General features: G+C 43.9%; 2 protein-coding genes, 4 non-coding genes and 1 pseudogene across 23 annotated transcripts; 6 read left to right on the top strand and 1 right to left on the bottom strand.

Moving 5' to 3' along the window:
• Positions 1-64,812: 64,812 nt before the first annotated feature.
• LOC137210217 (large ribosomal subunit protein uL30 pseudogene) lies at positions 64,813-65,533 on the bottom strand (annotated as a pseudogene).
• A 9,758-nt stretch (positions 65,534-75,291) lies between these two features.
• PUM1 (pumilio RNA binding family member 1) lies at positions 75,292-203,124 on the top strand. 18 transcript variants are annotated; one of them, XM_067725183.1, is made up of 22 exons: positions 75,292-75,429; positions 80,224-80,597; positions 111,477-111,545; positions 129,752-129,860; positions 130,827-131,005; positions 140,448-140,614; positions 142,610-142,880; positions 153,538-153,631; positions 155,001-155,117; positions 162,362-162,513; positions 167,922-168,060; positions 169,337-169,480; positions 170,309-170,605; positions 171,680-171,916; positions 182,058-182,325; positions 183,672-183,801; positions 185,632-185,766; positions 189,633-189,770; positions 192,019-192,144; positions 193,334-193,455; positions 197,975-198,167; positions 201,264-203,124. In XM_067725183.1, exons 2-22 carry the CDS (start codon positions 80,235-80,237, stop codon positions 201,393-201,395), a joined length of 3,582 nt encoding a protein of 1,193 aa, XP_067581284.1. In that variant the 5' UTR covers positions 75,292-75,429; positions 80,224-80,234; the 3' UTR covers positions 201,396-203,124. The 18 variants fall into 18 exon arrangements, with proteins under 18 accessions (XP_067581284.1, XP_067581285.1, XP_067581290.1 ...); XM_067725184.1 differs by having other exon boundaries at positions 75,352-75,502; positions 129,755-129,860; XM_067725189.1 differs by having other exon boundaries at positions 75,352-75,502; positions 155,016-155,117; positions 185,632-185,760.
• On the top strand, positions 160,001-160,083 carry LOC137220329 (small nucleolar RNA SNORD103/SNORD85). The gene has a single exon (XR_010941631.1). It is a non-coding gene; the product is annotated as a small nucleolar RNA SNORD103/SNORD85 (small nucleolar RNA).
• LOC137220328 (small nucleolar RNA SNORD103/SNORD85) lies at positions 168,176-168,252 on the top strand. Its single transcript, XR_010941630.1, has one exon. It is a non-coding gene; the product is annotated as a small nucleolar RNA SNORD103/SNORD85 (small nucleolar RNA).
• Positions 186,664-186,748, top strand: LOC137220327 (small nucleolar RNA SNORD103/SNORD85). The gene has a single exon (XR_010941629.1). It is a non-coding gene; the product is annotated as a small nucleolar RNA SNORD103/SNORD85 (small nucleolar RNA).
• On the top strand, positions 199,029-199,113 carry LOC137220326 (small nucleolar RNA SNORD103/SNORD85). The gene has a single exon (XR_010941628.1). It is a non-coding gene; the product is annotated as a small nucleolar RNA SNORD103/SNORD85 (small nucleolar RNA).
• Positions 203,125-215,172: 12,048 nt separating the features above from the next.
• On the top strand, positions 215,173-253,185 carry SDC3 (syndecan 3). Its single transcript, XM_067725181.1, has 5 exons — positions 215,173-215,325; positions 243,530-243,647; positions 245,246-245,859; positions 247,890-248,181; positions 249,145-253,185. The coding sequence occupies exons 1-5, from the start codon at positions 215,188-215,190 to the stop codon at positions 249,309-249,311; spliced, it is 1,329 nt and encodes a 442-aa protein (XP_067581282.1). The 5' UTR covers positions 215,173-215,187; the 3' UTR covers positions 249,312-253,185.
• Positions 253,186-256,164: the final 2,979 nt, after the last annotated feature.

The following is a 256,164-nucleotide window of genomic DNA, read 5'->3' as shown; positions in this document are numbered from 1 at the left end:
CTACCCAAAGCAATCTACAGATTCAATGCAATCCCTATCAAACTACCACTGGCATTTTTCACAGAACTAGAACAAAAAACTTCACAATTTGTATGGAGGCACAAAAGACCCCGAATAGCCAAAGCAATCTTGAGAAAGAAAAATGAAGCTGGAGGGATCAGGCTCCCTGACTTCAGACTATACTACAAATCTACAGTCATCAACACGGTATGGTACTGGCACAAAAACAGAAATATAGATCAATGGAACAGGATAGAAAGCCCAGAGATAAACCCACGCACATATGGTCACCTTATCTTTGATAAATGAGGCAAGAATATACACTGGAGAAAAGACAGCCTCTTCAAAAAGTGGTGCTGGGAAAACTGGACAGCTGCATGTAAAAGAATGAAATTAGAACACTCCCTAACACCATACACAAAAATAAACTCAAAATGGATGAAAGTCCTAAAGGTAAGGGCAGACACTATCAAACTCTTAGAGGAAAACATAGGCAGAACACTCTATGACATAAATCACAGCAAGATCCTTTTTGACCCACCTCCTAGAGAAATGGAAATAAAAACAAAAATAAACAAATGGGACAATGAAACTTAACAGCTTTTGCACAGCAAAGGAAACCCTAAACAAGATGAAAAGACAACCCTCAGAATGGGAGAAAATATTTGCAAATGAAGCAACTGACAAAGGATTAATCTCAAAATTTACAAGCAGCTCATGCAGCTCAATATCAAAAAAACAAACAACCCAATCCAAAAATGGGCAGAAGACCTAAATAGACATTTCTCCAAAGAAGATATACAGATTGCCAACAAACACATGAAAGGATGCTCAACATCATTAATCGTTAGAGAAATGCAAATCAAAACTACAATGAGATATCATCTCATACCAATCGGAACGGCCATCATCAAAAAATCTACAAACAGTAAATGCTGGAGAGGGTGTGGAGAAAAGGGAACCCTCTTGCACTGTTGGTGGGAATGAAAACTGATATAGCCACTGTGGAGAACAGTATGGAGGTTCCTTAAAAAACTACAAATAGAACTACCATACGACCCAGCAATCTCACTACTGGGCATATACCCTGAGAAAACCATAACTCAAAAAGAGTCATGTACCAAATGTTCATTGCAGCTCTATTTACAATAGCTAGGACATGGAAGCAACCTAAGTGTCCATGAACAGATGAATGGATAAAGAAGATGTGGCACATATATACAATGGAATATTACTCAACCATAAAAAGAAACGAAATTGAGTTATTTGTAGCAAGGTGGATGGACCTAGAGACTGTCATACAGAGTGAAGTAAGTCAGAAAGAGAAAAACAAATACTGTATGCTAACACATATATATGGAATCTAAAAAAAAAAAAAAGTCATGAAGAACCTAGGGGCAAGAGGGGAATAAAGACACAGACCTACTAGAGAATGGACTTGAGGATATGGGGAGGGGGAAGGGTAAGCTGGGACGAAGTGAGAGAGTGGCATGGATATATATACACTACTAAATATAAAATAGATAGCTAGTGGGAAGCAGCCGCAAAGCACAGGGAGATCAGCTGGGTGCTCTGTGACCACCTAGAGGGGTGGGATAGGGAGGGTGGGAGGGTGGGAGGGAGATGCAAGAGGGAAGAGATATGGGGACATATGTATATGTATAACTGATTCACTTTGTTATACAGTAGAAACTAACACAACATTGTAAAGCAACTATAATAAAGATGTTAAAAGGGACTTCCCTGGTTGCGCAGTGGTTAAGAATCCGCCTGCTAATGCAGGGGACACGGGTTTGATCCCTGGTCCGGGAAAATCCCACATGCCGCGAAGGAACTAAGCCCGTGCGCCACAACTACTGAGCCTGCACTATAGGACCCGCAAGCCACAACTACTGAGCCCACGTGCCACAATTACTGAAGCCTGCGTGCCTAGAGCCCGTGCTCCACAACAAGAGAAGCCACCACAATGAGAAGCCCACACACTGCAACGAAGAGTAGCCCCCACTCGCTGCAAATAGAGAAAGCCTGCACGCAGCAACTAACAACCAACGCAGCCAAAAATAAATAAATAAATAAATTTATTTTTTAAAAAAAGATGTAAAAAAAAAGTCTACATCTACAAATCTGACTTACAGATCTAACATGTACATAAAGACATATACAAGGAAGATTCATTGCAGTTTTTTTGTTATAGTAAAGGCCAGGTATAATCCAAATGTTAAGCCCTCAAATACTTAAAGTCTGCTCATATAATATAATACTATGTCACTGAAGTGGATGAGATGTATTTAAATGTACTGCCATGTGCCATCTCCAGGATGTGAAATAAGGAAAGAAAGAAACAATATGCAGTGTATGCTACTATTTGTTTTCTTTTCTTTTTTAAAGAGGGTAGGAAATATATACATACAAGCTTGTACATGTACAGAATAGCTCTGGGAACATACCGTGTATACATATTACCTTTTTTAAAAAAAAAATAAATTTATTTATTTATCTTTGGCTGCATTGGGTCTTCGTTGCTGCACACGGGCTTTCTCTAGTTGCGGCGAGTGGGGGCTACTTTTCGTTGTGGTGCGCGGGCTTCTCAGTGCGGTGGCTTCTCTTGTTGCAGAGCATGGATTCTAGGCATGCGGGCTTCCGTAGCTATGGCACGTGGGCTCAGTAGTTGTGGCTCGTGGGCTCTAGAGCGCAGGGTCAGGAGTTGTGGAGCATGGGCTTAGTTACTCTGCGCTGTACATATTACCTATTAAAAAAATTTTTTTAACGTTGTAGTGGACACTGTTGATGTTAAATCTAGATTCCCATTTATCCTTTTCTGTGTGCATCTCCCCTGGTTTGGGTGCTGGTGATATAGTTTCCAATGGCCCATCTCTGAGAGCCTGCTCTGGAAGATTGGACGCAGCTGCTGGGGCTGCTTTGCCTTCCAGAGAGCTGAAGTACCTGGAAGCTTAAGTTCCAGCCCTGGCTTCATACCCCACACCCCTACCCTATGTGGGCAGGACTGATCAGAACGGAAATGGCAGCCCAGCTCCCTCGCCTCCGGCCCAGACAACTTAGAGGCTGTACTTCCACTCCAGAATTCCCTCAAGGGTCAAGCAGATGCTACAGCCACCTCAGGATTTTGTCTGAAATCACATCCTTGTTTGCCCTCTTCCCCTTCCTTGACCTGCTTCCCATGCTCCCTTAACCAGTTTCTCCTGGTAGTAAATCACTTGTAGAAGAATCTTTATCTTGGGATCTGCTTCTGGAAAAACCCACCTATTTGTTTCTTTGCTTTTATTAAAACAGAATTCATTTATTTATTTATTGAATTAAACAAGTAATAGACATTTACTCTTTTTTTTTTTTTTTGCGGTACGCGGGCCTCTCACCGCTGCGGCCTCTCCCGTCGCGGAGCACAGGCTCCGGACGCGCAGGCTCAGCGGCCATGGCTAACGGGCCCAGCCGCCCCGCGGCACGCGGGATCCTCCCGGACCGGGGCACGAACCCGCATCTCCCGCATCGGCAGGCGGACCCCCAACCACTGCGCCACCAGGGAAGCCCCAGACATTTACTTTAGTATCCCTGTAAAATTCAAACAAACTGGGCACAGAGCAATGATTAATTTCCTAAGTCCCAAGTCCCCTGCTCCCTGAGAGGGCAAACGGTGCTGTTGATCATATGTGTCCTTTCAGACCTTCGACTATGTGTTTTCCCTCAGACTTGTATTTTGTCTGCTTGTTTTTCATAACTGGGATCACTCTGTGTGTTGCGTTTGGCAACCTGCCTTTTTTCTTTAAAGATCTGTCTTGAAGGTCCACGTCAGCCCTTCTGTCTTGTTCACTCGCATCCCTAGTGACTAGCGCAGCCCAGGGCAAGGAAGAGATGCTCAACAACTGGCTGCCGAGTGATGGTGAGGAGGAGCTGGACGTCAGCAGGCAGCGTGTCTCCGTCTCCCTCTCTCTGAGGCAAGGCTGTCTCTTGTCTCTGCTTTGCTCTTGGGCCTCCCCTCCACCCCGGGCCACTCCTCTCTACACATCAATGACAACCACTCACAGCTAGTTGCTGCCCTCCCATCACTTTGCCCCCTCACCCCCACCCCAGTTCAGGTGCCCCTGGACCCATCAAGGTCTTGCCTCCACATCAGGACCTTTCCTGGAGCCCAGCACCTACTGACCGTTGTTTGTGGGTCTCTTTGCTCAAGTTCCTGGGAAAGAGTCTCCTTTGTTTCAACCCAACAAAAGGATTGGTTTCCCTGGGGCCAGGGAACCATCCCTGCCATTCCTCTCTGGCCAGGACAGCCTCAGAAGGACTGTGGGAACCAGGGCAGCTTAAGTCAGTGGGGAAGTTGAATGTGGCAGGAGACTTGACTTGCATTTTCGCCACAAATGTAAAAGGAACCAAAAACACAAAGTTGGTGTTTTGGGGGGGTTTTAATTTTTTTTTTTTTTTTTCTGCTTTAAGAAAATGGATATAGCAGCTTCTGTTTTCTAGATAAATTTTCTGTTGCTTCTTCCCATTCATAGAGACATTTGGGGCCATGTGTCCAGCCTGGATTCTCTGAGAACTGACCCCCACCACAGAGCAGGGTGTGTATATGATCCCACCCCAGTGACCATAGCTGATTGGTCCAGGGCACAACAGCTGACTCAAACTGGGTCAGGCAGAGTCCTTGAGCTGAGAAGCTGGAATTTATCATAGAGCTCCAGAACTGACCCAGCAGTTTACCTCCAGAAGCGAGAAGGCAGAAGAGGAGGAGGAAAGGAAGAGAAGCAGGAGGAAGAAGAGGAAGGGACAGGGGAGAAGAGAAGCTACTGAGAGTAAAGAGGGACCAGACTTCCTTTGATCTGATAAATATTTATTGAGCAGCAACAGTGTGTCAGGCATGATTCCCTGTGCTGGAGATACATAAGTGAAGCATGAAATCAAAAATCCGTGCTCTCTTGGTTAGTGGGGGAGAGACAGTAAGCAAGATGAATAAGAAAAATAAAAGTTAGATGATGTTCAGAGCTAAGAAGAAAAAATAATAAAGCTGGGAAGTGGGGTAGAAAGAAGTATTGGGGCAAGAACTGAAATGTTGGTTAAGGCGTCCAGGAAAGTCTTCAGCAAGAAGGTGATGTTTGACTAGAGCTCTGAAAGAAGATAGGCAGCCAGCCCAGTGGTCCTTGGGAGAAGAACAGTCCAGGCAGAGGCCCGGGGTGGGAGTGAGCTGGATAAGCCATCGGGGCTGCATCTGTAGGGCCTTATGAATGAGAAATGCCACTGGGAAGTTTGGAACAGAGGAGTGACATGTTCAGATTTACGCTTTCACTGTGAGGTCCCAGGTTCAATTCCTGGTCAGGTAACTAAGATCCTGCAAGCCTTGCAGTGCGTCCAAAAAAAGGAAAAAAAAGGATGACTCCAAGGATGACTAGCAGAGAAAGAGAAACCAGAAACCAGAAAGCCCACATGACTGCCAGAGACAGCTTTGCCGGTTTCTGGGTCCAGGGCCTCCAGCCCCACGTCTTGCCCTGGGAAACCATCACATGCACTTGTGTCATTCCGATGAACACCAGTTCAGGTTCACCCACTCCCACCCTTTCTGCTTAAGCTAGTTTGATTGGGTTTCCATTAGGAAAAAAATGAATGCCCACTCCACATCTCATTTCAGGAAGCTGCAACCTCGTCATTCTTTATTATCCATCTGTCTCTGCCACTGGACCATAAGCTCCCTGAGGCAAGGACTTTGTTGTCCACATCTGTATCCTCAGGAATTAGCACAAGACCTGGCTCATAAAAATCACATTATTGCTGCCAATTAATTGAGTCAAACTGAGTCAAATGAATCCTTGGTCAGGGATTAAGGGGCTCAGAAATAGAAAATATCCCATGTGGAAACAGCCTCATTCCTACCCCAACCAAAGCAACTCCACTTTTTCTCTTTCATAAATTGGACTTTGAAGTGACTTCCCTCTGAAAAAAAAAAAAAAAGGGTTTGAAAAATCACTATTTCTAGTTAAATATGGCAGAATGTACACACACTTCAATATGTGTTTCTTCTAACTAAAATGAGAAGAAAGGTGATTGAGCTGAATCTAAACCAGCCAGGGCACAGCTGAGAAGCCACCTAATTTCACTGCAGCATACCCCCAAAGCTCAGGAAACGGTAGAACCAGGTGGTCTGGCTTAGGAGCGAGGGTGGGGCTAGGAACTGGAGACTTGGTGAAATGCTCTTTGAGAAGCGTAAGACCCTCAGACTCTTCTCCTATTTCACATACCACCAACGTATCATTTTCAATCTGTTTCCCAAAGTTCAATTTTGCCTTAACTTTATGAACATTTTTGTCAATACTCGTTAACTAGTTTCATGCCATCTTTGCAATTTTTAATTAAGATCAACCAGGTTTTCAAAAAAAAAAAGTCAAATGAATAAAACCTTCTCAAAGATAATAATAACCTTTGGCAAATCTGAAAAGTAAGAATTATTCACAAAAAAAAGTCTTTCTTTGAGGGGCTTCCCTGGTGGCGCAATGGTTGAGAGTCCGCCTGCCGATGCAGGGGACACAGGTTCGTGCCCCAGTCCAGGAGGATCCCACATGCCGCAGAGCGGCTAGGCCCGTGAGCCATGGCCGCTGAGCTTGCGCGTCCAGAGCCTGTGCTCCGCAATGGGAGAGGCCACAATAGTGAGAGGCCCGCGTACCGCAAAAAAAAAAAAAAAAAAAAAAAAGTCTTTCTTTGAGCTATAAACTTGTCCCTGGAAGCCGTGTACTCTGATATGAAATCTCAGAGGTGGTATCCCGATCCTAAGCAGAAGAGATTGCAGCAGTTTGTATTCCTTAGATTCATCATTTCTGCTAACCTCATTTCATGTGGGATTCAGATCTATAGGCAAACTTCTGCAAGCTCGTACAGAAAAGCTTCCTTACAAATAAGACAAGCATTACCTGACTTGCAGGTTTCCCAGAAGGAATTCCTGATGTAAAGCTGCCTGCTTCCTGCCTGGCCATCAGTACCCAGACTCACCCAGTGTTTCCAAATAGCTCATGAGTTTCAAAGTCTTTATTACCGTTTTGAATATTTCATCTCCAGCAGATTGTCTTGGAACTTCAGAAGTTCTTCCAGACTTTACTCTTTTGGGATTCTAACTGGTACCACATAAATACAACAATTACTACAGTCTGTAGGATCATCAATCTACAGTGAAAACTTTATTGTATTTAACATTTTTCTGGACTAATGCTAAATCGTCTGACATGTTGTCAATGTCCAGCTAATGGCACAGTATTAGTCTAAAGTGACACCTTTCCCGTTTCCTTTTTCTTCTAAACATGGTGTTTCAGGGTTTCCCTGGTGGCACAGTGGTTAGGAATCCGCCTGTCAATGCAGGGGACACGGGTTCGAACCCTGGCCTTGGAAGATCCCACATGCCGCAGAGCGACTACCCCGTGCGCCATAACTGCCGAGCCTGCGCTCTAGAGCCCGCGAGCCACAACTACTGAGCCCATGTGCCACATCTACTGAGGCCCGTGCGCCTAGAGCCCCTGCTCTGCAACAATAGAAGCCACCACAATGGGAAGCCCTCGCACTGCAACGAGGAGCAGCCCCTGCTCGCCGCAACTGGAGAAAGCCGCGTGCAGCAACGAAGAACCAAAGTAGCCAAAAATAAATAAATAAATTTATAAAAAATAAACAAACAAACAAAAAAAACATGGTGTTTCTCTTGGTCCAAAATGCAATTTTCACTCATTCCATGCAAGCCAGTAAAATCAGCACTTGGGCCATTGCACAAAGGCATCTTGCTTTCAGCCATTAATTGTGTGAAGTTGAAACTACCTTCATGAGCTGGACCCGATACTCTGAAAACCAGTCTCATAAAAAGAACTTTGTTCTTTATTTTGCATGTGGAGATGCTTTTAAAAATTCAAACCTTTTTGGGAATTCCCTTGCAGTCCAGTGGTTAGGACTCAGAATTCTCACTTCAGGGGCCCAGGTTTTATCCCTGGTCAGGGAACCTTAGTTCCTGCAAGCTGTGCGACATGGCCAAAAAAAAAAATTCAAACCTTTCTTTCCCCTGTGTCAAATGATGTTGTACACACATGTAAAACAGCTTTTGGAATGAAAATGATGATAATAGCAATGAAAATGAGAACAGAAGAGTTGGAAAGAACATTGTTATGGGAATGTCACAGAAAGTAGAGCTAAACATCAAAGAGATGGAAAATAAGAGAGGAATTATCAGAAAATTAGAGGGCCACCCTAGAAGGTCTGAGTTTCAGGAGTTCCGGAAAGAAGAGAGGAAATCAGAGCAGAGGAAATCCTCAAAGAAACAATTCAGGAACTCTGAAGAACACTAGTTACCATAGTGAGGTCCACTGAGTTCCCAGAAAATTAGATGAAAATCACTCCATGCCACGTTACATCGGCAGGAAATTTCAGAACAATAGGAAAAAAAAGATGTTACAAGATTCCAGAGAGAAAAACAAGTTTTCCACAGGCATGCACACACAGAGTCTGGTTGTGATGTTAAATCTTGGTAAGCAAAGGACATTGACTTTGTTACTACGCAAAAAGCATGATGTACAAGTGAAACTGTACAACTCATATCGGGGCTTGAACCCACGGGCCAGGACTCAAGCCCAGCCAGAACCCAGAATGGGACTTGAACCCACTTTCCTTTTTTTTTTTTTTTTTTTAATATTTATTTGGCCGCGCCAGGACCTAGTTGCGACACATGGGATCTTCGCTGTGGCATTCGGGATCTTTACTTGCAGCATGCGGGATCTAGTTCCCTGACCAGGGATTGAATCTGGGCCCCCTGCTTTGGGAGCATGGAGTCTTAACCACTGGACCACCAGGGAAGTCCCCTGAACCCACTGTCTTCATTGAGATCACACACCTGGTCTCAGGACTTAATGAAATTCAGGCTCTTTATGTCTTGTTGCAGAAAGAATTTAGTGAGAGACAACGTGATAGGTAAGAAGTGGATTAATTTATAGAGATGTACATTCCATAGATGGAATAAAGTCTGTCTCAAAAGGCAACAGCAGCCCCAGGGCATGGGGACGTCTCGGAAAGTGAGAGGGGCCATGGGAGAAACACACTCCACAGACAAGTGTGGGCCATCTCAGAAGGCAAGAGACCCTGAAATATGTGGTTAGTTTTTACGGGCTGGGTAATTTATCAGGCTAATGAGTGGGAGGATTATTCCAACTATTTAGGGGAAGGGCTGGGGATTTCCAGGAATTGGGCCACAACCCACTTTTTGCTCTTTGATGGTCAGCCTCTGAACTGTCATGGCGCTGGCGGGTATGTCACTTAGCTTATGCTAATGTATAACAATGAGTGTATAATGAGGGTCAAGGTCCACTGGAAGTCAAATCTTCCACTGTCTTGGACCTAGTTGGTTCTGACCAGTTTTTGTCACGTTCTATGGCTATGTCATTCTTTTAAGTGTTGTGCCCTGCCCCCCTTCCCTCCTGTTTCAGAACTACATCTCACTCTTCTGGGAAATGGTCCTATCTCTGTCCCCCACATAAACCATGTGTTTCAAATGGGGGCTCCCTAGTCTTACAGGCCCCCAACTCCCTGGCCATGTTATATCAGAGCCTCCGCAAGACTGTTTAGATGCAGAGCTAGAAAGAACAACTCTAACTTTCTCCTGGGTGGTAAAGATGGGAGATTCTATAGCTGCTGGCCACCGTGATCCCAACATATGTTTGAAACAGTAGCGTTCAGGCAAAGAGAGACAGAGATGAGAGACTTGGCAGTGTCTGAGCCCTGTGAGTCGGCTGTCCCTGAATCCAGTGCAAGCTGGACCCCTGTACTTTCTTTTTTCATCTTTTGGCTGCACTGTGCAGCATGTAGGATCTTATTCCCTGACCAGGGATCAAACCCACTCCCCCCTGCATTGGAATCGCGGAGTCTGTTTCTTTTTTGTTTTAATTTACTTTTGGCTGTGTTGGGTCTTCTTTGCTACGCATGGGCTTTCTCTAGCTGTGGAAAGCGGGGGCTACTCTTTGTTGCGGTGCGTGGGGCTTCTCATTGCGGTGGCTTCTCCTGTTGCGGAGCACGGGTTCTAGGCGCGCAGGCTTCAGTAGTTGCAGCATGAGGGCTTGGTAGCTGTGGCACGCGGGCTTAGTTGCTCCACGGCATGTGGGATCTTCCTGGACCAGGGATCGAACACGTGTCCCTTGTATTGGCAGGCGGATTCTTAACCCCTGTGCCACCAGGGAAGTCCCTGGACCGCTCTACTTTCCATGGCCAAGTGAGTCTTCCAAAACAAAACCAAAAACATTTGTCTGATCTGGGTTTCCATCATTTGAAATAGAGATCTGTGCCTAATATAGAAATGTGTGAGGGCAACTACACTTACTTATGTAATAATTAATAATTATAACTGATGTGTGTTGAGATTTATGATGTACCAGGCACTGTGAAAATGTTTTCAGTGTATAATCTCATTTAATCTTCCCGATAGACCCTTAAGGTGGGTCCCTTTATCTTCTCCATAAAACAGATAAAGAAACAGGTGGGTTTCTTTTTCCTTGCTGTCTGAGACTAAAACTCAACTACAATACATCAGAGGCCCTCCCCTCAATGGGACACTCCCTTCCTGCCCACACTCCCCCCACCACCACCACCCCTGGCCACCCTGTTCAGGCTTTATCTCCTCCTCAGTTCTCCCTGGCAAAATCCTATTCACCCTTTAATACCCACTCACAAGTGTCCTGCCTTGCTCCAACCTGAACCCCTCATCCTCAAGTGCAGATTATCTCCTAGCCTATTCTGTGTCCTCAGCACATATACAAAATATTACGAAATTAAGGGCATAGGCTCTGTTCAGCTGAAGTTCAAATCCTAGCTCTACCACCTACTTGCTTCGGTAAGGGTCTTAACACATCTGGGCTTCAGTTTTTTCATCTGTAAAATGGGATAACCTAGTGCTGTCTTACAGGGTTGTTGTGAGGATTAAATGAGTTAATACATGCATATAACAAGTTCTCAGTGCCTGCTTTGTAGTGAGCATTCAGTTCAGTGTTGGCTATGGTGACTGCTAATGTATAACTTTATCCTCGAGCAAGTACCTTAATCTTTCTAAGCCTTAGATTCCTTATCTCTAACATGAAAATCACGAGAGCCCGGCCTTGCTGGAGTGTAGTGAGATTCGTATCAGCTACTGCTTGTTCACCACCTGGCATTATCATCCGCATGATGATGAACAGGAGCTGCTGCTGCCAGCACTTGATGTCTCCATCTATTTTGAGAGTTTCCACAGTGTACTTTTCCATGGCTCTGTCTCCCCGTAGGCATCGGCATCTCCAGGGCAGACACCCCAGGTGGTCATCCAAGTGGCTGCTCACTCAAGACTCCTCTCCCCGGCTTCCAACTGATTGGTATCCCAGTAAGAAACTCAACATTTCAGTCTGGTTAGGTTCTTTTAAAAAGAGCTCCCCCCCCCCAAAAGAAAAGAGCTCCCGGTTTCATATGAAATACACAGATGCAGTCTCCTTATAAAAAATGCATGCATTACAGCTAAGGCTAAAATCTGCTTTGAGCATCGTGCCAATCCCAACCCTTTCAGAGGTAACCACTGCTATCAGTTGGCTGACTTATTTTTATTGAAGCTGCTCAGTACTTGGGCACTTCCAATCTGAAGACTTATGTCTTTCTTCTATTCTGGAAAAATCTTCAGCCCTTATTTCTTCCAGTATTGCCTCTTTGCCAACCGCCCCATTCTCAACTCCTGGATTGCCTGTTAGATGCTCTCAATCTGGCCTCCACGTCTCTTAATTTCTCTCTCTTTTCCTTCATCTCTTTTTTTTCTGGGTCAAGTTCTTAGTATTATCTTTAATTTTTTTTCCTGAACTTTGATTGCGTTATAATAGATCAATAAAGAATGCTTTAGAATGTAGTGATGGTTCAAACAGTCTACAACAATTTTGGAAAGCACGTGATATTAATATTAAAATGTGGCAATATAGAAAGTTTCATAAAGAAATGAATGTTAAAAGAAAAATGTAGTTGCAATCCTTGTAAAAGTCTTGTCCATTTTGAGAGATTGACAGTGAATTAAAATTTTTAAAGTATAGGAAAAATGTTTTTCACCAAAAAATTACAAAAATCACTTGCTAGCATTTGTATTTTTTTTTTTTAATTTAATTTTTGGCTATGTTGGGTCTTCTTTGCTGTGTGCAGGCTTTCTCTAGTGGTGGTGAGCTGGGGTTACTCTTCGTTGTGGTGTGCGGGTTTCTCATTGCGGTGGTTTCTCTTGTTGCAGAGCATGGGCTCTAGGCGCGCGGGCTTCAGTAGTTGTGGCACGTGGGCTCAGTAGTTGTGGCTAGCAGGCTCTAGAGCGTAGGCTCAGTAGTTGTGGCACGTGAGCTTCGTTGCTCCGCAGCATGTGGGATCTTCCCGGAACAGGTATCGAACCAGTGTCCCCTGCATCGGCAGGAGGATTCTTAACCACTGTGCCACCAGGGAAGCACTAGCATTCGTATTTTAACCATTGCTAGCATTTGTAAAATATTAGGAAGGGGAACAATTATTCAAAGGCAGGGACTAACATTCAGCTTGTGAATGTTAATTTGATTTAGCCCAAGTGAAGTAAGGGTGAAATGGGACATTTTGTATCAATACGTAAGGAAGTAACCACTCTGTCTCTGGTATGCTGCTCCACATTCTGCCCCACCGCATGCCTGGCCACCGTGCCTAAGCATGCAACCCCTCTGCCTCACTTAGAAATCTAGTACCATAATGATGACAAAATGGCCACTCAGATTATACTCAACATCCCTAAGGTCAGATGGCCCCGAAAGCTAGCCAGTACCAACTGCTTTCACCAGAGACAAAGATCCTTCTGCAGCAAAGTAAATTACTTTCCAAGATGCCCTTAACCTGTAACCCTAACCCTGTAAAGTCTTTTTATTGCTATTCCTGTTTACTAATTATGACTGCCATTTGTGTCCAGGGATTTTTTTTTCAGATACGCTTGTTATATTTCTATTCCCTAGTGACAGAGAATGCTTGCTGTACACAGTGCCACGGGTTATCTTTTGTTCCTTTTGTTGTACTTTGGTTTATTACTCATCAAGGCATATTTGGACAGAAAGAAAAACTGGGAAGTGGATTGCAACACACACATTTCTTTAGCTGAGTAACCTCTGATAACACAAGATTTAATTTAGCTTGCCCCTGGAGAAAATTCAAGCAACTTTGGTGTTTATTCAAGCGTTCATATCATGGTGTCAATTTCTAGCATAAATCATAACTCTCAACACGCATGTTCTTTCAAAAGAAAAATAAAAGTAAGTTATTTACAAATATTGTCCTCAGTGTCACTTGACGGATTTTTCTATAGCAGATTGACTATTGACTATTCTACCTGGGTTATTTTGAAATAGATAAACTGAAATATATTCACCAACAAAATAAATTCAGTATATGTAGACAACTTGTTTACAAGTGTCTTATTTTAAAGGCAGTAGTGAATTTATACTCTGAAATTCCTAATTTGTAAGACACATTGTTTTTATTCAGAATTCCATTTTATAGCTATAGAGCATCACAAGCTGTGTCCTAGAGTAAAAATTGTGGGAGGTTTTTTTGGCATCAGTGCGTACAAAAACCCCTGTTGAGATACTTTCCCCCAAATCAGTATTATGTAATTTAAAAAATTATTTTCCCAGAAAAATAGGGAAACACTATAAATACATTACTCTTATGGATAAAAAGAGATAACAACCGAGTGCTCCTTTATTCTTTATTGTAAAAAAAATTTTACGTTCAGTATAACTAGATGTTCAAAGTTGTTTTTTTTTTGATGTGAACCATTTTTAACCATTTTTTCTTTATGTGAACATTTTTTTTTTTTTTTTTTTTTGCGGTACGCGGGCCTCTCATTGTTGTGGCCTCTCCCGTTGCGGAGCACAGACTCCAGACGCGCAGGCTCAGCGGCCATGGCTCACGGGCCCAGCCGCTCCGCGGCATGTGGGATCTTCCCGGACCGGGGCACGAACCAGTGTCCCCTACATCGGCAGGCGAACTCTCAACCACTGTGCCACCAGGGAAGCCCGATGCGAACCCTTTTTAAAGTCTTTACCGAATTTGTTACAATGTTGCTTCTGCTTTATGTTTTGGTTTTTTGTCCACAAGGCATGTGGGATCTTAGCTCCACCACCAGGGATCGAACCCACACCCCCTGCGTCGGAGGGCAAAGTCTTAACCACCAGGGAAGTCCCTAATTAGATGTTTAGATGTTTCTGTATTTATTGGCCACCCAGAGGATAAAACTAAGTAAACCACATTAGACTCTTTTTTTTAAAAAAATAATAAATTTATTTATTTATTTATTTTTGGCTGCGTTAGTCTTCGTTGCTGCGTGCCGGCTCTGTCTAGTTGCAGTGAGCGGGGGCTACTCTTCATTGCGGTGCTCAGGCTTCTCTTTGCGGTGGCTTCTCTTGTTGCAGAGCATGGGCTCGAGGCACATGGGCTTCAGTAGTTGTGGCTTGCGGGCTCTAGAGCGCAGGCTCAGTAGTTGTGGCACACGTGCTTAGTTGCTCCGTGGCATGTGGGATCTTCCCAGACCGGGGCTTGAACCCGTGCCCCCTTCATTAGCAGGTGGATTCTTAACCACTGGGCCATCAGGGAAGTCCTAGACTCTTTTAAAAGCTGAATCTATTTTTTTTAAATTGAAATATAGTTGATGTACAATATTATATAAGTTACAGGTGTACAATATAGTGATTCACAATTTTTAAATGTTGTACTCCATTTATAGTTATTACAAAATATTGGGTATATACCCTGTGTTGTACAATATATCCTTGTAGCTTATTTTATACATAATAGTTTGTACTTTTTAATCCCCTACCCCTGATTTTGCCCCTCCCACTTCCCTCTTCCCACTGGTAACCACTAGTTTGTTCTCTGTCTGTGAGCCTGCTTCTTTTTTGTTATATTCACTAGTTTGTTGTATTTTTTAAGTTCCACATATAAGTGATATCATGCAGTATTTGTCTTTCTCTAACTTATTTCACTTAGCATAATGCCCTCCAAGTCCATTTATGTTGCTGCAAATGGCAAAAGTTTCATTCTTTTTATGGTTGAATAGTATTCCATTGTATATATATACCACATCTTCTTATCCATTCATCTGTTGATGGACATTTAAGTTGTGAAAGCTGAATCTTTTTTTTTTTTAACTTTAAGTATAGTTGATTTACAATGTTAGTTTCTGGTGTACAGCAAAGTAATTCAGTTTTATATATATATATATTTTTTCAGATTCTTTCCTATTATAGCCTATAACAAGATATTGAATATAGTTCCCTATGCTGTACAGTAGGTCCTTGTTATTTATCTATTTTATATATAGTAATTCCAAGCTACTAATTTACCCTCCCTCCTCCTTTTCCCTTTGGTAACCATAAATTCGTTTTCTGTGTCTGTCAGTCTGTTTTGTAAATAAGTTTATTTGTATCATTTTTTTAGAGTCCACATATAAGTGATATCATTTGATATTTGTTTTTCTCTGATTTACTTCACTTAGTATGATAATCTCTAGGTCCATCCATGTTGCTGCAAAGGGCAATATTTCATTCTTTTTTATGGCTGAGTAATATTCTATTGTATATATACCACATCTTCTTCATCTGTTTGTCTGTTGATGAACACTTAGGTTGCTTCCATGCCTTGGCTATTGTAAATAGTGCTGTAAAAGCTGAATGTTAATATTGAATTCTTTTGCAGTCTTTTGGTAGCCAGATTACAATCAGTGGAAACGAAATGGGAACACACCATGAAAAAATGTATATCTGCTAGCGTCTCAGGCCAAGTATCTATCTTCTGAATGATAGAAAAGGGAAGTTCTGTTCTTCTTACTAATTACTCAGTTTTCATTTTGAAGTAATTGCTGTTTCCTGGCTTATTTGTGGCACTTTTTCTTTTTCCTCTTCTCTCTTCTCTTTTCTTCTTTTCTCTTCTTTTCTTTTTTTCGGAAAGAGTACAAATAGACAAGCTCTTATTGATTTCTCTTCGGGAGAATGTTTCTGACAACTTTTTCTTTTTTTTTTTTGTAAATGTTGCAGGACAGGTTTCCTTTGGGCTTCCTAAGCCTTTTCTTTCTTGGCAATAGTCTCCGGTCAGATCACAGATGCCAGCAGGTTCGAGAGGGTTGAATTCAGTACAGTACAAGAGGCACTGGCTGTAGGAATCTAGGAAGCAGGAAGGTGTTGCTCAACAGTCTTCAAAGGTATGCTGGGGTCAATGACTGTGTCTGTCCAATAAACTTGGTCCAACAGCCAACTCTGGCTGGGTGAGACTTTTCAGCTGAGTCCTGTTGCCTGGGTTGAGCATCCCTCGCCCAGGCAAAGTCTTAACTAACTTCTTAACTTCTGCTTCCCTTAGCACTTGGTCTTAGAGCAGTGGCTTGCTGGAGAGATGTTAGCTGGTGTGTGATGATGCCTGACACACGGTGCCCTTGTCTAACTCCAGAACCCCCAGAGCTGTGATTAGCAGCTGTCTCCACGCTGCTGAGAGAGTTTGGGCCGGGCCATCCTCGGCAAAGCCAGGTGGAGGGTTTTGGCCTTTCCTGATGATAAGCCTGCCCACCCCGCTCTTTCTCATCCATTTGCTAATTTGTATGCTTTCAAAAGTCACTTGGAATCTATAATCATGTCCCCTTACCCACTTTTTTTCATTCTTTAATAGAGGTATAATTTCCATAGAATGATATCCTCAGATTGTAAGTGTACCGTTAGATGAGGTTTGACAAAGGCATACACTCCTGTAGCCCACAGGCTTCTCAAGATAAAGAATATTTTCACCACCTAAAAAGGTTCTTCATGCCCTTCTCTGTTAGTCTCTTCACCCTCATCCCAGGCAACCAGTGCATCCCTGATAATAAAACTTAGGAGGAATTTGGTGTTCTGATTTCTGCATGTAGTGTCATGTCATAAGCAGTTGTTCATGGTAATGTATAGAAGGAAGTCATATTGACTGTCAAGTACTTCATGACTATTATCTCATTCATTTTTCACAACAAATTTGTCAAGAATCATTATCCTGATTTTACAGGTGAGGCAACTCAAGTCCAGTGAGGTGAGGCTGCTTAATGGGTAGGAAATTAAGGTTACTGGACTCCCAAGCTTCTGTCCCATTCTGCTCACGTTGCCTCAGCGTAAATCCTTATAAATGACTTTTTTTTTTAAATAACAGGGCCCTGCTGAGGTGGGACGAGGGCAAGACTTGACCTAGAAGGTGTCAGAACCCTGGGTCTGTATGTCCCCTGCGAAGGGCCCTGAGTTTACCATGGCGTGCTAGAGTCCAAGAGCAGACTGTTCAATTTTCAGGTGGACGTCAAGTTGGAAATCAGCTTGCAATCAGCCATAGTGAGAGGATTTACACCAAGGAAATTGGCAAATGCCGCAAACCAGAGCTGTCTTTTCTCCCCAGAGAGCCCATCGTTGGGCACTGACCAGCACACCACAGGTAGCCTCCAACACGCTGGTCACCCTTTTCTGCGCAGAATCACCTGTGGTCATATAAGCCTTTTATTTTATTTTATTTTTATTTTTGGCCGTACCACACGGCTTGCAGGATCTTAGTTCCCCATTAGAGATCGAAACCTGGGCCCCCTGCAGTGGAAGCGCGGAGTCCTAACCACTGGACCGCCCGGGAATTCCCACATAAGTCTTTCTAAATAGTGGAGTGGAAAAGGCACAGGAGACCAGGTCTGATCTGAGTTTGGTAGCCCCTGAGATGAGCCACCTTGAACTTGCTGCCCAGACTGGAAATTTAGGTTGATCCTCTGTAAATAACAGGAGGGACAAGCCCAGGCATATGAAATTAGGGTCCTGCTAGCACATCTAGCTCGGGCTTTCTGATTCTTCTAGGCCTGGGGTGGGGTCAGGGGAGGACATGATAGGGCAGGTTTTAATGGTCTGTTAGCTGTTAATAATGTAGAAGCCTGCCTGGTGAGATAGATGTTCAGTTTTGGTTTAGCAAGAGAAGCTGCTGTTTTAAAGTTGTTGCTTGCTTCTCAGCCTGGAAGCACAGTTACCTAGGGGCTGAACTGTCCAGAAAAGGATTCCTGGAGTGATCCTTATTAGTTATGTATTTGTGTGTGTGTGTGTGCGTGTGTGTGTGCGAAGGTGCCCTTTGTGGCCTAACAAGGGCTGCCTCTCCAGTTTGGTATCTGGATGGAAACAGGAGGAGGGAAGGAAATTTGCAATCTGGGAATGATCAGATTGAAACACCGACCCTTCTCTTCAAGGGTCAGTGTTATTAGACCATGTCTGAAGGACTAACATGTCTTCTCTCTTCTCTTTCTGTAATTCCTAGTAGTCAGATATTCTTCTTCCTTCTGAATTCACCTTCCTGTCTTTTTTCTTTTAGATTTGAAGTTAATTTAGAAAAAATAGAAAATACAGGTAAACGAAATTAAGGCAGGTATGGGGAGGCGGGATGATAACCCTGAATTCCAAAGCACAGGTACTACCATGAACTTTCTTGCTCTTATCCATTCAGGCTAGCTTTCATTCACATACACATACATAAATAGAAGAGATCTTAACGTGTGTGTGCTCTGTGTAGCCTGTTATTTTCACTTGACACATTCAGCATGGAAATATACATGTATAGCACTATTTCCTAATAGCTATCCTTTATTTTTCTGGAGGAATTTCCATTCCATTATTAATTTAACCAAACCCCTGAAGCAAACAATTAGATTGTTCCCTCATTTTTGTTATGAATGTATTTCTCATACTTGTTTAAAAACAATTATATTATTGTCCTTGTTTGAACAATTAAAAACTTTTCTTGCCTCTTCTTTCCCCCTCTCTTTTCAAAGGTAATCAATTACAACATTCTGAACGTTATAATGTATATCCTTCCATGTCTTTCTTCATGCTCACACAATTATTTTATATATATATAGTATATATACCCTTTTTTGTCATTTTTTTTTAATCAACAGTAGGATCATATTATGTACATTTCCATTTAATTTCTTTCTTTCTTTTTTTTTTTTTTTTTTTTACGACATGTGGGCCTCTCACTGTTGTGGCCTCTCCCATTGCGGAGCACAGGCTCCGGACACACAGGCTCAGCGGCCATGGCCCACGGGCCCAGCGGCTCCGCGGCATGTGGGATCTTCCCGGACCAGGGCACGAACCCGCGTCCCCTGCATCAGCAGGCCGACTCTCAACCACTGCGCCACCAGGGAAACCCGATTAACTCATTTTTTTCTTTTAGGTGCAAAATATTCCATGCTGGTGATGTGCCACAGCTTATTCAAGCATACTCCTACCAGTGGGATGCAGGTTGTTTTCAGGTTTTGTTGTGTTTGTTTTGGTTTTGACTTTACAAACAATATTTTAATTAACATTCTTTTGTATCTGTCCTTTAATTGTGACTGTATTTCTGTTGGATGCATTGCCAGGTGGACAAAAGGGTTTCTGTATTTTACATTGCAAATTTAAATTTAAAATTCATTCTCATAGCCTTGCTAAGAACCAAGGTTATCATTCTTCTTATTGTTATTTAAATGTTCATATGTTTGATTAGTAAGAAGGATGAACATTTTTTATAGGCTTATTGGCCATTTGGAGTTCCTCTTTTGTAAACTGTTCACATTCTCTGCCTTTTTCTTTAAAAAGGATATGCCTTTTTCTTATCAGTTTATAAGAACTCTTTTTTTTCTTATCACTTTCATTTACTTGCTTCTTTTTTATTGAAGTATAGTTGATTTACGTTTTGTTAATTTCTGCTGTACAACAAAGTGATTCAGCTATACATATATATATCTATTTTTTTTTTTGGCCATGCCACACAACCTGTGGGATCTTAATTCCCCAACCAGGGATCGAAACCGTGCCCCTGCATTGGAAGCACAAAGTCTTAACCACTAGACCGCCAGGGAAGCCCTATATATCCTTTTTAAAATTCTTTTCCATTATGGTTTATCACAAGAACTCTTTATGTAATCAACTTATAGGAACACTTGTATCTGCCATCTGTGTTAAAGGTAGTTTATTGATCAAACATTTGTCCTCTGACTTTGTTTTTGCTTTCTTTTAAAATGTTTATGGGATAAATAGATCTTACCTTTTATTTAAAGCTTCTTTATTTCCTATTTTGTGTAAAAGAATCACCCTGCACTCTAGAATCTAGGTTATATACGTACCCTTCTATTTTTTCTGTTAAATTTTTGTGTTTTACTTTCATATTTAAATCTTCAGTCCAACTGGAATTAACTTTTGATATAATGAGAGGGGGAAAACCCAGCTTTGTTATCTGCTAGAACAGGCTAATACCACTTGTGCTAGCATCATTTCATAACTGACCATATTTTTTTGTTTTTTTGTGTTTTTTTGCGGTACGCGGGCCTCTCACTGTTGTGGCCTCTCCCGTTGCGGAGCACAGGCTCCGGATGCGCAGACTCAGCGGCCATGGCTCACGGGCCCAGCCGCTCCGTGGCATGTGGGATCTTCCCGGACCGGGGCACGAACCCGCGTCTCCTGCATCGGCAGGCGGACTCTCAACCACTGCGCCACCAGGGAAGCTGTAAATGACCATATTTTTGATCTGAAATGAAATGCTACCCTTGCCATATGTACACATACATAAATGTTTGTGTGTGTGTGTGTGTGTGTGTATACATAAATCTATTTCTGGATTCCTCTTGGTTCTTTTAATTTTATAGTATTTAATATATGTATTAAGTTATAATATTTGTCAAACTTTTTTACTGCAAGTTTTATTAGCTGGTATGGCAAGACCCCATCCTTATTCTTTTTTTTATCATTTTCTTGGCCGGTTGAAAATGTTACTCTTCTGCATGAAGTCTGAAATAATTGTATATTTTTTCCATTTATTTAGGTCCTATTTTATATTGTTCTACAAAATTTTATATTTTCTACAAGTAGGTGCAGTAACTTTGTGTGTGTGTGTGTGTGTGGCTCTCCTAATTTTTTCTGATTGCTTGATGAGAATACAAAGAAAAACTATTGATTTTGTCATCCGTTGTCATTATCTTGCAGTCATCCTTCTTGCCAAATTCCATTAATAGTCTGGTAGTGTATTTGTCTCCTAGGGCTGCCATAACAAATTATGACACACTTGGCGGCTTAAAACAACAGAAGTTGTTCTCTCTCACAGCTCTGGGGGCTGGAAGTCCAAAATCAAGGTGGCAGGGGCATGCTGTTTGAGGAAGGACCCTTCCTTGCCTCTTCCAGCTCCTGGTGGCTCCAGGTGTTCCTTGGCTTGTGGCTGAATAACTAATCTCTGTCTCTGTCTCACATGGTCTCTTTTCTACTCTGTCCATCTCTGCTCTGTGTGTTCTCTTATAAGGACACTTGTCATTGGATTCAGGGCCCACCCAGATAATTCAGGATTGTCTCAACATCCTTAGCTTAATTACATCTGCAGACTCTTTCCCCAAATAAGGTCACATTCACAGGACCCAGGAGGTAAACATATCTTTTGGGAGGAGCCACCATTCAACCTACCACAGCTAATTTGGTGTTTTTTGTTATTTGTTTTTCTAACTAGAGTTTACTGGGTTTTCCTAAGTAAATAAAAATATCATTCAGCATTCATTAACTCAGCAGGTATTTACTGAACACCAACTATCAGGCAAGGACTACTATGGGCCAAAGGTTCTAGGTGTTGGGATACCATTAATATGTGAAACATAGGAAACTCCTTGTCCTTACAGAGCTTACAATCTAGTGGGGAGAGATAGATAATCAAGCATAAATAATCTATCAGGGGATGATATCTATCAGGGGACGATAAACTGCCATAAGAAATATAAAGCAGGCTTAGAGGTAGGGAGTGACCAGCAGGGCTATTTTAGATACAATGATCACGGAGGACCACTGTGATCAGGTGACATTTTAGCAGTGACTCGAATCATGTAAATTACTGGAAGAATATTCTTGGCAGAGGTAAAGGTCTTAGGTGAGCATGTGCTTGATGTGTTTGGGGGATAAAGGGTTAAGTAGAGAAGTGACCAGTTTTAAAAGTATCACTCTGGCTGCTGAATATAGACTATGGGGGCAAAAGTGGAAGCAATTAGGAGTCAAATTAAATAATTCAGTAGAGAGATGATGGCAGCTCTCCCAGTGATTGTACGGGTGTAAGATGTGTCCCAGTTAGGGGTATATTTTGAAGACAGAGCTGACAGCGTTGCTGATGGATTGGAAAGGGGAGACATAAGAGAAGGAGAAGAATCAAGAAGGTCACTATATTTTTGGCCTGAACAACTCGGTGAATGGAGCTGTCACTAATGAGATTGGGAAGATTGGGAGAGGACCCGGCTTTGCAGGGAAAATCAAGATTCCTTTTTTTTTTTTGGACACACAGGGAGGTTTGCGGTATCTTAGTTCCCTGACCAGGGATCGAACCCGGGCCACCACAGTGAAAGCATCGAGTCCTAACCGCTGGACAGTCAGGGAAGTCCCTCAAGATTCCATTTTGATTAGGTTAAGTTTGAAGTGCCTATTTGGACTGCGGAGTGGAAAAGTTTAGGTGGCAGTGGAATTCCTTGTCTGGAGGTCAAGGGGAAAAGTCAGAGCTGGTGATACAAATCTGGGGTTGTCAAAATAGAAACAGAATTTGAAGCCATGGAATTGGATGAAATAACCCAGGAAGAGAATGTAGATAAGAAGGGATCCAAGGACTGTGTCTTGGGGAATTTTAACACTTAGAGGTTGGAAAAGTGAGGAAGATCTGGCAAAGAATACAGAGGAAGAGAAGGCAAAGAGGTAGGAGGACCAGGAGTGTGGTGCCCCACCTGCCAAGTGAAAAAAAGGGTTTCTGGGAGAAGGAAGTCATCAACTGGGTCAGAAATGGCTCATCTGGCAGGTAAAGGGGGCTGAAATTTGACTATTCGATTTGGCAACATGAAGGTCATCAGTGACCTTGTTTCAGTGGAGGAATGGGGACAAAAGCCTGATTAGAGTACATTTAAGAGAAAATGGGAGAAAAAGTGTAGGCAATAAGACTAGATTATTATTTTGAGATATTTTGCAGTAAGGGAACCAAAGAAGTGGGGTGGAGGCTTCAAGGAATCTGGAAATAACAATTTTATCCTTTGTTTTCCAATATTTATGTTACTTCATTTTCTTGTCTAATTTGATAAAACCTCTGAAAACAATGTTGAGTAATAACATTTAAGTAGATATCCCAATCTTTTGCCAATTTTGATGAAAATGGTTTTAGGGTTCAAACTTTTTTTTTTTTTGGTGGTACGCGGGCCTCTCACTGTTGTGGCCTCTCCCGCTGCGGAGCACAGGCTCCGGATGCGCAGGCTCAGCGGCCATGGCTCACGGGTCCAGCCGCTCCGCGGCATGTGGGATCTTCCCGGACCGGGGCACGAACCCGCATCCCCTGCACCGGCAGGCGGACTCTCAACCACTGCGCCACCAGGGAAGCCCTTTTTTTTTTTTAACATTTATTTATTTGGCTGTACCAGGTCTTAGTTGCAGCATGCAGGATCTTTAGTTGCAGCATGCGAACTCTTAGTTGCAGCATGTGGGATCTAGTTCCCTGACCAGGAATCGAACCCGGGCCCCCTGCATTGGGAGCACGGAGTCTTAGCCACCAGACCACCAGGGAAGTCCCAGGGTTCAACCATTTAAAATGATGCTTGCTGTTAATGTTTTATTAATAAGTTGTTGGGCTTTAAAAAAAATCATATTTAAGTAGTTTTAATTTATCCATATTTAAAGGAATTAATGAGGTATAACATAGATACAATACAGTGCACAAACTTAAATGTATATCTCCTTAAATTTTAGAAATGAACATACCCATGGAACTGACTCTTAGATCAAAATAGAGAACATTTCCAGCACCCCAGAAGCTTCTCTCTTGCCCCTCCCAGCAATACCCCTCAACTTTCTATTATGATAGAGCAATCATGCCTATTTTTAAATTTCATATAAATGTAACCATATGACATGTACTCTTTGACATCTGGCTTCTTTCACTCAATATTGTGTCCATGAAATTCACCTATGTTATTGTGTAGAGTGAGAGCTGATTCTTTTTCATTGCTCTATGATATTCCACTATTTAAATATAAGATATTCATTTTTCACATCTCCTGTTGATGAATATTTGGCCATTATTAGTACAACTGCTACTGTCTTCATTTATTTGTACTTTACTTAAGAGTTTTTATTAGGAACAATTGCTAATGCCTTTTCAGCCTCAATTCATACAATCTTATGGGTTTTCTTTAAGTTATGTCAATATAGTTTCTCATAGTTAATGCATTCATATACCTAGGATTAAGTCTATTTGGACATAGTGTGTTATTTTCTTAATATGTTGCTGAATTTGAATTGCCAAAGTTTTATTGAGAACTTTTACATCTACATAATGTGATTTGGTATGTAGTTTTGTATGTTTCTTTATCAAGTCTACATAGTAAGGTTATTCTAGTTTCATATAAATAAATTGTGAGGCTTTCAATTTTATGATCTAAAATAATCTTAGATATACTTGATTTTTAATGAGTAGAGAGAATTCAGCTGTGAAATAATCTGGCATCTTTCAAAATGATTTTTTATTTATTTTGATATAATCTTATACTTAGAGAAGAGTCATAAGAACAAGGAATTTCAGGACTTCCCCGGTGGTGCAGTGGTTAAGAATCCGCCTGCCAATGCAGGGGACATGGGTTCGAGCCCTGGTCTGGGAAGATCCCACATGCTGTGGAGCAACTAAGCCCTTGCGCCACAACTACTGAGCCTGCACTCTAGAGCTTGCGAGCCACAACTACTGAGCCCACATGCCACAACTACTGAAGCCTGTGCACCTAGAGTCCATGCTCCGCAACAAGAGAAGCCACTGCAGTGAGAAGCCTGCGCACCACAACTAGAGAAAGCCTGCGTGCAGCAACGAAGACCCAACGCCCCCCAAAATAAATATGTAAATAAATCAATTTTATAAAAAAAAGAACAAGGAATTTCAGATTCAATAATTGTTTACATTTTGCCCTACATAATTCTCTCATCCTTTCTCTCTCTCTTTCCCACATTCCCACATGTAAAAAAGGACATTCTCTTATATAACCACAGTACAATTGTAAAAATCAGGAAATTTAATATTAGTGCATGACTACTACCTAATATATAACCCATATTCAAATTTCATAAATTATTGCAATAATGCCCTAGGAGCTATTTTTCCTCAGGTGCAAGATCTAATCCAAGAGCATGAGTTGCATTTAATTGTCCTGTCTTTAATCTCTTTTCATCTGAAATAGTTCCTCAGCCTTTATTTGTTTTTTTTGACCTTGGTATTTTGGAAGAGTCCAGGTCAGTTATCTTGTAGAATATCCTGCAGATGGTTTTGTCTAATGTTTCCTCATGATTGGATTCAGGTTATGCCTTTTCAGCAGGAATATCACAGAAATGAGCTGTGTCCTTTTCAATGCATAGTACCCTGATAAAATCAGCTTGTCCCAATCATGGTGATGTTAACTTTGACCATTTGATTAAGTTGGTGTCCTCCAAGTTTCTTCACTGCAAAGTTACAATTTTTTCTCTTTGAAATTAATAAATATTTATGGGGCATTACTTTGAGATCACTTAAGTAACCTGTTCCTCATTGAACATCTGACTTCATACCTTTTTAAAAAAGTAATAGAGCTTTAGTCACTTTCCGATGTCTTCTTGATGATCCGTGATTCAAGCTTTCTATTCATTCTTGGGTCAACTCTCAAATGTTCTGCCTGTCTTCTCAGTTCTACATTCTGAGAACTTTTATTTAAAATTCTTCAACTGCACTGTGTTTTGAAAGCCAAGCATATTATTAATTCCAAGAAGTCTTATTCAGTTCATTTTAAAAAAACATGCTGTTGCTGTTTCATGGCTTACAATAACTTCGAATTTTTCCAAGGATACTAACTAGGGTGGCTAAATTATCTTTGCTACCTCTGTGATCTTTTTTTCTACCTGTTTATCTTGGCCTTCCTCTTTCACGCTTGCACGCAGCAGGCTTTCATCAAATGAAAGAGAGTAGCCTTGGGAAGCCTTGTGTGGTGTACAGTTCTAAGAAAGAGGCAATGGAGGGACTTCCCTGGTGGCGCAGTGGTTAACAATCCGCCTGACAATGCAGGGGACACGGGTTCAATCCCTGGTCTAGGAAGATTCCCACATGCCGCGGAGCAACTAAGCCCGTGCGCCACAACTACTGAAACCCTGTGAGCCTAGAGCCCGTGCTCCGCAACAAGAAAAGCCACCGCGAAGAGAAGCCTGTGCACCTCAACGAAGAGTAGCCCCCACTCTCCGCAACTAGAGAAAGCCTGCACGCAGCAACGAAGACTCAACGCAGCCAAAAAAAAGAAAGAAAGAGGCAATGGAAAGGCAAGGACTTGCCGGAGGATTTCTGACTGAAGACCTCCTTTCTGGAGGAGTGGGAGGGGCCGTCGTGGTGCCGGAGGGCCTCTAAAGGAAAGATTTACTGGAGCAGTAGCTCCCACTCCAGCTGTCTTCATAGTCTGCAGAGACTGTTCAATTGCTTTAGAGAGGAGCCTTCCATTATAGCCTTCCGTTCTAGGGGGTGGGAGAGCCTTTGGGTGGGACATTCAATTAGTACCTACATTTACAGCCCATTTCCGATGCCAACCCTTTATCCCAATTCTCATTTCCCAGTCAGGAACCTTTCTAGAATTCTGCCAGGATTATAGATTCTCTCTTCCTACAGTCCTCTGTCCACATCTTCTGATTTGCTGCTTTCTGGCTTATGCTTCCTCAGTCAACTCTTTGCCATCCATTTGCCATCATCCTGAAATTTGTTGAAACTTCCAGTACACTATTGAATGAATCTCCTTTTTTCTTAAGGTGCAGATACATAACTTCCAAATATTTTTCTATTTTATTTTATTTATCTATTTTTATAAATTTATTTATTTTATTTATTTATTTTTGGCTGCAGCGGGTCTTCATTGCTGTGCGCGGGCTTCCTCTAGTTGCGGTGGGCGGGGGCTACTCTTCGTTGCGGTGTGCGGGGCTTCTCATTGCGGTGGCTTCTCTTGTTGCGGAGCGTGGGCTCTAGGCACACAGGCACAAGGGCTCAGTAGTTGTGGCTCACGGGCTTGGTTGCTCTGCGGCATGTGGGATCTTCCCGGACCAGGGCTTGAACCGTTTCCCCTGCATTGGCAGGCGGACTCTTAACCAGTGCGCCACCAGGGAAGTCATTTTCTATCATTTTACTTGGGTTTCCAGACAGAATGTAATTCAAGGGTCGGGTTGCCATCTTGAACCACAGCCTCTCTGGTCACCTTTTCATAGAATTCCCTTTTCTGCTTAAGCTAGCTGAAACTTGCCTGTGCTACCAGTAACCAAAACATTTCTAAGATAGAGGGACATCGTCAATTTCTCTCTCTCTGCTCTCGGCTTAGGCCCCCCACCATTCCCTCAGCCTTTTTGCAAAGACACTGCAGTGCAACTGATCAGGGTCCTGGCTTGTTGCTTGAGATCACTCCCAGGTACCCAGCATCAGATATTAGTGCATGCTTCCTAAATCCTCGGTCACACAGTTAATTTCCTCCCTGATTCTCAAATTCAAATGCCTGGAGGATTTAGGCAGATATCATCAATGAATGAATTGGACCAGGTGGGGACTGGGGAGAATTGAGAGTTTGTGCCTCTTAGTGGGAGAGCTGCCACCAGACAACTCTTCACATCTCTGCCGTCTGGTTATGTGACCAAAGTTGCCAGGTCTTCTGATTTTAAGAGAAACTGGGAATCTAAAATGTATGTAAAAATTCCAGATTTTTAAATGTTAGCAACTAAATTTTAAACTTGTAAAATACAGTTCTGCCAAAAGAAAACATGCTATAAGGCCACATCTGTTACTTCTGATTTACTCCCTTAGGTATCTAATCACATATGATTTATGGGGCACTTTTATTACTTCTGCTACTGATGACAGTTTTGCTGTGCATTTCCTATTAGGCATTGTGCTAAGTAGTTTATGAACATAATTGTATTTCATTGCCACAGCAACACTAGGAAGTAGATATTAACTTGTCCATTTTATAGTGAAGGTGTCTGTGCAGCAAGACTTTTTGAAACACAGCTCCTAAATCTTAAATCTTTTCACAGCTTCCTGTTACACTCAGACTCAAGTTTCCTTATCTTGGTTTATAAGGGACTTTAGGACTTCCCTGGTGGCACAGTGGTTAAGAATCCGCCTGCCAATGCAGGGGACATGGGTTCGAGCCCTGGTCTGGGAAAATCCCGCTTGCTGTGGAGCAACTAAGCCCGTGCGCCACAACTACTGAGGCTGCACTCTAGAGCCCACGAGCCACAGCTACTGAGCCCGCGTTCCACAACTACTGAAGCCCGCGCGCCTAGAGCCCGTGCTCTGCAACAATGAGAAGCCCGCACACTGCAACGAAGAGTAGCCCCTGCGCAGTGCAACTAGAGAAAGCCCCCATGCAGTAACGAAGACCCAACACAGCCAAAAATAAAAACAAATAAATTTATTAAAAAATAATAATAATAAGGGACTTTAACACCCAGCCCCCTACACTGCTCTCACCTTGCCTTGCATACTGGGTTCCAGCAACTTTGAACTTTTCTCTTTTCCTTCAAACATAGTAATCTTGTTCTTGCTACTGGGTTTTCTCCACCTGGACACTCTTCTACTTCTCTTCCTGCAACCACATGCTGTTCACTCTTCAGGCTTCAGCCTCCAGATCGCTTCCCCCTGCCCCCATATTTTCATCCTCATCTTGAATTAGGTTAGACACTCATACAACGAGTTTCCATAGCAGTTATACCATTTCATTGTTATTGCTGGTGTGACAAACATGATAGTTCCTTATTTCTTCCATCTTTACCCTCAGCCGAGTAATAAAACCCTTAATGATATGACTTCTAGGTCAGAGTCCACAAATCCTCAGTCACTTTCAGATATTAAATATGTGCTGGATTTCACACATTACAATGATCTACAACAGGGATCAGCAAACTATGGCCTCTGGGCCAAATTTCCCAGCCCCGTTTTTGTAAATAAAGTTTTTTTTGGAAACAGTCACACTCATTCATTCTGTATTGTCTATGGCTGCTTGTACACTACGTCATCATATGTGAGTAACTGCCTGCCCTCTACAGAAACAATTAGCTAATCCCACTAGGATGGCGATAATCACAAGGGTAAATAATAAGTGTTGGCTAGGATGTTGAGAAATTAGAACTCTCATACACTGCTAGTGGGAATGTGAAATGGTACAGCTGCTTTGGAAAAGAGTTCGGCAGTTACTCAAAATGTTAAAGTTACCATATGACCCAGCAATTCCACTCCTAGGTATATACACAAAAGAAATGAAAACATTATATCCACACAAAAAGTTGTACACAAATGTTTATAAATGAAGCATCACTCATAACATCCAAAAAGGGCAAACAACCCAAATCTCCATCAACTGATAAATGGATAAATAAAATGTATATTCACACGATGGAATTTTATTCTGCAATGAAAAGGAATGAAGTACTGATACAGGCTACAGCTTAAATGAACCTTGAAAACATAATGCTAATAATGTGTGGTCTTGCGCTTGACTTGTCATGGTGTTTTTCGTTTGCTTTTTAATGTCATTTAAGTAAAAAAATTAAAATGATAAATTGTTAAATTAAATTTGCCATTCTTTATATTTTATATATTTATGTACTTAAAAAAAATAAACAGCTCTTTTTTTTTTTTTTAATTTATTTTGACTGCGCTGGGTCTTAGTTGTGGCATGCAGCCTTCTTAGTTGCGACATGCATACGGGATCTAGTTCCCCGATCAGTGATGGAACCCAGGCCCCCTGCAGTGGGAACGCGGAGTCTTACCCACTGGACCACCAGGAAGTCCCTATGTTTATGTACTTTTATACGTTATATTTTTACATTTTATGTAAAATTCTGCTCTTATATATTTTTAAATTTATTTTGTGGCCGTGCCACACAGCTTGAAGGATCTTAGTTCCCCAACCAGGGATCAAATCTGTTCCCCCTGCAGTGGAAGTGAGGAGTTCTAACCACTGGACCGTCAGGGAATTCCCTAAAATTCTGCTTTTAAATGCAGATACAAGAGCATTTAACTCACCAAACTTACACAATTTGTATTTCATAATTGTACATGCATATGTATTTTGATTTTACCAGAATAATGGAAACACTGTATTGAACTAACTCAGCTGCTTTTATTTCACTTCTGGATGTGCACAGATTCTATCAACACCGTCTACCTTTGACTTACTGATGAATAAGGAAAGAAATGAAATATAATAATAATACATATTATATATAATAATAATGTTAATCTAAATAATAAGCACTACTACTAATAGTTAATCATATGAAATACTGATAAATAAGGAATGAAATGACCTATGAGTTGCCTATCTTTCCCTTTCCTTCTTGTTGTCCTTCTCAGGGTGATTGGCTAATACAGGGAAGTAACATGGATAAGAAAGGATATGGAAGGTTGCCCTGGTCATTTGTGTTTCTTAGAATGCCATCACCTTCTTTCTTCATTCCAATCAAGTTCTGGTTTGAACAGGAACCATGACCTGTTGGGACTATCAAAGTTCCTGCTTACTCAACCATTAGATGTAACCCCCTTACTTTGCACTTACTGAATCCTGCTGAATTCCCGCACATCACGGGTCTATTGGACACCTGTGAACACTCTCTGCAAATGGAGGCGGCGAGGAATGGCAGACACATATCGTGCTTATCTATTCTGCTCTTGAGCATGCTTCATCATTCCCTCAGATTTCTCATACAAAACACAAGTTCAAAGACAGAATGATTAAGAATGTCAGGATGGCGACAGCTGAGCATTAACCAAGCCTGAGGCCCTGGGGAGGATGGGGCCCCTTGAGATTGCAGAGTTCACATGCCTGAAGTCAGTGCTATCTGGAGGTTCCCCAGTTATTGTGGTTCTTTTCAGAATTTGAGGCACTTATCACCTTTGTCCCCCTTTGGGGCCAAATCCCCAAATCTGGTCAACAAAAAAATTTCAACACTATTTCCTGTTATGTTTGCATGGCAGAGCCTGTTAGTTTTCTCCTCTTCTTCTCTGATAATAGAATTCCCAGTATTCAACGGGCACAACGCCACCTAGAATAAAGACTGCATTTCCCAGACTTCCTTGCGTCTATCTAGTGTGGCCATATGACAGTGCTCTGGCCAATGGGATGGAGATGGAAGTACTCTATTCTTAAGAGACTCTTCTTAAGAGTCCTAAGCATAAACTCTTATTAAGGAACTTTGTGTGATGGCTCATGCCTCTTTCACTTCTTTTTAATTCCTTCCTGGAGTGTAGATCTGGCTTCTTGCACCGTGAAGTTATAGACCAAGTATGGTGGAGCCACAAAAATAGAGGAAACATATCTTGGCAATAGAACGACATACAAATCCTGAACCACCACCCAGACACAGTTAGTTTGGGCTTAATTGCATTTGCAGCTAAACCTAACCCTAATAAACATTATTTGTTTTTAGATAACCAACAAGGTACTGTATAGCACAGGGAACTATATTCAGTATATTGTAATAACCTATAAGGGAAAAGAATATATATACCCGAATCACTGTGCTGTACACCTGTGACTAACACGACATTGTAAATAAACTATACATCAGTTAAAAAAAAAAAAGTTTAACCTCAAAGGAAAAAAAAAACACACTATTTTTTTATAGTCTCTTTCCCAATAGACTTGAAGCTCCGTGATCGCAAGGACCCATCAGCCCTGACTACCCTGTTTGCCATTGTATTATGAACATCCAACACAGTGTCCAGCACAGAGTAGATGTTTAATAGTCAGATGAATGAATAAATGAGGAAACTGAGGTCCAGAGCAGTCGATTAACCTGCCCATGTTCACACTGGATGCCTGATAGGAGGCGATGTGTGACTCCAGGCCTACTCCTCTGACCAGGCTAACACTCAGGGGCAGCCTTACTTCCCATCTGTCTACTTTGCTGGAGGACTGACACTACTGAATGACTTGCAATTTCCCAAACCCATCTTGCTGTTTCATGCCTTTGGATTTTTGCCCAAGCTGCTCCTGCCTAGAATGCCTCACCTACCCCTCCTGCCTTGCCTTGCCAGGCTGGTGAACACCAACACATTTTTCAATACCCAGCACACATGTCATCTAGTACCTCCCAGGGAGGATCAACCTTTCCTTCCTCCCTGCTCCCACTGTACTCTATACTGATTTCTATCAACCTGCTGATAATCTTTTACTGCATTATAAATTGCAACAAATTTGCAGAGTTGTGCCCCCATTGTGCTTTCTCCAGGGGCAGGAACAGGGTTTTATTTACTTCTGAGTTCCCAGAACCTGGAACACAAGAGGAGACCGAAATATTTTTTGAATTGGTAGGATCCTGATCTCAATTTACAAATGAGGAAATTGAGCTTAAGACAGGATTCAATGTTGTTACACAGCTAATTCTACAGGTCTACAGAACACAGGTCACCTGGCTTCAGTTTGTGTAGCAGTTTACTAGGGCTGCCATAACAAAGTACCACAGACCGGTTGGTTTATTTTTTTAAATTTATTTATTATTTTATTTTTTTTTGGCCGCACTGCACAGCATGTGGGATCTTAGTTCCCCAGCCAGGGATTGAACCTGCACCCCCTGCATTGGAAATGCAGAGTCTTAACCACTGGACTGCTAGGGGAGTCCCAGACAGGTTGGTTTAAAGAACAGAAATTTATTTTCTTACAGTTTTGGAGGCCAGAAGTCTGAGATCAAAGTGTCGACAGGGTTGGTTCCTTCTTAGGACTGTGAGGAAAAATCCGTTCCATGCCTCTCACCCCAGCTTCTGGTGGTTTGCAGGCAATCTTGGGGGTACTTGGCATATAGAATCATCATCCAATTTCTTCATTCATCTTCAATTGGTGTTCTCTCTGTGTGCATGTCTGTCTCCAAATTTCTTCCTCTCGTCATATTGGATTGGGGCCCACACTAATGACCTCATTTTATCTTGATTACCTCTGTAAGGCTCTATGTCCAAATGAGGCCACATTTTGAGGTATTGGGGGTTAGGACTTCAACATGTGAATTTTAGGGGGACATAGTTTCATAACAGTTTCTCAACTGCAAATGAAGGCTTCAGCCTGGATGGTTGTTAAGGTCACTTTTGCTTCCATGCCCGGGGGAGGAAGCAGTTGGCCCAAGGCCACATATAGAGCAGCTAGAGCTGGGATTCAAATCCAGGTCGCCTGACTCCAAACCCTGAACTTTTAAACCAGTACAGATTTACGATGCCCAGTTCACAGGGAAACAACCTTCAACTTCATGGGCACACAAACCTCTGTTCGGGGGTCAGCATGTGGCCAGGTCTCTTGTCTCTCCAGCTGTTCTCAGCATCCACCATCCATCATCTTCCCACAGAGCTTTCTGTCCCATTCTGAGCTGCAGCAGTGAGGCCGTGGGCAGGAGCCCACCAGCTGCCTAGCTGTTCCACCCGCAGCCCCAGAAGGGTCACAGTGAAGTCCCGAGTTTCTCCATAAATATTATTTTATGAATGTGTGATGGGTGGATGATGCAGGGCTGCTAGAATCCCCAGACAGTTTGAGGGGAGATCTACAAGTGAAGGGAATTTGTACCTCACCTCTTGTGCTGAGGCCAGGAAGTCTCTAAGTCTTTTCCAACATGACTCCCAATGACTAAGTGATGATTAAAGAGGCATCTGTATGGGTGGTCCCGAGGGCACTCTCACAGCATCTCAAACATCCCAGAGCAATACTGCAAGAATCATAGCCGTGGCCAGGGTCACTTCCATCTCTAAACTTCAATTTCACCATCTGTAAAAACAGAAAAAAAATACTTATCTCTTCCCATTTAATAAATACTTAACATTCACTGAGCTCTTGCTAGGGGTCAGGGATCAGACTGAACCAGGGGTTGGCAAACTTTTTCTGTAAAAAGCCAGACAGTAAATGCTTTAAGATTTGCAGGTCAAGAGCCAAAATTGACACTATCAAATAGGGATGTATATAACAGGACAGAAAACAAGTTTCCACTAATTTTTTATAAAATTATAAATGTAAAAACCTCTATAATGACCTATATAGGAAAAGAATCTAAAAAAAGAGTGGGTATATGTATATGTATGATTCACTTTGCTGTTCAGCAGAAACTAACACAGCATTGTAGATCAACTATACTCCAATAAAAATTTTTTTAAAAACGTAAAAACCACTTTCAGCTAGTGAGTTCTGTTTTTTTATTTTTGTTTTTAAAGTTATTTAATTTATTTATTTTTGGCTGCGTTAGGTCTTCGTTGCTGCGCACTGGCTTTCTCTAGTTGGGGTGAGCGGGGGCTACTCTTCGTTGTGGTGCGTGGGCTTCTCGTTGCTGTGGCTTCTCTTGTTGCGGAGCATGGGTTCTAGGCACGTGGGCTTCAGTAGTTGCGGCATGCAGGCTCAGTAGTTGTGGCTCGCGGGCTCTAGAGCACAGGCTCAGTAGTTGTGGTGCACAGGCTTACTTGCTTTGCAGCATGTGGGATCTTCCCCGGCCAGGGCTCGAACCCACGTTCCCTGTGTTGGCAGGCGGATTCTTAACCACTGAGCCACCAGGGAAGCCCCAGATAGTGAGGTCTCTAAAAATGGGTAGCCCATGAGTTGTAGTTGGTTGACTGTTGTTCTAAACACTTCACGCGCAATGGCTCAATTAATCTTCACATCAACAGGGTGAGTTACGTGCTGTCCTCATCCTTGTTTTGCAGATGAGGGCCCCAAGAGAACCCCAGAGGGGTTAAGTAATTTGCCCCGATTCACACAATTATTAAGTAGTGGAGCTGGAATTTGAACCAAGGCAGTCCATTTTGGGAGTTTGCAGTGATTTTTTTGCAGGATTATTTGGAAAAGAGTTCTTTGTTTAAGGATGGCTTAGTATGTATCAACCTCTGTAGTAGGGAACACAGGGCCATCAGATTTAAGGACCCCCCCCCCCATGTTGCTCATGACTGAGGAGTGACAGTTCTCAGAGAGATGATGGATTCTCATCCAGATGGAGTCCAGCTCCCTTGAAGATTTAAATATTAAACCTAAAACCATTAAAACTCAGGAAAAAAAAAAAGGGTGAATAAGTTTATAATGTGGGGTTGAGGAAGGTGTTCCTAATGGACAAAAAAACAGAAGCCATGATGTAAAAAATTGATGAATTTGATGAGAAAAAAATCTAAAGTTATGCACCGCAAAAGAGTCCAAAACTAAGTTAAAAGACGAATGTTAGATTGGGAGAAAATATTTATAGCATATATAACTGATAAACATAGTGTAAGCACAGAGCACCTATAAATAAACAACTTAATAGAAAAATAAAGAATACAAATAGGCAATTCACAAAAGAAATGGCTGAGAAAGATAAAGAGAGCTTTAAAATCCCAACTATGCAAAGTTACAAAAATCCAACAAAAGAATACAATTTTCTCATCTATCAGATTGACAAAATTAAAAAAGTTTCATGATGTCCTGTGCTGGTGATGAAGTGTTTGTGTGTGTTTGTATACCCTTATATTTTACTAATGGATTTGAAATTGGGCCACCATTTTGGAGAGCAATTTGTGTGTCTTAACACTTGAATTATTTGCTTTCTCGCCTTCCCCTCCCCATCCCCAAGAATGTAACCTCTATGATGGCAAGAACCTCATCTGTCATACCCACTGTTGTGTTCTCAACACCAGTAAGAATACATAGCATTATAAGCCTTTGATAAATATTTAACTTACTAAAGAAATGCATGAATTTAACATTTATATTTCTTTAGGTGCAGAAATTCTATGCCGGGGAATCTATCATTGAAAACTACTTTCATGAGGACTTCCCTGTTGGTCCATTGGGTAAGACTCCACGCTCCCAATGCTGGGGGTCTGGGTTCGATCCCTGGTCGGGGAACTAGATCCCGTATGCATGCAGCAACTAACAGTTCGCATGCCGCAACTAAGAAGCCGGCATGCTGCAACTAAGATCCTGAGTGCCGCAACTAAGACCTGGTGCAGCCAAAATAAATAAATAATTTTTTTTTAAAAAAAGAAAGAAAAATACTTTCATAAGTAAAATAATAAATTTAAAAAAAAGAAAAATACTTTCATAAGGGGACAAAGACATTTCTATAAAAATATTTATTGAAGCATTATATGAAATAGTGAAAAGAAAATTACAAACAAAATAAATATTCCCTAATAAGGGGGATGCGTGAAAAAAATGACATTATGAAATACTATGCAGCTGGTAAAATGGATGCAGTAGAGCTGAAGGTATAGTTTGTGATTTTTTAAAAATAATTTTTGTTTATTTATTTTTGGTTGCATTGGGTCTTCATTGCTGCGCTAGGGCTTTCTCTAGTTGTGGCAAGCGGGAGCTACTCTTCATTGTGGTGTGCGGGCTTCTCATTGTAGTGGCTTCTCTTGTTGTGGAGCATGGGCTCTGGGTGCTCGGGCTCAGTAGTTGTGGTGCACGGGTTTACTTGCTCCGCATCATATAGGATCTTCCTGGCCCAGAGATTGAACCCCCACATTGGCAGGCAGATTCTTAACCACTGCACCACCACGGAAGTCCCTGTTTGTGATATTTCATTGAAGGAGAAAAATAAGTTGTACAGCAACAGATGTGGGCTGAGAGAAGACATCCATGTTTGACTTTGGGGGTTTTCTTTTAAATTTATTTATATATTTAAGAATAAAAGTTATATATATATTTAAGGCATACAATGTGATATTTGATACACATATACATAGTGAAATGATTACTACATATACATGGTCAAGCTAATTAACATATCATCTCCTCATATAGTTACCTTTTTTGTACGTGTAATGAAGGCACCTGGAACCTGCTCTCTTAGTGTATTTCCAGTGCTCAGTACAGTAGTATTAAGTGTGGTTATCCTGCCTGTACATTGCATCTCTAGATTCATTCATCCTACCTAACGCAGCTGTGTACCCTTTGACCAACATCTCCCCATTTCCCTCAGCCCTCTAGCACCTGGTAACCACTATTCTGCTTCTATGAGTTCCTTTTTTTTTTTTAAGAGTCCATATATAAGTGAGATCATATAGTATTTATCTTCCTCTGTCTGGCTTATTTCACTTAGCATAACATCCTCCAGCTTCACCCAGCTTGTAGCAAATGGCAGGATTTCCTTTATTCTCACTGCTGAATAATATTCTATTGTATATATACAGCATCTTCTTTACCCAGTCATCTGGCAACGGACACTTGGGTTGCTTCCGTATCTTGGCTGTTGTAAATAACACTGCAGTAAACATGAGAGTACGGATATCTCTTCAAGATCCTGATTTCATTTCATTTGGACATACACCCAGGAGTGGGATTGCTGGATCATATGGTAGTTCTATTTTTAATTTTTTGAGGAATCTCCATACTGTTTGCCATAATGGCTGTGACTTTTTTGGGTTATATTTGAGATGTTTATAATGAGCACATATGAGAATTATAACTTTTTAAACAATAAAGAAATTAATGAAACCTAAGTGCTCTTTTAAAGCAAAAGCACTAAAGAGAAAAATCCAGTGGTCTGCCTAAATCACCAGGGTCTGGTTTTTGGTTTTTTCCCCCTCTTCTCCCTTCTCTCCTTCTTTCCTAGTTCTTCTTCTCCACTTCTTCCTCCTCCTCCTCTTCCTTTTCCTGCTTTCTTTTTTTTTTTTTGCGGTACGCGGGCCTCTCACTGTTGCGGCCTCTCCTGTTGCGGAGCACAGGCTCCGCACGCGCAGGCTCAGCGGCCATGGCTCACGGGCCCAGCTGCTCCGTGGCCTGTGGGATCCTCCCGGACCAGGGCACGAACCCACGTCCCCTGAATTGGCAGGCGGACTCTCAACCACTGCGCCACCAGGGAAGCCCTTCCTTCTTTTAAATTCAGTGTGATTTTTTTTTTTTAAGCACCTAAGGACACTGCCACGTTTGTGCAGTCAGGGCCAAGGCTGTGGCTGCCTCCGAACAGACCGGATAAGACAATCCGTGATGATGGGCTGTTGACTGAGAGTTCACGAAGTCTCAGGGAAGCATTTTACATTCCTGTTTCCTTTAAGAGATTCTCTGAGATGAAAATGTGTTCCACAAAGGGCAGCAGTGAAGTTTAGTGATGCCAAACTGTTTGGGTTCAAATCCCAGCTATGCCATTTTCTAGCTGTGTGACCTTAGCAACTTTCTCCACTTTGGTTTTGTCCAGACAATGAAGATAATAATAATAGCACGCACCTCATAGGGCTGTGGTCAGGATGAATCGATACGGATCAAGCCTGTAGGGCAGTGCCTGGATGAAGAAACTGAGGTAGTTCAGCAGGGATTCTAGCCCACATCCAATGGCCTGGCTCTGCAGCTGAGCCTGTTGGTCCTTCCATCAGCCCTACTCATGGAGCCAAGCTTTCGCTTGGACTCTGAGGCAGAATGGGGAGGTGGAGTTGGGAGAAGTTCCTTTCTAGATCCTTCTCGTGTGTCTTCAACTGTTGAGCACAGCAGTGATTTCCTTAATTAAGCAGGAGACAGCCTCAAGAAAGCCAGAAGCAAAGCCCTTCGCACTCCAAGGTCCCCAGAAATTTTAGGCCGGTTGTAAAACGAATTTGTGCAAGTCCCTGGGAGGGTCTCCGGGGTCAGCCATCTTGTGGGGACTCATTTCCTTCTAGGCCCGAGGGAACTGCTTCCCTCTAAGATTCCAGCTGGGGGTGGTGGCGGTGGAGGCAGGCCTGGCGGGAACTTCAAGGGTCCAGCCGGACGCACCCCTCCCCCACCCCTGGGGACGCTGTAGGGACAGAGGAAGGGTGAAAGAAGAAAAAGAGAGCTCCATCCCAACAGTTGCTTTGAAAATCACATTTTAAAAATATCTTAACTGGGGCTTCCCTGGTGGCGCAGTGGTTGAGTCCGCCTGCCAATGCAGGCGACACGGGTTCGTGCCCCGGGCCGGGAAGATCCCACATGCCGCGGAGCGGCTAGGCCTGTGAGCCATGGCGGCTGGGCCTGCGCGTCTGGAGCCTGTGCTCCGCAACGGGAGAGGCCACAACAGTGAGAGGCCCGCGTACCGCAGCAAAAAAAAAAAAAAAAAAAAAAAAAGAAAAGAAAAAAATCTTAGCTGTTTGGTTTTGAAAAGTTTTAGATGTTTACAGGAAAATAGCCGATGCGAAATCATTCTTTTTTATGAAAAGACAGGTCACAGAGGGATTGTAGCAAAAATCTAAAGTTTCCTCAAGGCTGCCCGCACCTGTGCTCCCCCTCCCCCTCCCCTCCCTCCTCCCCCTCCCCTCCCCACCCCCCTCCTCCCCCGACTGAGTGTGGCCAAGCTGGGGGGTGGGTAAGGTGGCGTAGAGCCTGCAGCGGGGCCACAGTCCAGAGGGCAGCGGGTGTAAGCATCTTCTCCTGTTCGTACTCAATGCCCTTTCCACACCCGGACCTCTCCAGGGCCTGGCTCCTCTCCCAGCCCTTTCTTCCCACTTATAATTTCGTAGAGCGGCTTCATCCCTGGGGTTTGTATGTGTGCAGAGTCTGTGTGTGCCCTGGGGAGAGAAGCCTGGCTTTACACAACTGAAAATAAAGAATAGTAAACCACAAAATCAAGACACATTTACAAAAAGGCAACTTGGAAAGCAATATTTATTCTGGTTTTCCTTTCCTTTTAAAAGGTAATACATGTTCTAGACAGCACGAAATGGAAAACACAAAATGAAAACACAGCGACTCCCGGCATCAGGTACTAGCTAACCTTTCTGTTAACAGTTTGTTTCTTCTCTTTGGGTTACAGGACATCTGTGACGTTTATTCACCCGTCGGGCTGGGACAGAGACACCCCGTCCTCACCTGTTACAGCCCTCCTGGGTCCACGAAGAGTCGGGGCCCGCTCACTCCCTGCACCCCTCCCGCGCGGGGAGGGCGGAGTCAAGGGCGCAGCTCTGGGAGAGGTTTACCTGGAAGCGGGGTCTGGAGTGGAGGATTGGGCGGGGAGTGGCAACAATTTGTTCTGCTGCTGCAAGGGGGAAAGGGTTCTGTGACCAATAAGATGACCAGAGATTCCGTCTCGGCCCCTTTACTCAGCGGAAAGGGGCCCAGAGGGCAGAGGGTAAACCCCTCTCTCCTTTATCTCTCCCTTTAAAATATATCCATTCACTCTCTCATTAAACATTAACCGACCCCTTCCCTGGGCAGGCCGTGGGGCCTCCGAGGTGGGGAAGCTGAGAACCTGGCCTTCCAAGAGCTCTCAGCCTGGGGACAAGGGACAAGTAAGAGGTACTGAATGTGGGGGTCCCCAGGAAAGTAGGGGAGAGAGGTGGGAAAGGAGAGGGAAGGAAGGGCATGTAGCAGAACTCCCATTTAAAAAAGAATATTATATTAATATATTACAACAGCACTTTTATTTGGAAATGCAAAACAAAACTCTTAGCTTTTATTTCTTTATTGAAGTATAGTTGATTTACAATGTTGTGTTAGTTTCTGGTGTATAATACATATATGTGCACCCATATATACATATATATACATTCTTTTTCATATTCTTTTCCATTATGGTTTTTTACAAGATATTGAATATAGTTCCCTAAGTTCCCTATGCTGTACAATAGCACCTTGTTCTTTACTTTATATAGTGGGTTGTATCTGCTAATCACAAACTCCTAATTTATCCCTCCCCCAACCCTTGATTTTTTAAATTTTTATTTATTTATTTTTATAAATTTATTTATTTTTTATTTATTTATTTTTGGCTGCATTGGGTCTTCGTTGCTGCGTGCGGGCTTTCTATAGTTGTGGTGAGCGGGAGCTACTCTTCCTTGTGGTGCGTTGGCTTATTGTGGTGGCTTCTCTTGGTGCGGAGCGCGGGCTCTAGACATGTGGGCTTCAGTAGTTGCAGCGCACAGGCTCATTAGTTGTGGCCTACGGACTCTGGAGCTCAGGCTCAGTAGTTGTGGCGCTCGGGCTTAGTTGCTCTGCGGCATGTGGGATCTTCCTGGACCAGGGATCGAACCTATGTCCCCTACATTGGAGGCGGATTCTCAACCACTGTGCCACCAGGGAAGCCTTAATTTTTAAATTTTTTGGCCGTGCCGTGCAGCATGTGAGATCTTATCAATAGTTCCCTGACCTGGGATTGAGCCCGCGTCCCCTGCATTGGAAGCACCAAGCCCTAACCACTGGACAGCCAGGGAAGTACCCCAGATCTTTTTTTCTTAATGCAGACTATAAAAAGTAAAATGGAAGGAAATCTGGTCAAGAAATCTGGTCAAAGGGGTTGTCACAAGTCTCTTATCAGTGATCCCAAACCTGGTGGGGTGGGGCAGGGCCTTGTCCCTTTCCAGAGGCCTATCAGGAGTGGGTGGATGTGACCTGTTTTTATTTACCAGAATGGGAAGGAGTTTAAAATGTTGTTACCTGGGACTTCCCTGGTGGTGCAGTGGTTAAGAATCCGCCTGCCAATGCAGGGGACACGGCTCGAGCCCTGGTCCAGGATGATCCCACATGCCGTGGAGCAGCTCAGCCTGTGCTCCACAACTACGAGTCTGCGCTCTAGAGCCCACGCGCCACAACTACTGAAGCCCGCGCACCGAGAGCCCGTGCTCCGCAACAAGAGAAGCCACTGCAATGAGAAGCCCACGCACTGCAACAAAGACCCAATGCAGCCATAAATAAATAAATTAAAAAAACAAAAAGGTTGTTACCTGAAGCGGGGAAGGGGGTAGGTGTGTGGAAGCCAGGAGAGAGCACTTCTGCTTAGGAAGCAGAGAATCTGAAGCCTGGGTTCAAAGGGAGAGCTTGGCAAATTCAGGGACACACAAGGAGCTGGAGAGGGAGGTGGTGAAGAGAGGCAGTGGAAAGGGAGATTGACAGGGCTGGGGCACCCAGGACCTCGAGCCCTTGTGGAGGTTTCTGACCTGTGTCCCCTGGGGTGGTGAGAAACCACAGAGTGTTGGCTAGAGTTCCTTGTTTAAAATGAACAAAATTCCACTTGAACTATTTTAAGAAAGACAGGGCTTCCCTGGTGGCGCACTGGTTGAGAATCTGCCTGCTAATGCAGGGGACACGGGTTCGAGCCCTGGTCTGGGAAGATCCCACATGCCGCAGAGCAACTGGGCCCGTGAGTCACAACCGCTGAGCCTGCGCGTCTGGAGCCTGTGCTCTGCAACAAGAGAGGCCGCGGTAGTGAGAGGCCCGCGCACCGTGATGAAGAGTGGCCCCCGCTTGTCACAACTAGAGAAAGCCCTCGCACAGAAACGAAGACCCAACACAGCAAAAATAAATTAATTAATTAATAAACTCCTACCTCCAGCATCTTCTTTAAAAAAAAAAAAGAAAGAAAGACGAAGGCTTTCTTAAAGAGAGCTGAAAGAACAAACAGGCAGGCCCAGGGAAGAGGAAGCGGGGGGTCCCAGCTACAGGAACTTGTGTGCTAACTCTCTAGGTAGTAAGGAGAGCTTCCTTTGCTAGGCTCCCACCATGTGCCAGGTGTTGCTCTCAGCCCTTCCCATGCATGAGCCTAGTTAATCCTCAAGTGGCCAAGCCTCAATAAGTGTGACCAGTTGTTCTGATTCCCCACTGCATAGGTGAGGACACTGAGGCGTGGGACAGTTATGTGACTTGCTCAAAGTCATACAGTTCAGTGAATGGTGGAGCTGAAATTCAAATCTAAGCCATATGGCTCCAGAGCCCACACCCAAAACCCCACCCCATAAAGCTGCCCCTCATATCAATAGATTTAACATTTCTATGTATCTTCACTCAAGATGAAAATTCCCAGGAAAGAAGGAATTCCCTGGTGGTCCAGTGGTTAGGACTCCACGCTTCCACTGCAGGGGGCACAGGTTTAATCCCTGGTTGGTGAACTAAGATCCTGCAAGCTCCGAGGTGTGGCCAAAAAAAAAAAAAAATCCCGGGAAAGAGAGCCTGATTGGCCCAGTGTGGGACTCTTGCCCACCTGGGGTGGCCCATTGGCCGGATGCTGCGATTGTCAATCCAGCAAAGAGGCCAGAGGAAAGATGGTGCCATAACTGGAAGAGATCGTGGATAGACAAATGGTCTAGCTCTCTACCATGGAGGTGATGGAAGGAGGGAAATGATGGTCACATTTGTATTCTAGGAAGACCATTCTGGCTCCCTGGTGGAGGATGGATTAGAGGGCCCAAGAGTAGGGGCCAGGATCCCCACTGAGGACATTGGTCTAGTCATCCTGCAGGAAATGCTAATGAATTCAGCCAGGGTGGCAGGAAGTATATGGAGAAGGGTATGCGCTTGCAGGATGCAGAGGAGGTATTAATGATGGAGGAGCAGGAAGTTCAAGTGGAGAGGATTCAAGAATACCTCTAAAGCTCTGGCTTGAACCATTGTGTTGATAGAGGTGCCAGAAGAAGCAGGTGTGGGGAAGTATGGACCAGGATAAATTCAAGATGCCTGTGACCCATCAAGGTGAGATGCTCAAGGGGCAGCTAGGTGATGGGGAGATCTGTAGGGAACTTTGCTTGGATTGACGGCTCTGCAGGTCCGCACCAAGCTCATAGGGTACCTTTTAGAACATGGGTTGGCAAATTTTTTCTGTAAAGGGCCAGATAGTGCATATTTTAGGCTTTGTGGATCATATGGTTTCAGTCGAAAGTACTCAGCTCTGCTGTTGGAGCATGAAAGCAGTCACAGACAATGCTTAAACAAATGTGCACGACTGTGTTCCAACAGAACTTTATGTATGGACACTGAAATTTGAATTTCATATCATTTTTACATGTCAAGAAATAGTATTCTTCTGATTTTTTTTTCAACCATCGACAAATGTTAAAACCATTCTTAGCTTGTAGGGATTATATAAAAACAGGGAGCAGGTTGGGAATTCAACATGCAGGCTGTACTTTGCTGATCCTCTTTTTTTTTAAATTAATTAATTTTGTTTGTTTGTTTGTTTGTTTGTTGTTTTTTCTTGGTACGCGGGCCTCTCACTGTTGTGGCCTCTCCCGTTGCGGAGCCCAGGCTCCGGACGCGCAGGCTCAGCGGCCATGGCTCACGGGAGCAGCCGCTCTGCGGCATGTAGGATCTTCCCGGACCGGGGCACGAACCTGTGTCCCCTGCATCGGCAGGTGGACTCTCAACCACTGCGCCACCAGGGAAGCCTTATTTATTTATTTTTGGCTGCTTTGGGTCTTCGTTGCTGCGCACAGGCTTTCTCTAGTTGCATTGAGCAGGGGCTACTCTTGGTTGTGGTGCGTGGGCTTCTCATTGCAGTGGCTTCTCTTGCTGTGGAGCACCGGCTCTAAGCGTGCAGGCTTCAGTAGTTGTGACATGTGGGCTCAGTAGTTGTGGCGCACGGGCTTAGTTGCTCCGCGGCATGTGGGATCTTCCCGGACCAGGGCTCGAACCCGTGTCCCCTGCATTGACAGGTGGATTCTTAACCACTGCGTCACCAGGGAAGCCTGATCCTCGGGTTTTTTTGTTGTTTTCTTTTGTTGTTGTTTTCTGTCTGTTTTTTTAATGTTTGGCTGTGCCTTGCAGCTTGCGGGATCTTATTCCCTCGACCAGGCCAGGGATCGAACCCAGGCCCTTGGCAGTAAGAGCAGAGTCCCAACCACTGCCCCGCCAGGGAATTCGCTGATCCCTGTTTTAAAGAATTAGAAAAAGTCACCCTGTTCTCCAGTAAGACATTTTATAAGTTAGTTTATTATTTCTCAATATTACAATTATGACAAACATTAAGGCATTCTGTGTAAGTTACACAAATATTGAATGTAAAATAATAGAAAATTATCATTGTTGCAAATGTATTACAATTCTTCAATGGTAGTCATATTGGAGTTCAGAAAATAACAAGATGTTTGGTTCTTAATACATTAATGTCCCATCAAAATCTTCTTTTATGTATAAAGTTTATTTCAATTGTAAATTTTATACAGAGTTGCAGTAGTCTATATTTATCATATTCTTCAAGTTATATATGTTGTCTGGATTAGAACATTTTTAAAAGGTCATGATATTCTTTCAGTATCATAAGTCTTTCTTTTAAGGATGTTATTAGTGGGTTGGGTATAGCAAAATAAATTGAAATAATTTTGAAATTGAATTTTAGTTCTTGGAAATCACAATAAAATGAGTCTTCCTTTTTCTTAGCATTTTCTACATGGGAATGGCATCAATGTTGAAATTCTGTAATTTGATATCAATAACCTATTTTTCATAAATCTTGCTTCCTGTTTTAGACAGAGAACATAACGTTTTCAGTGCTTTCAAGGGCATTATGTATATTAACTTTTGGTTCCTATAAGATTTATTTAAAAGATTTTACCTAAACACCATTTCATATTAGCCCTGAGCAAATACATTTAAAAGTTGAAATTTGCTAGCATATACTTTGCATTCTAGAATCTATATCATTATTATTGATAATATAATTAACAGTTCCTAAAAAGGGCTTTGCATCCTGCCTCTTGAGTTTTTAGTGACATTATGGCATTGACTTAACTTTCTCATTGTGAATTCAACATTGGCATTCAGTGTTGGAAAATTTATGTTTGAAAATACATGTTTAAAACACTCCAGCGGTCTTCCCTGGTGGCGCAGTGGTTGAGAGTCCGCCTGCCGATGCAGGGGACACGGGTTCGTGCCCCGGTCCGGGAAGATCCCACATGCTGCGGAGCGGCTGGGCCCATGAGCCATGACCGCTGAGTCTGCGCGTCCGGAGCCTGTGCTCCGCAACGGGAGAGGCCACAACAGTGAGAGGCCCGCGTAGCCCCCCGAAAAACAAAACAAAAAAACACTCCAGCATTTCATCAAAACTGAAATTTTGCTGGATTTTTCCTGGACAATATTTAAAAATTCCGTGATGTCAAAAGAATATTTAACCACATCATTCACTATTAATTTTAAAGAATACAGAAAACAAAACAGATTTCCCAGAATTATTTTTCAAGAATCTTTTGTTACAATCTATTATGGTTTTCCATGCATTTTTGCTGCATTGTCATATTCCTGGCTTCTTGGGTTATTTTTGTCTAGATTCAGTTTTGGTAAGTGGTCTACTGAGAATGTAAAGTCCTTCTCTAGTCAATTCATCTGCTAAACAAAATTCCCCAAGATGTTCACGTATAGGTATTTTTGTAGTTTGGAAATCAACAAATCTGAAATAATTGTTATGTATTCTACATAACTTGTTCCTAGAACTGTATTTAAAATAACTGAGTAATGTCTAACATTTCTTACTTTATTCAACATGTTCTTATTCACTGCATCTATATCTACATATATTTAGTTATTTTGTTTTGTCTTTTATTCCCTAAACAATGTGTAATATTACTTTGTATCAGTGTTTATATTTTGCATAAATATTCTGACATAACTGTATCAAATTCTGCTATGATTACTGCCAAATTAAGAACATTTCCCACACTCAAACTTCTTGGATGAGCTTGGATATTCCTTCATCAAAAAGTGAATCATAAGTATCATATGTTCAAAACAGCACCCATTTTTTCTCATTTTTCACCGGATATATTTTTGGAGTCAGATTTCAATTTGGTGGGTGTGCATTTAACTTTCTTCATGTTTATTAGGAATATGCAGTAAATGCTGCCAATCTTTGCTTTCATTTTCATTCTAGTGTTGATTTGTTTTTTGTGTGTGTGTGTGTTTTTTCCCATCCCCAAAGACTTTACAATGTAGACAAAATAAAGAATCCTTTGAGGTAGAATAAAGTAACCAGGATTTAGTGATTTTTTTTTTTTTGGAAGAATTGAGAGTATTAATTTTCCAAAACTTCCTACCAATGTTGTTCTTTGGAAACTTAACATTTCTCACCTGAGATACATCATTTCAACCAGAGTTGCCTGTTTAATATGCAAAGTTCTGTGGTTCTGTGGTCAGGTACCTGACAGGCAGCAAGTACATTTGGTTTAATGGATTCTTAGTTTTTGTTTTTTTCCTCGCTTCTAGTATTTCTTGAATTCCATCAGTTATGAGAGTGTGGAAGACCAAAGTAAACTCCCATCCTGCCCCACCAGCAATGTGTTAGTGCTGTGTTTTGCTAAAACTAGTACCTCTGAACTGTTTCCCTTTCTTCTGGCAATCCATTTAATTTTTCCAGAAATCTAGTCATCTAGAGGCATTGCTAAGTATGGTTAATGGAAGCAGAATGCTGAAGACAGTGCCTAGATCATTGTAAGCAACTACATACATATTTTTTATATAAATAAAATTTATTTAACAGCTTTCTGATTTCTTTTTCTGGATCTCATGATTAATTTTTTAAGTTTATTTTTTAAATATTTGTTTGTTTATTTATTTACTTTTGGCCACACTGCCCAGTATGAGAGATCATAGTTCCCCAACCAGGTATCGAACCTGTGCCCCCTGCAGTGAAAGTGCAGAGTCTTAACCACTGGACCACCAGGGAGGTCCCTGGATCTCATGGTGCTTTTAAAAAAGAATTTTTTTTTTATCTGAGGAGAAATAATATTATAATTTAGTATTTTATCTTATTATTCATAACACTTTAAAATATTATCAGTGTTATGTACTAATAAACTTTAACAGTATATAATATTTGTAGTAATGAAATTTCTATAACAGTAAATAAACAATTGATACAATTGGCAGGTCATTATATAATAATCTTTAATTTTATCTATGTAATTCTTTGTAGATTTTTTTTTTTTCTTTTTTTGCGGTACGCGGGCCTCTCACTGTTGTGGCCCCTCCCGTTGCGGAGCACAGGCTCTGGACGCGCAGGCTCAGCGGCCACGGCTCACGGGCCCAGCCGCTCCGTGGCATGTGGGATCCTCCCGGACCGGGGCACGAACCCATGTCCCGTGCATCGGCAGGCGGACTCTCAACCACTGCGTCACCCGGGAAGCCCTGTAGATTTTTAATGGTGGATTCATGATAGTTATTACATAATAATTTGTGTCATTATGAAAGTATTAGTAAATTTAATTTACTACTAATAATAACAGTAACCTCATAGTACAGACACATAGAAGCAGATGGTGTGAACTATAAAATATAGATAAAATATATCACATTTGGCCAGGCCACAGATACCAATAGGATATTTTTCTTTTCTTTTCTTTTTTAGATGATAACTGGTCAATACTGCAGTCAAAAAAGCAGATCTTGGGCTCCCCTGGTGGCGCAGTGGTTGAGAGTCCACCTGTCGATGCAGGGGACACGGGTTCGTGTCCGGGCCCGGTAAGATCCCACATGCCGCGGAGCAGCTAGGCCCGTGAGCCATGGCCGCTGAGCCTGCGCGTCCGGAGCCTGGGCTCCGCAACGGGAGAGGCCACAACAGTGAGAGGCCCGCGTACCGCAAAAAAACAAAAACAAAAACAAAAACCTGGGACCTATGAGCAAGCTAGTCCTTACTCAGGCTCACTCTGCTTTAGCTTTCTGAAGTGTAGCACCATCTTGGTTTACCTAGTCCCTCTCAAAACTTTTTAATTGGTTCTTCCTACATTCCTCAAGTACATGATGATATATCCTTAGATTGCTTCTCTAGGCTTCTCCCTATATCATCTTGTCAATCATTCATTTCATTCATTCATTCAATAAGCATATCAGGCCCCTGCTAGACTCAGGACGTTTGAAAATGGACCAGTCACAGTCCCTGGCCTCTGGGACTAATGGAAGACAGGCAGGTAGACTTACTATGTTTCAGACCCTTTTTTTAAGAAAAAAAAAAATATATATATATATATATTTATTTATTTGGTTGCACCGGGTCTCAGTTGCGGCAGGCAGGCTTCTCAGCTGTGGCATGAGAACTCTTAGTTGTGGCATGCACTTGGGATCTAGTTCCCTGACCGGGAATCGAACCCCAGCCCCCTGCATTGGGAGCATAGAGTCTTATCCACTGTGCCACAAGGGAAGTCCCTCAGACCCTATTTTAAATAGTTTACATGGGTTATCTCATTCAGTCCTTGCCACACACTCAGTGGTGGATTGGATGAAAGAGTGTGGATAACGAAGGTGCCATGACCTGAGATTTCTGGGCTGATTGGATGAAACACAGAAAAGTCTAATATAATTTTTCTTGGCAGCTGGTGAATGGTGGTGTCACTTACAGAATTAGGAATAAACAGTAGGTTTGGGGAGGAGGAGTAAGATGATGAGTGAAGGTCTAGACAAACTGGGTTTTCAATATTTGTGGGATATCCATGTGGAAGAGTCTAATAAACAGTTGATGGCTATGAGAAAAGTCAGTACTGAACACTTAAATCTGAGCATAATTAGTATATAAATTGCAGCTGCATGAATAGAATCACCCAAGGAAAGACCAATTAAAAAAAGAGAATCCAGGATTAAAAGCATGAGAAACAGCAACATAAAATATGCAGGCTATATCTTCCAAGATTCTTCTGTTGTAAATAATAGAAACCCAAATAAAACTGACTTAAGCAAAAACAAAACAAAAAAGAGTTTCTTGACTCAGAAAAAAGAACTAGCTTTGGGGATGGCTAGATCCATGGCATTTGTCCTCTGGGTTAGCTTTCTTCTCAGGCAAGCTCTTTCTATAAAAAAGATAACAACAGGGCTTCCCTGGTGGCGCAGTGGTTGAGAGTCCGCCTGCCGATGCAGGGGACACAGGTTTGTGCCCCGGTCCGGGAAGATCCCACATGCCGTGGAGCGGCTGGGCCCGTGAGCCATGACCGCTGAGTCTGCGCGTCCAGAGCCTGTGCTCCGCAACGGGAGAGGCCACAACAGTGAGAGGCCCGCGTATCGCAAAAACAAAACCAAAAAGATAACAACTAAAGTCCATAGGAAGAACATAGTGCTTTCTTAATAGTTCTAGCAAAAGTCCTGGGAATGATTCTCAATGGTCCGTATTGAGTCATTAGACATTTCTTGAGCCATAATGAATTGGCTAGGCCTAGGTCATAAGCTTTCTCTTGTCTTGGGGGTGGGATTGGTGTCCCTTGAACCAAGATAGGTGGAAGGATGGTTCCCCACAGGAAAATGGATCTATTCTTCTCAGTCGAAGGGGAAGTGGAGCCTGTGTATGCACAAGCCACCAATGCCCATTACATAGCAAGGGATATAAACCCAGGAAGGAGGTGAAAAGTAGTGGGTCTAAGGGTAGAAGGTGCACCCCAGAAGAGGGTGGTATTACTGGAAGCAAGAAAAGAGGAAGTTTCAAGTAGGGCATAGTCATCAGGGTCAAATGAGAGATCAGGGAGAATGAGGAATGAGCCATATTTACTGGATTTAGCATCAAGAAATTTTAGTTGGAGTGGTGAGAGTGAAGCAAGATTTCGATGGTTGAAGGATGAAGGAAAGGCAAAGAAGTAGACTCTTTATGTCGACAACTGTTTCAAGTACTTTGGCTACGAAGGGGAAGAGAGAGATTGAGCTGAGCCAGTGGGGAGAGACTTGAGTCTGCTGAAAATAAAGAGCTAGGAATAATAATATTATTATATCTATCATTCCCTGAGCACTTACTAGGTGCCTGACGACATTTTTCTGTGTTTGAATATAAAATTTTGGCCCATGTGTTTTGACTTCATGGTGCAGATTTAGTTAAAGAAATGGTCTAGAAACAATGGCAATTTCAAACTCTAAACCTACATACATGCTTCCTATTAGCTACAATAGATGAACTTTCGTGTTCCTACCTAAAGCCAATCACCCGAGTCACTAGTCTTGAGGACATTGCTCCATTGATCTTCCTCTTTCTCTACATCACCCACTTCTGCTCTCTACTGGATCATTCCCATCAGTTTACAAACATTCTACTTCTACCATCTTAAAAGAGACTTCTCTTCACTCTACCTTCCTGCCAATATCCTCCAAAGAGTTATGTCTTGTCTCTTCACTACCTTTAATTCCTCTCCTCTCATTCTCTTTTAATCCTGCTCCAATCTGGTTCTGGCCCCAGGATTCCACTGAAACTGCTTGGCCAAGGTCACCAATGACCTCCATTTTGTTAAATTCCCTCCTCCTCCTCGATACGCTTATTTGTCTTGGTTTCCAGGACGCCACATCATCTACCTCCCATCTCTTCTCTGTCTCCTTGTGGATTCCTCCCCTTCTCCCAGACCTCTTAATGTAGGAGTGCTCCGCATCTCAAAATCTGATCCTATTCTCTTCTCTCCCTACTTGCACCCCCTTGCCAATCTCGTCCAGTTTCATAGTTTAAATTCCATTTGTATGCCAGCAACTTCCAAATTTATATTTCTAGCCCAGACCTCTTTCCTGAACTCCAAATTTATTCATCTGTCTAGTCACATACTGCTTGAATCTGCTGAAAGTTGAATAGATATTTCAAATTTAAAATGTTCAAAACTGGGACTTCCCTGGTGGTCCAGTAGTTAAGAATCCGCCTTCCAATGCAGAGGACGCGGGTTCCATCCTGGTCAGGGAATTAAGATCCCATATGGCAGGGTCAGCTAAGCCCAGGCGCCACAACTAGAGAGAAGCCCATGCGTTGCAACAAAGATCCTGCATGCCGCAACTAAGACCCAATGCAGCCAAATAAATAAATAAATATTTTTTGAAAATGTTCAGAACTGAACTCCTAATCTCTCCCTCTGCTCCCCCAAATTCCTCATTCCATAGCCTTCCCCCCCAAAACTGAGGGCACCTTTCCAGTACTCAGGCCTCCAAATCCTCAAGTGATCTTAGTCGTATACCAAAGGTGGGGATGGAGAGTGGGACAGACAATGCAGTGGTCTGCTGTGGTGGAGAGGGAGTATTTTATAACTTTTTCGACGTTGCTTAAAATTGCTGGTGCATGTTGATAACAAACAGCAGACCAACATCTAGCCCATTTTATTATTTTATATTCTCTACAGAAAATGCACACCTTTATTCCTTATTGCCTAAATCCAGGGAGAACCGTCTCATCACCATGACCACCCCCCTTGCTATGCTACCTTCTTTAATTCCTCTCTTTTCTTTCACCCTCCCCTGCCTCATTCCTTTATTTAGGAAATCCTATTAACTCTACCTTCAAGAAGGAGCCAGAAGCCAGCCTCTTCTTAGCACTTCCACTGATGCCACTTTTGTCTGAGCTGCCATCATCTCTTTTTTAGGTTCACTGTAAACAGCCTCCAAGTAGGTCTCTGTGCTTCTATCCTTGCCCCCGCTCAGTCTATTCCTGAGGCAACAGCCAGAGTGATCTTTTATAGAAACGTAAGTCACATCACGTGGAGGCCCTGCTCAATATCCTGCAATGGCTCCTCATCTCAGTGTTCACCATGGCCTCTTAGGCCAGACCTCCTCTCCTACTCTTTCTTCTCTATCCCTTGCTCTTTCTGTTCCTACGCCAGGGCCTTTGCGAGAGCTGGCTGTCCCCATTGCCTAGATTGCTCTTCCCTCCAGGTGTCAGCTTGGCCAACTCCCTGACTTCCCTCAAGTGTTTGTTCACATGTCACCTTCTCAATGTGGCTTATCTACCCTGAGGACCCTTTTTATTTTTTTATTTATTTATTTTTAAAGTTTATTTACTTATTTATTTTTGGCTGCATTGGGTCTTCGTTGTTGGGTCTTTGTTGCTGCACGTGGGCTTTCTCTAGTTGTGGCGAGCGGAGGCTACTTTTCGTTGTGGTGCGTGGGCTTCTCATTGCGGTGGCTTCTCTTGTTGCAGAGCTCGGGCTCTAGGGGTGCAGGCTCAGTTGTTTTGGTGCGCAGGCTTAGTTGCTCTGCGGCATGTGGGATCTTCCCGGACCAGGGCTCGAACCCATGTCCTCTGCATTGGCAGGCGGATTCTCAACCACTGCGCCGCCAGGGAAGCCCTGGGACCCATTTTAAACGCTGCAATCTGTGTGCCCTACCCCCACCCTTAGCACATTTGAGTCCTCTAAATCTTTTTTTCTCTTACCTTAATCTATGTTTTATTTTTCCTTGTCACTTTTACTCTCTAATGAAATACATAATTTACTAAGTTTATTGTTTATTGTCTTTCTCTCCAGAGTAGAGTGTAAGCTCCCTGAGGGCAAAGACATTTGTTTATTCACTGATATATCCCAAAAGTATGGTGACCATAATTTATCATCCCAACCAGGAGTGAAAGGAGGCATTATTTTCTGGGATATCTTGAGTATAAACCAAGATTTTTTGCCAGCAAACTGGCATATGATCATTCTACCCAAAGGCCCAGGGTCAAAATTTTCACTTGCCTATCTGGAAACCGTTGAAGAGATCCAAGTACAGAATTGATAGCAGAGCTTTCCCCATCACAGTTCTCACCTCGTTTACATTCCTGCCCCTTTATTATACAGTGTCCCACTGCTACCAGAATAACATCTCTCTTTCCCTCATTTCCAATCCCATTCTCCTTCCTCTCCCCTCAAGGACAATAATTTAGTTAATCCTTGGAATTATAATTATTATTATAAATTTCAATAATTTTTTTTTTTTGCGGTACGCGGGCCTCTCACTGCTGTGGCCTCTCCCGTTGCGGAGCACAGGCTCCAGACGCGCATGCTCAGCGGCCATGGCTCACGGGCCCTGCCGCTCCGTGACATGTGGGATCCTCCCAGACCGGGACACGAACCCGTGTCCCCGGCATCGGCAGGCGGACTCCCAACCACTGCGCCACGAGGGAAGCCCTCAATAACGTTTTAATAACAGTACCTTTGTGTGTTTGAGTTTAACTTATGAGAATGAGACAGTGTTTCTTTATTTTTAATTATTTTTTTTTTATTGGAGTGTAGTTGATTTACCACGTTGTGTTAGTTTCTGCTGTACAGCAAAGTGTGTCAGTTATACATATATATATATCCACTCTTTTTTAGATTTTATTCCCATATAGGTCATTACAGAGTATTGAATAGAGTTCCCTGTGCTATACAGTAGGTTCTTGTTAGTTATCTATTTTATATATAGTAGTGTGTATATGTCATTCCCAATTTCCCAATTTATCCCTCCCCTGCCCCTTTCCCCTTTGGTAACCATAAGTTTGTTTTCTGCATCTGTGACTCAATTTCTGTTCTGTAAATAAGTTCATTTGTACCATTTTTTAAGATTCCTCATTTAAGCAATATCATATGATATTTGTTTTTCTCTGACTTTCTTCACTCAGTATAACAATTTCTAAGTCCATCATGTCGCTCGCTACAAATGGCATTATTTCATTCATTTTTATGGCTAATATCTCACTGTATATATGAACCACATCTTCTTTCCTTTTCTTTTTTTTTGGCTGCGTTGGGTCTTCGTTGCTGCGCGTGGGCTTTCACTAGTTGCAGCAAGCGGGGGCTACTCTTCCTTGCGGTGCGTGGGCTTCTCATTGCGGTGTCTTCTCTTGTTGAGGATCACAGGCTCTAGGGCACACGGGCTTCAGTAGTTGTGACTCGCAGGCTCTAGAGTGCAGGCTTTAGCTGTGGCGCCTGGGCTTAGTTGCTCCGCAGCATGTGGGATCTTCCCGGGCCAGGACTCGAACCCATGTCTCCTGCATTGGCAGGCAGACTCCTAACCACTGAGCCACCAGGGAAGCCCCTGTACCACATCTTCTTTATCCATTCATCTGTCAATGGACATTTAGGTTGCTTCCATGTCCTGGTTATTGTAAATAGTGCTTCAATGAACATGGGGTGCATGTATCCTTTCCAATTATGTTTTTCTCTGGATATATGCCCAGGAGTGGAACTGCTGGGTCATATGGTAGCTCTATTTTTAGCTTTTTAAGGGAGCTCCATACTGTTCTCTATAGTGGCTGCACCAATTTACATTGCTACCAACAGTGTAGGAGGGTTCCCTTTTCTCCACACCCCCTCCAGCATTTGCTATTTATAGTTGATGATGGCCATTCTAACAGATGTGAGGTGATACCTCATAGTAGTTTTGATTTGCATTTCTCTAATATTAGTGATGTTGAGCATCTTTTCATGTGCCTCTTGTCCAGCTGTATCTCTTCTTTGGAGAAATGTCTATTTAGACCATCGGCCCATTTTTTGATTGGGTTGTTTGGGGACTGTGTTTCTTACTTAAAAAAATTTTTTTTCCATGACAGTATGCTTCAAAGATCCATTCCTAGTGCTCTGTGTACCAAAGCCTAACACTCCATTGAGTGCATCTGCCCCATTTCATCCTTCCCTTCCCCCAGTGATGGACACTTTGTGCCTCATCATCTCTGAAAACACAAGCAAGGCCGTGATGAACATTCTTGTACAAGTTCTGTTAGGACCATTGTAAACATTTCTTTGGAATATAAGATAGGAAGTGAATTGATGTATCATAGGATGTGCTTATCTTTAATCTGATCAAGTTCAGATATTTTGATCCCTAAAATGGCTGCAGACCTGAGGTCCTATATGCCTCTGTCCTTGACAACATTCAGATTATCTGCCTTTTTACTTTTTGCTACTCTAATAGTATGAAGTGGGATCTCACCATAGTTCTAATTTGCATTTTTCTGATGACTAATAAGCTTGAGCATCTCTTCATTTGCTTGTTAGCCTTTCACTTTAACTTTTCTGTAAATTGTCTGCTCATATATCCTTTGCCAATGCTAATTTGCAGGAATTCTAGTTTGTTTAGTCATTGTCAGTTTTAATTATTACAAATATCTTCTTCCACTCTGTATTCCATCTTTAAACTCTATCCATTATATCATGCTTTGAATAGAAATCCTTAATTTTAATGTGATCAAAATAGTTTGTGCTTTCGATTTAAATTTTATTTAAGGAATACTTAACGACTCCTAGGTGAAATAGATTCTCCTTTTAACTCAAGACTTTTGCCTTTCACATTCAGGTCTTTATACCATTTTGAGCCTACCTTTGTATATCACGTTTACTGTGAGTCAGTTTTCCCACCTCCACGTACAAAATAAACCACCCCTTCCACATTGATTGTGGTACCACCTTTCTTGTATACTAAGTTCTCATATCTACCTGGATTTTATTCCATTGGTCTGTTTGTTCTTGAACAAAAATGTGTTCAATATATTGTATTCCTATGGTTTTGTGGTGTATTTTAGTATCTGATAAGGTTAGTCTCCCTTCTTCACAAAGCCTTTTCAAGGTGGAACTTTACTTGTAGATCTTTAATCTAGAATTATTTTTTTGAGATTGCAATTAATTTGTAGATCATTGGGGAGAGTTGACATCTATATAATTTTGAGTTACTCCACCTAAAACATGTCTCTTCAGTCTTTTTTCTTTCCTTACAGCATTGACCAGACCTCCGGTAATATGTTAAACAATAGTGGTGATTGGGCATCCTGGTCTTGTTCCGAGTCTAAAAGCAACACACTAAGAAGCCTCAATTAAATGTAATATTGGCTGTAAATTGTTGGTATAAAATCTTTACCAAGTTGAGGTTGCTGAGTTTAAAAAGTATTGTAATAATAAGGTGAACTTTATAAAGTGCCTTTTTTCCAAATTCAATTGAAATAATCTTGTGTTTTTCATCATTTATCTATTAATATAAAATCACATCAATAGGGCTTCCCTGGTGGTGCCGTGGTTAAGAATCTGCCTGCCAATGCAGGGGACATGGGTTCGAGCCCTGGTCTGGGAAGATCCCACAGGCCGTGGAGCAACTAAGCCCATGCGCCACAACTACTGAGCCTGGGCTCTAGAGCCCTAATGCCACAGCTACTAAGCCCGCATGCCACAACTACTGAAGCCCACGTGCCTAGAGCCTGTGCTCTGCAACAAGAGAAGCCACTGCAATGAGAAACCCTCGCACCACAACGAAGAGTAGCCCCCCGCTCACCACAACTAGAGAAAAGCCCTCGCGCAGCAATGAAGACCCAATGCAGCCAAAAATAAATAAATAAATAAATAAATAATTACATCAATAGATTTAAAAAATATTGACCCATGCTTTTTTCTGTGGGGTTAATCCTACTTGATCAAGATGTTTTGTTTTATTTTTTTTGGCTGTGTTGCATGGCTTACGGGCTCTTAGTTCCCTGATCAGGGATTGAACCTGGGCCTTCGGCAGTGAAAGCACAGAGTCCTAACCACTGGACCACAAGGGAATTCCCAAGATGTATTATTATTATTATTATTATTTTTTGCGGTACGCGGGCCTCTCACTGTTGTGGCCTCTCCCGTTGTGGAGCACAGGCTCTGGACGCGCAGGCTCAGCAGCCATGGCTCACGGGCCCAGCCGCTCTGCGGCATGTGGGATCTTCCTGGACCAGGGCACGAAGCTGCGTCCCCTGCATCAGCAGGCAGACTCTCAACCACTGCGCCACCAGGGAAGCCCTAAGATGTATTATTTTTTATTATAATTATAGGCAAACTTTATGGAACACTATGTGACAAGCACAGTTCTAGCTACTTAATATTTTTTTGCATTTAATCCTCATGACAACCCTTTGAGGTAGGCATATTATAACCATTTGTCAGATGGGGAAACTGAAGCACAGGGAAGCTAAATGATTTGCTGAAGTTCACTCAGGAAGGGGTGGAACAAGGGATGTAGCAGGCAGCCTGGCTCTAGAGTCGACACTCTTAACTGCTATACTATAGTGTCTAACTTTTATTTGCTTAACTAATATTTTATTTACATATTTGTGTTTCCATTTATAAGTGAAAATAGTTTGTACTTTTGAGACATGATTCACATACCATGAAATTCACCCTTTTAAAGTATGCATTTCAGTGGGTTTTAGTAGTCACAAGGTTTTGCAACCATCACTATACTATTTAATTCCAGATTTCCATCACCCCAAAGAGAAACCTTGAACCCATGAAGAGTTACTCCCATTCTCCCTTTCTCCAGCCCCTGGCAACTACTTGTCTAGTTTCTGTTTCTATGGCTTTGCCTAGTCAATGTTTCATATAAATGGAATCATACACTATATGGCTTTCTGTGGCTTCTCTTATTTAGCATAATGTTTTCAAGGTCATCCACGTTGTATCAGAACTTCATTCATTTTTATGGTTGAATCATATCCCATTGTATGGATAAACCACATTTTGTTTATTCATTCATCCAATGAACACCTGTTACCACTATTTGGCTATTAATAGTATCGCTGTGAACATTTGAGTATGATTTTTTGTGCGAACATATGTTTTCAATTCTTTTGAGTATATACCTTGCAGTGGAATTGAAGGTCATATGGCATGCTATGTTTAATTTTGAGGAATTTACCTTAATCCAAGTTTGGAATCAAGGTTAAACATGTGCTTCTACTTCTTACTGAAATGGCAAAATGGCATGAGCTGCTGCTTCTTCCCCCAGGTCAACACCTGAAGAGACTCTAGCTGAAACAGATGTAGAAGATAAGGAACCAAGAGAAAAGGGAGAAACCCCTGGAAAGAGCTTTCTTTTCTTTTATTGAAGTATAGTTGATGTACAATATTATGTAAGTTACAGGTGTACAATATAGTGACTCACAATGTTTAAAGTTTATATTCCATTGATGGTTATTATAAAATATTGGCTATAGTACCTGTGTTGTACAATATATCCTTGTAATTTATTCATACATAATCCTTTGTACCTCTTAATCCTACCCCTATCTTTTTTTTTTTTTTTTTGCGGTACGCGGGCCTCTCACTGCTGTGGCCTCTCCTGCTGCGGAGCACAGGCTCCAGACGCGCAGGCCCAGTGGCCACGGCCCACGGGCCCAGCCGCTCCACGGCATGTGGGATCCTCCCGGACCGGGGCACGAACCCGTGTCCCCTGCATCGACAGGCGGACTCTCAACCACTGCGCCACCAGGGAAGCCCTAATCCTACCCTTATCTTGCCCTTCCCACTTCCCTCTGCCACTCGTAACCACTCGTGTGTTCTCTATATCTATGAGCATGTTTCCTTATTGTTATATACACTAGTTTGTTGTATTTTTTAGATTCCACATATAAGTGATATAATACAGTATTGGTCTTTCTCTGTCTGACTTATGTCACTTACCATAATACCGTCTAAGTCCATCCATGCTGTTGCAAATGGCAAACTTTCATTTTTTTAATGGCTGAGTAGTATTCCATTGTATATATAAACCACATCTTTTTTTAATCCATTGATCTGTTGATGGACAGTTAGGTTACTTCTATACCTTGGCAATTGTAAATAATGCTGCTACGAATATTGGGGTGCATGTATCTTTTCAAATTAGTGTTTTCGTTGTTTTCAGATATATACCCAAGAGTGGAATTGCTGGGTCATATGGTAGTTCTATTTTTAGTTCTTTGAGAAGCCTCCATACTATTCTCCACAGTGGCTGCACCAATTTACATTCTCGCCAACAGCGTAGGAGGGTTCCCTTTTCTCCACATTCTTGCCAGCATTTGGTATTTGTGCTTTTTTTGATGACATTCTAACAGGTGTGAGGTGATGTCTCATTGTGGTTTTGATTTGCATTTTTCTTTTTTTAAAAAAATATTCATTTATTTATGCCGATGATCTTAGTTGCTGCATGTGGAATCTTTAGTTGCAACATGCGGGATCTAGTTCCCTGACCAGGGATCGAATCCAGGCCCCCTGCATTGGGAGCACAGAGTCTTAGTCACTGGACCGCTAGGGAAGTCCCTGAATTTTTCTGATAATTAACGATGTTGAGCATGTTTTCACGTGGCATGTACATGTCCTCTTTGGAAGAATGTCTATTCAGGTCTTCTGCCCATTTTAAAATTGGGTTGTTTGTTTTTTTGATGCTGAGTTGTATGAGCTGTTTGTATATTTTGGATATTACCCCCTTATTGGTCATATAATTTGCATATATTTTCTCCCATTCAGTAGGTTGTGGAAATACTATTTTTAATTGGTGTGCATACATACAAGCATGTGTGTATAGCCTGAGACAGAGGGTAGCCAGTAGGGCTACGAAAGGATAAATTAGTAAAAAGCAGTTTAGGGCTTCCCTGGTGGCGCAGTGGTTGAGAGTCCGCCTGCCGATGCAGGGGACACAGCTTCGTGCTCCGGTCCAGGAAGGTCCCACATGCCACGGAGCGGGTAGGCCCGTGAGCCATGGTCGCTGAGCCTGCGCGTCCGGAGCCTGTGCTCCACAACGGGAGAGGCCACAACAGTGAGAGGTCCGCGTACCACGGAAAAAAAAAAAAAAAAAAAAAAAAAGCAGTTTAAATTCTGCTTTTGTTTCCCCTCCACCATCACTTTGGTTCAGTTTTCCCCTGGCCACTCGTTGCAGAAATCTGGGGTCATGGCCCAGACCTGTGGGGTTAGGATCACAGTGATAAAATCAAGATAGTGGGAAATAGGACGTCACTGGTGGTGCAGTGGTTAAGAATCCACCTGCCAATGCAGAGAACATGGGTTCGAGTCCTGATCTGGGAAGATCCCACATGCCGCGGAGCAACTAAGCCGGTGCGCCACAACTACTGAGCCTGCACTCTAGAGCCCATGATCCACAACTCCTGAAGCCCTTGCACCTAGAGCCTGTGCTCCGCAACAAGAGAAGCCACCAAAATGAGAAGCACGTGTACTGCAATGAAGAGTAGCCCCCGCTCACTGCAACTAGAGAAAGCTTGCACGCAGCAATGAAGACCCAACGCAGCCAAAAATAAATAAATTAATTTAAAAAAAAAAAAGAATCCGCCTGCCAATGCAGGGGACGCGGGTTTGATCCCTGGTCTGAGAACTAGATCCCATATGCTGCAACTAAGAGTTTGCATGCCACAACTAAGGAGACGGCGAGCTGCAGCTAAGGAGCCCTTACAACAAAATAAATAAATATTAAAAAAAAATGTTCTTGGAGAGAATTCGAGAAACAAATCCAGGAGATACTGTAAGAAGTAAGGTTAACCAAGGTCTATAGAAAGGTTTGCTGCAGTCTTTTTTTTTTTTTTTTTTGGCTGCGTTGGGTCTTCATTGGTGAGCGTGGGCTTTCTCCAGTTGTGGCGAGTGGGGGCTACTCTTCCTTGCGGTGTGAGGGCTTCTCATCGCGGTGGCTTTTCTCTTGCGGAGCACGGGCTGTAGGCGCATGGGCTTCAGTAGTTGCAGCACGCAGGCTCAGTAGTTGTGGCTTGCGGGCTCTAGAGCACAGGCTCAGTAGTTGTGGCACATGGACTCAGTTGCTCCACGACATGTGGAATCTTCCTGGACCAGGGATCGAACACGTGTCCCCTGCATTGGCAGGCGGATTCTTAACCACTGCGCCACCAGGGAAGTCCTTGCTGTAGTCTTTTTTTTTTTTTTTTTTTTTTTGCGGTACGCGGGCCTCTTACTGCTATGGCCTCTCCTGTTGCGGAGCACAGGGTCCGGACACGCAGGCTCAGCGGCCATGGCTCACGGCCCTAGCCGCTCTGCGGCATGTGGGATCCTCCCGGACCGGGGCACGAACCCGCGTCGCCCGCATCGGTAGGCGGACTCTCAACCACTGCGCCACCAGGGAAGCCCCTTGCTGTAGTCTTAAAACAACAAAACAAAAAGAAAAACTGAATACCTTCCTCTCCCTCAAAAAGGAAAACATATTTTATAATGGCCAACTATTAAAATTTTGGAGAATATCATCATGATGGGTGAAGAGACACAAAGGAACATGAAAGCATGCTAAAGTTCTCATGTTAGAGGAACAATATAAATATCAGGTTTAAATTCAAAGAGGTTTAATTTGGAGGTCAAATTAAATAAAAGAGAAGGTAGAAATGTCTAAATATATTAATAATTGCAATAAGCAAAAAGGGACAAAACTCACCAGGTAAAAGTCAGGGTTTGTCAGATTGGATTAAAAAAGCAAAATTCATGGGCTTCCCTGGTGCGCAGTGGTTGAGAGTCCGCCTGCCGATGCAAGGGACACGGGTTTGTGTTCCGGTCCGGGAAGATCCCACATGCCGCGGAACGGCTAGGCCCGTGAGCCATGGCTGCTGAGCCTGTGCGTCCGGAGCCTGTGCTCCGCAGCAGGAGAGGCCACAGCAGTGAGAGGCTCGCGTACCGCAAAAAAAAAAAAAAAAAAAAAGCAAAATTCATGAGGCCATGGAAGAGAAAAAAGAGACATTTCAGGTAAATTTTAACCAAAGTAATCTTGTAAAGATATATTTATGTCAGAAGAAAAATAAACTTTAAGACAAAAAGCATCATTGGGGATAAAGAGGACCACTATATAATTCAGTTCACAAATAACATATAAAAATTTTAAACATGTATGCTCCTAAGAAGATGGCATAAACATACACACAGCCAGCATTAATAGGCTATATGGAGAAATTGCTAAATTCACCATCATATGGAAGGATTTCAATACATCTTTCCCAATTAATGATAGGTCAAGAAGACAAAAATAAAAAAATCAGCAGAGTTCAAGAAGATTTGAACCATACGATTAACCACCTCTTCCTAACGGACATATGTAGAATAATGCATTCAACTATTAGAGAATTTATATATTTTTCTCAAGTTCTTTGAACTTTTACAAAAATTATGTCACAAGTGTTGGTGAGAATGTGGAGAAATATGAACTCTCAGACACTGCTGGTGGGAATGTAAAATGGTTCAGACACTTTGGAAAGCAGTCTGCCAGTTTCTCAGACAAGGAACATAAACAGAGTTCCCATGTAACGAACCAATTTCACCCCTAGGTATACACACAAGAGAAATGAAAACGTATGTCCACACAGAAACAGCCAAAAGGTGGAAACAACCCAAATACCCATTAATAGACAAATGGGTAAACAAAATATGGTATATCCATACAATGGAAGGACTTTATTTTGCCATAAAAGGAATAAAGTACTGATACATACTACATTTTGGATGAACCTTAAAAATATTTTGCTAAATGAAAGAAGCCAGTCACAAAAGACCATGTATTATATGATTCCAATCATAGAAAATTCCTGACTATGGAAATCTATAGCGAAGAAAGTAGACTAGTGGTTGCTTAGGACTGGGGATAAGGAAAATGGGGGGTCAGGAGGATGATAGCTAATGGTACAAGGTTCCTTTTGAGGTAATGAAAACGCTCTAAAATTGACTGTGATGATGATTGCAGATACCAGTGAATACACTTAAAAGCATTGAATTGTACACTTTAAATGGGTGAATTGTATGTTAGGTGAATTTTTCTTGGTAGCTACATAATATGTTATTTGATTGTTTCTAATTTTTTGCTATACAAAAAAATGCTTCAGTGAGTAACTGTACCTATACCATTTTACATATGTGCAAATATTTCTGTAGAATAAAATGTTAGATTGGAATTGCTAATTCTAAGAATATGTTATGAATCTGTTATTCTTATAGATGTTGTCCAATTATATTCCATTAGAGGTTGTGACAAGTTATAGCTCCATCAGTGGTTTATGAGAGTGCTGAATTTTTCGCAGTTTAGTCAACACAGTGTATTATCAAACTTTTGATTTTTTATTTATCTGGCAAGTATGGTATGTTAATTTTATCTCAATAGAGCTGTTAGCTAGCCATAAAGCAAGTCTCAACAGATTTAAATAGGTATCATAAAAACATGACACGGGTGTGGGTGGTGGTGATGTGATGAATTGGGAGATTGGGATTGGCATATGTACACTAATATGTATAAAATAGATAACTAAGAACCTGCTGTATAAAAAAATAAATAAAATAAAATTCAAAACAAAACAAAACAAAAAGCAGAGTTAACACAACTGGGATGTTTTATTAATATTATTTCCCCAATAAATATATTCTGTGGTCATTTATTTTAATTTACACAATATCTTAGATCCTGGATATTGGGTGGATATTAAGTATCATTTTATAAACTGTACATCTTACAGTATAAATCAGTCATAATATTTAGAACTTTAGTACATAACTTCAAAAATAAGAGAATAAACATTTCAAGAGGACACAAATTTGATGCAATGAGGTAAAAGTTATCAAGAAATAATATGCTGGGACTTTCCTTGTGGCGCAGTGGTTAAGAATCTGCCCGCCAATGCAGGGGACATGGGTTCGAGCCCTGGTCCGGGAGGATCCCACATGCCATGGAGCAACTAAGCCCGTGCACCACAACTACTGAGCCTGCGCTCTAGAGCCTGCGAGCCACAACTACTGTAGCCCGCGCACCTCGAGCCGGTGCTCCGCAACAAGAAGCCACTGCAATGAGAAGCCCGCGCACCGCAAGGAAGGGTAGCCCCCACTGGCTGCAACTAGAAAAAGTCCATGCACAGCAACAAAGACTCACCGCAGCCAAAAATAAATAAATAAATTCATTAAAAAAAAGAAAGATAATATGCTACCTGTTCTTATTAATTTGGTTTAGTTGAAACTTCTTTTTGAAAAATTACAGCAAGGGAGATACACAATTAAAAACCATTAAAAAAAAAAACACAACACTATTGTTAGAAGTTATTAGAAGATAATAAAAGTTAAATTAAAAAATTAAAGTTAAATAAAAGTTAAAACAAATATATTTAGAAATTTAAAAAGAAACAAATAAATCATGAGTCAAAGAAGAAATCAGGGCTTCCCTGGTGGCGCAGTGGTTGAGAGTCCACCTGCCGATGCAGGGGACACGGGTTCATGCCCCGGTCTGGGAAGATCCCACATGCCGCGGAGCAGCTAGGCCCGTGAGCCATGGCCGCTGAGCCTGCGCGTCCGGAGCCTGGGCTCCGCAACGGGAGAGGCCACAACAGTGAGAGGCCTGAGTACCGCAAAAAAAAAAACAGAAGAAGAAGAAGAAATCACATTGGAAATAGAAAAATACATAGAACTAAGTTATTATAAAGATATTACATTTAACATTTGTAGGATGCAGAGAAAATAGAGTCTCAAGGGAAATGTATGGCTTTAAATGTTTGTATCAGAAAATAATAAAAGATAAAATTAATGAACTAAATGTAAAAGAAAAAATTGATAAAATAAACCTAGAAACATAAGGATGTAATAACCAAAATAATTAATGGTAGAAATCAATGAAAAAGACCCAAAGTAAAAAAATTGTTTGCTTTTCAATTTGAAATCAGTCACTTTTTATTAACTGACTAGATTATAAAAATAATCATGGTAGACACCTTAGTTCATCCTTCTAATAAGCCTGTTCATCTGGTCTTCTCTGTTGCCAGCAACTCCACATTCCAAAATGGGTGGTCTTTTTCTTCATTCTGCCTGTCGGAGAAGATAATTTGAAGGGCTGGAGGAAGTTGTTTGCTTCTTTGAAGTGTTTTCTAACAGTATAAATCTCATGAATCAGATCCTCCATTCAGATGATTACAAATATACCAAGACATCAAGCAATCAATGTGTTAATATGTCAGGGCAATTCACTTCTTGCTGATTTTGCCATAACTCACATTTGTAGATCAATTCATTTACTGACTTCAAATTCTGGTACCCCCAGGCAATACATGGTTCCACAATCCTCACAGTGTTAACCTGAGCTCAAAGAAGGTGCTATTGAAGATCCGGTGAAGGCAAAGAACCTGAAATTCCTTGCGGACATTTGAGCTCATACCACTGATACTGATGACAAATGCCAATTTGGGTTTCTCAGGTAGATAGAAGTTGCCAGCTTTTCCTGTCATCCTAGCCATTCAAATCTCAGTCTGTACGTCTGCCTATATTCCTTGTGATAGTACTTAGCTTTTTTGTAAGGTAAGCTTCCTCCTTGCATTTCACAGCATTTTTGGGGCAAACTTCTTTTTTAGATGCTTGATCAGCAGCTCTGTAAAATTCCTTCACTCTTAAGGGCTTCTGACACAGCAGGAAGCTTTTTCTCCTTTTCTGCACCCTCCATGGTTCCAGATGGAAAAGAGGAAGAAAAAATGTCTTTCTTTTTAAAAAGCTAACAGAGTAAACACATCTCTTGTGAGATTTAATGAGAATAGAAAGAAAAGCACAAATAAATAATATTGTAAATAATAAAGGGGCTATAACTACAGAGAAAACTTAGATTTAAAAGATATTAAGAGGGGCTTCCCTGGTGGCACAGTGGTTGAGAGTCCGCCTGCCGATGCAGGGGACACTGGTTCGTGCCCCGGTCCGGGAGGATCCCACATGCCGCGGAGCGGCTAGGCCTGTGGGCCATGGCCGCTGGGCCTGCGCGTCTGGAGCCTGTGCTCCGCAACGGGAGAGGCCACAACAGTGAGAGGCCCGCGTACCACAAAAAAATAAAATAAAATAAAAGATATTAAGAGAAAACTGTTGTAAACTTATGCCAATAAATTTCCAAATTTATATGAAATGAACAACTTCCTGGCAAATATAACAATTAAAATTGACTCAAGAAAAACCCAAATGGCAAGTAATCTTATAATGATTAAAATTATACTCTTTGAGAATTTATCCCAGATAAATGAAAATTATGTTCACAAAACAAAACATCTGTACACAATTGTTTATAGCAGTTTTTCTTGTAATAGCCCAAAACTGGAAACAAGCAAAATGTCCTTCAATGGTTGAATTCAATGGTTCAGCAATACCACTGAATACTAGTTAATTCAGCAATGAAAAAGAACATTGATACATGCAACATGGATAGAACCGAAGGGAATTATGCTGAGTGAAAAAAGCCAACCTCGAATGGTTACATACTGTATGACTCCACTAATACAATATATATATTTTTAAAATTCTTCATTGAATCTATTTATTTATTTTTGGCTGCATGGGGTCTTAGTTGCGGCACGCAGGCTTCTCTCTAGTTCTGGCGCGTGGGTTTTCTCTTCTCTAGTTGTGGTGTGCAGGCTCCAGGGTATGTGGGCTCTGTAGTTGTGGCGTGCAGGCTCTCAAGTTGAGGTGCATGAGCTCAGTACTTGCGGTGGGTGGGCTTAGTTGCCCCGTGGTGTAGGGATCTTAGTTCCCTGACCAGGGATCAAAACTGTGTCCCCTGAATTGTAAGGAGGATTCTTTACCACTGGACCACCAGGAAAGTCCCAATATAACATTCTTGAAATAACAAAATTACAGAGGTGAAGAACAGATTAGTGGTAGCCAGCAGTTAGAAAAGGGGTGGGGGGAGGAGTGGTTACAGCTGTAAAGGGGAAGTAGGAGGATCATTGTGGTGATGAAATAGTTTTGTACCTTGATTGTGGTGGTGGTTACACCAGTCCACACATGTGATAAAATTGTATAAAAGTGTACACCCATACACCCAGAAATGAGTGCATGTAAAACTGGTGAAATATGAATAAGCCATGTGGGTTGCTCCAAGGCCAATCTTCTGGTTTTGATATTGTACTATAGTTATGCAAGATGTTACCATTAGGGAAAACTGGGTGTGAAGGGTAAAGAGGATCTTCCAGTACATTTTTTTGCAACTTCCTGTGAATCTATCATTATTTCATAATGAAAGGTTTTTAAACATTGGAGCAGTAAACAACTTCCAACAAAGAAAACACCAGGCCCTGATGGCTTTACAGGCAAATTCTGTCAACTTTCAAGCCACAGATTATTCTTATACACAGATCATCTTATACAACCTCTTCCAGAGCACAGAAAAGGAGGGAATACCCACCTCCTGCCAACTCGATGAGGCCAATATAACCTGATACCAAATTCAGATAAAGTTAAAACAGGGAAAAGTTATTACAAATACATTTTACTTGTGAATATAGGTGAAAAGATCCTAAACAAAATATTAGTGAATAATATCCGATAATGAATAAAAGAAACAAATACAATGACCAGGTTGGGGTCATCACAGGAATAATATATATACATGTTAGAGTATCTATAGATGTCATTTACTGTAATAACAGATTAAAGAGGAAAAAGAAACCCATATAAACATTTCAATAAATGCAGGAAAAGTATTTGACAAAATTGAACATAAATTAGAAATAGAATGGTAACCCGAAGAAAGCACCTATAAAAAACATACAATAAATGTCATCATAAATATGGAAGCTTTAAAAGCATTCCCTTTAAAATTATAAACCTGATACACATGCCAACTATTGCTATTTCTACTCAACAATGTGATGGATGCCCTAGCCAGTGCAATAAGAAAATAGTAAGAGGTTCGTGGCATAACTATTGTAAAGGAAGAGATAAAATTGTCATTATACTCATATGACATGATTATTTTCATTAAAAAACACAATACTCTCTAGACAATTTACTAGAGTAATAGAAGAATATTGCAAGGTAGTTGATTATAAGGTCTGTATACAAAATTGCCAATTGCTCTTCTATACACCAGTAACTTCATATGATGTAATTATAAAAAGAAAACATTAAAATAGCAACAGAACTATGACACAGGAGTAAATCTAATAGGGTATAAGATCTTTAGATACAAAATTATCTAAAAGTATAAGAAAAAGTTATAGGGACTCTCCTGTTGGCGCAGTGGTTAAGAATCAGCGTGCCAATGCAGGGGACACGGGTTCAGGCCCTGGTCCGGGAAGATCCCAAATGTTGCAGAGCAACTAGACCTGTGCGCCACAACTGCTGAGCCAGCGCTCTAGAGCCCGTGAGCCACAACTACTGAGCCCACGTGCCACAACTACTGAAGCCCGCGTGCCTAGAGCCTGTGCTCTGCAGCAGGGGAAGCCACCTCAGTGAGAAGCCCATGCACCGCAACAAAGACCCAACATAGCCAAAAATAAATAAATAAAATAAATTTTAAAAAAAGAATTAAAAAAAATGCAATACATAAAAAAAAAAGAATCAGCCTGCCAATGCAGGGGACGTGGGTTCGAGCCCTGGTTGGGGAAGATCCCACATGCCACAGAGCAACTAAGCCCGTGCGCCACAACTACTGAGCCTGCACTCTAGAACCTGTGAGCCACAACTATTGAGCCTGAGTGCCATAATTACTGAAGCCCGTGTGCCTAGAGCCCATGCTCCACAACAAGAGAACCCACTGCAATGAGAAGCTCACGCACCACAATGTAGAGTAGCCCACGCTCGCCGCAACTAGAGAAAGCCCGTGTGCAGCAACGAAGACCCAACACAGCCAAAAATAAATAAATAGAATAAATAAAATTTAAAAATAAATAAATAAAATTGTCAATATATACTTCCTTCCAATACTGTTTTTGTTCTGTCCCACAAATTTTGACACACAGTGTTTTCCTTATTATTTGTTTCTAAGTTATTTCCTTTATACTTTTTAAAAAACACAGTGGTTGCTTAAAAATGTAATCTTATAGTGTCCAACTTATAGAATTTGTAGTTTTCAACAATAAAAAGGTTTTAACTTTCACATCTTATGGTTGGAGAACATGGTCTATATGATATTGATTTTTTGGAATTTGTTGTGGCTTCCTTTATAGTATTATGCATGTTCTATTTTTAAACATTTACTATGTATGTTTAAAAAGTATGATTTTCTGTTGGTTGAGAATAGAATTCTACATATAGCCAGTAAAATGAGCTTTTTGTGTTGTTCAGATTTTTTTTAGGCCACTTGGTGCTTGGCTTGTGGGATCTTAGTTCCCCGACAAGGGATGGAAACCCAGGCCCCCTGCAATGGAAGCGCAGAGTCCTAACCTCTGGACCACCAGGGAATTCCCAAATCTTTCAATATTTATTGGAATTACTCTTAAGACTTTTTTCCTACTATGTTATTTTGTATTTCCTATTTCCTATGTAGTAAATAGGATTGCGTGTATATATATATATATATATATATATATTTGTACTTTGCATGATGAGGTTTTCTTCTGCTAGCTTGAAAGTTATAAATGCTATTTTATTTTTTGGGAATTGCCTTAACCTTAAAACTCATACTCATGTTTATTTAATTCCTATCAGTTTCTAAAATCTATCTATACTGACATCTCCTAACAAGCCAGTGCTGTTACATCTTTTTCATATGCCATCAGATTCCTCTGTGAGGTCATTTATGGACGTATTGTCTAGAACTTTAGTTCTGGGATTTTATTAATAAACTTTCTAATTCTTTTTCTTTGGTATTAGCTTTTCTTTTTCTCTCTTTCTTCCTTCCTTTCCTTTTTTTTTGGTCAAAACTATACTTTGCTTCCTCCATTTCTCGCATGTATTGAATTTGCTTCAGTTTTGTTTTCATTAAGGCTTTCCCACTTCCCTGATTTGACCCCATGTCTCTGGAGGATGGGTGAAAAGACAGTCACCATCCTCTCAACCCTCACCGACATACCAGTTTTAATTTTCCTCAGGTTTTTCTTATTTATAATTCATAGTGCTTCTTGACTCTGTGGCTTTATTTTTTTCATTAGTTTTGGTAAATTAGCCCTTTCATGTCAAGTATTTCGTCTGCCCCACTCCTTCCTTCCTGTCCTTTCAGTTTTCCAGTGCCCTGTATGTTAAACAGTCTCATTCTCTCCTCTGTAACGCTATCCTTTCTCTCTTTCCTACCGTTTTTGCCTCTTTATGTTTCATTCTGGATATTTTCTTCCCACCTCTAAATTTACTAATTCTCTCTTCAGCAGTGTTTAATCTGCTGTTAACCCCAATCCATTGGGTTGTTAATTTCTATTATATTTTTCTGTCATAGAATTGGCTTTTGTCTGTAATTTCCAGTTTTCTGTCAGAATTATCCATCTTCCATTATCTTCTTGAACAAACAAACAATTTGATGACTTCAATATGAGGTTCTTTTGCATGCTTTTCAATTGTCTTTCGTTGTTGTTATTTTTTGTTCATGTTATCTTGTCTCCTAGTATGCGTGATTATTTTTGTTTGTTCACTGAATATTATATTTGCATAAGTGTTCATAAAAATAATTTGAGGCCTAGATAACGATATCTTTAGAGGATTCACTTTGTTTCCTTTTCTTTTTTTCCTTTAAAGACTTTTTTAATGTGGACCACTTTTTTTTTTAAGTCTTTATTGAATTTGTTACAATATAGCTTCTGTTTTATATTTTGGTATTTTGGCCATGAGGCATGTGGGATCTTAACTCCCTGACCAGGGATCGAACTTGCACCCCCTGCATTGAAAGCCGAAGTCTTAACCACTGGACTGCCAGGGAAGTCCCTCACTTTGTTTTCTGCCAGGTTCTTGGGCACTGGCACTCTGGGATCACTTTAAGACAATTTCAGTGTTTGAGATGTTTTGAAGTTGAGTTTCAATCTTTGTAAGAGCTTGTCTACTCTATTCACCTTTGCTTTTAGGGTACAGTCTGTTGGGATCCCAATCCAAAGTGAGAGCTGTTTACTAGGTGCTTTCTCTCAGCAGGTTCTGGACTCCAATCTCTGTTCTGCTAAGTACCCAAGGCTGTTGTAAGCATCATTCTGTCTCTTAGCTACCTCTCAGGAAAACTACGTCTCAAGAAATGCCCCACCCGGAAAAGTAGTCCTAATTATGGGGCTTACATTCCTCAATCTCTCTCCTTTCCTAGATCCTGGCTCAGTAATTCTTCACTAACTTGTTAACTTTCCAATGATTTCAAGAAGAGATTTTCAGATTTTTCCAGTTTTCTAGTTTTCCTCAGTGGGAGAGTTGATCGGAATTACTTAGTCACCAATGTTAGAAGCCCAAACCCTCCCTCCCTCCTCTGTTCCTATGGGAAAAGCACTCTAATAACCAAGATTTGCTAAAAAACAGAATGACAATGGAAATGTTAACAGTGTAACAATTACCCAAGTACCAAAACAAAGAGTGGAAGTGCAACCCAAGGGAGAGTCTACAAATATACAAAAACACAAGTGTAACACAGTTGAAAAAGCAAAGCAAATCGACACTGATAACAAAGCATCTTTCCAGAAAATTGGGGGTGTCCCAACTTTGCTTGAGAATGCTTTATATTCAGTTTACAAATACAATATTATAGTAACATTTATCACCCAATAGCAGTTGGCTGTAAGAGAGTGAAAGTCTGTGGAATTGAACAGCATTTGTCCACTCCAGGATTTGTTCTCAGCTGTCAGCATGGCCAGTTTGCTGACTCACTGGTGAGCCTCAGACCATACGTGGAGAACCACTTCCACCCGAAGGAAGAGGTAACATTTGAAATTCTTGAACAAAGACATTCTTGAATGGCCTTCACTAAATGTTTCTGTCTGAGATCTCTCTTTGTCTGATTAGGTTACAATGGAATGGATTACTGATTAGATTAGAACACTCTTCCCAAATCCACCCTAATCCTCATCCCAGGTCAGTTTGATTAGATTCTTGGTTTTTGAAAACTCCCAAAGATTGATTACATTATCTGTTATGCATGGGTTTAATCAGTTGAATTGTGGAGATTTTCAAGATTTAGGGATGATTTCGACAGCCTCCTGAACAGACAACTCTCAGCAAATAGCCTCAGATAACACACTTGGATAAATACTAATCTGGTTCCATAACCTCCCAAGTCTCAGTTTTCTCATTTTTATTTAAAAAAAATTAATATCTATTTGTTTATTTTTATTTTGGCTGCACCGAGTCTTAGTTGTGGCATTTGGGTTCCTTCATTGTGGCATTCGGGATCATTAGCTGTGACATGCAGAATCTTTTCAGGTGGGACATGTGAACTCTTGAGTTGCGGCATGCATGTGGGATCTAGTTCCCTGACCAGGGATCGAACCCAAGCCCCCTGCATTGGGAGCGTGAAGGCTTAGCCACTGGACCACCAGGGATGTCCCAGTTTTCTCATTTTTAAATGGGAATAATAATGTTGCTCATATCATAGGTATTTGGGGTGTTTTAAATGAAATAATGTATGTAAAAGTCTTACAGTGCATGGCACACAGGTAAGCATTTGATAATAGGATGTCTCATGAGTTTGTTGCAGGTGATGTTGTGATAGAGTTATTTTGGGGGCCTGGCGGGGGCCTAAGGTTTTTTGAGAGCAGTTCCTTAAGGGAAAGCAGGGATGGCTGGTTGGTATTCTGTTGGGCTTTGGAGAGGCCTGGATGGGGTGTGGTACCACATGACTGTGGCTAAACTGATAATGGAATCTCGGACTGAGTAATGAAAGCTAAAGCTTAAAATTGAGCTAATCATGGATCTCAGAATGACATCATGGAGCACAGAGCCTGGTAAAGTTCTGGAAATTCTGTAATTTTCTCATGTCTGCTAAGTTTCCTCCTCTTATATGTTTTTCTAATATGGCTACTCAGCGCATTCCACTGTCCTGGCCCCATGGGGCTAAATGCTTTATCTGCTTTATTTCATTTACTGCTGTTATATTAACTTTATGTTCCGTGGGAGAAAACTGGAGGCTCAGAGAGGTAAGGAAGTAATTTCTGGTCTGGCTTAAGAGCTGGGATCTTTGAATACAACATATTACTTTTAGGACCATTGGATTTGAGAGTTGTCACTCTAAATGGCTGTTGAATTCATTCATTTAACAAACACTTAATAAACAATGACTCTGTGCCTTGCACTAAGCTGCTCTCTGGGGATTCAGAAAGGAATACAAGACTACAACTACAATAAAACAGCTACATTTATTGAGTGCTAATTCTCTGTCAGGCACTTTATATATGTTAGTTTATTTAACTGTTGTAACAGTCCTGTATGTACCTTATTTTGCAACTGAGGGTCCTGACACTCAGGAACTTGTCCAAGGTCACATAGCCTGGAAGTAGCAGATCTTTAACTTCCAAGTCTTATCTTCTTTTTCAGAAATAAAAATCTCACCCTTTTATCTTTTAAATAAAAAATAACATAAAACAGTAATATCTCCTCAAACAATATAAACAATGTGAGTGCTGATTTTCTCACAAAACTTGCCAAAACACGGTGTTAATGATCATTTAAATTTTTGCCAGTGTATTTAATAGATGAAAATATATTTCAAAGTTGCATTTCTTTTTATTATTCACTTTTTCTTATTTTTATAGCTTTAGTGAGATATATTTCTTTCTTAAAATATTTATTTATTTATTTTTGGCTGAGTTGGGTCTTTGTTGCTGCATGCAGGCTTTCTCTAGTTGCAGCGAGAGGGGGCTACTCTTCGTTGCGTTGCGTGGGCTTCTCATTGCAGTGCCTTCTCTTGTTGCCACGCACGGGCTCTAGGGTGTGCAGGCTTCAGTAGTTATGGTTCGTGGGCTCAGTAGTTGTGGCGCAGGGGCTTAGTTGCTCCGTGGCATGTGGGCTCTTCCGGGACCAGGGGTCGAATCTGTGTCCCCAGCATTGGCAGGTGGATTCTTAACCACCAGGAAAGTCCAGATATATTTCAAATAATATAAACTTCACCATTTAAGGTGCACACAGTTCAGTGGTTTTTAGCATGTTGTCAGAGTTGTGCAACCATCATTATAATCTAATTTTATTTGTTTATTTGGCTGCTCTGGGTCCTTGTTCCCGCGTGGGGGATTTTCAATGGGGCATGTGAACTCGTAGTTTCGGCATGTAGGATCTAGTTCCCTGACCAGAGATCGAAGCTGGGCCCCCTGCCTTGGGAGCGGGGAGTCTTAGCCACTGTGCCATCAGGGAACTCCCGGTTATCTATTTTATATACAGCAGTGTGTATGTGTTAATCCCAAACTCCTAATTTATCCCTTCCCCCCCTTCCGCTTTGGTAAACATAAGTTTGGTTTCTATGTCCGGATTGCTCTTTTTTAACTGATTAGAGAATTTCTGTATTTATCATGAAGATTAGCCATTTGTCTACCACAAGTATTACAATATTTTAAAGCTATTTTCTCGCTTATTCATTGATGGTGGCACTCTTACTATATAAATGTTTAATTTTCCTTCAATTTTTAAAGGGATGTATTGATTTTGATTCATTATAAACATTTCCCCTCTCTAATTAGAAAGCTTTCTCCCCCTATATCCTCTTGTGGTCTTTTATAGTGTTGTGGTTTGCTTATGTTTTCAATCCATCTTGGGTTTAGTTTTATATATAATAACTATATCTTATGAAATACTACTGATTTTGAAAAGTCACTTTCATCAAATGGCCATTTTCTATTTCTATTCATTTTCGGAACTGGACAGAATGACAACAGGTAACACTGAATGAGTGCTTACAAACAAGGACAGCTTTGAATCTTTGATTTGGGTTTAATGTTCTGCTATCTCCATCTTGAAATTCATTAACAATTTTGAACAAGGGGCCCTCACACTTTCATTTTGCGCTAGACCTCGCAAATTCTATAGTGGGCCTATTTACAAGTACCAGGCACTGTACTAAGCATTTCACATTATTAAATGGAATAATAAGCCATATTATCCACTTAATCCTCAGGGCAGAGTTAAGTAGCAATTCTCATTTTCCTTTTCATTTTACAAATGGGGCAATGGAAGCAGGAAGATTAAGTAAGTCCACAGAGCCAGAAAGTTGCAGCAACGGGGTTTGAACCCAGCTCCTGTCCCGCCAGAGCCTTGGAATAAGCGTCCATTAATCCTGCAGGCCGTTACAATCTGGAGGTGAAATAGGGAGGGCGCGGAGGCGGGTGGCGCCTCGGCTAAGGTCACTACCCTGACACCGCGTGCCCAGCTCCGTGCGGTGCTGGGCCGGGAACCGGTCACCGCGGGCGCTCCGGTGTGGGCCCGCGGGACTCCTCCTGCTGCCCGCGGCGGCCCGCGAGGGGACGGCGCGCGCTCCCCTCGCGGGCGGCCACTCGCGCGCGCAGCGGTAGTGTTGCCTGCGAGTTTCCCAAGTTCACACAGGCCCTGGGTTGGCATGGCAACCAGGCAACCTGTTCCACAGCCGCCTGCCTTCTCCACACATGCCGCTGCCAAAGCCAGGGCCGGGGCCCGAGGCTATCCCATGATGCACAGCGCCAGCCCAGTCCCCAGTGGGCCGCCATGTTGTCGGAGTGAAAGGTAAGGGGGAGCGAGAGCGCCGGAGAGAGAAGATCGGGGGGCTGAAATCCATCTTCATCCTACCGCTCCGCCCGTGAGTACCCGCACCCCGCCAGCCCCAAACGCTGCTCCGGACCCCCAGCGAGCAGATTATCCCTTTGTATTGGTGTTTGAGAGCGGCTGGGGGGGTGAGAAGGGCTTTGGAAAAGCCGCCGGGGCCCTGGCTGAGGCTTCTCACTCGCTGTTCCTCGTACATGTTTTGGAGTCAGCAGCAAGGCCCCTATTGTTATCAAAGGAGGGAGGGGGTGGGGAGCTGGGTCGAAGCGAGGAAAATGCCGGGGGTTTAGGCCCGGGCCCAGGGCATAGACGTGTCTCTACATTTCTGCTCGGCCCCGTTGGAGCCCCTGAAGATTGATGTTGCCATTCGGGTTGCTTTTTTGATGGGTTTGCGAAGCCCCGAGTCTTCTGTGTGGCCATGAAGTGTAATTCTGTGCCACTCAGGATTTCTTCGACTTCTTGAGCTTCCGTGGCAGCGCCGAAGCAAGAGGAACAATAAATCGCTTTAGAAGCAGCCGTGGCCCTCGTCTGCAGACGAGACCCACCACGGGGGAACTTTGCGATCCTTAAATGTGGAGAAGTAGGCGATCAGGAAGTTTCAGATCGCTTTTTAGGCTCCTGGGTACTTGTGGCCTTTTGTTTCTGTGAGAGCTTGTTTTTGGTCGGTTCTTCCTCTTTGAGCCCCCTTGTGTTGGTGCGTGTCTGTCTTAACTCTAAGAAGCGTTCATGCCTTCGTAGTAGGTAAACAGATACACAATACTAGATAGTTTTTAGTCCTCATGGACGTCCTTGGTAAACCTAGATCGTTTAATACTTGTCGGTACCACTCCCACGTCAAGTGAGGAATACACTCCCGTACCGCCCCCCCCCGCCACTATATTCCCCCCTCCCCCACATTATCAGGAAAGGTTTTATCCTCCCCGTAAGTTGAAGGGTTGTTACTCTTCATTGTCCAATTAAGAGAACACTGTTCTTAGTTACATCAATTCGTTCACTTCCTTCTCTGCCTGAGATTAAGAATGGGATTTTATGAGGCTTTTTTGGGATTCTCTTTTAAAGTCAGTTATTGCTGAAATCATAGGTTTGTGGTTTTAGCTTTTTGTTTGTTTTATGAAAAAAAATCAAAACTCACCAAGATAGACGTGGGTGGCTCCCGATGCAGTTTTAGTAAGCAAAATAAACATTTTGACCCGTTGCTAGTTTTAACTTTATAAAACACTCTTGGGTGCTGTTTATTCTTTATCTGGATTTTTGGGAAATACTGGATTCTGAACTGAGCATTTTGCCTTAGCCACAATTGGATTCATTTTGTTCAAGGCCACGGCTTTTTGAAGTTGTGGTTGAAGCTTAGTTTGGGTTTGAGATGAACTGCTTTAAAATAAATTTATGACCACAGAATTTTTTTTTTTCCAGTGTGGTAAAAATAAACACCTTTTAAACCACAAAGAATTTTAGTAAATAAAAGGTGAGCAGTGGAGATAGATTAGATCATGTTCCTTTGTTTGAAATAAAGCCTATTAGTGATATTAAAACAAAACAAAACAAAAACAACTTTGGTGTAAACAGTTTGAAAACTGTGGAAAACTAGAATCAGCACTTATTTTTAGTTGCTGAAAAACTTATTTTTATAATGTACCATTTGTAAAAAAGAAAAGTCACATTTCAGGTGCTAACACATAACTTTTTAGTGGGTTTGAGAGTTCTTTAAAAGGCATCAGCAATTTAAATGTTTTCTATTATTTAAGTGACTGATTTCTTAATTTTTATGTTGTAGTTGCCAAGATATTACAAAACTACCCAAGACACTTGTTAATTGCTTAGGTATTTGCTCACTTTCAAAATGTCCCTTCTGCCAGGTTTTCTCTTGTTTGAGAAACTGCCTTGCCTCATTAGGTAAAGCAGGAAGTCTCAGGGGATACAGATAGCTTTACAAAAGCCAATTGTTTCGTTTGAACATTTTTATAGAACCCTCCCCCCGCCTCCCCCTCTCCCCCCCATGCCTTGATAGAATGAAGTTGTGGTTGGGTGTGTTTCAGTGGTGAATACCTTTTTCATTCGGAAGTTCTTTGTTAAATAAGTATTACGGCAAATCTTTACAGCAAATCTTTTATTTCAGAAAAGGTTGCATTTGCTATTTTAGGAATCTGCTTAGGGACTGGAGCTCCATTGCTTTAACTGGTGGGAACTGAATTCCTTGGGCCTCAGCATGGTGACTTTGAATTTACCAAAAACTTTTATATCTATTATTTTGATTAAAAAAAAAACTTGTGAGTCACAGAGAAAGAATTTCTTTAATTTTCTAGATGAGGAAACAGGTTCAGGGAGGTTGTAGTTTAGTGGTAAAACTTTAGTTTTAGGATTCCTGGTTAGCTCTACAACAAAGACGGTTTGATACTCCCTTGTGGAAGAAAATGGGACTGGCTACTATTGGTAATAAGAGGGCAGTGAGTTCTTTTGAAAATCAAACAGGAAGGCATTAGGCTGGTTAGGACTTTGCTAGTACCAATGGTAAACACAGCTATGACTTTCCGGTTTTGGTATTTAAGCATGAACATGATTCTGTTCATGAAAGCAGAAACTGAAGTCCAGAAAGCTGGACTACTCCAGTATGGTTCTGATGGATTGGAATTGTTAACTGAAACTAGGCATTTCCAAATTAGGCTTTGAACAAATTACAAATCTTCTTACTCCTGTCTTCAGAACATGAATTAGTTGTGAGAAGCGAATCCTTCTTTATCAGGATGTTTGTTCTTTTTTTTTTTTAATTTTATTTATTTTTGGCTGCGTTGGGTCTTTGTTGCTGCGTATGGACTTTCTCTAGTTGCGGCGAGCGGGGGCTACTCTTTGTTGCGGTGCATGGGCTTCTCATTGCGGTGACTTCTCATTGTGGTGGCTTCTGTTGTTGTGGAGCATGGGCTCTAGGCACGTGGGCTTCAGTAGTTGTGGCACGTGGGCTCAGTAGTTGTGGCTTGCAGGCTCTAGAGTGCAGGCTCAATAGTTGTGGTGCACGGGTTTAGTTGCTCCGTGGCATGTGCAATCTCCCCAGACCAGGGCTCGAACCTGTGTCTCCTGCATTGGCAGGCGGATTCTTTTTTTTTTTTTTTTTTTTTTTTTGCGGTACGCAGGCCTCTCACTGTTGTGGCCTCTTCCGCTGTGGAGCACAGGCTCCGGACGCGCAGGCGGCCATGGCTCATGGGCCCAGCTGCTCCGCGGCATGTGGGATCTTCCCAGACACGGGGCACGAACCTGAGTCCCCTGCATCGGCAGGCGGACTCTCAACAACTGCGCCACCAGGGAAGCCCACAGGCGGATTCTTAACCACTGCGCCACAAGGGAAGTCCAGGATGTTTATTCTATACTGAGAAATAGTTTAATAGATTTCTTATAAATCTTTTGAGTCTGTTTTTGAAACATCACTGTAGGGCTAAAGAGAGATAAAGCATTTGTAGCAGTGGACTGTTAGGTTGATAGCCTTGAAATTAGACTCTAGTGGCTCTGGACAGGTATGTTCTAGTTGGTAACTGATTATTTTGAAGGATTTTTTTTTTTTTTTCTTAAGCACCCATACATAGGCTGTTCTATGTTTTCTACAAATGTAGTTTTTGATTTTAAGAAACATATTAGTAATGTTTCATAGTAACATTTTGGAGTTTCTTTGTTGATCCTTCCAGAGAAGAATAGCAGACTCAAGTGAGAGAAATAGTATCTGTTTTGGTTTACTGGGGTGTGGTAGCAAGGGGGTTGGTAGAAAGAACGAGGCTTGGGTGCATACAGATTTGGGTTTGAATCCCTCCTTCAAAAGCTCACTAGCTGAATGACCTCGGGCACATCACATAACTTTTCCTCCGTACCTTAGTGTTTTTATCTGTAAAATAGGAATGATCAGAAAAAATGTTTGCAATATATTTGCCATACAATTATTATTGTATTGAAGCATTTCTTTTTTTACAGTGATACTTTCTATATAAGGTGAGGGTTTGAATTTGGTTTGGTCTCATCTCTGACTCTGTAAGAGTCAGAGTACTAATAGAATGATGATGTGATTACAATTATAATTGTAAGTTCTTGGCAAAAATGCATGTACAGCAGCTGAGAAGAAGTTTCAGGCTAGGAACATTCTGTTGCTGTTCTTAGTCAGAGGGCCTTATTTAAGCTTTTTTTCAGAGCATCCCATGAATACATTGGACATTTTAAAGGATCCTTTCGTTTTTGACACTCTTGAGTTGTTGCTAATTATATATGGGGTTTGGTTGGTTTATGTATGTATGTATTTATTTATTTATGGCTACGTTGGGTCTTCGTTGCTGCGTGCGGGCTTTCTCTAGTTGCTGCGAGTTGGGGTACTCTTGGTTGCAGTGCGCGGGCTTCTCATTGCGGTGGCTTCTCTTCTTGCCACACACGGGCTCTAGGCGCGTGGGCTTCAGTAATTGTGGCTCTTGGGCTCTAGAGCACAGGCTCAGTAGTTGTGGCGCACAGGCTTAGTTGTTTCGTGGCATGTGGGATCTTCCTGGCCCAGGGCTTGAACCTGTGTCCCCTGCATTGGCAGGTGGATTCTTAACCACTGCGCCGCCAGGGAAGCCCGAAGTTTCAGTTTAGAAAATTATGTATGTGTTGCAAAACATTTAGCTGCTTGGTAGAAACTGGTTTTCGATGATATATTGCAAAAGCCAGGGGTCTCATGTTTTTATCTTGGTGCATATATCAAGTTATGTTTTAAAAAAGGCAAATTTTAAACATTTGTAACCTGTTTGTCCTTAGGTGTTGGTGGAATGAGCGTTGCATGTGTCTTGAAGAGAAAAGCAGTGCTTTGGCAGGACTCTTTCAGCCCCCACCTGAAACATCACCCTCAAGAACCAGCTAATCCCAACATGCCTGTTGTTTTGACATCTGGAACAGGGTCGCAAGCGCAGCCACAACCAGCTGCAAATCAGGCTCTTGCAGCTGGGACACACTCCAGCCCTGTCCCAGGATCCATAGGAGTTGCAGGCCGTTCCCAGGACGACGCTATGGTGGACTACTTCTTTCAGAGGCAGCATGGTGAGCAGCTTGGGGGAGGAGGAAGTGGTGGAGGCGGCTATAATAATAGCAAACATCGATGGCCTACTGGGGATAACATTCATGCAGAACATCAGGTAAAAAACGTTCACTATTTCAGCTTTGAAACTCTTTATAATCACTGTCCACTTAGGATATCTACTTTCAGTGAATGTCTTTAAAAGCCTTAATTGCTAATGATTTCATTTGGTCTAAACTAAACAGTCACTTGTTTTAAAGCAGGGGTCCCCAACCCCTGGTCCGCGGACCGGTACCGGGCTGTGGCCTGTTAGGAGCTGGGCTGCACAGCAGGAGGTGAACGGCGTGCGAGCTAGTGAAGCTTCATCTGCCGCTCCCCATCGCCCGCATTATCACCTGAACCATACACCCCCTGCCCCGCCCCCATCCGTGGAAAAATTGTCTTCCATAAAACTGGTCCCTGGTGCCAAAAAGGTTGGGGACCACTGTTTTAAAGGATGATTGTTGTAATGTTGTCACCGAGTCATTTTATCGTTCTGGCGCTAAAGAGCAAATGACCAATTCATTTAAAGAAAGACTTAAGCTTGTTCTAATGTGCACGTTGCATTTCTGAGTATACTTTTTTGCTCTTAACATATAATCTTTTAAGGTCTGTTTGAGCTGTTTATAGCCCGAATACATATTTTAGAGCTTTTCCTGTTGGGTGTTGGTGACTTCTGTTTTTAAGATGTTATGGTTGAAAGTAGTAGGAAGTTGATAAAAAATCAGCTGCTCAAGTGAACTGATATATCTCATGTTTTGTATAGAGAGGAGTGGTTGTGGCTTTTAGGTTTTAATCATCTTTGTTCTCTTGTTCTAAGCACTTGTTTTATTTGGTTAATTTTAACATGCTTGCTTTTACTAATCCAAGACCAAAGCTGGAATCACAGCATATTTTACTGAGAAGAGAGTTTAGCTGTGTTTGCTGACTTCCTGATGGTGATGAAAGGGTTAGAATGTTTTCATCCGGCTATTCTTTGGAATTGGGTATAGGTTGAATTTGCAAAGGTTTATTTTATGTTGCCGGTATCTGAGTACTGACCAGCAAAAAGAACTAACGTCTTTCATGAGGCCTCTAGTGCTTCTGTTCTTTAGAAACAAGTTAGTCACACGCACACTTGCAAATCTGTGCTCTCAGTTGTGCTTCCCCTTGACCCTTCCAAGAGAGGCAGCCAGTGTACCACAGTTCTTTACCATAGTAGAAATGGGGAGGTGGAATTTGTCAACAGAAATTTATTGAGCATATTGATCATAGGTCTTTGGTTTATTGGAACAGTCATTCATCAGTGCTACTTCGTAAGCATCTACTATGTGTAGGTGAGCAGTACTAAGAAATATGAGGTATAGGGGGCTTCTTCTTTGGTACTTAGGGCACTTTTTATCTTTCTTATGTGTCTATTACTTAAGGTACTATATTTGTTTCCTGTTTGCTTGGAGTCTTGGAGGTGGGGATCAAATTTTATTCATTTCGGTATCCCAGTTCCTAGAATTTGGCATGTGATAGAGCTTCAGAAGAAAGTTATTGAATGCATAAGCCCCTAATCCTGTGGCCTTAAAATAAAGCTGGGGAAAAAGGACATTGTCGTAAAGAAAAGGGCCTTGGATGCCAGGCTAAGGTTTAATTCAGTAGGCAGCAGGAGTTTTTATTGTGTATGTATGGAGTGGCTTTTATCCAGTGGTGTTTTGGGAAGGTTGAGTTGGCAATAAGAGATTGGAGTTGGTGAAGGCTGAGACTAATTGGATAACTACTGTAACAGCCCTGGTGTGAGCAGTGGAAAAGATGGGATGGGACCCAGAAATGCACAGAATTGGTGATTGAATTAGAAAGTTTTGGTCCCTGGGAAAATGAAGTAATAGAGTAAAAGGAATATAGAGGGGAATCTGGTTTGTGGACAAGGTAATTAAATTTGGTAGAATACATGTTGAATTTGAGATGTAGGCAGCTGTGTGTGTAGAGTGAGACCAAGGTGGGAGGTGTTTGGTTTGGATGGTATCTGTCTAGGGGGCAAAGGTGGAAGGCCTATAACTTTTGCGTTATTTGGCTAAACATTGTTTAAAAATCATGAACGTTGGTTTTTAAAATCTGTATTATGATTTATAAAAGATCTGTAAAATTATAGATATTTTATAATTTATAGATGAATTTGTAAATTTAGAGATATAGATCTGTAAAATCTTGTGTTGGCTTTTCTAATGATGGGCTGATGGGTAAAAGCTGAAAGGAGAATCGAGGTGCTTGGCTTGTTCTTCGCTAGGTGGGCAAGTCAGGCTCTGGGTCAGTCCTTAGCAGAGCTCTAAGATCTAAAATCTGGTTGTGCTGTGCTGTGCTGTGAAGGCTTACTCTGGGCTCTAGTGCTGAGCCACATCATACAGAATCACATCTGACTTTTTGACCAGTTTTATCCAGGTCAGTTAGCAAACCACAGTTGATGTTAAATGGCAAAACCTGTTCATACCAAGGGGGCCTAAACCAGTGACCCAACTTGGAATTGGCACTCATCATACACAGTTCTGTTGGTCTGGATACGTGGTATAATGAACATCCTTAGGGAACTGCATTAGGGTAGTTGCTGTGTTGCAGTGTGGGCCACCCACAAATTACCTCTCCTGTAGTCATCAGAGTGTACTGTAACTTACTGGTTTTGGTGTTGAGATTAACCTCCTGGACTGAACTATGCTAGGGCAGAGACTGTTTTGTTTTTCATGCCCCTTTCCCAGGAGGTATATGAAGTTTTTGTGTTGATTGAATGAGGGAAGACCACGAAGTTCTTCAGATTTGCACTCAGGTAAAGCAGTGAATCTCAGCTCAGCTGTCCTGCTGAGAAACACATGGCAATAGATAGTGGCCACTTGTTCAAGCAGCAGTGGAGAGTGTAATATAATTGAAGAGTGGGGGGCACATCTCTCTGTGGAGAATCACTGTGCCGAGGGGTCTCAGTTGCAGCACGCGGGATCTGCGTTGTGCCATGTTTAGTTGCAGCATGTGGGATCTTTAGTTGTGGCATGCATGTGGGATCTAGTTCCCTGACCAGGGATCGAACCCGGGCCCCCTGCATTGGGAGCCCAGAGTCTTACCCACTGGGCCACCAGGGAAGTCCTCTGTATTTGTCTTTTCTACCTTAAGAATATAAACATATTAAATATCACTTGTTTTAATACATAAAATTATTGTATTTGGTACAGTTAGAATGAGGACAGTTAAAGTCCTCATTTTTGGGCCAGATTGAGGTCTTTGGAGGGGAGTGAGGGAAAGTAGTACCATGAATTTTTCTTTTCTTTTTTGGCCTGTAAAATTTACTCATAGTAAACAAGACAATGGATGTGGATCAAGATATTATGTATAAAACACTAGAGGGAATTCCCTGGCGGTACAGTGGTTAGGACTTGGCGCTTTCACTGCTAGGGCCCAGGTTCAGTCCCTGGTCGGGGAACTAAGATCCCACAAGCTGTGTGGCTCGGCCAAAAAAGAAAAAACAGGAAAACACGTCTCCCTAAGTAAATAATACTATTTAAAAATGCTGCTTACAAAACTTACATATTTATTTTAACAGTAATTTTTATAACTTCAGATCTTTTCTAAAGGTCTCATCATGTGAAAGCCAGGGTCAGGTCTTTGACTTGTGATTATTTTATTCTCTCATTGTGAAATCTGTTTTCTCTGTAAACTGTTGTGAGATAGTGTGTGTGATGAAATAGGGAAAAAATTTTAAGGTTGATCAGTTGAACTGTGGCCTCTGTACTAGATTTTAAGGGGCAGAGATAGGTTAAAAACTCTGCTTTGGGAGAAAGGAAAGTTAGAGGACAACTCCAGAGTTTTCTTGCTTTTGTTAGTAGTCTTGTGGTGCTAGGTGTTATCAGTATCCACCATAGATTGACAGCTGGTGGGAGATATTCTAGATAGCCAGGCAGAATTCAGTGGATAAATTCTTTGACTCTATTATTTGCACCCCCCCCCCTTTTTTTTCCACTTGGTAACGTTGTCTTCTAGTCGTATCCTGACGTGTCTATCCTTCTTAATCTCCGGTAGCTGTGAGTTAATCCTTACACTTTATAATTAATAAATACTATGTCAAACTGGGAGAGAACCCAAGTATTCCCATACTGAGAATCTCCTCATTCCCTGGAGACCTTTTTCTGTTGCCCCTGCTCTTTGACTCTGTTAGACCATTCGTCTCTTTTCTTTCTGGGTAGATTGCTTAGATTCCTCAGCATTTGGGCCAGTGGCATTTAGTTAACATGGTTTAAAGCTGAGTAATCAATGCTTTCATGTTTTTCAATGTTTTCTGTTTCACTTGTACTCTTGGAGCCTTTTTCATTATATTTGGAGTTCACAGAGACTTAAAACGTTACATACTTGCTCAAAAGGATCATCAGCAGGTTTTCTTTGACTATAACTTTAAGAATGATTTTCCAGTGTTAAGGATTAGATTCCAGTGTAAAAAAAAAAAGTATTCATTCTCTAATGCTGTGTGATACTAGATTGTATGTGCCTCCGAGATGGCACCTTGCAGCAGTTTATGATATATCTTTGTTTTGTTTCAAAAGGTTTTTGCTGTGGAATTAGGAAAAAAATTTATAGGATAGGTGGTAATGAGATGCAGTAATGGGAAAATAGGTATGTGAGGAAGATGAAAGGGTTGAATGTAGAATTTAGAAATACATACCAGAGTGGTGGGTTATAGAATCTGCTCTGGGTGTGGCCAAAGAAAAGAGGGAAATGGGATGAATCATGAGACTCTTAGTAAGAGAAAAACACAGTAGTTCTCAGGAAGAGGTGTGTTTCAGATTTCAGTTTGGATGTGGTTGAAAGTGCTTTGTAAATCATAAAGTGATATGATACTGTTTTTCATCACAACTCTCTGTACTTGCATACGAGACACATCTTTTGTGCATGTGTCCATTTTCTCTCGGACAACAGCATTTGCTTAATATTTTCTACAGGCTGAACCTGAGTACAGAATTACGCTTCTTGGTATCGTGGAAAAACTTAGAAAAAAAATGTTCTAGCCCTTGCTTAGAATCTATTCACTCTTGGGAAATGACTTAACACTCATAGAGAAACACAGGACTGACAGTTAACACAATGCCAAGAGAGTACTAAGTACTGAGGATAGGGTAAGAGTTTTTGTTGTTGTTGAGGAATTTCTTCCCTAATTTTTACATTCACTTTCTGTATCTTCTAGATGTAATAAAGAGCTGTAAATGGGAGTGTGGCTTCAGCTCAGTAGAATGCTCTGGCATTTTGCTCCCTGCTACGAATATTGTGAGAAGTGGTGGTCAGTGATTGGCAATAGGTTGGGTGAATTTAATATTTGGAAACTTGATTGAAGAACTTGGGCTGAAGGGTGTACATGGCATTGGTGGTAAAACCTGCAGTTGAAGAGGAGTGTTCGTCGTTTTTTTCATGTAATATTTTTTGAGTATTGTTTTTAAATTGCGTGTTAATAGTTTCAGAAGATTTAGCATACGTGGATTTGTCTATTTATTGCCTTTAGTAAATGCTCTTTTATGTTTAAAATACCTTTCTTAGTGTTTTTATGAATCTCATTAGGAAAACTCTTTTAGGTTTGTGGAAATTGGGGGCCCTAAAGATTTTTTTTAAAAGCATTTCCTGTTTAATTCTTTATTTTTATTTTATTTTATTCTTATTAATTAATTTATTTTTGGCTGCCTTTGGTCTTCATTGCTGCGTGCAGGCTTTCTCTAGTTGCGGCAAACAGGGGCTACTCTTCGCTGCGGTGCGCAGGCTTTTCATTGTGGTGGCTTTTCTTGTTGCAGAGCACGGGCCCTGGGCGCACAGGCTTCAGTAGTTGTGGCACGTGGGCTCAAGAGCGCAGGCTCAGTAGTTGTGGCACACGGGCTTAGGTGCTTCATGGCACGTGGGATATTCCAGGACCAGGGCTAGAACCCGTGTCCCCTGCATTGGCAGGCGGATTCTTAACCACTGCGCTGCCAGGGAGGTCCCTAAAGATTTTTTATACCTGCTTTATTGATATATAATTCATCCACTTAAGGTGTACAATTCATTGGTTTTTAGTATATTCGCAGAGTCGTGCAGCCATCACCACAATCAATTTTAGAACATTTTCATTATTCCTCGCAATCTGTACCAGTAGCAGTCACTCTCCAGCCTTAGGTAGCCACCAGTCTCCTTTCTGTGTCTATGCATTTGTCTCTTCTGGGCATTTCGTATAAATGGAATCATACAGTACGTGGTCCTTTGTGACTGGCTTCTTTCGCTTAACAGTGCTTTAAAGGTTCATCTGTCTTGTAGCATGGATCAGTACCTCATTCCTTTTTATTTCTGAATAATAGTCTGTTTTATAGATATACAGCACATTTTATTTATCCATTTATCAGTTGATGGACCTTTGGGTGGTTTCTACGTTTTCGCTATTGTGAACAGTACTATTGTGAACATTCGTGTACAGGTTTTTGTCTTGACATATACTTTCATTTCTTTGGGGTACGTAAAGATTTTTAAAGGTACATAAGTCTAATATACAGGCACAAAAATAATGGAGATTTCTTCACTGATGCCGGTGCTTTTTAGAAATAGAGTTTGGAGGTTACTTTATCTACAGCTTTACACCATGGATTGGAATTTTTCCAAGTGACAAGTTTTACTGGGCCTAACGGCAACTTTCTTCTCTATCTATGAAGAATGTGTTTTCAGGTTAACAGCATAAATAAACTTGTTTACAACCCCGGGAAGAGGAATGCTTACATTATAAAGAACAGGTGTTTTCAGGGAGCTCTGTTATTTAGATGTCATGAATATACAGTTAGTTGATCTGCTAATGACAAATAATTTTTCTCTATTAAAGAAAGTTTCCCCAAGGACTTTAACAAGGGAATGGTTCATTAACTTAATCCTAGTTATCATATGTGTTTAAAAGCATCGTATCTGCTGTTAAGTAAAAAATAATCTTTAATTTGCTAAGAATTTATTGATTCAGATTGTCCTTTTTTCCCCCAATTGGCCAAATTAGGGAGCTACTGCTTATTTAGGTCAGAAGCCTAGTGAAATAAAAAACAATGAAATTAATATGTTGTTCTTTCTCCAGAGAAACTTACAGTTTCATGAAGGGAGGAAGGAATTATAAAGAAAGTTGTTTCAAAATGAGGATTTCAGTGAGTGTCTGTATTGAAATGACTGCTAAGATGGGGATGTCGTGTGTTTGGGTGGCAGAAACAAATCAGGTGAGAATAATTTTAGAGATACAGTTCCTTTATTTATTAACTTATTATCTAGAAAATAGGCTGTAAGCTCTGTGTATCCATTAAGAGTGATGTACATGGAAAAAGGACTGTGAGGAAATATGGCAAAATCTTACTTTTATTTATGTGGGAGGGGAGATTATAGGTAATTTGGTTTCTTGTACATTTTGAATTTTTACAAATTTCAAATCCTGAAATTTTTTTTTTTTTTTTGGCTGCGCTGTGTGGCTTGCGGCATCTTAGTTAACCAGGGACTGAACTCGGGCCCACTGCAGTGAAAGTGCCTGGTGCTAACCACTGAACTGCCAGAGAACTTAAACCCAGAAATTTTTATATGTTAAAAAAAGAAAAAAGACAAATTTTATACCTTCTATTAAGAGTTTGGTTTACCATATTGAATGAAAGCGAATTGGTGAATTGATACATTTCCAGTGGAATTTTGGTGTTGGAAAAGATCTTAGGGGCTTCCCTGGTGCACACTGGTTAAGAATCTGCCTGCTGATAAAGGGGACATGGGTTCGAGCCCTGGTGCGGGATGATCCCACATGCTGCGGAGCAACTAAGCCCATGCGCCACAGCTACTGAGCCTGTGCTCTAGAGCCCGCGAACCACAACTACTTAGGCTGCGTGCCACAACTACTGAAGCCCGCATGTCTAGAGTCTGTGCTCCGCAGCAAGAGAAGCCACCGCAATGAGAAGCCCGCACACTGCAACAGAGCAGCCCCCGCTTTCCACAACTAGAGAAAGCCCGCGCGCAGAAATGAAGACCCAACACAGCCATAAATGAATGAATGAAAGAAAAAGATCTTAGAAATCATTTAACTCTTTTTCCAGTGCAGTGGTTTCCTTTACATTAATTATCTCTGTTTTAATTAAAAGCATGTTAGTGAGTGTGTTGAACTGAGGTTGTTAGGAAGGGTTGAGTGTATCTAATGAGATCTAGAGGTACTTTTATTTTAGTATTGAGTACGTTTCTGCATCTATAAGTTTTATGGACATGTACTCCGTAAGCTGTGTGGCAGAACTGATCTAGTCTTTTTATATATGATTTTTTTTTTTTTTTTTTTTTTGGCGGTACGCGGGCCTCTCACTGTTGTGGCCTCTCCCGTTGCGGAGCACAGGCTCCGGACGCGCAGGCTCAGCGGCCATGGCTCACGGGCCTAGCCGCTCCGTGGCATGTGGGATCTTCCCAGACCGGGACACGATCCTGCATCCCTTGCATCGGCAGACGGACTCTCAACCACTGCGCCACCAGGGAAGCCCTTATATATGATTTGAACCACCAGTAACTCTATGTTGTTTTTTATTATTTCCATTTTATGGATGGGGAAATGCGGGGTCAGAAAAATGAGATGCCGTGTTTTAAGGTGATTAGCGCATGCTCTTTCCACAAGACCAATCTGTTTGGAGACCTTACTGTTCTTCATCATGGAGTAGTCAGCTTATCCATAACACACACACATTGGCCTCTTTTACACATTTTCACACGTTTTAAACTGCACTTGTTGCTCATATATTTATAATTTAGGGACACCAGTAAAAGTTTAGTTTGCACATCTAATTATAGGAGCCCAGTACTTGATGCATAATAGATGCTCAGTAAATGGCATGTTCAAACAGATGACCTTCAAAACTGAACTCATTAGTTTCATTCCCTATATCCTATTTCTGTGTGTGGCATCTCCATTGCAGGCAACCCAGGAATCTTAGATTCCTGCCTCCTGCCTCAAACAGTTCCAAGGTTATATCCGTATTGCCTTATTTGATAGGCTCATATTTCTTGCTTGGACATTTACAGTAGTCTTCTGACTTTTTTTGCACCCTCCCTCTTTTCTTCCTTCTGGCTATTTTCTGTGTTGCTGCCAAATTGTTATTTCTGAAGACACGAATCTGCTTATGTCTCATCCTTGCCTAAATTTTGTTTTTGGCTTTTCGGTTGCTTTTAGGATAATTAACTTTCAATCTCCTCAGCATAGCGTAGTGTACACACTTCGTGTTCTGAGATAGCTTACCTCTCCAGTCTTTACTGGCACTCCACTTCAGCTTTATTGAAGTATCCTAATTTTCTGAACACATGCTATTTTTTATAGTTTGTGCAATTCCTCAATGTAGTTGTGCTATTTTCATTTATGTAGTTTTCTCTTCTTGGAATCTCCTTCCTTCCTCATCCACTTAGCTACTTTCCTCATCTTCAACTAAAGTATCTTTATCTCTGATAAACCTTCCCCTTTACTTACCTCTTTTCTTATAGGTTGGGTGTCCTCTTTTGGTGCTACCATCATTTGGTACACATCTTTATTGAAGCATTCGGCTCTCAGTATTGGAGTTAAATATTTACTTTTTCCTTCACCATTGGGTGCTAGTAATCTGTTTCAAAACAGATTCTTGGGCTTAAGTCCAGACCTACTGAATCAAAATATCCAGTGATGAGGTGGAGTTTATGTATGTTTTAAAAACAACTCCCGGGTTATCTTCATGTCCACCTCGGTTAAGAACTGCTGTGATGGTTCTTCTTATAGAATCTTTCAGCCTTACATCTCTAGCCCCTGGCAAATAGTATGTACGTATAAATGATGAATGAATACATTATGTCATCAGGGCTTGCTGAAGAGACTTACTGAGTAGAGTATTTTATTTTGAAGAGTCATTTTGAATTGTTAAGGTATAAGATGTAACAGAATGTAGGGTCTTGGGCCTGAAGATAAGGAGCCAGTAAGCATTTATTGGAGAGTTGTATTAAGGAGCTTTTAAAGTAATTCCTATCAACTCTGCTTTTATGCTTTTTTTGGTGGGGGGTGGGTATAGGGAGAGGAGAGTTCTTGAAACCATATCAGAGTTAGGCAAACAGAAGCGGCTGTAGGAACAAGGTTTACTTTCCTTAATTTGTAAAACACTGAAACTTTGTTCATAGTCACATCATGTATTGGGAAACTGCCATATTGTTGCAACCTAATACATTTTCAAAGTTCGTTCCTTTTCTCAGAAGGGAATATTATCTACTAGGATAGTTCAAGAAAGATAGTATCCTAATGAAGATAGAATGAAGGTTGTAATTTACCCCTGTATTGTCAATGGTTAACTGCTCTTAAGAATAGTGACTCATTTTTCCTGTTTGAAGCTTTTTAACAGTTGCTGTCTGGGTTTAAGGTTTCCGTTGGGACATAGTATAAAGTACAGTGTGAATATTAAATTGCAAAATTTTTGTTCTATATTTTGGTTATGGATTTTGTTCTAAAGTAAAGCAGCTTTATTGAGATATCATTCACACACCATACAGTTCACCCATTTAAAATGTACTGATCAGTGGGTTTCAGTATATTCAGTGTTGTGCAGTCATCACCACAATCAAAGGGAACGTTTTTCATCACCCCAAAAGAAAACCTGTACCCATTACTAGTCACTTTCCACTTCCGTCATTACCCCCCCATCCCTGGGCAATCAATAATCTACTTTTTAAAAAAAATTATTTATTTATTTTTTGGCTGTGCTCTGGGTCTTCGTTGTGCTGTGCGGTTCTTCTTTGTGTGGTGCGTGGGCTTAGTTGCCCCGCGGCATGTGGGATCTTAGTTCCCTGACCAGGGATTGAACCTGAGTCCCCTGCATTGGAAGGTGGATTGTTAACCACTGGACCACCAGGGAAGTCCCCAATAATCTACTTTCTGTCTAAAATGTAAACTGTTTGATAGTACATGATTGTTCTAAAAAATGTCAATAATTTGTTTTTTAGAGTTAACTACTTTTAACAGTTTGGTTCATTTTCTTCCAGACTTTTTCTGTGCATATATAAACAGATATATGAATGCATTGTAGTTTTAAACTAAATGGGATCATTCGCTCTCTCTCTCTCTAAACATATTACATGCAAACATAGCCCAGGCACACACACGCTGCATGGTAGTCTTTTCCTCCTTCATACATTGTGGTCATCCTTTTTTTTTTTGGTGGTCATCCTTTTAGGTCAGTAAATACGTCTATATATATATTTTTTAAGGGCCATAGTATATGGAAGTACAATAATTTGACTGATTTATCCCAGTTTGATGGACTTTTAGGTTGTTTTCAGCTTTTGACATTCTAAACAATGCTGTAGTAAACAATACTGCAGTTATATTTTTGTATTAGAATATATTTGGAGAAGTGAAAGTGACAGATCAAACAAAAGAGTATGTTTAAAATTTTGATACATAGTTCCACATTGTTTTCCAGATAGATTGTAGCAATTTAAAGTTCCACCAACACCTTATGAGTATTCTTTTTTTTATTTTTTGTGGTACATGGGCCTCTCACTGTTGTGGCCTCTCCCCTTGCGGAGCACAGGCCCCGGACACACAGGCTCAGTGGCCATGGCTAACGGGCCCAGCCGCTCCGCGGCATGTGGGATCCTCCCTGACCGGGGCACGAACCCGTGTCCCCTGCATCGGCAGGCGGACTCGCAACAACTGCGCCACCAGGGAAGCCCAAAATGCACCCATTTTAAATGAATAATTTGTTAAGTTTTGAAATATCAAAGTATTCACCTGTGAAACCATCACTACAATCATGATAGTGACAGTTCCCATCTTCTGCAAGTTTTGTTGGCCCTTTGTAATTCCTCCCAGCAGCAACCACTGATCTGCTTTTTGCCTAGGTCTGGGCTTTTATTTGTTGTATTTTAATGGTATTTGGAATGATATTAAAGCAATTTTTGTTATTTCTAGAATCACAGGCATGCCCCATCCCCCAAGGTTTTGACTTGCAGTTCCATTTGCTTGAGTGCTCCTGTCTCAGATGTCTATGAAAGTTGCTCCTTTACCTCCTTCCAGTCCTTTGCTTAAATGTTACCTTCTCAGTGAGGCTTTCTGTGAACATTATTTTAATTGCAACTCTGTCTCCCTTCCCTGATTTAATTTTCTTAATAGCCTTCATTTGCCATTTTGTAATTTGCTGTCCCTACTTTCCAAACTGTTTACGGTGAGGATTTATTGTTTTTAGAGTTCAAAATTTCCTAAAAGCCATTATTTTTAATGTAGGAAATAAAAACATTGTTTTGATTTTTTTTAAATCCAATTTCAAATATTATTTTACAGCACCCACAGTCTCCAAGTTAAAACCTAATAAATTTGTTATACCTGAAGTACCTCTCAACCCCAAGAGGGAAAACTTCCATGGTTCATGATCTCACAGTAATACAAACAGGGTAAGAAACTAAAGATAGTAGCTGTTCTCAAAAAAGAGCAAATGAAGGTTTACTATTTGCATAACATTAGGTGGAATTCTGTAAAGAATTAAACAAACCACACAAAATACATACCAGTGTATATAATATTAAAAGTTTGTTAAGTTCTGCCTCCTCCCTTGTATTCTGTTTCTTGGTTAAGAATCACTGATATCTTGATTAGTACATCTTTAGCTTTTTTTTTAATTCAGAAGAGATAGAATTCTATTAAAATATTTTCTCCCACAGATACAGTTTTAGATTTATGTATTATGTTCTCTCTCAGGCTCATGAAGTCCAGAATGAGCTATTTGATGTGTTTGGTAGCTGCCCTCTTTAATTATGTTGCAGTGATTTATCTGGATAGACTTACTCATTGAGAATTCCTGTTCCCTTACATACTACAAACAATAGAATGTTGAAACAAAGGAGGAGTGAGGGTTAGCTTCCAGGCTGCTGAATGGAGGAAGACATTTACTAGGTTCCCCGGGCAGAAGACCTTTTAGATAAGGGAGCTCCTATCTCCTATGCCAACTATTTACATTGTAACTGTAATAACTGTTCAAACTTGAGAAATGTTAGATTAATAATATAGATCACCTTTGTTACCACACTAGAGTTTATTTCGGTTACATCTAGAAATATATCAACTACTTTAGCAGATATGTTAAAACAAGAGTCATTTCTATTGGTGATGAATGTAATTTTGTTTCTTAATATTGTAAGTGAACTAAGGACTCTTTCCATGGCCTAATTCCATACTCTGTATCCTAATAAACAGTGATTTAAAAATCAAATACAATGTTTTTTTCCCTCCATTAAAAATAATGACTTGTAAGTATTTTTGAATTCTAAAGATCAGTAAATGCTCATTATAAACATTTCGGAAAGTATAGATAATTATAAAATTATAAAAATAAAAACACCCTAGAAACAAATGAAAACCCAACCAACCCCCAACTATAATTCAATCTTAAGAATCTGTTAGTTTACCTTTTGTAACATGTCCATCTAGTGTTTTTATTCAAAACTTAAAAAAATGTAAATCATCGCATCTCTAATAACAAGGATAATAATTTCTTGAGCTGTGCTTTTTTAAAAGTTTGATGGGAAGTATGAGTTTTTATTAATCATTTCTCTGTTTTGGTTAACCATTAACGAGAGGTTAGAACTAAATTTATGGCTCATTTATAATAAGTATATAGGACTTAATTGCATACAGTTTATAAAGTAGGCTCTTCATTTTCCCTTTGCCTTAATTTTCTCACTAGTGGAAGTTATATGATTTTCTAAGTCACTCGAAATCTTTTGTGAAACAATTGAGATAAAATAAAAACATTTCTGTGATTATAGTTTTCTATCTTTTTTTGGGGGGGTCTAACATATCAAAATTTTTTTTATGATAGATTATTTCCATAGATAATTTTAAGGTTATACCACATTCTACTCTGTGTAGTGACCTCATTCTTTTCTGTAATAATGTCTTAATATTGATCATTTAGGTTTCTAATTTTTACTAATGTTGGTAGTGTTGTAATGAACATTTTTGTTTATCAATACTTGTAGTTTAGATTATTTTCTTCACCTCTGTTCTTAGAATGGGAATAATACTGTTAGTCTTTATAATGCTATATTCTACCTCTTGTGTAATTATTTTTTCCCTCATTTTTAAGATATAATTTTGCATACAGTGAAATTCACTAATATTTTAGCATATACACTTCTGTAGATTTTGACAAATGCGTATATCCTTGTAATCACCACAGTCGAGTTATAAACTTTTTTTTTTTAACAAACGTTTATTCTTAAATGTACAATGGGTTCCAAGACAACACTTGATTCTAGCTGTAGGTGGCAGAGATGTGATGGCAGGGAATCCAGATGTTTAATTCAGATGTTTAAACAGGAATGGAATTAAGGATCATCATTGCCTCAGGCACAAGGAACATTACTTTTTGCCAGACTTCTTAATTCCACCTGTGGCCAGGAGGCCTTTCCTGTGGCCTTGCTCCTCTTTGTTTCTGCTTGAATGCCTTACCTTTCTTGTCCATCTCCTTGGCTTGCTTCTTGGGCTGCTTCAGGGGCTTCCTCTTGCCACCTTTGCAGCCCGACATGGCACCTGCCGCCCCTTCCCCAGACCCTGCCACCGGATGCCAAGATACAAAAGTTTTCACGCTTCCCCAGATTCTCTGGAGCCCCTTCATAGTCAGCTCTTACCTCCATTCCCAGCAACTGGTAACCACTAATCCGTTTTTTGTCCCTATAGTTTTGTCTTTTCCAAAATGTCATATATATATATATATATATATCTATATACTGTAAGTGTATGTAGCTTTTGAATCTGGTTTCTTTCACTTAGCATACTACATTTGAGAATCCATGTTATATATAACAATAAATGGATCCTTTTAATTAGTAGTATCCCATTAAATAGTTGTATGACAGTTTATCCATTTTTGTGTGCTTAATTTTAATTGTCTTGGTTGGCTGGAGTGCTTGATACAGTCATTGCTTGAAAGGTGACGTGTGGGTGGCGTATTTTATTACTTCTTTTGTATATTGTGTTCTTTTAGCCTTTATACATGAAAGACAATTGTGTCAGGACATAAAAATCTTCGGGCCATTGACGGTAGATCTCATTTTATTGTCTTTGGCGGGTAGTGTTTTAGAGAACCAAGGGTAAGTTCTATTTTTTTTTGAATTCTCCAAATTTAGGGTAGTTTGGTCAGGATGTGATTTTTGTGTGCTATGTGGGTGAGAGCTGCATAGTTTTGTAGCTTGAGAAAGGTTCCTTTGGTTGTATATTTGATTATTTTAGTTTTCGTGCTTGGGAACCATCATTTTAAGTCGTGTCTTCATTGTTTCTTCATAGCAGTCATCTTTCTTTAAATTAAAATTTTGACTTAGTTATTTGTTGATTCCTGCAGTTGTAAGAAATAATACAGAGAGATCCTTTGTATACGTTCCTCTATTTCCCCATTTTACAGTATAACCTTTGTAGGTAACATTGTGTAGTATAGCATCACAGCTAGGTTATTGACGTTAAAATCCATCCAGTCCTATTCACATCTCCAGTTTTACTTGTACTCATTTGGGTGTGTGTGTGTGTGTGTGTGTGTGTGTGTACGAAGTTCAATATAATTTTACCATCTGTATAGGTTCATATACTTAACCACCACAAAGTACTGAATAGTTCCAAAACAACAAGGGACCCTTGAGTAGCCCTTTTTACACACCCCCTTTCCCTTTGCAGGGGTTGGGGGGGCCTCCCCCCAACCACTAATCTATCCTATTCTCCATTTCTACAATTTTGTCATTTCAAAAAAGTCATATAAATGGAGTCATACCATACATATAGCCTTTGGTGGGGACTGGCCTTTTTTGCTATGCATACTTTTCTGGAGTCTCATCCAACTTGTTGCCTGTGGTAGGCCATTCCTTTTTATTGCTGCATAGTGTGCATGGTGCAGATGCACCATAGTTTGTTTAACCCGTTGAAGGACATCTGGGCTGATTCCAGTTTTTAGTTATTGTAAATGAAGCTGCTGTGAACATTCATGTGCAGGTTTTTGTGTGAACATCAGATAAAAGCCGAGGAGTCCAATTGCTAGGTAATAATGGTAGTTGCATGTCTAGTTTATAAAGAAACGGCCGAGTTGTTTTCTGGACCAGTAATGTTTGAATAATACAATTTTTCTGTGCGCTCAACGGCATTTGGTGGTATTACTGTTTTTTATTTTAGCCATTCTGATACATACGTAATGATATCTCATTGTGGTTTTAATCTGTATTTCCCTGATGGCTAATGGTGTTCAACTTCTTCTAATATGTGAGCAGCTATCTTTATTTTTTAATATGGTTTTTAATTCTTGTCTTAGTTTTATTGGGTTGGCCAAAAAGTGCCTTCGGCTTTTAAGTAGAAATGAAAGACACGTTTTTCATTTTCACCAAGAACTTTGTTGAACAACGTATTCACCCTTTTGTTCCACTACCTTCTGCCATTTTTCAGACAACTTCATAATTCCATCTTCCCACAGCTTTTTATCTTTTTGAGCAAAGAACTGTTCCAGGTGCTCCATTAAGAGGATTTTGTAAAGACCTAAATAAATGGAAATCCAGAGGTGAAATGTCTGGTGAATACAGCGGATGAATCAGAACTTCCCAGCCAAGCTGTAACAGTTTTTGCCTGGTCATCAAAGAAACATGCGGTCTTTTGTTATCCTGATGGAAGATGATGCGTTTTCTGTTGACTAATTCTGGATGCTTTTCATCGAGTGCTGCTTTCAGTTGGTCTAATTGGGAGCAGTACTTGTTGGAATTAATCGTTTGGTTTTCTGGAAGGAGCTCATAATAGAGGACTCGCTTCCAATCCCACCATATGCACGACATCACTGTCTTTGGATGAAGACCGGCCTTTGGTGTGGTTGTTGGTGGTTTATTTTGCTTGCCCTGTGATCTCTTCCGTTCCACATTATTGTACAGTATCCACTCTTCATTGCCCGTCACAATTTGTTTTAAAAACAGAACGTTTTCGTTATGTTTCAGTAGAGAATTGTATGCGGAAATATGGTCAAGAAGGTTTCTTTGGCTTAACTTATGTGGAACCCAAAGATCAAAGCGATTCACATAACCAAGGTAGTGCAAATGATTTTCAACGCTTGATTTGGGTATCTTGAGTATGTCGGCTATTTCCTGAGTGGTATAACGTTGATTGTTCTCAGTTAATGTTTCGATTTGATCACTATCAACTTCAACTGGTCTACCCGACTGTGGAGCATCGTCCAGCAAGAAATCTCCAGCACAAAACTTTGCAAACCACTTTTTAAAAATTAATTAATTAATTAAGTTTTGGCTGCGTTGGGTCTTCGTTGCTGCGTGCAGGCTTTCTCTAGTTCTGGTGAGTGGGGGTTACTCTTAGTTAAGGTGTGCGGGCTTCTCATTGCGGTGGCTTCTCTTGTTGCAGAGCACGGGCTCTAGGCGCATGGGTTTCAGTAGTTGTGGCCCGCGGGCACAGTAGTTGTGGCTCGCGGGCTCTAGAGCGCAGGCTCAGTAGTTGTGGCGCCTGGGCTTAGTTGCTCCGCGGCATGTGGCATCTTCCCGGACCAGGGCTTGAACCCGTGTTCCCTGCATTGGCAGGTGGATTCTTAACCACTGCACCACCAGGGAAGCCCCTCAAACCACTTAAAAAAAAAAAATTATTTGACTGTGTTGGGTCTTAGTTGCAGCATGCAGGATCTTTGTTGAAGCATGTGGGATCTTTCATTGAGGTGCGTGCGGGCTCCAGAGCGCACGGGCTCGGTAGTTGTGGCTTGCGGCCTCAGTAGTTGTGGTTCTCGGGCTTAGTTGCCCCGTGGCACATGGGATCTTAGTTCCCTGACCAGGGATTGAACCCGAGTCCCCTGCATTGGAAGGCGGATTCTTAACCACTGGACCACCAGGGAAATCCCGCAAACCACTTTTGACACTTTTGATCAGTCACAGCCCTTGCTCCATACACTGTGTGATCTTCTTTTGCGTTTCAGTTGCATTTTTACCTTTCTTGAAATAACAAAGCATAGTATGCTGAAAATGTTGCTTTTTTCTTCCAGCTTCAGTATGAAAATGGCTACACAAAAATTCACCAATTTTGATAAGTCTTTTTTTTTTTTTCTTTTTTGCGGTACGCTGGCCTCTCACTGTTGTGGCCTCTCCTGTTGTGGAGCACAGTCTCCGGACGCGCAGGCTCAGCGGCCATGGCTCAGGGGCCCAGCCGCTCCGCAGCATGTGGGATCTTCCCGAGCTGGGGCACGGACCCTTGTCCCCTGCATCGGCAGGCGGACTCTCAACCACTGCACCACCAGGGAAGCCCGATAAGTCTTTTTTTAAATGCACGCTGATATGACAGCTGTCACATGCAATCTAACAAAATTGTTTCGAATGAAGTTAAAGACAGCTAAGTGCTACTAGAGCCATCTTACAGAAAAACCGAATGAACCTTTTGGCCAACCCAATATGTGATCTTAATTATTAATAAAAATACTAAATTCTGTTTGATATGTTTCCCTGTGTTCCCTTTATCCAATAACATTTGTGGAAGCTCCATTTATAAGTTTGATAAGAGAGCTTTGCTTAGTTTTTGGATCAGCGTTAACTTAGCACACATTCCCTTGTAAACATTTTAGGAATGGCTTATTTTTAAACCAGGTTTGGCAAACTATGGCCTCCCTGCCAAATCTAGCTTGCTGCCTGTTTATGTATGGCTCTTGAGCTAAGAATGGTTTTTACATTTTTAAATGTGTAGTTGAAAATAAAAACAAAGAATACCTGACAAAGACGCTTTGCGGGCTACCCACAACTACTGAGCCCAAACACCCTGGGGCCTGCGCACCACAACTAGAGAAGAGAAAACATGCGCACCACAACTAGAGAAGAGAAAACATGCACTCCACAATTAGAGAGAAGCCTGCGCACCACAATGGACCACCAGGGAAGTCCCAGCCTGTATTATTTGTTATTTGACATGTTACAGAAAGTGTTTGCCATCTCCTATTTTTATTTATTAAAAAAAGATTTATTTTATTTTTAAAAATTTATTTATTTTTATTTATTATTTTTGGCTGTGTTTGGTCTTTGTTGCTGCACGCAGGCTTTCTCTAGTTGTGGGGAATGGGGGCTACTCTTAGTTGCGGTGCGCGGGCTTGTCTTGTTGCTGAGCACGGGCTCTAGAGGATGGGCTTCAGTAGATGCAGCGCATGGGCTCAGTAGTTGTGGTTGGTGGGCTCTAGAGAGCAGGCTCAGTAGTTGAGGTGCATGGGCTTAGTTGCTCTGCGGCATGTGGGATCTTCCCAGAGCAGGGCTCGAACCTGTGTCCCCTGCATTGGCAGGCATTCTTAGCCACTGCACCACCAGGGAAGCCTCTCCTATTTTTAAATAACAGCTTTACTAAGATATTATTCACATACCATAAAGTTTACCCTTAAGTTTACAATTTGGTGGTTTTTAGTGTTTTTATAGTGCTATGCAACCATCATGCTTTCTAACACTAGAACATTTTTAGCACTCCCAAAAGAAACCCTGTACTCATTAGTAGTCATTGTCAATTTCCCCCTTTCCTAAGTCCCTGGCAAACAAAAACCTATTCTTGTCTCTCTACATTTGTTTGTTTTGGATATTTCATGTAAATGGAATCATATAATATGTGGCCTTTTGTGTCTGGCTTCTTTCACTTAGCATGTTTTTAAGGTTCATGCACATTGTAGCATGTATCAGTACTTCGTATGGCAGCTTGCAGGATCTTAGTTCCCCACCAAGGATTAAACTGGTTAAGAATCTTCCTTCCAATACAGGGGACGCGAGTTCGATCCCTGGTGGGGGAACTAAGATCCCACATGCCACAGGGGAACTAAGATCCCACATGCCACAGGGCAACTAAGCCCGCGAGCCACAACTGCTGAGCCCAAACACCCTGGGGCCTGCGCACCACAACTAGAGAAGAGAAAACATGCGCACCACAACTAGAGAAGAGAAAACATGCACTCCACAATTAGAGAGAAGCCTGCGCACCACAATGAAGAGCCCATGCGCTGCAACAAAAAAATCCCACATGCCTCAACGAAGATCCTGCATGCCACAACTAAGACCCGATGCAGCCAAATAAATAAGTAAATAAATAAATAAATAAAGTAAAATAAAAATTTATTTTTAAAAAAGTGGTTTGAAAAAGTTTAAATACAGCAGGAATTATTAAATACAGCATATATTCATTTACAGAATTTTATGTAGCTACTTAAAACATTTTTTAAAATCTTAGAGAATATGTTTATGTGTAAGGATTCTATAATAGGCCACAAATCTACATACATAAAATGATATGTGTATATTTCCATATAGAGACATACACAAAATAAGACTGGAAGGTAATATACTCAAATGTTAACCTAAAACTTCATCAGTAGTTTCTACGTTTTCTATAATGTCAATGAAAAAAAATCAGAAAGAAGCTTCTGAAACTAAATTTAACATTTATGAAGTCTTTAATATATTATTACCTTTCAAACCAATAATCCTCTTCTAGAAACATCTTAATCAACTAAAATAAAGAATAAGCTTGGGCTTCCCTGGTGGCGCAGTGGTTGAGAGTCTTCTGCCGATGCAGGGGACACGGGTTTGTGCCCCGGTCCGGGAAGATCCCACATGCTGCGGAGCGACTAGGCCCGTGAGCCATGGCCACTGAGCCTGCGCGTCCGGAGCCTGTGCTCCGCAGCGGGAGAGGCCACAACAGTGAGAGGCCCGCATACCGCAAAAAAAAAAAAAGAGTAAGCTTTATAAGCAAAGGTGCTTATTGTGCACTTTTAAAAAATATTTTGCTATTTTTTTCTTATTTTTTTATTGTTTTGGCCATGTGGCATGTGGGATCTTAGTTCCCCAACCAGGGTTCAAACCTGCGCCTCCTGCATTGGAAGCGCAGCATCTTAACTACTGGACCACCAGGGAAGTCCCTCAAACCACTTTTCACATCACAGTGCCACGATGAAGATATTCGATAACAAATCTTTGCCCATATTTCTGGTTATTTGCTTAGGCTAAATTCCTAGAAGTAGAATTACTGGATCAAAAGGCATGAACGTTTATAAAACTTGATGCATATTGTCAAATTTCTTTCTTGAAAAGCTCGAAAAAGCATGACAATGTGTTCTTTTAAACAAGATAAGGATCATTTTAAAGAAGCTGGCTGTGGAAGTCATGTTTCTGCTATTTTGTCACTCCGAAGATTGAGGGTAATTTCTCACGTTACAAATATTTGTATGTAACGCCTGTCATGTTTTTAATACTGTGGGGTTTACTTTTAGGGAGATAAGACAAACTGCCATGGCACTATTGCTAAAGTGCAGTTTTGCTACTTAGTAGATGTTATTTCAGTAGTTGAGAAGGCAGTAAGACACCTGTATCATGGTCTTTGAACTTCATTGTAAATTTCTCCACTCCTAGTCTGTCGAAAAGGGAGAACAGATTAACTAGAGAAGCAGGCTTTATATAAGTAGTCGCCCTCTCACCCCCGAATCAATCCGCAGAGACTACCACTGTAGGCATGCCTTGTAGTTGATAGTTCTTCCACTTACTTTTCACAATTGTTGTTTTCACTGGTAGTCTAAGTTGTACATCTATTAAAAAATATTCACTGTCTTACAATTTGTAGAAAATTTATATCAGTGGCTGTGGAGGCCCATAATTTGTTTTCTTTCACAGACTGTTCTTATGGTAAAAATTCTTACAAGCCTTTTATGCCTACTATTACATGTCCATTAGAGAGCACAGGGATGACAAAGTGAATCTCAAAAAATTTAATATTAGTAAAAGTTTGGAAAAGCAAATTCTGTGTCTTTTTTTGTGGACAAATATTTGTTATTTTCACATTATTTACATAGATTCTTACACTGTGCTGGTAAGATTCCAATGATGGCAAATATATTAAATTTGGTTTCATTGTTTGAAAAGAGCCTGATACACATTTGCCACAACTCGATTTAAGAACTTCTGGTGAACATTCTTGATTTAGTTTTTTTGCTTTTTCCATATGTCATCTTTTGAGATTGGTATTTCAGAATGAAACTTTTACTGCTAATGAAGACCCTTGATGTATCCTCTATTTGCAAATAACCATTTTTTGTTGTAAGTGTGATCTATAATAGTAGTTGTGTAGGAGTCTCTTTCATGCTTTTGGAATTTGTTCTTTTGGAAGTCAGGAGTATACCATTCAGACAGATTGCTACAGGTAGTAGTTTCCAGACAAGTGGAGATAAGATTTATCATTATCTTAAGTTTTACACTTATTAGGTTCTTCCATATCAATTAGACAGTTTCTCTCTCCAGTTAAAAAGGCCTTGCTCTCCTTACTGATTTCAGCTTGATCATGATTGGTGAAATTAAGATGAAGACCGTCAGAACCAGCAATTGTGAGGTTTTTGTAGTTAAAGGTCACTAGTATCATAGGCTTTATTAACTGCTTCTGAAAATATTATTTATTCTTTTTACTTTGTAAATTGTTTTCTTTTATGTTTATGAAGTGCTGACATTTCCGTGAGGTGTATGTATTATGGTAGTATGGTAGCAAATCAATTTTGGTAACTTACAGTTTATCACTTGGGTCTGTTAACTATCCTAGCTGAATGCCATCAACACATTATATAATTTGGAACTTCAATGGTATTTAATTGCTAAAGGTAGTAGCAGTTTTTTTTAAATAAATTTGTTTACTTATTTACTTTTGGCTGCGTTAGGTCTTAATTGCTGCTCACAGGCTTTCTGTAGTTGTGCCGAGCAGGGGCTCCTCCTCGTTGTGGTGCCTGGGCTTCTCATTGCAGTGGCTTCTCTTGTTGCGGAGCATGGTCTCAAGGCATGCAGGCTTCAGTAGTTGTGGCATGCGGGCTCAGCAGTTGTGGCTAGCGGGCTCTAGAGCGCAGGCTCAGTAGTTGTGGCGCGCAGGCTTAGTTGCTCCATGGCATGTGGGATCTTCCCGGACCAGGGCTTGAACCCATGTACCCTGCATTGGCAGGCGGATTCCTTTTTTTTTTTTTGCGGTACGCGGGCCCTCTCACTGTTGTGGCCTCTCCTGTTGTGGAGCACAGGCTCCGGACGCGCAGGCTCAGCGGCCATGGCTCACGGGCCTAGCTGCTTTGCGGCATGTGGGATCTTCCCGGACCGGGGCACGAACCCGTGTCCCCTGCATCGACAGGCGGACTATCAACCACTGCGCCACCAGGGAAGCCCGGCAGGCGGATTCTTAACCACTGCGTCACTAAGGAAGTCCAAGGTAGTAGCAGTTTTTAATGATACATAATAATAAAAAAAAATGGAAGTTCAGCCTAATCCTGGCTGCTGTGGTGACTTCATTTTCCTCCTGTATAAAAATAATGTAGGGCTTCCCTGGTGGCACAGTGGTTAAGAGTCCGCCTGCCAATGCCGGGGACGCGGGTTCGGGCCCTGGTCCGGGAGGACTCCACGTGCTGCGGAGCAGCTGAGCCCCTATGGCGCAGCTGCTGACCCCGCGTGCCACAACTGCTGAAGCCGGTGCCCCTGGAGCCCGTGCTCCGCAACGGGAGAGGCCACCGCGTTGGGAAGCCCACTCACCACGGCGAGGAGTGGCCTCCGCTCGCTGCAACTGGAGAGAACCCACGAGCAGTGTCGAAGACCCAACATGCAACCAAAAATAAAATAAACAAATAAATAAATAGAATTAGAAAAAAAACCAGTGTAGTAATCAGTTTCCAGAACAACAGCTGTTTAAGCCAGGTGTCCTGGAGCCCTTGTGCTTATCTTCGATGAGAACAGAAAGAAGTGCTAGTAAAGGGGATAGAGAGCTGAATTTGAATTCCACTTCTGATCTTTATCTGCTATATGACTTTAGACAGATCATGCCTCTGAACCTTGATCCTCATCTATAAAATGGAATAATGTCTATTTTGCAGTACAGTGCCTTGAAAACTCAGCAAATGCTGGTGTTTAGTGTTGCTATTAACAGTGAATAAATAAGATCACGTAGTAGGGTTTGCCTCCTCCTAAGCTTAAAGAGTAGTCTTTTGTTTTTGTTTTTTCCCAGTAATCAAGAAGAATGTTGATTTATTTATATTTTATTAGAGGAATGTGATAACTCTTTGCTTTTCTCACAAAATGGGGATAAGAGTACCTGCATTTTCAAATTGTTACGAATATTAAAGAGATCATACAGCATATAAAGATTTTTATAGGACAGGACCTGGCACAAAGTAAGTCTCAGTAAATATTCGTTGTTGTTATTATTTATAATACAGATACAAGAAAGCAGAAGATGGTGTAGAACAGACTTATTAAATGTTTTTCCATTAATGATTAAATTCAGATTAGGTTAATCCTCGTATTCCATTTCTTCTTCTCATTGCTCAAGTTTCTCCTGCATTTGCTGGCTTTTTCTCTCTGGTATCCCCTTCCTGTAATGGTTCTTGGCACCAGCTCTTCTGCTTGTATTGTTCTGGATCTATGTTAGTGAAATGGAGCCACCGTGATCTAGGCTTGCCTTTGCAAAAAATCCTCCAGGGGAACAAAGGTGTGGAGGAGAAAAATGCCTGAGAACTGAGATTCAGTGGTTGAGGAAATAAATATTCTAGTAAAGGCAGTTTTAGTCTCAAGGTATAGAAGTCTTTTCTGCTTGGCAAAAATTCAGGGCATTAAATGAAGGAACACCAGGGATTCTCTCTGAACCCCAGAGCAGGAAATATATACGTGGGCCTCCTGGGCACTAGGAGGCTTTTCTGTTTCCATAGGGGTTCCATAGTGTCTTGTCTCTGATTTTTTTCAGCACATTCTTTCTCTTCTTTGTGTTGACCATCTACTGCTTATTCACCGGGTTATACTTGACCCAAAATGACAGCTACAACTGCCAAGTGTTTAGGGAATTTCACTTTATCTCTCCATTGCTATCTGGCCTGAATGCTAAGGAGAAGTATCTGATTAGGTCAGTTTATCACTTCTCTTCAGGTACTAGGGGTTTGGCCATTTAGGAGAATACTTTTGTTATAGTTGTTTGTGGCCAGAGGTGGTGGGAATCACAAAGTTGCCCTTTCTAGGCAGGTGTCTTGAAATAGGTCTGTTACAGAAAATATTCAAAAAAGTGTTGCTTTGTTGAACTTTATTTTTCCAAGTGCACTACATAGCTCTGATTACTGTTTTAAAATATAGACTTCCAGTGTGATTTCATAAATACCAACTTAGTGGTACCTATTGTGTTTGAGTTTGGTTCTTGTATACAATCAACAGAGAAGTGGCCAAATTAGCTCAAGTGAGGGGACATTCATTGTAAAGACACCCTGAGCAGTTAAGTGACAGCAATCCAAGAGCAGGAATGCTAGTAAAGTAAGGCCAAGAACTGAGCCAGAATGCTGTCAAAAGTTGCTTCTTTTTTAGGTCTTTTATATTGGACTGCATGGACCACCATGGTAACCGCTTTGTTCTTTGAGATTTAATGTTCAGTAATATATATCTGCTTGAAAATCTGATAAATGTAATTTGTTACATATTTGGATCATTAACTCCTTAAATTTGGATTCCTTTATACCCAAGTCTGAGTTTCAGTGGGTTTTTTTTTTTCCTTGACTGCGATGTTGGCTGGCCAAAAGACAAAAATCTGAATAGAGAAGTAGGAGGAGAACCAGGAGATCATAGTGGTATGGAAGTCAGGGAATGAAGGAATTTGAGAAGGTGACTTTATTGAGATGTTTTTTTTTTCTTATGAGAACGGAAAAAACATGAGCTTGAACTAGTGATGATTTTTATTTTTATATGTTGGAAGTTTCTGAATGGATTAGAATGGAAGTTTCTCTGAATTGAGGATTAGCTGGGAATTGAGAAGAGAGAAAAATGGTTGTACTTTGAAATGCTAAGTTTTAGAAAGTAAGTTAGACGTTTGTGTGATCTAGGTACTTCTGATATTGATTATGAAAATGCTGACCTATATAGAGAGAGGCTCACCTCCCTGGAATGACCAAAACCTACCCTTTGCTAACCGAGGATAGGGAAAGAAGAGATGGATGTATGGGGACATTTCAGTAACTTAAAGAGAATAACCTGTGAGATGGATATAGTTGAATAAATGCCTACTAGGTATTGGACATGTCTCATTTAATATATTTTTTAATGAATTTATTTATTTATGGCTGCATTGGGTCCTCGTTGCTGCGCGCGGGCTTTCTCTAGTTGCGGTGAGTGGGGGCTACTCTTTGTTGCGATGCGCGGGCTTCTCATTGCGGTGACTTCTCATTGTGGTGGCTTCTCTTGTTGTGGAGCATGGGCCTAGGCACGTGGGCTTCAGTAGTTGTGGCTTGTGGGCTCTAGAGCGCAGGCTCAGTAGTTGCAGTGCACCGGCTTAGTTGCTCCGTGGCATGTGGGATCTTCCTGGCCCAGGACTCGAGCCCGTGTCCCCTGCATTGGCAGGAGGATTCTCAACTACTGTGCCACCAGGGAAGTCCCTCATTTAGTCTACATAGTAAACGTATAAAGTAGCCAGTGTTATCTCAGTTTTACAGATGGAAATAGTGAAGTGTATATCATTCATTGATTCTGATAAGTGTATGGGATGTTGGGTATGGTAAGTAGGGCTTCTCAAGGAATGCACTTTAGAATATCATTCTTAATGATTTGTAAAGTGATGCTTTTGCGTAATTTTTCAAATGTGATGTATAGTTCCGGGTTTATCTGTTTTGATTTTATAACTTCCTATGCGGTAAAACACCAACTTAATTTGCAAAATTATGATTCTAGTTAGGACAAGATCTATGTTAGAAGAAGACGACAGGTGTTGAGGCTTACAAAAGGAAGTTCTGGTATCTGGGAAATGGAAAGGAAACTCAGAAGCTAGGTCATTTGTACAGATGATATTCTTGGGTGGGATGAAGTGAGGAAATATGAGGTAGGTCAGACACTAACGTGGTTTTCTCACTTTGCCTCTTCAGTAAAGGGAGTAAGAGATGCTTTTATGGGGTGGGGCCTCAGTAGAGAAAGTCCTGGATGGGTGTGAGATGGGCAGCTGTCAAGTAGCCCACAGAGAAAAATAGGAAATAGTTTTGTGAAACCAGAGGTGATAGGTTATTTAGTGGAAGGCAGGAAGCCTTACAGACATTTAGCAAAAGTGAAGATGGAATTAGTAAGTCGTAGTAGAAATTAACATTAACCCTTCACTCAAATTGAATACTAGAGAAAGAGGGGGAGGTGTCGAGTACAAGAACTTGAAAAGATAGTTCTGTCCTGATGGGAGCATTTTCTTTGATTATAATTTACAGCCAGCTTTTCTCCTTTATGATAGAAAAGGTTTCTGTTACCTGCCCAAGAAGTTTCTTACAGTCGTCTGTTTTCATCATTTGATTTTTCTTGATTCCTGAGCGTCTTCTTCTGATCATTAGTTTTGTTTCCTAGGAAGAATTTTGTTGAGAGTCTGCCTGGTGTTGATGACCATATCAGGTATAGCTCCCATTATAAACAATAAGTTCCTGACTAGTTAAAAACACTTTTGTGAGAGTGACTTGGTTTATCTTGTCTACTCAACTGTGGGTAAATGGTTTAAAATGGAGTTTCTGTACTAGCAAAGGCTCCATTCTCGTTGTCTATAGGAGGTAGGAGGAGTAGTGGTTCACCTTGTATGTGGGGCAGAGAGAGACACACCCTGGAAGAGGGAGAGCTGGAGGAGGTGAACAGAGAGCTGAAGATAAAGAGAGGGTGAGGAGACCTGAGAGGGTGAGCGAGCCAGCAAATAAAACGTGGTAGGAGAGAGAATGACGGGTGGGTGGGAAGGCAGTATAGAAAGGGATGGAAATTGCTGTGAGGGAAGGATGGGCAAATTTTGAAGGTAGGGGGAGGAGACAGTGGAAAGCAAAGGCAAGAAGACCAAGAGAGCTGACTCATCAAAGCCCACAGCAAAAGCTGTGAAGGCAGTTCTATCTGGGGGTGGAAACTTCCTGTGGCTGCCCTGGAGGCAGCTTGATAACATAGAAAGGACATTGCACTTTGAATTGGAACATCTGGATTTAGATCCTGGAAATGCCATCTAAACACTCTTCCCTACTCAACAGTGGTTGGGAAGGCATTTCTGTGAGGCTCAGTTCTAATCTCTCAAATGGGAATAATTACTGTGAGATTGTTGTAATGATTACATAAATATGCATATTGCATGTTCTCTGCCTTCCCTTACCATTCCTACTTTATTTTTTTCATTTTTGTAGCCACTCCTACTTTTTTCTTGGGAAATATAAATAGAATTCCAACATTCTTGGTTAAAACTATTTGTAGGTTTTTGGATTTTCAAGAAACGCCTAGCATCTAGTTAAATGCATGTTTAGATTCCACAGAAAAAGCTAGATGTAGAACTTTATGTGTTTAATTTACATGCTTTGTAAATGTTAACTCTGGCCTGAAGGTTCAAAATGATTTTATCTGACGTTTGTAGAGTTTAGCTAAGATGCTGTCCTCATCTCCCCTCGCCTCCTTTACCACCTGTAGTTTAGGAGCTTATTCAGTGTGCTTACTGAAATAATGTAAACGCCTTGTACTGTGAGCCTAGCTTCTGTTTCAAGGCCCTTTGAAACTGTTTTACCACAGTAACAGGCCTTATCTCTATGTCTTTGTTCTCATATGGCTTAAATTTAGTGTCATTTTGAATTTTATAAATTTACATTTTTGTCAAGCATCCCAAAGCTGTTACATCTTAGTGACACGATGTATCATTTGTAGCATAGTGTCAGCTCTGGGTTTTGAAAATGTGTAATTTAAAACAACGCGACCCGGGCTTCCCTGGTGGTGCAGTGATTATGAATCCGCCTTCAGATTCGAACCCTGGTCCAGGAAGATCCCACATGCCGTGGAGCAACTAAGCCTGAGCACCACAGCTACTGAGCCTGTGCTCCTAGAGCCCGTGCTCTGCAAAAAGAGAAGACACTGCAATGAGAAGCCCGCGCTGCAACGAAGAGTAGCCTCCACTCGCCACAACTAGAGAAAGCCCATGCACAGCAAAGAAGACCCAACACAGCGAACAAAATAAAATAAATAAATTAAAAAAAAAAAAAACAATGCGACTGTATTTTTATGTGGTGACCGTTCAGTCAAATTAAGATTATTGGGGTGGTATTCAGTCAGCATGTTAATAAAATCCTTAAATTGGTTCCCCCAGCTGTATTCAGGTTCGTGCTCCATACTCTACCCTCTCCCTGCCTGTCCCTAGTTTGACTCTCTTTGCATTTATCCACTGCTAGAAATTGTTCACATACATTTGGAGGTAGTGATGATTGGATGAGGGGGTTTGAGAAAGTCCTGCTTCAGACAATCAGCAGTCTTTCTCAGGTAGGCAGAATAGCTTTCCTCTTTATATTACTCAGCCATAAAAAGAAATGAAATTGAGTTATTTGTAGTGATGTGGATGGACCTAGAGTCTGTCATACAGAGTGAAGTAAGTCAGAAAGAAAAACAAATACCGTATGCTAACGCATATATATGGAATCTAAAGAAAAATAAATGGTTCTGAAGAACCTAGGGCAGGACAGGAATAAAGACACAGATGTAGAGAATGGACTTGAGGACATGGGGAGGGGGAAGGGTAAGCTGGGACGAAGTGAGAGAGTAGCATGGACATATATACACTACCAAATGTAAAATAGATAGCTAGTGGGAAGCAGTCGTGTAGCACAGGGAGATCAGCTCTGTGCTTTGTGACAACCTAGAGGGGTGGGATAGGGAGTGTGGGAGGGAGATGCAAGAGGGAGTAGATATGGGGATATATGTATATGTATAGCTGATTCACTTTGTTACAAAGCAGAAACTAACACACCATTGTAAGGCCATTATACTCTAATAAAGGTGTTAAAAAAAGAAAAAGAATAACCTTCCTCTTTAATAAACAAGGGACATTACTCTAGCCTCAGGCAGCAAAGGTGACTTGTTGCTCATAACTGAGAGGACCAGTAGACTGTTGGACAGTAAAGGGTTTTTGAATTATGACTGTTTTGCGTAATCTATTCCACACTTCATTCTTGCTCTTAAATATTACCTTGTAGTAATGACCTTGGAGATGAGTTAATTGAAGTCTAGAAAGATTGTTATGATGTGGGTAGTACATTTAATGATAAGTAAAGTTTGAAGAGATCATTGTGATATGTGCTATTTTTTATTTCTTCTGGTTTTCAGATACTAGGAGCCCCCAGAGATATTCCAATATGGAGAAATGTTGGGGGCACTCCATTATATAGTTTGTAGCGCCTTTCAACCTGAGGTTTATCAAAGAAATACTGGCTTGGATCAAATGAATCCCCTAATTTGTACTTAACTGTTTTCACAAGGACTGTGGTCTGAGTCAGTTTTCATAAGGACTGTGGTCTTTGAGTCAGTAGCAAGGTTTAGGTCACATAATCATCTACATACATTATTGCTTTTCAACATGTTGATCTTTACTTATTAAGTCAAAATGTATGAAATACAGCTACAGTAATTCTCTCCCTCTCTTTTTTAAAGACTCTGCTTCCTTATTTATTTATCTATCTATTTATTTATTTGGCTGCGTTGGGTCTTAGTTGCAGCACGCGGGCTCAGTAGTGGCAGCATGTGGGCTCTCTAGTTGTGGCGTGTGGGCTCTCTAGTTGTGGCGTGTGGGCTCTAGAGCACGCAGGCTTAGTTGCCCCCATGGCATGTGGGATTTTAGTTCCCCAACCAGGGATCGAACCCGCATCCCCTGCATTGGAAGGTGGATTCTTAACCTCTGGATCACCAGGGAAGTCCCTACTGTAATTCTTGTGTGATGGAATTTGCTTTTTCTTTTTCTGCATTATGTGTTTTTCATGTTTGAAAACAAAAGGGAATGGGAGGGGAGAAAGCAGGGGTCATTGCTGAACGCTGATGATTAAAGGTAAGTGAATGTTTAATCTCAGTCACTTGATTATTGTTATTGTCTTGTCAATATCTGAAAGTAAACATAGAAAAGCTTTTCAGTTGTGTTAATGTGTATGTAAAATTCAAGATGCTAACTTGGAATTATTCCCTCCTCTATTCTAAACAATAGGTACGTTCTATGGATGAGCTGAATCACGATTTTCAAGCACTTGCTCTGGAGGGAAGAGCGATGGGAGAGGTAAGTGAATTGGTGTGCCAGAAAAGTGGGCCTGTTTTTAAGAGAAGGTTGGAGCTGTCTTTCATCAAATGTGTCCGAATCTAGTCTCCAGAAGTATGTGCTTGCTTTTCCTTGTTGCCATCCTCATGATAGGAGTGGGATATTGCAGAATTTTGCCAAAACAATCTCATTATAAGAAGAATGTTAACTTTAGCCTAATGTCTTAAAAATAAAACAAAACCAAAATGTGAGCACAAATTAATATTATCTTAACCAGTCAGTTGTAAATTGAGGTGTTAAAATTTTACAAAATAGTTTTATATGCATAAAATGTCCTTAACCTTTGGCTCATTTTCCAGTTGTTAGGTTCTTTTGCAGTGGAAGGGAGTTTTAGATTGGATGCTAGTCAGAATATGTTGATAACCTATTTTTAGAGCAGTGTTATTTTTGAGGAAGTTGTTTAGACTTCCATTGTGAAGAGGGAATTGTTAGATTTCTGGTGAAATAATTCCAGAAGGTTGAGGCCTGAGCCAGTCATCCCTTATGTAGATAGAATTTAGAAATAAGAATTTTGGTTTGTTTGTAATGTTTAAAATTTGCAGAAACAAAATTTACCATCCATTATATTGATAGTGAAGATTGCCATAATTCTAAAAGAAAGAGGAATATAAATCAAGTATAGCAGGTTTCTGGTGCTTCTAGATGTTGACAATAAGAGTGTATTGGTGATAGGTAGAACATACAGGTTGAATTAATGGCTGAAGATGTCACAGGTTCACAAACTGGGGGCATTTGCTTGTGATTTTTTTTGTTCTGGAGAAGTAGCCTTAGGTTTTTTCTTCTGTTTTATATTTTGTATATCTAATATTTAAAAGCCCCCATATCTATTTTAATGTTTTAAAGGAGGGAGAATAGCTGTATTCTGGATTCTCTTTTATACTATTCATTAAATACATTTGTTCTTTGATTTAGCCAATATTCTTTGATCCAGGCACTGTTCTAGGTTCCAAGGACTCAAAATTAAGATAATTTCCTGATTTATAACAAATATTCATTTACTACCATTGTGGCTGGGCATTAGTTAAAGTCTTTGTGTTTTGATCCTAAGATTCTTGCTTCCTTGGTTATAAGATTTTGTTTCCAACTTTTCTGAATCATCTTGTGGTCAGAGTCGAGTGTCCTATTATCTTGGGTTCATGGGGTTTTGGCCTGTTTTTGTGTTTCCTCTAGACCTTGAAGTAGGTGTTCTTATGTTTCCTGTGCCTGCCTAATATTAATGAAACAGTGCACATCAATAAACCCTATCTGGTTATTGAGTAAGTGATTTTCTTACTAAATTTCTGGAGCACAGTTTGAACAGAAAGTTAACAGATGTGTCTTATTAATTATAGATGGGGAAACTGCATTCATCTGCTTCCGCACTCCTGTGGTTCTAACCTGGTCCACTCTAAGCCCAGTCTTTTAAAATTAGTTACACAGTATAAAAATAATGCCCTGTTACTGTTTTGTAACACTTCATAATCTTTAAAGACTTAACTTAATTGAAGAAGAGTGAACAGAAAGTGAATTTTATTTAAATTAACAACAAAAATATTTAAAAAATCATTTTCTTCTTCCAAAAATATCCCTTCCCCACAAGGTCTCCAGACCGCACCTCCTTATTTTTGTTAGAGATGTCATTTTTTGATGTTTGTATGTAATTCGTCAGAGCTAGGTGTTGGCATATGTAAATAACTAAACAAAGTACATTCCAACAGTAATGCAGTGTCACTCTTCTTTCCTTATTATTAACAAAGTAATAATAATAGCTACCATTTGTTGACCATCTATTAGGCAGATGCTAAGAGGTTTGTATGCATTATCTCATCAGTAACTCTCTCAGGATGGTTCTGTTACCCAGATAAGGAAAAATTTTGCTCAGGGTCACACATCTAGAAAGTGATGGAGCTGGGACTCTGACCTGGCTACCTCTCCAAAGCACGTGCCCTTAGAGTAAATGAAACCAATACTTATAAAATAATTGATGGTAAAAATCTCATTTTAGTAAGCTTTATAACAGTTGATATTTGGGGAAGGATTTTAAAAAATGCTTAATACACTTCCCTTCCAAAATACACTTAACTGAAGTTATTTTTTGAAAGCATAACCCAGTGTCCAGGCACAAAGGGGACAACTAAGTTAAGTATGGAGTGAGGTTTTTGTATTCAAGGAACTCTTTCTTTAGCTAGTTGAGGAAGGAGTGAATACACATGACAACAGAAAGAGTTCACTGCGTTTCTTTGTATGGTTCCTGTTTTGAGAAGAGAGTGATCAGTATTGGCAGGAGTAGTTTGTGATTACTTGGATGGAGGTATAGGACTTGGGAAACGTCCTCTAGTTTAGTTAGGATTCACATAGGTATAGGTTGGGGGAATGTTTTTTGCAGAGATACAAGGGAGATGGGCACAAAAGAGAGATGAAGAAAGCTAGCTTTTATAATAAAATAAAAAAGCATAGTTTCTAATTAGTTTAACGTCATTAAATTTACTTCCCTTTAAACAATAAAGCATCTCTGGGAGGGGATGTGTGTAAATGTAGTGTTTACCCATATAAAAACTAAAATTGCAAGTAAATTGCATGGATTTATAAAGCCAGGCACAGTATTTTTTTGCTGCAGTTATTTTATTTGTATTTGTGTGTGTCTGTGTGCTTGTGTGAGAGTCCCCATTAGGGCAGATGATACCTATGTTCAAGAGTTTGTGAATCTTTAGAGTTCAAAGAGAATTGCCTCGATTCAAAGTAATTGATTTCTAGTAAAGTTAGTGCTGCCTGGCTCTTGCAACTTTTTTTTTTCCTTATCAAAGCCAGTGCTAGACTCCTGGAGTCACTTTGCTAGATAGTGTTTCTTAGAAATCTTGCTCAGAGGTGACTACTTAAAACTTTGCCTTCAAACCTTGCTGGTTGTCTGAAGTACAGCTAGCTGTTCTTAGCTGAAGGACACTCTACAAGTGCTTTACTTACCTCCTATTCTAAAAAGTCAACATAAAAAGGAAGATAGGAAAATGTCTTAGGCTTAGGGCTACAAATTATTTTCAAATATTTCATTCACTCTCCTTGCTAGCAGCCCCTTTCATTCAACTTTAAGTCCAGTCCTGAAAAGTTTAAAGGCACAGATTATTTCTGTTAGTTGAGTATTCAAGAGTGTGTCTTTGTAGTACTGAGGAAGGCTCATTGACCTGATGTTTCTGGGTTCTGTTTCTGCCTTGGTTGGTTTATGGTCTTGCATGACTTATTTATTTTACGTCCTGAAAAAGCATTTGCAAAGAGGATAGTGGTTCTCGTTTGAAAGTACTTTGAGAGTCTTTGACAGAAAAGCCACCTTATTCTGAATAATTGGTTTTCTCACTTTTAAAAACCAAGGAACTTTTTTTAAGAGTCCTTAATGTTTTACATGTAGTAAACCTGACAGCGTTCAGGGACATTAAAATAACAGTGATTATTTCTGGAATAAATGGAATGTATTTAGGTATGTGGCCCTTCATCTTTGTTTTAGAAAACTGAAGCATAGAAAAGCTTTCTATGCTTTTTTACAAACACGTTTGTAAACCTGAGGAATGAAATCTGGAAGGTGCATCTGTATGTAGAGTGATAATGAATCCTACCGCGTTCCTGGAAGTAGAGTAAGGTGAGATGTATTTAAAACATAGCTGCAGGTTCTCATTAGACATTACATAGGATTTCTGCCTGTAAGTGTGAGAGCAGAATGGCTTGTAGAGGAAGGAATTCGACAATGATTTGGAGAGCTCTTAACCCAAAGAAAGGTATAACTTGATGGGGTGAAGAGCTCACTTGATGAGAACCCTGATGCCACCGCTTTTGGCCTTTCCTCAGGCATTCATCTTCTTTGGACTTTGCTTTTTTTCATCCATAAGACACACATGTTGGACTAGATAGTTTTCCAGGACCCTTTTAAGTCTAAGATTCTTGGAGTTTGCCCTTATTTCTAGCTTTAAAAAGATAGAAAATAGGACTAGTTCTCCTTTTTCTAGGATATGCCAGAGGGTATCTAAAAGATGTGTTTTTTTAGAGTGTGATGTAGAGGTTCTGTAAGTTTTCATTGGATTCTCTAAGTGACTCATTCACTGTGCAGCTACATAAGACATTGAAGTGTCTGTCCATCAGGGCTCATAGGGTGGTAATTGTGAAATCGGGACAAGTAGGAGCCTAATGTGGATACCAAGTCCACATCTTTCCATCATGGCATGATGGCTCACAGAATTGGAGGCTTTTGGGTAGCTAAAAGTACTTTTTTTTTTTTTGCGGTACGTGGGCCTCTCACTGTTGTGGCCTCTCCCGTTGCGGAGCGCAGGCTCAGTGGCCATGGCTCACGGGCCCAGCTGCTCCGCGGCATGTGGGATCCTCCCGGACCGGGGCACGAACCTGTGTTCCCTGCATCGGCAGGTGGACTCTCAACCACTGTGCCACCAGGGAAGCCCTAAAAGTACTTTTATGATCCACAGCCCTAGAGGGGCTAACCTCACACTGTAAATTCCTTGCAGTTAGGGTCCCATAAGAGTAACTCAGTTGACTCTAAACTGGGTTGAATTTTGGAAAGGAGATGTGTTGTCTGCTAGCAAGATCATGCAGCCTTTCTTGCAGAAAGGATGAAAAATAAATAGAGCCTGTGGTGCATTATAAAAATATCTGGCCAAGCAGTGTAACACATCCTTTTCCCCCCAAAATGCAGCTTTTGAGTATGCATAGGAATGGTAAAAGCTGCCTAGTTCCATTAACTTTGTATTAATACCATTTGGTTGTTGGGCATTTTTGACATCTTGTTATTAAAATGAAATGGTTCCTTTAGAGAAGACATAGCTAGCCAGGCCAAGTGTTATGGAGAAAGTTAATAACTTTCCTTTATTAGGTTAATGACCATGTTAGAGGTGAAGTGACCTTTTTATGAGTCTTGTTTAGGAAGTTCCTGGGATCTCATAATAGTTTTGGGATTAGGATTGGGCGTTTTGAAGAAGATGATAAGAAGGTATCTTCTAACCCTGAGAACATGGGTGCATCTGACATTTAGAACCTGGTGCCCAGTTCTGTCCTGTCACTTTGAGACCTGTGTCGAACCCCATGCATTCCAATATCTGCCTTCTGTCCTACACTGGGAAGAATGGGTGGACTTAACCCTGTATACGTTAAGCTATCTTGGAATGTTTGAATGCAGTAAAACATGCTTCTCTGCATCAGGAAATAGCTGATCCACATGCTGCTTAATCTGTCTTCATTAAATTTCTTCCCTTTTATCCTCCTTTGTCTAAAATGTTTTTATTCTTTTTATCCACATCAGTATGCTTTATTTGAAAGTAAGCTAATTAACTACAGTAATACATTAACACTTTTCAAAACACTTTGGCATTGATTTCATTACCTATGTGAATCTCCCAACAGATTTTTGAGAGACACGACTATTTTTACATGAGGGAAGTGAGTTCTAAGGTCAAGTGACTCCACCTAAGATTGTAACTGTCAAGATGTGGATTGACATCAAGTTCTATTTCATTAGGCTCAGAAATAATAATAGCTGCAGTCTATTGAACATATATGATTTTCCAGGTACTGTACTAATCACATATACATTATTGTCTTCACAGTGGTCCTGCAATATTAGGATGTCCTTTATATACTGGGCAAACAGGATTATAGAGGTTAACATGATCATGAGCCAGCTGTTTAAACCCAGATCTCTATCACTCAGATCCTGAGCTTTTCTACTGTTCATTTCTGCATGTCCAGAGCCTACCCAGTACGCAAAAGTCCAGCTTCAGTTATCAGTTATCAGCTCATCTATGAAAGCTTTCTTGCTCTCACCAACCAGAAGCTACAGAGGGGAATTCAGTAGCACATTATTTATTTATATAATTCTTATGGCCCTAATTTATTTTATATATAGTGATTTGTGTAAATGTTTTCTATTTCCTTGCACATAAGTTTTCTGAGGGCAGGGGCTTCAGCTAATATGTACTTTGTAAACAGTGGCTGCCTAATATATTGTGTTGAATAAATCGTGTACCAGTAAATATTTTTTTCTAAGTATGGATCCCTCTTTATTTTCTCTTTTACATCAGAAGTTCCCCCCAAGGGACCTCAGTTCAATTCAGTTAATATTGCCTGTATTCTCTATCCCTATTACTTTTCCACCCTCAGGGATGTGGGGGTGTGAAGGGGAGGATGGGGAGCGGACAAAACTGAAAAGCATTTATTCAGTCTTCTCTGCAAATCTTTACATTTTTGAATTATTCAGTAATTATTTTATGAAGAGTACATAGGATGAATAGCATGTCAGCAATGCTGTTATCCAAGTTGAATCTTATATAAAGGCATTTATTATAAAGGATCTTTTATTTAATGTAGTTGTAATCATAGGACACTTCCTCTGGGCCATCTGCTGGGGCATGGAAATATTCTCATTATATATATACAACCAGACATAATGGTGTTTAGAAAATTGGAATTGCTGTTATTATATTTCTTGTTCAAGCTTGTATTAAACTATGTTGTGTGTAATTCTTTCTTGTTTACTTTTGTTTTGCTGATGAGGAACCAGAACACCAAAATTAATTCATTGTCTCTTAATTAATTATGCATTCTGTGGTCCTCATTATAGCAAAATGTGTAGAAGAAATAGTTTATTTTCAGTGTTGGTCTTCCTTGTATACATGCACGTCTGTGATATACATGCACATCTGTGAAATTTTCCACTCCTGGAACACATGAAAGAGGGAACCTGTCCATATCTGGCATACTAAGACACTTCTCGTCAATTTAATAATTAAAAATACCCTGAGGCTGACTGGATGTGTGGGTGGGTTTGAGTGTTTGGTCCCATCTTGAGGCAAAGGACTCTTTATCCTCTCTTAATTGAGCTGTTTGCTTCCTGCTTTGGGAATATGAAGGGGGTAGATCATGAAGCAATCTAGATGTTTTCATGGTTTTATTCATGAACTTTACAGATTTCCTAAGTGATCTGGAGGCTTATCTTTTACACACTGAGCTCTCAGGTACTATTGCAAGGAATCATTTATATAATTATTTAAAGTCTAGACCTAGTATAACTTTAATATGGTTATGTTATAGATCAAACCATGTAATTTATACTTTGATAAAAACAAATGACATTATAGGGAACTTAAAGGTGGCCGGGATGACATTGTCTTCTGTTTCCTTACATGCCTTTTCTATATCGTGCAGAAAAGCCTAGTTCACCTGGGGAATATCTTCATTTTCTGAACATAGTTTACTGTTCATGAAGTTTTATGAAGATATCAGAGAAAAGAAACTTCTTTTGGCTCTGTTCTAATAGCTTGAAGCGGGAAGGTATAAGGAAAACTTTACTTTCAGTGGCTTCAGGAAGGGATGTGCAGTGGAGAAGGGATTAGTGTGGCGCTTGCCCCAGGTTAATTTACCACAAAATATTCATGGAGCTTGAGGTGCTAACAGTATCTCTGAATTTTTTATTTTTGAAGGGCATGCTTTCTGAAAGAACAACCAACGTCTTCTGTGTGTTTAGTTTCAAGGATGAAGTTGTTAACAGTGATTGTGTTTTTTGTGTGGTAAAGAACACTGGGAAACCCCTGTGCTCCTTTGAAGACAGTGCATTTTTGGTTTTTTTGTTTGTTTGTTTGTTTTGTTTTCTTTTCTTTGGCCACACCTCGCAGCACTCGGGATCTTAGTTCCCCAACCAGGGATCGAACCCGTGCCCCCCTGCAGTGGAAGCATGGAGTCTTAACCATTGGACCGCCAGGGAATTCCCCAGAGTGCATTTTTAAGTTTAACAGTAGTCATCAATTAAAGAACTGTTTGCAATTCAGTCTAATTTGTGGTGGTCCTAAAATTTAAGAGCTACCAGATTCTTCTTATCTCTACTTGATTGCTCTTTTTGCTCTTACTGTTCCCCAGCAACTCACAGTGGATCCTCAGGACAACCTTAAAACTTTACCCACTGGAGTTGTAGACTTAAACTTGCAGCACCATATTCTTACATACTTGGATCCTGTTGTCATCTAGGCTTTGGACTCAGCTGACTCTGTGGAATAGATTCCTGATTAAAATAACTTCAGTGGTAGACTGGCTTATGTATACTTAGTGACTTCATTCTTGATCACCATAATGGGCTATGAATCTTCCCTTTTGAAATTAAATAACTTTAAAAAAAATGCCTTGAAAGTTGAGACAGACATCTAAGCAGCAGTTTATACCTTTCCAGCTCCCATTTCCACAGGTCCCTTCTTTTACCATTTTATGCCTAGGTTACTGCAGTGACCTCTTTGCTTAGCCTCCCAGCATCCATTTGCTTTCCCTCACTCCTTTTTATAAAGGAATGTGAAATTAATCTTTCTTTTTTGGCCACGTCTCGTGGCAAGTGGGATCTTAGTTCCCCAACCAGGGATTGAATCCGTGCCCCCTGCATTGGAAGTGTGGAGTCTTAACCACTGGACTGCCAGGGAAGTCCCTCAAATTAATCTTTTAAAATGAATTTTTATGATTTTTCTCCCTGTTACTGCCTGGAGCATTATTAGAGCCCAGCTCCTCAGTGCTCCATAAAGCCTCACTGGCAGCTGGACTAGTTTTGTTTTTTCACCCTCTCCTTACTGCACCTCTAGTTGGTGGCGGGATTCCTTTTTTATTGGTGGGCACCTGCCCCACTTGCTTTTATTTCTACCTTTGCTCTTTGTGGGAAGTCCTTTCCGCTGTCTTCTCGCTCTGAAGTCCCCCATCCTTTAAGGTGTTCCTTGACCATCCTGTGCCAGATACTCTTCCAGTTTGATTCCTGGTAGGTTTTTCTTTTTTTTAAAAAAATTTTAATTCTTGGCCTGTTTGTTTATTTATTTTTGGCTATGTTGGGTCTTCGTTGCTACACACGGGCTTTCTCTAGTTGTGGAGAGCGGGGGCTACTCTTCCTTGTGGTGCACAGGCTTCTCATTGCGTTGGCTTCTCTTGTTGTGGAGCATGGCTCTAGGCTCGCGGGCTTCAGTAGTTGTGGCTCGTGAGCTCTAGAGCGCAGGCTCAGTAGTTGTGGAGCACGGGCTTAGTTGCTCCGCAGCATGTGGCATCTTCCTGGACCAGCGCTTGAACCTGTGTCCTCTGCATTGGCAGGTGGATTCTTAACCACTGCGCCATCAGGGAAGTCCTGGTTTTTCTTTTTAATCTTTTCTTTCAGGGCAGAGAACTTTGTTTGTTTTTTACTGCTTTTGTTACTTCCAGTAGTGGCTCATGCAGGTTGTGCATTTCAGGGTAAGTTCAAATACTTCAGATGCTAAAATTTTATTTTTTCAATGGTCAGAAAAACAATATTGGTTTTTCAGATATGAGAGAGAAGATCAAATTACCTCATATTGGCCAGGCCTAAGTGATTTGTGTAACTTCATCCTTAGTGGTGGAAATGTTATTAAAGGACATTAGATACAACTATTAACAGTGTTTATTATGAAGAGTGCTTAATAACCCTGGAAAATATTTTTTAAAAATCTCTTAATTTTATATACTGCAGTTATAATTATGCAAAAAATTAAACTTTTCTTTCTTAAAAGGAGTATATTAGATTTCAACAAAAAGAGATTTAGTTGAGAGACAATTAATATGGAAATTTGTTTTCACTAGTAATCATCTTGCCACATAGACTGAAAATTTTAAGCAGTAATTACTAGATGCCAGATTGTGATGCTGCCTAGTAGTGAAATGTGAAATAAATTGTAGCAAATTTTGATTCTTAGACAGTTTTTTGACGATTTGAATAAAATGAAACAGAACAAAAATGTTTAAACATTTAAAAATAATCTTTACGTGTAAGTATTGAGTAACTGATTAAAAAAAATGCAGGAGGACTTCCCTGGTGGCGCACTGGTTGAGAGTCTGCCTGCCGATGCAGGGGACACGGGTTTGTGCCCCAGTCCGGGAAGATCCCACATGCCGTGGAGCGGCTAGGCCCGTGAGCCATGGCCGCTGAGCCTGCGCGTCCGGAGCCTGTGCTCCGCAACGGGAGAGGCCACAACAGTGAGAGGCCCTGCGTACCGCAAAAAAAAAAAAAAAAAATGCAGGATACTTAATTAGTAGTTATATAAATGGGAAATGAGAATTTAGAGGGTCATGTTCCTTAAACTTTCTGGAAGAGAAGGGAAAAATGAAAACACCATCTTCTTTCTTTCTTTATTTTTTAAATATACTTAGGTATTTTTAATTAAAAAATGATTGGCTTGTGATTAAGCCATTGAAGATTTTCACCATCCCTTATTTAAGCTACAGTTTTCAAAGTGGTTGGAAATTATTATCTGCTTGCTTAAAAATACTGTGTTGGCCAAAAAGTTCACTTGGGTTTTTCTGTAACATCTTACGGAAAAACCCGAACAAATTTTTTTGGCCAACTCATATCTGAACCATGTGGTGTGAGCTCTCTCAAAATTCCCACTAACTTTTGTCACTTTGAAATTATGTTGAAGTGAAATGTATCTGCTTAAGAGAAAATGCCTTATTTGTAGTGAATTCTGTACCACCATAATCTCAATTTTTATTTATTAAAAATCAGTTCTAAATCATACTAAAAGTGTATTTTGTAACAGGTCATCCATAATCCCACATCAACGAGCACCTATTTCAGTTTTTATTTTTCTTTCCAATCTTGAACCAAAAGGGAAGGGTGCATGAGGATAAGCAGTCTTTTCGTGTACAATTTTGTATTTTGCTTTTAAAATTTAATGTTATTTTATAAATATTACATATAGTCCTGATAGCTGTTTTGGGTGAGCTTGTATTGTTGCATATAGTTGTACCTTATTGAACATTTAGTTTGCTCCCAACTTTTTTGCTCTTATATTTTGAATGTGAAGCTTTTTTTTCCTTTTGAATTCTTTAATGTTGAGATAAATTCTCAGGAATGAACATGGCTTTTTTCCCAGCTTTTTAATTTATTATTATTATTTTTAAAATTTTTATTGAAGTATGGTTGATTTACAATGTTGTGTTAATTTCTGCTGTACCGCAAAGTGATTCAGTTGTACATATATGTATTCTTCATATTCTTTTCCATTATGGTTTATCATAGGATATTGAATATAGTTCCCAGTGCTATACAGTAGGACCTTGTTGTTTATGCATCCTATATGTAATAGTTTGCATCTGCTAACCCCAAACTCCCAACCCTTCACTCCCCCACACTCGCTTCCCCCCTTGGTAGCCACAAGTCCATTCTCTATATCTGTGAGTCTGTTTCTGTTTCATAGATATGTTCATTTGTATTGTATTTTAATTGTAGTTTTGTTTGGATATATGCCCAGGAGTGGGATTGCTGGGTCATATGCCAACTTTGTTTTTAGTTTTTAACTTCCATACTGTTTTCCATAGTGGCTGCACCAATTTACATTCCCACCAAGAGTGTAGGAGGTGAACATGACTCTTAATGTATATTTTTTCAGAACCCTTTCCAAAAGAATTGTCATAACAGTGAATGGATATTTGTACCTTTTTTTTAAAGCCTTGTAAAGGATATCAATTTATTTTATATTTAAACCGTTTCTTGTTAAAACTTTAGTAGTAACTTCTGTGTGTAGTTTATAATATTTATTATGAACTGTCTTACTAGATTTCACAACAACCCTCTGTGGTATGGAGGGCCAGGTAAATTCCCTAGGGCATTAAGATTTTGAGAAGGGAATTCTGAAAATTACACAATTTTCACAGTTAGAGCTTTGACTAGAACATGTGACAGTGTTTACCAATAATACTTATTTTTTTTTAAGATGTTGGGGGTAGGAGTTTTTATTAATTAATTAATTTATTTTTGCTGTGTTGGGTCTTCGTTTCTGTGCGAGGGCTTTCTCTAGTTGCGGCAAGTGGGGCCACTCTTCATCGCGGTGCGCGGGCCTCTCACTATCGCACCTCTCAGACGCGCAGGCTCAGTAGCTGTGGCTCATGGGCCTAGTTGCTCCGCGGCATATGGGATCCTCCCAGATCAGGGCTCGAACCCGTGTTCCCTGCATTAGCAGGCAGATTCTCAACCGCTGCGCCACCAGGGAAGCCCCCAATAATACTTATTTATTTCTATCAGTACTGAGCGGTCCTTTCTCTGAGTTGATATCAAGTTCTTTTAATGTAATGAGAATATTTATCAAGAGATTAAAAAATTGGGGGTGGGGCTATATCTTACCAGCTAGTTAAAATATCAGGTATTTGACTCCTGCATTGGCTACATTCCAGTGAAACCAAGCTTGTGTTGGAAGTTTGCATTGCCACATGAGATGATTAAACCTGTTCATGCCTTCGGGGCTGTAGCATCCCTGTGAACAGTACTCCTTGAGAAGCCAAATCTCTGCTCTGAGAGACAGCTCTGTGCAGCCTGTGTTGTGTGTAAGCAGTCCTCTTGAGTACAGAGTGCTTATTGGAGTTTCCATCTATGCAAGTATTAACGGTGGTATGGTCAAACACATCCAGTCTTTAATAATCAGCTTGCCTCTTAGTTTTTGCAAAGCTCTAATCATAGTTCTTCCTGCAGTGTTTTGTTAGGGCTCCTAATTTTATAGATTTTCACTGAAGTGGGCTGGGTGATGTTGTGCTCACATCTGCTAGCTGAGTACACAGCATTTCATTGGCTATGCCATTAGTAGTGTGAAGTCTGTTGGTTACTATTTTGTTATTAAATAATATTAGCAGCTAATTCTTTGAGTGATTACTGTGAGTCCAGCATTGTACTACTCCTTTACCCACTATATTATTTAATATTCATAACAGTTCATTTTATAGGTGAGAAAACTGAGGCCTAGATGAGTTGGGATTTGAAACCAGTTTTTTTTTTTTTTGCGGTACGCGGGCCTCTCACTGTTGTGGCCTCTCCTGTTGTGGAGCACAGGCTCTGGACGCGCAGGCTCAGCGGCCATGGCTCACGGGCCCAGCCGCTTCGCGGCATGTGGGATCTTCCTGGACCGGGGCACAAACCCGTGTCTCCTGCATCGGCAGGCGGACTCTCAACCACTGCGCCACCAGGGAAGCCCCCTGAAACCAGTTTTTTGTTGTTGTTTGTTTTTTAAAGTGATTTCAGAGTAGTTGTGTATGTTTTACCACTATATTACTTAAAATAAGAAGCCTAGAGGTTTTTGATGTTCTCAGCCTTTCAGTTTATTGTCTCCACCTCTGTTTAAAGGACTCTTGGTAGGGGTTAATGTGGTGGTCGATTGTGCAAGTGTGGCTTTGTGTATTGTCTTTTCTGTTAGATGATTTAAAAAAAAAGGTGTTTCCAAACACAATTTAGAGGTTTCCCAAGCGGCTAACATTGCTCATAAACCAGTGCTTGATTTCTACTTTGTTCTCCAGAAGCCTCATGAATAAGCTTACTGATTTCTTTACCCTCCTTAAGTCTTTTCCTGTGGTTCAAGCTGGGATAAGTAGTGTATGTGTTTTTCTCCTAAAGACCGGAGAGCAGATACTGCTGGAGAGGCACTTAGGAATCCCATTTAATGGGACAGTACATGGAAGAGTACAAGGTCTGTTGTATTGCTGTGTCGGATGGTAGGACCTCCCAAGCCCTGGTTCTCAGTTTGTAGGTCTTGAAAGGGATTTACTAATTTAGAGGTGATTGGATTATAGAACTGACCTATACTGACTAGAACCACAAGAGATTAATGTATGAAAACTAAAATGCAATTTACTAATTTATAAGGAGAAACAACAACTCTCAAGTGGACAGGATAATTGTGTTCAGTGATCAGCATGTTTGGCTATAGGAGGAAGCAAAGTTCTCTTAAGTTTGCTTGGTAAGCAGTCTGAGCCAGGGAAGTTACTTGGATGTTTTTAGTGGCTGCTGTACCCAAGCTACTATCTAGCCTGATGCATTAATTGCTTTTATAAGGACAGACTTGTTTGTGCATCATATGTCCTCTCCCTAAACATGCATATTGGTTGATACTGCCTACATCTGACTCCCTGGGTCTCCTTTTCTTTTGTTGGACCAATTTCTAATTCCCTTATCTTCCTTTAGAATTGTGAAATCTTTTAATCCTCTTAATTGCCTAATATTTCTTTAAATTGAATTTTGTAAACCTCTTCTGTGATCTGTTCTTTGTTGTCCTGTCAAAGAACAATATTTCCAAGTTCTTGATGGGGTAAGCAGTAACTGTCTTTTCATACACTAGTTGCATTTGAATGTTTGATGATTGAATTTAGGTGTGGCTTAAGTGAAGGTTTGGCAACTCCTGATGTGGGTTGGTGAACCAGGATGTTTTAGCCAGTGCTGTGGATGATATTACCTTTAGAGGGGTTGAATCTGAATTTGAAATAACAATTGGATACTCATCATCACTTTGTTTTATATTCAGTAGATTATAGCTCCTTTTAATATGATCAGATTCGAATGTCTTTATTTTAGATGACTCTTGACTATGTGATTGCTACTAATTCTCAGTAAGCTTAACAAGTCTAAGTCCGTTTAATTTTGCCGAATTTAAAAAGCCAATCTTTTTTTTTTTTTTAATACAGAAGGGCTATAAGACAAAATAGGGGAAAACATGAAATGGAATGGATGTAATTTTTTCCAAATTCAAAAAAAGCACTTTGATTTTAGATATTAGAAATGGAACAAGAAGTGCTTCTTGAAAACAGACTCTTAAAGATGTTTTCAATAAAAGAAAACGCTTCCGTATATTCGCAGCTGTATTAGTTATCTATTGCTATGTTCCAAATTACCCTAAAATTTAGTGGCTTAAGACAACATGTTGTTTAAGCCTCACAGTTTCTGTAGGTCAGGGACCCAGTCATGACTTTGCAAGATTCTTTATTTCAGGGTCCCTCACAAGCTGCAGTCAGGATTTCAGCTGGGTTTGCAGTCATCTCAAAGTCCAACTGGGGAAGGGGCTGCTTCCAAGCTTACTCATGTGGTTGATATCAGGATTAAGTTTCTTGTGGGTTGCTAGACTGAGGGCCTCAGTTCCTAAGGAATTGATGTCCAGTGACCTCTCTTGGTTCCTTGCCATATGGGCCTCTCTATTGGGCAGCTCACAGTATAGCAGCTAGCTTCGTTAAAGTGAGAAGGTGAGAGGGTGAGAGAGGAGTAGAGGCAAGATGGAAGTCAGTATTTTAAAGACAGTCTCGAAAGCGCCACCCCCTCACTTTTGCCCTCTCTTACTCCTTAGGAGCAAGTCAGTAGGTTCAGCCCACAGATAGGATAAGAGGGGGAATTACACAAGGGACTGAGTACCAAGAGGTACAGACATTAGGAGTTGTTTCAGGTGCTGCTTGCCACACAGCTGAAGAGTGGAGAAGGGTATGTTTTGGCGGAAAGAGAAATGCTGTGGAAGGTCCAGAGACGCTGAGGAGCTTTGCTAAGTTTGCTTCTGTCCTTGCCCAGGTACCTTGATACAGTAGTTTACTTTTCTTCATCTGCAGAGCACTCTTGCAAACCATAGGTTCTGTTTTTATTCCTCCCAGAATTGGCTTGCTATCACCTTCTTCTACCACTTCCTTTTTCTTTATCTCGTACAGACTTGCCTTTTCAGTCCCTGCTGTTTTCATTAATAATAGTTAATTGATCTTGGTTACTTTGCCAAAGCATATGGGGTTTTACTACTTTGGGGGCTGCTCCTAGCATCTATTTAGGATTTATGTTTATACATACTGTTAATAGTGGAAGACACCATTTCCTCTTGGTATGTGACTAGGGTCTTGAATTTTTCAGTGTGTACTGTATGCATTGTACTACGTCATTTTATATAAGGGACTTGAGTGTCTGAGGATTTTGGTATCCAAGGAGGCTCCTGGAACCAGCCCCGCATGGATACTGAGGGATGACTGTATTCCTTTGAGATTTGTTGCATCTATTACTACTTTGAAGTACAGTCTCCACTTTTTAGTACCTTTCTACATGTTTGTTGTATTATTGTTTCCTTATGAGAGAATTTGGCCTGGAAACAGCCTTGCTTATATATGGACCTGCTTTTGCTGGCTTTGCATGTTGCGACAACCTGGCAAGCTATGAGGAAAGATGACAAGATCTTAGAAGTCATTTTTGAAGCTTTGAGTTCAAGGGCTGCTGCTTTCACTAAGCAATTTGACAAATTGTGGACAGACTATATTTGCACATGGAGGCTGGTGGCTTAGAGAAGCTTGAGTTTTGAATAAAGATTTCCAAATTTGTGTTGAGAGGGATGAGCACCATAATGAATATATTTGATCATCTTTGCTCTCTTTCCAATATATGGAGACTAAAGTTAACCAGCAAGTGAGGAGTCCCTTGTGCTGACATTCTTTCTTCTGGTACACAGAGGAGAAGTTGATGCAGACTCCTGTTTGCTTACACTCCCTACAAAATACAAGAGAAAAATTGGAATGTTAGTTGGAAAGGGTACAACCAATAGGGAAAGAAATTCTATTTGTAATCTTATAGGAGGGCATTTTTGAGATTAAGAGGAGAAAAATAAGTTCAAAGGCAAGAATTCTAGAGTTGTGCGTTAGTACACATTAATTTTCAGGGTCCCATCTGTGGTTTACAGCTGTTTTGCCTTGGTGTAATGCCACTGAATACATTTATTGAGAACCTCCTGCGTGGTGGGCATTGTGTTAGGCCCGCATCAGCAACATCTCTAATCATCACAGCAACCTGAAAATTACTTCCTTCATCAATGCAAAGAGGATGAGGCCCAGGGCAGTCCTGCAGTTTGTCCTATGACACATCAGAGTTGTCTAGTCCAGGGCTTCCTGACTCCACTGCCTAGCTATGGTCTGGGCTCTCCCTCCCACCCCTTCCCCCTCCCCCTCAAGTTAACAGACCAGCTGTGTCCTTGCTTCTCTCAGATAATGAACCCTAGAGGCACATTAGGAATTGACTGCTGTAACTGCTCATCTTCAAGTAAACCAATGCATCTGTGCAATTAAGTGTCAGACCAAAATGTGTCTTTTGTCAGGACCTTCTTGGACTAGAAGATAACAAGGTAGGGGAAAAAAGTACAAGGGAAACTGCTTTGCTCCAGGTAGTAACCCGTGTCTACCAGATAGTTTTATAGAGCTAGAATAAATTGATGTCGAAAACCCAGAATTTAGGTTGGAAAGCTGAGATTCGTTTTAGTGAGGGCAAAGTTGAGATGTTTCTTCATTATCATTGGGTTATGGGTTATAAATAGAAAAGGTAAACCTTTATTGTCAAGGAGAGAGCAAATGTTTTGTACTTTCTGGTTTTTTATTCTGTTTCTCTGAGAAATTCAGCTCTTTTATGCTCAAAAGCATTCTTTTATGCTCAAAAGCAGTGTACTATCTCAGACCTCTGAGTTTCTTGTTTGACTAGTAGCAGCTGAAGTGAAAACATAATTAGAAGAAATAAGAGGGACATTTTAGTGAGTGAAGCTGATAACCAGAAGGAAGAATGATGGGATTCTAGTGGAAATTTACTTTGTAACAGGTCACTAATGCTTTGATCTTGTGCAAAACTGTACTGTGTTTTGCTTGAAAGGGTAGTTTGCATTTCTTTGGTTGAAGCTAATTTAAGGCTAGTGATGCCTGCATTTTTATGAGGTGTGGAATGTTTTGTGAAGTCACTTTAATGGCATTACTAAGTATTCTTAAGATTAACTGAGGTGAGGAGATTTTTATTTCCCTTCCAGTAATGGGGGAATAGCTGCTCTGTCTTTCCAAAATCTTGGAACAGGTTAATGTTGTGGTTGGGAAGTTTTTTTGTTTTTGGTTTGTTTTAGTTTTTTCTTTGTGATGTTGAAAGTATTTTAGTTAAACAGAATCTCTGTGTATGAAGGAGGTGAATTTTGCCTCTAGTGTTCCATAGCTGGGGTCTGAGTTCATGCCACAGCTTGAGTAACTTTGTAGGGCCCCTTAGTATACATGTAGGCAGAAGTAGCCTTTTAGTAGTTGTAGGTACTTTCTTTTTCAGTAAGAATCTTCTTAGCAGTTAGCTGTTAGGTCTAGTATGAATTCTCCCCCCCCTTAAAAATCTTGGCATAGATTAAGTGAATAATTCTAGGTATTTAAGCTGAGCCTCTATTGTGATGGGTTGATCTGTAGCCCCCCTTGCATTAGGCCTCTTTGTGACTTTTACCAAACATATAGTAGTGCTCTGACCACAATCTGTGGAGTCAGAACACTGTGATTAAAGACCTTCAGGGCACGTGAGCATCTTCAGTACCCTTGTCTAAAAGAAAGTGTTGACTGCTGTACTTTCATCCTTTATGAATTCTTTAAAAGCATCTATTATTTTTAATTTGCAGCAGCTCTTGCCAGGTAAAAAGTTTTGGGAAACAGATGAATCCAGCAAAGATGGACCAAAAGGAATATTCCTGGGTGATCAATGGCGAGACAGTGCCTGGGGAACATCAGGTAATCTAGATCTAGCATCTGTACTGTGATTTATGCCTGTCTTAGAGCTCCTTTCCTCAGCAATTGGCAAGTTGTGAATTTTACATCAGTGACAAGCATGTCAAGCAATGTCCTGTCCTGTGGTATAATTGCCATGAGGGAGCTTATATGATGTAATTTATTAAAACATAATTAACACAAAATCAGGTCTTCAATATTTTACTGAAGTGCTAGCCACAGGGGAATGGTCTTATTTGAAATGACCGTAATTTCAGCTACAACTTCTTGTTCTGTACTGCTGTCAGCATACTTGGAATTAGAAAATCCATGCCTGCCATTTGAAGTTCATGTTTCTTTCTCCTCCCTTTGCCCCTGTGTACTGTGTATGGGGTGATCTATCTATAAATGTGGTTTGGGCCAAATAAGTCACTGGGTATGGACACTCTTCTGACTGACTACCCCTGAAGAAAGGGATGGGGAGGACTTGTAGAGGCAGACATACCGACAGCAGAAAGAAATGACAGTTGATAGGGAGGAAGGAGACAGAAAATTCAAAAGCTGATGTGCTGTGTTATAGCAATATAAGAATGGAACCTCAGATGACAGTGGTCATCAGAAAAGATCAAATTATGTTGTTTTAAAAAGGGTAGTAAGATCACATTTTGTTTCAGTAACATTACCAATAAAATATATTAAAAAGAAATTCTGCTACTTGAAAGGGGTAAACATTAATTTATCCACTTAGCTAGATAAACCAGTTATGTGAACTGCTGTATTGCTCTGCTATCCTGGATATATGAGGGGTGTGTTCCGTTTCCTTAGCTTATGTAGTATATTATACTTAGGGAAAACACAATAGGAGGTTTTGGCTCAACTGACCATGGCAGGTTTCCTGATTCCCAGTCATTGGTTTATCCATGAGACATCACTCATAATTTGTTTGAGCCTCTGGCTGCACTGTATCATGCTTGTGTATCTTTTTTGTAGATCATTCAGTTTCCCAGCCAATCATGGTGCAGAGAAGACCTGGTCAGAGTTTCCATGTGAACAGTGAGGTCAATTCTGTACTGTCCCCACGGTCGGAGAGTGGGGGACTAGGCGTTAGCATGGTGGAGTATGTGTTGAGCTCATCCCCGGGCGATTCCTGTCTAAGAAAAGGAGGATTTGTAAGTTGGCTTGAGGAACTTGTTCCTATCTCTCTCTCTCTCTCTCTCTCTCTCTCTCTCTCTCTCTCTCTCTCTCTCTCTCTTCCCCTTTCCCCTAAAGCAAAACATGCCTGTTTAGTTTCCTTAGATACTCACAGCACTAAGTGCAGGGTTTTAAAAAACGCTTTTATTGCAATTAGATTTCAGTGAACACAGCAGGAGATGTAAACTAAACTTTTTAAAAATAGAGAAATGATGTTTTTTTGGGACTCATTGATAGTAATGTGAGGTAAGGACTTAAATCTAGATCGCAGTTCATTGGCCTACCAGAAAACACCATTTTTAGTTTAAAACAAACAAACAAAAATAAAAAGAGAAGGAATTAACACAAAGCTGAAGGCAGGTGTCAGTAGGGAATAGATCTGAGAGAGTGATTTGCCAATACCCTAGGATCCTTAAAATGGATCAGATATGTTGGGCCATTCTTGTTTTTGCTAGCTAGGCTTTAACTATGGAATGATCTTTGGCCCTCTTTGAGTAGCTTTGCTTCTCCTACCCAGGCTATCAGGAAATTCGAAGTTCTGTTAATTCTGTATTTCAGTTTTTTTCAGATTCATCACCATTGACGTCTCTGATGCTAAATTGTAGCTAGAGCAGCTTCTCTGTCTACAGCCTCTTCCCTTTTGAAGTCTTAAAGCAGTCTTCCTCAAGCATCTTTGATAGCCTTTCTCAAAACTAGTTCTTTCTTATACCATTGACTTTTCTAGATCTAGAAGTCTTAAGATGTATTTCTGTTTGAGTCTTCCTCATTTTGTTTTCTGTGACTGGTTTTATATTCCAAGTCACAGCTAGGAAGGCCATGAAAGGCACCCTGAATCTTTCTTCCTTCCTTTTCTCCTGACTCAACTTGTTTTGTACCTTTTCAAAGCACTTTCTCCCTGAAGTCTTTCTGGGCTAATACTACTGGTTGGCAATCATTTTAAGAGACCTTCTTTCCCCCAAATCATAATAATAACTTTGCCTTTACAACTATCTTACATTCTTTTATCTTGATAGCATTTGTTGTCAGTGTTTTTACTGTTAGACATTTGTTGCTAGGTATCAGAGGCTTGGTCCTATTTTCCCAGTTCCACTTGAAACTTCTCTAGAGTCACAGTAGTACATTTTTGGTGCAGCTTTCTCAAGTGTCAAATTCAATTCTTTAATACGTTAGTGGACATGAAATGAATGATTGTTGACTTGCTTGGCGGGAAGATAACAGGTGGCATCCAAGGTAACCAGAATTCCCATGGAGTTAGCTTTATTCTAGGCACGTCAAAGATGATGGATGCTTCAGCTGACGTTGACATTTGACACGTGGCCGGAGCTTTTGATTCCACCAAAAAAATGGGAGGTGGGGGGTGCGAAATGAACTTATTTAAGAGGCTGGTTTGGATTTCTCCCAGCTCCACAGCTAGAAATTTGGTTTGAGGAATTTAGCCAGAACAGGATCGTTCATTTGTATAATTACCTTCAGGAAGATCAAGGGACTAAACTGGGGCTTTTGTCTGAGTCTTGCATTGTAGCTGTTCCAAAGCTGACCTGATTACTTCTGGGTCTTTTGACCCTGCAGCGGCATAGGTCAGGTTTAGTGGCTTGTAGCTCAGATTGGAAAAGACTTCTTGTATTTGAACCTTCCCAGGAGGCTACTTGGGAAGAACAAGATCTACCCTTTGGATGTGAGGAATGGGATCAGGCAAAATGATCATTTGCCTGTTGTCTCATGGGAAGGATGGTGTTACTTCTTCTCTTCTTTCAGCTTATCCCCAGCTCACCTCTTTTTCTTACCTCACACTTCCCTCATCTCAAGAGTGCAGATTCCTCAGAGGAAGTGCTGCCTTCCAACTTCTGCCTATAACTTTTATTTATTTACTGTAGGAGAAAAGTTAGTGTCATGCATAGGTAAGTCATTACTGTGGTGAACTGGAACCTGTATGACTCTTGCCATGAATTCTCTATAATGTGTGAGCAGCTTCTAAGTCTTGGGCATTAGCCACCCAGGCATGTGCCTGGGTTACTGTGAAGTTTGTAGGAAGAAGAAAAATAATTAGAATTAGGAGAAAGGTAAAACACTGGGGCTGACTTATTATTTTTTTTCCTGTTTCTGTCTTTTTAAACAATTATTTCATTAATCTGTAACGAGGCTGTATCATTTGTATTCAGTATCTTATTTGATTTTGTAAAGGTGGCTTCTATCCTTAATTGTCTTGAGAGATTGGTGATTTTTAGTATTGTCACCAGAGGAAGTTGGAAGAACTCAGGATAGAGGAACTCAGGATAGAGGTCAGAAAATTGAACTCTCTAAAAAGCATCTGCATTACTGAGCTGCTGAGGTTTGCATAACGATAAATGAAAATTCTCCAAATCTGTGTTCCAACTTTTCAGAAGGAAGGTCGTGGGTAATGAAATAGTATCCTATTATGCTGTATTTTGACTTGAGTTGCACCTAAATGGTGATACAGGAAGACTGATTAGTGACGTCAGTCCATCATATTGGCACGTGTAAACTTTTGGTGGATGGAGAACTGAGGATCAATGAACTGCTTTATGAGCTTTTTGGTTGTATCCTGCTGATGTTATGGGAAGAGGTGGGCCTTTTTTTTTTTTTTTTTTAAATATAGTTTGTCATTCAGAGTGCTGAGTTCAGAGGCCAAGGAAGACAGAATATCTGCTGCTTGTAGATAATTGTTCTAAAGAGTAGTAATTGATGGTTTATGGATCAGAGCATTCAGATGTTTTTCTTTTTGGGGTGGCTGTATCAACATTACCTCCAATAAGCCCTGGAGAAGCCGCATTTTAATCCACTGAGAGCTAAAAAAACATCATCGCTGATGGCATAATGAATGTAGACTTCAAATCAAGTACTAAGGGTCTATTCTCAGATACTGACAACAGATAAGCCAGACTCTGATTAACTTCTCAGTTAAAGGGGTTTAGAACTAAAGTAATTACTCATTTGCAGTGGTTTTCCATTTTCAATAAGGTTGTTTTACGGTTAAAGCTTGAATGAAGGTATTTAACTCTTTGTCTAGCTTTCCTGAGCCTTTCGTAAGTTCATTTTGAGTGTACAAATGGACTCAGCTTAGTTGTTTTGGCTTCTGAGATAAGAGTACTTGCAGGCTGTTGAAAAGAATCTGACAGCAATGTTTTGTTCTCAGCACCCACTGTAAAGTTTTGATAGTATTCTGAGTATGAATCAGAAACTTCAGGGTAGCAGTTTTCAGAATAATGGGAAAACTCAGAATACCAGTTAAGTCAGAGTCAAGTCTTTTAATTTATTTCCTTTTTATATCCTTTATTTTACTGATTCGTGGAAAAAGACAGGTCCCCTTACCCATCCCCCCAAACACCCCAAAACAAAACAAAGCATGGTTCTGGGTGGTTACACAATCATATGTAACTACTATATTTTGAGGCCACTGGGTGAAATTACCCATCCAAGGACCCTGCTATTGGTCTTTTGAAATACCAGCTGATCATCATATAGATTGAAGCCTAGCCAGTCAGAAAAGTGGATCGTCATTTCTACCTTTCTGGTTTATGGTTCCTAGGTAAATGAGAAGACCACTGTAAATTTCAGTTAGGGTCAAGGCCACCCTAAATTTGCAGAAGAAAGACTTTTAGAAAAAAATATCTTGGGAAGACCTTTCTGCTTATTTGTAGAGACTGGCTGCTTTCTGACCTAGAGGATGCTCGCACACTCATGGCAATTCACTTAGGTCACAAAATTGATGACTTGCTTTTCTAGCCTCCACTGCATTTGTTTCAGGCAGCCAGTGCCACTTTAATTGATTTTTGTTTAAAAACTTTGTGGAGTGTAATGCAGGGGTTTGAGTCTCAACTGGACCTTAATTTCCTCATTTGCACAAAGTCTAATTCATATGGCTATGTAATATATATGAAAATGCTTTGTAAGCCTTATAAAATCTTGCTCCACAAAGTCCTTGGGCCAGTAAAATTATCAGCACCTGGGAGCTTATTAGAAATGCAGACTCTCAGATTCTACTCCAGACTTTATTGAATCAAAGTCTGCATTTTGACAAGACCCACAGGTGATTTGTATAAAATTAAAGTTAGATTAAATACTGCTCTATAATTTTCTTGGAAGATTACAGATCAAATTCAGAAACTTTTATCTCAGGTTGGAGCCCCTTCAGATTTGAGCTTCCTTTGAACAAGAAATCTGTGTGCTCTGCTTTGCGATGTCAAGCTTTTAGACACTGACTAAATAAAAAGTTAAAAAAGCACAACTTTCAGAAAACCTTTTTTGGTTTTCGTCTCTTTTTCCTCCTGGATATGGTGGGTACCACAGCAGAGGGGAACACTCTTCTTACCTTTTTGCATACCAGGAATTGGATGATCATATACACAATGGCTGGTATATTCCACGTTCCACTGTTTCTAAAGCGCACACCTCCCCACTTTTGTTCATTTTGAAATTGGGATGCGTTAAATGATACAGTTTAATTGCCAGTGTTTCCTTTTTAGCAACACATAAAATGATGGTATGTCTTATAAATTGATGGTGTCTCAGATTTGATGAAATGTAATAATTGGTGGTGGCTTGATTCTGTACAGATATTTTAGAAAAGTCAATGGGACAGAGGGTTTAATAATTAAAGCCATAGTCTTTCCAGGGGGGAAAACATAAGCTATCCAGCAAATTTGAAGCTTTAGGGGGAGTGAAGGTGAAGGTGGGTGTGTCTGAGAAAAGCAGTGGGAAAAATGTGAAAATTAGACAAAATATTTAAAATAATCTTTTAAAAGGAATTGCACATTCATGAATTGCCTTATTTAATACCTGAAACAACAACCCTTTGAGGCTGATGTTGTCCCTATGAATTTATAGATGAGGAAAATGAGGGTTAGAAGGGAAGTGGTGGGACCTGAATTCAAACTTTGTTCTAATTTCAGTTCTTAGCTATATTGCTTTTTACTAAGGTATATGCTACTTTGGTTTGTTTATTCGTTTCTCACAATACGATTATATTTAATATGTTAATTTAAAAGTAATTCACATGACTAGTAATTTCAAACTTTTACTCATTTTTTTTTAATATTTGAAATTTTTTACTAGTGGAGCTACTGAGCTGCTGAACTTCAAAGAAAATTGACATTTTGGTGTTTTGGGGGCATTTTGTGAAAAACTGAGAAGTGTACGCAGGAGAAACCAATATTTTAGTTAATGTTATGGCTTTAGGACTTGAGTGTCAAGCAAATACACAAAAATACTGTTTTAGAAAAAAAGGGAAGAAAATTACTAATCTCATTGAATGTGACTTCTGCCATGTGGAGCTTTGTGGTGGGATCTCTGCACAGGAAAAATTAAGTTCTCATTTCTCTGACTTCATTCAGAAAATAGGTATTCCCTGAAATATTCCCCCTGTTATGTGAGGCTTTTGAGGAAGCTGAGCCATGGCTGGGTGGACTGTGATCCGCACTGTACCTGGTTCTTCTTTCTGTCTGCTCTTCTCTCGGTTCTTCGATATCTAGCAACAGAACATATTGTTCCATCTCTGTGTAGATCTGGGATCTGATCTCAAGAACCCTCCTTGGCCCTACTCTAGAGAGTTTGATTGGGCTTGGCCTCTTTGCATTTTGAGCACTCTCTGAGGCCTGAATTTGGGTTACAGTTTTGGATTGTAATTTATCTAAAGGGAGCCTACAACAAAAGGATGCTATTAATCCTTCTTTGTTTTTTATTTCATTTATTCAATAGACTTTTTTAATATTAATATGTGCTAGGTAATATGTGACAAAAAAGCAAAACATACCCCTTGCCTTTAGGATACTTATTTGGACTTAATTGTAGTGGTTCTCAATTGTGAGTGCTTATTGGAAGAGAAACTTTTAAAAACATTTGTGGGAGCTTCTACAGACCAGTTAAATCAGAATCTCTGGGAGAAAGCCCAGACACTTGCAAAGTTTTAAAAAGATTGTGATGTTCAACACTAACAATAGAGCCACTCTGCATTGTGAAAATGACAGTGTCTCTGGGAGGGCCAGATGGGCTCTACCCTTTTCTTTGAGTTAAACCACTTAATTGGGAGCATTGAAGATTTTTAATCTTAAAATCACAGATAATATTATATAAGAAATATTATCCCAGTGCATAGTTTTTACTAGTATCATATTTGTATAAAATGGTTTATACTTTATAATAAACTTTTGCATATGCATCATTTCATTGATGTTTACAACTACTCTGTTTTAAACAAAATGATCCCTGTTTTATAGAAAAGGAAACTAAGACTCAGGTTTAATGACCTGTCCAAAGTCCAGTAAATGTTAGCAGTTGAGATAGAGTATAGGTTCTATGCAATCTGGGTTAGTATTTTCCTAAAGGAATACTTTATCTTACACATTAAAAAAACTTTAAAATCCCATAAAACATACCAGCCCATTTATACCCTTATTCTTCTCTCTCTAGGGTCCCCAGATTTCTAAGAGACCATTTTTATGATCCTGAACCCTGTATTCTGTATTCTCTTTTAATAACAGACTTTTGACAGAATAGCTTCCTACTTGTGTTCTTGGTGTCATTCAGAAATCAGACTTCATGTCAACTATTTTAATTTAGGGCTTTTGTTGATTTACTGAACTTGTTAAAACTTGTTAAAACCATGTACAGAAACGTGTACAAGTCATAAACGTTTATCTTCATGAATTTCGATCAAATGGAAACACCCACTGTAACCCATCCAGATCAAGTATGGAAGCCTTCCTTGGGTCCCTCACCGTCAAATAGGAGGAACCTACTGTTCTGCTGAGGCATTACTAGCCTAGTCAGAGTAGAAAACCAGGTAGCTATATTTTATATAAGTGGACTGTATAACATTGCCAAAACCAACCCATCCCAGGGATATCTTTGAAAATCTGCCCTTGGTAGTAAAATTGAGAATGTAAGTATGAGTGACTAAGTGTTCAGGCCAGAGCTGTTGGCTGTTACAGAAGGGAAGCAGCTTCTCAGCAAGCCCTTGTGAAGGGTCACTGGGGAAAGATCATGAAGAACATTGATTTGGTGAGTGAGTCTCTTCTGGACCCAGATTTCTTGCTTGTTGGTGAAACTTGCTATTGCTGCTTTATCAAATTTCCTTCCCATTTTTGCCTGTAGACCTTTTTTTTTTTTTTTTTTTTTTTTTGTGGTACGTGGGCCTCTCACTGTTGTGACCTCTCCCGTTGCGGAGCACAGGCTCTGGACACGCAGGCTCAACGGCCATGGCTCACGGGCCCAGCCGCTCCGCAGCATGTGGGATCCTCCCGGACCGGGGCACGAACCCGTGTCCCCTGCATCGGCAGGCAGACTCTCAACCACTGCGCCACCAGGGAAGCCCTGCCTGTAGACCTTTTGAACTCCTTATGAGAAATTGGAGCTGAACTGCTCCTCCTGAGCCAGTGACTTGATTTGTAGATTTGTGGGAGATTACTTAAGTGTGTTGGTAGGATGGGATGATCCTTCTAATACTTTTTTTATTATTGACATTAGTGGTGTCTAATTCAGGTACAGTTGTTTATCACCACCTCCTGGACTCTTACCTGATGATAAAGATAATGGGAGGATCCATATCAGTTCAGTTTTGCAGGATTTTTTGGTCATTTCAGTTTTCTTTGTCATATTTTTTGAACTTCTGCCCAGCACAGTATTCAGTATTGGGGATATAAAAATGAGTACATAGCTTCTGTCAGTTTTACCTTTGTAGGAGGAGGGAGCTTTTATCTCTGGACATTTTGAAAGCTCTTTCTTTCTTTAGAATCCTGTCATATTCCCATATCTGGTTTGGGATCTCAATGTCATGCTTAATTGGCTGTCATTTACTCCTTTTGAACCAATAACAGTATAATACTTTGAAGATGTAGAAGTTATGTCTCATTTGCTGCCAAAACTATAGTTTACCATCTTGCTGCTACATAAAACTAAGTTTTATAAAACTATATCCTTTCTAATTCCCTTCTGGTATATGTTCCTTTATTCATACTGGCCATGAAATCTTTCTTTTTCTGTGTCACATTTGAACAGAGAATGATTTTGAAAGCAAAATGGGCTTTGAACTGGTAGTTGAAAGGTCTAAGATCGTCAAGGTCCCCGAGTCTGGTCTTTCTGGGCCAGAGATGGCTAAGAACTACTTTGAGAGCATCTTTTTATTTTGCATTTGCAGGCCTACCTACCCATTCATAACTGAGTGTCTGCTGCTTTAGCTTCCATTTGTGATTCCCCACCCCCCACCCCCAAATGAAATTTGGTTGTGGTGACTGGAAGTGCTGTGCAGTAGTTCTCATCATCTTCTGACTGGATCTTCCCTTTCACCAGGAACTTTCTTTTGGTCCAGGTCTATTTGTTTCTTCCTTAAACCAGAAGTCAGTGATGGGGACAAGCAAGATTACCTCTCTCTAGCTCTACAAAAGCAAAATTACTTAACCCTTGGATAAGGTTTTGCAAAGCTTTCTGTACCATGTCAAGTCACTATACCAAACCTTCTTTTCCTTCTGGAAATCAAGACATATTTGCTTTAAATGTCCATGTCTTAACTTAGAATATTGGTAAGAGGAGACAGACTTAATTTCCTTAAAAAACAGGACATCAGTATGCTTGGCACCACATCAGTTCTTTTAGGTCCAGTCTTTTAATCTTTGTAGTTTGAAGCACTTCAGAGATAAATTCTGTTGCATTAATGATTCAGCTTAACACGCTCTCATGTAGTCCCTGGTATGGGACAGGCAGTGGAAGGCAACTGGTAAGCACTTCTTAGAGTACTCTTTGTGAAAGAATTTTATAGTTATATTTAACATGTTTTGAAGGATTAAAAAAATCAAGTGTAGGATGTTTGGTGAATTATAGTTTTAGTAAACCATGAGATATTGGGTGGAACTGGGGTGGTGGTGGTGCAAATTAGCAGGGCATATATCCCAAGATGAAGTGTATAGAGTAATCGAATTGGAATGATGTTAGACCACACTTAGCTCAATATTCAGAAGTAAGGGAGGAGTTTACATCGGCAGTGGAAGTAGGAAATTCATTTTGTAGGCTTAGTATATTCCAACTATACTATTAGCTGCCATTCCTGGGGCTTATTAGGAGTTGAGCTACTCTATAGAGTTAGATTTGAGAGCACAGAAGTAGAACCAAGAGATATAAAGTTGTGGTTGGGCTTTGGGCAGAAAGGAAAAAAATGGGGTGGTGGGACACTGGGCATGATAAGACTGTCCCAATCTCTGTAACATAAATGTATGTCTGTCTCCCCCATTTGGCAAGACTTTCTGCAGTGTTCCTGCCTCTGTGTTGTCTGTTAATTAGATTGTAATGTCTTGAAAGGTCATGGACACTCTCCTGTTCTAATTAGCATCTAGTGTAGTCTGGTGTCCACAGTGGTAGCCCACTATTGTTAGTTGATGATGATTAGTGAAGCTGAAGCTATTTTTTAAACAGGGCCCAAGGGATGCAGACAGTGATGAAAACGACAAAGGTGAAAAGAAGAACAAGGGTACGTTTGATGGAGATAAGCTAGGAGATTTGAAGGAGGAGGGTGATGTGATGGACAAGACCAATGGTTTACCAGTGCAGAATGGGATTGACGCAGACGTCAAAGATTTTAGGTTTGTATGTTTTACACTTCTGATTTTTGAATGGGGGTTATGGGTTTTTGTTTTCATTCAGTTTTATTTTGATTTTAGTTTTCTTTTTCCCTCCCTATGTGTCCTTTTAAATTATTGGGTCTAGTGTAGGCCATACCACAAAGATTGTAAATTAACTGGTAAGATGGAACTTTCTAAGATTTGTCCATGCCTGATGTTTTGCCAAAACAATAGACTTCCCATTTGTATAGAGCTCTGTAATTTGCAGGATGATTTCAAAAAGATCATTTCAGTGATTCTCAAATATCAAAATCACCTTGGATGGGTGCCTGGGGATTTCTCCCAAATCACTGTCTTGGGAGAAATCTTGGTTACTAATGGAAGTGTGTCATATGGCTCTGGCATGTTAGAGTGGAAGGAAAAACAGTTGAGAACTTAAGCATTCTTTTACTTGGGACTCATAAGCTCCCTTTGAGGTAGGCAGGTTAGGTATCATTTTCTTCATTTTGAAGAACCAGAGATGCAGCTCAAGTGACTTGTTCTTAATCATATCCCTTCCATGGAGGCCTCTCCTTCCATCTCTGGTCGTAATTGATTTGCAGGTTTTACCCTATAATTTTAATATGCACAGTAATAAAACGATACTGTGTTTATTCTTCATTTATGTAGCTAAACTTTAGTGATGGTATATGATTTTTTAAAATTTAAAAATCCTTAGTCACTCATGTATAGTTAAGAGAATTTAATTTTTAGTAATGTAATTGTAGTCTAAAACTAATGTGTGTGTACCTACACCCACACCCACCCGCCCACCCACCCCTTATCCTAATAATCTACAGAGTCAAATTAAAATATATTTCGGGTCATTGTAGAACAGCGTTCAATTGTTTAGTCTTCCTAACCTAACTTTTGTATCTTGTGAGTGTAAAGAATTACAGTCTTTGGAAGAAATTTGAGACACAGAGAAATAAACATTTATCTAAGGTCTTTCGGATGAGTTTGGGTAGCCTCTCCATCCTGAGTCTCAAGCAGCCTGTGGCATTGTTTTATGGTATTTGACTCCGGGACAGGTGGTAGTGGTGGGGTTTGTGTGTCTGTCAAGGAACACGACAAGAGCTTTCATTTGTACCAGCGATAAGATTTCTTTTAGGCTTAGAATGTAGTCACAGGCTATACTCCCTGACTAGAATATAATATTATTCTATATTAGTCTGAATTGGAATAATATAGTCCTGTAATCTTTTTACATAGGGTGATCATGTGTCCTGAATTACCCAGGACAGTATTTGTTTATACCTGTGTCCCAGGATATTTCTTAACACTGCCCTTTTTTTTGCTCTTAGGAGTGTCCTGGTTTGGATGATAAATTACATCCTCATATTACTTTTAATTCTTAGAGTTGTCTCCTTAGCAGGGGCTTATCCTAGATATGAATTTATTTTGTATTATTTTGTAATGGTCTGCTTCTGGTTTCTTAGAAGGGGAAAAGGGGAGACAGTTTTATCAGTGGCCAGTGGTACCCAGGAAATACACACACAAAATTTTCACCTATTAAAAAATATTTTTTTGAAATAGAATTATTCTCAGATGTGGAATTTCCCCTTGGAAACTACTTTGTCCATTGACTCTGTTTAAAGAGTAGATGTTGCTTTTGGGGGGCATACTTTACTACCTGTATTTTGGGATCTCCGTTTTCATGGATGCCACAGGCAGTGATTTTTTCCCCAGTTCATCCAGTGTTCCTCAAATCTGGGCCCCTTGGTTAAAGGGATTGTAAATTAATAGCAGTTAATGTAAATTTAAGGGGTGGGTTGTGGTGGAGAGGCAAGCAATAGAAGAGTCATTTTATAGGATAGAACATATAAGCACCAGAAGGGTCTCCAGTCATTTTGTAGAAATAGTTTTAAATACTATTGGTAATGAGCTGTGTCGAGCACGTTGTCCTTAAACTTAGGTTGCTGTAGTGTCCCTCCCCACTCAAAATAAGGTTTAATGCCCTTTACTTTCTCTGTTTAGCCGTACCCCTGGTAATTGCCAGAACTCTGCTAATGAAGTGGATCTTCTGGGTCCAAACCAGAATGGTTCTGAGGGTTTAGCCCAGCTGACCAGCACCAATGGTGCCAAGCCTGTGGAGGATTTCTCCAACATGGAGTCCCAGAGTGTCCCCTTGGACCCCATGGAACATGTGGGCATGGAGCCTCTTCAGTTTGATTATTCAGGCACGCAGGTACCTGTGGACTCAGCAGCAGCAACTGTGGGACTTTTTGACTACAATTCTCAACAACAGGTACTGTGTGTGTCTCTGTCACTCTCTCTGCTCTCCCTGCAGCCAGCACATTATTCAAGTAACTGAGAATCGGGTAATGGGAGGAGGGTGGCATTATTTTAGGCCTTCGATAGCCAGTCCTTATTAACCCAACAGTGATGTGGATTACAAAGCCTCTGCATCTTCCCCTCCAGAAGCTTATTCCCATGTTGAGGTTTATTGGCAAGAGACCACCCTGCTCTGTGTACTTCCTTTGGCTCCTCTCTTTCTTCAGGGCCTGGGGAGGGGATGTGGTGGTGTTACCTCTTGTAACACAATCCTCTTGAATGTTAAATTAATTCACTGAAGATTAATGTGATTGTACTGCTGTTGGTTTTTGTTTTTAAAATAGTAAACTCTGTTGTCTGCCACTGTCAGGAGTCCAGTGCCAGATGTCTTATTAGTCCTGTCTTTTAATTAAGTGAGTTACTGCAGGTAACAGACATACCTGGTACCTTTCAAAAGAGTTAGAGTGTAATTAGGGGAAAAACGCAAATCATGCGACATAAAATCTGCAGTGAAATGACCTGGCTTTTCTTTTATTATTCATAAGTCTTTGGAATATATTGTATGTGTGCCTTCTGGTTTTGAAGGCATGGTATGACTAACTCTAGGGTTTACTGATTCTTTCGTTTAATTTTTTTTAAAGGAAAATTAGCTGTCTGAATTATAAAACGGGGGTAGGTAGCCTCCTGATATGTTAAGTACCACAGGTTCTCCTTTGTGGCTACAAGCAGTTTTATGGGCCATGAATTCTGATGCTCCTTAATTTTGGAATATAAATACAAACTTCTAGGTTTGAAAGGTTAAAATCTCATTTTGAAGTTTAGAAATTACATATCTATAATTTTTTTCTATGGGGAAAATTGGCTTATGGTCTTTGTAGATCAGTTGTACCATACTGTCCCTTTAGTTGTCATAAATGGCTGATTTTAAATGAATTTTGATTGATAGATGATTGGATAATAAAGTTAACCATGTGAAGTTTACAAAAACAAACCCCTTTAAGGGGTGATGTGATGTGCATAATCTGTGCTCATATCAGATGGATATATTAGGTTTAATTAACCAACTCTTTTTCCAGAGAGAAAGTGAACTAAAAGTGTACACTACTCTCCCCGTAGTTCCCAGTAGTTATGCTCACCTTTCCATAGGAATTTGACTTCCTGTGCTTTTTGTCTTCTTTTTAATGTTTTCTCACAATGAATCCTCAAAACAGCACTTTTAAGTGAAGCGAGAAATTACTTCAGACGCTGAGGAGATCATAGACTTCAAGATATTTTGTGTCACATCAGCAAACATAGGGACACACTGTTACTGTGTAGAATTCAACTTGTTCAGCTTAGAACATTAATGTGGTAATTTCTCTATCTAAATTGAGGTATGTTAAGTGCAGGCTGATTCTAATCAGGTTCCTTTAACCTAGTTATCTCAAGAAGTTTTATCTGAATTCTTTCTTTTACTCTGTCTCATTGGTCTGAACTTCCCCTAGCAACCCGTAGAACTCTAGTCGGCTTTGGTTCTTAGCTTCCATTCCCAATCTAACCTAATCTAACTCTTTGCTTGTTGCTGAAGAAGTGTTTATTTAAGAAGTGTTTGGGCTTCCCTGGTGGCGCAGTGGTTGAGAGTCCGCCTGCCGATGCAGGGGTCACGGGTTTGTGCCCCGGTCCGGGAAGATCCCACGTTCCGCAGAGCGGCTGGGCCTGTGAGCCATGGCCACTGAGCCTGCACATCCGGAGCCTGTACTCTGCAACGGGAGAGGCCACAACAGTGAGAGGCCCTCGTACCACAAAAAAAAAAAAAAAAAGTGTTTGTCTCCAACCTCTTATGAATGAAAATCTGATTCTCTTTCATATAATTGTTCTTTACGTCATAATCAGAGCTGGGATTCTCTTTTGATTTATTGATCTTGGGTTTCAAAATAATTCTGTCAATTTTTGAGGAGCCTGGATAATTATTAGGACTTGAACAGAAATGTACTTTTGCATACCCACAAATAGTTAACACAATTAAATCAAAGACACCACCCACTCAGATTTATAAAACCTTGGGTGCCTTTACCATGTATCCCATTTCAGCAGTTTTTGGACATTAACGTCATTATTTTGCAAGTTAAACTATTTTTGGGTTCTGACTTCCCATGCATGTCTTGGTTGCTGCAGTATAGGGACATTGTTACACAGGTACACCATCATTATAGGATGTGATCATTGTTACTTTGTCCCATGGGCTCATAATTCTTGCTATTCTGAGTAGATGGCTGTACACATTCTTGTACTTGGCAGCCTAATAGCATGCCTGGGAACCGTTGGCCCAAGACTCTTCAAGACCCTTAACTTCCCAAAGGCTCCAGCATAAAAGCCAGTAGTAATTAAGAAGGAAGGATCCTTGCTCTACTGTAAATTGGTGTTTGTTCCTATACTTTATCCTTCTAATCGTTTTTACCCTTTTACTTTTCGTTAACGTTTTATTCCCCTTTCTACTAATTAAAATGGTTCTCATTCTTCAAGGTCCAGTGCTGCTACCTTTCTTGATTTCCAAATCAAAAAGTTGTCATGTCTGTCTCCTTCGAACGCTGTAGTGTTTTGTGCTTCCCTTAAGAAAAGGAGTCATCGTGTTCTGCTTTGTGTTATGATTACATGTCCTCTGCTAGATTGTAATCTCCTTAGAGGGTAAGCTGGGGTCTTGATTCCTCTGTGTCCTCTGCTTTGCTTTAGTGGAACAAATTTCCAGGGAACCTTTTCCATACCCCTATTATATTATCTCAGAACATCCCCCGTATTTAATATACTTCCCAAAACTAAAATTGGAAACTAGCCTTCTAAGAGGTCTGGAGGCTACTCTTTGAGGCCTTGCATCTATTCTAATATGTGAGTCGTTTAGGTCTAGCCCAGTAGGTGTACCTCATAGACAAATAACTGGACCTGTTATCATATCCAGTAAATTTACCTCCTGAATCAGTATTTAACCTTTTTACTGTCAGAGCCCTCTTGCCGTCTGATCAAAAGCCATAGTCCTCTCATCAGAAAAACATAATTCTTTTGACACTCTATTTTGTGGATAACTTCAGGGAGATCACAGATCTGTGGACTGCAGGTTATAACCTTCTGTTCGCATTTCTTGTTGTCACCTGTAGCCAAGCATATCTTTCATGAATGGAACGGGCTCCCCCAACCCCATGGCTCTCAGTTTAGTTATTATGGCTCATTTGGTCATTTAAATAGTACAAGGAGATACTGCATGACAAGTGATGAGACCATTTATGCCCATGTCCTAGGGAGAGCATACTCTTAACCTGGGGAAGGAAGGACTTATGGAAGAGGTGGATCTTGAGCTGTGCCTTGCAAGACGTTTATACCAGGAGAAGAATGAAAATTCCAGTGGAGGAAATAGTAAACTAAAGGCTTAAAATTAGAAATGAACATATATGTGTTCAATAGATAATGTAGAAACAAACAGTCACCCTAGCTGGTAGTTGAGGTTGAAGAAAAGTGACTTGTGGGGTTGCATAGATAGTGTTGTGAGTCTTACCGACTGCTGTGCTGCCTTATGGTCATTAACAAGACATTTTTAAGAAGTAATGACTTAATTATCATGGTTTAGTTTTTCTGTGCTGAGTGTTAGCTTAGTAGCATTCTTTTGCCCATATTAGTCAGTTAACTGTTGACTGTTGTGTCCTTCCAGGAACTTTAGGTTTTGTCCATAGAGAACAGAGCTAGTGTTCATAGAGTGACTATCATACATGAAACAATTATGGAATGGTTGAGGAACTAAGTGCTAAATTGCTTGGTCGAGGATCCTGTCAGACCAGGGGAGGGCTCAATGAGGACCAAGTTTGCATAGACCTAACTTGAATGACACGTGGAATGTACGTATATTGCTGCAGTTAAGAGAACAGAGGTATGGAGATGGAAATGACAGTGGTGTGGTCATTGGTTGACCAGAGTAGAAGATACACGTAGAAGGTAAAAAGGAGATAGATGCATTTGGTTATTGAGTCCAGGTCACAGAGGCCTTGAGAGCCACGACTGAGTACAGACAATATTAATGATTGTGAGGATTGAACCAAAGGTCTCATGTGGCACATATTTTTCTGTACATTTTTATCATGGCTTTCTTAAACGGGCATCAGAAGATTTTTTTTTTTTTAAGTTTTGAGTTATTTGCTATAATTGGTAGGGTAGCTTTGTGCTTTTATGTTTGAAAATTGACAAAATAAATAATTCCTTCTTGTGTCCTGTTTCATTTCATTTGGTGTAATAAGTTGGTTTCATAAGACAATATCAGCTTATATTTAGACACATAATATAAAGCAGCCTGAAAATACAGAAAAGGTAATTCTCATTTAATTTATTACAATCTAACTGTACTTAGGGATACTTTGGTTTTGGATAGTTAAATTACTTGTCTAGCCACTGTTAACCATAAACTTAACCTGAGATGTATTTAGAGCAGGGATTCCTTTTTTGGTGCCATGAACCCCTTAGCAGTTAGGTAAGATCTCAGACTGAATTCTTAGAATACTGTTTTAAAATGTATAGTGTAAGTAGGATTACAGAGAAAGCCAATTATATAAAAATAGCTATAACAATATTTGACAACAAATTTGTTTGACAGCAAATTTGGCAACAAATTGAACAGATTTGCTTCTTTATCATATGATGCATGAGATAGAGGTAGTTGTACTAGCCGTCATAATGAGCATAAGCAAGATTTTGAAATGTCTAACAATCATAAAGTAACATGAAAGTATATATGATTTCTGTTGGTGATTAAATCACAGATTTGTGGCTAAATTTAATGTGATTTGTTGCCTACAATAATAATTGAAGGACATGCTAAATTTCATGACAATAAGGATAACTTTATCTGCCCCAGGTACAAAGATCTGGGGTTAGGAACCCTTAATTTAGGGTAGTTTGAAATGCTCATTGATATCTCTTTCCTCATTTTCCCCTCATTGTCTTCTCTTTAATCCTGGAAAACAAAGTGAACAGCTCACATATACTGTGTTCATACCATTTTGTGTTTTGATGCTTGAGCAATATTCTTTATTTTAATAAATAGCTATGCAGTTATCTATATTTACCTAAGTATACTTTAGAAAAATATTACTAGGTTTCATTATATTACAATCATATGTAACAGAAACCAAAGCCAAGATTGGTAATCAGGTGGGTTAATCTGGTTAATTGTTGATATTCTTTATTTAGGGTTCAGTTAATATAAAAATAACCCAATGATGTGGCATGTTTTACAAAATTATGTACTGAAGTACTAAAGCTCTAACCTGTTAAGCATGAATTTTAAACAAAGAGACAGTACTCTGAAAGCCCTAGTCAGGTGGGAGAGGAAATTGGCATGCATTGCTTTTTAAAGTGTGGTAGTGATTTAAATGTCATTCTTATGAGACCAGGTGTGTGCATAGTTTTAATATAGGTGTTTAAAATTCTTGGCTTTCTTTTCAGTTTATAAATAAGAGGAAGATTATTCTGTCAGTGTCATGCGTACAGTCACTGTTAAAATGCTGACTTTAGCTAGCAGTTAGGTCAGTTGAAACTTGCCTTTATTGTTACTTGACTTTGCTGAAATTTTAGAATATGATTTTTCTCAAAAGACTAACTTATTTGATGGGAGGATATATTTTTCCTCACCTTATTTATAAATCATTTATTTTGGAATCCAATTCTTCTTCTGCTAAAGAAATATGAATTTTTTGTTTTTTAAAAAATTGACAGCATAGTTTGTATGTACCTGTTAAACCAAAAATCATTATAATTATTAGTTGATTATTGCAGCTGTTCAAATAACCTGGTCAAAAATGAACTTTGATCTAGAAGCTTCAGACAGTAGCAAACTTTCACAAATTTCATATACTGAGGACTAGCTCCAGGATATAGTTTTTTCTTAAAAATTTATAGCCCCACTATTGATGTAATACTCGTAGTGTTTGAAGGGCTTTTCTCTGTGAATTCTGACAATAGCCCCATGAGGTAGGGCAGCTATTATATTTTTATAGGTTTATTTTTTTTTACAATTTACTTGGGCAGAATTTATTTATTTATTTTTATAGATAAGAAAATTAAGACATCATGAAGCTTACAGACTTAACTGCAGATCATATACTACCAGCTATGCAAACATCTTTGTTTTGGTTTCTAGCTCCTAGCTGTTTCCTTTGGACCTAGTACTAGAAATGTAACGCCTTTTGATGCATGGAGTATTCAACTGCATTCTTAGTTTTTTCTGCAAGGAGTATGTTTTAAAAAATACTCATCGACAACAAAAACTAAAAAGGTTTTTCTTTCTTCCCTTTTTGTGACCTGACGGCAGCTGGTGCTCATGAACTCAGTGGGGTTTTGACTTTAACACTGACTCAGAAGAGTCTTGCCTTCTGCTTTCCTTGTCCCCATCCTGGGCTGCTGTACTGGGTGATGAGCTGTAAGAGGTGGCCCACAGAAGGGCTTTGTCCGTGTGTGTGGGTGCTCTCCTCATTCATCATAAAGAATATCACATATAAAGGACTTTCAAGTGCTTTATGTGTATTGATTTTAATACTTAGAACAACCTTATGAGTTAGACAAATCTTTATTGTCCCTGTTAGAGAGAGGAGGAGAGTAAAGCACAGAGGTTTTCCTGCCCAGTGTCTCACACACACAGTCAGTGGTAGAGCTGAGACATGAATGCAGGCTTTCTGGCCCCAGACTCTGTGCTGTTGTCCTCTCTCCACTATGTATATTGCCTTAAACTGGTAAGAAGCCAGGCCTGGCAGTACATTTTATTTTGGGGGGAGAAAGGATAGTCTTTGACATTGGCTAACTCCATATTTAGATATTACTCTTCCAGATTCTGAAAACTCAACAACAATGTTTTTATGCCAGCAATTATTATTGATAACAATAGTAGTAATAGCTGTCTCTTATCAGGTGCCAGCTGTATGCCAGTCACTATGTTGGGTGTTTTTGACTGCCTGGAATCACTTCTGGAATATAAACCATGCAGGGTATCTTTTGTTAGTTCATATAGTGTCACAGAAGGGAGTTAAACAAGCTTGCTTGTGTGGTTCCCAAATTATGCCTTCAGGATTTCTTATTAGGAACCTTGATAAGCTTGAAATAGTTGACATATTTTCCCCTGCATTCAGTTTCTTGAATAGCTTATGAATCCTCCCTAAGTAAATGGCAATAAATTGTGGCACATTTATCATTATACTGACCTTAAAATAAGCATTTTCCCCAAGTTTCACAGTATTGTGTTTCTCAGTTATTATTGGCTTACTCTGTGAAAATCATGAAAATGTTGACAGAGTTCAGCACTTTGCCCAGCAGATGGCATTTGTATGAGTTTTTCAGGATCCTTTAGAATCCATCACTTGCCAGTTACCCAATTTTGTTTTGAATAACCTGTATTTCCAGTTAATATTGGACCATTTACATAAAGAAAATGTGCTAGAATTGCTGTAATCTATACTATAATCAAATCTGCCTGTTGTCAATGCATAATTTACTTATGTTAATTGTTTATTGCAAAATGCACTCAAAATAATTCCTTCTCTTTTTGCCATAATCACTGAGGTATTAACCAGCTCTCAAACGCAGGATATATGGGTGTTTTTATAGGGACTATATGTTTTTAGTTGAAGGTAATAGTCCCTACTCTCGGTGGTAACATGGTAGTGAGGACCACAGACTGATGTAATGCGGAATGGTTACTTTATTCACACACTGTATTTATATGTATATTTACAGATACGGTACATACGTATAGTGTTACATGAAATGTTAAAAGCATGTGAAGTGAGGATAAGTCATAATGGAATGGTATTGGAGTACTGTTTTCAGTTAATAAGTCAAGATAACCTCAAGAGTTGTATTCTGAACACACTAGTATCCTTATTTCCCTAACTTCATGTTGCAGTGCCTAGCTAATAATAAGTGCTCAAAAAAATGTTTGTTGAATGAAATGAGTTATTTTATTTGCAGCAGGCCCAAGAAGGGTAGAGGGAAGAGGCTAGCATGAGCGGTGTCTGAGATGTTAAATATTTCAAAAGGTTTTAGGCTAGGAAAATTCCAGAGATCCATTGAAGGGACAGTAGATGTTTAGTGGAACTGTGAGGTATTTTCACAACCTTGGAAAACATTTTTAAACAGCTTTCCACTATTTTACTTGTTTCCTGCCTCCTGGCTGCCTGTCTTGCGGGGGGTGGGGGAGGAGCTGTTGGTAGGAGCACTCCAGAGGCACTGTCCTTGAGGTGAAACAGAAACCAGCCTGGCAATGATCACAGGGCGTAGTTACCAAATAGTACTGGTCGGCTCCTTTCCTGGAGTGAACAGTTGTTTTGATATGTTTGTCAATAGATTCCTATATTTCTTTCTCTTTTTTTTTTTTGCGGTACGCGGGCTTCTCACTGTTGTGGCCTCTCCCGTTGCGGAGCACAGGCTCCGGACGCGCAGGCTCAGCGGCCATGGCTCGAACCCGTGTCCCCTGCATCGGCAGGCGGCCTCTCAACCACTGCACCACCAGGGAAGCCCTCTATATTTCTTTTGAATACTTGATATTTAATCAATGCTTGTAAAGTAGTACTATCTTTTTACCAGCATCATAATGAAGTTTTTCTTTTCTTTAACCTTTGAAAATAAAAAACTCTAAAGTATTTTTGAAATCTGTAGTACGTGTTTACTTTTGTCATTCATACTGTGAAAGCAGAGGCTTATTTTACTGTTTTTTTTTTTTTGCGGTACGCAGGCCTCTCACTGTTGTGGCCTCTCCCGTTGTGGAGCACAGGCTCCGGACGCGCAGGCTCAGCGGCCATGGCTCACGGGCCCAGCCGCTCCGCGGCATGTGGGATCTTCCCGGACCGGGGCACGAACCCGTGTCCCCTGCATCTGCAGGCGGACTCTCAACCACTGCACCACCAGTGAAGCCCCTACTCTGGTTTTTAGAAAGATGAATATATAGAAAGAGAGGTAACAAATACAATTGGCCAGTATGTTCAGAATATTCACCTTTTAAAAACAATTTTTTAAAATCAGTCTACTCACATATTTGAGGCACAGAAGTAACCAGATCATAGAATAAAGTCCACCACCTAAGATAACATTAAAAGTTCAGTTGGGGGGCTTCCCTGGTGGCGCAGTGGTTGAGAGTCAACCTGCGATGCGGGGGACACGGGTTCGTGCCCCGGTCCGGGAAGATCCCACATGCCGCAGAGCGGCTGGGCCCGTAAGCCATGGCCACTGAGCCTGCGCGTCCGGAGCCTGTGCTCCACAACGGGAGAGGCCACAACAGTGAGAGGCCCATGTACCAAAAAAAAAAAAGTTCAGTTGGGGACTTCCCTGGTGGTCCAGTAGGTAAGACTCTGTGCTCCCAACGCAGGGGGCCCGATTCAATCCGTGGTCAGGGAACTAGATCCCACATGCTGCAACTAAGACCTGGCACAGCCTAATAAATAAATAAGAAGTCAAAAGTTCAGTTGTGATGATAATTAAGCCGAGTTGTCAGAATGACATTATCTCCTAATGTCTGAAACAATCAGGTCTTTTTATGAAGACATCTGTAATGCAAGATCCATGGTGTCTGTTATATATCATCCAGTGAAGTTAGCTGAAGCATTGAAAAGTCCTGTAGAAAGAGCAGGTAGGTTGAAGGTCCTCTGTAGGGAGGTCCCATCAGTAAATTCTCCTAGTCTGATTTCAGAAAATAAAGAAGACTTTAGTGTAACCCCTTGGAAGGAGGCACATCAGGGCAATCCAAAATCAGGAATCCCCTTTCTTTGTACCAAAACTATTCCTATTAAAATGTATGAACATTTTATTCAGTGCTGTGTTCCTCGTTCCTTGCACAGTACCTAGCAGGTGTTATTTCATAAATATTTGTAGAATGAATGAAAGAATGAGTGATTGACTTTGTAATAAGAGAGAATCTTGGGATATTCTTGTCAAGACCTTTGAACTCCTTTCCTTGGGAACTTAACAACGTGCTAGGTCTGAGCTCATAATCCAGGTTTCGTTAGTAGCAGCTATACTTCTGTTGTTTTTTTTTTCTTATGTATAAAAGAATTGGTATTCTAGGAAACTCGGGAGCCCCCCCAAATTGCACAGTTGTCCAATTTACCCATTATGATAAGCCACTAGTTGAGGAAGGTATCCAATATTATTTCCCCAAGAAGAGGCAGCCAGAGGATGAAATGACTACTCCAAAGTATGAATAGGTGAGAATTAATTCAAAGTGTTTGTGGGGTTCGTAAAAGAACTGAAGGGAGGTAACAGCACTCAGTGCAACGTGGTAAGTCATTTGTAATATACTCATTTAGTTTTTAAGTTGCTCTGGATCAGGCAGCAACCTCAGACCTGGAATAGTTCTTAGGGCATTTGTATGTATGTTTGTGGTTCAGGGGACATATAACCTGTGAGTAGTTAGCACGTGGGAACCAGGCACACCAAACTGAGGTAAAGCAAGAGAGGGAAAACGGAACTATGAAGCATCATAGATACCAAGGGAATGGAGTAGAACATGAGAACATTTTTGTTTAAAGCATCCTGTCTAAACAAGGGTTTATGGAAATTCTTATTCAGAGAGGTTTTAAAATTATTTCACAAGACAGGTTCTCTAACCTCATCATGTCCTTTTCTTCCCTCAGCTGTTCCAAAGACCTAACGCACTTGCTGTCCAACAGTTGACAGCCGCTCAGCAGCAGCAGTACGCGCTGGCAGCCGCGCATCAACCCCACATTGGTAAGTCCTTGAGCCGAAAGCTCCCTTATAGGGGTGGCCCCATTTTAGGATAGCGGCTGCTGTGGAACCCAGCAGACTGATTGTCAAAGTCCAGACAAATCCCTCAAGGTACAATAAATGGCCTCTTACTCTTGTCCAGTTGTCTTTAGCAACATTCTTATTTTTCTAGACCTCAACTGATAAGATTTCTTGGTATCCAGTTATTGCTCTGCCTCAGCTGTTTCAGTATTTAAAGTATTCACTGTAGTAGTGACTAGCATCAACTCTGTTGGTAGGTTTGGATGAACTCAAGTAACAGTAATTTTGTGCTTGTTGGGCTTGTGTAGACTGTGGATATATCAATGTCACATCTTATTAAGTAGCAAGTAGTAATTTTAAGCCTATTTTCCAAGTAGCATGTATTGAAAATTTTAAAAAGTATTATCATATAATCACTGGTTTTTAAAGTACAGTAGCTTTGCCCTTTTCCTGTTGCACTTATTAATGTTTTGATGTGCATATTTTTGTCTTATTGCCTAGACCCCCTATACCCCTCCCCCACTTTTTTCAGGTCTCTTTGAAACAAAGTGCTATGCAAGTAGAAATTTTTTTTTTTAATATGTTAAAATGACACGATTGAATAGATAGAAGATCACCAATCATGGATTGTGGAATGCTGTGGAAGAAAAGACTTGCTTCCAACCTAGATATACAGGTGACCCTTGAACAACATGGGTTTGGACTGCGCAGGTCCACTTATATTCAGATTTTTTTTCAGTAGATGTTCTACAGTACTACTTGATCCTCGGTTGGTTGAATCGTTGATGCAGAAATGTGGCTATGGAGGGCTGACTTTAAAGTTGTACATGAATTTTTGGCCACGTAGGGGTCAGCACCCCCTAACCCCTGCTTTGTTAAAGGGTCAACAGTATTAAGTCTAGGCATAAAGGCCTTTGCTTGGGTCTTACTTAATTTATACTTGTAGGTAGTAGTCTTTATAAATATGCATGCATCTTCTTTGTGGAAAACTGGAAAATTGTTTAAATGGAAATAAATCCTTCTATCCCATTACAAAGTCTTTTAAATTGCTTTATTTTAGCCTGTTATAATGTAATTTTGATAGTCCTTTAGAAATTGTGCTGAATTAAAAACTGCATAGCAGTTTTAATTGTACGTCTTTAGCAAAGGCTAAAAAAAATAGACAATAGATAGATGTCACCATAATCTTTAGTACAAGGATTATTTTATCTTCTTAAAATCCTTTTTAGTCTCAACCTATCCTATCTTCTCTTTTTTCTTTTTTTCCTCACCTACAGCCTGGAATGATTAGCCAAACTGTGTAGGTGTTTGGTAGGGCTGCAGTTTTAGTCAAGTTTGTTTTTACTGACAGGTATGTTTTCAGCAGGTTTAGCTCCCGCTGCGTTTGTCCCCAACCCATACATCATCAGTGCTGCGCCCCCAGGGACGGACCCCTACACAGCTGGATTGGCTGCAGCAGCGACACTAGGTGAGACATTCTGCCACACGAGGGATTTTCTCACCTGCTAAAAAGTCATTTTGATGGGCACACATTCTTTATACTCTTTCACAAATCCACGTCTCCAGTGGAGATTTCTCTCCTGATTTCCAGGACCATCTGTCGGCCAGTTAGACATCTCTGCTTAGCTGTAACCTCAGACGTGAACACATTTAAAGGCAGGTTAATCAGCCACCTCCTGTATAGTTTTTGTTTTTCGTTTTTTTTTTTTTTTTTTAAAGTGGTGCAAATGCCTTTAGGCCACTTCCTTTGTAAATTAATTAATTAATTTTTATTTGACGTATAGTTCATTTACAGTGTTGTGTTACTGTATAGATATTTTTGATCCACTAAGGCACCAGTTGCTCATATATATTTCGGGAATTTCTCCTCTTGCTCAGGTCTTCCTACTACCTCTAGTCTACCCTAGTCCAGGTCTGTTTAATCTTTACGTAGACTTTTACAGCTGTTCTCTCTTATGTGCTTTCTTTTTAATTAATTAATTAATTAATTAATTAATTTTTGGCCGCATTGGGTCTTTGTTGCTGTGCACGGGCTTTCTCTAGTTGTGGCGAGCAGAGGCTACTCTTTGTCGTGGTGCACTGGCTTCTCATTGAGGGGGCTTCTCTTGTTGCGGAGCACGGGCTCTAGAGCGCACGCTCAGCAGTTGTGGTGCAGGGGCTTAGTTGCTCCGCGGCATGTGGGATCTTCCTGGACCAGGGCTCAAACCCGTGTCCCCTGCATTGGCAGGCGGATTCTTAACCACTGCGCCACCAGGGAAGCCCCTTTCTTACATATTTTCAATTTTCTTCCTTCCTTCCCCTTCTTCATCCACCTAGATTGTTCAAGAAAACTGTCTCAACCACAAATCTTACCCTTTTATCCTTCTACTTAAACCCTTCATTGATTTCTGTCTTACCCACTCTAATATAGCATACTGCAGTTAATGTCAGTATGGCTGGTCATTCCAAACTACTTGGGTGGTGGTGGTGATGGTGGGTTGTTCCTTGGAATCAGTGTTTCTAAGGAACTGCCATGACATTGTGAGGATTAGTGAGGATTTGGACCCACTATGTATAGGGATCTCTCCATGACTATATGGATGTCTCTACATGTGCGCCACTTTCTCCCCCTTCAAATTGGCTCCCACTGGCTCATACCGTACATTCTAGCCGTACTAAATTGATTTTAGTTTGCTACACATACCACACTGGTTTAGGCCTCTGTGTCTTTGGACATTATGGTCTTCTTAGTCCTCTAGAGTAAACTCTTTCTCCATTCTTTGCCTGGGAAGCTTCTTAGCTGCTATTGTCACCTCTAGAAAGCCTTCCTTTGCTGACCTTTCCCTATTCTTTCTCTAATCATCACTTTGTATTTATTTGCTTGTGGACGTGTACATGACTGGGTTTTCTTCCCCCTTGAGACTGAACTCTTTCAAAGGCAGACACTTTTGTTACTTGACTCTGTGTGGCACAGTAGCTGTCAACATGGTGCGGTCATAAATATATGGTAGATTGAATTCAACGTTAGGACAGACTTAATGTCTTCCAAAGTAAATATTCTTTGGAGACATCCCTCCAAGTCATGTTAATTGTGACTAAATATTATTTGTAAGATTTCACATATTTTATAGCATGTGATTTGTAATTATGAACTCAAACGCAGCATAGAATTTCATATTGTTTTCTTTAGAATTGTTCACATTTTGGCATGGGTTGTGATGGGAACATATGTAGTATAATTTCTCTGCCCCTGTTGCCTTTAGGGGAAGTAGAATCTTTGCTAATTACCATTAATATTTATTGAACCCTTATTAATTGTTTGCCAGTGAGTGCTTTTCATTCATATGAATTGTTGGATGATGGCTTTTCAGATTAGGAATTTGCGGCTCAGAGAGCTGTCTTGCTTGAGGTCACACAATTTATTTATTTAGTCTCTACTTTTCCCTCCAGCTTTATTGAGATATAATTGCCAGACAAAATTGTAATGTATTGAGAGTACACAACATTAATATATGTATACATTGTGAAAGGATTCCCTCCATCGAGTTAACTAATATATCTATAATATCCCATATTTACCTTGTTTTATTTGTGCAAAATTGTTTAGCTTTTGTTTTAAAATTTTTGTATATTTTTAAATTGAAGTACAGTTGATTTACAATGTTGTGTTAATTTCTGCTATACAGCAAGGTGATTCAGTTATACATATATACAGTCTTTTAAAAAATTTTATTAAAGTTTTTTGTTTTGTTTTGTGTTTTTGATGTGGACCATTTTTAAAGTCTTTACTGAATTTGTTGCAATATTGCTTCTGTTTTATGTTTTGGTTTTTTGGCCTTGAGGCATGTGGGATCTTAGCTCCCTGACCAGGAATCAAACCCACACCCCTTGCATTAGAAGATGAAGTCTTAACCACTGGACTGCCAGGGAAGTCCCTAAAATTCTTTCCTAGTATGGTTTATCACAGGATATTGACTATAGTTCCCTGTGCTATACAGTACGACCTCGTTGTTTATTCATTCTATATATAATGGTTTGCATCTGCTAATTCCAAACTGCCAGTCCATCCCTCCCCACTGGCATCCCCCCGAACGCGCGCGCGCGCACACACACACACACACACACACACACAAGTCTGTTTTCTATGTTTCTGTTTCATAGATAGGCTCATTTGTGTCATATTTTAGAGTCCACATATAAGTGATATCATATGGTATTTGTCTTTCTCTTTTTGACTTATTTCACTTAGTATGATAATCTCTAGGTCCATCCATGGTGCTGCATATGGCATTATTTCATTTTTTTTTTTTTTTTTTTTTTTTTTGCTGTACGCGGGCCGCTCACTGCTGTGGCCCCTCCCATTGCGGAGCACAGGCTCCGGACGTGCAGGCTCAGCAGCCACGGCTCACGGGCCCAGCCGCTCTGCGGCATGTGGGATCCTCCCTGACCGGGGCATGAACCCATGTCCCCTGCATCGGCAGGCGGACTCTCAACCACTGTGCCACCAGGGAAGCCCTGTTTCATTCTTTTTTATGGCTGAGTAGTATTCCATTGTATATATGTACCACTTCTTCTTTATCCATCCATCTGTCGCTGGACATTTAGGTTGTTTCCATGTCTTGGCTATTGTGAATAGTGCTGTTATGAACATAGGGGTGCATGTATCTTTTTGAATTATAGTTTTGTCTGGATATATGCCCAGGAGTAGAATCGCTGGATCATATGGCAACTCTATTTTTAGTTTTTTGAGAAACCTCCATACTGTTTTCCAGAGTGCCTGCACCAACTTACATTCCCACCAACAATGTAGGAGGGTTCACTTTTCTCCACAGCCTCTCCAGCATTTGTTATTTGTGGACTTTTTAATGATGGCCATTCTGATCGGTATGAAATGGTGCCTCATTGTTGTTTGATTTGCACTTCTCTAATAATTAGTAATGTTGAGCATCTTTGCATGTGCCTGTTGGCCATCTGTATATCTTCTTTGGAGAAATGTCTCTTTAGGTCTTCTGCCCATTTTTCTATTGGTTTGTTTGTTTTTTGTTGCTGTTGTTGAGTTGCATGAGCTGTTTGTATATTTTGAAAATTAAGCCCTTGTCGGTCTCGTCATTTGCAAATATTTTCTCCTAGGCTGTAGGTTGTCTTTTTGTTTAGTTTATGGTTTTCTTTGCTGTACAAAAACTTGTAAGTTTTTGTTGTTGTTGTTAATATTTACTTAATAATTTGGCTGCATTGGGTCTTAGTTGTGGCATGCGGAGTCTTTAGTTGTGGCATGTGGAATCTAGTTCCCTAACCAGGGATGGAACCGGGGTCCCCTGCGTTGGGAGCATGGAGTCTTAGCCACTGGACTCCCAGGGAAGTCCACAAAAGCTTGTAAGTTTGATTAGGTCCCATTTGTTTATTTTTGTTTCTGTTGCCTTGGAAGACTGACCTAAGAAAAGATTGCTATGATTTATATCAGAGAATGTTTTGCCTATGTTCTCTTCCAGGAGTTTTATGGTGTCATGTCTTATATTTAAGTCTTTAAGCCATTTTGAGGTTTTTTTTTTTTTTTTTTTTTTGCGGCACACGGGCTTCTCACTGCCGTGGCCTCTCCCGTAGCAGAGCACAGGCCCCAGACGCGCAGGCTCAGCGGCCATGGCTCACGGGCCCAGCTGCTCCGCAGCATGTGGGACCCTCCCGGACCGGAGCATGAACCCGCGTCCCCTGCATCGGCAGGCGGACTCCTAACCACTGCGCCACCAGGGAAGCCCTTGAGTTTATTTTTGAGTATGGTGTGACTGTGTTCTAACTTGATTGATTTACATGTGGCTGTCCAGCTTTCTCAACACCACTTGCTGAAGAGACTGTCTTCTTTCCACTGTATATTTTTGCCTCCTTTGTTGAAGATTAATTGACTGTAGGTGTGTGTGTTTATTTCTAGGTTCTCTCTTGTGTTCCATTGATCCATATGTCTGTTTTTGTGCCAGTACCACACTGTTTCAATTACTGTTGTGTCTTAGTAATATTGTCTGAAGTTTGGCTGGGTTATGCCTCCTGCTTGGTTCTTTTTTCTCAGGATTGCTTCGGCAATTCTGGGTCTTCTGTGGTTCCATATAATTTTTAGGATTATTTGTTCCAGTTCTGTGAAGAATGTCATGGGTAATTTGATAGGGATCACATTAATTCTGTAGATTGCTTTGGGTAGTAGGGGTCACACAATTTAAATGTTGTAGAGTTCGGGTTTGAGCCAGATCTAGCTCAAAGCCTGTGCATGCACCCCACTGTAGTATACAATGTCTGTGTTATCCTGAATTGTCTTCTCTGTACTTCCTTTCCTCTGCAGACTTTCCTCTACTAACTTACTATATGCTATTTGAAACAAAGAACTAGTCTTAGGGATGACACACTTGTCCTCACTGAGATCATAGTTTGGTGATGAGAATCTTGCTTTTGTACTTATCAGCTGAGCCAGACTGAAAATGACTTAAGGGCTTTCACAGAGAGCCAGAACTGTTAACTGCCCAAACTGTGAAACTGCATATTCTTGTGGAGTGTTAATCACACAGGAATTGAAGCAGGCATCCTGAGGAGCCAAGCCCAATTAATGATGCACCCTGAGCTATTTTCCTAAACTCTGTGTCATGAGCCAAGGAAAGTAGTAGACCAAGGAAAGACATGACCAAGACATGACCAAGGAAAGTAGTAGAAATGCCAGTTGAGAAAAGTTAAAGGACAGTGCAGTTGTTTATTGTAACATCATTCTCTGCACAGTAGAGGTTTGCTTTTGTTGACTTTTGGGGGAGCCTTGGGACTGTCACTGCAGGTTGCACGCCAACCTTTAACAACAGATGTGACAACACCCTAATATCTATTACACCCATTTTGCAGGTGAGGAAACTAAGACATAGGTAGTCTTCATTGTGTTCTTTTTCATTCTTTCTTTAACTGTCCCAAGACCACCCCACTTTATAAACAATAGTCAGCTGAGTTTGGGGGCTCACCAGTCTCTCCTACTTGGAGGTATCGTTTTTAGACTATTCAGATGCCTACATGTTTAACATTTTTTAGCCCATTTGTTTATTATTAAAAAATATCTCATTTTGTAGCATAGTTTTTCTAAGCAGCACCTTCATTTTGAACCATTTTGCCCTGTGTTTGACAGTGGGCACCTTTATGAACACAGCTTCTTGATCTTGGCTAAGACCACAGACACAGAAAATACCGAATTAGAAATGTCAGAGTAATATTGGACAGTGATATAATTTGACTTATTTGTGTTTTAGAACTTAATGGAGAAACAAAAAACATGTATAAATTGATTTTGACTTAATGAAGTACATATTTCTACAGGGTTGGCTACTATGTCAGAATGGATATATTTGAAACAGCTTTATGGAGCTTCACTGAAAAGTGCAGTAATTATTTAATCAGGTTGCAAATATTTGAAACTCTGTGCTTTAACTAAGCAGGTTCTTATTAGAGATGTGTTCCAGCAGATGTGAGAAACTGGCTTTGAGTCCTTGTCTTAGTTGGCAAATAAGCCTTGGTGTTTCTTGCCACCAGCTTCAGAGAATTCTGTGGTTTAGAGTTCTGCCCCTCCCAGGTTGCTTTCTGCATAGCTCTGTTACTTCTCTGTTGCATGTTCTGTTTGGCAGAGACTACAGCTGTAGCTTGTTTCCAAAGAGGGTGAACAGATTATTTAGGCTAAAGCAGAATGCTTAGTTGTTGTTGTTTTTTTAAAATAAATTTATTTATTTTATTTATTTTATGGCTGTGTCGGGTCTTTGTTGCTGTGTGCGGGCTTCTCATTGTCGTGACTTCTCTTGTTGTGGAGCATGGGCTTTAGGCGCGCAGGCTTCAGTAGTTGTGGCACTTGGGCTCAGTAGTTGTGGCTTATGGGCTCTAGAGCGCAGGCTCAGTAGTTGTGGCACACAGGCTTAGTTGCTCCGCGGCACGTGGGATCTTCCTGGACCAGGGCTCGAACCTGTGTCCCCTGCATTGGCAGGCAGATTCTTAACCACTGTGCCACCAGGGAAGCCCAGAACGCTTAGTTTTGTATAGAATACTCAGGTCTGTAAGAAGTCAAGGTGTTACATTTTTTATTTCTGCTTGTTTTCAGCTTTGACAAATTTGAATCTCATATACCAATGTCTGATTGTAGTTGTGCTGAATGCTTTTTGTGACATTAGAAATAGGAAAACCAAGCCTCTTAGATTTGAGCCGTGGAGGTTCAGTGGCATGTTTGGGCTTTGTTAGGCAGCTGATGGATTTTCATGCTTCTGGAGTTAATGAAGCACCAAGATCCCTGTCCCTGTCAGTCACCTCAGGTGCCATCCTTACCACTGAAAGCAGGGTACAACTTAATCTTTTGCTGTGTTCCATCACTTTAAGCACACAAACTCTACATTTATTTCCCTTCTTGATTGAGCAAGGCCAATTCCTCCATCTGTTCTTACACGTACCCCTTCCAGCTTCTATCACTTATGCTTTCTTTCAGTATCTCCAATGCTTGGTCCTTCACTAGCTTCTTCCTCTAGGCCTGGAGTATATTACTGACTTTAGAAGACTTTGGTTTGGGGATCATGTATAATATTTTCTGCTTTTTAAAAATAGAATTCATGAGTAGCTAGAATGAATCAATATATTAAGTTAATATTTTACAGTAGTGTCTGCTGAGTCAGGTTGTCTTTGGAAACTGAGATGATTGTTAATAGTCTAAACTTTTCTTACCTTTCTCTTGCTATTTTTTAGGCCCGGCTGTGGTCCCTCACCAGTATTATGGAGTTACTCCCTGGGGAGTCTACCCTGCCAGCCTCTTCCAGCAGCAAGCTGCTGCCGCTGCTGCAGCAACAAACTCTGCTAATCAGCAGACCACCCCTCAGGCTCAGCAAGGGCAGCAGCAGGTGAGTGCAGACAAAATTTATGCCACCTGAATGCGAATATTAGTTATTGTGTGTAGGTAAAAGGTAGTGTCGTCCCTGATAGAGAAATTGAATTGTGAATGGGTGAGTTTCCTTGTGCGGTATCTGAGTTCATGCTCAGACTTGACTGTGCTTTACTGAATGTCTTTTACGTATCAGGTCCTTGTTCATTGTGACTAGTTGAGATCATGGTATTACATATCATGTGATACTGCTTAGAGGATTTTCCAGTTAAGTGTGGCAAATTGAGTATTCATACTGATAGTGAAGTTTTCTTTCTTTGATACTGTAGTTAGTTTCTAAGCACCATTCTCTGATCACTTCTGGCTCTCTCTTTAAGTAGTTTGCTACCAAAGGGGAGATACTAGTTCTTCAGATTGCTTATTTATAGCATCAATTAAAAAAAAAAATTGAAGTAAGTTGATTTACAATGTTGTATTAGTTTCAGGTGTACAGCAAAGTGATTCATTTATACCTACATATATACATACATATGTATATGTGTGTGTGTATGTATATATATTCTTTCTCATATTCTTTTCCATTATAGGTTATTATAAGATGTTGAATATAGTTCCTTGTATTATTCAGTAGATCCTTGTTGTTTATTTTATATATAGTAACATCTGTTGAATTGGACATAAATCTTATACCTATTTTATCTCTTTTAACTTAGAGTAAGCTTTTTAACCAAGATGAGAAAGGATAGTTAATTGCAACACTATGTGTCTTTTTATATTAGATAGGCCATTTTCTCTTGCTTACTAGAATAACACCTATTTATTGCTGAAAATTGTGGTGAATTGGATTACTTGAAGGAAAAAAAATCCCCTAAATCCTCCTGTCAGATAAAAAGCAATATAAATGTTGGGTATCTGTCATTCTAGCCTTACTATTTAATTAATTTCTTATAAAATTGGGATTATGCTGTCCACATGGCTTTGCATCTTGTTGTTATACTCTTCCATGTTATTTAACGTTTTAAAATCTATTAAAGAGTATCTCATTTATTTTGACCAGTCCATTATTATTTATGTTATATTTATATAACTAAGTTATAACTTAGCCATATTTTGGTGTTATAAATAAGATTAATATTCTTTGCATAAGTACATGATTATTTCCATGGAATAAAGTCCTAGAAATGGAGTTTTTTCCCCAAGTAAATAAAGTGAACATTTAGGCTTTTGATAAGCATCGTCAAATTAAAGCTGTCTTTTGAGGAAAAACACCAGCTCATATATGTACATATGATAATGATCCAAACAAGAATCCTTTGCTTTTTATCAGTTTTAGTAAGAGAGTGTATGTTTAATTTTTTAGATTTTACAAGTTTATAGGAAAAACACAGGTCTTGAAATTCTAGCTAGTTTATTCTGGGTCAGCATTTTATTTATTTATTTATTTTTGTGGTACGCGGGCCTCTCACCACTGCGGCCTCTCCCATCGCGGAGCACAGGCTCCGGACACGCAGGCTCAGTGGCCATGGCTCACGGGCCCAGACGCGCCGCGGCATGTGGGATCTTCCCGGACCGAGGCACGAACCCACGTCCCCTGCATCGGCAGGCAGACGCTCAACCACTGCGCCACCAGGGAAGCCCCTCTGAGTCAGTATTTTTGTAGTCAGATTTTTTTTTGTAAGTTAATGCATGATTTTTGTTGCAATAGATAGAATTCTAGTACCACATGCATAGGGAATTCAGCAGATAGTTTGTTGACAGAATGGGTGATCCCTATTAATAAATTTCTTAGCTACTCTTTGTGGATAGTTGGTATTTATCAAGTCATGATCTTTGTGTTTAAATGGCTGCCAAATCATGGATTTAGAAGACTGAAGTAGTTGCTTTGTTTAAAATTTGCTCTAATAGAGTGAATAAGAAAAATAGTAATAAGTACTTCTTATTGAAAGCTTTTTGTTTAAAGCTAAGTGCTCTACATATAATTTCTTTTATTCTGATAAGTAGATTATATGACTTCCCAGCATAAGATTAAGGAAATGGAATTTGTGTGCCCAGGATCACACACCTATTAAGGTGGTAAGATTTGAACCTGGGACTTCCCTGGTGGCGCAGTGGTTAAGAATCCGCCTGCCAATGCAGGGGACATGGGTTCGAGCCCTGGTCCGGGAAGATCCCACATGCCACAGAGCAACTAAGCCTGTGCACCACAACTACTGAGCCCATGCTCTAGAGCCTGCGAGGCACAACTACTGAGGCCCGTGCGCCTACAGCCCACGCTCCACAACAAGAGAAGCCACCGCAATGAGAAGCCTGAGCACCGCAACAGAGTAGCTCCCGCTTTCTGCAACTAAAGGCAACAAAGACCCAGTGCAGCCAAAAATAAATTTAAAAAAAGAAGAAGATTTGAACCCAAATCTGTAAGTTCACAACTTGTTACGTCTTTTGACCATGGTGATAGAAAGCCTGAGATCTGGTCTTTGTTCTACCACTAACTGGTTGCAACTAGGGCAAGTTGCATGATTTCTCTGAATATATCCTTAGCTATAAAATGGGCATGATAATCATGTACATTATTTCAGAGTTTTCTGTCATCCACAGTAACAAACCTTACTATGAAAAAGTTATTATTATTAACATTACCTTTTAACAAGTAGCCATATTTTAGTTCCAGTGATATTTTTGCCAGTTTCTGGCATCAGATGTTTCAGGAAAATACGATATTCTTGGTGAACTTTTTTGGTCATAGTCATTGAAATGAGAGGTTCTTTTTAAACTTTGCTTTCGGCCTTTTGGCCTTTACGTTTTATCAGAAAGCATTTGTTATGTTCTTCTAGGCATGCTGACTCTTCCAAATGTAATTGCTGAAACTTTCAATAGAGTCAGTGACATCCTGGCCACTTCACCTTCCTTCTGATTTCTTTTTCATTCTTTTTGAAGGTTCCTTTGACACCTGATTAAAAAAAAAACTGTTATTCTCTATTTCAAAATGTTTGTTAAAGAAAAAATCCTGGATATTAGGTTGAACCCAGGCACAGGTGGTGGCTTGGTGTTGGATGTTGCATTTTGAGAGAGAAAAGTTTAGAATGGCTTCTGAACTTTCTAGATTAGGGGAGACTGTATAGATTATGATTCTACTAAGCATGGTGAACTGTAGAAGGATGAATGATTATTAATGAAAATATCTCCATTGAGCATCTACTTGCTTATTACATTTTAAATGCTGTGTTTAAATCAGTACCTTTGAAAAGAAATTTGAATTTAACACCTTTTGCATCATGAAGATAGGTAGTAAACTAACTCCTAGGATAGTGTTTTACAAGTAGATATTCAGTCATTTTTGTTGATTTTATAGTATATAAAATTTTACTTGTGGAATTTTACATATTTGTTTCCATAAAATTCAGGCTTGACATTTATGAAATTAAAATATGAATATTGGCAGCTGACTTAAGAACTTTGATTTATTGTCAAGGGAACCACTTAGATTTCTAGAGAGTTGACAAAAAGGAGACACATTGCTCTCCTGATTGTAAAATAGGCCTCAGTAGTCTGGACTACCCCTTTCTTCAGGTACCTTGTCCATTTCCCTGTCCTCTGATGTTTCACACAACTCCTAACCAAACATAAGCCTAATTCATTCTGCCCTATGAAAAGGATGTTTTCATTGATTTTTTTTTTTTAAGTTCTTGAACTATTAGTATTTGCCATATCTCTGTACCTGCTGTTTACTTCTAGGGTGAGAGCTGTTCTGGATTATTGGTTAGGCATTTTCTACAAACTCTCACCTGTGCAGCCTCCCTTGAGTCTTCTACCTATATAGATTGAAGCACTCCTTCTGTTGTCAAGTCCGTTAGATTCTTTGGTTCACAAACAGAAATGAATTGCCTAATATTTTGATAGGAATTAACTATTGGTTATTGATTAGCTCCTGGGTACTAGGCACTGTGCCTTGCAGACATTAATTCTAATATTTCCTACAAATCTGCATGATCAGCTGTTACTCTCACTATTCTTACAGATAAAGAAATAAGAAAGTTTGGGTAAATTAAGTGTCTACACATCTCTTCTTGCCAATATGGACAGTGTTGGTCATTTAAAATACTCATTTAATAAATATTTGATTGTGGTGTTTCTCTTTTACATTTTTTACCAAATGGTACCAAGAAAAATCTGTGCACGGGTTCTTGATTACATGTGTAACTTTTATAAGTAGCAGAGTGATACTGAAAATGATCTGATAAGAACTTTGCCTTTGAAAACATTGCAAAATGCATAAACGTTGGTAATTTTAGCCTTGGTATTGGGTTTTGCATTTTTACTTACTGGCATAGATAGATCTTTTGGAATAGATTCTTCAGAGCATTCAGAATAAGAATGATTATCAGCATCTTACTACCTATGTTTCATTAATAAAAAGAAAAGTAGATCCTTTATCACGGTGACAGAACTAGTATTCTGTGCTGAAATGTCAGTGTTCTTGACTAATACTCATATCCATGTAGATTACTGTGCGTTTGTGGTATTTATGAGAGGAAGAATAGAAACGGTCAAGTCAGAAGCCTCCTAAATCAAACCTGTTGATTTCATTTGGGGCCATTTGGGGCCATTTGGGCCCTGATAAATGGGAATAGTGTTATAGGGTAGAGAAAATGTTCTCACATTCCATAAAGAAAGTTTAGTGTGTGTGTGTGTGTGTCTGTGTGTGTCTGTGTGTCTGTGTTTTGATACAGATACTATAACTTAATGATGTGGGTAAATTACACTTGTTTATCATATCTAAACCCCTCCTCCACTCCACCATACTCTTTTTTTCACCCACTTTTTTTTTTTTTTTTTGTGGTTACGCGGGCCTCTCACTGTTGTGGCCTCTCCCACTGCGGAGCACAGGCTCCGGACGCGCAGGCTCAGTGGCCATGGCTCACGGGCCCAGCCACTCCATGGCATGTGGGATCCTCCCGGACCGGGGCACGAACCCGTGTCCCCTGCATCGGCAAGCGGACTCTCAACCACTGCGCCACCAGGGAGGCCCTCACCCACTTTTTAATTATTGTAGAGTTACTGTCTAGCTCTCATTCGCTGGAATAAAAGCTCCAGTTGGGCAGGAGCTTTGTGTGTCTTGTTCATTGCTGTAGCCCCATTACCTGCCAGATGTTAGGCATTAAGTATTTGATTAATGAATGAATGATCACTTTTGTATGCTCTTGGCTCCTTATAAAGGTAATATGTTTAAACTAAGAATGGTAGAATGAAATTTCACTATATGAAATGCTGTTAATGGATTTTTTTTATCCTAACAGCCATGCCACATAAAACCATTATCAGAAAAATCGTTAACAACCATCAGTTTTAAAGTTGATCCAACTGAAGCATGTGGCGGGTCTTAGATGTTTCCAATGAAAAGAAAGTAGTTGATTTATTTTTGTCTCCCAGGTTCTCCGTGGAGGAGCCAGCCAGCGTCCTTTGACCCCAAATCAGAACCAGCAGGGACAGCAAGCAGATCCACTAGTGGCAGCTGCAGCAGTGAATTCTGCCCTTGCTTTTGGACAAGGACTGGCTGCAGGCATGCCAGGTGAGGCTGCATTGTTGTTCCTCATCATTTGAGGGTGAAAAAGTCTGCTTATTGGGGAAGATTCAGAAGAGAATGGGCAGTACTTTTGGCTTGCTTAGGCTTGTCATCATTTGGCACTGGCGAGGATGACATACACTTGCCCTCACTTAGACCATAGTTCGTTGATGAGAGCACCTAGTGTTCTGAGCCAGTCTCAGTCTTAAATGTTGGAGATACGTGAACCTCCACACATAGCTTGGAGTATGCTATTTTCCTTTGGTGATGATCTGTTTTCTCCCTCAGTGTTAAGAGTGGAAAGAGTGGCCAGACTGCATCAGCGTCACTCCAAGGCTGATGTCTTTGAATAGTATTATTAGGAAGACATTCCTAGTATTCCTTGATAGTGTCCTCCTTACATTTTTAGGATTTCTCTCGAACCAACAGTAGAGGTGCTTTGTAGCTGTCTATCTGTGATTGATATATATCCTGAATATAGGTTATTCTTAGCTCACTGTCTCCTGGTCTTATTCTTTGCATGGATTGCATGTAGTCTGAGGTTATTCCTTTGAAACAGGTCCTTCTGAGACCTCAGTATACGTTTATGGGTTCTTACCATGGCACATCCCTAAATCAACTGATCTATTTATGAATTCACTGAGTAACTTGAACTTGCATCATGCATGTTGTTAATTACTAAGCATTTATGTTTTATTATGAAGTCACCTATAGTTTCTCTTATGGCTCAATAGGATTTGAAGATTCCATCTCATAGAATATTGAAAGACCCTGTTAATTGAAGCCTGTCTAGGTTTTCCCTGCTAACTTGTAGGATATTTGTGCTTAGATTATGTGGTATGAAAGTTCTTTGATTGTTGGAATCATTTGTACCTACTGTTAACTTGTGTAGGCAAGAAAACATAAAAAAAATTGTCAGTGTATGGTTGCTGGTGATAACTGTGGTTGGCACTTTGAAGAGCACAGGTATTCCCTATCCCACCGAATTCCCTAACACTTGGTGGATAATAAATAACACTACCCCTTATTGTGCCAGGTAGCATGTTACATCTTTCACACTCATCTTTTAATCTTAACAAGAACTTTGTGAGGCTGTTATTATTACTATCCTCATGAGGATACCCAGAGATTCAGGGTTGTACAGCTACCTTAAGTGGCGAAGCCAGGATCCCAATGCTGAGTTTGTAACTGTCTATCAATAAGATATTCTGGTGCCCAGGAGACATTTGTTAGATTCATATGTACTTATCTGTTTCATGTGTACTTAACTTAATATTCTCAGGTTATCCAGTCTTGGCTCCTGCTGCTTACTATGACCAAACCGGTGCCCTTGTGGTGAATGCAGGAGCGAGAAACGGCCTTGGAGCTCCTGTTCGACTTGTAGCTCCTGCCCCAGTCATCATTAGCTCCTCAGCCGCACAAGCAGGTGAGCTTACGTCTTAGTAGACTCACTCAGATCTAAAAGGGGCAATGGATGATATTCTTAAACTGTGTTGAAATATACTTTGACATTCTCAGTGTAGGAATTCTACCCTGTAATTTTTCAAAGAGAGGATCAGAAGCAGCAAGTGATCAGATTCTGATTCTGTTGACAGCATGTACCAGCTGGTTAGCAGCAAGGACCTGCTCTACTGTGAGCATAGGAAGTTGGATTACTCATACAAAATGGCACTGTTGGCAGAAGTCCAAGGCTAATTTCACTTCATATCGTGAAATTCATATCATTATTTTAAGATGATGTGGTATTTGTTTTGTTTTTGTTTTTTGCTTGAGGGGGTGGAGCAATAGGTTTTTATTTTAAGTCATATATATTATAAATTTGGGAGCAACAGTGGGGACATCTAGGGGAGAGCAACATGCTCAAGTGTCCTAGGAATTTGAGGGACTTCAGTATTTGGTTCTGGAAAAAAATGTCCTTAATGTAGATATTTGTAGAACTTGAGATTTTAGGAAGTAGTTGTATTTGAAATACAACTTTTTGATATCCATTTCTATTTTAAACTATAGCCTCTTTAGAGCTGTCAATACAGTGAACTTGGCTTCAATGGTATTTTGACTTTGAATTGAAAGTAGAAATAGAAAATAGAAGCTTCAGATGAAGGGATCAAAGACAGATTTGTATAGTTCTTTACAAGGTTTGTGTCTGCTTTGAAAAAATATGGCAACATTAAAAGGTTTTCAAAAGGATAACAATGTAGTTTGGAAATGTGGCCAATCTCTTTCATAGCCAAATGGTTTGCTTTCTTCTACATAGCTGTTGCAGCGGCTGCAGCTTCAGCAAATGGAGCAGCCGGTGGTCTTGCTGGAACAACAAATGGACCATTTCGCCCTTTAGGAACTCAGCAGCCTCAGCCCCAGCCCCAGCAGCAGCCCAGTAACAACCTGGCATCCAGCTCTTTCTATGGCAACAACTCTCTGAGCAGCAATTCACAGAGCAGCTCCCTCTTCTCCCAGGGCTCTGCCCAGCCTGCCAACACATCCTTGGGATTTGGAAGTAGCAGTTCTCTCGGCGCCACTCTGGGATCAGCCCTTGGAGGGTTTGGAACAGCAGGTAGAAATCAGACTGATGTGCTGTTGAAACTGAATTTTAATTATTTTTACAATCTTTATGGAACACTGACAATGCATGGAACCCTGGACAGATACCACAGGCAGATCTGGACCGAGCCCCATGGGAACCCAGCTGTTCCACATGTGTTTGAGATAATGGACTATTCAAGTTACACATTTGGGGCCTATTTCAGGTTTACACTCACGTTGCTACTTATTTATACTCTCAAAGTCCGTTTGTTTCAAGGATTAGAAAATCCTTGAGGATTTTTGCAGGCATTGGAAGAATGTGGAGGGAATTATACAAATGTCGATGTTAAGAACCAAGGGAGGAGGACTTACCAAAGATCATAGGGTAGTGTACTCCACAATCTGCAGGCCTTAAAGAGTCATGAGTTTTCTCCAGTCTCTTGAGAAGAATTAAGGTGGATATTATGGAAAAGTGGGAGGAAGGAATTAAACTGAGATATTTTAAATGTTTTGATGGGAGAAAAAAGCAGGAAAGTAGTAAGGTAAACGATGGGATAATTGCAGTGTTTGTAAAACAATGTGATCTCAAAACAGAAGGGTTTATTTGAGAGAAAGTGTCTTAAGTTGGAGCTGGGGGCTAGCAATAACTCTTGATTGAGCCCTTTGAGAAACCAGGCTTTCATATGTAAGTCTTGGGTAGTGGGGCAGTACCCCATTCACAAATCTTTTTTCTACTCCATTTTTCTATTAGAACCTTTGGGTTGATGAAAGGCATTCTTTCTAGCCCATTTTCTTTCACCTTTCCCATAACTTATGTGGCCATCAGAGGATTTTAACCCACCCTCACCCCCATAATATGAGACACAAAAGGAAGGAAAATTTAGCATACGTGTGATGGTTTGAAAAAGAGTTTCATGTTAACCTGAGCCATGTCCTCTTTATTACTTTACCTGCCCCTAGAACTGCCACATAAACAGTTAGGCTGTCTCTGCTGACAAATTTGCGGTGGTAAGGAGTCTGGATCAAAGTGTTAGGAACAGGTCACTGGGCTTGTTCTTCGAAGAACAGGCCTGTTCTTATCTGCATTGTTTTAATTCCATTTTAGTTGCAAACTCCAACACTGGCAGTGGCTCCCGCCGTGACTCCCTGACTGGCAGCAGTGACCTTTATAAGAGGACATCGAGCAGCTTGACCCCCATTGGACACAGTTTTTATAACGGCCTTAGCTTTTCCTCCTCTCCTGGACCCGTGGGCATGCCTCTCCCTAGTCAGGGACCAGGACATTCACAGACACCACCTCCTTCCCTCTCTTCACATGGATCCTCTTCAAGCTTAAACCTGGGTAAGAACCATTACTCTAACACCACCTTGAACTCTAGAAATCTCTTGCCACTGATGACATTAGAAGTACTTTGCATAAGCAAAGGACAATCCCTTTATCCTAAGACGTGTCCTGGGTGTTCTGTGCCTTCCTGAAGGTACCTCATGTTATTTAGGCTGTACCTAGATAGCACAGCAGTTTGGGATTTATTCAAGTTTGGGCGCCTCCCCTGTATATTCACTTCAGCTTTAGTATGAACATCTTTGGCTACATGTGAGAATCTTTCAGTATAAACACAGTACAGATTCATTTTAAGTAAAGCTGGAAAATAGAGACAAAGAGTGTATTAACCTCGTATCACCACTGAAATATCACCACAATTAATACTTAGCCTTGTTTTTCAGACTCCCCTCCCCTCCCCCATGTATATGTTTAATATCTTACTTTCTCACATAAAGCATTTTGTTTTAAAAATTTTGTCAGATTCTTTAAAAAAAATTTGTATATACATTCTTAAACTACATAGTATGCTAATGAGTATAGATGTATATTTCCCAATTATATGTTTAGCTTGTTATATGTGTGGGGTTTAAAAGAATGTTACCATTTAGATCCTGGAAAATGAGGAGGGAAAAGAGGATAGTAAGCAGACAGTTATAAAAATGAAAAGAAACTTGTATTAACAATTTGGGTGGCAAATGTTTAAATCTTTCAAGAGATGGAAGATGGTACGCACTCCCTTCCTCTATAGTTATTTATCGAGTTTGGATTTTGAAGTACTGATTTATTTCTTAGATGGGGAAAGCTGAGGCATAGAAGTACAGTGACCATATAATTTATCATGCAACCCAGGATGCTTTTGAGAGTTAATGGGGTTGCTGTTAATAATTACTCTGTGATGACAGGCCTGAATCAGTACTGTCCTGGGAAATACCATGTATGGCCACTTTGCTGGAAGATTCTGATTTTTAAAATCTTCTATTTATTATTACTTTTTTTAAATTAAAATTTTATTTTTTAGAGCAGTTTTAGGCTCATAGCAAAATTGAGGGGAGAGTACAGAGATTTCCCTTGCACCCTCTGACCCACACATGCATAGCTTCTCCCATTATCAACATCCCCCACTAGAGTGGTACCTTGGTTACAATTGATGAACCTACATTGATACATCATTATCATCCAAAGTCCATAGTTTACATGGACCTTTTTTTGTTTTTAACTGGCAAGATTAAAAGTGGCTTTCTGGACTCAGAAATGAGGACTGACTAAAAACGAATAGTGTACTTCTATTTGGAAAGACAAAGACTGGGAAATGATTATAAAAATCAAAAGAAGTCTTGAAGGGGACAGGATAATATAGTTATTATTCTAGAACTAAGAGTGCTGTCTCTGAGTTTGAGAGATGAGTTTTAAGGCAGAACTATGTATGTATGTATGTACATAGAAATGTGAGAGAGAGAGAGTGTATGTGTGTATCCTGAGATTTCACATGATGAGAACTGTAGTTGTAAAGCTCACTGTCTCATGTTGTATATGGACATTACTTAAGAAAAGTTGTAGGGACGTTCCAGATTGGTAAGTCCATATCGGATAGATAAGGAATAGGGTATATTGCACAACAGTGTTTCCTTGTGACAGGATGCCTGGCTTTAAAGAATGAGGGTTAATGCAGACTTATAAGGGGGAGATGAAAGTCCCAGTCTAGTATGTAGATGGAAGGTACTAACATTTATGGAATAGCTATTAGTGGCTACTGTTAACGGTTTTGGGTGCTGTACATATCACTCTGGAAGATATGGTATTATGTCTATGATACAGAAGTGAGGAAACTGAGTTAAATATCTTGCTAGGTCTTCTCATATCTGAACGGATTTAGAGTCAAAACCTTTTTGACTCCAAAGCATGTAGTGTCAGTGTATATCCTGTCACATAATGTACCCAGGATAGCTTTTAAACCAGTGCATTATCAGATCCAGAAATCGTACCCTTTAATTCCTTGGTTTAAACATTTGAACTGTGTTAACATATACTGAGTAGTAAACAAATTAAATCTGCAAGAAGTTTTTTGTAAAGAGCCAGATAGTAGATATTTTAGGCTTACAGGTCAGATGGTCTATGTAGTCAGTGTTCAGCTCTGCTGTAGAAGTGTGAAAGCAGCCACAGGCAAAATGTAAAATAATGTGCAGCTATCTTTCAATAAAACTTTATTTACAAAAATAGGTGGCAGGCCAGATTTGTCCTGTGGACTGTATCAACCTCTGAACCAAATGCTATGGCTCTTGGTGTTTGAAAATGGAGCTGGAAACATTACTTGCATGCATGGTGCCTTTCCTCTTTCCAATATATCAACAATTTAATAAAATACCTCCTTCTCCTTAATTTACGTTTCCCCTGTGGAGAAGGAACTAACTATTGGTGCGAGTTATTTCTTATTTTAATGACTCTTGCTGTCTGCCTGGTTTTATTTTTAACATACCTTCCCTTAAAAATTTTTTTACTTTGTTTAAGCACTTTAGATGTATGTATTTCCATTGGATTTCCATTGCTGCATGTACCACGTTAATCATACATGCCATTCCTGAGAAACTTTGTGTCTTGATTGGTAGTGCTTTGCCTCAGCTCAGTCTGTTTCCTTGAGAAAAGGGTTCGTGTATGCTTTATTCTTAACTATTACAAAGTGATCGCCTCAATAAGTCTATTTACCATTTGTCACCAAGGAAATGTAACATTTCTTTACCAAATATATATTGGGCCATTCCTAATATAGCTTCTACTATTGATACTACACTGCTGCCACCGGCTATCAGTTCTTGGATCACTAACAGCCATACTAAGTAAGCATTCATTCATTGTGTTCATTCATTATGTTAAATACTCAAGTAACTCTGCTCTACACAGGGAAACTTAAACTCAGCATGGTTTAATGACTTTCGTGATACCCCATAGCTAGTAAGTGTTTGAGTGCACACTCCAGCCTATATCTCTGTTATCCCAGTGTGGATCTTTTCTCCATGATATCGTTTTCACACTTCCTCCCAGTAGACAGACACGTGTTAGGGCACTGTAAAAAACATCAGTGCCTGCAGAGTTATTTTTCTCATTATTTATTCAACAATCACTTGTTGAGTGCCTACTATAGACTCTTCAATGCTTTTTTCATTACTTGTTTAAAGATCAAACTTCTATTTTTTAAAATTAATTAATTTATTTTTGGCTGTGTTGGGTCTTTGTTGCTGTACACGGCCTTTCTCTAGTTGCAGCGAGCGGGGGCTACTCTTCGTTGTGGTGCGCAGGCTTCTCGTTGTGGCTCGTGGGCTCTAGAGAGCAGGCTCAGTAGTTGTGGCACATGGGCTTATTTGCTCCGCGGTATGAGGGATCTTCCCAGACCAGGGCTCGAACCCGTGTCCCCTGCATTGGCAGGCAGATCCTTAACCACTGCACCACCAGGGAAGTCCCCAAACTTCTGTTTTTTTTTTTTTTTTAATATATGTATCTTTTTTTTTTTTTTTTTTTTTTTTTTTGCAGTACGCGGGCCTCTCACTGTTGTGGCCTCTCCCGTTGTGGAGCACAGGCTCCGGACGCGCAGGCTCAGAGGCCATGGCTCATGGGCCCAGCCACTCCGCGGCATGTGGGATCCTCCCGGACCGGGGCACGAACCCGTGTCCCCTGCATCGGCAGGCGGACTCTCAACCACTGCGCCACCAGGGAGGCCCTTTATTTTTAAATGGATGTTTTTGAAGTGCAGTAGTTTTAATTTTGATGAGGTCCAGTTTATCATGCTTTCTGGTATAGAAATCTTTGCCCAACTCAAGGTCTTAAAGATTTTCTCCTGTGTTTTGTTCTAAAAATTTTATTGTTTTAGCTCTTAAAGTCTTTGATCTATTTTGAATTAATTTTGTGTATTGCATGAGGTGATGGTTCATCTTTTTGCATGCACCGTTTTCCCCAGCAAAGTTTTGAAATTTTTAGTGTGTAGGTCTTAAATGTCTTTTGTTAAACTAGTTAGTGTATATTTTATTTTTCTTGAATGGAATTCTAGTTTTGTTTTGGATTGTTTGTTGCTTGCAAGCATTTAGTTTTATCATCATGGTAGAATTCCTATCTTCTTCAAATAAATTCTTCCTGTCCTTTAAATTCAAGGTTGTATGTGCCCTTAGTCCTTTAAGAAAAGCAAAGATCAAACAAAATGGTTTTCTCTGTCCCTGCCTGAACTGCAGTAGCTGTTTCTAATTTATTGTTCAGTAACCTGTATTAATTTCCGGTTGTTTACTAGTCATGTGTGCCCCTTTAGGCACTTCTCTGTTCTAAATGGAAATGTAGTGTTTTGTGACACCTGGTTCTCTGAAGGTGACTTGTCATCTGTAAAACAAACCATGTGAAAATCAACTTAGTTAGGATTCAGTATTACACACTAAAGACAGTTACTCTTAGGCTTATTTTCATTTAGGGCTACCTGGCTGTGATATTAGGGAGTGGATTGGGGAGAACTTTTTATAAACACTTTGGTGAGCAACATTGCCTCCGCCTGTAATAAATACAGAGCCAGATGTTGGGCACCTTTGGAATTTTTCTTTAAAAGGCAAAGAAGGCAGGACTTTGCCCATTAGGCATCTACTAAATCTCTGAGTACAGAAAGCAAAACAAGATGAATGAAAACATTCCACATAGGAAAAGGATGGAATACTAGATGGCTAGAAATACTAGAAAACCCTTTGTATAAAGTAAGTGAAGCACATCTTAATTTAAGCGTGGTATACTTTTGTCCGTCCATTTACTGTTAATCTGTATGTGTCTTTATTTTTAAAGTGAGTTTCTTGTAGACAGCATATAGTCGGATTACATTTTTAAAAATAAATTTATTTATTTTTGGCTGTGTTGGGTGTTAGTTGCTGTTCACGGGCTTTCTGTAGTTGTGGCGAGTGGGGGCTACTCTTCCTTGTGGTGTGTGGGCTTCTCATTGCGGTGGCTTCTCTTGTTGCGGAGCACAGGCTCTAGGCACACGGGCTTCAGTAGTTGTGACACAAGGGCTCAGTAGTTGTGGCTCGCGGGCTCTAGAGCGCAGGCTCAGTAGTTATGGCTCACAGGCTTAGTTGCTATGCGGCATGTGGGATCTTCCCAGACCAGGGCTCGAACCCACGTCCCCTGCATTGGCAGGTGGATTCTTAACCACTGTGCCACCAGAGAAGCCCCTGGACTACATTTTTTGATCCACTCTGACAATCTCTTTAATTGGTTCATTTAGACCATTGACATTCAAAGTGATTATTGATATAGTTGGGTTAATATTTACCATATCTGTTGTCTTCTATTTTTTTTCTTTGTTTCTGTCTTCTGCTCTTTTTCTGCCTTTTGTGGCTTTAATTGAGCATTTTATATGATTCCATTTTATTTCCTTTCTTAACCTATCAGTTATACTACTACTTTTTTTTTTTTTCTAGTGTTGCCCTAGGATCATTATACATTTACAATTAATCCAGGTCCACTTTCAAATAAGACTATACGACTTCACATGTAGTGTGAGGACCTTAAAATAACAAAATAATCTTAACCTTTTCCTCCCATCCTTTGTGTCATTGCTGTCATTCATTTCAGCTATATAAAGCATATGTGTGTATATATATGTATATGATATAAACATAAGCATACATAATTGAATACATTGTTGCTATTATTTGAACAAACTGTTGTCAGATCAATGAAGAATAAGGTAAATAAAAGTTTTTATTTTACTTATTCCTTTTTTGATGCTCTTCCTTTCATTATATAGATCAGTTTCTGGCCTGTATTATTTATATTTCTCTCTGAAGAACTTCTTTTGACATTTCTTGCAAGTCACATCTACTGGCAACAAATTTCATCAATTTTTGTTTGCCTGAGAAAGTCTTTATTTTTCCTTCATTTGTGAAGGATAATTTTGCAGGATACAGAATTCTAGGTTGGTGGGTTTTTTCCTCTCAAAACTTACAGTCTTCTCTTCTTGATTGCATACTTTTTGAGGAGAAGTTGGATGTAATTCTTACCTTTGCTCCTCGTAGGTGGGGTGTTTTCCCCCCTGTGGCTTCTTTTAGTATTTTTTCTGTATCTTTGATTTTCTATAATTTGAAAATGATAGTTGGAGGAGTAGTTTTTTTGGTCTTTATCTTGCTTGGTGTTCCCTGCACTTCCTGGATCTGCTGGTTGGTGTCTGGCATTAGAGAAATCCTTAGTCATTATTGTTGCAGATACTCCCTCTGTTCCTTTCTCTCCTCCTTCTCCTTCTGGTATTCCAGTTATGTGTATGTTACAACTTTGTAGTAGTTGCCCCACAGTCCTTGGATTTTGTTTTTCCCCAGTCTTTGTTCTCTTTCCTTTTTGGTTTTTGAGGAATCTATTGATAGATCCTCTAGCTCAGAGATTCTTTCTTCATCTGTGTCCAGTTTGTTAATAAGCCCGTCAGAGGCATTCTTCATTTTGGTTATAGTGTTTTTTGTCTCTAATATTTCTTTTTGGTTCTTTCTTAGGATTTCCATCTCTGCTTACATTGCCTGTCTATTCTTGCATGCTGTCTACTTTATCCTTTAGAGCCCTTAGCATATTAATCATAATTGTTTTAAATTCCCAGTCTGATAATTTCAACATCCCTGCCATGTATGTTCCTGATGTTCCTCTTCAAATTTTATTTTTTGCCTTTTGATATGCCTTGCAGTTTATCTTTGATAGCCATGCCTGGTACATCGAGTGAAAGGAACTGCTGTAAATAGGTTTTTAGTGATGTGGTGGTGAGGTGTGGAGGGAGGGAAAATGTTCTATAGACCTATGATTAGGTCTCAGTCTTTTAGTGAGCCTGTGCCTCTGGACTGTCTACTTCACAAGTGTTTCTTAGTTTTTTTCCTCCTCCCTTTAGTGGAACAGGATAGTTTGAGTAGGCTGGAGTTGTGTATTTCAGGGTCATCCACACTGAGCCTCTTAATTTGTCAGTTACAGTTCAGGTTTTCCTAGTCTGGTACTGGTTCAGGCAGTGGTGTCCACTTGAGTCCCTGGTCTGGTTAGCTGTGGTGACCTGTATGTCTGTCTCTCCAGTCTTGGGGACAGTCGTTTGCTCTGTCTTCCTCTCTCTTGTGGATCTAAGAAGAATTGTTGATTTTTCAGCTTTTGCTTGTTGTTAGGGTGGAATGGTGAGGCTCTTTACATGTGGAGTGGGAAACCTGCACATACACAAAACATTTAAGCCTTTGACTTCTGTGGAAATGTTGTCATAGGACAGAGCTCTGTGAAATCCACTACTGTCAAAATATTATAGAAAAACTTTGTGAAATCACTAGGAGGCTTAAAGAGCCTACGTGAAATGTTCCTTTAAAAATGAGGTTAAAATTCAAACACTTTCAGGGGCCATCTCCAGGGGATAGTAATTTGGGTATTAGCACATGTAGGTGTGTAAACTATAGTGAACTGGAAAACACCTTTCTGCATATTCCCCATATAAAGGAGCTGCAGTCCACAAATAATGATGGTCTACTATTTGCCAGGTACCTTTTGAAAAACAACCAGAAAACCACATTTTTAAGCAAAAATTTACTTTAACCGTTGGTTTAATGTTTAAAGAAAATTATTTGGCCTGAGCAAAATACTCCTGTTGACTGTTAGTTTGCCATTTATAATATAGTACCTGGAGAAATTGATTTTCTTTTTCAGATTTGTATACTTCCTTTCTCAGTAATAAAAGCTGTGTGTGTATATGTGTGTCTGTGTATCCTGTCTGGCATCCAAAGACACCAAAGCCAAAAACAAAACTTCAGGGCAGGTGTATAAATCTACCCAGTAGTCACTCCAGCCATTTATGTTACGGATTAGTCAGTATGCTTTTGGCCACAGTAACAGAAAATCCATCGAATAGTGGCTTAAACAATAAGTTCATTTGTTGGCTCGTATAACTGGAAGTTTAGGGGTACGGCAGTGCTCAGGGTTGGTTCCTGTCATTCAGCCTTGTCATCAGGGACCTGGCCACCTTCCATGTTTATTTTTTTTAAGTGAAAGAGAGTTTATTTACAGAGATACACATTCCATGGCAGAATGCTGTTGTCTCCTACCTTGCATGTTAATTTGGATGTTTGTCAGGCCTTTTAAGAGTTTGATTGTTTCTCTGTTGATATGTTACTTTTCCCTAAGTGCCTTTGTTAGTGACCAGGTTCTTAACCTTTTAAATTGTTTTCAAAACTTCGTATGTTCATGCTGTTCCTTCTTCTTAACCACACTCTCCCAGTACCTGCTGACTTACCTGATTACCACCTCTTTGCCTGTTTGTCCCCTGTCTCAAGCCAGGGTAGAAAGAATTGTTTTTGAAATGGAATAAAGAGCAGCCATATGGCTACTATTCTCTTTTCTTGTAAACCTCCTCTCTCCTTTCCTTAAAGAAATGTTTTCCTTTGGGTTAAGAAATATTATGGAATTTTGACAAGAAAAACAATGTCCTTTAGAACAGGGTTGGCAGCCTGTTAGGAACTGGGCTGCACAGCAGGAGGTGAGTGGCGGGCAAAGCGAGTGAAGCTGCATCTGCCGCTCCACATCCCTCCCCGTCACTTGCATTACCGCCTGAACCATCCTGCCCCCCCCCACCCCCCGCCGCCCCGTCCATGGAAAAGTTGTCTTCCACGAAACCTGTCCCTGGTGCCAAAAAGGTTGGGGACCGCTGCTTTAGAACAAGAAAATTATATAACTGAGTCTGAAAATGAGTCTCGTGTAGTTGTAAGGGCAGTGACAGATTCTGGCCGTGATAATTTTGGGTTTTGTATCTTTGGACAAGCATTTCACCTCTTTGGGCCTTAATTTTCTGTTACATAAATGGGAATTAAAAACTCCCTTTCCATAATGCCAGTGAGAATTTGATAGAAAGTGGATATGAAATACTTCTAGCATAGAGCCTGGCATAGGACAAATGCTCAGCAAGTAGCTTTTATTTTTATTTATCTATTTAAACAAAATTTAATGTTGAGCCATTTCCTTTTGGTTCCACTGTTTTCATTGAGACCCAGACCTTTGAAACTGGGCCCTGGAATTCTGTGGAGAAATCCAAGCTGAGTATCTTTTTGTAGCTACCATTAAACTCCAGACCAGACATTCACTAAAGCTCTGTAGAAGTTAACAGGCAGTTCATGTTGGGTGACTTTTCTCATGGCTCCTGAATTGTTATTTACCTACGCTCTTCGTGGTTTAACTGGTATTTCTTATCTACTTTGCAAAGTAGGAATGGGGGAAAAAACAGAAAAAGGGCTTCACATCCTTTTTATAGTACAATCTAAAGTTTAAAAAGAAACCCTCTGTTGTAAAAAAATATATTGAAAATATATACTCATAATTTTTTAATTCTGTTTTATCTTTTGATAGGCATTTCAGTCTTATCTCTGTTTTATGTGTCTCGGATTCACAATGATTATTCCCTTGTCAGCAGTCAAAACGGCAATATCGGTAGTCTGAAAGTTGTTGCTACTGCAGTCACTTCAGGCTCTGTTCCAGTAGAAGGAGTTAGATGCTGTCCATTCCTGGTGAAGAACTGGAAAACCTTCCATTTCAAAGCACACGTCCTTTTTTTCTATCCCTTATGTCTAATCCTTGGCCTTGGTTGCCTTAGTGATTTTCAGACTTCTATTTAGTGGCAAAACCATGCCTTCAAAGCTTTTTTGGGAGGTCCACTATATAAAACAGACTAATCTGGGTACCCTAAAAAAAAACAACAGTTTTTTTTTTTTTAAGGGAGGGTTTCAGATGGGAGTGGGGATTATCCACTGATGGCAGGACTCTCCACAGAGGTCAGAGTGGAAAACCACTGAAGTTTCTGTGCATTTTGTCTTTTCTGATCCTGGTGTTCAGGTGCTGGTTCACACAGCAGGACCTTTCCTCATTTTATTTACTAAGGGCTATACTAACCATTGCTCCATTATTGCTAGCAGTCTCCTATCAATGGTTAACAGCATTCCCCTCTCAATTTTTGTGCAAAAGTTTTCTTCCAGCTTGGTGAGTTTGTCTTATGAAAGTCGTGGCACTAATAGAATTGAATCTTAACACGAAAGCAGCAGAATTGAAAAGAAATCAGAGGTGATGCAGGATTTCATTTATAGGATGCTTTTTCCTCTCTTGAATAAAGTTCGTTAAGAATGAGTCTTGAGTTCTCCTGTTCTGTAACCAACAGGAGGACTCACAAATGGCAGTGGAAGATACATCTCTGCTGCTCCAGGCGCTGAAGCCAAGTACCGCAGCGCGAGCAGTGCCTCCAGCCTCTTCAGCCCCAGCAGCACCCTTTTTTCCTCTTCCCGTTTGCGATATGGAATGTCTGATGTCATGCCCTCTGGCAGGAGCAGGCTTTTGGAAGATTTTCGAAATAACCGGTATCCCAATTTACAACTGCGGGAGATTGCTGGGCATATAATGGAGTTTTCCCAAGACCAGCATGGGTCCAGGTGAGGACTTGGCTTTGCCACTTAAGGTAACTGAACTCTTAATGCCTTAAATTCCATGCTTCAGATAAGGTATACATTAAGTAAATTGCCATATAATAATTGAAACAAAGTTTGCTTTTTAGTACGCTTCCTGTTACTTATTTCAGAGGGATGTGGCTATGAGAGTCAGCAGATATACAAGTGATGGAGAGTAGCCATTTAGTAATCTGGATCACATGCTGAAACAAACCTTTTTACCTTTCTGAAAGATTAGTCTGGTGTTTCTTTGTTCATGAGAACCTCCCAGAATGTCTGCAGTTTAAGAAATACAGAAACACTAACACAAAGACATGTGTACACTTTTGCTACTTGAATCGCTATTAAGAATCTTGCTCTCAAAGAGACACTATTCAAATGCAAATTTGGATCTCGGCTCAGGAATAAGATGGTGCCACCACTTTTCTTTGTTGTTCCATATTCTGTAGAAGTGAGAGTCTGCACAGAGGTTAGAAGATGCTATTATAAAACACAGAATTTAGCTTTGGTTACCACTCCCTGTTCCAATGGACTTCACAGAAAGGGACCCTGGTCCTCAGAAAAAAGCAGATTTATGGTGACATCATCCATCCTTCTCTCTCCCTTTCTCTTTCTTTCTCTCTGACAGTTCCACCAAAACAACTCCCAAAGAACCTACCTCCTCTTTAAGTTCTGCCAGCTTGCTACTACTGGGCAAGGATTTCTCATATTTAGATCCTAAAGGCCAGGTTGGGAGAAGAACATGGTTTTTCTGATATAGTCACCTGAGCTCAAAAAGGCAAACTGAATAGCTGCTACTTTAGAAAGAGACTGCACATAGATGACAGCTATTAGTTCCACATCACTAATAAATATGTACTGCTTCATATGAATGTGAGTTAAAGACTATAATAAGGACCATAGGCTTTGAGTTTATTGATGTTGGACTGGTTCCTAAAAGAAAAAGTCCGGTAGAGTTCTCCCTGTGTTGTGCCTGTTTTTACCCTCTTCTCTCTTTTCCTGCGCCCCTTTTTCAGCTCCCTCTCAGTCCCACACATAAATACATGTCCTGTTGTAATGAAGTATACTAAAATTTAAATATACTTCTAAAAGCTCAGTTAAATTAGGGGATACTTCACAATATAACTTTTTTTTCCTTTTCAGTAATTCTTCAATTTGAAGTGAGCTCAAGTGATTTATTTAAATAATACTGTTGTGCCTCTGTGTATATGCACATGCACACACATACATTTAGTTTCAGAACTGACACATTATATAAAGTGAGCTAATCTTTATATACTTTCCAAGTCTTCCTAAAATGCTGTGATTGCCCTTTTTACTATGTACTTCAGATTCATTCAGCTGAAACTTGAGCGTGCCACACCAGCTGAGCGCCAGCTTGTCTTCAATGAAATCCTTCAGGCCGCTTACCAGCTTATGGTGGATGTATTTGGAAATTACGTCATTCAGAAGTTCTTTGAAGTAAGCCTTTGTTCTTTCTGTCCTTTGACTTTAGACAGTCTCCATAGCATTTTGATTTTCATTAGCTGTTTTTAGAATTGCAATTTCATTCCAGTCCTCAAAATGAAGCGTGAGTGGTCTTTTTGAGGCACATTTAAATGTTTCTCCAATTCATTAGCAGTAGTGCATCATTTAAATACCCAAGCAGATGATGCTAGTGTATTTTAGAAATGTGTTTGTAGGACCATTCTCCCCATTTAGGATCCCGCACAATATTTCTGATTACTAAAATAGTTTCACTAAAAGTGTCATTTTTGGAGGAAAAATCCTTGTAAGATAATTTTAGCAGGACCACAGTAAAGTTCTGAAAATGAATTTTTAAAAATGGATTCCTAGAGAATTATCTTTGAACACCAACTCTGGTGTTTTTCATCATAAACCACAGTCATGAGGATTGTTAAATGCTGCTTCTTGGGTGATCCTTCAGCCTTGGTTCCTTATTGTTCCTTCATTAATGTGGACAATGTCCACTCTTGTTATCATTTTCCTTGGAAAGGATTAACGAGATGGTTGGATTAATGTCTATTTCCTCTTCTAAACTAAAATGTCAGAAATGCAGGGATTTTTTGCTAATCATTGTAGCTGTGGTGTACTGGTATCAACAACCCCATTATAAATCCAGAAAGGAGTGAAGCATTGAGATGAAACATCTGGTACAGGGGGAAAATGCTGCAACTCTGCACATTACCTGCCCCCCAACAAAAGAAATTTGTAAACTTCTTACATCTTACTTTGTTTGGTTTGTGTGAAGATTAAAAAAATGGCTCACTCACAGCCTCTATCTTCCCAGCTTTTCTCATTAAGACCTAAGTTCTTTGACTCTGAATTCTCCAGCTACGGATTAAGATATCAGCCTAAACACGGCTCTTGTAATTTTGACTTTCGAATGCCGTTTTGTCACAGATATAAAAATAGAGAGATCTCCAGCTCCAGAGGTTAATGCAGCTAGGGCTGGCTGAATGAACAGTGGGTTATAGCAGTATGATTTTGGGACAAGCTAGAGAACTTCTCTGACTTAGAGAATGTCCCTGGACTTCAGTTCTCTTGTATGGGAAATGAGTGGGTTGGGCAGCCTTATTCATAAAGTCTCTTCCAGTCTCACATGCTATTCAAATGAAAATAAAAAGCCAGGGATGGAGAAACATTCTAGGAAGAGTTTTAACATTGTGCTGTCATACCCCTTGATTTTACTAACTTTCCCCCTATTCTGTTGACTTGTATAAATAGACATTATCAATTCTTATAGTAATATAGAACAGTATATTCAGAGCAGTGTGCATGTGTGCTTTGGCTTAAACTTCATAGAGATGAAAGAAGAACTTGTTTTCAGCTTATAAGGCTCAGACAACTGAAGTGATGTAGATTTGTTGCAAGAAGTTCTTGAATCTTCCCCAGACATTGTCTAAAGCCGTAATAAACAATGTCTTCCACATGTACTATTGTTTTAAGAATAAATGTAAATGCTCTTGGACATATAGGTATATTTAATAGTATTGATGAGTTAAGGACAGCTTTGAGGAATTGCCTATTTGTTTAGCAGATACTAGTAGTGAAACCACTCCAGTTGGATATCTGAGAAGTTTTTTAACATTAAAGAGTTCCTCATAATCAGAGGCTGATAACCACTGGTTTGAAGAAACAAAGGCTTTTTAAATAAAAGGTTTAGTTTATCATAGAATACAGGGCTAAAAGAGGTATGCCAATGGTTGATACAGAATAATGAATGCTTTGCTTTCTCTGGTTTCTTTCTTTCTACCTAAGTAATGGTGTTCACCCACACATTATGTCTAGTTTGGCAGCCTTGAACAGAAGCTGGCTTTGGCTGAACGGATTCGAGGCCATGTCCTGTCACTGGCACTGCAGATGTATGGCTGCCGTGTTATCCAGAAAGCTCTTGAGTTTATTCCCTCAGACCAGCAGGTAATTGTAAGTTTCCCCTTTAACTTTTCTCTTGGTGTTTGATGTTTCTTCATGGTACATGTAGTGAACCTCGTAAGTTTGTCAGTCTTTAGTTTTCTTTCACAGTTTTTCTTTGGTGCTTGTGGCTACCTTCTGTGCATGGCAGGCATGAACTGTGCAATTAATTTTGTAAGTTTATAGTGGATCAAGTGTCTTGTGTTAAAACCAGTGGTTTCAAACACTTTTCCCTTTGACCAGACCGTAGTCTTTAGTAGGTGTGATTTTAGAGGTGGGTTTTTTGTTTGGCAAGAGTTGAAGCAGGTAAGGTGGTCCTTTTCTTCTACCTGAACTGACCACCCAACAGACAAAATTTTTTCCAACCCACCTTCCAGTTTTCTTCACTTGCACCCTCTTATTCATTCATTCCACCACTATTTACTGAATGAGCGCCTGCCCAGGGCAGCACCTGGCCTGGCGCGTTGACCTGGTGCCCACTGTGTGCCAGACATCAGCACAGAGATGGCCGAGACTGAGCCCTGCCCACGGAGCACGCGTGGGGAAGGGTGGCGGGAAGCAGCGGTGAGACGTGAGAGCACGTGCCCGAGGTTTTGAGGGGAGGCTTTGCAGGAGGAGAAGTCTGGGCTGCAGAGGAGTTAGGAAAAAAGGGACAGAAATCTGAACTGTTTGGGTGCTGTGAGTGGGAGCTGGCACAGAAAGCACGTGAAGAGGCCGATGGCCTCAGAGCAGGTCCAACGGGCCCCACACAGACCACGAGGCCCGGGAAGCCTGACCAGCCCACAGGCAGGTGTGCCGCGCTGTGTCTGCGCTAGGCAGTACCGTGAGCCTTCAGGTGCTGCTGATCTGAACCCTCAGCCTTTGGGCTCCGAACTCACTCAGCCCTTCTCGATGGAGGGGATGGCCGGGTCTGGCAATGATGAGCCACTTGCCCTCTCTGAGAACAAAGTTCAGTAATGAGAATCTTTGTTATGGACTCAAGTTCTGAGCCAGACGAGGCACCCACCACTTCCAGTTCAAAACAAAACACAACAGAACACTGCGCTGGTGTCAGCAATGGCAATTGAAGGCTGGGGAGTCCAAAGTCCTTAAGCCGTGAGACTCAGATAGGCATGTCGGGACGCTGGTGAAGGCAGAGGGAATGTTGGAGACACATGGCAGGTTGGGAGTTCATTCATTTTGTGCCAGTACTGGAGATACAGCAGTAATAGGGGTGCTGTGTGTGAGTAATTAGAAGCAGGGGTGAAGCTACTAGTTTGTTTTCTTTTAATGTTCAGATCATTGTCAGTTTTAATTTTCCCTGGGATGTTGAGGGATGAAAATTTGATGGCTGAATCTTTCCTCTTTAATTTTCTTGTTTGATTTGAACATGCAAATTTTTTTCCTCTTTTGACCATAATGCCCGCTTACTGAAAGCAAGCAGGAAATTACGGTTTCCCAGGTATTTTCCCCATCTTTGCCCTCTCCCAGGATTATGATAAATTGTTGATTTTTTCTCCAGATTTTCCTGTTTTTTTGTTTTTTGTTTTTCTGATCCAATGGCTACATTGTAGTAGTTTTTACCCCCCTTTCCTTTCCCCCTGGCAATTGTTCTTTCTACCTGCTATTCCTGCATATCTTTTCCTGGTCTGGTTTCTCTGTGATTCTTGTTCTGGGTCTAAACTACTGCTCCTGGTATGAATAATTTACTCTTTTCCAGATGTAAGTGTATTTTAGCTGAAATAAACTCATCTCCAGTGGAGTTTTTACCTCTTTGGGCTCAAGAAAATGTTCAGGGAAGCCCCCTCTCCTTCATTTTGATTATTAGAAGTGTCCCTTGTGTTTATCTTTATATAGGCGTCCTTCTCTATTTATCATTCCTATAATTATATTTCCGTAGTAAATTATTCTTTTCTGACATTTGATTAATTGCTTCAGGAAACTTTCCTGAGTCTCTTGTGTTTTGCTTGTTTAGTCCCTGGCGTTGTAGTCTTGAATTTCTTTAATTAGAAAATCGTTTAGTTGCTTTGACATGTTTAACATCTCAGGGATTTAAGACATTGCATTCACAAATGTCACCATTATAAACTGGCTTGTAGTCTTCTACCATAAATATGGAGTCAGCACAGTGGAACTAATATACAGAGGTTGTATATAGCAAGGAAATTGGGCAGCAAGTACCAGGGCCCAGCCGTGGTACAGGTATTCAGCTTAAGTATGCCTGAGACCTGAGGCAGCAAGTTTGGGGATGGGGTCCAGTCAAAATCCCAACGCACCTACACACACACACGCGCACACACACACACACACACACACACATACACACAGAGTCACTTACTCATTGTCTGGCCTTTTTTTAAAAAAAAAATTATTTATTTTTGGCTGCATTGGGTATTCACTGCTGCACACGGGCTTTCTCTAATTGTGGCGAGCGGGGGCTACTCTTCTTTGCGGTGTGTGGGCTTCTCATTGCAGTGGCTTCTCGTTTCAGAGCACGGGCTTTAGGCGCATGGGCTTCGGTAGTTGTGGCTCGCGGGCTCTAGAGCTCAGGCTCAGTAGTTATGGCGCACGGGATTATTTGCTCCACGGCATGTGGGATCTTCCCAGACCAGGGCTCAAACCCATGTCCTCTGCATAGGCAGGCGGATTCTTAACCACTGCACCACCAGGGAAGTCCCTGGCCTTCTGTATTTCCCTGAGTTTGGACACATTTCGTGAACTGAGAGTATTGCTCCAGCTGACGTTGCAGTCAGTCTGGCCTGATGGGAAGATCATTTTGGAGCCACAGACTGGGCTAGAATTCTGATTCAGTCACTGTCTGTAGTTTTAATACATTGCTTAACCCCTCTCAGACTCAATATCTTCATATATTCACATACATGGGTGGAGGAAGGTGTGCAGGGTAATATTTGACAGGTGGTTTGCTGACATGGTCTGTTTTGCCACACACAGGAATCAGATTGCTTGGGTTTGAATAGGAGCAAGTCTAGGTCTGTGATTTTTAACAAGTCAGCTAATTTGTCTGTGCCTTGATTTCCTCCTCTGTAATAGTGTCTACTGCATAGGATTGTGAGGCAGATTGTGAGTCAAAGCATGTTAAGCATTTAGAGGTCTACTTAGCCTAGAGTAAGCTCTAGATTAACTACTCTCATTTTTAGTAATATGTACTTTACAGGGTTCTCATGGTGAAAACATGATGAATTGTATGTGAAATTCTCTAATACAGTGTAGTTGATTTGATATCGGCTTGTTTATAATTTGAAGATGACTGCACTTTTTTGGTAACTCCCAGACAGGTCTTTTGCAAGTTAGAGAACTTTCTTAAGACTGGTTATTATTGGGCTTCCCCAGTGGCACAGTGGTTAAGAATCCGCCTGCCAATGCAGGAGACACGGGTTCGAGCCCTGGTCCGGGAAGATCCCACATGCCGTGGAGCAACTAAGCCCACGCACCACAACTACTGAGCCTGAGCTTTAGAGCCCGCGAGCCACAACTACTGAAGCCCGTGCGCCTAGAGCCTGTGCTCGCACCAAAAGAAGCCACTGCAATGAGAAGCCCACACACCGCAACGAAGAGTAGCCCCCTCTCTCTGCAACTAGAGAAAGCCCCCATGCAACAACAAAGACCCAGTGCAGCCAAAAATAAATAATTTTTTTTAAAAAAAGAAAAGAATCAAAAAAAAAAAAGACTAGTTATTATTATAGGAAGTTTGTTAACACGTGAAAAAACTCCAGTCTTCGTTTGTTACCAGGTTGTCAGAGTGCCACAGCTGAGTTGTCCCACTTTAATTGTCACGGATTCCCTGATCAGTGCTTTTGTGTTTGGTGAGGAGAACGTTGACCGTCCAGGTGTTTGCTCTCTGTGATTCTGGTGGTGCTTTCTTTCCTTGTCTCCAATAGAATGAGATGGTTCGGGAGCTAGATGGCCATGTCCTGAAGTGTGTGAAAGACCAGAATGGCAATCACGTGGTTCAGAAATGCATTGAATGTGTGCAACCCCAATCTTTGCAGTTTATCATCGATGCGTTTAAGGGACAGGTAAGTGCCTTAGGAAAGAAATAAGGGAAGCAAGTTGATGGATGTTTCCATTGTGAACAGAGAACAGGATGGGGTTTGTGGAGTGTTCTAAAGAGCTTAGTGTACTTTAGACTGCAGTAAGTAGTAGTCCTATTCAGTGGGGTCAGGTACGTAGCTCTGTGCACCCAAGGTTCTTCCCTTAATTGTCCATGGGTGTTCTCTCCATCATTAATGCGGATATCCGCTCATGTCAGGATGAGGTACTGTCATCAGATACTTGAAGAATAAATTTTTTCCTTTGGTTAAGTACTATTTATCTTGATATTTAAAAGTTTTTATCATGTTTTAAAATTTAGGTCATTTACAGAACTAATCTTACAGGTTATGTGTCACTATGTCTTTAAAATAACAAGGTGCTTCTTAATTTGGGGGGGTTGGGTGGGGCAGTGATCAGGTTGGTTTGAACTCTGTTAAAGTGGCACACAACCAGAGATAGCTTCCAGTTTCTCCTATTTACTTATATATCGTAAGGACTAGTGTGCTTTTAGCGCTAGCTTCCAAGCAGAGTTGATATTTTGTCATACCCTAGTTTTTCCAGAATTGCCCCTCAATTGACTGTTATCATTAATTTCTTTTGCCAAAAAACAACCTTCTCCCAGTCTCCTAAGCTAGGTGGGACAAGAGGGTAAAATACATCTTTTTGGGTGTGTGAAATTGTTTTTGTTTTTGAAAAGGGAAAAATTGGAAATACCAAATAGATTTTCAGGTGTAGTCATGGGTACTGCTAAAGCCTAGATCGAAATGGGATTTTAGAATTGTTTAGGTTTTGCTCACTTAAAACTACAGTGGTTAAGTAGATTACAGACACTAACTTGAGGGTTATTGGGATTTTCTGAGTTAATTAAGAAAAGAGTAGATCTGTTTATCTTTACATTTTTGTGTGTGTGTGAAATATACAAGAAAGTAAAAGGATTAAGCCACCGAATGGGAGATAATATTTTCAAGATGGAAAATGCCAACGAATTGATAACCAGAATATATAAAGAACTCCTGAAATCAAGGAGAACAATACAAATTAATGCAAAAATGGGCTTAAAGCCTGAATAGACAGAAGAAGTAATCAGGAAAATGCAAACTAAGACCACAGATAGTAGACCATTTTCTTTCTTTTCTCTCTCTCTCTTTCTTTTGGGCCGCACCACGCGGCTTGTGGGATCTCGGTTTCCCAACCAGGGATTGAAACCTGTGCCCCCCTGCAGTGGAAGCGTGGAGTGTTAACCATTGGACCCCCAGGGAAGTCCCGTAGACCATTTTCTACCATTGGTTACTATGTACTGGCAGGGATGTTAGATCTAGATACACTGCTGGTGGGAATAGACCCATTTTGGAAAATAATTTAGTATCTTTTAAAGTTCAACATTTATATTTCTTGTGATCTAGCACTCCTGGCCTAGGTATATACCTGATGAAATGTTTGGTCATGTATACCATGAGACGTATTTAGACATGTTTAAAGCAGCATTATTCTCCTAATAGGAAAAGACTAAATAAACCAGATGTCCATCAGGAGAGGATTGGACCCCCCCAAAAAAACAAACCACATATTTTCCCAACATTATACTATACAGATATACAGAATAAACGATAGAAGCCCACAGTATTATAAGTAAATATTTGAAACATAATGTTGAGTGAAATAAGTCAAGTTGTTCCAGACTGTGAGTGTTTAGCGTTTTTATAAAGCTGAAATTCAGAACATTACAGTGTAGTTATGTGAAAGCATTCAGGCTTTGATCCCAGCCCTTCTTTTTTCTGTTTTTAAACCCATCCTTTGACACTGTGGACTCTTAACTAAGTGTGTTTTCTATGACCTTGACCAATTCTCTGTTCTTTTCTAAATAAGCTTTTTCTCAATAAAGTCCTTCTTAGCTCTGAATTTGTGTACATCTGTGAATTCCTAGAATGGGTTTAAGAAATAAGTTTATCCTCACACATACATGCTCACCTTATTGTATGTAGAGAGAACTTAAATGCCATACTTATAATTTGGGCTTTGGAGTCAGACTAGGAAATAAAATCCTGGCTCTGTCATTTACTACCTATATGACTGTAGGCACATTATGTAAACTTCTAGGAGCTTCAGTTTTAATCATGATTCTCTCTCAGGGTCATTGGGAAGATTAATGGGATAATGTATGTAAACAATACTGAAGCACTGAAAGTGGCAACTGTTATTTTTGGCTTTCTTGTTTGTGTTGGTCTGCCCTAGGTGTTTGCTTTGTCCACACATCCTTATGGCTGCCGAGTGATTCAGAGGATCCTGGAGCACTGTCTCCCTGACCAGACACTCCCTATTTTAGAGGAGCTTCACCAGCACACAGAGCAACTTGTACAGGTAGTGGAGTTGCCAGTAGAGTAACTGCAAACACCTGTGGGCTTTTGTGTTTTCTTAGCACAGGTATCTGTTCCAGAAGAGGTTAATGTGCTTAAAATGCCCATTGAAGCTCTGGGCAAGTTTTCATTTGCACCAGCCTGGTTCGTGTTTTATGAATAGGGGTAATGAGTAGAACCCTGGCCTTGGAGTTGAGATCTGCCTCTGATTCATCAAGAGATCTGCCAAGAACTGTCAAAAGCCAGAACTCTTGTCATGGATTAAGCTAGCTGTGGCCACTTAGGCAGGCCATTTAGTCTATCAGTTTCATCTTTGCAAATGAACTAAGTGGATTAGTTGATTTTTTCTTTCTAGTTTTGGTACTTCGTCTTGCTTCTACTAAAATTGTCTCCCATATCATACTGTTTGAACAATTTCTACATAGAGTATGTTGTCCTGAAGCAATTTTTGGGCAGTGTTTGTTGCTTGTTTTGGTGAGAGATGTGAGATTATAAGTGTATTAAATATTCATTGTAGAAAAGCTTGAAAGTACAGAAAGTAGCAGCAGAACAGAAGAAACCACCCATAACCCTGCTGTCCAGAAGCAGGCACATTTGGCATAGGCGCTCTTAAAAAGCATTATATGTGCACTTTTAATTTTTTACATCTTACAAATAAATGTTTCTGCCTTTGGAATTCCTTGCTCACAAACACTTATTCTTTCAAAGCATCTTTCACTTTAGATGAGTATCTCCATTGTGTGCTTGTAATGTAATTTAATTAGGTGTTGTGAGTATTTCCAGTTTTTCTTTGTTAAAGACAGGCGCACAGACCCATTTGTATATTTCTGTTAGAGAGAAAAATAGCTCTTTATTCCCACCTACTTTCTCTTCTTTTTTATTTTTTTTTTTAAATGAGAAGAGGCCTACATTTTTGTGTATAGTACTTTATGAAGACCCTGACTAGGACCTTTGGGCATAAATATATATATATATAGAAACTATTGTCTAGTAATAATGTGTTCCTGTTTTGTAATGACAGGGAAAAATTGTCACTACCTATCCATTTAAAAAATTCTTATGTGTTCATTAGTGTTCAGGTAAGCCATCATGGTCTTACAGGAAGATGGGTGTTGATTAGATATAAGGATTTAAGTAACATAGAGCCTGTTTATATATAAATTTAAAAATTTCTCTTGTTGTTTCTCAAATAGGATCAATATGGAAATTATGTAATCCAGCATGTATTGGAGCATGGTCGTCCTGAGGATAAAAGTAAAATTGTAGCAGAAATTCGAGGGAATGTACTTGTATTGAGTCAGCACAAATTTGCAAGGTATGTGCTTTGAATTACTCAGACTATTTTCCAGAAGAGATGATTAAATAGTATTTCAGCTCTAGAGAAATTTTCATACTTTTTTTGTTTTAATGTTTATTTTCCTCAAAGTATACATAGCTAAAAAGTCAAAGAGTTCTGCTACAAAGTATGAAACATAAGACATCTCTTAGTGGGCTCCTCATTCCCCCAGAGTTCGCCACTTTGAAATTTGGGGAATATGTTTCTAAAGCATATACATTTTGTACTTTGGTAAACTGGGTATTTTAGTAACTTACTTGTTTGGAATTGTGAAATGTTCTTTACTCAATTTCCTTTTTGATACCTGAGTTAAGGGGCAGGTGACCATATCTATATATAGGCCTTAATATTTTTAAAAATCCCTTTTCAGTCTTCATATCATACCAGCCCAAGAATAAAATGTACTAGTTATTCCCAGGTTGTGAAAGATGTCTTAGGTAACTTATAAGTGGCAGAGGTTGGAGAAGAAATTGTTGCTTCCCTGGTGGTGCAGTGGCTAAGACTTTGCGCTCCCAATGCAGGGGGCCCGGGTTCAATCCCTGCTCAGGGAACTAGATCCCACATGCTGCAACTAAGAGTTCGCATGCCACAAGTAAAGATCCCGCATGCCGCAACTAAGACCAGGTGCAGCTGAATGAATGAATGAATGAATGGCCCTCCAGCGGCTTAGTGGTGTGATACTCTGAGTAGAGTCTGTATATCCTATCATACACATAACATAGTATTCTGTATTTTTGGAATATTTTTCTTCTCTAGTTTTTAAAATAAATTGCAAGGCAGGTGTGACTCATACAACCTTGATGTTTTTAAATTGTTCACTTTTAATTTGTGAAATCTTATAACATTACAGCATGGAAAATAGAGAAAAGAAATAAAAGCACCCACAGAGCCAGTGTCTCAACAGCCTAAGCACATCAGGGTCATCTCTTAGACCTTGTATTGCTATTTTTGGACATTTGTCGGGATCAGGGAAATAGGGGACAGAATCTCTTAGTTCTTTTTTGGGGGTCGCTGTCCTATTTACTTTCTTGTTCAGTGTATTTAATATCTCACTCTTGGATATAGTGTTAAGTATTAATATTATAATAGAGTTGTGGTCTGATAATGACCTAGTAGCTACTTTGGGCCCAGTCCTGTCACAGATAACAACTAATAAATTGTTGACAAAGTGCCCAAAACTACCTGAAGACATTAGAGAGCAGGGAGATAACCAGAGAGGAGTAGGGGAGGTTGTTGATACTTGGAAGAAGGTTAATTGCACTGGGAAAATGTCCCCGTCCTCCTCCCCCTCCTTTTTTTGGGGAGGGGGAGATATATAATTGACATGTAACATCCTGCAAGTTCAAGGTGTACAACGTGTTGGTTTGATACATTTATATGTTGTAATATGATTCCTACAGTAGCATTAGCTGTTATGTTACATAATTATCATTTTTATGTTGAGAACCATTAAGGATCTAGCCTGTTAGCAACTTTGAAATTTATAATACGGTATTGACTATAATTAGGAAAGTTACAAAATGATGACCATGGGAGTGACAAAATGACGGGAGAAATCCTGGAAAGGAAGAGAACCAGGGAGGAGGAGGAAGCCTAAATTTAAACTTTCTAAATATCTGGTTGACTCCTGAACCTCATTTGTATAGGACAAACTCAAGGCAACCCAATAAGGCTAAAAGAATTGAACTGAGGTTTCATCTGCTGCCTACTGCATGGGAGAATTTTGCAGTTTTTGTTCAGCCAAGTTAACTGCGTACCAAAAAGGGGGGGGGTGAAGGAGTAAGACTCGTAGGAGGAATATGACAGAGCATCATTTGCCATGTCTAGATAACAGGAATATGTGGCCTATACTCAAGAAAAAAGAAAAAAATAGAAAAAACCCTATGAATAGTTTTATACCACCCAGATGTTGGAGTTAGCAGAGCAGGATTATAAAGCATTTTATAAAGTTATTATATTTTGAAGTAATTAGTATTTAAAATACTATATTTTAAAGTATTATAAAGTATTTTAATTATACTCAAGGATGTAAAGGAAAATATGCTTGTAATGAAATGAAAAGATAAATGTTAGTAGAGAATTAGAAGCTTTATTATAGAAAGAATAACATGGAAATTATAGAGTAGAAAAATAATATAACATCTGAAATAAAATTCACTGTATGGCTTCAACAGTAAATTAGAGATAACAGAAGAAGGAGCCAGTAAATTTGAAAATCAAATAATAGAAACAAATCAATTAAACAGATTAGTGACCTTATGACATTTTGGATGTTAATACGGAATACAAAGTAAATATTTCATTGACTTTGAGTGCATAGGCATGTGCATGCACAGGTAACTGAAGATATATTGCTCATAATTAATTCTGACACTTACTATTCTGTTTCATTAAAAAAAAAAAAAACGAGTCTCAAATCACTAAGTTGATTTCCTCAGCCATAAATGGGTTGGGAACCACAGTTTCAGAAACGCTAGAATAGACTTTAAAGACTGGAACAATATGGATTGTGTGTTAAGGTGGAAGGAAGCCTTTGGCCAAGTGGGATCCTGATCAGTGATCCTACCAAGTGGTGGTAGCTGATCTACCTGCTTACTTTCTTGGAAGACAGGTCACTGCTGAGGATTCAGTCCTCCACCCAGAAGAATGTGTGTCCTGTCTGCAACCTAGTTCAGTAGAAAATCCTGTTCTAATCCTGACCACTTTGTAGGGGAAGCAGTCCTCGGGTGGATGAAGGTACAACCCAGCCAGGCAGTTCTAAAAAGTGATGAGTTCTTTGCCTGAACATTTGGAGATCGTGACTGGCTTTGTGCTACTGAACCAGCTCAGTAATGTCTTAACTCCCTTTTCTGCTAAGGGAGAAGGCGGTGGCTATTAGGAGATTCACTTCCACATGCCACACCTTCAGCTTGTGCTAGAATTGCATAGTACTGTGGAAGGAAGGTGGGGGTAAAAGTTTTCCCATATTGCTCCTGTATCAGAAGGGAGAGGCTGTTGTCTTAATTAAACCTGATTGATTATCAGTTGATTTACTCTGTGTATCTTAAGAAGGAAGATCGAAAAAATATCTGGTAGGATGGTAGTTCTTGGACATTCAGCTTGAGAATTTTGTTTTCTAAATAAAAGCATGTGAATAATAAATACTCAGTACGCTAAACCAGGTAACATGGAGGGGGTCCTGTCAGAGCTCCATGGAAGCAACACCTTCTTATGGTTTAAAAACCTCTGGAATAGGGACTTGTTCTGGTGATGGTTATTTGTGATGACTGTTCAGTTATTGACGGGGCTGGCCTTTGAAAGAAGGAGTAAGACACTATCTCTGCTTTTTTGGTGCTTCTGGAGTGGGTATACACATCCTTTTTTCAGCCCTTGAAGGCAAAATTAAGACAAATGGGTGAAATTTCAGGGAAGCATATTTTATTTCAGTATGTAAAGAATGTTTAACAAAGCCGTTCACTCGTATGGTAGGATGCCCTAGAATCACTTCCACATCACTGGAAATTCCCAAGCAGAGGCTAAATGGCCGTCTTTCAGGATTGTCAGAAAAGAGCTTTCTGCATTAGCTAGGTTTGCAAGTTCCTTTTCTACCCGAGTGTCCTGTGACCCAGAGCAGCTCTTCCCCCAGTCACGAACTCTTTGCGAGGCCCACCTACCAAATGCTCTCTCTGCGAAGTATGGGCTCCAGTAATACAAATACAAAGAATAAGTATTGTTCTTGTTCTTTGACATCACACAACTTCGTCATACCCACAGAGCCACAGGTGCAGAGTAGTGCTGACTTAACAAAACCAAACATTCACGAGTAGTCACTCCTGGATGGTGAGCGCCCTTGAGCATGGCCGGGTGTAATTTCATCAGCTGCTGCAGCCCCTCTGGATTGGAGAAGAACTCTGATTTAATGTAACCACATTTCTTTTTTTCCTTTCCCAAGATGATACAACTGTGAAGTGTTTAGAAATGCAGACATACCTGGGGGTTCTTCTTGTTCTTCAGAGGCAGCGTGAAGTAGTTGAATGAGGGCTGTGGTTCCTACTTGTATCTTCCTTCACCCAATAAGTCTGTAGACCAAGTCTGTAGTGCCAGGCTCTGTGCTTGGCACTAGAGATCTAGATGTAAGTGAGGCTTGTTCCTGGCCTCATTAAGCTCACAGAGGTGAGCAAAGAATTGATAGATTCTGATACCTGTTGAAATTATGCTCATTAACCAATTCAGCTGTTAACGAGTCTTGTGAACCTTCACTTACCTGGGCTTACCTGTTACCCTCACCTGTTAGAGGGTTGGGTTCTGGTATCCTCCAAGACCTGGTCTCGGCCACGGTTCACATTGGAAGTCACAGATGGCAAAGGTGGAGTCTCATAGAGCCAAACAGAAGAGGAATTAATCTGCCAAAAATATTAAGAGCTCTTTTGCTGCTGATCCTGAGGTCAGGGCAGAGGCCAGACAAGCACAGCCTAACAGGGTCCCTCTAAGAGTTGTCCCTGGATTTATCTCATTACAGCAATGTTGTGGAGAAGTGTGTCACTCATGCCTCCCGTACGGAGCGCGCTGTGCTCATCGACGAGGTGTGCACCATGAACGATGGTCCCCACAGTGCCTTATACACCATGATGAAGGACCAGTACGCCAACTATGTGGTCCAGAAGATGATTGATGTGGCAGAGCCAGCCCAGAGGAAGATCGTCATGCATAAGGTAGGCCAGTTTGTGCAGATCTCAACCAGAGAGAAAGTGCAGGGCCCTTGGTTCTTCTCATTTCTGACATGTAAAGGAGGGTGGGCATCTTGCTTCTTTCTGCAGAGTTTGTCACTGGATTGTGTCTCATGCTGTGCTTCTTTTTCCTTTTATCTGGAATGGCCATTATCCCTGTATTTGCTGGCCCTCTGTCAGTAACTCACTGGTGTGAGTGTTAAACTCAGTCTTTGTGAGGGAGTCCCCTCCCCGATCTTAAGCCCATGTTTCTACCCCTTGGCTCCTAGGAGACCAGCTTCTCAGTTCAGCAAATCAACCTGCTTGCCTTATTTCCTTTCCTCCCTCTTCCCTTTCATCATTCATTCCACCACTATTTACTGAATGAGCGCCTGCCCAGGGCAGCACCTGGCCTGGCGCGTTGACCTGGTGCCCACTGTGTGCCAGACATCAGCACAGAGATGGCCGAGACTGAGCCCTGCCCACGGAGCACGCGTGGGGAAGGGTGGCGGGAAGCAGCGGTGAGACGTGAGAGCACGTGCCCGAGGTTTTGAGGGGAGGCTTTGCAGGAGGAGAAGTCTGGGCTGCAGAGGAGTTAGGAAAAAAGGGACAGAAATCTGAACTGTTTGGGTGCTGTGAGTGGGAGCTGGCACAGAAAGCACGTGAAGAGGCCGATGGCCTCAGAGCAGGTCCAACGGGCCCCACACAGACCACGAGGCCCGGGAAGCCTGACCAGCCCACAGGCAGGTGTGCCGCGCTGTGTCTGCGCTAGGCAGTACCGTGAGCCTTCAGGTGCTGCTGATCTGAACCCTCAGCCTTTGGGCTCCGAACTCACTCAGCCCTTCTCGATGGAGGGGATGGCCGCGGTCTGGCAATGATGAGCCACTTGCCCTCTCTGAGAACAAAGTTCAGTAATGAGAATCTTTGTTATGGACTCAAGTTCTGAGCCAGACGAGGCACCCACCACTTCCAGTTCAAAACAAAACACAACAGAACACTGCGCTGGTGTCAGCAATGGCAATTGAAGGCTGGGGAGTCCAAAGTCCTTAAGCCGTGAGACTCAGATAGGCATGTTGGGACGCTGGTGAAGGCAGAGGGAATGTTGGAGACACATGGCAGGTTGGGAGTTCATTCATTCATTCATTCAACAAATAGTTAACAAGCACATATGCTCTACAGCAAGCGCTCCTTTATCAGGGCACCGTGTTGGTAGACACAGCAGTGTCATAGATGGTTACACTGATGCTGGGGAGAGCTGTGGGAGAATATGGAGGGTGCCTCTTCTGTTGTGGGGTGCAGAGAAGGCTCCCCAAGAGAGTGACATTGGAATAAAGCCCTGAACCTTTTCCAGGCAGAGGGAACCTAGAGCTTGAAGGTTTGGAAGCAGGAGACAAGACGGTGTATTTGAAGAAGTACAGCAAGTCCAGTGGGACAGGCTGTGGTGCCAGAATCACATTTACGTTTCCAATAATGGTCCTGGCTGATGAGTAACTTGGAGGAGGGGAGGCAGCGGGAGATGAGCAGTGAGGACTTGGACGGGGGACTGTTAGAATAGTTCAGCATTTCCTTTAAATCAAGTGAAAAATGGAGTTCAGCAATGTCGTACACGCACATGGGTTGTTAGTTTTTTGACTGGAAGAGGACAGGTGTAAAGGTTAAGTGGTCTTACCAGTGAGCCATTCCTGAGGAGAGACAGGTGAATGAATTGAATTTCACTTAGTTTCTAAAAGAAGAGCTACCAAAAGCAAGGGGGGGGGGTTGGAGCCTCCAGTTCTAGTGACCAAAACATCAGTTGTGTATAGAGTCCAGACTGCAACCCAAATGAAAGTGTGGCATCCTTTCTATAGATGCGTTTAGGAAGGTTAGGCAAATGGTCTGGGTCACACAGCTCAGAATTTGAGCCAAGAACTGAATAGTTTTCCAGACAGGCTCCTAGGTGAGAATATAATAGCTGATACAGGTCTGTGTCCTGTGAGGGGTACAGAAATGGTTTCTAGCGCCACTTGATCCTTCTTTGCTTTGAGGGCACAACGAAACAGACAAAATAGTCTGCCTAGAGCGCTCAGGCTTGAGAGCATCCATCTTCCCTGGTACACTGTCCTGTGTTTCGAGTATAAGCGCGAGCTGCGATGGGGAAGCAGGTTAACGTTGTGGGTCTTCACCGTCTGTGTGGACGGTTGGTGGTTATGCAAATGATTGTGAACACAGTGTGCTACGTGCTGTAGCTGAGGTATGTAGAAGGCTCCATGAACTCACAGAAGAGGAAAGGGGGTTCCAGAGAGGAAGCGCCTCCCAAGTTGTCTGGGATGCACAGGACTTGCGGACGTGGGTCTGCCCAGAGAACAGAAGAGATGCTCGTAGGGCTGATCTCAGCGTGCTTGGAGAGGGTGAAGGGTGAGACTGGAGCAGAGCCACGAGAGACAGTGGGGAGAAGAATAATTTCTGGAGGAAAAAAAAATTTCTGGTGTAGCTAGACAGTGGGGTTCCCAATACCTCTGCTGTACCTTATTAGCCATTTGACTTTAGATGAGTGACTTACCCACTGTGCCTCCATTTTTTCGTCAGTGAAATGGGGATAATCACACCTCTCTTAGGAAGCTTCAAAATGAACTGTGCTTGGCTTATGTTAGTCATTTTTATTATCATCATTAGTAGCTTTTTGTGATTCTCTATGGACTGGAGAGCACAGGATTCATGGTGCCCAGAAAGAAACCCCCGCTGCTCAGGAGAGCTGAGGTGCCTTGCGAGGGACCAGAGGGGCCAAAAGCCTCCTTGAGGGCGATGCAGTGCAGGCGGTGGTGGACAGTGTGATTGTCAGTCTTGGGATGCACTTTCTCCACATACTGTTCCGGAAGTGGTCTGTGGCCATCTGACCTCCAGAGCTCTCAGGTCCTGCCTCAGCGCTTAGGCTAGGAGCTGCTCCCCTCGTCTGTTCGGTCAGTGCAGCCTGAGAATTCAGGGGCTCGGGTTGAGCCAGTGAAAGGTGTTGCTTGTGAGGCGTGCGTGCTGGCGGGCGCCCTGTGGTGCCTGGGAGCAGGTTACCCAGGAGCCTGCCTGAACCTGCCTCAGGCCAGAGTGACACGGACTCTGCTTTCTCCCCAGATCCGGCCTCACATCGCGACTCTTCGCAAGTACACTTACGGCAAGCACATTCTGGCCAAGCTGGAGAAATACTACATGAAGAATGGCGTTGACTTAGGGCCCATCTGTGGCCCCCCTAATGGTATTATCTGAGGCAGTGTCTCCCCCGTCCCCTTGTTCCCACTGACCTCACTGGCCCACTGGTGAATCCAACCAGCAACCAGAAATATTCTAGTGCAGAATCTGAAATGGGTAAATGGTTGCTCCAGGATTACCCTCTCCTCCCAAAAAAGGAATCAAATCCACAAGTGGAAAAGCCTTTGTAAATTTGTTTAATTTTATTATGCATAACATGTACTAATTATTTTTTTTAATTGACTAATTGCCCTGTTGTTTTACTGGTGTATAGGATACTTGTACATAGGTAACCAATGTACATGGGAGGCCACATATTTTGTTCAACGTTGTATCTATATTCCACATGTGGAAACTTTCAGGGTGGTTGGTTTAACAAAAAAGTTTAAAAAAAAAAAAAAAGGTTTTTAACTCATTTGCCTCGCTGGCAAGTTTTGCAAATAGCTCTTCCCCAACTCCTCATTTTAGTAAAAAAGAAAAACAAACAAAAAAACCTGAGAAGTTTGAATTTTAGTTAAATGACCCCAAACTGGCATTTAACAATGTTTATAAAAAATATATATATATAAATATATATATATAAAATGAAAATCATTTTCAGAGTTGCTAAAGCTTCAGTTTATGACATTAAGTTTATGGAACTTCTAAAAATTGCCTTTTTTGGAGACTACTATGCTGAAGAAAATAGTGTAGTCTGTTTTGTGAGGAGGAGATGTGAGCACCCAGAATGTCTTTCAAGGCCAGGCGGGTATAATTGTTTACTGCCTACTGGATTTTTTTCTGTTAACATTGAAAGGCAAAATCTGATTACTTAGCATGAGAAAAAAGAAAATCCAACTCTGCTTTTGGTCTTGCTTCTATAAATATATAGTGTATACTTGGTGTAGACTTTGCATATATACAAATTTGTAGTATTTTCTTGTTTTGATGTCTAATCTGTATCTATAATGTACCCTAGTAGTCGAACATACTTTTGATTGTACAATTGTACATTTGTATACCTGTAATGTAAATGTGGAGAAGTTTGAATCAACATAAACACGTTTTTTGGTAAGAAAAGAAAATTAGCCAGCCCTGTGCATTCAGTGTATATTCACACCTTTTATGGTCGTAGCATATAGTGTTGTATATTGTAAATTGTAATTTCAACCAGAAGTAAATTTTTTTTTTCTTTTGAAGGAATAAATGTTCTTTATACAGCCTAGTTAACTTTTAAAAAGAAAAAAATAGCTTGGTTTTATTTGTCACCTAGTCAGATAGTAGCAAGATCCTTTCTAAATGTTATTCAAGATGATTCAGTTCATACTAGTGGTTTTGGGTTTTTTTTAATCCTAAAAAAGTAATGTTTTGCTTATTTTGTGACAGTCAAAAGGACGTGCAAAGTTCAGCCCCGCCCTAACTTTCCTTACAATCAGAGCCCCTCTCACCTTGTAAAGTGTGAATTGCCCTTCCTTTTTGTACAGAAGATGAACTGTATTTTGCATTTTGTCTACTTGTAAGTGAATGTAACATACTGTCAATTTTCCTTGTTTGAATATAGAATTGTAACACTACACGGTGTACATTTCCAGAGCCTTGTGTATATTTCCAATGAACTTTTTTGCAAGCACACTTGTAACCATATGTGTATAATTAACAAACCTGTGTATGCTTATGCCTGGGCAACTATTTTTTGTAACTCTTGTGTAGATTGTCTCTAAACAATGTGTGATCTTTATTTTGAAAAATACAGAACTTTGGAATCTGAGTTTGTGCTTTATTATTATTTTTTTCCAATATAGTGCCCCAGGACAGACAGCCCGTTCCTTGTTTGTCCCTTTTTGTTTCTGCTTGTTTTGTTTCAAAATCAAAGACATAGGGCTTCCCTGGTGGCGCAGTAGTTGAGAGTCCGCCTGCCGATGCAGGGGACACGGGTTCGTGCCCCGGTCCGGGAGGATCCCACATGCCGTGGAGCGGCTGGGCCCGTGGGCCGTGGCCGCTGGGCCTGCGCGTCTGGAGCCTGTGCTCCACAATGGGAGAGGCCATGGCAGTGAGAGGCCCGCGTACCGAAAAAAAAAAAAAAAAAGACATAACCACATTAATCAGGATGTCCAACTGCTATTGAAAAATCAGAATATTCGCCTTCCTGGGCCCAGAGTCTGTACACACATCATGGGGCGCATTCTCAAAAAGCTTGAGCCCCACGATCTGCCTGGTTTTCTGCGGTGCTCTTCATTCACTCCCTCTGGCCTCTGCACCATTTGTGCAGACCCTGCCCAGGGTCTAGATTAGAATTCAACAGATTACAAATGTCTCCTGGCCAAGTGTTGGCTCCTAATTTTCTGAGGCAGGGCAGTAGGTAAGGCATCTGTCGAGGCCTCCCTGCCCTGAGGTCCCCTTTCCTCTCCTCTGTCTAGGCTGCTTTTCTCCACACCCTGCCCTTCCGGGCCCACACACCAGGGCCGGCCCAGCCTGGCCCATTATCCTAGGTTGCTCATCTTAGCCTCACATAAGGGACCTCTTCCACCTTTGAGTTCAGGAGGCTCTAGCTCACTGAGGTACCTGTCACCTGTGCCTTAAGATGCCCACCTTCCCTTCTTTACCACCTTTGCTTCAGAAGCAGCTTTGGCAAAAAGCCACCACTGAAACTTAGACCAATGTTGGTGCTGAAAGTGGAGCTTGCAGAAGGGACTTTGCATGGTCCCCTCCTAAGGGTGAGGGACGGTCACTAGCAGGGCCCGTGGGTCCCGGGAAGAAAGGGACAGAAAGGTAGCTGAGCTAATGGAGGTTTCCAGTCCAGGACCTGATTTTGCCTTAGTGACTGTAATCGGGTCATTCCCCAACCTTCCCAGGCCGTAGTTGGTGGGCCTGCCAGAGACAGCGTGCTGGATGGAGGTGGCTCTGGAATCAGACCAGGGTTCACATACGGCTCCCACTACTCATTGTGTGGGCTGGTGTTACTTCACCCAATGTTTAACCGAATCCCTTGCTGGAAATTGATGGAAGGCAATATCGTGTATGTGAAGTGGTTCTCACATCACGTCATGGAAAGTTATAGCCATTAGCTGGTTATGGTTTTACTGGACCCTTGCAGAGGCCATGCACAAATTAGGCAAAGCAGGAGGCTTGGAGTTCTTTCCCTTCCATGGGCCTACTGTCTTTGTGTCCTTGAGATGGTAATTTTGCCTGTCTGAGCCTCAGTTTCCTCTTCCATAAGATTGGAGTAATACCTCACGGAGCTGAAGTAAGATGGAATTGTTAATAAACGTGTCAAGTGCCTGGCACTTGTGTGAGGCTCTCGTTCAGGTTTGCTTCTTTTCCACCTGGACTATTTATACTTGAACTTTGTAATTTGGGTGTTTTTTCTCTCTCTTTAGCATTTAGTGTAATGTTTTGTGTGTGTGTTTTTAGTGGTAACAAAGCAAGGTGCTAGTTTAGATATGTGATACCTCCCGCGCCTTACTTCCATTCTGTGTCTTTGAGGCCTGGGGAGGCTTTGCAGTCAGACAGATACAGGGTTTAATCCCAATCGCCTTTTATTACCTGGGTCATCGGCCCAGTTTTCTTCTCTGTGAAATGTGGGAAAAATAGTACTTTATGTCCAAGGTTGGTTGTGAGGATGAAATAACAAGGCTTAGCAGAATGCCTGGCACATTGGCATAGTAAATGAATGGTATTTATTGTTTTTTTACCTTTAAAATCACTCATCCAGGGCTTCCCTGGTGGCGCAGTGGTTGAGAGTCCGCCTGCCGATGCAGGGGACACGGGTTCGTGCCCCGGTCCGGGAAGATCCCACATGCCGCAGAGCGGCTGGGCCTGTGAGCCATGGCCGCTGAGCCTGCGCGTCTGGAGCCTGTGCTCCGCAACGGGAGAGGCCACAACAGTGAGAGGCCCGCATACCGCAAAAAAAAAAAAAATCATCCAATGGCTGTGCACAGGTTTTGGGGAACAAAACAATGCTTGTCCATTATGTACAGAAATTTACGTAAAGTCGTTTGTCACGAACCATCTCTGTGCCAGGCACCCAAGAGATGGTTTTTACACGTTCTCTAATTCCTCACAACAGTCCTGCAGGAAGTGTGGTGGTCCTGATCGTGTAGATACGGAGACGGGTTCTGGGTTCTGATGCAAGTCTTTGGGTCAGGCCAGTGCTCGGCCTGAGGCTTCTTCCCTTGGTGCCTCATGGGAGGGATTGGGGCTGGGGTGGACCCCTCCCTCTGCAGGGTTGGGTTTCAGGGAGCAGGCTGAACCTCCTCATTTTACCACCTGCTAACGAGTCTGCCCAAGGATGTGAGGTCCTGGGCTGCCGCCGCGTAGATACCCGCATTCTAGATCTCTTCCAGAGACCCTCCAACATGGATTCCTCAAACTCTGTATAATAATCCTTTGCCTCGTCACAGGACTTTACAGGTTACAGAGCACGTTCATATTTGTGATGGCTTTGATCCTCTTGAAAGCCTGAGGGAGTAAGGTAAGGTAGATGTTATCAGCCCATTATTCAGATGAGGTGTTTGGGACCCAAGACACACAATGAGTTAGTAACCAAGTAAGGATTTTATCTGAAGTTTCCTGACTCCAAGTTCAGTGCTCTATCCATGCCTTCTTGCTCTTGCCACCTTCCATCAGCTCCAGGGATAGCTGGTCTCGTCTCTCTAGTTGGGTTTCCAGAGAAGTGTGATGCACTGGGTAGTTAGGCATTTTGTGGGGAGGAAAACTGTGACTTCATGTAGTTGCCAGCTGTAGCCACACGAGGGTGCTGCTGCCTAAGGAAAGCATTGTAGAGGCGTAAGGGCTCAAGGCTCCAAGGTCAGGGCTTGGGATGTTTTTCCCCTGGCTTGAGGGGCTCCGGAGTGAAGATCCCATCTCATCCAGAGACCTCAGGTCTGGCATCTGCTCTAAGACTAAGCTTCCCCACTTCCTTCCCTCCGTCTGGCTTGGGATGGCAGGGTATGGTCACGGATCTGGCTCACAGACCCTAGCTTTGCCTTTGCCTCACTGTGTAACCCCTGGCAAATCAGTTTCCCCAACTGTCACCTGGCATGGTAGCCCAGCCCTGCCACCCTCACAGGGATGGTATGAGGTCAGATTGTTGGGGCTGAGGAGGGTGGCCCCATGCCTCTGTTAACGTGATCCGAGGCCCTCGTGTCTCTTTGGGGGCTACGTCTCTGGCTTATGCGTCAAGCTTTCAAACAATGAAAATGTCCAAGTCTTTTCATGACCCAGAGCTGCCTAGCTTCAAATCCCAGCTTGACCAGCCCTCTGTGACCTTTGTGAGTCATTTAACCTCTTATTGTGGGATAATAATAGTCCTGCTTCATAGGGCCCACTGGAAGCATGTGGCACAGAGCAGGGCACATGGCAAGTCATACATAAAAGCTGTTACTATTATGATTATTATTGCCTCCAATTTTTCCCTGCTATGTTTGGGGCCCTTGGAATTTTCACTAAGGGTGACTATTTGTTTATCCTCCAAACTCGGACAATTTTAAGCATGAAAGTCATTGCACTGAATTATTACCTCATGTGGAGACAGCCTCCCAGGTGGCCCGGCTTCCTGATGTTCTTACCCTTGTGTGTTCTGCGTGGAATAGGGCTGCCTGGAAGCAACAGGACATTATGAAAAGGGTGGGGTATGACTTCTGAGGCTGGGCCACACAGGACACTGTAGCTCCAGCTTGCTCCTCTGGGACACTTTGTAGGACACTGTGGCAAGGCCCATGATGAGGACTTGAGGGCCCCTGCTGTTGACTGGGGTTAACTCGCCAGTCACACTTGCCATCTTGCAAGCAGAGCCTGGAGCCCCTTCAGGCCTTCGATGACTGTAAGCCTGGCTGACATCCTGACTGCAGGCTCATAAGAGACCCCAAACCAGAACCACCCCTCTCAGCTGCCCCTGAACTCCTGACCCACAGAAACTGGGTGAGATAGTCAATGTTTATTGCTGTTTTAAGCTGCTGGGTTGGGGGGTCATTTGTTACACAGCAATAGATAACTAATACACAGCACGAGAACTGGTGTAGCCCAGGAAGGCCCATTTCTCATTTCTCCAGTGAGGCACATGCTGCCCTGCTCTGTCCTGGCCTTGGAGAGCCTGTTTCTGCCCCTGGCTACCCCACCCCCACCAGCTGCCCCTCGCCAGGATTCCGGGAAACTTCCTGGTGCTCCTCAGAGCCCAGGGTAGAGACATGTCTTTGGGTGGGGCTGCACCAGGGACTCCCAGGAAGCCACAGCTGTCCCGTGCCAGAGCTGCCTCAGCCTCTGTCTCTCAGACCCAGTGGAGAGTTCCCCGGCCCATGCTCCTTAGGCCAGGAGTGGACCAAGCTGAGAATGACTGAAAATAGTGGATAATTGAGTTGTGACTGTGGGTCTTGCCCTGAGCTGGGTGCTGCCCTGCGTTACGTTGTTCACCTGCCTCAAACTCTGGGAGAGGGGAGCAGTTGCTTTAACCTCTATGGGAAGAAAAGTGGCCCCAGGTCACTGGCCAGGAAGTGGCAGAGCCAGAATTTGACCCCAGAATCCCCCAGCCCTCTCCTCAGAGCCCAGGGGCCAGAGTCCCCCCCACTCTTGCCCTCTGCCATGCCCCTTCCCAGGGCCCCTTGCAGGAAGCTGGGAATTAAGTTTGGTGTCCCCAGGTCTGATCCATTTGCAGATGAGAAGACTGAGGCCCAGAGCAAGGAGAGTGACCTGCTCAGGGCCACACAGAGGGTGAGGGACGAAGCAGGGACCTGTCTGTGCCACGTGAATGCAGTTACAGTCGCCCCCTCAGTATCCATGGGAGATGGGTTCCAGGACCCCTGTGGATACCAAAATCCACCGATGCTCAAGTCCCTCGTATAAAATGACATAATATCTGCATATAACCTGCGCGCATCCTCCCGTACACTTTAAATCATCTCTAGATTCCTTATAATACCTAATGCAATGTCAACACTACGTAAATAGTTGCCGGCGTGTGGCAAATTCATGTTTTGCTTTCTGAAACTTTTTGGATTTTTTTTCCAAGTATTTTCCATCCAAGGTTGGTTGAGTCCATGGATGTAGAACCCGAGGATGCGGAGGGCCAACTGTCCTTGCTCCTTGCCCACCCCCTGCCCTGGGATGGCAACTTCCTTAGCACCTGGATCTGTGACTGGCCCACAGCAGGGGCTCAGGAACATGAGGGTGAGCTTTGCCAGCCTCTGTGAGTCTCAAAGATAAAAGCCCCACAAGAGGGCTTCCCTGGTGGCGCAGTGGCTGAGAGTCCGCCTGCCGATGCAGGGGACACGGGTTCGTGCCCCGGTACGGGAGGATCCCACATGCCGCGGAGCGGCTGGGCCCATGAGCCATGGCCACTGAGCCTGCGCGTCCGGAGCCTGTGCTCCGCAATGGGAGAGGCCACAGCAGTGAGAGGCCCGCGTAACGCAAAAAAAAAAAAAAAAAAAAGCCCCACAAGACACATGAAATATCTCGGTGACAGTCGTACTCACTCAGATTCCATGGTGTTGGGGCAGGAGGGTCTCCCACCCCCCCCCAATCCTTCTCACTCTCCCCTCGCCCCACCTTCCCCAATTCCAGGTCACTCTCCTCCACTGGCTTTTTTGGTTGTCACCCAGCTGGGCTGCTCTAGCCCCAGGATGAGGTGAGAAAGAAAATATATTTTTAGAGAGGCTTTTTTTTCTTCCAGGGAAATGACTTCAAATGTGCAATTTATTCCCAGGAACGGGGGTGTGTGAGTGAAATGGCTTCTGGAATGGCAGTGCCCTCATCACCTCCTGCTGTCTCCTCTTCCTCAGCATCTCTGCTGACCCTTCCCCTCTCTCCTTCCTCTCCCCCATCCAAGGGAAGAGGGCAGGTGTGTGAACACAGCTCCTGGGCCTGGGCTCTCCCCCCCTCCCCCAACCCGACAGTCACTTCTGAGCCCTGTGGCCACAAGGAGTCAGGGTCTTGGATTTGAATGAGGTCTTGGTTGTGGGATGGGTCCTACCTCAAGAGTCTTTGCAGACAACAGGGCAATCAGTCAAGGAGAAGGGGGTGGGTAGAGCGAACCCCAGGGCAGGTAGCAAAGCAGCCTAGGTTCTGCTGCAGACTGACTGCGTGACCTGCGGTCGGTCACTTCTACTTTTCAGGCCTCAGTTTTCTTACTTGTGAGATGGGCAGATGAAGGGGTGGAATGAGGAGAGCAGCTCAAGGCCCTACATACTGTCATTCTAGGTTACAGGGAGCAAACCTGCAGAATCTTCTCAGCCTCATCCACACACAGGACCTCTGAAGCCTCCAGCTCGAGCTCAAGACTTCAGAAGCTCTCCTCCCTCCCGGGCGGGTGCAGCCTCAGTGTGACCACTTCAGAGCACCCGCTCTCCAAGGCTGGCCCGCCATGGCTCAGCGGAGGCGTCACCACCACCATGAAGCCTTCCTGTATTCCCTCCACGACACCCAAAACCTCAGAGTGAGGTTAACCCCTCCCTGCCCAGTCTCCCTGCTGGCTCTGCTAGACTGTGGATGGCATCCGGCGGGGCCGTGGGCTTCTGTTCACAATTAATGTAAAATTAGTGAAGCTTAAGCTTCAGGGCCCCTCACTGGCACAACCGCCTTCCAAAGCCTTGTTCCTAATTTTGTATTCGTGACCCCCTCAAGTTGTATAAGCTTCAGGCCCCACAGAGTCGGACCTACGCCTGTTTTCATCCCTGCCCAGCCTGAGGGCAGAGCCCACCTCTCTCTTGGAACGGTTGCTGTTTCGGCAATTCCTCCTCCACGTGCCGCTACCACCCTGCCCTGGCTGGCCTGGCACCTGGGCCAGACTGACCTGGAGACAGGGTTTCCGCATCCACCTGCCCCTCCTGCATGGCCAGCCCTGCTGTGAGGCCCCCGGCGCACTCATCTCAAACAAAATCAGACTTCCTCCCCCATCCCCACACCTGACTCAAGGGGCCTCCTGGGAACCCTTTGGGTCCTTAGTTTGCAAACCCCCAGCTCACAGACCTAGCAGAGGCCTGGGTTCAAATCCTGGCCCCATGCCTGGCAGCTGTGTGCCAGGGGGGCATCACCCACCCTTCATCTTGAAAGGGCTTGCCCAGAACATGGGGTGAGGGTGCCCAGGAAAGGCTCGAGGCATGGCCCTTTGAGACCCTCACACAGGTAGGTCCCTGGGCAGGTAGGGGGCCCCCCACAGATGGAGGCCAAGCCTTCCCACTCTTGCCCGGGCCCTGTGGACTCCCTCAGCAGCCGCTCAGCTTATCCTGTGATACTTGCTGGGGCAGCAGACAGACAGCCAGAGTCTCCCCAGGTGCCCTCTGTGGGCCCTAGATCAGAGCCTTCTTGCCAGAATCCTGCTTTGGTTCCTGATTTCGGGGTCAATAACGTCAGGACTGATGTCATTCAGACTTTTCTCAGAAGCAAACCCGGGTTCTGGCCTCCATCTTGAGTCCTGGGCAAGGCTGGAAGTTACGATAGGAGAAGGAGGGTGCAGAGGGGGCAGGGGGGAGGTAGGGGCAGCCCAGGAGAGGCAAAGACTGGTTTTCCCAGGCTTGTCTTGAGCTGGAGGGTCAGTTAGGATCGCAAAGTCCCCTGTGGCCACAGGGGAGGGCACAGCAGTGGTCTGTCAGCACTCTCACTTCCTGACTGTGTAACCCGGGGCCAGTCACCCAGCCCCTCAGGGCCCCAGTTTCCCCAACTGTAAAATGGGGAACCAGTAAGGAGCGAACGAATGCATCGTGCTCCCTGTGTGCCAGGCTCCGCTGGAAGGGCTCCTCTCGGCTACAAAGCTGGGAGGCAAGTGTGTTTGTTGTACACAGATCACACGGCTGTGGGGAGGAGTGAGGGACAGCGCTCCTGGCAGGTGCCCTGAACAGTGCCTGGCGAAGAGCAAGCCCTCAGGAGGTCCTGGCTCTCATTATTCCATGGCAGTGTGAGTTCCAAAGAGCCAGTCTGTTTAGCGAAACCTCCGGGGGCAGGTGGCGTCAGGCAACCACTACTGAGCACCTACTGTGTGCCAGGCCCAGAAACGCAACTCCAAATAAGGCAGCTCGGGCCTGGAGCTCAGAGATGCCGGCTGGCTGAGGCCTCCACTTCCCTTTTGCTGCCTTGTTGGAGCCAGGAGCCCTGGCCAAGGGCAGAGAAAGGTCTCATTGGGAAGGGTGGTGAGGCCTGGCTGTCAGGCATGCCTGTGGGGGGTTATCTGGTTTCCAGGCTCATCTGAGTGCGTCCACCAATTGGTTGTGTCCATGTGACAGTGTGAATCCCCTCACTGACTCTTTAACTCACTCATCAAATACTCCCCAACAGACCTCTGCCCCTGGCATTATAGTGTGACCATTAAGACCCTGGGTCAAGAGCTTAGCTCTCACTCGCCAGCTGTGTGACCTTGGACACATCTCCTAACTTCCCTGTGTCTCGACTCATCATCTAAAGTGGGGATAATGTCAGTGTGCACTTTGTAAAGCCATGCCTGGCATATAGTCAGCTCTGTTTGGGTTCCGTGATTATTGTCTGTTGGGGATACTGAGGTGCTCCCACTTCAGTGGGGGGTGGTGACAGACAGTAGAGACTGAAAGCGGGGGAGGGCAAGGATGGGCACTGGCCAGGGCAGGACCAGCCCTGCCCAAGGAAGTCAGGCAGGCTCTCCCGAGGGGCCAAGTGGGCCGTGGGAGTTGAGCGGGGAGGGGGGCAGCAGCAGGTGCCTGTGTGGATGGGGAGGGCAGGTGAGGGAGACCCTGAGATGCGGGGACTTGGCTCCAATGCACAGGTAGGCGTGGGGGAGGGGAACTACACGGAGCATCGGGTGCTGGAATGCGGTGAATGTGTGCAGCTGTGAACCCCAGAAGAACTGAGCGGGGGATGGGGGGATGGAGGGGTGGGGGGTGGGGTTGGTGAGGAGTGGCATGAGAGCGGCGGGGCCCAGACCTGGCTCAGTTCGGGCTGTGACCGGTATCTCTGAGGAGCAGCAGATGGCGTTCCTGGCCTGCCCAGCCCAAAGATCTTCCCCCTCCCCCTCCTCAGGACATCAGGGAAGAGGGCTGCTGCTGCCAGAAGTCTTTTTTTAAAAAAATAAATTTATTTTATTTATTTATTTTTGGCTGCATCGGGTCATCGTTGCTGCACACGGGCTTTCTCTAGTTGCGGTGAACGGGGACTACTCTTCGTTGCGGTGCGTGGGCTTCTCATTGCGGTGGCTTCTCTTGTTGCAGAGCACGGTGTCTAGGCGCACGGGCTTCAGTAGTTGTGGCTCGCGGGATCAGCAGTTGTGGCACGCGGGATCAGCAGTTGTGGCACACGGTCTCTAGAGCGCAGGCTCAGTAACTGTGGCGCTCGGGCTTAATTGCTCCGCAGCATATGGGACCCTCCTGGACTAGGGCTCAAACCCGTGTCCCCTGCATTGGCAGGCAGATTCTTAACCACTGTGCCACCAGGAATGTCCCCAGAAGTCTTAGAACTGGCAGGAACTTCTGAAGGTGGGCCATGCTCACGGCCCATCCTGTGCATGGAGACTGTTCTAATGGCCTTCCTGATCGCTAGTTTTTGGAGCCTTGTATACCTGCCAAGACAGAGTACTCACTACCTCTCAGAGTAGCCACTGCCATCTGCGGCCAGTTCCAACTGTTCCAAAGTCCTTCCTTGCACAGAGCTGACAACTGGCGTCTCATACCCCCTACCCTCACGCTGTTGGCCCCAACTCTGCCCTTTGGGGGCTCCTCAGAACCAGCCTGTTCCCTGGGCCTGTAGCAGCCCCTCTGGGAGGTGACTGTCCCTACATCTGGTCCCTTACTTTATAAACATCATCCCAGCCACCTTTATTGAACCCCCAGTACAAAGTCAGGAAGAGCTCATTTAATCTTCACAACCTGGCACCTGGCCCTGGGCCGGTGTTGTGTGTGGCACACACAGGCACTCACTTTACCTTTGGATGATAAATGAATGAACGAATAAATGAACCCCATGTGGTCACTATTCCCATATTACAGTTGGGAAACTGAGGCTCAGAGAGGTAAACTCACTCATCTAGAGTCATCCAGCTCACAACTGGCAGAATTGAGATCTGAACCCAGGTATCTGCCCAACCCAGAGCCAGAACTCTTCAACTCCAAGCTGTGCTGCCTCAACTGGAACCAGCTCCCCACCTACTGGGTCCCATCAGCCCCTCTCCATCCATCTTCCCAAGGTGCCCAAGGGTCAGAATTCCTCAAGGTTTGGCACTGGGATTCCCAGAGGCTGGGACCTCAGAATTCCTAGGAATTTTTGAATCTCAGAGAGTTGGGAAGTTTCCCTCCCTCTCCAAATCTCTGCCAAAGGGCAGCTGGCCTGGCCTTACATACCCTTTAGGGATGGGGCTCTCACTCCCTTTCAGGGAACACCTAAAGCAGCTCTGCCTAATGAGCTGAACTTTGACCTCTGGACCTCCTCTCAAGGCCCCTGAAGGACCAGTCCAGTTTCCTCCGACACCCCCAAATCATGGCTGGTGCCCGAGTCTGTTCCACCGGCCCACCCGGCACTCACCCCTACTGGCTCCATGAGTCCTGGTTTCAGTTCCCTTTTCCTTGGGGGAATTGTTCCAGTTTCAGCTCAATGATTTCCCATCTCCTGAGGGCAGGCCCTGCACTGGGTGTGGGGACATGGGGGCTGAGGGCAAAGACTTTCCGCCTGCCAGTGCTAGCAAATAACCTCCCCTCTCTGGGCCTCGGTTTCCCATCTAGGAAGTGGAACTATTGACAGCACCTACTTCATGGGGTCACTGAGAGGGTGAGATGAGATAACCCCTGTAAAGCACTTGGCATGGGTAAGGGCTAAATAAATACTTACCCCCTTCTTCTCCCAAAACAGGTGGGTGGGGGTGACTGGGAGGTGAGTGGGAAACACATTCATTGATTCAACAAATTTGTATTGAGTCACTGCTACGCACCAGGCCCTGGGCTAGTGCTGGGGACACAGCAGTGAACAAGACGACACAAACCGTTGCCCTCCTGGGGCTCATGTGCTAGTGGTGGGAGACCTCAGTGGGTAAGTGCAGTGCATCGTATGTCAGGTGGGAATAAAGGCACCAGAGAAACGCACAATGACCACGTTTGGGAAAAGGAATGTGGGGCAGGGGTAGGGGGGTCTGCATCCCACAGTGAGGAATCTGAGTCTCAGAGAGCTGGGGACACCTGCCTGAGGTCACACAGCTGGTGGGGAAGCAGCACTAGGCCAAGTCTGCCCACCCCAGTGACAGGGCCCAAAGGGGGCCACGCCTGATCTGAGTTCCCGTTGCCCACCCGTGGAGACATCAAAGCCCAGTGGACTCGGATGACCTCTGTCCCCCTCGGTGGACCGGCTTGAGGGCGGGGGTGATGGGTCCTGGGAGAGCCAGTGAACCGAGTCGTTAGCGGGGAGGGTATTAATGGTCACGCAGATGCGACCCATCTACCCAGACCCTCCGACAAGCCGGGTCGTACCCCGCATCCCCACGCGGGGTCCTTCCCCTCCAAGCCCTGCGACGGCCCCGTCCCCAGAGCAAGCCTCTGCGAGGCCGGCCACCCGTCTCGGGTCGCACATACCCCCCCCCCCCCGCCCCGCCTCATCCCGCGGCTGGCGGGCGGGCGCGTGTGGGGCGCGGGGGCACCCGGGCGGCCCCGGCTGCGGGGGGAACTCAGCGTCCAGCCCCGCCCCTCCCCGCCCCGCCTCCCGCGCTGGGGGCGGCCTGGCGGCGGCGCACGCTTCCTGCAGGCGCGGCGGCCGTGGGCGCGGAGCTGCCGGGCGGAGCCGGGCCGCCGAGCCGGAGCGCCGACCGAGAGCGCGCCGGGCCAGCCGCCGGGCCGCGCCGCCGTCGCCGCCGCCTCGGGAACAAAGGCGCCCGCCCGCCGCCGCCGCCGCCGCCGCCGCCATGAAGCCCGGTCCGCCGCACCGCGCCGGGGCCGCCCACGGGGCTGGCGCTGGGGCCGGGGCCGCGGCCGGGCCAGGGGCCCGCGGGCTGCTCCTGCCGCCACTGCTGCTGCTGCTGCTGGCGGGGCGCGCCGCGGGGGTGAGTGCTTCCCGCTCCCGCGCCCCGGCTTGCGCGCCGCGCCGGCCTGGGGGGGGGGCGGGGGTCCAGTGCCTGGCCGCCCGCGCCTCCCGGGGGCTCGTTTCCCCGGGGGCTCGTTTCCCCGGGGGCGGGACCCTTCCCCGTGGGCGGCCTGGGGTCCGGGCTGGGGTCCGGGCGCGGGGCCGCGCTGGGCGTGTCTCGGGTCTGAGCAGACGTGGCTTTGCTTCGTGGGTGTGCCCGGACCGCGGCCACTTTTAGGGAATCGGGTCGCCTCCCCCTGCTGGGGGAGGGTGTGCGTTAGGTTCCTCCCTCCGAGGGTCGCGGCGGGAGGGCAGGGGGGCCCGGGGAGGGGGAGGGGTGAAGGGGACCTGTGTGAAGGTGACCTGAGGGGGTGGGTGAGTGTGACCGCGTGTGTGGCCACCTCCGTGGAGGGTGCTGGGACCTGTGGGGTGTGCACGGGTGAAGGATGAGGCGTGAGGACCAGTCCGTCCCCATGGATGGGGGCCATCGTGCCCTACCTGCGTGTGGTCGTGTCAGGGTGACCCATTGTGCACGGTGTGTGCCGGAGACGGGCTGGGGACTGTTGGCCATGCTGTGTGTGCCTACAAGAGGTGAGTGTGTTGAGGGGGAGATCTCTGTGGTGGGTGTGTGCTCCAGCCCATGGGAGTGTGTGTGCAGGCGTGTGTTGGCAGGTGCATGGGTTACCCCGTGCGTGGAGCATGCGCCCCTGAGTGGGGCCGAGTGTGCAGGTGCGGTGAGTATGTATGAGGTGACCCCTGGGTGTTCCTTTGAGTGACCGCAGCAGCGGTGGGGTTGAGCTCAGTCCCAGCTCCATCAGGGGGAGCAGGAGGAAAGGCCACCTCCTCCCCATTGAGGGACCCAGGTCCCAAGTGAGTTCCCTATGGGCACGTGTCTGGAGCCTGGCCTGGGCATGAACTGGGGGGTTTCTAGGCCTGATCCCCTTGGTTTGTTCTAGGAGCTATGCCTGTCCCCCGTTCCCCAGGCTGAGAGGGACCCAGGCCTCTCAGGCAAACCCCCCGCCCCGGGTGCCTACTCCTCCACTGCAAGTCTCTTTGGGCCTCAGTTGGCCAGTCTGTGAAATGGGAGGAGGTCAGCAGGGACTCAGAGGTTGCATCTTGGACAGGCAGGCTACTCCTCAGCCTTTCCCATCTGGGGACTATGAGCTGGGGTGGGGGGGAGTGTTGCATGCCAGGCTGAGTATGGGGCCCGGTGGGCTGGGTGCCTCATCCCCAGTTATTCCCCAGGTGGGGTGAGGAAAAGAGGTCCCAGGGAGGGACAGGGACCCAGCCCATCCTAGCAGCTGGGTTACTTTCTCAGCTACACTTCTGGAAGACCATCTTTGAAATCAAAGATGTGGAAATCACACAGCCTTGGGTTCAAATCCTGATCCCTCCCCTGATTCGTGGTGTGACCTTGGACAAGTTATCTCACCTCTCTGAGCCTCCATTTCCCCCTCTGTGGAACGGGGCTAATAACACCCTCCTGAGAGATTAAATGAGAGGATGTGTGTGCTCACCCACAGGAAGAGCTCAGTCAATGCTTGGTGTGTGATGAATGAAAGGGACACCGGACAGCATGCTTTAGACCTGGCAGCCCAGCAGGATCCCGAGCTGGGTGACCCCTGGGCAAGTCACGTCCCTCGCCGAACAACTTTTCCTCATCCATAGACCAAGGCTCGTAATCTGTGCCCCGTGAGGTAGTGGAAAGAATTAAATGAGCGTACGGAGGTGAAAGGCCCCGATAAGGCAGGGTGCCCCTGGATCTGAGGCCGAGGTAGAGTGGGTGTGGCTCAGACCCAGTGCTGGGTGGCAGGTAAATCACACCCCCGGGGTCTGGGCCTGGAGGCTCAGATGGTGGGCTTGACTTGGAGGAGAGGAGGGGTGGGGCCCCGGATGAGGTAGGGGGGCATCCCTCTCCAGGCTTCACACCTTTCCAGAGGCCCGGCTGCCGAGCAGGGACGTCACCTCATCTGGCCTGGGAGGCAAAGGGTTAATGGGTGGTGACCAGTGGCCAGGGAGGCACACCAGAGGAGGAGGGTGATGCCTGCAGCAGGAGCTACTGAGATTAGACCAGAAGAGCCCCAACCAGGATGGCTCCAGGAGTGGCCTCCGTGGCGGGGGCCTCCCAGGACATCACTGGGATGGGCAGTGGCTGGCTCAGGGTAGGGGAAGGGCAGGATGACACCTAGGTGCCCACCAGCTTGAAAAGGAGTGTGTGTGTGTGTGTGTGTGTGTGTGTGTGGAGCAGCTTCCAGGATGGCCTCAGTAGGAGTAGTGGGGCTCATTCGCGCTGCAGATGGTGAGTTGGGGTGTGTGCATGTGTGTCCTGGCATCTGCTCTGGGAGTCCTCTCCTGAGAGACCAGCTAATTACGACTCTGAGAGACATCTGCCTTCAGGGCCGCTTCAGTTGCTGTACTTAAGTCACTACCCAGAAAGGCCCAGAGTGTGGGGATCCTGGAGATTTCAGCTTGAAAAGTGTTCTTTAGATGCTCAGGGCTGAAAGGGATTTAGGTGTCACTCAGCCTTGTTTGAATTCCCAATGTTGGGAGTTCACTGTTTTGTGGCTATGTGACCTTGAGAAAGTTACTTAACCTCTCTGCTTTCATTTCCACCTCTGTAAAATGGGGAGAATAGGAGAGTGAGCGGGGTTAACATATAAAGCTCTTAGCACAGTGCCTGGCGCATAGTAACACTCAGCAAGTGTTCACTTGTTCTTTTACAAGGTTGCCATTCTGTGTTTGGGAATGTGGTAGGGATGGGGGGTGGTAGGGTGAGGGACCATGGGAAGGGGAAATCAATCAGGGAATTCTTTTGAATCCCCAGCCCCATGCCTGGTGGTTCCTGCTCCCTCCCCACCCCCACAATTTCAGGTATCCAGGAGCTCCCTACTCCTCTTCCCTCCAGCTCCTCTGGTTGACTGTGAACATTGGGTTGCCAGGGCAAGATTGTTCTCACTTTAAAAATTAAACGTTGGGGACCCCTAGACTGTTCCAGGCCAGGCCCTGACACAGGGATACCATAGGGATCTGTTGCTGTTAGCACCCAAGGTGGCAGGGGCTCCAGGGACAGAAACTTTGGGTAAGGGATTTCTGTTTCAACGTCCTCATTGTAAAATGGGGACAATAACAGTGCCAGCCTCACAGGGGTGTTGTGATGAGAAAATAATCTCCTTGGGGAGACTGAGCACAGCTTGCCAGTGAGCTCTCAGGAGATGGAGCCTTTCCAGGAGGGAGCCTGGAGGGCAAGGGAGGGCTTCCTGGAGGAGGAGGTTTTAAGCTAAGCTATAAAAATGGTTGCCATGTGACACTGAGCAAGCTGTAGCCTGCCCTGACCCTCAGCTTTCTTACCTGTCAACTGGGGACAAATACTTGATGTATACAATTATTATTAGGGGTGTTATTGGTCGGGGGGGGGGTGTCACACCATTCTCATGCCCGAGTTGGGATTGGAACCTGGTGCTTTCTGCTCCCTGGGGAGCAACACAGTGCCCCCAGCTATACAAATTCAGTGTGTTTCTCGTTCCCTCATATTGGGGATTGGTGTGGGGTTGACCTCTGCTGGAGAAAAAGCAGTGTGGCCTTTTGAAAACAAATGGCTGCTCCTACCCCATGGATTGGGGCATGGGGTCCTGGGAGGCCCCAGGGCAGCGCTGGGGCAGGGACAGCTTTGGGCTTGACATCTGGAAAATGCTGGGGCAGAAGTGGGGTGGATGAGAGGGGCATCGTGGAGAGGAGAGAGTCAAGACAGAGCTTCCCCTAGAAGCCAGGTCTTGCTGCAGGCCTCCCTCCTGCCCCTCCCATTGGAGCTGGGACCATGCCCCAGAGCTGCTTGCGGGGAGAGGGATGGGTTGTTCTAGAAGGGGCTGTAATAGGATTCCTGAAGGCTGGAGCAAACTGAGACAGCTGGGGATGGGAGGTGGTGAGCCTGGCAGTGGCTGAGGCCATGATTTGGGAGGCAGCTTCCACACCTCTGAGGGCTTAAGAGCCCTCAGACTGAGAGCCCTGCCCACTGAGCACTTTATATGCATTGGCTCATTTAATCCTCATGATAATCTTTGGAGGTAGGAATTGTTAGAACTCCCATTTTACAGATGAAGAAAACTGAGGCACAGAGAGGTTAAGTGATTTGCTCAACGTCACACAGTTGGCAAGTGGCAGAGCTGGATTGAGCCAGGGCCTGGCAGGCTAATAGAACTGGGCCGCAGTCCTGATTTTACCCTCTCTTGCTGTGTGATCTTGGGCAAGGTACTTACCTCTCTGGGCCCTCCTTACCCGCAAATTATGCCCACATTACCTGTATCATGAATGCCTGCTCATTGCCAGGCTCTGGGCCGGGCATGTCTCCTATCTTTTTTCATTTAATTCTCACTGTAGCCTTGGAGGCATGTTGCATGGGGCGGGGGACGGGTCTGGCCCTGGAGCCCTTGCTCCTCCACTGCCTCACAAGGCTCTGTGATCTGTAAACGAGCTATTCTGAAGGTCATGGGCGACGGGTCAAGGGAGAGCTTTATAAACTGTGCCGGGAGTCAACAAGATTGGGGGGGTGCGGGGGCTTGTGTCTGGATCATGTGATCATGGCACAGGACAGGGGAAATGTTTAGAACCTCAGAATGAGAGGGGTCTAAAAAAGCCACCGTTCCCCCTGTACACACACTGGATGCCCCCAGTGTGGGCTCACTCTCTGCATAGGCGACCAGGCCTGCCTTTAATCCCCTCCGGCCCTGAGAAAGTTGTGTGGAACCCAAATGTACATCCCTACCACCCCACCCCTGAGTCCTGGCCCCCTGGCACCTAAGGTTTTCTCTGGCCTGAGTGACAGAGCCTCAGAGCGGGGGAGTGACTTGGAGGTCACACAGCAGTCAGGAGAAGTATCAGAATACTTTCCTGATAGACCATGAGCGCCTTAGGGAGGCTCTGTGTTTGCCTTGTTCTTTGCTGAACCCCCAAGTCCAACTCTTTGCCTGGCCCAGAATTGAATGGTTTGAATGAATGAATGAGTGAATGAATGAAGGAAGGAAGGAGGGAAGCCAGGACTGTGAACTTTGGAGCCCGGGCTGGGGCTTTGTGTTGTCTACTTTGGAGGTGAGTTGGGGTGACGGTGAGGCTGGCAGAGTCCTGCTGGGTCCAAGGTGTGTGCCCGTGGCTTCGGAGGCGCCAGGGGGCCGTATGGGGTGGGCCCGCGGTCTGAGCGCCAAGGTGCGGTCATCGCTTCTGTGTGGGACGCAGGCCCTGTGGCTCTGGGCTCCAGCCCAGCTGCTCGGGGCCCTGTGATTTTGTGTCCGCGGTGGGGGGCAGGGTGACTGGAGCCTGAGGCTGCCCCAGGGTCCAGCCCCTTGCTCACCCCGCAACTGCCCCCTGAAGCAGCGAGCAGGGTCTGTGCTGGTCCCAGACCACCTGGCTTGTCCTGCTGTCCCCCCTAACGTTCCACCACATCCTGGGAACATCAGGCCGACGCCTGGTAAATATTTGTTGGCTGACACCCACTCCCCTTGCCTTGGCTCCCAGCCTCCCAAGATTCCAGGAGGCCGGGTAGGCCTCACTTCCGGCCCCCCTCCCTCCAGAGCAGGCCCTGGCCAGAGGGGTGTCTGCTCCCCTCCCCCACTGACCAGGCCCAGTCTCAGCGCCAAACAGGAAGCCGTGATTACAGGGGGAGTCTGAGCGGCAATGGCTGAGGGCCCAGCGGGGGGATGGGGTGAGGGTGGCCCCTGACAAGTGATCTGGCCCCTTCCCTACCTGGCTGCTGAGGGTGGAGGGCAGGGAATGCCTGTGCTGGCCTTTCATACCAGGTGGAGAGGGTTCTACGTGCCCCAGCTGGCTGAGGTCTGCCTTCTTCCCACCCCTGGGTCCCCACCTGGGCCTTGGTGCTATGTCTGTTTTGGGGTCGCCAAACCTGAGGGTGCAGCTTGAGGAGCCCCAGAGCCAACTGGACCAGGGTTGAAGTCCTGGTTCTGCCAATTTCTGGCTATGTGATCTTGGCAAGTTCACTTAACCTCTCTGAGCCTCAGTTGCCTCTTTAAAATGAGCTAAGAATACCTCTGCCTCCGAGTTCCTTGAGAATGAACAACACAGAATAATAAAGTGCCTGGTGAGAAGTGGGCTCTGCTCCTGCAAATAGCGATCTCTTCCCTATACCTGCTTTGGTTTTGCTCTTTTCCTGTCCCTTTCTTGATCTCACCGAGGAATTGCTTTTTGGGGGTGGAGAATTTGGGAACCAAGTTTGAACGATCGTGGATGACCCAAAGCAGAATCGCCGCCGGGCTACCCTAAGAGGGAGAACGTGGGCCTGGACTCCCAATTGCAGCAGGCAGGATTTGGGCCAGATGAGAGGAGGCACTTTCCAGTGCCTCGTGGTACTGAGTTCATGGGGAATTCGGTTCTTTGGAGCTGTTGGCAGCCTGTGGGTAAGTCTGGAGGCAGAAGATTGGACTTGATGACTCTTCAGGCCCGCCCTTCCAGTCCTGGAACCCCAGAGAGACCTTGCTGTTTGAGATATAGCCATGGACATGGTGACACTGGGCTCTTCCCATTTTCCTCCCAGCTGGGGAGTACCTCGGCTGTGTTCCGTTCATCACACAGATCCTGGCCCAGAGTAGGTGACTGTTGTTGTTTGCATAGGACCTCAGGGATGAGAGAGCCCTAAAGAGACCATCGGCCCTGCAGCCTGTAGCCTGCTGTCTCACAGATGGGAGTCCCGAAGCCCAGAGATGGCCTGGGGCCTTGACCAAGGACTGGGGAGGTGGTCTCATTGAGCCTTCTGACGCTGGTGAGGCTTGGAGATGTCAGGCCACCTGTCAGAGCTCACACGGCTGGGCATGGATGGAGCTGGGTGTTCAGTTGCTTTTCAACTACTCTGGGTTCTGGCTGCGCTGTTGCTGACCGTGTTATCGCACCCCTTCAGGACTGGGGTCTTCTGAGATGAGCGATGAGTGGTGGGGGCTTGGGGGGCTGGGGGGGAATCTGAGGCGTGGGTGTGGGGTGGGGGATGATGCTAGTTAGGGCCTAGACCCCGCTTCTGGGCCATGGGCTTGCTTCACCCTGGGATCAGCCTTAGCCCAAGCCCTCCTAGAACTCTGCACGTCCTGAGCTGCCAGCCAGGCCCCACCTGTCCTGCCCCCACCCCCGAAGCCCTGCTCACCGGCCCAGACTTTAATAAGGGTAATTTAGAATCAATCACGAGCAGGATCTGGGGAATCTAATTGCAGCAAACTGATTGCCAATTCGATTGCGGGCACCAGGGCACTGTGGGCGGCTCATTAGGCCTGTCTTCCCTTCCTGGGGTGGGATTTGGGGGGCTGTGTGGGGACTGAGCAGGCAGAGCTCCTGGAGAGGCGGGGGGGGGCTGTTACAGTGGGAGCAGGGGAAGGATATTCTTGCTTCTCGGGGTGCCTGGCAGCACCCATGTACTGACACCCTCTCCAGGGCCCACACCCGGGGTGGGTGCCCATGTCTGTCTCAGCCCTTCACTCACCTACCACATGTTTCCTGCCGCCTCCTCACGGCTAGGCTGCCATTGAGGGTGGGGTGAGGGTGTCTGCAGCTGAATTCTACCTGGCTCCTGCCCTGAAGTTGCTCCCTTGTCAGGGAGCCAGGCACGATGGTGATGGTGACAGTGATAGTGGCCGGTACTTAGTGCGTGCTGCGTACCAGGCACAGTTCCAAGTGCTTAACATGCTTTATCTCAGTTCTTACCACAACCCTATGAGGTAGGTATTGTTACCCCACTTTACAGATGGCGACACAGAGGCCCAAGAGGTTAAGCAGTGTGCCCCAGGTGAGGCAGTTAGCAAGCAGCTGGAGGCCGCTTCCTGAGATGCCATGTTGTCTGGGGGCATCGGGCAGGCCGAGGAGGCTCAGGGCTGCGTGGGCTCGGGCACCGGGTCTGTCTTTTGATGGACTAGTTGGTTCATTCTGCAGACATTGATCGAGCACCTGCTCTCTACCTGGCCCTGTGCTGGGGGCTGTGGGTGTGCAGGTGTATCTTGCGTGTGTCCTGCCTCTTGTCGGTGAGCCTTGCTTGGTGGGTTTGTGGCAGGCGTGTTGTGCTGTGAGGGCAGGCATTGAAGAGAAGCAGGGAGGAGGCCCTGCCTCCCTCCCCCAGACAGGTTCGAATCCCAGCTCTGCCACAGAAGCATCGTGAACCTGGGCAAGCGACTCCTTGACTCAGCCTTACTCTCCTCCTCTGTCAAATGGGCCAATAATGCCTCATTCACTAGGCTGGGGTTAGGAGCAGTGCTGGGGGAGGTGCAGCTAGTTAACGAGCTGGCAGCTAGTTAAAAGGAAGCTGCTCCTGAATAGTTACTTTTTTTTTTTTTTTTTTTTTTTTTTTTTGCGGTACGCGGGCCTCTCACTGTTGTGGCCTCTCCCGTTGCGGAGCACAGGCTCCGGACGCGCAGGCTCAGCAGCCATGGCTCACGGGCCCAGCCGCTCCGCGGCACGTGGGATCTTCCCGGACCAGGGCACGAACCCGTGTCCCCTGCATCGGCAGGCAGACTCTCAACCACTGCGCCACCAGGGAAGCCCTGAATAGTTACTTTTATTTTACTTATTTCAATGATTATGTTTTCCCTAAGATTGTTAGGTCTCAGAGGTGAATCTGAGAGGTGGCTGGTCATGTGACCATGGGCAGCTACCCCCCCCTGCCCCCCAGCCTCTACTTCCACATCTGCAAAGTGGGGAAATTGGATTGGGTGACCCAGGGGCCTTTCCAGTCTTCACATTTGAGGAACTAACAGGAAGACCAGAGGCCAGAGAGGGCAGGGCCTGACCTGGGGTAGCCCAGTTGGGAAGGGAGGGCAGACCTGCTCGGTTGTGGGGAGGATAGGAGGCCTGCTTCCTTCAAGTGGCCTGTCTATGGTTCCTCCTGGGCCAGGGTAGGAGGGGCCCTTTCCTTGCCCATCGCGCTGAGCACCACGTTCCTTCCCAGCCTCTGGGACATGATCCAGGCCAATTGGAGGCTGGGCTGTGAGTCTGGTTTCCTGGGCAGAGAGGAGCAACTGGGCAGGGAGTCCAGTGCCTAGGTTCTTGTCCCAGTTCTGCTGCTGACCTGCCAGTCACTGTAGGCACTGTTTACTGCTGTCCGCTCTGTGTCTGGCCTGTGCTGAGCTCTAGGAACACTGAGGGGGCTCAACCTGCTCCCTGACCTCAGGAAGCTCCCAGTTAGATAAGGGGCTGAGGAAGTGAGTCAGGGGAAAGAGAAGTTGGTTTTGGCTCTGGTGAATCAGGGAGGGCTCCATGGAGGAGGTGTCCTTTGTTCCAGGCCTTGAAGGATGGCAGCACATTGATAGGCAGAGGGATCAAGGTGGACAAAGGCTCAGAGGTGGGAAAAGTCATGGTATATTAGGGAACCGAAGTGTGGTTAAAGGTAGTAAGTCCCAGCTCGGGGAGAGACGTGTGGAGATGGGAACATACCTCCCTTTGGGGTGGAAGAGCCATTGCTGTAGGCGGTGCTGTTTCTAATGAGAGTGTATTGCTTCTTACACTTAACAGACATTCACTGGTCACCTCCTGGGTGCCTGGCCCTGTGCCACGGGGTGTTTTGGGGCTGAACAATTGAACGCCAGAGGGCCCCAGCATGGGAGAATTCTCCAGTGGCTCACAAGGTGGGCTTTGAGTCCAAACCAAGGCATTGGGTTCCATCCTCAAGGTAGAGGATGTTGGTCTGTAAAATGGGTGCAGCCCCACGCTGAGGGGCTGGCATGGGATGACAGCAAGAGCATGGATGTGGTGATGTTAATATTGAATTATGCCTGTTGAGTGCCTGCCATGTGCAAGTTACTCTGCCAAATGTCTTATGTAGAAAAGCTCACTTAAGGGCTTCCCTGGTGGCGCAGTGGTTGAGAGTCCGCCTGCCGATGCAGGGGACACGGGTTCGTGCCCCGGTCTGGGAAGATCCCACATGCCACGGAGCGGCTGGGCCCGTGAGCCGTGGCCGCTGAGCCTGCGCATCTGGAGCCTGTGCTCCGCAACGGGAGAGGCCACAACAGTGAGAGGCCCGCGTACCGCAAAAAAAAAAAAAAAGTTAAAGCTCACTTAATCTTTACAACCTTATGAAGGAGCTACCATTATTATCTTGGTTTTACAGAAAAGGGAATTGAGGCACAGAGAGGTTAAGAAACATGTCCAAGGTCACAGAGCTAGTAAGTGGCACACTTACTAGTATTTGAACCCAAACGGTCTAGCCTCAGAGTACTATCTGATGCACAAGCTCTGCTCCATGCTACCACGTGTGCTGCAAACTGTAAAGTGTGGTGCCCCGAGACGATGAATTTAAGGCCAGTCAGGTCTTGCTGGGTGAGCCTGTGTGCCCGCTCTGGGGGAGCCCCGAGCTGGGACTGGGACTCTTGGCTTCCACACGGGGCTTCTTTGCTGCATGTTTCCTGTTCAGGTTGGGCCATGGGCTGAGGCCAGCCCAGGCTGGGGAAAGATCAGAGGACTGAAGATGATTTCAGCTGCAAGGCCTTTGGAAACACTGTTGTCCAACTTGTCATTGTCCTGAAGGGGAAACCGAGGCCGAAGGAATGCTCTCGAGTCATAGTGAGGTCTTCTGAGAGCCGTTAGTTCAGCCTTTTTGTTTTGCCCATGGGGAAATCGAGGCTCAGCGAGGTACAATGGCTTCCCCAAAGTAACACAGCAAGTTGGTGGCTGAGCTGGGACTAAGAACTATGTCTCCTGACTCCTAGGCAGGGCACCATCCCCTGTACCACGTTTCTTCTCTTTACTTGTCTCTTTCTGCCTAGACTGCAGGCCCAGCTCCCACTGACCTCTCCCAGGAAGCCTTTCCTGACCCAACCGGCTGCCCTCATGCCCAAGACTCTATACCGAATTGATTCCCCTCAGTGCACTCAGTGTGCTTCTCCAGCCTCATCCCTTTGACCCCCTTCTACCACCCAAGACTCCTGGCTATTTGCTGGGTATAGAGCACAACATTGTTTCTCTTGCTTTCATGTCTGCCACATGGTGTTCACTCTCTGTGGACTGTTCTTCTCCAGCAAACTCCTGCTCATCCTCCAAAACCCAGCACACATGTCCCCTCCTCTGGGAATCATTTACCAGCCTCTTCTCCCAGCTCCCAGGTACAGTGAGCCCTTTTTCAGACCCTTCTCTCCTGTCTCCCTGTTCTAGATTCCCAGGCACTGCTCTTCTTCTACAAGCTGTAGGATTCTTTGCTAAGCCCCAATTCTGTTACTTCCTTCATAGTGTGTGGCTCCCCACAGGGTTACATCCTTACCTCCTTGGAGCCCTCACCTGGATACATTGTTGCAGCAGCTACTCCCCCCATTATATCATCTCCCTGGTCAGCTTCACACATATTACTTTGTTTCATTTCCCCAATTCAGACATTGCTACATTGTTCCTTCTTCATGTTTTCGAACCTCCTCAGTCTATTTCACTTCTGGTTCTCCCCTGTTGTCCCATCTCCTCCTTTCTCCCCAGCCCCCTCCTCCTGTGATCCCCGAGCTTGGAGAAGAGGAGAGTGGAGGCTGGCAGCGGGGAGCACTGTGGCAAGAGGGTACTTCCTGCCTCCTTACGGGAGGTTCAGGCTTGGTTATGAGAAATCGTCCCCCTCTGCCCTCCATCTCCCTCCACCGGCCATCCTCCTGCACACCTCCTCCTCTGCGGCCCGCTGTTCTTCCCCTTCCCTCCCATCCTTTTCACTCTCCCTCTCCTTCTCTGGTTCCCCCGAGGCCTCTGCCGTACTCACTCCTCAGGGCTGATGGGAACCTCTTGGGTCCCGGCTGTGACTCAGGGGCCCGGAACCGAAGAGTCCCCTGGGGGACAGGGGTCTTGAGGGCTGAGGGGGTGTTTATGGTCAGGGCTAGAGGGACGACTCTACTCCTTGCCCTCTGGGCCTGGAACCCCCCATTCCCTTCATCCGCCCCTCCAGAAGTGTAGTTTCGAGGGCAAAGGGCCACAGGAAGTCAGCCCCTCACCTTGCTGTTCAGATGAGGATGCCAAGCCCAAAGACAGAGCTTGGATGTTCAGGGTCCCCAGCACTGAGAGGCAGAACAGCTCCCCCAGGGCAGGTCCCTGGGTGGCCCCTGGGAGCTGAGCCCTGGATGGGTGAATCCTGTTCTCCCGTGAGGCGGGGGAGCCAGGAGGCTGGTTTGGGACAATCTCAGCTCCAGAAGAGGCGGTTCCATCTCTGAGTTCCGGGGACTGTCTGCGAGTCTGTGGTGGCACCCAGGGTGATCCTTTATCCGTGCGGAGCTAAGGCCATGTTTCTGTTTAGGTTCGGGCGAGGGGCTGGGTTTATGGGTGCATGCATGTGTTGTGGTGTGTTACTGTGTGTCTGTGCTGATGCATGGGGGCCCTGGGGTCTGGGAAGGGAGGGGCATTTGTGGCCTGTTCCTTTGCCACCAGCTATTTTAGTGACTCAGGTGTGAGGCCAGGGGAGTCAGGAGCCCCCAAGTTGCTGTCTTTCCACTTTCTCAGCTCTAGGGGGCTTGCTGCCAACAACCTGGGGTGGCCACAGTACTAACAGCTGGGAGAACAGTGCATGAAGCTGGGAGACGCTCTCCTACCTCGGGGTGGGGGGGTTGGTGCACAGATAGACATACGTGCATGTGCAGACCCATCTGTGTACGTGAAAGAACAGGTAGACCTGAGCCCACACCCTGTCCTGTGCACACGCGTGGAGACACAGACCCACAAACATACCTGAACACACACAGGCACCCAGAGACAGGGACACACTCTGCCAGGTACACACGGACCACTCGCAGAGATGCGGCCCTTGTACTCACACCAACACACCCAGGCCTGCACAGGCATCTGAGCCCACCTAAGACAACCTGAAGGTATACACACACGCGTGTACCTGTACACATGCCCAGAAATGCCCCTCAGCGTGCTCACGTGTGTGCACCTGCATGTACACACACATGCACACATGCATGTTGCTGGAGCTCCAAGCGACCAGGAGTGTGTCCGTCCTTAATCCCAGCGCTTAATCCCAGAGTCCAGGGAGCGCAGGTCAAAGGGGCAGCTGCTCATCTGGCCTCCTTAGAGGTGATTAAGGTGGGGCTCGGGGGTGGGGTGCAGAGGGCCTCAGAGCTTGTCTTCTGCATGACCTCCAGTGATGCTGCAAGCTCAGAACTTGGGTTCTTTCGGAGATTTGTTTATGTGTGATTTACCAAACCCTGGTACAGACAAGCTGGGGAGGAGGGAGAGGGGTGTGGCTGTGTGTCCCCAAGGAAAGTGGAGGCTGGGTCAGAGAGGCCAGGGGAGGCAGTCCCTTCGTTTAACTACCTGCCTGCTGTGGACCCTGAGTCAGAATCCGCAGTATGAGGCGTTCCAGGGATTCTGATCTCTGGGAACACTGTTAATGGTCAGGGGGTTGCTGGACTAAGTGGGAAAATGAGGCCCAACCAGGAGATGCTGAATTTGGGGTCCTGAGCAGGGAGGGGGGTGGTCACTGAGACAAGGGTGGGATGGGGACGCTTCCGGGAGGAAGTGGGGCCTGAGCTGGGCGTTGAAGGTATCAGCGCCTGGGCATTTGGAAACGCACGGGGATACTTTTTGTTGTCACCGTAATGGGGGTGCTGCTGGCATTTCCCGGGGTGGAGGTCACGGCTGCTAAATGCTGCAGGGCCTGGAGAACTGTCCCGCCCAGGGGTCTGCAGTGCTTCTGTTGGGAAAAGCTGTCAGGTCATGCGGCGTGGCGGGTCAGCGTGGGCCTCGGCTCAGAGGTGAGACTGTCCCCAGCACGCTGTGGGAGGCAAGGCCACGCCCGCTACCCAGGGTGCCGTAGAGGTGCGCCGAGGTTGCGCGGGCTGAGTCCTCCCAACCCGGCCTCCCCTCCCTGGATGCACGTGTGTGAGTCTCTAAGGGGTGGCTGGGATAATGGTGTTTGGGCAGCAGCCCCGCTGGGCTCTGTCTTTGACCTCTGCTCGTCAGTTGGGTGACCTTGGGCAGCTCGCCCGTGTCCTCTGTAAGCCGGATGGTAACCACTGCACCGCAGGGTAGTCTCAAGAATTCGGGTTTACTTGGCTCAGAGTCCAGCATGTTGCCCAGGGCTGGTGACCAGTAGTGTTTGTAGTGGGGGCAGTGGTCATGAGAGGCCTCTATCCCTGCAAAGGTGGCAACCACCACACTGTCCTTGTCCTGGGGTTTGGGGAGCAAGCTGGGTCCCAGGAATAGCCCTTTGCCGCATGTCCATCTTCGAGCCCGGCTTTTCCAGGCCAGGCCCTTTTCCCACAAACACTGTCTGCGCTCTAGTTCTGGGGCTGGACCACTTGGGCTCATTCATCTGGATGTCCCTGGCATCCTGCTCTGGTATGGGGCTGGCTGGCGTGCCCCCTGTGGGGAGGGAGGCCAAGCTGGTGTGATTGGGGCTCTGATGGCAGGATCCCAGGACCAGGGCCTCTGACCCTGCCTGCAGAGGGTCAGGTGATGGGTCAGTTGAAGGAGTTTTTGGTCAGGGAGTCATGTTCAAGTGACGTATGAGGAGGGGAGGTTGTGTCTCATCCCTGGACTTCAGGGCACATGGGGGCCGGGCACTCAGTGTCCCTAAAGCCCTGGGGGCGTTTGGACTCCGTCTGAGCTCGGTGCGGAGGGTAGAACCTATGGCAGGGGGCTGAGGATGGATTGGCTGGACACAAGGATGCGCTGGACCTGCAGGAGGCTGGTGAGGGTGTCGGGGAGAGGACACGGGGCGCCGGGGTTTTCTCTGGTTCCCTCCACCCATAGCTGGGACTGAGGGCTGGGGGATCCTCGTGGTGTTCTTGGCTCCGCCCTCTTCGGGGCTCGTTGGGGCTCCTGCCCTGCAGTCTGAGCTGCGGGGAGACCGCTTCCCCCCGTAGTGACCAGATTGGGGGGCGGGGGTGGCGAAGGTTGCTGAGGTTGTGGAGTGGAGCAGGGAACTAAGGCGGTGCAGGCTTCAAACCTGGGTTCAGCCTGGTAGAGGTTTGGGGGACACCAAACACTTGTCAGAAGCCTGGCAGCTCGTGCCTCAGCCCAGCCCTCAGGACAGACGGGCCTCTGCGCAGAGAGTAGGGAGTGGAAACCAGCCTGGGGCTCAGCGGCTGCCAGCTGGGCTGGGTGGAGGCTGGTGCTAGAGCCAGGTGGAGGCAGGGCAGGGTGAGGGGCTGGGCCCGGTGAGGTGTCTGTTCTCAAGGCTGCCCTAGACAGCCACGGGGGGAGGGGCAGGCGGACTTGACTTCACACTCAGATGCGTCTCACCGCTAGGGCCTCGCCATCCTCCTGACCCCTTCCCTGGCAGGGACATATCCTCATGTCTCTTGCTGAGGGCGGCCAGGGGCCAGCCACATGGACAGAGGGTCTGAGTGGGAACATCCTGGAACCACTGGTGGCTGGAGCTGGGGACACTGGGGTCTAGCGGTGCAGATGGCAGCCAGCCTGAGTTTGGAGTTGCCTCCCTTCTCTTGGGTCCCGCTGGGCAAAGCCTGCTGCTTCCATTGGTCCCACCTGACAAAGTAGCCTTTGGCGAGCACAGGGGAAGCAGTTGCCGCACTGGCCCCTCCCACCTGTGGTCTGCAGAGTCAGTGTTTGCCCTTCGCAGAGAGGTCACCTCCCTCCCATCCGAGCATTTGAGTCCAGGTTCTGCTGTGTGACCTCGGGCAAGTACCTCACCCTCTCTGATCCTCAATCACACATTCATTCTTTTCTTTTTTTCTAAACAACAGCTTTATTGAGAGTTAACTCAAATACCCCACAATCCACCCATTTAAAGCATGTAATTAAATGGTTTTTAGTATTTTTACAGCTGTGCAACCATCACCAATATTACTCATTTTTATCACCCCCAAAAGCAACCCTATACCTATTAGGGTTAGAAAAGGGTCACTCCTCTTTTCTTCCCAATCACTCAGCCCTAGGAGTCACTAATCTACTTTCTGTCTCTATGGGTTTGCTTATCTTGGACATTTCATATTAGTGGAATCAAATAGGATGTGGTCTTTTGTGACTGGCTTCTTTCCCTCAGCATAATATTTTCAAGATTCATCCTTGTGGTAGCATGTATCAAGACCTCATTTCTATTTTTGTTTAATAATATTCCATTGTATGGACACACCACCTTTTATTTATCCATCTATCAGTTGATAGATATTTGGGTTATTTCTACTTTTTGGCTGTTATGAATAATGTTGCATTTTTTTTTTAAATATGTGGACATATGTTTTCACTTCCCTTGGATGTATATACCCTAGGAGTAGAATTATTGGACCATATGACTCTATGTTTAACCTTCTGAGGAACTGCCAGACTGTTATCCAGGGTGGCTGAACCATTTTCCATTCCTACCAGTGGTGCACGAGGTTTCCAACTTCTCCACATTCTCTCCGCTACTTGTTATTTTCTGACTTTCTGATCACGTTCATTCTTGCATCCATTCATCCCTCAGGTATTTATAGAACACCTGTATTTGACAAGGCAGGGTGCTCACTGCAAAATTGGGGAGAGAATTTATCCATTAAGGAGTTGTTTAGAAGATTCAGTGGCACCATAGCTGTAAAAACCTCCATGCGCTTAGTGACAGGAGATAAGATTATCAAGGGGAGAAGCTGAGGGTGGTCAGGGAATCACGGGACCCCGTGAGAGCAGAGGAAGAGAGAAAGGAGTCTGTGTGTTTTGACCACCTTCTCTGTGTCAGAACCTTTGCTTCAGTTCTCATGACCTTCTGGGCTGTACTGTTGTCCCGTTTGCTTGCCCCAAGGTCGCTCGGCCAAGAGGTAGCTAGGCTTTGGGCTGAGATCCTGTTTGGATAATCTCATTTAATCCTCCCAACCCTTTGAGGTTGGTACTATTATTATGTTCATTTCATAGGAGAAGAAAATGAGGCTCAGAGAGGTGGACTTTCTTGCCCAGGGTCACACAGCCGCTGAGGGCCAGTGCTGGGATTTGGACCCAGGCAATCTGGCTTCAGAGCTCCTGCTTACTGCGAGGTCCCACCTGTCTCCCAGGATGCAGGACATGAGGGTGAGGGCAGGGGCATCCGTCTGCCCCTATATCTCAGAGAGTGTTATCTGGGGCTGGAGGTGGCCTTGGAGGTGAATGTGACCCTAGACAAGCCTCTGGGGCCTCCTCCAGTTTTTTTTCTGACTCCTTGCTCTGTGCCTCAGTTTCCCATCTAGGTGATGGTGGTGGTGGCCCTGGAGGCCCCCATGACTCATGCTGAGTCTGGCTTGTTCTGTCCCTTGAAATGGAGCAGCTCAGAAGCCAGCAGAATAGGCCTGGGGTGAGGAGCTGTATCTCCACTGTTGTGAGTTTGTGCTGGTTATAAATAACCTAGCAAACGGGCGGGTGAGGGAGACCACAGCCGGACTCCTCAGGAGGCTGAGCCTGGATACATCACACACAGACGGGCACATTTCGTGTGTGTGTGTGTGTCTGTGTGTGTGTGTGTGTGTGTGTGTGTGTGTGTGTGTTGTGTGTTCCCAGGGTGTGTGCCTAGCATGTGCCTGGGGAGGCTTTGGGGAGGACGGAAGAGCTGTGTGGTGTCCCAGCACAGCTAGAAGGACTGGGCCTGCCTCGGGCTGACTCCGCAGGGTCTATCTGGTTTCCTGGAGGCCCAGCAGAACCCCAGGGCTGGTGAGATCTCTGGGGCCTCTGCCCCTGGCTTCAGGTGGCCCCTAAGATCTGGGAGAGCTGTCCTGTGCCCTTTGACCTTGCCTTTCCTTAGGTCCTATCCTGTGGGATGAGAACCAGACACACAGCACTGGGTCTCTCTCTGCTCTCCCAGGCCCTTCCCCGTTACCAGTCCCCCCCTGGTAATGCCTTGCTCCCCTTAACTCCATCTTGACTCACCAGCTGAGTTCTCTGTAACCTCCAGCAAGTTGCCTGGCCTGAGACTATGGAGTAAGGAGGCCCATTTCACCTGGTCCTATCAGTAAGGGGCCTGGTGTTAAGTGGGTGCTCAGTAAATGCTACTGTCCTTCCAGCCCAGGCCTGGTTGTAAAGTGGCCAGAACTGTAGGCTCTGCTGGGAACCTGCTGTCTTGCATGTTTTTGTACATAATTTGCATAGTTGTTTTATGAAAAAACTGCTGGGATCAGTCTCAGCCTCTCTTCCCTCCTCCCGGGGCAGTTGGAGCCCTGGTTGGATTTTGGAGGGACCAGAGAGAACTTTGGATGGGGAGACTGAGGCCAGAGGACAGGGTCCTGCCCAGGATCACATAGTGATTAGAAAAGTAGGTAATGTGGGTCTGTAAGGGTGATCCCATTCACGGTATTCACTGAACAAATATTGATGGAGGCCAACTGTGTCCCACTCACTGCCACCAGGAGCTGTTGGAGGGGGAGATAGGCATTAGACAAGGAGGTAAGTAAACAAGCTAATTTCAGGCAGTGGTGAGCTATGAGGAGTAAGCCTGGTGTTGACAGTGATGGGGTGTGTGGGGAGGTCACGTGGATGCATTTGGTGGTCAGGGAGGGCCTCTCTGAGTAGGTGAGCTTTGAGTAGGGACACCAAGTCACGCCCCAGCACTTACTAATTGCCTAATAACTGCTCATCATGTCACAGATGGTGTCTTGGTGTGTTGGGAATCATCATTCCCATTTCATAGGTGGGTAAACTGAGGCCCAGTGAGGTGAAGGAACTTGACCAGAGCTCTCTGGAAGCCAGGACCAGAACATCTAACCCCACACTGGGTTGTTCTGGGAAACGTGGGCCCTTGCCGAGTCTGTTGGCAGGGATGGTTGCAGAGCCTGGAGACTCAATCCCAGGGGCACCTGCTGGTGAGTCATGGGGTGGTGGGTGGGGCTGCTCAGTGGAACCGGGCCACCTGTCATGGGAACAGGGCTTGTCTTCCATTTCTTCTCATTCCCAGACAGTCCATCTCTCTGTCTGTCTCTGTGCAGGGTGTTGGGGAGGGTGGGGTGGTGGTGTGTAGACTCTGAAGCTGCCAGCCACCCACCCCGAGGAAATTCCTGGTGGGGGAGACTGGTGAGGACTGGGTGTGTGCTACAGTGTGCAGAGCAGGGTCCTTAGGGTTCAGCTAATCCAGGGGTTCCAATCTGGCTCCATTGCTGTGTGACTTTGGGCCAGTTGCTTCACCTCTCTGAACTTTGGTTTGCCCATCTGTGAAATGGGGACAATAATCTCTCACCAGTAAGATGTTTGTGAAGAGAAATGGGGCCATGTGCATACAGTGAGTGCTCCTCTGTGGGAGCTGTAACGGGTGTTCATGGTCAGGGAGTAACGGCCCCAGGCCTTCTACAAAAAAACATCCTGCTGTGTCCCCACTGGTGGTTTAACAGCCTCCTCCGTCTCCTCATCTGTAGATGGGGACAGTAGTACCTGCTTCCCAGGGTGGCCAAGTGCATTCCATGAGAATCTGGTAGAAGGGGCCCACTGGAGTGATGGGAGATGGTTGGTGGCCCCTCCTTCCCCAGTAAATGACAACACAGTGGAGGCAGAGTCCCCAGGAAGGGACTTCAGAACAGGCAGTGGTTGGCACGCGGCAGCCTCACAGGGGAAGCAACGTTTGAGCTTCCTGAGCACATCCCTGTCTTGTTGACTGTGGGTCACCGGGTGTCTAGAATAGTGCCTGGTACACAGTAGGTGCTTAATAGATACTGCTTGTACTGACTTTCTGGTGGAGTAGGTGCTGGTCAGGCAGAGATGTGGAAGGGTGTTCAGGAAGCAGGAACAGCATGTGCAAGGCCTGGAAGGAATCCATAAAGGATTCAGTGCGGGAGGAGCATGGGAGCTGGGCAGCTGGGGGCCTCAGTGGGTGGTCCTGCTCTCAGACACAGCCTTGGGGACAGGAATAAATGAGCGGTGTGAGTCAGGGTGGCCGAGACGGTGATGCTAGAGGGCAGGTGGCTGGGATGGATGGAGCAGTGACAGTGGGGGGCGGGGGGGAGGAGCGGGGAATGCCCCAGCCCTGAGTTGAGGAGAGGGCTGGTGTTCCCAGGGTTGCGCTGCCATCCTCTGTCCAGGTATAGGTGACAAGGGTGAGCAGCTGTAGGGTGGCCAGCCTGCACCCTGGCTGGGGCCGGCGGGGCTGGTGGGCCGGGAGCTAGGCTGATGGAAGAAGCTGGCGGGTGGCCCGTGGGCGAGGTGTCTGAGCGCTGTAAGCCAACCGTGGCGGCCAGCCGGTGAATGCCGGGGGAGGGAACTGGGCTCTGCTAAGCCAGCCAGTCTGCAGTGAGGTGCAGCTACGGAGCTCCGGGCCACTGGGCCTGCCAGCTCCCTTGGAGGCTTTTGTGTTCACTTCCTTCCTGCTGGTTCCTCTGTTTGCTCCTAACTCACGACCAGCCCCAGTGGGGTCTCAGCAGAAGGAAGGGGCCAAGGAGTTTCAGAGACCAGGGCGCTGCGGGCATGGGGACTCAGAAAGAGCATGCTAGTTCTCATAACAAAAGTACTCTTGAGTTTATTGTAGAAAGTTTGGAAAATACAAACAGGTCCCGAGTAAAAAATGAAAAACTACCTGTAATCCCACCACCCAGAGAGAGCCTCTGGGAACCTTTAGTCTTAGAATTCAGTGTTTAGAATACACTTTGGTACTGAGTTCATTAAAACAGGATCAAGTTCTACGTATTTTTTTATACCTATTTTTAAATTTAATGATAATAGTATTAATAGCCAGCATTTATGGAGCAGTTCCTTAACGTGTGGGCACCCGGAGTCTCCTACAGTGAACCCCAGGTGGTGGCTATTGTTATCTTTGTTTCCCAGGAAAACCAGGCCGAGAGCGTTAAGTACCTGTCCAAGGTCACTCAGGTATTGAGAGACGGAACTGTCTGTATGATCCTATCAACAGCTGTGCTGCATTGCCTCTTGACAACCAGAGTGTACATTCTCCTGTCCTTGCATATTCTTTGAAACAAGTAAAAAAAAAAAAAAAAAGCCCTTTGTTATGCATTTATGCCTTTTAATGACTTACGCAGTGTGGATTTGTGAAAACACAGTTCTTGATAGCTGCATAATATTCCATGTCGTGGTTGTGCCCTAAGTTACTTAACTAGTCGTCTGATATTGGGAATGTAGGTTATTTCCCCTTTTTCTCTCTTATAAATAACACTGCCCTGGCTCTCTTTGACCTGAGGACTGAATTCTTGGACACCCAGAGTGTCCAAATCAGAAAGGCACTTAGAGCACCAAGCTGACAACAGGTTCATTTCCCAATGGGGCAATGGAAGTGCAGAGAAAGGGGGAGGGGGCTTGTCTGGGTCTGGGAGGCTGCAGCCTCCTGAGCCAGGATGCTGCTAGCTCTCTCGTCCAGTGTTGATGAGAGCAGTGCCACCATGGGGAAGGGGGTTCTGGAGAGGATGGTGGGAGCACAGGGGTGGGTAGTGGCGAAGGTGGTGGGGGTGGTGGGCTGGGGCTGATGGAGTACGGGTGTGGGGTAGGGAGGGCTCTGCTGTCGGGAGGTCTCTTGCAGAGCAGCTGGCTGAGGTGGGATGGACCCAGAGGGGTGTTTCCTGCCCTCTCAGTTGCCCTTGTGGGCGGTCTGGGGGTGGGTATTTGGAAGAAGGGTGGTGGGAGGGTGAGTGGGTGACAGTGTGTGTGTCTGGGCTTTGCTGATTGTTTTGGGTGGGGGGGTCTGTCAAGTGGGCCTCCTCAGCCCTTCCTCCCCCTGCTTCTCCTCCAGGCCCCTCTGCTGTCTGGGACTTGGGCTCCGTGGCCCCTTCCTGGCCGATGCAGCCTTCGCGCCCCTCACCCCTCCGGCAGCCAGTGAATGTGGTGGGGGCTCGGTTCCCAGCCAGGGCAGCTGTGGATGGGTAGGGGGTGGAGCCTGAAGCGTCCCCCTTCCTGGTCCAGGCTCTCCATTGTGTAGCCCCCTGGCTGTCCTGCTGCCCAGAGCCTGGCCCCGGCCCACATTCCTGTGGTGACGCTCTGGGTCTCCGGGTTGGAGCTGGTGAGCGTGAGGGGCACTGAGTTCTCACAGGACTGAGGGCCTTTTGGGGACGGGGGCTGGTGGGGATGGAGCCTGTGGGGATCCAGAGGGCTCTGCTGAGACCACCGTGCTTCTGGGAGCTAGTGTTAAGTCACTGTGTGTCGTTGGACAAATCACTTTACCTCTCTGAGTGCTGCTTGGCAGGCTAATTCCCCACCACCTGCCCCTCTTATCCCCCTCTCTGAGCCTCAATTTCTACATCTGTAAGAAGGGAGAACTGAACTCAGTCATCACTCAGGCCTGAAGGGGAGAAGAATGTACCACGGTAAGACCACCAAATGGTTACTGAGTGCCGGCTGTGTGCTGGGCAGCAGGAGGGCTTCTGGTGCATCATCTTACTTGATTCTCACGACAGCTCCATGAAGAGTATATCATTATTTAACCAAATAGAGGCTCAGAGAGGTTGAGTAACTTGCCCAGAGTCACCCAGCAAGTAAGCAGAGCTGGACTTGAACCCAAGACTTGAACCTGAAGCTGGGCTCCCAACCCCTGCTCACATCGCCTCCAGTCACCAGGAGAGCGGAGCCTGAGACTGGCTACTGTGGGGAAGGAAGCTCGGGCAGAATTCGTTATACTTGATTTTATTCTTAGTTTTTGCGGCATGATTAGCACTGCACAGGGTGCCGGGCTCCTGGCCCACCTACAGCTGACCTGATTTGTGTGTCCGCGCCTGTTTCTGTAGCTCGCCCTTCCTCTCCCCGCATCCAGCCTCTCCTTTTTTCTTTCTCTGCATTCTCCCCTGCTTTGTGGCTTTGGCGATGCCGCTTAGGCTCTTTGGGCAGGAATAGCCTCGTCTGCAGCATGGGTGTAATCATCCCGATTCTACTCCCCTCAGGAGGCTGGTGAGGCTTAAATGAGATAAAAGCTTCAGAATTCATAATGGAAGTATTAACATGTATCTAACGATAATCACAGCTACATTTATGTATTCAGCTCGCAGTGTTGGGTTCTGTGCTCAGCCCGTTACCTGCATGATCTTATTTGATCCTCACGGCACCCGTATGAGTCCCATACTGTTATTAGCATCCCCATTTTACAGATGAGAAAACTGAGGTGCCAGGAGACTCGGTGGCTTGCCTGATGCCCAATGGGTAGTGAGGGAAGGAGCTGATTTATTCTGGCTTTAACCTCTGTGTTATCCTGTTTCTCTGGGAAGGCTCATGATGGGGGCAGGGGCAGGTGGAGGGAGCTGGGCATGAAAGACCCAGACTTCTGGTGTCCAAGGAGGGCTTGGAAGGAGGCTGGGGGCCGGAGGAGGGAGCCGGAGGAGGGAGATGCCCTGCCTTTCTACCTGAACATGTCCCCCCCACCCAACCCCACTGGAGAGAGATGGCAGTGGAAGTTACCCACCCATCCCAGCAGTTCTAAAACTACGGAGAGGATCAGGTAGGCGTGGGGGCGGGTGAGTGACAGGCAGCTCTGGTCACTGCTGGTCCCATCAGGTCAGAGAGCCTGAGGTACTTCTTTGGGTCAAGGCTGTGGGTCAGCTCAAGGTAGGATGGTGGCAAGGGGGCAGTGAGGAAGAATGGCAGGGGGTGTGCCAGTCCATTGGGCAAGGTGCCGTGTCTCACCCCGGCATTGTAGGTGTGCTTGTACATATCCCCGAGGGAAAGTGTGCGTGGTGTGTGTGCACGGTGTGCATGTGTGGAGGGGAGTGGGATGCAGGTGTTAGGGGCCTGTTGGTGGGTGATTGAGATGGGGTACATGTATGGTGCAGTGGGTGCTTTTTCAGGGACGCATGGGTGGAGCATGTGGGGAGCAGGAGTGGGTATTTGGGAGCATTTGGGGTGTTTGCCATGTGCGGGCGTGTGTATGGTGTGCGGGGGTGGAGGGGTGGTAGTTTTGAGCTGAGATTGTCCAGGGGCTGTGGGTCACAGGTGTAGGAACCCCAGATGAGCAGCAGATTGGGGGCTACCCTGGAGTGTTCGGGGCAAGGGTTCCAGGGGCTAAGGACCCGTGCTCATGTCTCAGCTCTAAACCCCAGCCTCAGTGCCTGCATCTGTGAAGTGGGGATAATAAAATCCGGGGAGGCTGTGATGGTTGAAGGCGGTGGCGCAGGTAGAGTTCTTCCAGCGCCTGACCTGGGACAGGGCCTCCGTAGTGGTGGGCAGAGGCCTCTGGAACCCCCTGAGGACCCTCAGTAGCTCCCCAGGGGAGCTCAGACCTTTACCCACTGCTGGGGGAGCCTCCGGCTGGGTGTCGTGGCCGGGACTGGTGGTGGCAGAAAGCAGAAGGTGCAGGGGCCTCTGCAGTGGGCTGTGTGGGGCGTGTGGGGATGTGAGGGTGAGAAAAGATTGTTTACAGGTCGTGAGGTTTTTGTCAGAGTCCGAGGGTGTCGCTGCCATGGGGAATGTGGGCTGTGATATGTGACTCAGGGGGCATGCTTGGACGTGGGGAGGGTTGGTGTGTGCCACAACCCACGGACGTTGTGTGGGGTGTGTTAGGTGAGGAGAGGGGTGCAGCTGTGTGTGTGTTCATCTAGAGAGGTGGTAAACAGGTGAGCCCACGTGGTATGTGCCAGGCTGTTGTCTGTGAGTTGTGGTGGGTACACAGGTTAGGGTCAGTAAATGTGGATCATGACTGTGTATGCGTCTGTGCTGGTGTGTGTGCGCGCGCACACTTGGGTTGGGTGTGCAGATGTGCTTATCAGGCATGGGAGGGTGTGTGGTTTACCTGGAGGGGGCACAGTTGAGGGTCAGGGGGAGGCCGGCATTTGAGTTCAGTTCTCCTTTAAGGGAATGGCGTGGATAATTATGCTAATTATGCATGGAATTATGCAAATAGAGAGGTCGTTTGGGGGTCAGAGGCTGTTTTCACCATCCTCCTCTGGCATTTGTGACTTCTGAGGCTTTCCCTGCTGCCTCCCAGGCTCAGTTCCCCACCCCCCATCTCTCTCCTCTCTCCTGTCTCCTCTCTCCTCTCTGTAGCCCTAGTAGCTGCAGCTTCCAGCACCCCTGTAGTGTTCCTGGGAGGTCCCGGTGAGCCCTGGTCCCCCAGGGAGGGGTACAGCTGGCACTGAGTAGACTCGGGGAGGGGGCTGGGCAAGATGGCATCATGCACCCCACCCCCACCCGCCAGGTCTCAGGTGTCCCGGTGTTAAGTTTCCCAGGGTGAGCTCAGGGGTGACTGGGTTGTTGTTGGCCATCACCCCTTCTACCCCATCTGGGGGCTGCTTATTATTTGGAAAGAATGTTCTCTTGGATGTAGGCTTGGAAAATCACTGAGGTGGCCCCTTCCCCAGCTTTGTCTGATGAGCGTGAGGCTAAATTAAGATGTGAGAGAATTCTCTCCCTCAGCCTCCCACTCTTGCCTTCCCTTTCTCTCGCACACCCAGTCCTCCCTCCACTCCCTCCTCCCTGTCCCCCCACACCGCCCCTCTGACCCCCTGGCTTCCCTCTGTCCTTGCATCTCTGTCTCCATCCAGTGTCTCCCCCCACCCCCATCATTCTCTCTGTTCTTCCATGATCTCTCCCTTTCCTGTCCCCGCCCCAGTCTCTGTGGGGATCTGGAGCTCCTGGTCCTTAGCATGGAGGAGATGGTTGTCATGGTAACGGTTGTCATGCCGATGGCTACTGAGCTAGGGATGAATAGTATCTAGGTGAGAGCTACCTGAGTGGAGGCTGATGGGTTCACAGGAGGTTCCATACTCGTCTCTGAGCCTCAGAGCTGCACAGTGTGTGCCCCCATCTAGTGCCCGCCCCCATGCATGTGCCTGTTTGCACCCAAAGGCACGCCAACACGCGGGGCCTCTCTCTGCCTTTAGGTGAGTGTGTGTCAGGGTGTGTCTGTATGTGTTCTTTCTATGTCTCTGGGTGTGTCATTTCAAGGGCCTGTGTGGCTTTGCAGGGTGTTAGGGGCTGGTGTGTGGTGCTGGTCACTGTGGAATCATGAGGACACCCTGTTTTGGCTCCCGCATTTACCCCACTTTGGGGTTCCCCTGGGACCACAGACTTCTTAGAACCCCTCCTCCCAGCTAAAGGGCTTCCAGCCTTCCCTGGCTGCCTGGAAGGATGGAGAGACAGTGAAGATGGACCTGCTCAGGAGAGGCAGTCTGAGCCCCGTCCCTGCTCAGTCCCCATCCTGCTGCATGTCTCTGGCTTCAGGTTACTTGCCTAAGAATGGAGCAGAAAGTCTCCAAGGGACCCCAGCTTAGCTGGCCCAGGTGGTAGAGGCTGGTAGTGTGGGAGCTTCTAGCCCCCTCACCTCAGGTCCTGGGGCTTTGTTCTTCTGGGAAGTGGGAGCGGAGATGGGAGCTGGGGAAGGTTGGACGGTAGCTGTTCTGAGCTCCTGAAATGTCTAAAACGGAGGAAGACCCAGCAATTAGTCACAGAGCAATTACTCTAATTGTTCCACTCCATGACTCACTGGTAGCAAGTAAATACTGATTAATTCATTATTTTGAGACTGTGTGTGCGTGTGTGTGTGGGGGGGGTAACGGGTATGGTGGGGGGAATCTCCTGGCTCCCTGCCCTGGCCTCCTGCCCTGCGTGGCCTGTGTAGGGCTTTGGAGCAGGTGGTCAAGGCTCGGGGCTGGAAGCCAGAATTGGGATCCTCTCTCTAGCTCCATAGGAACTCCAGAAGGGGGCCTGTCAGGGGTGGGAGTGTGAGAGTCTGAGCAGAGATCACAGCGCCAGTCCAGCCCCTCTCCTGCTCACACACCTTCTATGGCTCCCCATGTCAGTCCAACAGTAGTGACATTCAGACTCCACCTCACACCCGCTGAGCCGCCAAGTTCTGTTTTCACAATATTCTGATGTGCAGTCAGGATAAAACATGACCAGTTTCCAAGATAAAAGTCACCAGCCGAGCACCGAGAGCCTGTGATGGACGGGGCTTCCCCAAACTCAACTCCAGCCTGTCTCTGCCCCACCCCTGTCCTGGGAATTACATCCCCCAACTCCAAGCCTGTTCCCTAACAGATACTTCCTGATACCTACTGTGTGTCTGACACGGTCTTGCCTCCATCGAGGTGTAGTTTAGTGGGGGTGGGAACAGTCACAGAAAAAGTATATACCCAAAGCCAGCACCGCTCACAAGTAGTGGTAGTTGTGAATTCAGAAGCACAGGATGCTCTGGAAGATCAAAGCAGGAGGGCTTCTCAGAAGAAGCGATGGGGAGCGGAGTTAGCTGGTGGGAAGCTGGAGGATAAGGGGTGGGAAGGTAGGGTGTTCTCTTGGAGGGAACAGCATGAGTGAAAGAGGCGGGAGAGACCATGTTCCAGGAACAGACAGGGGCCCGGTGGTAGGAATCCAGTGATTGCAGGGGTTCTGAGGGACCCTGGATGAGGCTGTCAGTCCCAGCTGTGGTGGCATAGGGTGTGCTTCCCCACCTCGGAACTTTTGCTTATCCTGTTATCTCTGCTTGAGATGCCTTTCTCTCTCTATTTCAGTTGCTTAAGATCCAAGTGCTAATCCTTTAGATCTGAGCACCAGGTCATCTTTGTCTGTAAGCTCTCAGGGGGCAGGGACTGTGGCTGGGCTCAGTCTGGATCCAGGGTCAAAAGTGTGGTTGGGGGTTTTCGCTCCTGTCTTGGATGCCCTTAGGGCTGGCTCTCAGCCCGGGGTTGCAGTGGGGAGGGACGGTCCAGGCCCAGGAGCCACAGCACCTGGCCTTCCCAGGTTCTGATTTTGGGGGGAGTCTTGGGTCTGGAGAGCAGGACCCTGGGAGAAGCCCCTCTCACGCCTGCAGACTCTCAGGAGACCCTTGGCAGAAGTGAAAGCGGCATCCGTGCCCTGAGCTGCCTCTCGGCATTGAGGTACTTTGGGGGGAGTGTAGACAGGGGGGCTGACTTCGGTTTGGGGAGGACCCAGGGCTGGAGCCCACTCCCTTCTCTCCCTCCCCCACTTATCCAAGGTACTTCCCTCCCAGAACCCCAAACCTCCGCAACACCCATGTCTATCTAATGGGACTAATTGCCCTATCTTTGGGATTTTGAGGTGTGAGACTTTGGGTCCCTAGCGGAGTCCGAACCTTATCATTCACGTGCTCTCTGGTGACCTGGGGCCATGGGGCCTCCCTCCTCTCCACGCTGGAAGGGGTCAGATGGTGCTGGCCACACCGAGGGTGCTGCTAACTGGGCTGAGAACCTGCTTCTCTGAGGTGCACTCAGCACATATTAGCGTGCTGCATGCTCACAACAACCCAACAAGGCAGGAAGTGGTAAGCCGGCTTACTTCGGCTCTCTGTTTACCCCCGTGGAGGCCACATCTGATGCTGTCCCTTCATTGTCACTTGGCCCATGAGGGTGTCTGTGGTTCCTCTGGGCATGTCCAGGCTGCTGGCCTCAGGTGCTGAGCTCTGTGCCCGACTCTGCCCTCCCCAGGCTCAGCGCTGGCGCAGTGAGAACTTCGAGAGGCCCGTGGACCTCGAGGGCTCTGGGGACGATGACTCCTTCCCCGATGATGAGCTGGATGACCTCTACTCCGGGTCGGGCTCGGGCTGTAAGTACCCCCTTCCCTTTCCCTGCATGTTGTGTCAGCAGTGCCAGTCTGCCTCCAGTGCCCCATCCGAGGCTGCGATGGCAAGGAAGAGGAACCCTCGCAGGCTCAGTTAAATGGTGGCGTAGGGGAGGGGGGGTCAGGCAGGGGGAGCTCATGGACCTCAAGCACAGGAAGGGCAGGCCACTCTTCCTGGGGTGGAACCAGGGCCTGGAGGCCTCAGAGCCTAGCATTCCCAGCTCCCCATTGCTTCTGTCTCTGCATCTCTCTGTGCACTGCTTGGGTCCCCTGCAGACCTCCGGCCTCTGACAGGGAACACAGACGCCCCTCAGTAACGTAGTTTTCAGTACTGTTGTGACCACTTGGAGGAAGTCAGTAGCCCCTTTTCAGTTGCAGTGGCCGATCCCCAGCAGAGGCCATTTGATTGGCTCAGCTTAGGCCAGGTGGCCCCCTTCTGTCCAATCAGCGGTGGCCAAGGGCAGGGTTAGGGCAGTGAAGGAAAATGGCAGGTACCTCCTGTGGTGCCTGGGACAACCCAGTTCCAGGGCCTCGTCCAGAAAGGCCAATAGAGTAGCGTGAGATCAGGGAGGCGCACTGAGTTCGAATCCCACTTTCGCTACTAAATAGCTGTGCCACCTTTAGCCGTTTTCCCTCTTTCAATCTATTCTTATCTGTGAATGGTGATAAATATGCCTTCTCAGAGCCTCTGGAAGGCTTCAGTTTAAGACATCAGGGTCTGGCACAGAGAAGGAGCTCTAAAAATGGTAGTAAAAAGGGGTGTGGAGATCGGGCCCCCTGAGGGGGCAGGACGAGCCTAACGGATGGTAGGGGGTCTGTGCGCTTTGGAACTGGCCACGTACAGCTCCTTGCCTCTAGTCTTCCCACTTTAGCCCACTCCTGTAAGCCTCTTGTGAGTTAATCTTCATGAAATCCATCCCGATGGGTCACATCTCTACTGCCAAACCTCCTCCCCACCCCTCCTCTGCCTAGTTCAGGCCCCTGGGAGCTGCTGTGGCCTCTCTCTCTCTCTCTCTCCCCTCATTTTCTCCCGAGGCCCTCCCTTCACTTGTCCTGGCTTGGAGTCCGGAGTGCTCAAGCATCCCCTGTGGGAGAGGCTTGTTCTCCCTCTTGCTCTCTGCCTGTGCCTCCGAGGGAGCCTTAGTTTACCCACCATGTGTGTTCATGTAGGTTGTACCCATGTCTGACTCTTCCCAGAATGCCACTCCCCTCTCCCCCTCCTCCCTGCAACCTCCAGCAAGATTTGCAGCCAGTAGGTCCTGAGTTGCCACTGCCTGGATTCAACCTGCTGGAAGCTCCAGGCTGGGTGGGCTGGAATAGTCAGGGAAGGCTTCCTGGAAGACGTGGTCCCTTAGAATTTTTGGCTAGGCAGAGAAGAGTTGGGGAACATTCACTGGCTGTCAGCCAGCTGGTAACCGTTGGCTACCTTGTGCCTTCCTCCTTTCCCTCATCCTGTCCTGGGAAAATCATGCAAAGTGTGAGGGTTGAGAGCCCCGCATCTCGATGGCCATTGCTACCTGGGATCCTCATGCCCCTCAAATCACCCAGCTCCCTAGCTCTCTCCTCTCCCCCTCACCCCCCAGACTTCGAGCAGGAGTCGGGCATCGAGACAGCCATGCGGTTCAGCCCAGATGTGGCCCTGGCAGTGTCCACCACACCCGTGGTGCTGCCCACCGTGGACATCCAGCCTGTGGGCACCCCGTTTGAAGAGCTCCCCTCTGAGCGCCCCACCCCAGGGCCAGCCACCAGCCCCCCGTTGGTGACAGAGGTCCCAGAAGAGCCCAGCCAGAGAGCCACCACCATCTCCACTCCTACGGCAACCACTGCTGCCACAACCACAGGGACCCCAGCTGTGGCCACAGTGCCCGCCACAGTGGCCACCGCCACCCCCAGCATCCCTGCAGCACCTCCTTCCACGGCCACCACCTCCATCGTAAGGACCACCGGCATACGGAGGCTTCTGCCTCTTCCACTGACCACGGCAGCCACAGCCCGGGCCACCACCCCGGCGGTACCCTCACCTCCCACCACAGTGGCTGTCTTGGACACAGAGGCCCCAACACCCAGGCTGGTCAACACAGCTACCTCCAGACCAAGGACCCTTCCCAGGCCAGCTACCACCCAGGAGCCTGACATCCCTGAGAAGAGCACCCTGCCCCTGGGGACCACTGCCCCTGGACCCACGGAGGTGGCTCAGGTGAGTGGGTGGGGAGAGGACAGGGAATCAGAGCAGAGGAGGGTGGGTCAGGGCCTGGGGGAGGGAGGACGGAGCTGGGCAGGGGTGAGATCTAGGAGGTTCTGAAGATGAGCCAGACAGGGATGGGGAGGGTAAGATAGGCATGAGGCCGGAGGGCCAAGGCTGGGGGTGAGTTACAGGACGAGGAAAGAGATTGAGATGGATGGGGCCGGAAGAGGGACCAGGCCTGGGTCTTTAGATGTTAGGACAAGACATCAATGGGGAAGGAGCTGGGTGAATGGGAGTGTTGATGTGGGGAGGGGTCAGGGGCCTGCGTGTTCTGATTAAAAGCACAGGCTCAGGAGCCTCGCAGCCTGGGTTGGAATTCTTCCACTGCCATGTGCCTTCAGGAAGTCACTGATCCTTTTTATACCTTTGTCTCCATATCTGTGAAAAGGAGAAAATCATAGAATGCAAATCATAGGGTTGTGAGAATTAAGTTTCCCAACATATCCAAAGTGCTTAGAACAGTGCCTGGCAATACTAAGTAAGCTAAAAGTTTCACTTTTGTTGTCGTCATCGTTGTTATTATCCATCTGAGGGGGATTAAGAGTGGGGCTGTGTGAGAGGAATACTGCATCTTACGTTCGTGGAGTGCTGCCTGGGTGGCAGGCTCAGTGCTGAACACGTTACCTGTGCCATCTCCTCTCCCCCTCACACTCACCCCACGGGGTGGCACTGCCGTCATCCTCCCTTAAAGGTGAGGCCCCTTTCCAAGGCTTCACAGGCAGCAATGGCAGACTGAGGATTTGAACCTGGCAGTCAGCTCCAGAGCTCCTCAGGGGTGTGTGTGTGTGTGTGTGTGTGTGTGTGTGTGTGTGTGTGTGTGTGTGTGTGTGTGTGTGTGTGTGTGTGTGTGTGTGTGTGTGTGTGTGTGTGTGTGTGTGTGTGTGTGTGTGTGTGTGTGTGTGTGTGTGTGTTCGGGGTATTATGGATGGGGAGGTTGAAGGGAAGAGGATGAAGATGTAAGGAATGCCGGGATGGGTGGGATCAAGGAAGTGGCAGAAGTAGCCTGGTCCCTGCTGGGTGTGCTGGGCAAGGAGGGCATGTAGGGACGTTGGTTGGGGTATTAAAGCCCTTTGCCTCCGGCTCTCGAAGAGGAGGGCCGTCAGGCTATGGAGCTGCCTTCGGGTCATCGTCAGGCCCTCCGACTCCCCAGCCAGCCGCAGCAGGACGCAGGCCCTGCTTTTTGCTCCTCTGAGCAGTCGGGACAACCTGGTGTTTCACAGATGCTTGGCCAGGCAGGCAGGGGAGACAGTGCTAGGGCACTGAGACCAGGTTGCTGGTGCAGCCTCTGCTCACGGCCTTTCCTCGGCCTGGACGCCAGACCCACGCTCTCCAGGCCCACTTGGGAAGCAGCTACATCCCTGCCATGATCCTAACTCTGGTCCTGCTTCCATGTGGTGGGAGCCATTGAGATTTGTGGTGCTCTTAGACTGACCTTCAGGCTAAGGGACTCACACCTGCCCTAGGCACATGGATCCAGGATCAGGCCCACGTATTTAAGAGCTGCACCCAGCTGTCCCCAAGCAGCAGTCCCTGATAGGAACCCCCTAAGGATTGTTAGAAAGGCAGCTGGAGAAGGAAGTAATGGAGATGGGGTAGGGACCGGGATGTGTCCAGGGTGAGAATAGAGGCAGTGTAGTATAGTGGTTAGGAACACAGATTCTGGAGTTGGATAGATCTGGATTTTAGTTCTGCTTCTACCACTTACTAGCTGTGTGTCCTTGGGCAAGTCATTTAACCTCTCTGGGCCTATTTCCTGCTCTATAAATTAGGGGTAATGATACCTCCTTTATGAGGATATTGTGAGGATAAAATGCCCATGATGTGCTTAGCACAGGGCCTGGCACATGACGCATGCTTACTGAGTGTCAGCCCCACCAGGGAAGTGGCGTGGTGGCAGTGGGCTTGTGTGCATGTGTGTATGGCTGCACTGTGGCAGGGGGTGCTGGGGCCTGGCTCCTGGGCTCATGCTACCCTCCCTACAGACCCCAACTCCAGAGTTCTTCCTGACCACGATCCGGGATGAGCCAGAGGTGCCAGTGAGTGGGGGACCCAGTGGGGACTTTGAGCTGCCGGAGGAAGAGACCACACAGCCAGACACAGCCAATGAGGTGGTGGCTGTGGGTGGGGCCGCGGCCAAGCCGTCACCTCCACCTGGGACGCTGCCCAAGGGTGCCCGCCCAGGCCCCGGCCTCCTGGACAATGCCATCGACTCGGGCAGCTCGGCGGCTCAGCTGCCCCAGAAGAGCATCCTGGAGCGGAAGGAAGTGCTCGTAGGTGAGACTTGGGGCCTGGGAGGAGCCCAGAGGGGGCAGCTGGTGGGGCTCCAGTTTGCCCTCTAGGAACCCAGGAGGGAGGGTAGGATGTGGGTTTCCTAGGAGCCTAGTTTCCTAGGAAGGGAAAGCTGGGGACTCGGGGACCCCAGGATGTACCCTCTGGTTCCTCTTCTGATCTTCCTTACCCCAGGGTCAGACCTCCATCCTACCTCTAGCACTTTCCTCAGCACCCTCCGACCCCTCCTCAGACTCTGCCCTTGACCCCTGCTTCCCTGGACCATGCTGATTCACCCCTCCTGGACTGCAACCTCTGGATCCTAATCTCTGGTCCCATCCTTGGTTTGATCTGCTCGCACCCTTGATGCCAGCCCTGAGGACCTGCCCTTGGCCTTGTCTCCTGAAGAGTCTCTGGATTCATGGTCCAAACCCTGCTCCCCACTTAGGAGCGGTGTGGCCTCAGCCAGGTGCTTCACCTTTCCAGGCTCCCTTTTCCTCATCTGTGGAATGGGGATAATCATTTTGCACTTAATCAATTCTAAGTGCACATCTATTCATATGTTAACCCTTCTGCAGTTGGGATGTGTCCTAGTTTAGATGGCAGAGATTTTTCCATCCTAAGGGTATATGAAACACTGGAGCATCTTCTGATCGATGGCATCTTACATTTGATGAGGACCGTAGCACAGCACCTCCCTCATAGCACTGTGTGAAGACTCCATGCATTCGTGTGATGAGAACAGGTGATTAGAACAGTTCCAGGCTGCAGTGAGGGCTGTAAAGGGCAGCCAGTGCTGGTGTTTTAGCATTGAGTCCAAACTTCACTCCAACTCTGGTCTCAGGTTCGAGATTCCCAGCCCTCTCCCAACTCTTGCCCCCATCCCCCAGGGCCCTCTGCCCTCTCCTCAGGCTCTAAGCTCGTCCCACCCTGCCTCTGGCTCTTGACCTCTGCCCTCTTCCTCCACAGCTGTGATTGTGGGCGGGGTGGTGGGCGCCCTCTTTGCCGCCTTCCTGGTCACACTGCTCATCTACCGCATGAAGAAGAAGGACGAGGGCAGCTACACGCTGGAGGAGCCCAAACAGGCGAGCGTCACATACCAGAAGCCCGACAAGCAAGAGGAGTTCTACGCCTAGCGGAGCCAGAGTGCCTCCCTGTAGCCTCAGCGCCACCCCTGCGCCCACTCCCTGGCCCAGAGCCACCAGTCCCACCCTGGGACTGGGCCTGGGAGACAGCCTGGCCCCAGTTCATCTCTGCCACCCTCCCAAGGTCTGCCCAGACTGCCAGCTTCACACAGCTCTTCCCCAAGGGACGGGGGCATTGCCATCTGCTCCAGACTGTGCCCTTATGAGCTCATCACTTGTTCGCCCCCCACCAGCCTGGGGCTTTAGGACCTCATGTCAGGTGGACAGGAGGAAGGAAACTCCTGATTGGCTGGTGGAAGAAGGGGTGGGGCTTAAGCCCCAACCTCGCCCCGTGGGGCTGACTGAGGTTTCCTTCTGGGGGCAGAGAGGCACTCAGGCTGGTTTCCAGGACAAGCATTTGGCAAACTCAGCCCTTGAAATCATTGAGACACTGCAACCTCTTGCTTCTCTCCCAGGCCCCCTCCCTGCCTGGGTGAGACAGTACCCCTCACCACCAACCTGTATTGTCCTGGCCTCTCTGGGGTTGTGGGGTCGTTTTCCCTCACCCTTGCCCGTTGCACATGCACCCACAGGCTTCACCTCCTTCCCGGTCTGCCCCTGAGGAATCGGCTTCCCGAGAGGGCTCTGGCAGCCACTGGTGAGGAGGGGCTGGGCTGCTTGGACCTCCTTCCGAGTGGACTCTGCACAGACACTGTCTCCCACATGGTCACACGTATTGTCACACACAGACAAAAGCACGCAGTGACAAAATCATATGCAGTCTTGACCACCCAGCCAATCCAGACATGTCAGAGACACACACGTTCTTCCAAAGAGGTTTATTCATTTCTTACGTGCCCCCAAATGCTTATGACAATGCAAGTCACTAATCATCGTTACCCAGTGGTGACGGTGTGGCCTGCCTCCCTCTCTGCCACACTCCTCCCACCCCCCACCCACCCATACACCTGACACCACACACGTTGCCTCCAGCTTTCAGGCTCACTGGGGAGGGTGCCATTAGGCCAGAACAATCAGCCCATATTGGGTCCCCTGAGGTGCCCTGTCACACTCAGCCCTCACGACACCCTCACCAACCACATTGCCACCGACCCTGGCAGGTCTGATGCAATCCCACGTGGAGGCAGTCTCACCCACACAGCCCCGCTCTCACACTTGGACACTTGCCTTTCCTGGAATGAAGTGCGGTGTGGGGGCCATTGCCACAAGCCCCCTCAGGATGTTGCACACCTGCTGAGCCTGGCTTCACCCTGCCTGCTTCCCTCCCCTCTGTAGCCTGCAAAGGGCTTGCTCGGGGGCAAGTCCCCCACTTGCTGAGGAAGGCAGACTGGTTCCCGGAATTCAGCCTTGGGCTGGGGAGGGGGCTTGGGTCCCCCAGGACCGAAGGCCCCGGGTCGGGAGGGAGCATGTGGTGGGGCTCCTGGGCTCCCTACATCCCCCTCCTGCTCTGAGCTGGGGTCCGACTCTGCCTCCCAGGACACAAGTCTCCAAAGTGCCTGTGAGGGTGGGCCCTGCGCCTGGGCCCTCTGCGCCCTCTCCCTTTGGCCTTGCCGGGTCCACCTCAGCCCCACCCCTGGGCCCCTGGGGGCCTCCCGTGGACACCTGCCCATTCATTTGGCCAGACAACCTGGCGGTTGTCCTGGCTGCAGCTGGAAGCAGCCCATCCAGACGCACTGCCCCAGGCCGAGGGCTGCGGCCAGGCTGGAGCGGGGGTGTCACAGGCCGCAGCCCGCCTCCCCCGTCTGTGTTACCCTTGCAGATGGGGCCTCTTATGTAGATACTTCAAATGTGGGGCCACGAATCTCCTATGGGGGCTGTGCTTGGTGGGGCCTCTTGGAGCCGAGGGATGTGGTCTGAGTTGTGACGGTCTGGCCTCACACCCCCACCCCTTGCCCACAACCCAGATTCAAGTCAGGAGACCGGCTTTTATTTCTGTTCCCTTTTCAAGACTCGCTGGCAATAGACTTGTGCAGGGTGCGGGCTGGGGGTGCCTGAGGCGGTGAGGGTGAGGTCCCGGGGAGCTTTGCAGCCTGTCTTTTCCACTGTCCTACTCCCAGGCTGGGGCTCCATCTTTCAGACTCGCAGGCCCCCTGGGCAGGGCCTGGAGGCTGGTGAGGAACCTAGCTGGTCCCACTCTTTGAGGGGCAGGAGTAGGGGGAGGCCTCCTGGGCCCACGATCTGTTGGAGGTGACCTGGCCTCAGTCATCCCTGGAGTGTAAGGGCTGGGGGACAGGAGAGACCAAAGTCCCAGCCTCCCTCTACCCTGCTTCCTGGCGGGCTGCTGTCTTGGGGCAGCAGCTCTGGTGAGAAGGCCTGGGCAGGCCAAGGCTGAGAAGCCAGGGAGCGAGGAGAGGGGATCTGGACCACCCAGGGGAGCTCTGGGATGCTGCGTCTGGGGTAAGAGACCCAGCAGTGGGCACAGCCTCGGCATGGGGCTGGGGCCTGTGGTGGGTGCAGGGTGGAGCACAGGACGGCTGAGCAGGGCGTAGGCTGGCTGGAGTGGGCTCAGAGGGGCTGCATGGGTCCAGCCTGGCCCCAGCAGGCCTAACTCCTCATGCTCTGTGGGCTGGCTTCTAACTTGGGGCCTCCTGGCACCGGCCTTTTCTCTGTGTCCTTAGCATTTGCGAGAAGAGGCCGAGGGCCTCGTTCATGGAGCCCTGGAACCAAGAAAAATGTCCAGGCTTTACCTTCATGAAGTTTCACACCACCCGATCAGCCCAAATCCATCCCAGCCAGCCCAAGTCCAGCGCAGCGATCCCAGAGTGGGCGATCCCAGAGTGGGCGGTACAAAGGACGAGCTGGAGCTCTCCTACGTGCAGTGTGAGTGCAGGCCTCACCCTGCCTGGATACATGGTGTGATGCGTGCAGGCCCTGCCCAAACATGTCCCCAGCCACCCCGGTGCTCCTGGGGAGGGTGTCCTGCAGGGCCCTGGCATTGCCGGGAAACGTGGCCAGTTCCAAAGGAAGAGGGAGCGTGTGTGCTTGACAGCCTCCCTGGGGCCTCAGCTGCCAGAGAGTGCAAGGCGGGCTGGGGCCACCCTCAGCTGTGACTCCTAGAACCCAAGCTCTGTCTCCCCAGGGGGCCAGAGGGATGTCTCCCCTGAAGGGTTGGTCCCCTTGTTCGGAAGCAGATGGGTGGTCACCGGGGCCGGGCCGGGCAGGTCAGCCCCTCCTGGGGTTGGTGAAGCCATCTGTCCAGGCTTCCAAGCTGGGGCCCTGGGCACGGGGAGCAGACACACCTCTGCCTCTTGGGACAGGAGTGGGCACTGCCTACTTGGCGCTCCTGAATTTCTTCTCCTGACAGCCACCACCCTGGACTTGCTTCCCCAGGCCTCCTGCCTGTAAATAGAAGCCCACAGACTGTGTACAGATTTACAGAGACGCCGAGGCTGGGCCCCAGAGTTGCCATCTAAGGGCTGATGGCCCCAGCATCCCCCGGGTGCCCACCAGGCAACTCAGCGCACCAGCCCCAGTGTGGGGAATGCATGTAAATATTTTTCGTAGGCAGCAGTGTGGCCCCGGAGAGCCCCCTGAAGACAGTGTCCCTCCTGTGCGTCCCTTCTCCTATACGATCCCTCCAAGAACCCGGCCTGGGGTGGGGGGAGTTTGTCCTTCCCTCCCCCAGGCCTTCCCTGCCCCTTCTCTCCCTCATAACCTGTTTATTAACCATACCTGTCCTGAGTTCATGGCCAAAACTTTAAATACGAAAAAGCGGTGGAAAAAGAAACCAAGGCACCTGCCCCACTGTGGGTGCTCACCTGTCCCAGCCTTGTGAAGGAACTGTGGTTTTTCTGTTTTGTTTTTTTTTTTAACACTTCCTGTGCTGTGCCCATTTATAAGAGGAAATAAAATTAAACCGAAATGATGTCCTGTGGTCAGAGTGTGAGATAAGCATGGAGGTCGTTTGGGGAGGGGCAGCCCACAGTCCCATTTGGGCCTCAGCCACATCCCCCTTTAAAAGAAATTGAGAAGCAAGCAAAGAAAATTGAGCGACAGCCCCTCGCGGGAACCGTTATGGTGAAAGCTGCTCTTGGTTGAGAGCGTTTGGGAAGCCGTGGAGCTGACTGTGGCAAGGCTGAGTGGGCGCTGCGGTTGGGCGGGGTTAGGCTGTGGTGACACCGGGGGCCCTGTGGTCCAGCCCCAGGGGAAGAAGAACTGCGGTTTCCAGCCACAGGAGAGAATCTTGGGACCGCAGGATATTGGAACTGGACTGGCCAAGGCGAGATGTCTTTGGCGTCTAGAGGGCCTGGTTTCAAGCCTAGGGGACGTTTCCGAGCTCTGACTCGAGAAGCTACTTGGCGTGAGGCTCAGTGCTCTTACCTGAGAAATGAGGTGAGCGTGAACAACATCCCCAAGTACTGTGTGAGGAGGAGCACTCAGCACGGTCAGCCTCAGCTCACGGGGTCTTGGATGATGGTGTTGGGACAGAACTGAACCCGGGACAGGAGGAGTTCCGTGGCCTGGAAGCCCAGATGGCCTCCTGGGATCACAGGGTCATGGAGCTGGGAGGGCCTCAGAGCCAGCCCTGGGCCCCTTGGGGTAGAAATCCCTTCTTCAGTGCCTCCTGGGGGCCTTCCCTGCCCCCCAGCACACCTCTTATGACGGGGACTTGGTGCACCCTGGGGACCAGGTCACTCTGCCTGTTGAGAAGTCCTTTATTTTTAGCCCAAATCTGCCTCTCTTGTGTTTCCTTCCTCTGGTCCTCATTCTTCTCTGGAGGCACACAGGGCTCTGCCCCCTTGCTGTGGGATAGCTCCAGGCATGAGTGTCATGGTCAAAACCCTTCCTCCTCCAAAGGAAACCTCTCCATGTCCTCTAGAGATCTATTCATCTTAAAATGTGATACTCACACAGGGTCTTGATGGTTCTGGGGTGGGTTGGAGGCTGAGGCCCTTGGATTTGGTACAAGATCCTACCCATCCTGCTCTCCCTTCACTAAAGTTTCTTGAGTGCCCCCAGGTGCCCTCCTGGTGAGCACTTAGATCTACTCGGGAGAGAGCTAAAAACCAGGGTCTCATGACTATGTAATGACACTGGTCTGTGGGGGTGTGTTTCCTCAGCCACCACCTCCAACCACCCCCCACCAAGCATTCCCCTCACTGCCAGACAATTCAGGGACAGAGCCCCAAGGCCTGGGTCCTCACTGTGGGACCTCAGACTGTGTGTGCCCTGACGGTCTCAGGCTGCACGGCTATAGAATGGGGTGAAGGGGCCAGCCTCGCCATGTTGAGGTTCTCACAGAGGCCTGGGCCCCAGTTAGAAGCCTGCTATGCCATGAGGGGTGGTTTTGCCGCCATTCAAGTCCCAGCTCCTGACATGGTCCCTCCTCCAGGGAGTTTTGGAAGTTGATTCCATCCTCTCTGAGTTCCTATAGCCTGGAGTTATCTTCCCACCTGCAGGGCCCCCACCACCTTCTCATCTGAATTCAAGTGACCTGCATCATATTGTGTTCTCAGCCTGGAAGAGTAAAAAAAGTCTGATCCTGGAGTCGAGTGGACTCAGCTGTGTGCACTTGGGCACAATGCTGTACCTCTCTGAGCCTGTTTCCTCATGTGCGAATGTGGACAATAAGGTCAATATTTGGAGACTCTTGTGAAGATTAAATGAGATAACATATTGAAAGCAACTAGCATGGACCTTGGCATATGTGGCACCCAGCTGCTGGACTTCAATCCCTCTTTGTACAATCAGTCTTTAACAGGCAAACTTTACTCAAATCCCAACTCCACCACTGACTAGCTATGGGACCTTGGGCGGGTTATTCAGACTCCTAGTGCTCAGTCTCCTCACCTGTAAAATGGGCTAATAGTGCCTGCGTCATGTGCATGGTGTTCAGAACCATGCCTGGCATACAGTAGGTGCTATATATTATTCGTGTTGTTCTTCTTGTTGTTGCTGTCATCATCTGCAGGGTCCAGGCTGCTGCCTGTTGAATGAGTAAATGACAAGGAATCTGGGTAGAAATCAAAATATCGGTGTCAGCTCTGGAGTGAACTGTGACTTAGGCTGAAGCTTCTCAGAGCTGAGGCTGATGCCTGGAAATCATCCATGTAGGTTGTACAGATGGGCTGGAAGCTGCTGGGAGCTGGAGCATTTCTCTCTGGGCCCCTTGGCCCAGGGATGAGCAACAAACAGAGGGGGAAGGAGGAAGAATAGCTGATTGTTTCCCGAGGCCCATGAGGTTGCAGACTCCTGCCAAGCTGCCCCAAGAACAGAGTGTGCTCAGCTTCCGAGGGCCGCCCACCCCGTCTCTGCTGGCCTGAGGGTGGGCTCGGGACAGACCGAAGGTCCAGGTTTATTACTGCCAGAGCTGCAAGCCTTATCCACACTCAGGGAAGAAGGAGGCTGGGCCAGAGAGCAGACAGCAGAAGGGATGGGTGAGGCACTGACTGCCAGGCACCGTGAGACAGGCTCGTCTCACATTAGCTCATTTTAGCCTCGTGCAGGTCTGCCCTCCTGACTGGTTTTTGCAAATGAAGAAAGCGGAGGGCTTCCCTGGTGGCGCAGTGGTTAAGAATCTGCCTGCTAATGCAAGGGACATGGATTTGAGCCCTGGGCCGGGAAGATCCCACATGCCGCAGAGCAACAAAGCCCGTGCGCCACAACTACTGAGCCTGCGCTCTAGAACCCAGGAACCACAACTACTGAAGGCTGTGTGCCTAGAGCCCGTGCTCCTCAACAAGAGAAGCCACTACAATGAGAAGCCCCGTGTACCGCAACGAAGAGTAGCCCCCGCTCTCTGCAACTAGAAAAAGCCCGCGTGCAGCAACGAAGACCCGATGCAGCCAAAAAAAAAAAAAAAAGCAGAAACCTGAGGCCATAATGCTATTAAAAGGTGTAGTGG

Source organism: Pseudorca crassidens, chromosome 2 (genome assembly GCF_039906515.1).
Source record: "Pseudorca crassidens isolate mPseCra1 chromosome 2, mPseCra1.hap1, whole genome shotgun sequence".
NCBI lineage: Eukaryota > Metazoa > Chordata > Mammalia > Artiodactyla > Delphinidae > Pseudorca > Pseudorca crassidens.
This window is presented reverse-complemented; position numbering and strand designations above follow the sequence as displayed.

Coding starts and splice junctions, on each gene's coding strand:
- PUM1 (XM_067725183.1), top strand. CDS start 80,235: ATGAGCGTTGCATGTGTCTTGAAGAGAAAAGCAGTGCTTTGGCAGGAC. Junction 192,145..193,333: donor ACACAGAGCAACTTGTACAG/GTAGTGGAGTTG, acceptor TTTCTCAAATAG/GATCAATATGGAAATTATGT. Junction 198,168..201,263: donor GGAAGATCGTCATGCATAAG/GTAGGCCAGTTT, acceptor CTTTCTCCCCAG/ATCCGGCCTCACATCGCGAC.
- SDC3 (XM_067725181.1), top strand. CDS start 215,188: ATGAAGCCCGGTCCGCCGCACCGCGCCGGGGCCGCCCACGGGGCTGGC. Junction 215,326..243,529: donor TGGCGGGGCGCGCCGCGGGG/GTGAGTGCTTCC, acceptor TGCCCTCCCCAG/GCTCAGCGCTGGCGCAGTGA. Junction 248,182..249,144: donor GCGGAAGGAAGTGCTCGTAG/GTGAGACTTGGG, acceptor CTTCCTCCACAG/CTGTGATTGTGGGCGGGGTG.